Below are 270,724 nucleotides of genomic sequence, written 5' to 3' on the forward strand. Positions count from 1 at the left end.
GATCAATATCGTTAATTATATTATTAATTAACCATTATTTTTATTTTTGTTTGAAAGAGAACCATTATTTTTACTTCTGATTCTTGCATATTTGCATTCAGTTGCCTTATCAAATTTCACTCCAATCACCTAATGATTAATCTTTGGGATCTGGTATTAAGATCCCAACTGGAGCCACTGCTTGACCTTTTTATTGAAGCACAAAATATCCAAGTCATCCTGCTTCAACTTTTAATTTGTCACTGTAATTAAGGATTAAAAAATCGAACTTTTTTTTTTTTTGGAATGTCCATATTTTTAAAAGTTGGATAGAAAATTTTGGTTTTAAATAAAAAGAATAAAATTTTTAAAATTTCTACTGAAATTTTTCTTATTTTCATAAAATTTTTATTAAAATAATATCCACATCAATTCTTTCATAATTTCTATAGAGATTTTTAAAATTTATATTAAATTTAATTTTAAAATTTTTTATTAAAAAACTAATAAATATTATTGATATTTAACTGTTTCCCTATCTATTTTTGTTACCATTATAAATTTACTATTTCTATAAATATTATAAAACAGATATAAACTATAATATAAACAAAAATATAAATAAGTATGTGAAATAAATGATAAATATTATATTATAAATATTGTAAAAAGATGTATAGATAAATATTCTCTACAAATATGGCTAAATGAATTGATAAAATTTTTATAGAATATTGTCAAATAGAGATTTATGGGTACGATTTCAAATTCAATAATTAAATAATAATAATTTTGCATATAGTCAACCAATAATATATAATTATTATCTATAAAAATAGTTACATTTAAAGCAAGATTCATATGATTATCAAATTAATAATTACATACAAAATTATTAAAGAAATATAATTTTTAATAACTATTTTACATATTTTACATTTTAAAATGAGGATAAAAAAGAGACTGATAATTTGCAACCACGTAGGAATTTTATATGGTATTGAGATAATATTTTATAACATATAATATTATTGTAATAATTATTTTAAATACCTCAATTAAAAAATATTTTTATTAAATATGTATTTTTTGTAAATTTTTTTATCGATAACAATATATTTATGATTGTTCATACTTATTGTACATTATTGACTAAAAGAAATATAAAATTTATTTAATATTTCTGTAATTTTATAGTTAATCTAATAATTAACTGATTAAATAATCGAACCCCGATATTTTAATAAAAATAAAAAATACAACAGCTACTGCTATTAAAAAATTATAGCAAAGCTACAATACGGAGGGATGTTTTAGATAATTCTTAAATACGATAAGTGAAAAATGGATAAAATTATTGAAAAAAAGAGAGATGAATATTTTGTTTTATTTTAAACATCTAAAGTATGAAAAATGCCTACGGCTTTTATTTTCACTAATTTTGCCTAATTTTCTTTTATCCTTTCTAATGAATAACTTAAAATACCCCTTACCGCGTATTCAAATAAACCCAAAAAAAGGGGGTTTGATTTACAACTATCATTATTGTCAAATATTACCAAGAAATTTGATAACATAATTAACATAATCGGCACGTAGCTTTGCTGAAATTTCGAATAACAGTAGCTACGATGTTATATATATATATATATATATATTTCAAACATTTATCAAAGGGATTTTTTTTTAAGTTAAAAGTGGGTAAGTTTAAAATTTATAAATCTAACAAGTGATACTTAGTAAACAATATTATCGGATTTTTTTTATTTTTTTTTATTTTGATGATAATTTTCATTTTTATCTATAAATAGTTAAAAAAAAAATATTACCAAATGAAAAAATAAAGAAAAATCAAGTAATTGGAGATAGAGTAGTTTTACTCGATTTTCTCCATATTCCTCCCCTAATTATACACCTTGGCCTATGGTGGGGGCTCCCTTCCTGATGAGGATGAGGTGTGTCATCTTTAATTTCAAACTGACATGTTTTTTTTCTTCGTGATTCTTCTTTATTTTCTTCATTTTTCTCATTTTTTTCCTCACTATTTTTCATATATTCTTCTCATCATTTAAAAAAAATGAAATTATCATCAAAGTAAAAGAAATTCGATAATATTGTTCATTAAATATTTATATTTAATTAATAGATTCATAAATATTAAAACTTGCGCACTTTTAACTAAAAAAATGCTTTCATAAATATCCGAATATATATATATATATATATATTATAAAAAATATTTACGTGTCGTCATTTAAAAATTTTAGCAAAGCTATAAGTTACGATGATATTGACTAGTTTGTAAATTTCTTAGTAATATTAGACAATAAGAATGGCCGCAATCAAACTCATAATATATATATATATATATATTATATAAAAAACATTATAGGTGTCATTATTCAAAAATTTTAGCAAAGCTATAAATTACTATTATATCGATTATTTTGTAAATTTCTTAGTAATATAAGACGATAATATTGGCTGCAATCAAACTCATTTTTTGTGAGTTTATTTGGATACTTGACAAGGGATATTTTAGATAATTTTTAGGTAAGATAAGTGAAAGGTGGATAAAATTATTGAAAATAGAAGAGACGAACATTTGTTTTCGTTTTGAACAAGCGACGGGTTTTTTGTGCTTTTCCCAAAGAAAATGAATGAGACATAGAGAGTTGGGCCTAGGCTATTTGGGCTCTCTTGTTACTTTTCATGCCACTGGCAGGGGAAGACGATAAGCATGTTTGGGCTTCTATGTTGGGTGGGCTAAAGGCCCAAATCTACATAAGCTAATTTTTTTCATTTTTTAACTTTTTTTTTTTTTTTAAATGAAAAATTGGTGGGGTTAGTTGCTTTCAATTTCAGAAGACTTGGTTGCGGTGCAGGGTTTAGTCGGAGAGTTGCATGAGGTATGTATGATGGTGAATTTTAGGAGTTTAGGAGAGATATGAAAGACGAAGACTGAAGAATAAAAATCGGAAAATGGAATTGGGGGAGGTTCGAGAATTGATAAAGAAGGAAGTGCCGGATTGGGACGATGAAGTGCTGGCAAGGGCAAGATTCAAGGCCTTTAGTGGACAGAGACCCGATTGGCAACCCATTTACCTTTTCTGGAGAAATTTGATCCTCACCATAGCTCGCCACTTGGGCCTTGTTGTCCTCCGACCTTCCCAGGTTTTATTTTTTTTATTTTTTATTTTTATTTTTTAAATATATATAAGAATACTTTGGTTTTTAATTTCATTTTAATTGTTGTGTATTTTTAGATGAAGGATTGGTTTAATCGAGGAGGCTTAAGTCCTTTATGTCTTGACCATGTTTTGGTGAGCATTTGGACCCCAGAGCAACCATAATTTTTTCCTTGTTTAAGAAAAAAAAAAAAAAATAGAATCCTTTTCTAACCCTTTACCCAATTTTGTGGTTGTTTTTGTTTACTTATATATGTGTGTGTGTGTGTGTGTGTGCATATATATTTTCTTTTCAGTTTGTAATGTGTAATGAAGGTGACATAGTACGAAGTGCAGACCTTGTTGACCCAACGGCAGGGCGACTCTCTCAGATTTTCAAAAAAGTAAGAAATTTGATGGTTAGGCCCATCACAACTTGCCAAATCATGGACGAAGATGTTATCATTCTTTTGTCAGTATTGAAGGTAGGAATTGTCTTAAAACTGTTTATTCTTCAACTTCCATATTTATGTATTTCCTGCTCTACTTGCCATAAGCTAAGCTGATATACAACCACCATTCTAGGCAGATGAGTTCTCTTGTGAGGATCGGTCTTCAAATTCCCTCTTTTGGAATCTTGTATGCCTAATTTATTAATCCTAAATAGTAAATATCACATATTTTTTTTAACCTTTCATGTGAACTGTTTGAATTGTTTCTTGTTAATAGATTACACTTTGAATGGGCGTAGTAGGTCAACGTGAAGTTGATTTTGAACATTCTAGTTTCAACTATATTATGGAATGGTCATTTGTATGCTTCTTACTCATAAAGCTTTTTATTAATTTGTATTTAGGATAAAGCTGTTGATGTTGTCAAACTTTTATCTGAAAGTCATTGGACGTCATCGTCTGTTATTACCTTGAGGAAGTTTCAGAACATTTGTGGAGGTGCAGATGAAGCATCTGCCATCTTGAGTTATTTGTCAGGAGAAGGAAAAGCCCAGTATATCCAAGTTAATAAGGGAGAGATTATACAGGTAATGCATATACTTTATTTTTTAATCTCTTGTTTGGGTTATTGTTTTTCATGAAATTGTATTGGATTTATTAATTTTCTACATCAGGTTGGCCTTGGGATTGACCCATAGTTTTGCACATAAATAAGTTGATTCGATGCTGAAAACATGGATAATTACTAAACCTTATCAGACAGTCAAGATAGGATCCCAGACCAATTTCATAAATGATAAATTAGAGAAAAACTTGTAAAGGAAGCTACTCAAGAATTCAAGATATAATTTTTTTAATTTTTTCTATGGACAAGTAGGTCTAAAAATTTCTAGCGCATAAAAGCCTTCTTTCAAGTTCGTATTTAATCTATGTGGAGGCAATATAGGTTTCTCTAGTTCCTTGAAAGACTTTCTGCTAATCTGGTATGCAAAAGTATTTTGTTTTCATGATCTGTGCTTTTCTGTTTTCATAGGGTGTAAAAGTCTCCCTTTCTGCATCTGTCGCTTCTGGTTTTTCAAGTCTGGATTGTGATGTTTTATATTTAATTTGGACAACAGAAAAGCTTCAGCAACAACTTAATGCGATTGACCAACGCTGTGAAAGGTAACTTTTTGTCGCTTGATAATGCCTTTAATGCAGAACTTTCTTGGTTGGGGATCAATTTAAATTAATCTCAATTGCCATATTCATGTTGATCTTAACCAATGTAGACATTAGACACTTGTGGTACTTCTCCAGACACTGGTAAGTGCATGACACAAATGTCACGAATTCTGTCTTATGTGCATTCTTCTTAGTGACACACTCGTAAGAGACTATCATAGGTTACTGTTTTTCATAAGTATAGTTTGTCATTTGTCAACCCATTTGAGATGACTGACTGCCAGCAGGTTGGAAAGTGTGGTCAATATAATGGACAGTGTGGAAAACACTAGTGCCTGGTTGTCTACATATATGTTAGGCGTAGGATTGGCTAGAAATTAATTGAAACTTTTATGATGTAAATATGGGGCCAACCAGTATATGCTCATTAGGCCAAGTGTGCTATTTGTGCAGGTCAAGAAAATCGGCACTAACTTCATTGAGTTTGGGAAACAAGAATATTGCTCTTAGGCATGCAAGGGCACTAAAGTTGGCCACTGACAGTAGAGAAAAATGTGCAACCCTCTTGAATAGAGTGGAGGAAGTCCTTCACGTTATTGCCAATGCTGAATCCACAAAGAAGGTACCTGCATCATTAAATATAATATTTGCTTAAGTTCTATGCCTTATTTTGACAGTTAAATCACAACAGATAACAAACAACTGAAAATCTTATTTGGACAGTTGTGTGCCTTATCTACTCTCAGTTGTGAAGTCCGTCTAAATCTTATAGAATTTTATTTTATTTTTGATCACCCAAGTTTAATGACTTGAGTTTGTTAATTGGACGAATTACCTAACCAAATCATCAGTTACGGAAAATAAGGTTCCCCATTTGGTTTGTTGGCAGGTTTCAGAAGCCATCCACATTGGAGCTCTAGCAATAAAGGAAAATAGGATTGGTGTTGAAGAAGTTCAACATTGTTTACAAGAACTTGAGGAGAGCATTGATTTGCAAAAGCAAGTAGAAAATTCTCTAGGTAATTTCTCCTTTCCCAAGTTATAAGGCGGGTCCAAGTTGTTGGTATGTAAGATTACTTGGAATCTAGTCAATTTTACTCTTGTATCTAAATTCTCTTGTTCTATTGTAGAATTGAATTCACCATATTCATTAGCGGAGGACGAAGATACCGAAGAGGAGTTCAGGAAATTAGAGCAGGAAATTGAAAGTGCAGGCCATCATCATCCAATTCCAAAAGCTGAGGCTAAGAGTGCAGTTGGAGAAACGGAGGCATTGGAATCCAGTAAACAGCTAACTGAAGCTTTGTCAAATCTCAAGCTCGAGGATAATCCAGTGAGGACTCCAGCAAGTCCAAGCACTTCAGTGAACAGAACAAAAAATCTCAAATTCCAAGCAGCATAGCTAACATTTTGCTATTCATGAATATAATATGGCTCTGTTGTATAGCATTATATATTATATAATACTCTGATGCTTTTTTATATTAAATTTAATGGTCAGTACTTCAAAGAGTAAGTATGCTGTGCTTTCATCAATCACTGATGTTTCTGGAGTACTTTCCAAAATGTTTTTGCTGCAAATCTAGATATAAACGGGACTAGAGATTTCGAATCAAGAAACAACTGAGAAGACTGCAAATGCATCGTTATTAGGCCAACATTTTCGCTGCTACAATAAAAAGAGTCTGCATTCTTTTGCTGTACATCTGAAATTAAGTTGTTATAAATGCTAGCTTGTGCCAATGCTTTTGCTGCTGCCACTGCTTGAAGCTGGGGAAAACGAAGTCGGATGAAGTTGTTTAAAGGTTTCAACGCATATATATTGGGATATAACCACATGTTGAGCATGATTGTTGAATCTGGTTACTGGCTAAATCCCAATTCTGTAGTGTACGTATCCCACAATATGATCCAAGGCATGAGACGAGATTCGAAAACCCTAAAAAATAAAATAAAATAAAATAAAATAAAATAAATGAATAAAACAAACCAACAACAACAACAAGAAGCAATCATGCTTACCATATTTGTTTCCATGGTAGTCTAGTTTTCTTCTGGACTGGAAGGGAGTTCAGCTGTAGATGAAGTTCCTGAATGTACATGCCGCCATGACATCCAAGCTCTTGAATTTTGAATTTTGATCATATATATATATATATATATATATAGATATATATCTGTGCATGAGTGCTGCACTGTGGCTAAGCAAAACATTGTTTTGAGTTTTGGTGGGTTCCCTGGAGAGAGAGAGAGAGAGAGAGAGACGTAAATTAAAAGGTCAATATAACAATATATATTCATGTTTATGAACTCTCTCTCTGTTGGTACGTGATTGATACAATGAATGGTACGTCCATGGTTATTAAAGTTTAAAATATATAGTAAATTAATTTGAAGGGATTCACCTGATGAGTAGAAGTTGATTGGGTAGTCCTGGAGCGCTCAACATGATTTGTAGGAGTGTTGTTGTTGTTGTTGTAAAACATATGGACGAAATGGGGGTTTGAATAATATTTGGAAGCAAAATAAGGCTGATCAAAAAGGGTGGTGGGCCTGGAGATAGCGGGTGGTACGAGGGAATGAAGAGGAATAGTACTGAAGGGAAGCAGATAAGCAGGGAAGGGAAGCATCTGAAATCCAGAATTATAAGGATTAGAATGACCACCAGTTCCAGTGCCAGCGCTAGTGCTAGTACTAGTACTAGTAGTCGTAGGGAAGCAGGGGAGTAAGCTGCTGCTTAGTCTCATCATCGATGGATCACACAAATGTGGCGCTCCAGCAGGCAGCATCATTTGAGGCGCCATAATCTCGTTTCCCATCGACAACATCTGCTTAATTATATGTATATATATATATATATATATATGATCGATATTCAATTAAGCTCTATATATAATTATATATATACAAAAGAACACGCGCACGCACACACACACACACACATATATATATTCAATTAGTTATATTAACAACTTAATATCAATATTATATATATACCTGTAATTGACGCTGAAGGGTCTGGAGATACTCAATGGCCTCGTCAAGCATTGAAACTTTGTCCACCTTTCAGAATTCAGGCGCGCGCAATATTAGGAAACGTAAATAAGGAACATGCATACATATATAGATGATAGATCTATATACATATCCAATATACAAACCTAGGTAGCTAGAACCCAAAAAAGCTAGCTCGCTAGCGTCATTATATATCCCACCTTATTGCAATTGGGTAAGAGCTCTTTTAACTCCCGCATCTTCTTGTTGATGGTATCTCTTCGCCTCTGGTTATTAATATTAATAAAATAAATAAATAAATAAATATATGTTAGCAATTTATCGCCTAACTACATACCGGTTTATTTATTTATTTTTAGGAACATGTCTAGCTAGCTAACCTTTTCGGACAAATTATGGATTTGTGGAGTTCGGTTTCTCTTGGATCTACCTCCTCCGGGAGCAACTGCTGCTTTTATAACAGCCTGAGCCGTGGGTTCATTTTCAACACTCTGCAGTGTTGTTGCAACTGTAATTAGCCTACATATATATGTGTGTGTGGGTGTGTGTCTGTACGCCTCCATGGAGAAAGAAAGAATGAATGATGAATGTGAAATTAATTGAAGTAGGTGGTTGTTTAATTTTGCACTTACTTTACATGGATAGGCAGACTCTTCAGTTTCCTCAGATGTGCGCTTCAGAGGGTGTGCGTGTGCGTGTGCGTGTGCTGGGCTATTTGAAGCTCCCAGAGAGCATACTGAAGCTGATGGAACAGGAGGAGGAGGTCGTGTGAAGTACTTTCCAGTTGCAGTTTGGGTTTTCGTTTTTGGTTTTGAGATTTTGGGGGTTTTCGTTTTCTTGTGGGGAAGTTGTTCTTCTAAGGCAACAACTTTGTTACCGAAAGCTTCAGAGTGCTCATCGGCTGGAACATGAGGCCGAAGGGATAAGTAGTGTAGATCTAGTGGTTTGACGGTTGGATTAATTTGGAGATGTTTGACACTAGCAGTATTAGCAGTAAGCGATCCAAGATGATGGTTGGGAACGATGCCTAAAGCATCCGGGCGCCTCTGATGATCTTTGTCCGTGACGATTGAGTACTTGGTAGCAGCAGCAGCAGCGGTGCAAGTGCAAGGTGCATTAACATTAGTAGCTACATTATTAGGTTTAGGAACAGTTGCAAGTCTTATTCCTCTGGACAAGTGGGACAAGTTGTTGCTGTTCCTCCTACTCTTGTTCCACTTCTTGTTCGAATTCTTCTCTTGATGATTACTTGCTACTCCTACTCCTAGGAACCACTGGCCACCATAATGAGAATGAGAATGAGAATCATGAGAAGAATGAGAAGAATGAGAAGGAGTTGTTGTTGTTGTAGTAGTTATTTTATGAGCAGCAGAAGCAGCTTGGCGCTCTAGCACTACTTCTGGCAAGGAGGTTGAATCAATGTGATCACTACAATTCCTCCGTGGGAAAGCTCTCAGCCGATGATTAGTCTGAGTGATAGTTCTCTCCAACTTCGATGCATCGTTAATATTCACTGCTGGTTTTAAATGTGCATATTCATATTCTGGACATTCATTTTCATATTCTGCACAATCATTTTCATTTTCGTATTCTGGAACAATACGGCAATCATTATTATTCCCAGTGGCCGCCGTGGCAGCAGCAGCAATTTTTTCTGAGTAGAACTCATGAGAGTGGTGAGGATGAGGGTGAGGTTTGTAATGATGATCAACACTAGGAGTAGTATATTTCAAACCATGATCACAATCCTCTGTTGCTCTTCCAAAATTCACAATGCTCCCCAACTTGCCTCTCTTTTCTCCTTTAGCTTCAACAATATCACTTTTCCACCTGCAGGATGGTCCTCTCACTTGGATCTCACCTTTTTCCCATACTAACTCCATAAACTCCTTCTCATACCTGAATAGTTAATTAATTTTTTAAAAGTTTTAAATATTAATTATATGGAATACTATATCCCTAGATATAAAAATGAATAAGTAAATAAATTAAACACATTATTATATAATACACAAACGCGATCGATACACGTACATAGAGGCTGCAGCGAAGGAGGTAGTTGTCATCCTCGGCTGAGTTGATTTTCGCATATCCATAATATATATATATATATATATATATCTTCCGCCACCAAACGTACTAGTACTGGTACTGGTTTCAAGATATCTGAATAGGCAAATCGCAGGAATAGGATAACCGGGACAAGATTAATTTAGTCAACCGATCGATCGGAAGGAAAAGCATGCGGTTGGTTGTAATTTACAGGACGCTGAAAGGTCAGCTTTAATTGGGCGGTGGAGTCGTAAAGAGTTAGAATTTGGAAGTAGTATATGCGAGTAAGAATCCTCATCCTCCAACACACAGAATTAGCATATGTGTCATGTGTGATGTCCCATCACATTAATGCAGATGGAGGTTATTGGAAATGGCCCATGACAAGATTCCTCTTCTTCTTCTTCAAAACCATCCACATAAAAAGTTTAAGCATATGTGGTTTAGCTGCCTACACACCAACTGCAGGGTCCATATCAACATGAATATTTTGTGTATCCCTGGATTGAGGATTCCACACTACACTTTTACTTTGGCATTTTGCAAAGAAAAGCTGTCCCTTACCCTTACCCATAACGGTAAGTGCCAATCGGTAACAATCACCAATAAACGTATCACATTGAAATTTATTTGGCTTTTTAAAAAAACTCACCTTTTCATACTAAATTTTTTATTCAAAAAAATTAATATACAATTCAATGCAATTAATTAATAATTGCCATGTTAATTACATCTGATCTCACTGATTTTTAGTGATAAATAGCAAAAGCTTTTGCAAAATATACTCAACCCCTGCTTAATTTTCATCAAGCCTAATTAATGAAATGGAGGAGGAAGGAAGTAGATTTTCTAGTTGGAATAAGCTTATTAGATTCTAGAGAACCCCAAAAAAAAAAAAAAAAAAATGGAAATGGAAAAAGGAAAATGATGATGCCTGACAATTAGAAGACATCAATGCATGTCGTTTTCATTATCTTGTAGTAGTTGTTGAAACTTGAAAGGTTGAAGGTGAAGCGAAGTATGCAAACAGGGGGGTTTCCTTGTGAGAACGATGAAACTAGGAAAGCCATGAGCCCAAGGCAAAATGGGAATCTAAAAGATGCCCACGTGGGCAGCGGGGTCCAAGTTAGGAAACGGGCATTTCCCTAAGCAGCGCCCGCTGATGTGTTTCTGCGGGTTGTCCAGAGTAATAACAGCACCCATATCCCAGTCACGTCTAACAATTAACAACACTGCCATCAAAGCAAAAGAGAAGAGTGTCCTTCACGTGCTTCCTCCTCTCTGGTTCACGTGATCCTTCGTTTCCTGTTTCTGCTGCTTTGCTTTTTTCTTTCTTATATTAAAAAACAACTCCTCATTCCTAATCCACACCGAATAACAGACATCAGACACGAGCAGGACTTGCCATAATGACATCCCAACGCTGTGAAAACGAAAGAGATACTATTTCTTATTATATAATACTCCTAACCCCCTTGTACCATATAATTTTATTACTTGCAACCTCAACCAATTGTTTTCCTTCTCCTCAATATGGTCTTTGTTGTATGATTCCTGTTCACAACCCCACCTATTCTTATCGCATTATTAAGGGGTGGATAAAATTCAATCCAATCCGTTCAATCTGTCTAATCTAATATATTTTTAACGGTTTGAATTGGATTTTTACATCAATTGCATTAGATTGAGTTCAAAATATTATAAATTGTATGGATTGGATTGGTTATGAATTTAAATATAAATACAATCCAATCCAAATAATATATTATATAATTAAAAAATTATATATTTTTTATTTTTTTCATTTTTATATATTAATTTTAGAATATTTTTTCATTATTATATATTAATTTTTAAATTTTTTTTTCCATTTTTATATATTGATTTTTAATATATATATATATATATATATATTTTTTTTTTTTTTTCTTTTACATTCTCATATTCCAAATCCCAAATCAAATTGTAAGTTGTAATCCTAAACTAAACATTTACTTTGTTGCCATCCACCACCATCCATTACCATCACCATAATATATATATATTTTTTCACATCCCATCATATATATATATATATATATATATCTACATATATTGTATCCAATTGTTATTTATATATATATATATATATAAATGTTTAAATATAATTTATTGCTAATTTTATTATTTTGATCTTTGTAGAGCTTACAGAATCAACTAAAATTAGTGAACCTGTCAACGTTAATTGACTATGATTTACCAAAGTTTTAAAGTTAAAAAAAAAAAAAGAATTATGCATTGATTCTTGAGTGAATGAATTTTGACGAATGTATTATTTTACATTATTTGTTCTAACAATTTTAATTTGATTTTATAGGAGTGAGATGATGACATTAATGTTTGCTATTTAATAAGTGCATGATGTGTATCATTTGCTATATTTTTGTATTATTCTAATTGTATTTTATGTTTGAATAATTATAATTTATTATTTATATTTTATATTTGGAAAATTTTTTATTTGTATTATATATTTATAAATTAGTAAATTTTAAATCGATCATCCAATCCAAATCAAACCGATCATAAATGATTTGATTTGGTTTGGATTTAATACTTCAATGGTTTGATTTGGATTGTAAATTAGAAAAACCAATATATATGAATTGAATTGTATTTCGGTCAAAAACCGAACCAACCTAATCCATGTCCACCCCTAGCATTAATCATCATGCACCAGATTGCAACGTTTCTATTTTGTAACGCGTACGTGTCTAATTTTTTTGGGCAATTACTAAAAGCATAATTATTTCAAACAAACATAGATAAATTTAACCTCGCAATTACATTAAATGAGTGACTATAATCTATTAGGTTTTTGTCCAATCTTAATGTGCGCTGTCTGAAGCCAAAATGCATTTTTAATTATCATGCACTATAAGTATAAAGTCAAAGGGTTTATGCAAGTGTCCACGATTGGAAGGAGCTGTGGAAACCGGAAACTGGACTAGAGTGAGAAGAAGATCGAGCCCATAATCGGCCCCTGCTGGAGTTTGAAATATCCAGGGTGTAATGTAAAGTCTATTACCAAAAAAATAAAAAAATAAAATTAAAATAGTTGATTTCCCTTTTCATTAAATTTCCAATTACCAGACCGTTAGGATTCTCACCAACTCAACACTGTACCTCTTTTACAGTTTAAAGAACAGATGCTGTAATTTAATTCAGGATGCTTATCAACATTATTCGTATGTGTTATTATCGAAGAGAAATTGTACGGTTACACTGAAGAACAAAATGAGACCAAAGTAGCAGGGCATTCAGAGAGAATCCGCATTTCTATACCACTAACAGTATAGTTCAGAAACAAGTGCGATGAAAACAATTCTCTTAGATACAAGGATAATGAGGCAGTTTTTGTTACTTATAAAATGCAAAGGGTAATGTCCAGACCTGAGTCTGAGTCTAACTGAAAGCAAAATTGCCCTCTTCCCAGTTGCTGTACAAATCATGTCAACCTAGGACACCTTCCTTCAAACACAAAGCTATTACTTGTTTCAACTGAGTCATCTTCCCCCGCATCAACTGCAATAACACAAAATTATACTAGATAAAATAAGCATAATCTCATAATAAAAGCCAGACCTAACTACTTTTTTTAGTTGGGACATATATATATCCAGAACTCTACATCATGCAAGCAAACTGGCGTATCTCTAGGGCTAAAGAAGTGGATTTTAACTTTTGAGCTTTGCAAAGTTAATCACTATAAAATATCATAGTCTTAGCAAAGAAAAAGGGGATCTAGTTCAGAAGCTTCTTTTTTGAGCAGAGTCTGTAAGTGAAACACACTGAGAGATTCACAACTACTATAGACAACTGCATCATATTCCAGAATCAAGCAGAAAGGCATGTGCATGAAACACAACATGCAGATGTACGGTTTCCTCAGCATGTTAGGATGAGGAACAAAGAATTGGACCTTCAATACAAATATAAGCGGAAAACTTGCCTCTCGGACTTGTCTGATTCTCCTTTGGGCATCACTTACTAACGTCTCAATTCCTTCTTCCACTTGCAAGAGAAGCTTCCGCTGTAATGCTTCTGTATACAAAAGGTAAGAAACAGATCCACTAGTAAATTAAGAAGCCATTACCACCCCCTAGATCCACTAATAAATTTCCTAATAAATTGTGTACTTCCAAACAAAAAATTGCAACTAGTATTATTATATATCCACCATGTCACTCAAGTCAAACAAATGCACATTTTCTGAATGCAGTATTTAGATTCCGAAACTTATTAACCATTAAACCAATATTATACATATAAAAATATATAAATATATTGCAAAAGGAAAGAAAAATCTAAAAACAATTTTAGAATATGCTCATAGTATTTCTAGCTTTATTCAACATACATGTTTCAATCTGATTTCTGAATGTATGACTTCCAGACAGTATTTGAAAATCAATAAATATATGAAGCAACAAACATTGACGTACTTTGCTTCTCCATATTTCCCTTAAACTCTAATTGGTCTGCTTCTAGCCCTTCAAATGTGCTTCTGCAATCCTGCAAATGTTGATCAACCTCTTCCTTGAACTTTTCATAAATCAATTTTAATTGTTCTTGTTGCTCTGCATGAAAAAGTTTAAATAATGAAGACCTGTTTAAGCTTCAAAAAGGGAAAATCTCTCAGCCATGCATACACACATTGAATTAATTATTAACTATAATAGCAACAAAACGTGTAAAGGATTAATGGACCTTCTAGAAGGCTTATAACCACAGCAAGTAAGTGAAATTTTGCTGGAATGTCTACAAAAACCAACCTCCCTGCCCAGATGCCCCCGCTTTCCACCAAAAGAAAATGTTTCATGAAAAGCCCATACCTAAGAAATGATTCCCGATAAACCATATTTGGACAAGGAACACAGCAAGTAGCTCAGTACCAAGACCTGACTAGTACTTATTTCTGAAAAATTGTTAGCTTAGTTGATGGCCTATTCACAACTTAATAGCACTATGATATGGCAAAAATATTTCTGTTGTAGACGAAGTGTAAGATTCATTTTGAAGCAAGTCCCTCCACAGAAACAATAGTATTTTTTTTTTTTTTTTTTTTTTTTTTTGAACTTCGAACTTAAACTACTTCGTAGGTGAGAGGATACAGTTTGCTAAAATTTTGAATTTACTTCCTATGGTGTTCTACAAGCTGCAAAGATAATGATCTTCTATCAAGAAAAGCGCACACTATCCAAATTGAGAAAAAGAACTGACTGTCCACAAAATAAGTTGGGATACTCATCTCATATCAAACTTTAGAGTGAAGTTTGCAAATAAATAATACGTATCTACTGGCTATGTAAGTTTTATACCAAATGTATCATACCTGATATTCACTTCCCAGTTAAATGTACAACGATAAGTTCATTTCATTTACAAAAAGTTATTTATCTATCTCATCAATTTGTGCACCAAAGGAGCAAATTTACAGCTGATGTTGGATCAGCACAGTCAAATAATCGATATTCATTGTTAAGAAATGAGGAAAAATTCGATTCATATGAACAGGAACATCATAAATCCAATAAAAGCATCATGATATTCAGTTGAAATATTATTGTTACCTTGAAACCTTGCTTCCAACCATTTTCGTTTTAATTTACTGAGGCTTGTCAGCTTCCCCCTGCCAAATTATCAGGAGTAAACCTCAGAAATCATTCCCTTGAGCTAGGAAGGCTGTTTGTTGGAAGTACTTACACATCTATCTGAATTTGGGACTCAACATTTTGCAGCTGCAGATGTATGTTTTCAGCAGCAGACATCAGAATTTCAGAGGTTTTCTTACTGGTTACCAACTTCATTTTGCTGTTAAGCTTTTCGATTTGCCGCATGAACAGTTCAACGGCCCTAAGACATTGCTAAGAAAAATTAACAAACTAAACATTGTACATGATAAAACTTAGTTCTATTTAACGTTGAATTGTCACTTAGAAGGTAAACCTATCCAGTCCATCAAGTTGGTTGCACTCTGAAGGTTCCTGTCTCTCACTGCTTTCTCCAATCCCTGCCCATTTGTACATAGACAAGATAAAGTTACAAAAAATTACCATAGAGCAAAGAAAAGCTATAACATAATAGCTGGAATGCAACATGGACAAAAGAATAACAATATATAAAAAAATATTAAAAAAAAAAAAAACTGTGTTTAACAGAGGTGAGATATTGTACTAATATAGTTCAATGTAATATTTTCATCGCTGCATAGCCTTTTAGTTGGACGGAACATGAACTTCAGTTCTTCAGCAGTACTGGTTTCTGGGAATGGTGTCTCTCTATCTTTGAAACCTTCACAAGACAAGTAATTATGTATTCTTAGTGGATGCATTTTTCATAAATACAGGTCTACATTCGACAGAGGTTTTGACACCATTCAAACCAGTCATTTTTTTAGTATTGAAAAGTATATCTGATCAGAGATCTCAACACTTCACTCACCTTATCTTTATCTTGGAATATGAAAACATTACAGCAAATATATTCCTTCTCGTGAAGTCAGAAAATACTCAAATAATTTACATCCTTTTTAAAGAGAAATGATGGAATATAGAAGATGACACTCAGAATTTACTATGTCATGAGCAATAGAAGCAAATAAATAAAGATATTTGAAAAGCAATGAGTTGAGCAACTCATTTTACTACTAATTTTATTAATGGATATAAGTAACCTAAGTAATTGCTTTATAAAAAGAATTTAAAAAAAAAAAAAAAAAACTGTAGCAATCTGGAAGAAAAACGTACAATTATTTCCTTCAATAGAGGGTGAACCTTCTAAAGGACTTGGTAAACTCCTACCCTCAGATGAGGATTCAGACAGCCCATCTTCAGTGTTTTTCTCTTCCATTTCAAATGTTGCCTTTCTGACTGGGGAATTCTTGAGCTCTTCTGCACCATCCTGAAGTTCAATAAGGACAGGCAAAAGGCGAATATGCAAAGTTCTTATTTAAAGAGCTACACACTATGGACCTATGCCAGTGAGACCACTGAATTAACGAAGGATACAGAAGATTCTGCATGTGCACTGCTATAATCCAATTTTGAAGTCATCAGACTTTTGACACTACGTAATTCTCCCACTGTGAAAACCCTCTTTGCTAATGCAGGATTGCCATGACAATGAACCATATGGTCCGTTTTCGGTCTAAAGCTAGGTGAAGAACTTGAGAGAGGTGTCTTAATTCCTAATGTTGGACTCTGGAACTCATCTTGTGGGTTTACGACATTCTTCAGAGATGGAGTACCAATGCCTTCCTGCTGATCCCTGTTATCTGGAGTGTCAAAATCCCCACGCTGGTCTATCTTGTTTGTCTGTGGTGACCGGTGGGAATCGTGTTCCAGGATATTTTTCTCTGGTACATACTTTCTTTCATTCTCAGGCAGGGAACCTTTAAAATCTTTAATCCTCTCACCAAGTGAATATGTTTCTTGAGCAGGTAGTTGTGTTTCAATCCTATAAGTGGCTTCATGAATCTTATTTATTGCATCTCTATCAGCAAAGCAGATTTTACGTGGTCTGAAACTCTTTTTCCCACTCATCTTTTTCGCAGGCATTGAGGAACCACCAGAGACAGCAGCAGCTAATCTTCCAGACCATCCTTCTTCAAAAGTGAAGATGTTCTTCTCCTGATTTCCCCGTTTGTAACCAGGTGATCGGCCACTTTTTGTAGTGTTCTGCTGCTGCTTGGTTGGTGCCCTCTTTTGGGTCAAAGAACGAGTCACAGGTCTCCTGATCCTATGATCAGTACCTTCAGAATCAGTTTCTATTGTATCTGAATTCTGCGCAGGCTTTACTACTGTATCACCCATCTGATCAAATTTCAGCTCCGACTTATTAGAATTTGGTCTAGGCTTGCCAATTGCACCACCCATCTGATCAAATTTCTGCTCTGGATTGAAACTACTGGCACCTAATTCATGAGCTGAAGACTTGGAGTGATGATCATTAGGCGATGAAACAGTTTGTAATATCTCCTGGAGCTTCATTTTTAGACTTTCAGTTCTCCTGTTTTCTACTGTGTTTGCTGCATCCTTTATACGATCTTTATCCATCACCAAGACATCCTGCACAGCCGCAAACTGAAATTCCTGCAAGTTCTCGGCCAATCCATCCTTCCTTCCCCTCCTTTCATAGGTGACACCATCAAACTTATTACGGTTGATATCATCCGAACGTAATACAGAGGCATTGTTTGCAAAAAACTGAACTGAACATGCGAATGGTGTATTCTTTGCTCCATCAACCTGGTACTGCCTCCCACTGGCTGGTAAATTAGAAGTCTGTTCCGCAAAAAGAACAGTCTCTGAAGTGGGTGCTTTTGGGTGAAAGGTGCCAGTAGTAGTAATCCATGGAGAGTTCACCTGCTCTGGAGCTTCAGTGCGTTGCGTTTTTTTGGTAGCTGCCACTTCTCCATTCTTTCTTTTCCCCTCCGTGGAGTTTCCTACATCAGACTTCATCCTTTCAGAATCTAGCATTGCAATCTCATCTTCCTTTGTAGCTTCAGATTTTTTCTTTGAGACCAAATCCGCCATAACTCCAACAGAGATCTTTCTAGTCTGACTAGATGGATGATTAGTACTACCAAAACTCCAACACTGGCTTGTTTGACCCTGGAATTTGTTGCCAGAGGGCATTACATTCAAGGTTATGAAGAATTGCATAAAAGGAAAATAAAAATTGCAATTAGTCACCCTAGTTGGACTCTGGGATCCTAATTCGAACTTCATATAATCAGAGGAATTTTGAGTCGAAATATGAGGAAGAAACGAAAGGGAAAATAGAAATGTTGACTAAAAAGACAGAATATGCGAGCAATGTAGGCAGACAGCATGCAAATCAATGAAAGCTGTGACTTACATCTCGGAATTGCTGTGCGGCAACTTGCATCGTTGGAATTTTGCTCGGAACATAAAATATCAGCAAGCAAGGATCGCAGCTGTAACGTGAACAGTGGAAACACCCAAGGTGAGTTTAGCAAGTTTTTGGACACACATTTATATAGAAATCGCAAAATTCATGGAAAAGGCACAACTAATTAATCTTCGATACAAGTAGCTGGTTACCTATATATATATATATATATATATTCATTCAGAAGGACAGCGACTCCATCAACTTGTAAGGAAGGAAAAAAATAGAAAATCAAACAATCTTAAGGAAGGAAAAAAATAGAAAATCAAACAATCTTAGATGGAAAACCGAAAACCCTAATAATTGCGAAATGTTCTTTCACATTCCATTCCTTTTGGAAATTTACCCCTCTCCTGCAATTCGTAATCGTATTTCGTACTGAAGGAAAAAAGAAAGAGGTTGTGGCGATCGTCCAAACGAGATTGAGAGATTGAAAAAATGAAAAAATAATCATAAATAAATAAATAAGTAATCTCATTTTAATTGGAAAAAGCAAAAACCGCAACAGATTTGAGGGGGAAAAAAAAAAAATTACTTACGACCTATAAGGCAGCAATGATGGATGAGCTCCTTCCCCGTTCCCGTTTCAGATATGCATACCCTGCCTCTGAGAAATTAGCCTATTGGGAATTGAGACGATGCAGACGACGGAGGAGTTTCGAAATGTCCAAAGATTTGACAATACTCAAAATAAGCGGGAAAACTGGAAACGCCCTCCTCGCTCCCCTTGCTTTTTAATCCACTTCCAGGGCGCGCATTGCGCACCCCTCTTTTTTCTTCATCATTATTATTATAATAATTATTCATTATTCATTATTCCATTTCCCGCTATTTAAAAATGTTATCCTCTTTTTTTTTTTTTTAAATATATTTTTAAAATTTTTAAGGTTTTTGTATTTTTTTTTTTAAAAATAAAGTAAAATTACGAATTTGATTAGGAAATAATACAAGTATTATTCCCTGTTCACTATTTGTTGTGGTAATTTATTTTTCTTTTCTTCTTACGAAAATTTTTCTTTTCTTGGGAATCAAAATACAAAGAGTGAAAAATTGGATTTTTTTTTTGGGGGGAAACGAGTGAAATAACAATTGAGTGGGTTAAATTTCATTGTTGTGTTTTTTTTTTTTTTTAGGGGTAAAAATTATATTGCAGTATTATTGTTTTTTTCTTGGTAAAAGTGAATTGTATTATTGTTATATAATAATAAAAAATTGTATTATTGGTATCATTACTCTTTTTCCTTTTATTGGGGTAAAAGCAAATTGTATTGTTGCTGAAGGTGGAAAATATTTAAAAGATGAAAACATAAATAAATAAATAATCGAAACAGTAGAGACAAATAATATAGTATACGGTAGAAATAAAAGTTAAAAACAAGACCAGGAACTGGAAGTTGAATTGAATAGAAGATAATAAAGGAAAGCAAAGCAAAAGATGATGAACATGAGCATGAGCACCACGGCCACAGAAGTGCCTCCGTTGTCAGTGCTTCGACGCTCAGTCCCCAAGGCCACCATAAAAGCGGTGAGATGCTCCATTGGCAACCACCCCTCCACCGTCCGCATCTCCGGCCTCGACACCGGAGGCTCCGGCCCCGTCGACACGGTGGTGGTGGGAGGTGGCATTAGCGGACTGTGCATCGCTCAGGCCCTGGCCACCAAGCACGCGCACGCGGCCCCTAACGTCATCGTGACGGAGGCTAGAGATCGAGTGGGAGGCAACATCACGACGGTCCAAGGGGACGGGTATCTTTGGGAAGAGGGTCCCAATAGCTTCCAGCCGTCCGATGCGATGCTCAGCATGATAGTTGATAGTGGTTTAAAGGATGATCTAGTTCTGGGAGATCCTAATGCACCTCGTTTTGTGCTGTGGGGTGGAAGGCTGAGGCCTGTTCCCTCTAAACCTGGCGACCTTCCATTCTTCGATTTGATGAGCTTCGGCGGAAAACTCAGGGCTGGCTTTGGCGCCCTCGGTCTTCGTCCTCCTCCTCCAGTTTGTCCCCTCTCTCGCTTTCTCGCTTTCTCTCTCTCTCTCTTGATTTTTTTGGGGTTTGAATTGAACTTCTCATTTCTTTAAATCTTAACAAAAGTGACAGGGTCACGAGGAATCCGTTGAAGAGTTTGTCCGCCGTAATCTGGGCAACGAGGTTTTTGAACGCTTGATTGAGCCTTTTTGCTCAGGTTATGATTCCTCTATTTTTAACCTTTTATCTTTTCTCCGTTTAACTAATGGTTCTTGAATTGTTGGAAATATGAAGCAAACAAATGCCTCTTATTTTTTCCCCCCCTGAATTATTAGGACGAAAGAACTACAATAAGGTAGCTTTTTTTTTTTTTTTTTTCCTTCAAAAAATAATGAGTTAGATATAGTTTCTCCAGTTTTAGCTATTTTGTTTGCGTTCTTTTGCCCCTGCAAATGCCAATGCCATGATGCTGCAATTGCTTTTTAAGTTTGTTCTAATGGTTTCCTTGTCCATGTATTCATGTGTCAACCATGTCTAATGTTTCTTATTAATGGCTGAGTTTGAAATAATTTTCTCCGCATTATTAACTGGGATTTCTTCCTATCGATGCTTACTAATCTACCTTGTCAATTATTAACCAACTAGCTTAGGGAAACTTCCTATTAAAGATATTCATTGTGCTTACCGTCTGCCATTAAGTTTTCAAAGTTCTTAGAATACATGGCATGTCTGATGTCTTGATATTTGATTGAATGGGTCACTGTGGTTCAACGTACCTTAAATTTTTAACACTTCCAGGTGTTTATGCGGGTGATCCTTCGAAATTAAGTATGAAAGCAGCGTTTGGAAAGGTTTGGAACCTAGAGCAAAATGGAGGTAGTATTATTGGTGGCACTTTTAAAGCAATCCAGGAGAGAAATCGAGCTCCCAAACCACCTCGAGATCCGTAATAATATATTTCTTTCAATTTTATATTATTGCAAATTCATAATTCATGTGCAGTTCCCTGATTTTACTTATCTTGCAGGCGTCTACCAAAACCGAAGGGCCAAACAGTTGGATCTTTTAGGAAGGGACTTACTATGTTGCCAGATGCAATTTCTGCGAGGTATCATCTTTTGGAATAGATCTTATGTTCTAATTGCATAGTGACTATCATTATTAGCAAAACTCTGCCTCTCTGCTCCTAATTTGTTTGTATTTCTTATGAGGGATGATGTCTGTAACAAGTTGTGCTTTATGTTGGCAGGTTGGGTAGCAAAGTGAAAGTATCTTGGAAGCTTTCTAGTATTAGTAAGTTGGATAGTGGAGAGTATAATCTGACATATGAAACACCAGAAGGCTTGGTTTCTCTACTGAGTAAAAGTGTTGTCATGACTGTTCCTTCTCATGCTGCGAGTACTTTATTGCGCCCTCTATCTGTATGTTTCTCACCTGATGACGTTTTTTTTTCTTTTGGAAATTTTGATTGTCTCTTGTTAGTGGGACTCTTGAAGTGAATTTTATTTCACTATCCAGTCTTGTTTCAGAATTTATAGGACTGTTCAAATTGTTGATGCAGTTTGTTAATTGTTAAGCTGATATTTCAAGTAATTTTCTTTCCTCGTATTCACCTTTTTGCAGACTGCAGCTGCAGATTCACTATCAAAATTTTACTACCCACCTGTTGCTGCAGTGTCTATTTCATATCCAAAAGATGCGATTAGGTCAGAATGTTTGATAGATGGGGAACTCAAGGGTTTTGGCCAACTGCATCCACGCAGTCAGGGAGTGGAAACTTTAGGTAGATCTATCTACTTTGGTTTAGAAACTAATTAGTTTCGGCTATAACTCATGCACAACATCAGTGGTCATCTTTTCTTGCCAAATTAAATGCCTAGATTTTGTTGGTTTTAACAGGAACTATATACAGCTCATCACTTTTTCCTAATCGAGCACCTAGTGGAAGGGTACTGCTTTTAAATTACATTGGAGGGGCCACCAATCCTGGGATTTTGTCCAAGGTGAGACATTCTTAAATGAGATCTGATGCATGTGGAAAAATGTGATTCGCAATTTTAGTGCCACTTTGATGGGGTTGTAGATATATCAATAGAAGAATGGGATATCATTTCTTATAAATTGTTAGGCAGGTTCTGAAAAACGTTCACAAATGTTATAACAATGCAATAAAGCATGTAAACAAAAGGAATTAATAAATAAAGGAATAACGAGAAAAATTAATAAAGAAAAATGAAGATATGACTATTGCTAGCACTGAAAATTTGATACTTGCATCAAAGCAAATAAATGTGTTAATTCTTGTTTCGTAATGAAAATTTTCCTTCTTTCTTTGCCTATCCCTCTTACTAGATACTTAGTTGGATTGAATAGATGATTATGAGTTCCATTTTCAGTGCCATAATCTCATTGTTACTATTTGTCTTTGGTTGGTTTTGCCTGGTTGAACAATTAGCTTATTTTTCATCTGTAACTATTTGGCATGGAGTTCCACTTTCTTAACTAGTAAGTATATGAATACACATATATACATATGCATGTGCACGTAGATATATGTTTTTCCACACCTTTATTTCTTCTTATGACTTTTCTTAGAGCCGTTTACTTGTTGACAGTCAAAGGATGAACTCATTGAAGCTGTGGATCGAGATTTGAGAAAAATTCTCATTAAGCCTAACGCGAAAGAACCATATGCACTGGGTGTGAGAGTGTGGCCACAAGCGATTCCACAATTCTTGATTGGTCATCTTGATGTCCTTGATGCTGCAAAAGCTGCTCTCAGCGATACTGGGTTGAAAGGTCTATTTTTGGGCGGCAACTATGTATCAGGTGTAGCCTTGGGTCGATGTGTTGAGGGTGCTTATGAAATTGCTGCCGAGGTGGCTGATTTTCTATTACAGTATGCACGTAAATAGTATCAGATAAAGTTATTCCTTGTTTTAGGTATTATGTTGTTCAGGATGTTATTTGTTATTATTCGGGCTATGTTGTGAATAATTGTTCTAGTTCCAATTGAAACTTGTCACTTTATGATTAATGCCTCCCCTGGAAAACAAGAAGGCAGATTAGTTTAGATCGGGTATGTATACCCTAAATGCTGAAATTGAGCATCCATTGTTAGCGTTTGCACGATGAGACATAAGTTGATAATGACTTAATGAGCTGCTTTGTTTTGTTTATATCCGGTATTTTCTTACTTAAAACATGTACGTATCCTCTCCCCGGCCATGTTATTTTTGGAATTGAGCCAAATTATGTTACTGAGCTAAGCACCGTTGCCTCGGCCCTCGAGTCTACGGGTTATAATTGCTTCTGATGCAAGACGCTTTTATAATGAGAGAGAGTAGGAGCGTTTATACTCGACATTCTCATTAATCCCTTTATTTGAAAGATGTTCAGTGACGGGCGTGGTCATGGAGACACATGCTTTTGGTGGGGGAAGTCAAAAGCAATGGTTGAATTTGACGAAACAAGTAAAATAAAGAAATTGTCATTTGCTGGGTAAAATGGAGCATGGTCTTAAGGCAAAGTAATAGCTAATAAACAGGAATGGAAAACAGAGCAAGGCTAGCTAATGAATGGAAGCAACATGTCATGGGTAGGGCCGTAGGGGAGGTGGGGAACATATCTGCTTTTCTTCCCCAGGTTTGTAAATTCTTCAGGGAGGTTTACTTTAGGCAGAAGCAAGAGTAAAGACATAGTTGTTGAGAAAGAGAGAGACAGCCAAATACACCTATACACGTGGGAGGCGGGACTCTGAATAGATTTCGAGTGAAGATTTTGAAGGCACTTTGTGTCTTTTCTTTGTTTCCCCTCTTTTTCTTGTGTTCCAAAATGGACTGCTATTACGTGTCTCCCAAACAGGATGTCATGTGTGCCATTACTTCTCTTTCTCTCACCTTGTCACAAGGATGTGTGGAATCCTCCATTACTGTTTAAGTACATTTGAGATGCCTTAAGTATATATATATATATATATATATATTAGTTATTTTGTACTAGGCGGCCACACACACACACACACACATATATATATATATATATATATATATAGAGAGAGAGAGAGAGAGAGAGAGACTCAAGCTTACATTAGATCTGCTGTAATAGTTTTAGTATTAGAATTTTTTTTTATTAACTAGTAAATGGTTTTAAAAATTAAAATTTAAAAATTAATTATTTACTTAATAAGAACTAATAAGAATTATTTAAAGTTTATTTAAAAAAGATAAATTTTAAAAGGATTTAGTAAACACGTATTTTAAAATCTCACTTTTCAAAATAATTCAATAATTAATAATAAAAAATTAATAATTTTATTTAATGTGAGCTTAGCTTCTCTGTGTGTCTGTGCGCGCGCTCAGCTTTCCAAAGATGTCCAAATTTATGTCGCTTCGCTCCATGGTTTACCTGTCCGTGTTGCCACTCGCCACTTGACAATAGATTTGGATTTGTTTTATATCAAAACATTTTGTCCTATGTACATAAATATGCACATATATATATATATATATACATAAACACTTTTACCTTGTGTATAGGACGTAGTACCATGCGTGCGCAACATGATAATTACATGCATTGAACATTGATTTAGAGATTTTTAGATTTCATATATACATCTCACATGCGCATTGCTATATTCAATATATGGTATTCCCAACACCGATGCTTGCTGTTTTAGTCTACATTCATTTCCTCAACCCTCAATGCTGGCAGGATGAGGATGATATTATATTCAAGAAGATGACCCAGGAGGATCCTAATTATAATTAATTAACCATTCTAGGCTTCTACTACCTTTTAAACTCTTTAACACAAAATTTTGTCTTTAGAGTTGATGACAGAATCGTCAACTTCTAAACAAACCAATTATACAAGGTATATGTGCTTCTGTGCCTGCAGCCTCTGTCTCTGTTGCTGTTGCCAAACAAATTTTATATTTATTATTCAAATCTAGTAAATATGATATGGTATAAATTAAAGGTTGAGCCTAAAGCTGCGTGCAAAATCTACTATACGTGTATGACCACGTTGGCTGCATCATAACTCCCGGCTTTTGCTTTTGTTTTTGTTTTTATTTATTTATTCATTTCCTCTATAATCTCACTTAATTTCTTTCTTTCCCTCCAGAGCAGTCAGCAATTTGATGATGATTATAAAAATAGAGAATAGAGTGTAAACACACATACAACACACACGTACGGTGCAGGAACAAGGCATCCGTGAAAAAATAAACTACATTTTAAATAACTGGAAGAGAGAAATGGAAAATCATGAAAAAGCAGATGGGTTGACACGTGTAATTGTCGGCTAGCCGACAACATTTCCAGGCGGGCCAGAAATGTAAATGGAAATGCCTCCCCTTCCCCAAACATATTCATATTTCCACACACTGGCCCATTATTCAAAGGTGTAATTATTATTATTAATATTTAAGAGATTAAGAGGTGGCGGCTAATAAATATGTTGATTGTGGACTTAATGTGGATATAGGTGGTGATTGAGAAATGAGAATAGAGAATTGAGAAAGAGAAGGAGAATGGGCAGGGCAGCTACTTGTTCTTCTTCTTCATCATCTAATATCGACAGCTGTTGCAGCAACCACTCCCACTGGCCGGACAGAGATCTCACTACTGACCTTAGGCTTGGCCTTAGCATTTCAGCCTCTACCGATGATCATCATCAGCATCATCAACCCCACAACGCTTGTTCTATTGAGAATCCAAGGTATATAGAATATTAGGTGTATATATATATATATAGAATTGAATTGGATTGATTAATATATGTACACATATATGCAGCAGAAGCAGCAGGGTAGAAGAAAACCAGTATTATTCATCGGGTCAATTGGATGCATGGGTGAAGGAAAACGATGAGACAAATGAATTAATGGAATCAGGAAATGATGAGTGCGATGAGAATAGGAATAATGACACTGATGGAAATGGAAGTAGAATTGGAAGTGGAAATGGAAGGTTGTATGTCAAAGTATACATGGAAGGGCATCCAATTGGCAGAAAGCTGAACGTCTTGGCCCATGATGGTTACCAACACCTGATATCCACTCTTGACCAAATGTTCAACACCAACATTCTCTGTAAGTCCAATAATATTAACAGTTATTAAATATCTATGTCTATATATATCGATAGATAGATATAATTAAAATGTAAAATGCAAAATGCAATAACTTATTCAAAAACAACAAGTATTTGTCAATATCTGCAGGGGGTGCCGAGGTAGATGAAACGCTTACGCATATGACCCATAACTGTGACGATTTTCATGTCTTAACGTATGAAGACGAGGAAGGTGATTGGATGATGGTCGGGGACGTTCCTTGGGAGTGAGACTCTATTTTTTATTATTTTTTTAATTTTTTTTGCTGAAGGATTGAGACTCTAAGTCTATTATACATATATATAAATATATATATATATATATATTTATTAATTAATCATTTTCATTTCCATTTTCTGCTTAATAATTAATGCTATTAAATTTATTTAATTTATGCAGGATGTTCTTGACCACAGTGAGGAGATTGAAGATAACAAGGGCATGCCCCTGCTAGCTACCTAGTCCTCACTCCTCATCATATATGCATATATATTCATCATATATTTGATTGGCACATTAGCACTCGGCAGGCCGCACCATATACAATATTTTAGTAATGTGCTCAGCCGGATACACAAAACTCAATCGGCCTTGCCAAATTCGGCTTTACTTGGGCCAGAGTCTGATGAATATTCTACACCAATTGGTGCTTGCTTTGCCACCTTCAAATATGTAATTGACTTGTTCATGGGTTTCTTGTGCCCCTGAGATTAGAGATTTAATTTACCTTTTTTTAATTAAGGCACAGAGAATCTTATATATATGCATGATCAAGGGTGTTATATATGCACCAACGCCGGCGCGCGCGTTGGATATAATATATATATATATATATATATATTCTCATAATGGTTGGTTTTTTCTTAATATTCTTTGAGGAATCAATATATAGGAGACCTGGATTTCAAAAATGTTCCTGAAATTCTTAAGAAGAAGAGAAGGTCGACGAATAGGCTTTATTTTTATAATAAGGTTGTGTTGTGTTGCAATAATTGCAAAACACTGTGGAGTTTTTTTTTTTTTTTTTTTTGGGGGATCTTGTTGATTTCTTATTAATTTATTGGTCTGTATGTTTAATTAATATATGTGGAGTATATACAGTAATTTTAATGATAACGAAGGACGTTGGCATGCATTGTGTGGCTGCTTATAATTGTCCTTAATTAGTTCCCGTCTAACAACTCCAGGACAACGATAGAGCACAACTAGTATATTTATTGTATTTTAATAAGAAAAATAAGAAAAAAGAGCTAGGTAGTTAGGTAGCTGGATGAATAATAATAAAACAGAAATTAAACAAGGGAATTGCATAAAATTAAAGAGGCATGAATTAATACCATGTTGTATGTATGGTCTGTCTATACATACCGACAACAGAGTAGAGAGAGAGAGAGAGAGAGAGAGAGAGAGAGAGGGTATGATCGAAAAGTTAATTAAGGTGAAGGGGTGGGTCAAAAGGATTTCTGATTCTGACAATCGAGATTGGGTCCGGTATCAACATTAAAGAGGCTGGCATATCTTAGGAAATATCCAATCCGATTGTTAACTCGTGGATCGTTGGGTATCCCACACTCAAGGCCACCGTTAATGATGTTGGTGAGGAGGCCGAAACCGGCGGTACGATTGGCAGCCAGGTCGGCAGGGGAGGGGACATAGCGGCCCACCATAACATCGTGGCAAGAGGGCTTGGGCTTTTGGGGTGTCATCCAAAACCAAAGAGCGGTTTTAAAGGCAATGACAGAGTCGTTGGCAACCAACTCGGGATTCCCCAGCCCATCAAAGCCCAAGGCCTTGCCAGCAGGACCATAGTTGAAGTTCCAGGAGAGCTGAATGGGGCCTCTTCCTTTGTAAGACTTGCCCTGAACGCAAGGCCAGCGAGTGTTAGTGGAGTCGCAGTAGTTGCTCTGGGGGCTGACTTCCTCTTTGAAGCACAAACCCCAAGCATAGGGCCCATCGGGAGCGGTAGCCCAGCCACCGGTGGTCTCGTGGGAGATCTGCGCCAGAAATGCCGCAATTTCACGCTTGCGGGTGCTTACACTTCCTGTGCTTCCGAATCTGGGAAAGCATCTGCTGGCTTTCATAAATGACTCGTAGGTGTAGAAATCTTTGGCCGGGCATGCATTGTCATCCTTGTGAAGAAACAACCTCCCGTAAAGCTCTCTACTTATCAAAGAAGATACCATCAATTTACTATTACTATTGCGATTAGACCCTGCATCAGCCTCCCTGCACCCAAACAGCATCACCATCATCATCATCATCAATAGCATGGAGGATGCCATACCGTACCGTACGTGCTCCCTGCAGTTAGCTAGCGGTAGCACTAATGAGGAAATTAATTCAGGACTAATTAATGAACTACTTAGCCGGCCATGGTTAGCTTTTAACTAATAAATCTTTTACTACAACTGATTTGAGAATAAGAGGAGTACTACCAGACCTTTTTATAGTATGATAAAACATATTAAATTTAAATACATGGAGGATGGAGCCAGGACGCGCGGCCGGCCTTTTTAGGTGTTTGTTAATTTGGTTGTTTGGAAGCTAATATACATAATATATTGAACTAGGCGCGTTAGTGGCATTGGTAGATAGTGGCTGACATAGTCAGCGTTCAACTTATCTAGTTGTTGACCTTCCTTGCATACATTATAACTCACTTCCAAATCTCGACGAGTAATACATGCTGTACTAGAGATATCAATTACAGCCATTTTTTGACTAGTCTTAGCGTTGACGTGGTCATTTATTTTTTCTTTTTCTTTTTCTTTTTCTTTTTGCTAGAGCATGGCCATTACTCGAGTGGGAATGTCGACACCCCGCATTCATATAGTCTTAAATTCGTAGCAAAATTTGTTGATTAATTTGATGAATGAGTAGTACTAGCTGCTGTTATTCATCGGATAAATAAACAAAATATTTACGACAAAGGGACAACGATACCATTTTGAAGAATAATATGACTCAGTTTTCTTGGTTAGCCCTCTCCCGGAAATGGAACCGTAGCAACATCTCATCTGTCAGCCTTCTGCGGTTACATATTATATATATATATATATATATATATATATTTTTTTTAAGAAAAAGGTGAATATATTGTTATTAATGATAGAATGACGGTATGTAAACGTGCATCTATATAAATATATATATATATAGTGGAGTTGTATACAAGGACTAATTTGGCCTTCATTTGAGAGATCCCAAAACAACATTACATTCTTGTCTAAAATGTTAGATAGGAAGAAAATCCACTTTTGACCACAACAATTAATTTTAGTTGCAAAAATAATTGTGGTAAAAAATGCTATTAACAGGGGCGGAACTACCTCATGGCCTCCATGGTTTTTATTTATTATTATTTTTTAATAATATATTAGTTTTTTTGAATTTTTTAGCATAATAATTGTGTAATTGTCTTGAATAATATACTTGGCCCCCTTAAATTGAAGTACAATATCTATGTGAATTATTTTTTATTTCAATATACAATATTTACATTTTTTGTTACTAATTAGAAATTTTATTTTTTACGTCAAAATTAGAAATTTTAGTTAAAGTAAATGAAAATTTAATTATTATTATTTTTATTTATGGCATCCATATGGTTTAATGGAAAGTATTAATTATATTTCCTTTTATGATTAATATTTATTTAGGTAGTATTTTGTAAAATTTTCATATTTTATTACTTTGTTTTGTAGTTTATTATTGACATTTTATTTTAAATTATACGTTTTTTTTATTATCATTTTTTAAACAAATATTTTAGTTTTTGTGTGGTATTAATTTTATTCACTCAAGTATATTCTCTTATATTATTCTAGTAGAATTTTTTTTCTTTTTTAATAAACCGAACCAAATTTTCTAATAGACTTATCTAGATATTAAAATAACAAGTTATATAAAATTTTATAAAAATTAATTATCAATTTATTAGGGATTATAAATATAATAGAAAAACTATACCATTAATAACAAATTGAACATTCAAAAAAAAAATTATAACTTAGTTTGAATATTCACAAAAAAAAAAAAAAATTTGTTACTTGGTCCCCTCAAAGATGGAATCCTGGCTCCGTCCCTGACAATTAACCAAAGAGGAATTGGCCACGATATAATAACAACATTTTTAGATACAAAAATGTAGACTTTATCCTGATTTTTGTTGTTATTAATACTCTGTTTTTTTAGTGATACGCAACTTTTTATTATAAGCACTGATGCAGGAAGTTGAAGCTTTAAAGGTAGAGGTAGTGAATATTGAAACTGCAACATTTTTTTGCAGTGATCTGCAGCTAGCTAACAATTAGCTATTTTAAAATTTAAATCCAAGGTAGAATTTCAACAAAAAGATCCAAAGGAGAAGGTAGACGTCCGGTCGTTATCGTTGGGCCCTGGCCATGACCAAGGGATCAATTATCAGAAAGGTAAAGGACCCAACACGTCACTCATTCTCGCATGGGCAGCCGGCCACTTGACATGACACGAGCGTCATTTAACCATTTACTAAAGTGGGCCTATTTAAGAAAAAGGCCCGCTTTTATCCTATATATTGATATAGAGGCCTGGTTAAGCTTTGTTTGTTGGTTTTGGGACCTCCTTCCTTATAACTATACTTTTATCCCTCACTTGTGCCCTTCATTGATATTAGGAAAATTCCAGCTATCAGTGTATATCCATTATCCACACAATCTTTATTTATTTATTATTATTATTTTTTGCTGGTGAATCACATATCAAAAGGAGCATGGAAGAGAAGAGGAGAGAAAAGAAGACCTACCTACTAGCCACACGCAGGGAGGCTTCAACACAAATTATTACCAATATTATATATTTTTTTAATACTAGTTAATTAACAAGTCATGGTCTCAAACCCCCCCCTAAAATCTAATGATGGATCAATTATTAGCTTAGCTAACTAGGTTGATGTAGTTAGTGTTAGCCAAATCAAATTAAAAACAAATGTTGAGTATTCATAATTGATGCACTTTTCTTTCCCACTTCCTCTATGTACGTATAAAAATTACAATTAATACAATTGAAAACATACATATCCATGACGAATGAGAGTTGAAAAATTAGGTGGGGGCGAACCTTGATCAACATGTACATTAAATACATGGACAGAGAGGGTTGGGGTTTGGGGCTCAGTTTCGTCCTCGGTTTATAGGCATAATAAGGCTTCCATTTTAATTTCTATACAAAGATCCAGAATAAAGCAGGACCCAAAAAAAAAAAAAATATATATATATATATATATATAAATATATGGAAGAAAAGTCCACATGGTTGAAAATGGGTATACCTTACGTTCAATCATCATCCTCAAGTTCAACGTCTAATTATCTTCTCTGTCTTGGGCTCAGGCTTAGGGGTGATCAGTCTCTCACCCTCACTTTTTCAATATATTGTAAAGAAGGAGGTTGAGGTTGGTCCCACCACACGACTTTCATCAGCGTGCCTTGTGGGGGCAACAAAACAATACAAAATTAAAGCCAAAGCCTCCAAGCTCAAACAAAAGCAAAAGCAACTCTTTGTCAGTTTCTATCACCTTGGACCATTTCAACACGGAATCCCCATTTCAGCTTTTTGCGTGTCTATTTCTCTCACCTGCTTCTGGACAAATTTCTTCTATATCAAAAAAGAAAAGAAAAATATATAAATAAATAACAGCTCACACTTACCTGAAAACCTACAGCCAACAGACAAACATACATTTATAAAAAAGTTTCCTTGAAGGAATCTTTAATTTTTTTAGACCGAAAAAAAAAAAAAAAAAGGAAAAAAACCAACTTCTCATATAATAATCATCTTGCTTGTGGGAATGCTATATGATTCCTTGGATTGACTTTAAGGATTGCTACATCATATATTTTTTCTCAAGTTCCCTCCTAAATATCTCTTGTACAGATGGCCACGGAAATCTTCTCTTTCATTTTTTCTGTCTTCATTCTTGTTTAGAATCTCTTCTAACAATTAAAACAGAAATGAAAATTAAAAAAAAAATCAACTTGACTATAAACCTTTGTAATTAAAAGTACAGACCGGTTATCTTAAAAGTAAAGCCAAGATCTCAAGTATTACCCAAAAAAAAAACAAAAAAAAGAGGTAGGATTTCAAGCAAAAGCTGAAGTATAAAATGGTATACGTATGAAGTTTGTCGGCCGTAAAAGCGAGTAAATGCAAAGGAAAGGAAAAAAGAGTTGGAAGAAGCGCGAAAATGCTAGCTCCACTTTCGGTCGATCACTTCAGCGCCGCTTTCCTTTACTTGAATACCGGTCAATTGACCCCAACCCAAAGTAAACCAGCCATTTTGCAGCAGTTGGCATGTGGTTGTGGATTCCCCTCAACACCGCTCCCATTAATGCCCTTTTATCAATTTTTAACCTTCACCTCATTTTGTTTTCTTTTCTTTTTTATATTTATTATTACTTTTTCCTCCATTTTTCTACTACAATCAATACACTAGTCTTGATGGAAGACAGTATTTTCAATATCTGTTTTGAATGATCTCATTTAGAATCTGGTTTTTCAGTTTGTTTCTTCCTTTTCTCATTCATATTTCTCAGTATATATAATGTTTTATGATTTTATAATATTATTCGGTATTATGGATAATTGAAGGGTTTGTGGGAAGTTTTTAACCCGCACACAAGAGTTTCTGGAAGATCATTATATTTTGGTATAAGAACATACATGTTGCATAAGCCAGGGCAAGCCACGCTAATGTGCCTTGGATGATCCTCATCTCACGTCAGGAACTAATAAGCATATTGAACTATCCGTGCGGCTGAGAGCCCTCTCAGCCCGTATCTCCTGTAAAAACAATACTGTTTCTGATGTTTTCATTAAATATTTCTACCTCATGGAATAAAATTTTCCAACAATAACATGAACAGTATTGAGACTCTGTTCGTATTCAATCAAAAGCAATATTTTTGGCGAATTAAGACCCCCAAGAAGAAAAAAATTGCAGCGAGAGTGACGACATGCTTAGACGAATACCTCCAGCTTTTTGGAATTAATGTTTTCTTATTTGAAAAAAAGAATAAGAAAATATTTTGTAAACTAAAACCTAGCATTGACTTTACCCTATGTTTGGATTTAAAGAAGGAAAGGGGAAAAAAAAAAAAAATGTTTAATGAGGAAAGGAAAGGAAAAGAAGTTAAAAGAAAAGTATCTCTTATTAAATATTGTTTGGATGATTAATAGAAGTAACAGAAAATAATAAATATCAAAGATAATAAATATTTTTATATTAAAATAATATAGGTACTTTTGGAATATTAATTTTTTCATTCATTTTCTATCAATTTTTAAAAGAAAACAAAACTAATTAAAATAAAATGATCAATTTTTAAGGACACATTTTTGTACCATGTCTTAAGGTGTCTTTGGCCTTATATATGAAAGGAAGCCCACCAGAAAATTTTGAAAAAAAAAAAAAAATGTTAGTCTTTCTTTTCCCACTTCAGAACATGACAATACGATATTTCTCATCACTAATTATAGTTAAAGATATATGTTGAGAAACAGAAAGGTGACTCTCATTTTTCAGTACCAACTCTATCCTAGTTAAGATTCCCTAGTTATTAAGGGATGATTATATAATAATAATTATTAAGCATTGGCATATACCATTTAGGATTTTAAATTTAAATTCATTATTAATTATTATTTCTTTTTCATCTAATAGCTAAATTTTTTCCGTAGTTTAGTTAAATGATGGATTTTTGATGTGTGATTTACTTAAGTAAAAAGGTGACTGTGACCTTTAGTCTCAATGACTCTTCTATCATTGACTTCACTTTTCAACCAATTAAACTGAGATCTGTATACAAAATTATGGTTTTGATTGGCATGATGTATTGGCGACAATCGCATATTTCTATTTCTTATCGTTTAGACAATATTGAACTCGGAAAAAAGTATAAAAGAAGACAATAAAAAAAGAAGCTGATAGGTGATATTATATATATAGTTGCTATAATTTTGGACAAGATAAAAATGAAGGCGTAAATATTCTTTATTAGTACTTCCTCAAGTCAATCAAGAATTTTGGCTTTGAATATTACATACTTATATGCAAAGATGATTATTGAACTTGTGAAGCATCTCAATAATTAAAAAGTAGAAAAAGGAAATAAATAAATAAAAGAAGTCCCTATATTCGGTTTTATGATATGCTAGCATATAATTATGTACAAATTTACCAAAAAAAAAATATATAATTTTGTGTAAATATCAATACTATACTATATGTATAGCAAAACAGTTTTTTTTTTTTTTTTTCTTTTGAAGATCAAGTGCTAATTTTTTATATTGGACATATGGAGATTCAAATTTAAAGTTATTATTATTATTATTATTTTGAAAAAAGTGGATTTACCACTAGCCTATCCCTATTAAAATTTAATATATATATATATATATATATACACACATATATATGTATATGTATAGAACTAATTAATTATTAAGAATTTTGTTATTGATAAATATATATATATATATATATAAATTGAGATGTTGTTGCAGTTTTTTTTTTGTTTTTTGGTGGATAATTTGGGGAAGGAGATTGTAACACCAAAGTTGGTTGAACCTGGGATGTGAAGGTTACAGAATTAATAATAGATGTAGAGAGAATAGCAAGGTCAATTAATTGTTTCAGCCAAAAGAAAAGGGGTCAATTTATTAAACTAGAGAAGGGACGGCGATTGAGTTCAAGCATAACATATAGTAGCAATCTAGGTTGGAAGGTGGTCGAGTAACATAATAGTACCAACATTTCTTATAATAAAGTATCAAGAAAACACCTCCACGCATATATAATTGTGGCAAGAAACGATATGTATAATACTTAATTTTCCACATATGTACATATTTAATTTTCCACATATATGATTCTATGTAATTTTATGTATAAGGCGAGACGCAAGACTCAAGACAAAGCTAAGTTGAACATATGTAGGGTTGTTTTTAATAATTTCAGATTGACTTGCCTTGAACATTAACCAAATTAATTTCTTGTGAGATGGAAAATTCATTATCCACGTATTTACGCCAATGTTATTCCCGGGGAGTAGTTTACTTCCTTCCTGCGCATGATAATCTTGAAATTTGAGGATCAATTAATTAATAAAATTAAAATTAGTGGTCCCTGAAGTTTGGCAATTAATTATTTATTTTAAAGCTAATCTAAGCTGAAAAATAATTAATTCGTTCAAGTACAGATGGAGAAAATTGATTAAACCGATTAAATAGGTATCTGGTTAGGGGGGGAAAAAAAAAAAAGTTTATATGCAAATCATCATCCATAAGGATGACGGCTGGAATACGAATGGACATAAGTCATGAGTCAATAGTCATGACCTTGGGGGAAGTAAATGAAGAAAAGCGGAGAGAGATTTGAATTAAAGTTAGAATGAGCCATGAGGAGAGGGAGAGGAGTGGGGATTAGCATTAATAGTTAAAAGAGTCAGTGGGTGGGATGGGAAAATATGGGATTAGGGTTAGGTAATTCCCCATGGGTCCCACAATCTTCTATCTTCTAAAAAAACAAAACAAAAAAAAAAAAAAGGAAAGAGCCGTGCCGTCAACTGCATTGACCCGAGACTCAGACGGCTCACCCACGTCCACGTTATATCAAACGAATATTAACGGCGTTTCCACGTGTAGCATAATTACATCAAATATGATGACATTTTTCTTTTTCTAAATTATTATTTATTATAATTCCTCCTCCTCTTAACAAAACAAAACCGGCTGGTCACAGGGTCTATGTACTAGCTGTTTACATTATTTTAATTTCCTAATTGACTTTGGGTCTAAACCCCTTCTTTTCTTCCCCACAAGCCAACCCAACCACCCGACTGGTCACACTTCAAATATTTACTTCTTCTTCTTCTTCTTCTTTGCATTATTAGTTCATTTACATGGAAAATCAACGCCGCCAATTCATGACCTTCTTACGCTCTGGCGACTTCCTCCCATCTAATAATCCCGATCGCCTAATTATTCAGAATCCAATCCACCATCATCATGCCAAACCCTCCAACATCGTCAACGAAATGGATTTATTTCCCACTACCACTTCAACCTGTAGCAACAAGGAAGATGATCCAAACCGCCACCATGTCCTACACACTCTCACTAATCCAATATCCCATCCTCCTCCTCCTTCTGCACTTGTGAATGTACGTACCTATCTAAGTTTTTATCTATTAATTAATTCTACATATCTGTATATATATATATATATATATAATCCTAATTAACTTTTCATTTGCCACCATATATATATATATACATATATCACGTTCAACTAATTCTGCGCCATTTATACTTATATATATATATAAATATATATATGCCGTTTTGCAATACGTGATGTAGTATTTGCTTCTTGCTATACCTTATCATGTACGGACAGACTGGATTAGATTTGCTCACTTTAAATTCTGGATTTTCAACTTCTGAACGTAAAGATAAATATGATCAGAAATCCGATGTCCAGGTAATTAATTACTTTTAAAGTCTCATCCCCTCCCGGCCCCCACCAATTTTCTTTTCTTTCAAATTTCAAGTCGTCTTAACTTTTTAATAAATATATTTTAGTTAATCACAGTTGTCGTTTTGTTTTTATAACTTGCTAAGATTAAAAAGGAACTTGGTTTTCAGTTGACTAATACTCTTCAAGTTGAGTTAGAGAGACTTCAGCAGGAGAATCGGAAGCTGAAAAGCATGTTGGACCAGATCACCAAAAACTATAATCTCCTACAAGCTCAGCTACTCGTGGCGATGCAAAAACAACCAGCACGATGCCATACACTGCTAGAGCAGGTCAATCCTAATTGCCTTTCATTAATCATTTGTAAACATCGCAAATTTTTGGGCCACCATTCTAGCCTTTGTTTTTTGGTGTTTTTTTTTTTTTTTTTTTTTTTTTTTTTTTTTTTAATTTTTAAAATCAAGCGCGTACATGTATAAACTTTTCAGAATCCTAGCCAGTATTAGTTAATAACATTTAAATGATGGATTAAATAAGAGTGCCTAATTCACCATGTAATGGGTTTAATTTTGGTAAACTCTTAATGTTAAACCCAATAATTAATTATTTAATATAAGCACCTAGAAATAGGAAGTTAATTTGTATGTACAATTGCATGAGAAATTCCTGTGGATGCGCGTGGTGTTCATTAATTAATTAGCTAGCTAGCTTTCTCTGAAAGACTACTTATATAACTTACAATGCCCATACAGATATCAGTTTTCATGCATGATCGGTTAATTTGACATATATATATATATATATATGTATATTATATGTAGTATTGAATTAATGAGTAATTCTGTAGTTAATTTTCCCACATTTTAATTCCAAAAGTAGTTAGTTCGACACAAAATAAATAAATAAATAAATAAAATAAGGGGCTGTGGGTTGTTGAGCAGAAAACTGAGGTGAGTGGCATGTCAAGTCACGCCAAAGAGTTTATGGAGCCACAAGACTTAGATGTCAAGGATCCGCGGGTTTGTGATGGAAAGAGACTAGCACGGTGCGAGACCATGGAGGTGATGTCAAAGGAAATGCAGCATAGTACAAGTCATTTTGATGATGGTGGTGGTGGTGGTGGTGGTGGTGGTCTTGATCAGTCATCCCAGTGTTGGGGTTCCCCTGAAAGTCCCAAGTACAAGTCGGGCGAAGCCAATCAAAAGCAGCAACAACAACAACAGCAACACCAACAACAACCTCCTGATCACCTCCCTTTCAGGAAGCCCAGGGTGTCCGTACGAGCAAGATCGGAAGCTCCGCTGGTACCTAATTCATTTTACGTACATATATTTGCTGTTAACATACCCCACACACACATATATATATTGAAGGAAACTGATCATCTAGTAGATGTTGACGGTTTCACTTTCAGATTAACGATGGATGCCAATGGAGAAAATATGGTCAAAAGATGGCCAAAGGTAATCCTTGTCCACGGGCCTATTACCGTTGCACCATGGCCGTTGGATGCCCAGTGCGAAAACAGGTGTATATATATATATATGTATGTATATATATTAATGCATGTGGTATTATATCATATATATATATATATATATGATAAGTAATAATGGTTGACCGATATATGATGTGTGTATATGTATATTATGGATTATATATATATAATTGAAGTTAATTGATCCGCAACATTACGTACAGGTTCAAAGATGCGCAGAGGAGAAGAGCATTCTCATAACAACATACGAAGGGAATCACAACCACCCTCTCCCTGCAGCAGCCACAGCCATGGCTAACACTACATCCGCAGCAGCAGCCATGTTGCTATCAGATTCAACTACTAGTATGGATCATCATCATCATCACCATAATCATAATCATCATCATCATATAACGTTGAATAAGAATTCATCATCAGCATCAACTGCCTTAAGCTTCTTCCCCAGTTCATGTATTAATAATTCCATTCCGGCCTATGCTTCAAGCATGCCAACCCTTTCAGCGTCCGCACCGTTTCCCACTATCACCCTCGACCTCACCCATAACCATAATCCCACGCATGAATTAATCAACCGTTTTCCACCCCTCCTTTCTTTCCCTGGCCCACCGCGTCCGCTTCCGCTTCTAGGGCACCCCATGTACTTAAAGCTACCGGCAGTGGTTGACACTGTCACTGCTGCCATCGCTTCTGACCCTAATTTCACTGCTGCCTTAGCCGCCGCCATCTCTAGTACTATTTCAGGTGCAAACAACGATACCAACATTTCTCTTAGTACTGCTAGTGGAAATAATAATGTTATTGCTTCTTCAACAAATGGACTTCCTGGCTCCCCTGATCAGTTACCTCACTCCTGCACCACCTTCTCCACTACCTAACTCATAAATATATAGATATACATATATATATATATATATATATATATGTCTACAGACACTCATTTACTTTCACACTTACTTGTAATTAATATATCATCAAGAGTTGTCGAAGAATTTCGGACAAGCATAGATTGGGATGCAAGATTCAAGTGAAGCGAATAAGTTGGGAATAAAGAAATATTCTTCTTTTGTACATATAATATAGTACAATTCTATATAATATATGGTGCATTTATATGTGTTAAATTACCATCTAAAAGTTTAAGCGGCTAAGATTTCGGTTTATAAGATATATCAAATTTGTATCCTTTGTTTGGGTTAAGTGGCACCGTTCCTTAGTATTTTCCCTGTGTGTGTCTTTTCAGTCGTTGCTTAAGTATCCTTTTGTGTTTGTGTTTGGCATCGCTGTGTTTATATTATTATGTTAGCTGTTCGGATAGTTTCCACTTTTAGTTGAGGCTTTTTGTATCTTTAATAAAAGTGGTAGGTATCTATTTTATTTTCTTTTCCGCTACAATATAAATTACGATGTGAGTTTATTACATATATGCTTGTGTCTAAAAGTTTGTAAGCATTACTATTTAATGCATGATCCACCGTAGAGGAAGAGCACATGCATTGTTGCGCGCAGGCCTCGCGATGAATCTATCATCTATCTTTCGAAGGATATATTTCGGATTTATTTATAATTCAATTGAATATTTACAAATATAAACGGGTCATCGTGTCTTACCAGCAGTCCTGTTTATGTATAATATAGGAAGTTTCTTGATCAACAAACTTTAATTAGCTATATATATATATATATATATAAAAGAGCATTATCAAGGAGTTTTTCATTCATTATATGTTTTTTATATTATATTATTTAATATTTATCAAATTCCAAAATTATTATATTATATTAATATATTTTAAAAAATATTTATTATTAAAAAAAAACAAAAAAGGAAGGAAATAAACATAATAATAGATGTTCATTGAAAAAAAAAATAAAAAATATAATATAAGAAGCAGAGAAATTTTTAAAGATCTATTCTGTATATTTAAATATGTTTTTTATTATATAAAAAATATTTTTTATTTTTAAAGAATTCTTTGGAATGCTCTAAGTAACTACTAGCTAGTCTTTTTGGTATCACTGTCCCGTCATACGAAGCAAAGAAGAAATTAAAATTAATTATATCATTATCACTCATATTTACCTATAATTCATAAAATCGTTAAATTTAAGTTTCAGGTATTTCATGAACCATGATTCAGGAGTCTGTGACTTATAATTCATGGCTTATTAGTTGCCAACGCGGTCCCAGCTTGGGTTAGGATGAAGTTTTCAGTAGGGTCCAATAAAAGGCCCATTAATCAATTAGCCTAAGAAAGAACTCCAGAAGTGGGAATTAAATGGGCCGTCCACTTGGGATTGGAGGAGGCGGAGCGCCGTTTTAATTTCAATTTCAATTTTTAAAATAATGAGTCAGTCGACCGTTGGAACCGGACGGAAGAAAACAAAATAATTAAAAAAAAGAAGAAGAAGAAGAAGAAGAAGAAGAAAAGGTTTCATTTGGTTTCCATTTTCGAATTCCAAAACTCCAAAGCAGGAGGCAGAGGCAGGTTTCTAAGTGATCTGAATCCCAAATTCGCAAATCCAATCCAAGCTTCCTCAAGTTCCAAGTTCCCCCACAATGATTACCAGACGCCATGGCTGGCAACGGCCTCTCCACCCTTTGCAGGTGCTCTTTATTTTTCTGTCAATTGACCTTTTTTTTCCCTAATCCGGAACCTTTTGAATGAATTATGGATCCCAGTTCCGCATCTCATCAACATCATTTTGTTGTAAATATAATCGCAGATAGTGGGAATCGCGGTTTACAGTTTTCTGGTGGTGGCTTTCTATACTTTCCTGGGGCTTTTCCTTGGCAACAGAAAAGCAGAAATCACACTCACCACCATCTTTTCCATTGTGGTAATCTGTTATTATTTTTCTCATTCTTTTAATTTTCAGGTGCTTTTTGTTTTGCATAACATAGAAAACTATACTGAGCGGAAATTAAAGAGCTTGGCAAATTTTTTCACACGGTGTTTGTGTGTTGTTGTCCTTTTCAGGCTCTTTCAGTTATGTTTCTATTTATACGGTGCACGGCCATTGACCCAACTGACAAAACTAGCTCCAGGAAGAAGAATAAAAAACGCAAATCTAAGCTAAATTATGGGTTCATAATAGGCCAGATTGTTTTGAGGTTGTTCAGGAGGGTGGAAAGGAAAATCCTCAAGTGTTTGATAAGGAGGAAGTATCTGGACCCCTGGAAGAGCAGCTCCGATCATTTGGACCCGCTTCTCCCTTTCCCTCTTGTCTTAAAGGACGACGCCATCCCACCCCAGCCAAAGGAGGATGACATTATCTCCTTTTGCACCCTCTGTGACTTGGAGGTCTGGCTTCCATTGAATTAAAATCAAATAAATGCCCCCCAGTGCATGCAGCTGCTACTTGCTGATATTTGCATTCCACTGCCTGCTCATGAAATGTGTTAAAATTCTTTTTGCAGGTTAGAAAACATAGCAAACACTGTAGATCCTGCAACCGATGCGTCGAAGGGTTTGATCACCATTGCAGGGTACCAACAAATTCATTCTTCTTTTCTCCTTTTACAGTTTATTAATAAAGTATCAAACGCCTAATGAGCAGCACCTTATCGTTTTCTTTTTCCAGTGGTTAAACAACTGCGTTGGCAAAAGGAATTACACAACGTTCATTCTCCTAATGATTTTTGTTTTGTTAATGGTCAGTTTTCCGCTCAACAACTTCAAATTGTTGCCTGTCCCTTATTCGTTTTACAAGATTTTTCTTTGCTCCTGAGGGTTTATTGGAGATAGAACTGTAATGATAATCTCTTTTTTTAACTGATTGATATTCCTGCTTGACAACAACAATTTTTTACTGGCACAGTTAATCATTGAAGGAGGAACTGCTATTGTCATATTCATCAGATGCTTTGCAGATAAAAATGGAATACAAGAGGAGCTCAAGAGGAGGCTTTACATTGAGTTCCCAAGGGGGGTTCTTGCCACCATATCGGTTAAGTTCAGTTACCTGTTAAGCACACCATTGCCCCCATTTTGAATACATGTTTTATAACTCATTGGTAGAATTCATTGAATTGTTACAGGTTCTGTTGCTTTTGATGACAGCTTATGGTTCAGCAGCGATGGGGCAGCTTTTTTTCTTCCATGTGGTTCTCATAAGGAAGGTAATTTTACGGCTTTCTCAGCAAATTTCATACTTTTATATCATGCTCGTTATGTTTGGCAATCTCCAGCTTCCTGAGTTCAAAATGGGAGCTCTTTTCAACCTCCTGCTTATTATCTCTTTTCAAAATGGGAGCTCTTTTTATAAATTTCACTTGCTTATTATCTTTGTGTCCTTGTAAACATTCTAGTCCTTTTCTTTTTATTAAGAACTGTGTATAACGAAGAAGCACCAGCCAATCCTAATCCCTATTGGAATTTGCAACGACTCTAGGATAAAAATGTTAGAACATAATTTAAGTTTACAAAGTAATCGAATTGATGCTGCAGGGAATGAGAACATATGACTATATACTGGCAATGAAAGAGGAAAATCAATCTGTGGAACTGGATCCTCTAGATGATTTGGATTGGTCTTCGGATGAGAGCACTGATTTCGATTCACCTGAGAAGCCAGCATTTGTGTCACGTTTTATATGCAGGGGACAAGGGAATAATCAGGTAAATTGGGATAACCTTTCTTAGTTTTTGCACCTTGAGATCCATAAAGTACATCGACCTCAGTTGATGGTTCATTTTTAAATTTCAGAATCCCAAAAGGTTGTCCATAAAGATTGAAGGAGATCCGCCATCTTCATTTGCCAAGAAACAAGGCTTCCGTGTCAGTATTGATCCATGGAAACTGATAAAGTTGAGCAAAGAGAAAGCAATAACTGCATCTGAGAAAGCCAGAGAAAAAATTGTAAAGCAGAAGCCAACAATAGAACGTGATCCATTAAGACCACTACCATTGGAGACAAAATGTGGACCTCTGACAAATGCAGCAGATCGGAACCGGTACAGTACAGCTGGACTAGGATCAGGCTCAACTCCCCTTATCACTAAAGGATTGTTTCCAGGATCACCAGGAAGGTTTTCGAGCCCAAGAAGGCGATTTTCTTCTGGCTCTCCAACTATGATCTCTGGAGTGGTAGCCTCACCAAAGCACAAGTACAGAAGCAATTTTGACCTGAAATTGACAGAGGTGTCCAGGGAGCTTGAGAACTACATTTCACGGCAGGCTCTATGTTCTGTCATAAAGGAGGATGGGAATGAATCTTCCCCAAGACAAGGATTTTTATTTTAAATTTTTTGGATTCTCAGCCTTTGAGAAAGAGTTGCTTGTTAGTAGTGTTTATTCTTTACACATTATTTAAAACTTGAGAGTAAGCAAACATGGACATGTAAATTTTTCTTGTTCAATGCAATTTATATGTTTGATTTATCGAGCGATTTATTGAGCTGAAACAAGTTTGAGCCAGTGTGAACTTATTTCCATATTAATAAGACATCAACTATAAATAATTCAAAGCTGTAGCTTGTTAAGCTCATGGACAGCCATATATATCATTTTCGTTGCATTTTTTTTCAATTTTTAATATACATCTACATCTATATGTATATCTATAAATATATATATATATATATACGAACAATCTGTTATCTTACATGCTGTAAAGCAAGTTCTTGACATATATTGCTTCCATTTTGTTCTTTTTATGCATATAAATTTTCCACTTTCAGGAATTGGTATGGAACAGCCACATTTTTATGGTGTATTTCTATTTACTTTGAGTTAAATAAAAAAATGAATGCAAATAATTATAAGGGCACTTAATCAAAAATAGGAAGCTGTCCCTGCTTCTGTTTAGTACAAGTTCAGCCTCAAAGAAGTGTTATTCTGCACAAAGTTTGGGAGACCAAATCACCAAAGATCATGTATATCTAGAAAACCAAAAAACAGAGAAAGAATGGATCTTGAAAGCATAAACTCATTCCATTTCTAGCTTTTGATAGATCACTCAATTATTAGTCACTGCGCACAAATTTACAACAAACAATCATTTCTCAATACCACCTCGTAGGCCAGAAAAGCAACCACAACTCGTACGAGTCCGCTCAACTTCATGTTGCGTAGTTGTGTTCTTCAGCTAGGCAATGGGTTGTTGTGTTTCTAATGGCAAGAATCAAAATTTTCAACTCAAACTGGATATTCACAGAACGGACTATCAATAATTTACCATGAGAGCAACGCACCTTTTCTTTGATTATTTGAACTCCATAAGTGATTTGATAGATGGTAACAATCTGAGTGATGCTCAGGGTAGATTCTCTTCTTCAGAGGCTTGCAGATTTCTGGGGAAACTAAGTCAGAGTATCCTTGAATATAAGAGCAGTTCCATGGAGACTTCGAGGTTACTTTAAAGGTAATGTTGGATAGGCAAATATTGACAAAATTGTCCCCTTCTAGACCCTCTAAGAGGCCTGCAAACTTAATGTTCTCTCCTACAACATCTTTTATTGTAATCCTTTCTATTACAGGAAGAGCGCTTGGGTCAAAAAACTGATCTGGGTGCTCTCCATAATGACTCGTGAACCTTATAGCAACATTTACATCGGTCAAGGTCATATTTGATACAAAAATATTTCTCACATAACCCCCCCTTCCAGGAGATGTCTTTATTCTGATACCTGTAGTACAATTGAAAAATTGTATGTTTTCTGCATGAACTTCTGAAATGCCTCCAGACATCTCACTTCCAATTGCAATCCCTGCGCTTCGAGTTTCTCCAATAAGCCTGTGAATAATGATCTTTGTGCTGGGACGTGCATACGAAATACCATATTCATCCCATCCACTTTTGATGGCAATCACATCATCGCCAGTGCTAATATAACAGTCTTCAATGCAAACATTTTCAGAAGAGTCTGGATGCATTAAAAGAGATGATTGAGATCAATGATTCTTGTTTAAAAGAATTGTTTGGGATTGAGAAAGGAAAAAATAAAAAAAGGCTGAATTTTTATAAGCTAATACAAAAGAAAACTGCTTAATCTAGGAAATTTGTACCGCATGAATAACCCAATTTCTTGTTGTTGCAGTTTCAACGTTTTCAAATAGCATAGAAGGGATATCAGTATGGAGGAGAAAACTCACCTGGATCGATCCCATCAGTGTTTGGAGACTCTAGAGGAGCAAGGATTGTCACATTTTGGACAGTAACTTGGCTGTTCATCCAGAAAAAACAGTCTCAACTCTCCCCCTAACTCATAGAAGCTTCACTTTTGCACACATTTAATATGGTACTTTAAACCCTAGAAATGTGAGAAACGGAAAAAAAAATTTTGAATCCAACCCTTGTGAGAGCACAAACCTGCAATACGCCGGGTGAATAGTCCAAAATGGTGAGTTTAAGAAGGTCAGATCTGAGATGAGAACCGCATTTGAGTGGATGAACTCAACCAAATGGGGGCGTGTATAATTCAGGGTTTTGTTGTGGAACCAATTCCACCAAATGCTGCCTTGACCATCAATGGTCCCATTATCACCTGGATACAGAAATCAGTGGCATCAAGAAGACGAACAAAATTAGTGCATGGAATAATATGAGTATTCATCAACAACACCAACCTGCTATGATAACATCTGTCAAATTATGTCCATAAATGAGGCTCTGATGCCTTCCACCAGGCAACTCCCTACCTCGGCCATAGGATGGTAGAGGGTCAATGATTGGCCAATCATCAGAGTTCTGAAATAGATGCAGACAAAGCTATTCACCATTATGTGCTGACTTTGGCCACACAAAGTGCACATCCATACATATTTGAGGTGAACTTATATGGAGATGGTATATAATTACCATTACGGAGGAGGAGCAAAGACAAGATGGAAAAAATGTAATGTTTATGCATAAACAATATCAGTTACCCAGGAGGAAGGTTCTTAAAAATAAAATGTAGCTCCTTGTTGGGTAAATGTCATACTTTATGAGATTAAATGCTAACACTTGACAGAGATCCATGAGCAAAGGAGACGCAGAATGAAACTAAGCTGCCATGAGATACGATAATGTCCTTTTGCAAGGAGAAAATAGAATTACCTGTGATCCAAGAATTACTGCATCCTTGTCTAACCATAAGGTTAGATGACTGATGAGACGGAAGCTTCCTGTCAACCACCGACCTGCTGGGACAAAAAGCTTGGCCCCACCTTTGTCAGCAAATGAATTGAGATAGAAGATGGCATTCTGAAAGGCTTTAGTGTTGAGAGTGACACCGTCTCCAACGGCGCCAAATTCAGTAATAGTGACGCTATGAGGTCGAATTTCCCCTGAGTCGCCCCCTTTGCAATGTGAGTGTGAGCTGCCCCTGGCACTGGCAGCCCATGGACGATCACAGAGCAATGCAAGTACCAGAAGCACATCCACCAGCTGCAACAAATCATTTTTTCAACAATTTAATAACTATCGATCAAACTGATGCATTTTTGTCCACCGATATTCCTGCTCAGCCCTCATTGGTTAGGCATTTCAAATTTGAATGCTGCTTTTGTTTCTCTTTGCCAATTTTATGAAAAAGCAAGCAAGATCGTGGATGGGTATGTTTCTTCAATCTTACCCATAAAGGACTCTAATTTACAACTCCAAATCAGTGTCACAAAATTCACACACTTATCGTATCATCTACCGCTGGACGAAAAGGTAGTCTGATGTGACGAGGCACATTTTCGCACAATGAAAAAGAAAAGGCAAAAAAAAAAAAAAAAAAAAAAAGATCAAATAAACAAAGCATGGGCTCATAAATTGCGTCAAGGAAAGGTCATTAAACTGCTCAACCCAGCAAGATGATTTGAGGCAGAAAATGAACACAACTCTGCTCAATCCGATCCGATCCAACCCAAACATATTTCAAATTTAATCAGTATATCATTCGAGGCAGAAACTAGATGATTCAACCAACTAGTCCTCTGTCCAGGATCTACTTCAATTTTAATCCAACACAGTGTCAAATTTGATAATTAAAAGGAAGCAGCTAGCAACCAATAATTATAAGTTCTCAAAGAGATTATTTTCTTTAGGGGGTATGGAATTTAAATAGACCAAAAAAAAAAAAGAAAAAGAAAAAGAAAAAGAAAAAGAAAAAGAAAAAGAAAAAGAAAAACTAAAACAAGAAAAGCAGAAGAGGGAAATAAAATGATAAATGATGGAAACAACTCACAGCGAAAGATCTCTTCATATGACTGAGATCTGCTTTTTCCACTTGTGCCCAAACACCTCAAGGAAGCCTTTTCTTTGACCTTGTTCTCCTTGTGATAGAAAAAGAAAGAATGTCCAGAGACGTCAAAGAAAAGGAGAGGAGGAACGAGGGGTTTGGTATATATGATGAAGAAGATGGAGAGAAGTAGCAATGTTGATATTGAATATACAATGCAAGCGTGATTAGATGGGTCAAATGAGTATGAGAGAGGCACAAGCAACAGCAACCAGCAGCACCAGCTTCAGCACTACCCACATAAAATCATTGATAATGACCGTTGCTGCCCGCCAAAATATAAGCAGTCGGTCCCCCTTGTTTCTTCACCTTCTCTTCCTCTCTCTCTCTCTCTCTCTCTCTCTCTGTTCTCCTCCCTCCTTAGTTGTTGTTGTTATATGTATAACCACAAAAGCTAAGGACCTAAAGTAGTTGCCGGAGTACCAAAAACTCAGACGTAATCTCACTTGGGCTCCGGAGACAGACACAGTGTTTCAGATCATAAGATAAGAGTCGTCCTTTGACTTAGATAGAGATATAGATTATTGTCGTTATTATTATTATTAACTTATGCTGCATGGGGCCTCTCTATCTCTCTCTCTCTCTCTCTCTCTCTCTCTCTCACATGTGACATTAATCTTACTACCTCAGTTAAGTTGGTAGTGAAATCCGTAGTGAAATCCGTCAACAACATAAAAACACCAAACTTGAAAAAATAACCTTCTTTACTCTTTAATTTGCCATCTCAAAATTGGTTTTAATTACTAGGTGTTTTTCTTTTTCTTACGTAATAGTCCATTAAGAAAAGCAGGGGCCAATTGAACAAGGACAAAAATTAGTGTACTAATTAAATAAGATAAAAAGGAAGCAAAATAAAATAAAAGGCGAAGAATGACACCTGAGAGGCGGAATGGTAGGTAAACTCACGACTACTATTCTCATCAAAAGGGCAACCTCCTTCTGATTCCCATAACACTAATAATTTGTCTTCATTTCATATTAACCCCAAAAAAAAAAATAAATAAATAAATTATGTCCATCTCAACTGGACCCCACCCGGTCACAGACCCAGGCTCTTCACCGTTTCTTTTCTAAATATTATAAAAATGAATACAAACAAATTCTGTAAGCAAATTAAAACTCTCTCTCTATTTTACCGCGACAACCCAGTGTGGACTGCTTGCTAGATTGGCTCTTGGGGGCTGGGATTCCCGGGACCACTTCTGTTCTTGTATATTTTGATTCTTTAACCGAACAGTAAATTAACCACTCATTCTCTCAGTTTCTACGTTTCTTTTTTTTTTTTTTTTTTTTTTGAACTTTCTTTTTACCGCATTTAACAAATGCATATATATATATATATATATATATATGTGATAGAGTTTTATATTATTCTTTAAACCAGACGATCCACAACATACATAAAACAATATTATTATTATTATTATTATTATTATTATAGACATCAGACATTATTATTATTATAGACATCAGACAATACCAAATATAGGCTAGCCTTCATCAAATTAATTACCGAGACACACCCCAAACTTAGCACGGGGATGGCCAGCTTGCATTAACTCTTCCTGATTTTCATGTGTATTGGGTGGTATTAATAGCAATAGTAGCAGTTAAGAGAGAGAGAGAGAGAGAGAGATTCTTGACAACTTAAAAAAAGAGGAAAAAAAAAAAAGAGGTGGACACAGGTCCAAGGGTTGGAGAGAGAGAGAGAGAGAGAGAGGGGTAAAACCCAAAAAAAAAAAAAAAAAAAAAAAAGTATAGTGGCCGTTAGCTGTGGCATAATGTTAAAAGGGGGGTAAGGTTTCCAAAGTCAGGTATCCAATGCATGCCCGTTAACCAAACACAACGTCCACTCAATCTGATTATCACTACACTACTGAAGCCAGACCATATCGTCATATATATATATATATATATATCTATATATGGCTGTCCAACTCTAGCTAATTTTATAATATTATATATGCCATGTATTACCAAAATTAATTAATCAATTGATCATCCGCATGCATGCATGAGATCACCAACCTCTTTTCCTTCTATAATTAAACGAAGGCACTTGTTTCAATTCAACTCTCTGAAACTGAAATGTAACTTAGAAGACCTGCCCAATGATATGTTGAACATATGTACTCTAGATTTGGGCATGGGTGCTAGTATGTAGTCCTCCTTCCAAGGGGTTTTTTTTAGCACTTTAAATTTAACCAAGGTTAACTTACCATCCTTAATTATTGTATTAAAGTTAATTAATTTGTTTTTTAAGTTACCAAATTGTAAAAGTAATACTATATGTTACCAGTTAGTGATTGTCACTATCCTAGTAATGGATCCAATGTTTATATAGCTTTTATATATATATATATATATGGAATCCACTGCCATGTAGGCTATTTTTACTTATATATATATTGGATCTACTATCATGTAGGATGGTGATAATTACCACTGATAACAAACATCATCTTTCAAATTATAAATGGCTTTTTTCCCATATCTTATCAACAATCAAGTTAGCATTAATTCGTACCTTCCACTCTACCAGCATGTTCTTAAGCTAGCCAATACTAGTGGCCACAAATCTTCTATTTCCATGGTGCATCATGTGAGAGATGTTCCGATGATATATGCAGATAAATAAACATACATCTAAGCATTCCGAAAGCTGGCACAATTTACAATAAATATATAAATTTTATTTATTTATTTTATAAATAATAATATATGTTAGGATGCTGTTAGGAAGTTCGTAGTTACTGTACTTCCAGGTAGAGGTGGGCAAAATCCAATCTAGCCTGTTTAAACTGACCAATCCAATTAATTTTTAAAGGTTTGAATTGAATCTTTTACATAAATGGATTGGATTGGATTCAAGATATCATAAAATTTATGAATTGGATTGGAAATATAAATCCAGTCCAAATCCAATCAAATCATATATTATATGATTAAAAAATTACATATTTTGTATATATTTTTATTTTTATATATTGAATTTTAATATATATTTTTTAACACATCCACAAATGAAATGAAACCCTAAACAACAGCTTGCCTTATTATTATGTTGCCTTGCTGTTGCCACCACTATCATAACCATTAACCAAGTTTCGACCATTACAGCCATCAAAACTCACGGCACAATAAGCTATCAGGTACTGCTCATTCTTCATTTCTTTGCTCCAATATTCAGCTATCAGTTGCTCATTCTTCATTCTCTGCTTTAAGACTCACGGCAACTTCATAAGCAACACTCATTCTTTGCTTCAATACTCGGCATTAGCTTGCTGTTCTTTCTTAACTTCAAGACTCACAGCAGCTTTAAGACTCACGATAGCTTCACAAGCAATACTTATTCTTTGCTTCAATATTCAACAGCAGTTTGCTGTTCCAAACCAATTAACCAATCAAAATCAAACTGTTCATAAATGGTTTGAATTGGTTTGGGTTTAAAGTTTCAATAATTTATATTGGATTATTCTATTAGGTAAATCGAAAGTATAGATTGGGTTTTATTTTGGTTTAAAACCGAACCAATCCAATCCATATCCATTTCTACTCTCTCGGCAGTGGTGGTACATAAATGTTAAAGCGATACAGACACTATATCATATGTCAGGGACCATTTGTCTACCAACTTTTTAAAACTACTGCCTTCCTATAATAATATATGTAATTACTTCAATACAATATTTTTTTTAATTATTGATTTTATACTGACATTTCTGTAGCAATACTAGTCTTTCTTATTGCAGATCCAAGAAGGCTTGTGGCGTGGGAATTAATTATACATATATACTCACTGCTCGTTAATATTAGTGTCGTAATATGCACTTATGCATGGTAAAAGATAATCTTTGTGTTTCCTTAATTAATTAAGTAAAACAAAAAGTAGTCCATCAATATCATTGGCATGTAATTAAAAGTGGAAACATACATCAACGAATTTGGCTCAACTAGACCGCGAGAGAGCCCAAAACCAAGGCACACATACATACATACATATATATATATATATATATATATGTCTCTGCAACTGCATTTTGTTCCTTCAAGAGTGGACCACCAGTCCCATAATATAAACTACTTGTCCTTTCCACAATATTAATCCTTAAGATTTCAATGTGTATTGAAAGGATAATGTAGTTATATTATATCAATCTCTTCTGTGCTCCGGTATGTGATATCCTATGTATATGTATGTCCGTTAGTTATTGTGTAATTATGCTTTCTGGTTTAGTTGTTGTGCACTCTGTATATATGTGTTGCTGTTTCATAATAATAAGGATCAAGCTTTCTTTCAAAGGCGTGTTGCTCCCTTACATATACTAAGAAAGTAGAAGGATTTATTTAATTGCTTTTAGTCTCAATAAAATCAAAATTTTAAAAAAAAAAAAAAAATCAAAGTTAGAATCAAACTAAACCTGACCGAAGCAAAAAAGCCTTGCCTGCATTATATTATTGATCTTCTACCCCTCTCTCATAGAATAGAAATTATTGTGTAACCTGTTATGATATATATAAGATTAAATTAAATTATAAAAAAAAAAAAAAAAAAAAGAAGAAGAAGGATTTTTTGGTCTCTTGGATGGAATCTTTATGACATTAGTTTTAAGCTGGACCCCGGAGTCTATAAGACGGGCCCATATTTTTAAGTCTAGTGTGAGTCTGGAGGCCCAAAACTTTGGGTTCCTTTGACCAAAATTCAGATTTCAGAGCATCCATGGATTCGAGCAACAAGGAACAACAGTGAATGAACAAATCTGGGCACATCAGAAGAATATTCAGAAGTCGGAAGAAAGCGGCGCTAACATGCAGAGTAGAAGAAGAGCTTCTGATTCTACAGACCATATCGATGGTTGCTTCGAGATTGAGGGTGAACGACTCGCTTCCCTGCTCCAATCAATCAACAAGTACGTACGCTTCTCTCGCTTTTCTTGTTTTTGTTTTTGTTTTCGTATTTTGTGGTGGTTGTAAAAGTGAAATTTTTAATTTTTGGTGAACAGAAGAGTAGAGTTAGCAAGACATGTTGATGGGAAGTCTTTACCTGAGAAGTTTTGGTTAAAGGTTGCTTTTTTTCATTCCTTAAATAAAAGTTCCTCTCTCTCACTCTCTCTCTTTTTTTTTTTTTTTTTGGTACATATATATATATATATATATATAAAATATGTTCATAATTAGAGGTATCTTATGTATATAGGAGTTTGTTTTTTTGTTTTGTGACTGATTAAATGAAGGTTTATATAATTTTTGTAGCAACAATTCTCAATTGGGGTCAATGACGTTACTCGAGTTCTTGAACGTATGAAGCCAAATCCTGAGATGGGCACTCACTCAGCCATCTGCAAACCTAAAGCATCTTCTTCTGTTCAGCTTCAGGTGACTTCCTATCCTATCATTCCCAATTTCAATTTTAATTATAAACCACCCTCCTCTCATTCAGACACTCTTTTTTGAGGAAAAAAAAAGTAAAAAACAGAGTTTCCATTATTTGTGCTCTGTTTGTTAATACTTGGTAATTAGTCTTATATCTCTGTTTTGCGTTGCATAGCATAAAGAAGCTCGGTAGAGCATACAAAATCAACTGGCGTTAACTCCTTTTTTTATCTTGTATAAAATGTTACAGTCAACGCCTCTCGGTGTTTCCTGTACATTGCATTTCGAGTTGTTTGTCTCATAATCCCACTTTTCTGCTAAATACCTAGTTAACAGCAAGAAGAAGACAAATTAAATATGCATTGATGGCATGTTTTACAAACATGCATAGAGGCTGCTGACTTTTAATTGCAGTTCCTTCAACTTTAGTTCAATTTCTACTTTTGTTATGTTAATGGTTGGAATTGAAGAAGATGATCAATCTCTTTTCGAGTATCATCAGGCTGTATTACTAGCTTCTGATTGCAAGCCATGGTGGCTTACAAAGCATCTACCGAGTTTGGCCATGTCGAGGAAAGTGCCATTGATCTTTGTCAAAGATAATAACGGGGCTTCCTTAAGATTAGGTGAACTTGTCAAACTCAAAACAACAATTGCAATAGGAATAAAGGTGATGGATGTCATCTTCAGCCCCCTTTTTTTTTTTTTTTTTTTACTGTTTATTTTTTAGAGTATATTTATGTGTCTCCACTTAATGCAGGCGAAAGGAAATTCCATCAATCAACTCCTAGTGGAAATTCTTGAAGAAAATTCTTCGCAGCCCTGCAATGATTTAATGAATCTTGGAACTGATGGCCTGAACTCTACTGAGATGGAACCGCTAATCTGAAGTCAAATTTTAGAGGTGTAAAATTAACATGCATCATCTTTTGCTCTCAAAATGATAAAATGATCAACACTCTTGAACAGTACTAATCATGCATGTGTACAAGCTACTTGCGCAGTGTTATTCATGTGTTATTGAAAGCTTTAAGCACGCGATACAAGTCTAAATATGAAATAATCTTATCAAATCCAACATAAGAGGTCAGGAAATATCATCTAAGGCAACAGATTGACAGAAATCCCATGTTCAATCTTGTAGGCGCTGTGCGGAGATTTGAATTGATACTCATCCAGAGCAAAAGCTTTGGTGAACAAATTCATATAACCACCAACTTTTTAGGTGATCGCAGCAAGATGAGATGATGAACATAATGATAATAATTGTGTCCTCCTCCTACATTAATATTAATATTAAGAATTCCTGTCTTCTCTCCCATTAGTTGGTGTGGCTTTCCCATATTAAAGAACAGTTTCATGTCACCTTTTTTCTTTCTGATATGCACAATGCACATTCTGTGCACTCCAATTCTAATTTACAACAAATGATTGCAATTTAATGATTTATAGTACTGTGTGTACATTGATAGAGAAAATAACAATGAACCTTGAGCTTCAGCTTCTAAATCCAGTCCTGTCCCTCTCTTCCACTTGAACCACCACAAAAATAATCTTATGCGCTACCATGGGGGCTTGTGGCTGTTGGAGATGACTCAAGGGTACCTACTGCATCAAGATTGTTGTTTCCCCTACCATTTCCATTGGTCACGAATTTGCCTGAATTCTTATCCTGTCTTTGATCCTGATCCTTCTTTACCATTACCGGTTGAAACTGACCCAAAATTTTAAAAAATAAAATAAAATAAACCCCCAAAACAAGGAAGACATTAGCAAGCATATTTAAGTAACATATGATAAGGTATCAAAGTGCAAATTACCATGTCTAGCATACATTACAAACCTGATATATAGAATATATAACATTTCTTCTTATCTGGCCCATCATTTCTAAGAAGAGATTATACCCTTCAAGCTTATACTCAATAAGTGGATCCCGCTGTGCATATCCACGTAAACCTACAGCTTGTTGTACAAACTTGAGAGCTTGCAAGTGTTCTTTCCACAATCGATCAATATTGCTCAAGATCAAGAATCTCTCAGCTTCCTTCATTAAGCCTGGAGCTTGATTTTCCACAATATCCTGACAAACGAGAGAGAGAGAGAGAGAGAGAGAGAGAGAGAGCAATAGGAAATGAATACACAAAAGCCTAAACATTGAATATAAAAGCTTAATTTTGCAAATACACAGAGACCTACAGTCGAATACAAAAGCTTAATTTTGCAAAGCAATACGAGGAAACAAATCATATGGACCTGGTTTTAGCTATCTTCCCAAGTTTTAGAATTAAAGAGTCACATTAATATTTAATCTATAGATGGGAAAACAAAAAGATTAATCGTGTCTTAAAATGCAACTCAGGTGTTGTCATAGTGCAGTATTTCATCATCTAGTTTTACTACGTAGTATATATCATAGAATTTATTCATGCCTACGGTTAGCAAAGTCATCCTCTAGAAAATAAAGATCATAAAATTGGACTTAATATTAACCCTTTTCTGCAAATAGGCTTCACGACCACGAAGGCGAAGGTAATCTTGTAACTCCTCGTAACGTGAACACTCGCTCCTCAGCAAATCAGGTGTCAAATCATCTAATAGATAGCAGTACCTAAAGGCACAGAAGTATGTCTGCCATTAGAATTATTTGAAGCCATATTAAGCACAGAGACCCACTGAAGTGGCCATGTAACATAGGAGATTTACAACAATTCATTTAACCATCAGAAAGAAAGTAGGATCCAATCTAAAAAAGGGATCCTATATACCTGAGAGGTATAACTCAAGTGATTTAAAGTTTTTTGACTGAAAAGCTGAGTAGGAAAATTTTTATGCATAATCAAGACTTTAATATCCTGCAATGGCATTTTACTATAGCAAAAGGGAGGAAGCCTTTTTATCCATCCAAAAAAACTGTATCTAATTTTGAACCAGGTAAAGAGAATGATGATGCCACTTACTGCTGAAGTTTAGCAATGAGTTTATCAAGATCCCAGCTTTCTTTTGGAGCATCTGAACCAACATTTGCCTATTCATCATTGGGACTACAAACTTTAGAATAGTCCACGACCCCATAAAAATTATTATGCAGGACAACAATAGAAAACAAGATAAATTTTTACAAAAGCAAAATGACTTCAGCAGCATACCTCTAAGATGTCATCCATTGTCAGTTCGGCATATTCAATAATAAGAGATTGGAGACTTTCCGATTCAAGGGCTCTCCTTCTTTCAGTATAAACACGGTCCCTCTGGCTATTTATTACCTCATCATACTCAAATAACTGCTTCCTTATATCAAAAAAGTAATTCTCCACTTTCCGCTGAGCTTCATCTAGTGCTTTGGTCAGCATCTTAGACTCAATAGGTAGGTCTTCAACTCTAAAAGCCCTCATCAAACCCTACAAGTTGCAATACTAAGGACAACTTAGCAAGCCATTTTGTACCACTATTAGATATTTAACAACAACCAAACTCAAAACCTGAATCCGATCCCCGCCAAATATACGAAAGATGTTATCTTCAAGACTTAAAAAGAAGCGAGAACTTCCAGGATCCCCTTGCCTGCCACTTCGACCACGCAGCTACATAAATCAAATCGCAACTTTAGTTTCAACATATGTTATGCAAAGCAATCCTGGTAGAAAGATTATATAGAACAAAATAGGCAATTCAAATACCAAAGAAAGAAAGAAAAAAAACCTACCAAATATAAATTGAGCAAAATATTTTACCTGATTGTCAATCCGGCGAGATTCGTGGCGTTCTGTTCCCACTACGTGAAGTCCACCAGCAGAAACAACCTGCAATTACACGGAAATTAAGAAACAAAAAGAACATTTACAAATCAAGGCCATTTGAATACACATATTGAACCTAACCTTCTTCCTCTCTTCCTCAGTGTAGAACTTGTATTCTTTAACAACTTCCAGAAAGGCCTTGCGCAGCTTGGCAATGACTTGATCCTCAGCAGGGCCCTATAAAATGCAAAGGTGCACAAATGACAGTTTTTAGAGTATGGATTGAATAGTTTCTACAGGATGATGATGAAGAAAGAAAAGTACAGAAAATATGCTAAACATATCTCATTGTGATTTATAACATTATTTCAAAGAGGGAAAACAATATCTTTACTATCTTCAAAGAATCTGACCTTTTCACAAGAATAAGATAGTCGCTCCTCTGCTTCAAGCTCAGTCAACGATCTCTGACCCCATGTTTCAACAGCTAACTTAACAGCTTCCTCAGCCAACTTGGCATTCCCATTGGATAGTTTGCACGGAAATAACTTTTCATTGACCTGGAAAATATATTATTATGAGTTCCCAGAGTTGAAAGCAATCAAACATGCCATATATTATGAGCAAAATTGAAAAAATACCTTCCATGTCTTCTTTGGAGGAAGCTTTTTCACTGATACGAAACCTCCATCTATTGGATTAACAACTCTGTAATGGAAAGGTGTAAAATAAACAAAACGAAAATGGAGAACACGTGTTTTAAGCAGTGATATCTAGAAAAGAGCTTTCAGATTGTTGTAAAATTTAAATTCTCTTTGTTCATAGTTCGCTAGTAAGTAAAATGCATGATCTTTAAATACAACTAGAACTTGCTTATGAGAAGAGAAAAAAACTCTCTTAATTATGTCGTTGATTCATCATATATGGCAAGAATTAGGTATTTCTTGGTGGCAATCACTTCTTCCCCCCTCCTAGTGCAGGTTATTGTCCTTAAAGCAAATAATATCATATGAAATGAACTTAAGCACATGTAGTATAATACAAGTTGCGTTGATTTTAAATTTTTAGAAAGTCTCTTTGAATATGAATTTCTATCTTCAAAGCAGAATTTGTCTAGTAGGTGATGATATCGGAACGAGTAAATAAGACGATTATATACTATAAATGTGAAGTCCAAGCATCCATAAATACAATAAGGATAGGCTACATATTTATGGTTTACAACTTTACTAATAAACAATTTATTAACAAGGTTTAATTGTTACCTTGGCATAAGCATCTCTCTTAGTTTCAACCTCGCCATAAATTCCGCATTACCACCAAGGATAATGTCTGTTCCACGACCTGCCATATTGGTAGCAATGGTCACTGCCCCTAGCCGACCACTCTGAGCTACAATTTCTGCTTCTCTCTCCACATTTTCTGGTTTTGCATTAAGAACCTTCAAAACAATGAAAATCTGTTAGATCTTCTCGTATAATTTACAATGCTACTAATATAATTTATCGTTCTACTCTTTACAGGTAAAAAGTATCATAAATGTAAAAGGAAAAGCGTATGTAAAATACTTTACTTTAACAACAATTTGTTCATCATAACTTTACTTTTAGTTTCACAATCACCCAAGTCTCACTTTAACCATACACATACAAAGCAACCACACCTCGTGGGGAATCCCAGCTTCTTGTAACTGCTCAGACAATGAGTCACTCTGCTCGACGCTAGTGGTGCCAACAAGAACTGGGCGACCTGTCTTATGCATTCTAGAAATCTCTACCACAACTGCTCGCCACTTTCCTGATGCTGCTCTGAATACCACATCAGACTCATCCTGAGAAAGTGATCAAACAGATATTAAGAAATCTAAAAGGCATTGAATAATTTGGATAAGCTCCGCGCACAAGAGTTGCATAATCCCAAATTTTTTATTTTTTATTTTTCCCCCAAATTGATGAAAAACAAATAATTAAGTAAAATTTGCATTACATACTTCCATCTTTTGCTTTGCTTTTACTCTACCTGCATTTTGTACATCAATTCTGATATGAAAACTTCAGAGGAGCAATGAAGATAAGTTATTAATGAATGGCAAGCTAAATGAGTATACCTTTCTAATCATAGGTTTGTTTGTAGGCACAACTGTAACTTTTAGTTTGTATATGCTTTCAAATTCTGTGCTTTCAGTTGCTGCAGTACCAGTCATTCCACAAAGTTTTGGGAACTGGAAAAGTAGAAGATGTGAATATCATGAAGTGAGAGAATAAACTTTAAAGATGCGTCTTTTAATGCATTCCAATAGAGAATGCTCCAACCTGGAGAAAGAAGTTTTGGTAACTAATTGAAGCCAGTGTTACAGTTTCATTTTGGATGGGCAAACCTTCTTTTGCTTCAACTGCCTGGTGAAGTCCATCACTCCATCGCCTTCCCTGAAAGAAAAGGATAACCAATATGATTATTCTCAATGAGAAATTAAGAATTATTACCTTTTTCTTTCCCAGCCTTTTATGTTTACAAGGTTGAATATAGTTAACTATGTTGTATTTTTTGAACATGCATTCTTAAACTTGATGAAGCTGTTTTGCTTGCAGATAACATTAAGCCTGATCTTAAAAATTAAAATTCTGCTAAAACACTCAAAGATATTGACAAGATAAAGTTGTGTAAAATTTGCTAAAAGTATGGGTCCATGATAAATAAAAATTACCTGCATAACTCGACCAGTAAATTCATCTACAATCAAAACCTCTGTGCCACGTATGATATAGTTTACATCTCTAAGAAATAGCTCCTTTGCTTTTATTGCATTCAGAACATATGAAGCCCATTGTTCTCGTGGATCATACAAATCTTTTACATCTAGAATTTCTTCAGCATCTTCATAACCCTGTTCTGAAAGAAGAACTGTTTTTTGCTTTTCATCCACCTGAAACAACAATCTCATTTACAAAAATGAATTTAAAAAAAAAAAAGGAAAAAATAAAATAACTGCCTGCTTTCAACATCTAAAGGATTACAAAAGGATTCTTCTAATGCATCATCTGCAGGTCCAATATACCATACAAAAATTGTTTTCTTTGTTCACAACGATACAATAGGCATCCTTACAGTGTAATGTATATCTCGCTCAAAGGCTGAGGCTATCTTTGCTGCTTTATAATAGCGGTCACTAGGTTTTTCTGCAGGTCCAGATATGATGAGAGGTGTTCTGGCTTCATCAATAAGGATGGAATCAACCTCATCAATTACACAGTAATGAAAACCTCTCAAGACAAGCTCCTCAACACTCTGTAGATGTCAGAAAATACATTCAGCTAGAGTAATGAAGTTAAGCAACTCTTCAATCACTGAAATTAACCATAATTAAGTGGAAAAAAAAAAAAAAGGAGTATATAAAGCAAGAATTACTTTCCGTGGCAAGATTGTCTCTCAAGTAATCAAAACCAAGCTCACTGTTGGTGACATATGTGATATCACAAAGATAATTTTCTTTTCTTTGTTCGCTTGTCATGTTCTCTGCCAAAACAAACTCCTCTCGTTAAGTTACAGTTACTACCTTAAATATAAAGCTGATGTACAGAAGAAGCAATGGCAAGTGACAAAGAAAAAAAATACCAACTCCTATCTGATCTCAAGAAGAGGTGCAGTTAGATACGCATATTGGATAGTCTACTGAAATGATCACCGGTAAGGAGCAACTAAAAAGGAGAATTTTGAAGAAATTTAAAGGCTTTATCATTGAAGATGCTATTTTTATTTTTATTTTTTATCATTGAAGAAATTTAAGAGAAAATAAATAAAATAAAATAAGAGAGAGATCGATTGAATGATAAGTTGAATCTCGGCCAAAAGGAAAGAGAAGAGAGGCAGATAACATATATATATATATATATATACATATACTAGAATGAGACATACGTTGAATTAGGCCAACCTTCATTCCAAGAAAGCGAGGAACTTGACCAACCCACTCACAATCTCGGCGGGCCAAATAATCATTCACAGTAACAACATGAACTCCATTTCCAGCCAAGGCATTCAAATAGGCTGGTAAAATAGCTACCAGGGTCTTCCCTTCTCCAGTTCTCATTTCAGCTATCTCTCCCTTATGAAGAACCATGCCACCTATACATGTTGGAAGAGAAAACAAAGGAACCAACTCACAAAAGGATCATATCAATAATCAATACTTTGTAGCGAATAATAAGAATCATTTTGCATTTGCAGGTTTCAAATTCAGATAGAATAATAGAATGGCAGAATCCAACTACCTATGAGTTGGACATCAAAGGGACGAAGGCCTAAAACTCTTCTCGAAGCCTCTCTAACGACAGCAAATGCTTCCTGCATATACTGGTGCTTTTAGCTAGGAATAGGAAACAAGGGATTATATAACAGAAAACCGCATTTGACGAATTACAATTTCAATTTCAATATCCCATTTACTAATTTACTACGCAACAAATTGAACAACTCACGGGTAAGAGAGAATCCAAGGACTCCCCCTGCTGGGCTCGTTCTTTCAACACGGACGTCTTGTCCCTCAGCTCCACATCCGACAATGCCGACATCTGAGCTTCCAAACCGTTGATGACAGAAACAGTAGCAGCATACCGCTGCCTGGTGGACTCCCCAGTGTCAGTCCCTTTGAAAATCCCGCCTAATAATCCTCCCAGTGCACCAACTGTAGGGATTCGCCGCCGCCTCCTCTTCTCGCCAACCAATTTCCAAGTTTTCCCTGAAAAGTCCAACACTTTAACGGATTTGGAACCCAAAAAGGACGAACCCAATGAAGGTTTACGGTGAAAGTTATTGACGGAAGACAGACGAGAAACAGAGGGGTAATGTTTGAGCAAGGACGATTCACACAACGTGCAAGCCATATATGTTTATATATATATATATATATATACACTTTGAGTTCAGCTACACACACACACACACACAGAGGAACGGAAACTGGAAAGAAAAAAAACAGAAGAGAAATGGATTGGTTGTTGTAATAAATCTGTTTAATTCATAAATTAAATTTTAATGGAAGTGGAAGGTAGCTTCTTCAAGTTCTGGTTCTGGTTCGAGTTTGAGTTGGGAGTATTCTAATGTTCCGGAAGAAAAGCGAAGACCGGGGGGACGCGTGGCGTTGGGATAAGATAGAACCCGCAACTAATACAATCTACGGTTGTAAAGCTCCCCTACACCCCTCAGCCACCAAAATAATGATGCTTCATGAATCATGATTATAGATTTTCAAGCCCAATTACCAAATGTCAAAATCATACATAAACATTATATATCCTTCGAATCTAAACACCTTTTTTTTTTTTTTTTAAGGAAATCTAAACAGTCGTCTACCAAATTCCATTTAAGCAGTTATAATCTAAAACCCCAAGATGTCATCGTTCAATAAATTTTTACGTGCTCCTTGTTGTTGTGGCCCATGTGTTTTTGGTGTATCATAGTATTTACTAGTTAGTTTTTGCGGTACAACAATTCTATTTTCATAAAATTAAACAAACAAACGAATACCTATTTAAGAGATTAAAAGATAACAGTAATGAGCTATACACAGTAACAAGACAACTATGTATTAGTTAAATAATAATTTGATAATATTTCACTCATCTTTTGAAATAGGAATTACAGAATCTGTTACACTTTTGCCTTCCAAATTAACATGCAAATCATTTGACTTTTGATTTGCAGCGGCACGGTAATCTGCTCCTGCTGTTTTATCTGAAAAATCAATCTCACCATTCACAGATATAGTTTATAATTAATTAATTAATGCATTATAGCTTGCTATTTGCATTCGAACTTGTTTCCTACAGCATCTACCGTACAGATTCGTATACCAGTTATGCGACAAGATACAACACGTTATTTTTTTAAAGCTCAACATAGAATAGATGTGCTTCTTTTTCGGATAAAAGAAACAGTAAATATCTAACTGGCCCCACTGAGTGAGACCAAGGGGACGGGCTGTTGGGAAGCGAACTGTTTGGAATTAGTAAAACTCGCAATTATACAATTTTGGAAATAATCAAACAAAATCAATGTAAATAGCAGCCTTCTCTCCAGTAAGGATGGTTTTGTTTTTTTTTTTTTTTGGTTGTTGTTGTTGTGGGTTGGGGCGGGGAAAGAAAAGAAAGCAAGAGCAGGGCATTTAGCCATTTAGCTAAGCTAGCTAGGTTCTGGGGGAACCACTTTGAGACTTCGCAGCCACTCACAGGTGCTGGGTTCATCAAAGTGAATAAAACTGCTTTTCAGCTTTGTCCGCTGCTCTGTCGTCAATGTTCTTAGCTGAGGGAACCTTGCCTCCTGCAAATGTTACATATATCACTTCTATAGTTAGCTTTCTACTCGATCCAAATAACATATAAAGAGATTTTTTTTTTTTTTTTTTTTTTTTCCCTCCTCTCACCTGCTCATAAGGAGGATCCTTGTGTGCCGGTATCAGCCGAGAAACAAAATACCTAGCCTGAGAGCTTCCCTCCTGTTCCATAAATCTAACCATCATTTTCACTTTCTTCCATAAATTATCCGTAGCTATATAACTCACCATACAACCAGGCAACAAACCTTGAATGCAAGGATGCGAGGGGCTGGGAAACGGAATTCAGTTAGCTCTTCAGCCAACGTCCTGCATGCAGCCAATGCAGCTGCACTTCTTCCTTCATCAACAGCAAGTTCAGCTCCCTGTATCCACCACCAACCACATCAAGGAAAAGCGCTCAACTAAATATATTGTGGACCAGGAAAACAAAATAAGACAGACAACTTAAATTTCTGACCACATAAACCAAGAAACCAAATCTGACGTTCAAAACCACAAATGTTTCAGCTACACTCAAACAGATAAACAACAGACAGACAGACAGACATATAGGACTCCAATTTATGAGCAACACCATGAAAAACATAGAACACCTCAGTATGCCTTTCTACACTTGAAGTTATCCATACGCTCACAATTAATCTCCTTTACCTTTTTCACCAGAAGTCTTATTACAACCAAATGACCAAAAGTGGGAAACACCATGGGGGTAACCAAACCCCAGAATTCTGTAACCCATCTTCATCCTTCTAACCAATCATAGCCTCATCATCTATAAATTCATGATAATAAGAATCTCTGATTCTGAACATTTGGTTGGTCTAATTTCCAACCTCTCATTTTCTATCCTCCATAGAGCTTAGCAAGCAAAAAATGGAGCAGAAAAGAGCCAACACTCGTCCCCTTTCTCTCCCCCACCCCCCTTCCTGCCTACCCAGAAAACATTGAGAAAAGCACATGCCAAAGAAAAGTAGATGCCATGCAATAAGGGCAACAAGATGGGCTAAAGTGCATACCAGCCAAATGAAGACATCTGTACCATGGTCAAGGACAACTGCCGCATCAGACTGCATAGCAAGGTCATAAGCTGGTAGTTCTTCAAAAGTTCCTCCTTCCCGGTGCATTAGACAACGAGGGGCTACCATCCGAAGAGACAGGTCAAAGGATGCATTCAAAAACAGGTTTCGAAGTACAGACCTCTCATCTTCATGCCCAACAATGCTTCCTAGTAGTGGACCCCTTTTGAGATGGAATAGAAGCTCTGGTAATAAAGAAATCTCCTTGGGGAACCGGTAGAGCTTTGATTTTGGTACTTGAGACCCAAATTTCAAAGCAATGTCTTTAATTCTTTCATCTATTGTTGATCGCATGTCAATGGCATCAGAATAGTTTTTGGCCCTCAGGAGGGTCCTCTTGGCAATAAGGACCGCTGCCACTTCATCTTGAACGCTCTCAAGATATGAAGAAACACTATCCACGGTTGGCAATCTGACAGTAATCACTCTTGATATATCAGCTTGATACACATTTGAATACTGAATCACAAACTGGAAAAATACATAATCACTCTTAATATCCCCTTTAGTTTCCATGGAAAGTGAAAAGCTCTGTGTTTCTTCAACACTAAGCATTTGTATATAAAGAGAAGAGTCATTTTTAAAGGTTTCATGAGTATCAACATGTGCCTCTTCACCAGGACCCACAGCTTGAGATATGAGAATATCATCAGAACAGCGTATTTCCAATATACCGTGGGAACCTGCCGCCCTAGTAGACGCCCTTTGCAAATTTACACCAAAGGCCTCACCAAAGTCGTCATGAAGAACTAAAACACCCCCAGAAGCCTTTGCAAGAGGCTGCACAACGGGAACCCTTACAGGGCATGTCCCGGCACATAGAATGTCAACAACTGTATTGTGTCTATGAGCCTCTCTCCCTAGATGTTCCATCCATTTCAATGCAGTTTTTTCCATATGAGGATAATTTGGATGACTGTAGGAATGTGGAACAGATCCAGGACCATATGTATTAGGTCCACCAGCACACACAATAATCCTGCTCTTACCTCCTGACCTAGTGATTAGCCCTCGAGATATTTCTGCTGATGGCCCTTGCACTATAGCAAGAGCAACCTCAACAGCTGTACCAAGGCATCGATCTCTGGAAACTTCTGAAATGTTCAATTTATATGGCCTCAGTGATGAGAATATGGCATGTGCAACAGGCAGTGAAGCATGCATTGGAGACAAGTATATGCCAGTTCCATAAATCAATGACTTCAAGGACTCCTGCGTCGGTGACTTCTCACCAGGAAGCACATCGGCAGATGCAATTGATTCCTCCGAAAAATCATAAACTGATACAGTTCGACCATATAAGATGATCCCAATTCTTGTGGTTGGTGGAAGCGAATCAACAAATGCATGCAATGAGCTCTGCAAATGTTGGAGGTGTGGCTCATCTAAACACTCATCTATGACAAGCACAATGGGTGCAGACATTCTTGAATCAGAAACTGGAATAAAACCAGGTCTCTTGTTCCCAGTTTGAACATAATCAACCATAGGAGATGACAGCTCTGAAAAATTACGAAGGTCTTCCCTGCTTGGAGCTATATATTCACCCTCACTTCCATTCAGTTTCCGACAAATAACGCACTGCCACTGGCCTGATCCAAGTAATATTTTACAATAGACATTTGCATAAGCTCCACAATTTTGGCAGCGATGTGGATCACGTTGTATTATCTGAGGACCTGGTGAAATCTCCCTCCCAGGAGAAACCAATGCTCCAAAACCCAAACTTGGCACATTAGCTAGTTTTTTCTGTTTCAATACCTAAATGACAAAATAGGTGGGACAAGGGTTCAGGCATATGATAATCAAATGTTTACGAGAGAAGAAACATCAAATTTCAAACAGAAGTCCTCACCAAAAGCACTAAGATTGTATAATAAAAAATAGAACAGAAAAAGCCATCCAGTATATGTATATGTAACATAATATATGCACATGCATATGCTTGTGTAATTATGGAGATTTAAAGGTTTAGCAAAACGAAATGGAAACAGCTCTCAGAACAACAGTTATTTCAATTCCAAAAAGGAATCATCATAAACACAAATCCATTAGCTTTAAAAACAAGATAAGGAAGTACCTTATGGGCTGAGAATAGAACGTAAGGTGCTTCCCCAACAGTTGTCAAATCCTCTGTTACATCAGAAGTTTGGTGTAGCAAATCAACCGATCCATTTGAAAAATGGGGAGGGGAAGACGTTGGCAAAGACGAGCCTGAAGAGAAAGCAACCGGCTGAGGAGTTGAAGGTGAAGCGCGAAAAGGCACAGCAGCAGGCCGGACAGGAGAAGAAAATACAGGAGGTCCAGGGGGAGTGCTCAAATGAGGTGGGGGGCTGCCAGATTTCACCCCATTTGCAGGTGACGCTGTAGTTGGGGCTTGGATTGAAGGGGAAGGAATCTGATCATTTTGAAATTTAGGGGGTGGAAACCTATGTGCGCCAGGTGAAACAGAAGGTGGAGGAACAGGGCTTCTCTCAGGATGAGAACTCTGAGTTTCTGGGTGTGAGGAAGCGACACCAACAGAATACCGAATTGAAGGCTGCGCTTGATTTGCCATCGAAAATTCAAAAATTTGTCTTATTTAAACAAAAACTGTTCAAGAACCCAGAATCAAGATTCGAAAATTTACTGGAAACTACCAAGTAATCTATATCTCAAAACACATTTCTAAGGGAACCAAAAAAAAAAAAAAAAAAAAAGGAACACAAGGTGAGGACTTTGGTTGCTAAGGCAAGTCCAGAGGTTTAATTCCATAATCCGTTAAAAAAAAAAAAGAAAAGAAAAGAAAAGAAAATATTGAGGAAGCAAGAAGAAACACAGTCCAGGAAAACTGAAGCACCTGAATTATATTCCAACCCTGAGGTTTTCGCAACTTAGATAAACTAATTGGAGACCTAAAACCTCCCAAAACCCCGGGAAAAAAGAGGGATAAGAAGAACAACAACAAGAAACGGATTTTGATCCTAACACAGGTCCAAGATATCGACAGCAAAAGTCAATAATTCGATCAAATACCACAGGACAAGCCGAAAGATCGCAACTTTTCCAGGATCAAATATTAACTCAGGGCAATACGCTGTCGGCTTATGACAGAAATCTCATCGCCCTTTTGGGCTTTGTATCCATTCGGCGTTCAAGCTTCCCAGATTTCCCCTCTTCCACGAAGAAATCTACATTATCAACAAACAAAGTTACAGTTTGAACTGCGCTTATTAAAAATTTAAACATTAAAATAAAATAAAAAATGATCTAGGGTTATTAGGCAGGCAGCGAAAATGGAAATCGGATAATTGATTGATTTATAAATCCATGCGAAACTATAGAAATCAGGAAAATCAGCGTACCTGAGAAGAATACACCTAAAAACACAAACGTATTAAACAAACGAGAAAAATCAAAGACCCAATATCATAATTTTGACTTCTTTGTTTTTTTTTTTTTTCTTTTTTTTTCTTTTTTTTGGTGGGTACTCTCGATTCTGACTTCGGTGACCTTTTTTTCTTCGTTTGTACCGCTCCCGTGTTTTTCTTTTTCTTTTTTTTTTTTTAATCTCTTTTTCCTATTTTAGAAAACGTAAGGCAATATTATCTGATAAGATCATCCTCATTAATTTATATAGCATCCAGTTTTAATAAAAGAAATAAATTGTATTTTTAACATTTTTTAAAAAAAATTTATAATATTTATTTGATATTAGATGAAAAATAATATCAAATACGATGAGGGTAAAATTTTCAGTTATGAACTTAATGATGACGATGATAATAATAATAATAATAATAATAGTAAGAGTTTTGAATTGAAACCTAAAATGTTAGAAGGTAAAAATCATAGGAATGTTAAATACAAAATTATGTTACAAGAGAAAATACAAAATTAAAATTGTAATTAATTGGATGTGAGCTGCGAGAGGAATGTGGAGGGTAAAATGTGGAAATCAGAAAATATCAATTAAGAGATTGTTAGCGATTGACACTGGGAAATATAGTATACAGACAAATTCGACAGTCTGAGTCTCCACTGTCTTGCAGCTGCTGAATGGTGTTGCATTTTGTAACTAATATTTTTTTAGTATTTTGTATTCACACACATTAATTAAGAAAGAAAAACATAAGATGCTAACCAATTTACATCTTATTTTCCATTCAAATTCACCTATCAACTTTAAAAAGAAAAAAAAAGAAAAAGAAAGGAAAGAAGCAAACTAGACTGGATTAGCTTAGAATATATAAAACCACCAAAATATATGGTTTTATATTTTGGATTTTCTTTTACAAAAATTATATACGTTAACAAATAGCAGATTTAGTTTAAGAAAATATTATAATGTGAATAAAAAGAACATATTTTTGGTAAGATAGATAGTAATGAAATAAAAATATAAATTATCATCTTTGATATTTGAGGGAAAATGTGTATAGCTTTTGTTATTTGCATAGTATTATCCAATTATCTATTAGAAATATCAGATAATAAAATATCAATAAAATTTAAGGGCTGAGTAGGCCAGTTAATCTATAAAGCTCGCGAAAATATGAAATGTTTCTAAACCGCATAAATTTCCAAGCAATAATGTATTCACCTAGATAACAGAAAAGTTACTCAGTTAATAAATTGTTTTTAATATATATATATATATATATATTATTTTACGGAGGAGAATCGATTAAATAAAATAATAAATTGATTCAACAACGTAATAGCATGTTTTAAGTGTTTTTTAAATTGGAAAATTGAAAAAATAAAATTAAAAAGCTTTTTTTTCTTTTTTTTTCTTTTTTTATGTGTCAGAGCGTGGGGCAACAGTGGGTAAAGCAAAAAGGGTATTATCGCCCGCCATATAACGACGCGGTTTACGGTGCTGTTGTTGAGGAGAATTGGCTATTGAGCTCAGGCGTTCGAGTTTGAGCACGTCACTTTTCGATTTTGGCCCTTTTTCTTTCCAGGGGAACAAAGAAAGAGAGATCAGCCCCAAAAACCGTTCGACAAAAAATCCAAAACCAAAATCCCCTTTTTTTATTCCCATCCCTGTCCTTCTCTCAAACAACCCTAGCTAAGTTAGCTCTGTCGTAGTACCGCTCTATCTCAACTCGCATCGCAGCCTTCCTTTCAGTTTCAGTTCAACCCCACATATCCATACGCATATACCCATCAAGATGGACAGAGACGGAGAGGACCGTCGCAGCGACAACGACGAGGATGGCACCCCCACGATCAAGATTAAGAAGCCCCGCCTGGACGTCGGCCATTCCCATTGGATCCGAGAAGAGTTCGCACACCACCAGCTGGGCATTGCCCGAATCAACAACGGAAGCTTCGGGAGCTGCCCTGGCTCCGTTCTCGCGGCCCAGCGGGCTTGGCAGCTCCGTTTCCTCCGACAGCCCGACGATTTCTACTTCAAAACGCTCCCCGACGGCATTCTGAAGTCGCGCACCCTCATCAAGGACTTGATCAATGCCGACCACGTGGACGAGGTCTCGCTAGTCGATAACGCCACCACTGCCGCAGCCATAGTCCTTCAGCAGATCGGCCGCGCCTTCTCCCAGGGTTCTTTCTGCAAAAACGACGTCGTGGTGATGTTCCACTGCGCCTTCCAGGCCATCAAGAAATCAATCCAAGCTTACGTGGTCCGCTCCGGCGGCACCGTCCTGGAGATTCAGCTGCCATTCCCGGTCCATTCCCGCCAGCAAATCATCTCGGAGTTCAGGAGGGGCTTGGAGAGGGCCAAAGCCAACGGTGGCACGGTCAGGTTGGCCATCATCGACCACATCACCTCCATGCCCTCATTTGTCATTCCCGTCCGCGAACTGGTCCAGATTTGCAGAGACGAAGGTGTCGACCAGGTGTTCGTGGATGCGGCCCACGCTATGGGAACCGTGCCCGTCGATGTCAAACACCTCGGGGTGGACTTGTATGTCACCAATTTGCACAAGTGGTTCTTTTGCCCGCCTTCCGTTGCCGTGTTCTACTGTCGGAAATCGGCTTTATCCTCTCAGGTACACCACCCCGTGGTCACCCAGGAGTATGGAAACGGGTTGCCCTTGGAGAGCTCCTGGATTGGGACCCGGGACTACAGCTCGCAGCTGGTGGTGCCGTCGGCTTTGGAGTTTGTGAAGCGCTTCGAGGGTGGATTGGAGGGGATTATGAAGAGGAACCATGATGGGGTAGTCCAAATGGGGAAGATGTTGGCGGATTCATGGGGAACCATTCTTGGCTCACCCCCCAATATGTGTAGCAGTATGATTATGGTGGGATTGCCTTCCAGATTGTGTATTAACAGCGACGACGATGCTTCCAGGTTGAGGTCGCATTTGAGGGTTCATTGTGGTGTTGAAGTTCCTACTTATTATCATCATGCTTCTCCTGGAGAGGGTGAAGAGCAACTTCAAGATACATCACCCAGAGATAAGGACGGCTTCATAACCGGTTATGCTCGAATTTCTTATCAAGTTTATAACACGGTTGAGGATTATCACAAGTTTAGAGATGCCATTAATCAGCTTGTTGAGGATGGAAAAGTTTGTAAATTTCTTTCAGCGGAATGAAGAATAGGTATGCTTAGTCAGCAGCAGCATTAGCTTTCCTTTCTTTTTTTCTTTTTTTGTTTTTTGTTTTTTGCTATGCCCCCAGGCCTCCCCGTTCCCTCCCCAAGACTCGAACCAGCGTCCACTGGCCGGGCTGTGGTGCTCTGACCACTGAGCTCACACGCGAGTCTAGCCGCATTAGCAGTTGCTTTGGTTTACCTGTTGTCTGTGTATAGATTTATTAAAAACAATTAATTTCGGTTCCTCCACTCCACTCCACTCCACAGTTTAGGATCAGTTTATCAGTTTAATGTAATGTAGCTCTCTTTGCAATGCACTGGTGCAGCGTGCAGCGGGGTTTTCTTTTCCCTTTGTTTTTTTTTTTTTAATTTTCAATCAATAATTAATTCTAAACTTGCCTCATGAAGAGATTATATAATATAATTTTCCCTGCAGGAATCTTTTTTCCTTTAGTCAAATTTGGAATAAGTTGAAGATTGTGATAACTATTTATATATATATATATATATATACTGGCAATTAAGCTTTTGTTGGCATCGAACTGAATTTTGTTGTTTTATCTTTTTGCTGTCCTATAAATTTAGTTCAGACTTCAGAGTCGCAGATTTGTTTGTTTGAATGTGTTTTCTCCATATTCCCTATGCATTTCAAGGCAGAAACATAACCTAATTGAAATAGTGCCCCATCCCCTGTCCCTGTGTTGCAAAAAGAAATCGTAGTAGCAACAAGTTCTTCAGATGGATGAATGTTACAGACATTTACACATAAAGAGAATTCGAATCTCCTAATCAAAACACAGTTTGTCTGTGGTTCCTTGTTGCTACTAGGTTTGCTATGTATATAAACGTTGATATATGCATTATAAGGGTCAGAATATGTCACTTAACCCATGTGAAATGCCCCCTTGTGATATAAAGCAGACCCACTATCCTTCAGCAATGCAAAGCAGCAATGACCGTTCCTTATTAAACCTGCGTGTTTGACTTCCACTGCTCCGCCTTTAGATCCAGCATGACACTCCATTGTGGACTTTCACCTTCTCTTTCGTCTCCTAATCTTGGATTACTCGTGTTCTTTTTTCATTGAACGAAAGATATACTCTTTTTTTTGTAGGCTAGGAAGTTCACAATTATTCCCAAAGGAGAATTAAAAATTTATGTGTGCAAGCAAGCTTCTCGGTAAGAGCACATTTGAATGTGTGTCTGGTCCTATGAGTTAAGGAATATAAATTCAGGAACAAACGCATTTCTATTGTATATTCTAGTACAGTAGTACTTGCAAATTTCTCTTAACCCTCTTAAGCAATTGCCATTTTTGGATTCGTGAAAGTTGGAATTTTTTATTTAGATTTAGAGTTGGAGCATAGAACTATTTAATTATAGTAAAATTAGAAATATAAATTATTAATTTTAACTATTCAATTATAATAAAAATATGAAAAAAAAAAGTATAATATATATTTTATTTATAATATATATTTTATTTAGTGGCATGTTGGGGTAAGTAGTAATTTAATTTTTTGACAAAATAATGATTTTTTTTATTTATATATTTATTATGAGATAGAAAAGTGTAGATTTAAGAAATTAGATTCTTACCAATATAAAAAAATATCATTTAGACAATCATAGAGAAAATAATTTTAAATTTTTTTAAAATACATATTTATCTTTAGTTTATTATACAATATTAAATTTAATTATTTATAAGTTACTATTTTTTTATTATTTACCAAACATATAAAGAGAAACATTAATTTTCAGTAAACTAAATCCTAAAAAACTAAATTTTGAAAATTAATTTCTCTCTCAAGTTTGAAATCCTTGTTTGCCAAAAAATAAAAAAAATAAAAAAAAACAAAAAAACAAAAAAAGAGCTTGAAATCCTTTGGGGAAAGAAAATATATAATTTTTTTTCATTTTTTTTCTTTTGGTAAATTTTCTTTTGTTTTCATTGGTATGCAATCGAATAAAGTTACGGGATATGCTAATATATATATATATATATATTTTAGGAAAATAAGTTGGGGTGATACTGTAACCAAAATCGAAAGAGTCATTCTTTTTACAGGATTAAAATTTCTCCTCCCACAATTTTACATGACCAAAATTTCTCCCCCCACTATATCTTCTATTTACACTCTTTAAAAAAAGAATTTTACTGTAAACGTCTATCTACAATTTACTTAATATATGAAATACCCTAAATCCATAAACTAGTTTTAAAACTAAAAACCACACGATTTTTATTATTCCATTCAAAATAATCGCGTGAAAAACATAAGAGCAGAGAATCGTGTAAAGGACATAGAGGGAATGAGTTATAGCGAAACATTCTCTATTCCTAACTTTGTGCTTTAAAAGAATATGATTATCCATTCTTTATTTTTCTTCCTTAATTTCAGTTTTTTTTTTTTTTTTTTTTGGGTTGATTTTTTATTGGTTTAAAAGAGATGTTGGGGTTTCCGGGTTTCGAATTTTGGGCGTTAATGAGACTGTAATATATTCTCCGATTTATGCTATTAGGATTCTCCAACACTAATTTTCATCGTGATTCTCAGTTTTTACATAATATATATATTATATATATTTTTAATTTTAGATGAAATTTTGGGTTTTGGACGCCTCTGAGATTGTTATACATTCTGTTGGCGCTGGTTGGGCACGATTTGGCCTTTGGTTTTCTGAACAATCTACCCAATAATGATTTTTATTTTTTATTTTTTATATTTTAAATGTTCATCTTTTTTTTTTTTTTTTTTTTTTTTTTTCCTTTTTCAGTAAAAATGGTTCATCTATCAAGTGTTTGATTCCAACCAACATTTGTGATATTCCAATGAGTACAACAGAACATTATAAAGGTTGTTTAGAGGAATCATTTAAGGTGTGTATTAAATAATGTATTGTAGAATAGTTCTTTTAAATAATCTTATGCAGAGTTAAAATTGTTAATAAATAGTTGGAGTGGGAGAAGGAATTGTGGCGGTACAAATAGAACAGCACGTGCAAAATGTGTAAGCAAATGGTAGTTGGACGCAGGCCCAGCGTTATAAAAGCACGATGGTGGCCCAACCCAACCCAATTGATCAAGGGAAGTGTTCCCGCTGTTATTGTGGTGGGGGTGGCGGGTGTGGGTGTTGTGCTGCAGAAACATACGTCAATCGAAGTTGAAGGTCGAATAAGAAGCACTGCGTTTGAAATGGCTGAAGAATCTACGACTACGCGTCCTATCAGGCTTATGAATTTTGTTTCCGAGGACCAGGTAATGATTCCCTCTCTATTTTCTTATATTATTATTTTTGAAACATTTGGGAACCCTAAAATGTTTCACTATAAAAAAAAAAAAAAAAAAAAAAAAAGAAAGAAAAGAAAAAGCATGTAATTTTTGATTGTTGAAAGCAAAATCGGAAATGGTTTGGAGCAGTTGGATGAAGCAAAGAGAACAAGGGGTGAGCGTGTGGAAGATGGCACTGCTCAGAGGGATAGACCCCTTTACGAGGTTTATTTCTGTCGCTTTCTCTCTCTACTTTCTGCTTTCCCTCCAAATATTCAGTGTTGAATTTTGTAGTTGTTTTGGGTAAAACGCTCACTTCATTTTTTCTACTCAAAACCAACCGCAGATCTTAAAGGAAAATAAAGACAAGCGGGATGCTGAGTTTAACGAACGCTTCAAGCACAGTCTGTTTTATTTCCACTTGCCTTTTTTTTTATTTTAATAATTTAATTAATTAATTAATTAATTAATTATATATAATCTCTCCCTCCCTGTCCCCGAATTAATATTCCACTATAACTTACAGGACCCCCCAAATCTCTCGACGAAGATGAGACCGAGTTTCTTGACAAGTTAGAGCTGGTAAGTCTCATGTAATTGTATTCATCCCACACCACCCCTCGTGTTTAAATAAATATTTAAACACTTTATTTTAATATTTCACTTTCTTTCTTTTAATTTTCCCTTCTTATTATTCTACCTTAATTAACAATAGTTTTGTTCCTAAAGTCAAGGAAGGAATATGAACAACAAGTGGCAGATGAGGAAGCTCTTCAGCTTCGAAGTTTTCAGGTAAGCTTATAATCATCTTTAAATTCTACATTACTTTTAAGGTATTCCCAGATAATCTTCCTCTTGGCTGTTATATTTTTAGGTTTACTTGTCCCTTGAGATCTCACTTTAATGGTTTTTCTAGCCACGTTAGGAAAGTTGTTTATTGAAATCTATCTATTACTCAAACGCTTTTTCCCCTCCCCAGTAAAAGCGAATTGATTTTACATGGTTAGCAATCATGTTTAACCTGCATTTCCGTTAAAAAGGCATTATTATTATTGTTGTTGTTGTTGTGATTTCTTTTTTCTAGCGTTTGGGATGTTACTGATCAATCAATGCTTGAACTCTTAAAAGGCATGTTTGTGCATATTTATATGCTTTAGTGGTGTGATAATAAAGAGAGGGAAGACTTTTTTTTTTTTTTGATGTAAAATGTTATGTAAATAATTCAACTAGCAAGTTAAAGCTCTATTCATCCATTTAGTTTGTCTTCCAAGATGGTATCTTTGTGGGCTTTATTTTAGATCTTACACTAGATGTTCACCTTCTTTGTTATCTAAAGACATTATTATTTTGCTTTCTGGTTCAGGCAGCAGTCGCAGCTAAGTCTATGATTGTTCATGAGCTTAAGGAATCACCTCCTGTTCCAGTAGTGCAGGTTGGTTCGTTACTAATTTTTATGCGATAGTATGCTTCTTTAATTTCACTTTCTACTTGGTGTATTTGCATTCACAAACCTGCCTGAAACAGATTTACCAAAAAAATCCTGACTCAAACAGTGCAGAATTGGTAGGTAGTGGTGGGATTGGAATGATGTTTAGGGACTAGGACAGCTATACTGTGGCTCGATTTGTACTATTATGTAGATTGTGGTGAAGGAAAGAAAGAGAGAGGGATGCCAATTCACATGCTCTGCGTGTTTGGTATAGTTGAAACTTGGAAGTTAATTGGTAGCTGTATATGCATCGTGTTTCTGCTTGCAGGAACAGAAGTCGGTTGGGAAGAAGAATCCTCCTGCTCGTTCATTAGGCATGCTCATAAAAGTCAAGCCACAACCAAAAAGAGCGAAGTTGGATCAGGGAGATGTTGAAGAGCCTTCAAACGCGGCCAAAGTACCTGATGTAGGTATTGAGAAATCTTCGCAGCCAATAGCAACACCTAATGGTGGTGGTGCTGATAAGTGGAATGATGCTGCTAAGACTGGTCTGGTTTCGTATAGTGATGAAAGCGAAGAAGATGATTAGCATTACTAGTTTCATCCTTGAGATATAAGTAACGCTATTATTTTTCTGATTTATTTTTTTATTTTTTTGGATTACTTTTTATATATTTTTCATATATGCTGAGAGAACTGGAAAAAAAGGTGTATAGGGAGTCGTTTTAAATTCAGAAAATAGGCATTTCGGTGGCAAATGTATTTACCTTTTTTTTTTTTTTTTTTTAAAAGGTTGTATTCCTGTTCTTCGTAACAAAACAACAACGAGTTTTCCCTTGACCCATTCTATCTATTTTATTAATTTGCAAACAAAAATACGAAAAGGAATACTAAAAGCGGAGGAAAACAAATACGCGAGTACAACACTCGGCAATTCCTTTTAACTTGTATGTGGTGTGGTGGACGGTAGCAGAGGTTTAACCATTTTTTTTTTCCTTTTTTTTTTTTAAGATGGAGCTTGTTGTTGCAAGTTGGTAGTCAAAGAATGTGGTTGTCTTCATTACCTGTTGTTCTATTTGTTTTATTTATTTATTTTTATCATTTATAATAATTTTTATTTTTTATTGTTTTGAACTCGCAATCTTTTAATATAAGTTTAAATGGTTTATCAATAGAGTGAATTTCACTTGACCTTTGTTTTATTTGTTTGGTTGATTTTATTTAATGCATTTTCCTTTTTTTTTTTTTTTAAGTAAATGATTTTATTTTATGCATATGTAAATGAAGCGATGAGCAAAGTCCAATGTCAAAAACAAAAAAGAAGATCACAGTGGAAGTCAGCGTAAATATTTTGGATTCTGTAGTTGCTGACTTGCTGATGTCTTTCACTGTGTCGGTTGAACTCTGAGACCTCAACAAGACACGGGCCGCATGCATTTCCAAGTAGTAATTTTAGCGTTTTATTTCTAATCGACAAATTTATTTCTTCTATTTATGGAATTGACAAAAAATTTAGCCACGCGTGAGTAGGAGTGGGATAGCAAAGAATATTACAATGGGAATGAGAATAGGATAGAACGTAAAAGAAAGAAAAAGGAGGTTATGGTCGCTGCTTTAGTTGGTGCCTTTTTATTTAGTGGCAGCTGCGGAAGTGTGAAGGGCAACTAAGGAGGCGTAAAAGCCATCGGTTTTGTGAATCAAAGTGTCATGCCTGCCTTTCTCAACGATGACTCCATTCTTGACGACGGCGATCAAGTCAGCGTTCTTGATGGTGGAGAGGCGGTGGGCCACCACCACGGTGGTCCGGCTGACCATGACTCGGTCCAATGCATCCTGAACCACTTTCTCCGATTCAGCATCCAGTGCACTGGTTGCCTCGTCCAGCAACAGTATTCTGGGACTCTTTATGATGGCACGTGCAATGGCTACCCTCTGCTTCTGCCCTCCCGACAATTGCACTCCTCGTTCCCCAACCATGGTGTCGTATCCCTGCCATGCCATTATCGCCATATTAAATTTAATTGCAAAATGTTGCCAATACCATGAATTCACTAACGCTATGATAATGACACATGCAAAAGCCAAAAGCCAAAAGCCAAAAGCCAAATCCTCTATTCCTATCTACCTCGTGTAAGCCACTGATGAAGTTGTGAGCATTGGCCAACTTGGCTGCTTCCTCAATCTCTGCCTCTGTTGCATTCCCTTCCTTTCCATATGCTATGTTGGCGCGGATGGTTTCGTTGAATAACACCGGTTCTTGGCCCACCAACCCCATCTGCTGCCTCAGCCACTTCAACTTGAACTTATCAAGTTCTATTCCGTCCAATGTTATCTGTCCTGAATCCGGATCATAAAATCTTTGCAACAATGCTACCACTGTGGATTTCCCGCTTCCACTCTCTCCCACCAGGGCAACTGTCTGCCATTTGAAACCTTTTAACTGTCATTCTCTTTTCTCCAATTTTTCTGTATATTAAATGGATAATATTTACTCATTATTATTATTATTATTATTATTTACCTTTCCAGAATGAATAGTTAAACTGAGGTCCCGGAAAATCTGAGTATCTGGCCTTGATGGATACGTGAAGCTAATATGGCGAAGCTGAATTTCTCCCTTCACATTATCTAATGTTGTTCCTGACTCATCGCTTGGGTCTATCTTCGACTCCCTGTCTATCATTGAAAATATGGATGCAGCTGCAACCTTGGCTTTGCTAGAATCAGGAGCCATAGAACTTGTTTGAGAAATTCCCATTGCTGCCATTGTCAATGCAAAGAAAACCTGCAAAAAAATATTTATTAACCATCGCCACATCAAACATTAATTAATAGTGTTATATTGATCATGCCACACTCTCTCATTCCATTTCCAAAGGCATCAGATGCAATGCATGGTTAACTTACTCTAAAAACATCTGAAAATGTGGTTTTCCCAGATTCAATGAGCTGAGCTCCAGCATAAAAACTTGTTGCATACACGTTGAAAAGCAAGAAGAAAGACACCCCAAATCCTATTCCACTGATCAACCCTTGCCTCATCCCTGCCTTCTCCGGGCCTTTGCATTTATTTTTGTATAGTTCCATCACCTTCTCCTCAGCACAGAAAGAAGCCACAGTTCTTATACTCCCAACTGCATCGGTAGCGACTTGGCTGGCTTCCTCATACTTCGTCTGCAACCACATTAAATTTTGCAGTTTACATATCTGAGTGAACAATAAACTACCATGAAAGATTAAATTCTTACGATATCATTGGTTTTGTGAACCATATTATACCTTTGCGTCTGCACTGAATCCTTTCATGAACTTAATCTGAACATATCCATTAACTCCAATTAGAGGAAGCAAGACAAGGATGATGAATGCCAGCTGCCAACTTGCAACAAAAGCAATGACCAGACCTGCAACTGCTCCTGCAATGTTTTGAACCATCTGTGACAGTGCATCTCCAACCAAGGCACGCAGTGTTGCTGCATCTGTTGAGAGCCTCGCACCAATTGCACCGCTTGAGTTCTCAGGCTCATCAAACCATCCAACTTCCATGTGAACCACTTTCTCAAAACACATCAGTCTGATACGTCTGATTAACTTGGATCCAGCTACGGCAAAGAAGTATCCTTGTGAAGGGATTGCCACAAATGCTGTGAGACCAAGGCCCATAAACATTAGTGCCCAAAACTCTGAATCTTTCTTTTGCTCATCAGGCGGTTTGTAAAACATGTTTATTACACTGGAAATAAGCAGTCCAAATATTGGAAGTATAACACCGCTGATGATAGCTGCTACAGTTCCAATTAGAATTACTGGTATCTCCGGTTTGTTGAGATAGGCAAGGCGGCGCAATGAGACATTGGGGAGTCGTTGTGCTGCTAGTGCTGGGTCTTCTGGCTCCGTCAAAGTAGTGTCATGGATGCCAATTCCTGTTGGTATACCAAATGACATGGAGAATGAGTGACGGCTGCTATTTCCTACAGATGATCCCCGACTTAAGGATCGCAAGAATGACATTTTTTGGCTCGACTGTCTAAAAGACTCTCTTTGACTTGACTGTCTGAGAGACTCCATAGTTGTTATTTCGGATCTGTTCTGATTTTCTGACTCCCTGGTTGCTTCTTGCATGCGTATAAGCTGAGAGTAAGGTCCATCAGGATCCTTGAGCAATTCTGAATGTGAGCCTGATCATAAAAATTCATATTATATTGTCATGTATAATGTATCTATCTTCCTAGCTAATTCAGTGACACTAAAAAAGAACTTCAAAAATAATATTTTGATTTCAAGGAGGATGTGGATTGAAAATTCTCAAAACTACTGATGATGTTGTTTTCTTTATGCTTAATGAAATAATCAGAATCACACAAAAAAGACAACACAGTTCAGCTAATAAATCTACGACATTTAGGTGGGATAAGCTCCCAAATAAGCTCCAATTGCAAGAAGGTTTAAAGGGAGTTTTCTCATGGCAATATTATGGTTTACCTTTCTCAACCATCTTTCCTCTATGAATGACAGCAATCATATCAGCATTCCTCACGGTGCTCAAACGATGAGCAACAACAACAGTAGTCCGGTTTACCATAATTCTGTCCAATGCTTCTTGCACTATCCTTTCAGATTCTACATCTAGCGCACTTGTAGCTTCATCCAGAAGTAAAATACGCGGATCTTTCAAAATTGCCCGTGCTATTGCAACTCTCTGCTTTTGACCACCAGAGAGCTGGGTTCCATGCTCACCGACCATGGTATCAAGTCCCTGAATGCAAAATTGACATTCATGAAAGCAATTTAAGAATTATTCCGATCATGAAGATGGACACACACAATACCTTGAAATTGAAAATTATCTGCGGATAAACAAAACCAACCTGGGGCAATTTATCGATGAACTTGGCTGCATTTGCAAGTTCAGCTGCTGCCCTGATCTCTTCAATGGTTGAGCCTTCCTTTCCATAGGCAATATTATCCTTGATGCTGGATGCAAACAATACTGGTTCCTGACTGACAAGACCGATTTTACCTCGAATCCATTTAACCTGAAACTCTTTTAAGTTGATGCCATCTATCCTAACTTCACCAGCTAGTGGATCATAGAATCTCTCAATCAGACTTATCACTGTTGACTTCCCACTTCCACTTTGTCCGACCAAAGCAGTAGTTTTGCCACTAGAGATATAAAGAGAAAATCCTCTGAATATTTGCTCATCTGGTCTGGCTGGATAGCTGAAATAAACATCCTTTAATTCTATGTCTCCACGAATGTCATCCAATTTCTTTCCTCTGAAGTCATAAGCATCTATCTCTGGCTTCCTTTTGATAGTCTCAAACATTTTAAATGCTGCAGCTTGACCAGCAGCAAATGCACTCAAGCAAGGAGATGCCTGTCCCAAGGACCTGTTTTATCCATATAGTTCAAAAAAGTGACAAGTAAATAAATAAAATAAAAGAGAACCACTTTCACTGGAGGCTAAAACAGTATAAAAGATTTTAGCTTACATAGATCCCGTCAATACAGCAATAATCACATTTATCACTACACCTCCATTGTAACCATTATCCCTTATCAACCTTGAACCAAACCATATAGCCAAACCATAGGCACCGAAGAAGACAAACATGAGAATTCCAAGACCGGCTCCAGTAGCTGTGCCTTCTTGAACACCAGATTTGTAAGCGCTTGAAAGAAACGTTTTGTACTTTGCTATTGCTTGTTTCTCCCCAGTAAATGATGCAACCTAGACAGGAAACAAAAAATGCTGATATCATACTTCTTTGGGGAAAAAAGAAAAACAGCAATTACAATTGATAAACACACACTTTGTTGAAAGTTAATCAAGAATTCATAAGTTCTCAAGCATATATATGTATATGCATATATAGAGAACTCTGACATACTGTTCGGATAGAGCCAACTGTTTGTTCAACTATATTAGCTGCTTGTGCATAAGCAGTTTGTCCACGGGATGCTGTCTTGGCTATGATTATGGCCATAGATGCACCAGCTGCCACTATAAGAGGAATAGCAGATAACATGACAAGGGTGAGAAGCCACCCTTTGATAAATGCTATTATAAAGCCTCCAATGAATGTCGATATCAGCTGTATAAATTTCCCAACCTGCAAAATATAAAAGACTATTATGAACTCATGGTTATACCAAAGAGAAAAGAGAGGTAACTTGAAGGTGATTTTGAGGTATGAACTTTGGCTGCATCTGCAATAATTGTACCTTCTCACCCATGGCATCTTGAATGAGAACAGTGTCACCGGACATTCTTCCAACAACCTCTCCGGTGTTTGTGTCCCTATCAAAGAAAGCAATATCCTGTCGCAATATGGTTTTCAAATATAAGTTACGAATTCGTGCAGCTTGTCTCTCCCCTGTGATCATCCAGCATGCCACCTCTGACAAAGAAAAAAGTTAGATCAGCTCCAAATTAATGCATGAGAGACAGCAAAGTTAAGTTTCAGTGATTCTAGGCCTAAGATGTTACTTACGAAGAAATGCAGCAAAAAGAGCCCCCGCTGCCAAATAGACAAATTTTAGAGAGACCTACCAAATTTTGCCAGGTTAACTTATCAGTTACATTTTCAGATCAATAATTTAACAAGTTCGAGGAGGAGTGTTCAGAAAAAACTATACCATGGACAAAGCAAGTTTCATGCTTAGTTTCAGTTATATAAGTTTCCGATTCAAGTCAGAGCCAGAGAAAGCTAAAGCATATATATGTATAATTCGTTGTACCTTGGAAATGATATCAACTATGTCTTTGTTGCTTTGGTTGCTTCCAAATGAATTAATCATGTCTCCAAAGAGTATTGTCATAATGGGCAGACATGAGCCATTCCCAATGCCACCAATAATTCCGAGGATCATCAAGATGATATCAGTTTTATCTGCAAATGAGAACAACTTGAAAAATGGAACCTTCTCATCTGGTTTTTTCTCTTCAGAGTTGTTTTCTTCTTCAACGGGAGGAGGGCCTTTTGATGTGCCTGCATCGTTTACATGCAAACCACCCAACTGCACCCCATTCTCTTCCGCCATGTTATCACAGCTTCTCCAAAATGTTCTTTCCTACTTCTTAATCCAAATAGTCAGCTGCTTTTGCTTTAGCCTCTTCTTCTGCTTCTGCTTTACTAAGAAATTAATAATTTCAACCCAATTTTCACCTGCATGCGGAAAAGCAGAGCAGCATGAGAATTCATCAACTTGAAAACAAACATTAAGCCGGCATACAAAACTGTCCAAGGGAAAATGACAAATTAAACGGAAATCTAAATCAGGGCTCTGAGTAATTCCAAATCTACGAGCAAGCAGGCCAGAAATATATATATATATATATATATATATAATACACATATAAAGCCAGAGGTTGACCCGGCATCTCCTTCCTCATTGGATTATATAGAAAATAGTTATTATTATGTAGCAAGCAAGCAATCCATCCGATCAAAGAACTTGTTCACATCAATAGATTCACCAATTATCATATCCATCTTACAAGACAGACAATTCAGAGCATTTACCTGCAGAGAAATAGAATTAAGCAAACACAGTTTGAAAGAGTTCTTTTTTGAAGATCCTACTTCATATTCCGCAAAAACATAGACAACGATACATTGGCATCCGGTAGTTATACAACTTAAAAAAATTAAAAAATAAAATAAAAGAAAGGTTTCATCATTCAGCCCCAAACAGAAACAGACACTGCCTAAGTTAGTGCTTACTGCGGTCAAACAGGGAGAAACAAAAAGGAAAAGAAACTTTTTGTACAAACACTATTTTGACCTGTCGCCCATTAAAACCAGTCAGAAACTCTTCAAATTAAAAGCTGACTCTTGCAATCCAAATCATTAAAAATGCTCAACATCATATTTGCAAAGAAAGCACAATAATGAATAGAATATATACATACATAAGCTAAAGCCAAAAGCAGCAGAAGCAAACTGAAATATCTTTCTAGTCAGTCTTAATGATTTTCCTACGACAAAAAAATAGAAGAACAAAAAGCTTACCGCAAAGCACCAGCTCTCTGGGATTTGATTTTGTGGGGAGCTTTAAACTATTGGAAATTATGTGATCTAGGTGCTGATGTCTGTGTGTGTGAGCTGTTCAAAGCACATTTCACAATATAAAAAAATGTTATTGGCTTTGATATTTCTTAAAGCGCAGTCATCTCCTCTCTGTATTCATCTTAATATATATCTAAATGGACGTGAAGCCAGGTCGTTGGTCAAAGACTCAAAACTCAAAAAGAGCCGGAACTTAATTCACTTTGTCAACCAAATTATATCCAAGCTTTTTAATTCCATGGTAATGGATTGGACAGTGGGACAGGGCAGCATTCTTCTTCTTATTAATCAAATTCAAAACTTACATAAAAGTTAATGTCGAAAGAGATGAAATTAATTCATCAAATAATTTTTTTACAACCAACTACATCTGCTCTACTTGCTATACATGGAGCATATGTCATAGCCTATCCTCTTCTACCCCCTCCCCTCTTTGTTTTTCATTTTTCACCGTTTTGGGTTGGCACAAAAGTCTTGGTATGAGCAATTTACGTATTAAATAATATTTGTCTCCGGTTGGTTTCCAACCACCTTCACTTACCGCTACGGGTTAAAAAATTAATTTTAAAATTTTATTCTAGAAGTTGTGAGTAGAAAGTCTACCTATTATTTATATATATATATATATATATATATATATATATATATATATATATATATATATATTTAAGAGTGAGTTAGAAGTCTACTTGCGTGTTAAGATTCAACTCCTTATTATGATTCACACACACTACATTATTTGTTCATTTCATTGACAAGTAGTAGGTGGAATTGAGTTTTGAGATTAAACTCCAAAATTGGTTTTTAACATATATACAAAGAGCAATAAGTGTTGATGTAAATTGCATATTTTATATATATATATATATATATATATAAATGATGGTTGTCAATTCTCAAGTGTGAATAAATATATTTATATATATATATATATATATATATATATATATGATGGCATGTTCAAACTTTTCAAATCGTCCAACTTGGCTTCTTTCTTGCTGCATTTACATATATTATTTTTTCACGACTTTGATTTTGTTGGTAGAGCTCAGGGGTTAGGTCTCTGCTGGTACTGCAGGAGACTTTTGAGTATTTTATTCTATACATATAAAATAACAAGTAAATTATTGATTGATGGTGAAGCGTCATTTCGTGAGAACTCTAATTAAGTTTGATGGCATGCAATCCCATTGAGGTTGTGTTGTGTGTATGAGAAGCCAACTTTTATTTTAATTTTAATTTTAGTTTTTATGCTTTATATCTTCTTACTATTAGATTGTGTGTGTATGTGTGTGTGTGTGTGTGTGTGTGTGTTTCTTTTTTTTTTTTTTTTTGGTTGTATTTCTTGTGTATATATATATATTTTTCTCTCTCTGTTAGACTGTTTTTAGTGGGGAAGAAATGTTCAACTTCAACCAAACCATCATTGTTTTATTTTATATATTCTTATGGCCTAACATGGGGATACTTCAGCAAAGCATCAGCGGTTTCATTAATTGAATTTTTGACCCTTTCTTTTATTTATTTTATTTCATTTTAATTTTTTCTAAACTTAATTAGCTAATTAGCGTTGGTTAAAGGGAAGTAATAGATTTCCTTGGTCTCTGGGCCCAGGCTTTACCAATGAATAAGTCAACTTCAGACCCGCCATACCCTGAGGCACCACTTGCCATTTTTATTTTTTATTCTTTTATTTTTATTTTTAATTTAATTTATTTTTTATATTTTTATATGATCATTTGTTTTTATTTAATTTATTTGATTAAAACCTAGCCCAGTTAAAGTACAAATAATAAGAAGCGAAACTTTTGACGTTAACCTTTTTATAAGTTGGTGCCAATAGTTTTCTTCTCATCCATCATCTTTTTCTTTGTTGTTGTTGTTGTTTTTTTTTTTTTTCCTTCTTTTTTTTTTCTTTATTGTTATCCTGTATATTTTTTCCTTTTTTATGATTTTCTTAAAACCACATGATAATGATCGAGGACCAAGTCTAACGCCAAAAGTAGTTACAAACAAAAAAATTCTTAGTATATGATCAACTCTACCGATCAGTTCATTGCGTAGGAATGCATGAAGATTATATGTATCCTCTATATATCTAGAGTGTGAATTTGTCTTTGTTTTTGTGTTTCTATTATACTGTTATTTGGCCGGTGCTTAAAGATTGAGTTATCCAAAGAATTAGAATATGGTGTATATATATATATATATATATATATAGATATAATCTACAAAAAGAAAGTAGTCAAAGAATACAATAACTTGATTGTTTATGCATGATTTCAACATGAGAGATAGGCATTGATTCAACATTAACGGAGGGAAGCATCATTCGCATGTTCAACAGTTTGATATATAAGCATTTGTTATTTGACGTGAAGAGTAGGATTCTTAATTTACAACTTATATAGAACATTAGCATTTGTAATTATATAATGAATATGAGTCTAAGTGCCGTGCACTGAGTTTGGCTGAGCTGTTCATGAACTCTCCAAACTTCAAATACTATTTTTCCCTAGAGGAAATTCTATCGAAGACTCACCGGCAGGAAAAGCCAGTTCACCTCAGCAGTCCAATTAAAGAAGGTGGCCATTTCTCCATTGAGATATCATTATAAGTAATGAAATTAGGAAGTTGGAATCTCATTCCGGATTGGTACTGTGACATATTTAATGTATAGAAATTTTATTTTTTGAGTTATTTTATTTTATTATTGTTTTTGGGGCAAACATGTTACACTAGATAATATACATGTCAAATCAAATTTTTATAAGTTAATAGTGTTTCATTTAAAAATTTGTATTGCCCAAGGAATAATAAAGGAATTTATTCACACACACAAAATAAAATAAAATTGGAATAAGCAATTTGTTATATATGCTACGGACTGAATATCTTTTAAAAATGGATTGTCTCTATAGTATCTAGATATATAAATATGTTAAATTTGAAATTAATGGGTTTTTTCTCTTACGGTACTTTAACGAAGGAACGATAAAAGAGATTAAAATGTGTCAATATAAACGCATTGTCCTTATTACAGAATAGAAAATTAAGCAGTGCCAAGTTCAGCATATATTAATCAATTAGGTGCACATATGTATGGCAGATTGATAGAGGGAAAAGCAGAAGGAACTAATCGGTCTAGGTTGGAAAAGGTTCATGTAAATATTGGAAGGTAGGAAATAAGGATATATATATATATATATATATATATAAGAATTAATCAAGGAAATAGTTTGATCATGTGATGAATGAAGGGTTGGCGATGAGCCTCGTCCACACACCAAGTCATCAAACGGACACCTTTGTTTGGGAAAGGGAGGCAACCCATGATGCCAGCGGGGATGAAGCTGGACCCTTGGATTGGCACGATGTGCAGTGGCGAGCCCCACCCGAAGTCAACCTGGTTGAATCCCAGCCGGCCCCACTCCGACAAAAACAACGTGGTGTAACCCAGGGGAGGCGCAAAGGGATCGTCGATATCCCCCTGATGATCATCAGATTCATCACTATGACTATTAAAAGTAATGCTAGTACAAGTACTAGTAGTATTATTCTGCTTCCTTTTGTTCAAATACTTGGCCACTTGATTTGGAAGCTTAGCCTTGGCTTCTTGGACCAGTTTCACCACGTCCACGACGGATGTGGATGGCCCAGCAAGCCATTCGCTTGGCGCTTTTACTACCACCGGAAAGAAACAGTTGCCGTAGAAACCTTCCGGCAACGGAGGCTCCATCAGGTGCCGGCAATTTGCAAAGAAAACCAACGTCATCATCATGACTTGAGCTTGCTTGTTATTATTAGTTTGGTTTAGTATTGCTTGGGTCCTGCACCTCCAAAAACTGGCTGCAACAATCTCAAACACAGAGCAACGTCGTCTATGTCCTCCTGTTGATTCTTCAAACTCCTGCTTCAGCTTATTGATGTTGTCAATGGAAATGTCTATGTTTGTTTGCTCTAGCCGGTGGTCGATCATGGAGTAATTTGGCACAACATCAATATTCTGGCAGTGGCCGGTTGAATTAGTTGAAGACGCAATGAAGTGTCGATGCCAGACCGGTGCTATGCTGGGCTGCTCGAGCCCTCTGGCCAACTCCCCAACAGCTTTTAGGAATTGTGCAGCTCCCAGGCCATCACATATGGTGTGAGAGAATTTCAGACCCATAACCAATCCACCACATGCAAATCCAGTCACCTGATCATAAGTGTATATAGTTAATTAACTAATTAATTAATTAATTAAACTGACCAAATTTTTATTAATACATGTTTACCTGCATTTGCACAAGGGGTTCATCGTTGCCTAATTGGGATTGGGATTCAGAAAAATGATGATGATGATCAGGAGGAAGAAGGTCATCATAATCATAAGGGATAGAAGAAGAAGAAGAAGAAGAAGAAGAAGCATGTTCTAAGTAATTGAGAGAATGAAGGGTAGCGCTAGTATACGCCTCCACAAGCCACACACCCTGGCCGCAACATTCAACCTGCAGCTCGGCAGCAGACTGTATAAGCCGGCCGCCAAGAGGGTAGTAGGGAACCAATGCCCTTGACAAGGCTTCTCTTATCACCCTGCACCCTGCACCCTCATCATTCCCATATCTGTACACATGCACCGTTCGAGCCATGCATCGGAGCACCGGTATTTTATCCATTACTGACAGATCTAGCCTTGTCAATGGTGTCTTCTCCCACGGCCTAACTAGGCTTTGCCTTGTTCTTGTCACCGACAAAGCCATCTTTGTTCAACTGATAGCAGGTGTATCTATTTTCTCGATATTTATATATTGTTGATCTATCTAGCTACAGCGATATTGTTATAACATGCTAAACATATATGCATATATATATATATATATAGATAGATATGGATATAAGAGTTTTCCTATAAATTTTATACATTAATCATCCCCCCAAGATCTTCTTGGCTTTGAAGTCTAAACTTGGTTTGGTATGTACATATATTATATTGAAATTAATGGATAACTTTGCCAAGCAGAATGTATATGTTTATTTTAAGTTAGGTACTCGGGGATGATAACTTGAAGTGAAAATTACATGGAGAAATACTTTTATCTATTATATAACCACATTCCAACGACGACGCTAAATTAAGAACATTGCATTTTCACCATATACTTAACTTAGTATTGTTATTAGAGTCGGACTGTATGTACATATATATATATATATATATATATATCACAAAATACATATATTATTATTATTATTATTTTATCATGATACGAATGTTTATACTTTTTTTAATTTCAACATCCGCAAAAACGATGATTTTTAAAAAAAATTATTATTTTTTTATAATAATATTAATGATGATTTATTCAAAAATAGTTGTTTTTACGAATATTCGCACATTTAAAAAGTGCAAACGTTAATACCATAGAAGAATTGTGTGCAAGCTTTATTCTTACTCATACTTTGTCAAAGATATATTTTATATATAGAGCTAATCTCTTATCAAAAAAATTTTGTCGGGTCATTTATTGATTATAATGTGGTTTTATAGTAGGAGATAAGTTAATCCTTGATAAAATAAAATTTTTATCCAAATTCCAAATAAGGGAGTTTACTATATATATAAAATTTTGTAATAAGTAAACTAATCAATAAATATGAGTGTTCACTTTGTTACATATAATCTAGCGTGCACACATTTGATATGTGTGTATGTGTTTTATAGTAAAATTGTATATATATATATTAGTCATTTTTTATTACACGATTTCAAACTTTTTATATTGTCTAAGTAACATCCAATTATGTGTTGTATAAAATATTTTATTCCAAATTATATGTAATCAAACGGCAATATAAGCTGCTGGACATCGGCCAATAAAATTATTTCCATAAAGTATAAGAGAGAGCTCAATTCATTTTGTATAGTGAGTGGCCCTTGTTGGACATCATGTATCCAACCATCTAGTGGTCACCATGAATTTAAAGACGGCAAAAGTTAAGAGTAAGATATAGAGAAAACGTAAGTGAGAGTACTACTAGCAACTACTATATTTACATTCGGAATTCTTTATTAATAAAAGATGTTCTAGTTAGCTTGGGAGCAAAATCCAACTGGAACGGACATTGAAAGAAACAAAGTAGAAAGTAAAACAAAATATAATTGGAATATTAGGCATAGTGTAAGAGTCACACACACCTTCACATTTTGACTGTAATTACCAAGCCAAGTTCATCTAGAGTCATTAGTCAAGTCCATGGTCACTTGCTTGAATTTCTAGTTTTTATTGTAAGATATAGTGCCATTATGATTTTTTGCATATTTTGATGTATATTCCTGTCGGAATGAAAATGGCTCAATAAGCTTTTTAGAAGGAGGTGGCTAGTCAGCAAGTTGTTGGGCTAGACCACTAACATAGGTGAGAACTTTTACTAGCGTGCTTGTAAACTTCTCTGCTGTTCTCTCCATCAAGACCGAATAAAATGAACGCATTTCCTTCAATTGTGTTATTGCCTTGTTTGCTTGTCCCTTTTTCTAACGATTGTTATTGTATGCTTTATTACTTACTTTATGCTTGCATAATACTAATATCGTATGGATTATTTGCTTGCGAGGGACATTAACGGTTGGCTTACTATCCTGAGGGGCTAGTAAGCATCGCACAGCCCGCGTTGTACACTCGAAAGAGTGGGACCGTGACAGTTGGTATAAAAGCGGGGTTGGGAGTGACTTGCACAAGATGCCAAAGCTAACAAACGAAATGAGGTTCGATGCCATCGACTAGTAGCTCGGGGAGCTTGTTGGCGTTGTAGATGCATAAATCAAAGGCCATAACTGATAGGAGGTCTTCGAGAAGATGGAGACCGTCGATGACATAGCAAGTCAAGTGAGCGCACTCAAGGGGAAACAAACCCCATGGGGGAGTACTAGCCCCTCAAGCTCCACTATGGGCGAGCGAGATGGAGCCATGGAAGAGGCCATAGACAGCCTAATGGCCACAGTGAATGACCTGACGGAGGACTTTCGAGCTACTATGGAAGCATTGAAGATGTAAATGGGGCAAATAAATACCAAAGTGCATGAGCCTCGAGCGTACGGAGGGGCGCACAATGCGAAAGAGCTCGAAAACTTTTTATTTGACATGGAACAATATTTTCGAGCGATAAGACCGGATTCGGAGGAAATGAAGGTGACCACGGCTATAATGTATCTAACCAATGATGCAAAGCTATGGTGGCGATCCAAATATGAAGATATCAAAAACAACAGATGTATCATTGACACATGGGATTAACTATAGAAAGAACTCAAGAATCAATTCCTTCCCGAGAATGTGGATTAAATTGTTCGATGACACCTAAGAGAACTGAGACAAACTGGCAATGTGAGGGATTATGTGAAAGCATATGTGAGGGATTATGTGAAAGCATTCTCGGCCCTCATGCTTGATATCCACGACATGTCAGAAAAGGATAAGCTTTTTTATTTCCTGGAAGGTTTGAAACCTTAGATTGGGACCAAACTCCAATGACAAAGGGTGCAAGATTTAGCCTCAGCGCTAGGGGCAGCAGAGCGCCTAATGGACTACTCGACAAAAAGCCCCAGCAATAGAAGACCACAACTACCTCCCTCAAATGCCAATAGTGGTAGGTTCTTTAGGCCCACCAATCTCACCAGTCCTGGGGGAGGCGACAGCAAGAAACCTTTGAGCTCGAGAGACCTTTCACCGCGAAACCCTGACCTATGACATGTTTCTTATGCAATGATCCCCACAGAGTTGCCGAATGCCCTCACAAGACTACCCTCAATACACTACAAGCTTCCATTCGTTCCCAAGAAAATGAGAGAAGGGATAGCAGAAGAAGGAGAAGACTACGTCCAAGTAGGGGCGCTGAGATTCTTAAATGCCTTCAACAGACAGGTCATTCAAGCTAAGAAGACTAAGGAGAAAGGTCTTATGTTTGTGGAAGCAGTGATTAATGGGAAGGCCGTTAGAAGCGTGATGGTGGATACATGTGCCACCCATAACTTTTGCTCAGAAAATGAAGCTAGAAGGTTAGGCCTACGCTTACAAGAGGATGCGGGACAAATGAAGGCTGTAAATTCCAAAGCCCTACCCACGGTGGGCTTGGCAAAACAAATACCTCTCAAGCTGGAAACTTGGGACGACCGAGTGGACTTGATTGTAGTACTAATGGATGACTTTGATGTCATCTTGGGAATGAACTTCCTGGTGACGAAGAAGCTGATCCCCATTCTGGTTGCTAACAGTTTGTTGATGATGAGAAAGCAAACAGTAGCAGTCCTACTACATAGGAAGCAGCTAAACAACTCCAAATTTCTATCGGCTTTCCAATTTAAGAAAGGGTTGAGATGTAAAGAACCCTCTTACGTAGCATTGGTAGTGGTAAAGGAGGACGAAGATGATGAGACAACCCCTCCATTGGTGTTAGATGCATTGAAATCCTTTGACGACATGATGCCAAACAACCTACCGAAGAACCTATCTCCTCGATGAGACATTGACCACAAGATAGAACCGATACTGGGAGCAAAACCTCCAGTTAAAGTGCTTTATCGAATGGCCCCGTCCGAGCTAGCAGAACTACGACAGAAATTGACAGAGCTATTAAAGGTAGGGTTCCTAAGACCCTTGAAGGCACCTAGTTCTATATCAGAAGAAGAAAGATGGAAGTTTGCATTTGTGCGTAGACTGCTGAGTACTAAACAAGGTCACTGTGTGGAATAAATATCCGATCCCTTTGATAGTTGATTTATTCGATCAACTAAGTGAAGCCAAATTCTTTACCAAATTAGATTTGAGATCGGAGTACTATCAGGTGGGGATTGCCGAAGGGGAGAAAGAGAACACCACTTATGTCACACGATATGGGGCCTTCGAATTTCTGGTGATGCCTTTTCAGTTGATGAATGCACCGGCAACATTTTGCACTCTCATGAACCAGGTATTCCGAGACTTCTTTGATAAATTTGTGGTGGTGTACCTGGACGACATTGTAATCTTTAGTCCTACCCTAGAAGAGCATGTTGAACACATTGGAATGGTACTTCAAAGGCTATGAGAAAACCAATTATTTGTGAAGAAGGAAAAATGTGCCTTTGCAAAGAAACAAACTAAGTTTCTAGGCCATATTATTGAGGAGGGGAAGATCCGTATGGACATGGAGAAGGTAAAAGCCATCCAGGGGTGGAGAACTCCTAACAACATGAAAGAACTTCGATCTTTTCTAGGATTGGCAAATTACTACTATTGCTTCATCGGAGGATACTCGAAGAAAGCAACTCCTTTAACAGAGTTGCTAAAGAAGGATGTGCTTTGGGAGTGGAATAAGAAATGCGAGGGCGCATTTGAGGAACTAAAGAAAGCCATGATCAGTGACCCGGTGTTGGTCCTTCCAAATGTCACGAAACTTTTTGAAATCCAAACTGATGCATCTGACTTCGCTTTAGGCGGAGTCCTACTTCAAGATGGTCATCCTGTTGTCTATGAAAGCAGGAAGTTATCGGGAGCTGAAAGGAATTATACGGTTCAAGAGAAGGAGATACTTGCCGTAATTCATTGCCTGAGAACCTGGAGGCACTACCTATTGGGGTCAGTTTAACAGTAAAGACTGATAACTTTGCTGTTAGTCACTTCCTCACACAACCAAAACTATCCCCGAAACAAGCTCGTCGTCAGGAGTTCATCGCGGAGTTTGACCTTCGTTTCGAACACAAAGCGAGGGCTAAAAACTAGGCTGCGGACGCCTTGAGTCATAAGATGGAGCTCACGGCGTTAAAGGCACTGGCTAATGTGGCTGCAAGCACTATTGCCACTTCGATGCAAGAACTAATAAAACAGCATTTAAGAGGAGACCAGTGTGCACAAAACATCCTAAAACTATGTAAAGAGGAGAAAACTCGCCAATTCTGGGAAGAGGATGGCCTGTTATGGACAGAAGGAAAGAGATTGTTGGTCGCAAGGGCTGGAGACCTAAGAAAAATGTTAATGCAAGACTGCCATGACACTTTGTGGGCTGGACATCCGGGATGGCAAAAGACATATGCATTGATCAAACAAGGATACTATTGGCCACAAATGCGCGACAATATCATGGACTACATCCGAACCTACCTTGTGTGCCAACAAGACAAAGTAGAGAGGCAGAAACCATCGGGGTTGTTGGAGCCATTATTTGTCCCGGCGTGTCCATGGGAGAGCGTGTCAATTGATTTCATCACCAACCTTCTAAAGATCAGGGATCTCTCAAGTATTTTGGTGGTTGTGGATAGATTCTCGAAATATGTAACTTTTATCCCAGCGTCGAAATACTGTATAGCTGAGGAGACGGTCTGTCTGTTTTTCAAATTTGTGGTGAAGTATTGGGGTGTTCCTTGACACGTTGTCAGTGACAAAGATGCGAAGTTCACGGGATCTTTCTGGACCGAATTATTCAGACTTCTTAGGTCCCAACTCAACATCTCCTCCAGCTATCACCAGCAAACTGATGGACAAACAGAAAGATTCAATGGCATGTTGAAGGAGTAACTATGCCACTTTATCAGTGCCAACCAGAAGAATTGGGCACAATTCCTTGATGTAGCACAATTCTGCTTCAATGCACAGAAGGGGTCCCCCACGGGTAAGTGCCCTTTCGAAATTGTTAATGGTCAGAAGCCTTTGCTTCCACATACAATCAGCGAGTATCAAGGTAAGAACCCAAGGGCCTTCAACTTCACTAAAGAGTGGAAGAACAACTTGGAGATAGCCAAGACTTACTTAGAGAAGGCGACAAATCGAATGAAGAAATAGGTAGATAAAGAACGGAGACCCCTGGATTTCAATATGGGGGATATGGTGATGGTCAAACTAACCCGAGAGCAGTTTCATTGGCTAAGAGATATGGACCCCAGATTGATGAGAAAGTATGAGGGACCAATGACAATCATCGCCAAAGTCGGGAGAGCCTCACATAAGATGGTAACCCCAAAATGGATGAGAATGCATCCGGTATTCCACGTTAGTAACCTTAAGCCATACTATGCAGACAAGGAGGATCCAGAGGCGCAATACTCTAGCAAGAGCTGAAGTCAAGAGCAAGCTGCCGAAGACGATGAAAGAAATGGAGGAGATCCTTGCAGAAAGAATCAAACACGTGCACCGACAGCCAGTATGGGACTACCTCATCAAGTGGAAGGGGCTAGGAGAGGAGGAAACCAGCTGGGAGAAAGAGGTCAACTTGGCACTTCACATGCAGAAGATCAAGGAGTTCAAAGCAGCTGAGTCGTTGAGGGCGTCGACAGAATGAGTGGGGGAGGATGTAAGAGTCACACACACCTCCGCATTTTGACTGTAATCAAGTTAAGTTCATCCAAGGTTATTAGTCAAGCCCATGGTCACTTGCTTTGATTTCTAGTTTCCATTGTAAGAAGTAGTGTCATTATGATTCCTTGCATATTTTGATGTATATTTCTGTCGAAATGAAAATGGCTCAATAAGCTCTTTAGAGGAGGTGGCTAGTAGGCGAGTTGTTGGGCTAGACCACAAGCATAGGTGAAAACTTTTAATAGCGTGCTTATAAACCTCTCTGTTGTTCTCTCCATCGAAACTAAATAAAACGAACGCATTTCCTTCAATTGTGTTATTACCTTGTTTGCTTGTCCCTTTTTCTAACGATTGTTGTTGCATGCTTTACTACGTGATTTGTGCTAGCATAATACTAATATCGTGTGGATTATTTACTTGCAAGGGATATTAACGGTTGACTTATCGAAACAAAAAGGAATTACTACGGAGTATTTAAATTCAAGCCCGTGTGGAAAAAGGGTGGTTATCTTCACTGGGGACGTTGCAAGATGATTAAGCCAACGATTTGTCCCATATTATTATATTGTGTCATTTAAATTTCGTGCAGTTAGACTAATATATTGATGATTCCTTGAATTTTCCCGTTTCTTCTCTCTAATCTCTCCCATCAAACTCTTGGTTTTGTAAAGTCAAGCCATTTGATCAATATGTGTGATTCCTACCATATTTGTCCGTTCCAAAGGTACTTGGTCATTTCTCATTTCTCTCAAGTCAAATGACATTTTTTTTTTTTTTCTACAACTCAATCAAAAGACTTTGGTTTAGCTTTTTTTGGTATATGTGGGAAAGGTTATAAATGTTACATGCTCTTATTATTATTATTATTATTTTCCTTCTTCTTTTTATCTTATTTGGAATATCATATATAACAAGATCAAAGAGATTTTGTATTCAAAAGTCAACAACTCTCTAAACCTAGCTGATCCAATTTTCGAGTCCAAAACACAAATGTAGCTTTTTGTAATTTGAAAGCAAAGTGCTATAATTCAAAAAGTGAAATGTAATTAGCCCTATCAATTAAGGAAGGTATTTCATTACAAATCATCTTAGGTATTAAACATATATCTGTATAATTTTATGGCTATTAAGCAATATCTATATAATTTTACTATACTATAGTAAATTTTATGTTTTTGCTAAAATAGGTATTTCACATCCTATTGTATATAGTAAAAAAGTACTTAAACCAATTATATATCTCACGGTATATAATGGAACATAAAATGCTTTAAAAAATTATACTTAAAAATAATTAAATATACAATTTTTCACAATTTCTCTATACATCTCTCGTTATATTACATCCAGTTAAACATGTATATATATATATATATATAATGCAGTTTATGTTGGCTGATTGTCTTATCACCCATCAGAAAGCGGCTAATTATATATAATACACAGCATGCATAATACATTTAATATATAGCAAACATACAAAACAGAGTTTTTTTATGTTTTATTTTATTGCGAAACACTCAGCGTCTATATCTCAATTATTTGTGGGTCCCATGAAACTTTTATGAACGGTCGTTAAGCCAATAGATCGCTCAAATTTCAGAGAACACACTTTAGGCCAACTACCACCTTATCTATTCCCCCAGTAAGTTCCGGTTTTTATTTTTCTCCTTGTTTTCTGCCGATGGAAAATGAGCCCTTTCTCGCCGCCCAAACAAGGCCCCATCAGCAACAACAACAACAACTCCAGCCCATAATCGAGCACCAAGATTACTCCTTTCGAGTCGCTCCCTCTCTCAGCGACTCATTACTCATCTTCCAAGAAACCCCACCACGACGACAAGACCCACAGTCGTCAGCCGCCTCAACTGAATACGATGCCCCAAAGAGGAAGCAACTCCACCGGTGCAGAACAGCCCCAGCCATGTCCGTCATGCGGGACCGAAAAGCAAAGGCCGCCCAGATTCCTAAACCACAGTTGGATTCTAGCTCCATTATCATCAGGCAAGCCGTGTTTTTGCTTATCATATATCTCGCTCTTGGAGTTGTCATCTACTCCTTCAACAGGGACAGGTTCTCCGGGATAGAAACCCACCCGGTTGTAGATGCTCTCTACTTCTGCATAGTAACCATGTGCACGATTGGCTACGGGGACATAGCCCCCTTAACGCCGCTTACGAAGCTCTTTGCTTGCGTCTTTGTGTTGGTTGGTTTTGGGTTCATAGACATTTTGCTGAGCGGGGTTGTCAATTATGTGCTGGACTTGCAAGAAAGCCTAATACTGGCGGGGATTCAAATGGGCCAACAACAACATCAAGCCCAGTCCCAGTCCCAGTCCCACTCTCACCACCATGGATTTTCTGCTAGGGACTACATTTTTGATGTGGCCAAGGGCAGGATGAGGATCAGACTGAAGGTGGGTTTGGCTTTGGGAGTGGTCGTCTTGTGCATCGGAATGGGAGCGCTTGTTTTGCATTTTCTGGAGCATTTGAATTGGATTGATTCCGTTTATCTGTCGGTTATGTCGGTTACGACAGTTGGTTATGGGGACAGGGCTTTTAAGACTCTGCCCGGGAGGCTTTTCGCTGCCGTTTGGCTTCTGCTATCCACGCTGGCCGTGGCGCGTGCTTTTTTATATTTGGCAGAGGCTAGGATTGATAAGCGGCACAGGAGGATCACCAAGTGGGTGTTGCATAGGGATATTACTGTCCAGGATCTGCTTGCAGCCGACATCAATAATACCGGTTTCATTAGGTACGTCTTGTCCGTGGGGTGTTGTTGTTTCTGCCATTCTTTATCGCTTCCTTGAAGAAGCTTTGACAAATTGTTGTTTGTTGAATGTTGAAATTGAATGTATTTATTTGGTTGGACGTAATTGAGATTTTGAAACAGAACCGGACTACAGGAAAACTAGCTTATTGGTTTTCAGTTTATATGTATATGTTATTGACACACAACTGAATCTTAGATGGTCTTGTTTATTCTTGATGTTCATAAAAGTTTTAAGTGGCATATATATATATATGGTTATTATGTCTCTGTTAAGATGTCAAAATAAGATGCCAAAGAAAAAGGCACCTGCCCTTTACTCGATCCCCCTAAATTGCAGAAAGCTTATTTGTTGGAGTCAGGGAAAGGCTCTAGGTCTGTTTAGTCTATAAAATCCCTCTCTTAGCTAGAGGTCCTGGGCAAAGAGAGTGGACGCTATGTAGTGTTTTGTGCTTAACTAATTAACCTCTAATTTTATAGTCCTAATTCTTGAGCAAGCCAATAGTTATATGCTGAAAATGAAAAGAAGATTGCTTCCATTAGAGAAAAGGGGAATGCATTATGCATATATATATATATATAGTCGTTTCTCAGTGCCAAAATAAATTGGTTAATGCCCATCACATAATTTTGCAGAAAGGAAAATCCGTAAATGTACCATTATCAAGGGAACAAGAAGAAAGAAATACATAAATTCTTTTCTTGATCAATCAACAGTCTCAATGCAAGGGATTAGCTAGGTTTCGTATTCACTAGCTAGCTGTTGTATATTGAATTCTTTTCCTAACCTATGCTTTTATCGCAGCAAATCAGAGTACGTCATTTACAAGCTTAAAGAGATGGGAAAGATAGGGGAGAAGGATATATTGCAGATCTGCAATCAGTTCAGTAAGCTTGACCCAAACAATTGTGGGAAGATAACACTGCCTGATCTGTTAGAGAACCACTTATGACAGCAAAAGCCTTTCAAATGAGGATCTGTCTATAATTATTTCAGCGAAAAGGAAATAAAGAAAGGGTGTCAAGACTCAAAAGGGATGGGGGGCAGAGCACCATGCATTTATACTCATGCATTCCTTGGCCTGGGGAGCAGAGCACTGTACATATATGAAAATTGTACAAATTTTAAAATATTTTTAAATCTCAATACTGTAACGATGTATCAAACAAAAAAGAAACCATCTAAAAAGAAAAGAGAGCAGAAAAATGCAATGGATATCCATATATGCATTTCTTTTTTTCTTTTTTCTTTTTTCATATTTGGACTCCAATTGCTTGAACTTGGGAGGAATGCAAGCATTATTCTATCATTTTTTGGCATGCAGAATGTGTCATTTTATTAAATTACAAGCGATCTTGTTAAGTAGAGTTAGTGATGACCGAAAAAAATGTAGATGGGTAAGGACCTTCAACTTTTGTGAACAGAACTAGCAGTGGTTAGTGAACTACTCCATAGCATAGCTAAGTTGAGCTTGACCCAGATAAGGTCATTAAAAATTTAAAAAAAAAAAAAAAGAAAAAGAAAAAAGTGAAATTTGTTTGACTAATTGAACTTTTGGGCCATTGCTAAAGAGTTGTCTCGGTTTTGACACTTGGAACTTTTGAGTCGGGTTCAGTAAGGAATAGCCCACTCACTCCACTCCAAAACAAAGAATTCGATAGATTCCTGATTTCCTCTTGGGACAATAAGCTCTTGTCACTACCATTGATATATATCCACGAATCATGCAATGTTATTTTTCTGCAAAGCCAATGTCACACCTCTTGTTGTTGGTTTCTGATGAGCGGGTGAATGTAATGTTCAATCTCGAAAGTTGCAATCACAAAAAATAAACCCCATTGCGGACAGCCAGTTTACTTGGCATTGTTGTTGTAACTTTGCAAACACGATCATCATGCTTGGATTTTGCATTGGCATTGCAATTGCTACTGCTAGGAAGTTGCCTTGCTTAATTTGTAGCGACCCAAAACCGGATCCCTCCCCTTGAATTTGTCGAATAGGTGATTGCCATCTTTAATACCTCATTCATTCATTTTGGCATAAGTCCAGAAAACAACACAGATTTGATAGGAGTTCTAATTCAAGGGAATAACAAAATCCTTCCTTCCAGGCAAATTATGATGCACAATCTTTAATCCACCTAATTGACAAGTCAGCCAGAACCAGATAAACATCTTATTCTACCTCTTTGCTGGTTTGGTCTTTTATTTGTCACCCAACCTAACACTCCCTGTTCCCTTAAATTTGTTGGACAAATTAATTACATGTTTTAGCTACTTAGCCAAATCACATGCTGCGTACACGGAAACAAAATAAATAATTATTTACTCATGATTTTTCCCTTTCTTCCTGGTACATGTATACTAGTACTACTATGACAACTAAAAACATGCTCTTTGATAATGATTCTGTATCAAGTAATCATCTGAGCCAATCACCTTTTAAGATTATTATGACGTTCATTTACTACCATAAAGCATTATTGTTGTGTACACCACAACACATTTAGTATTTTCTTAATAACGCTATTTGGTTTCAATAAATTGCAATTTTCAAACCACGATTCTGTTTGCTCATTAATTCATCTACTCATCATTAATGATTCAGATGAATAATCCAAAACTAAAAAATATATCTACATAAAAAAAAAAAAAGAGGGTTTGGCTTAGATTTGGTGTTGATTAAAATTGAACCTTTAGACCCAAGACCTTCTAAACTCGAACTGTAAAAAAAAAAAAAAAAAAAAAAAATCTTCTAAAAAAACTAAAGACTTCCTGGAGCATAATGTTTTATTGGTTAAATGATTATTTATGCTATTATTCCAACCTTACTCCATATTGGTAAAATTTCAATCTCTTCAAAGCAACTTGAAGTCGCAATAATGGTAAATCCATACCATAACTTCGCTAGAATGAAGAAAAAGGAAATTCTCACCTATTTTATTTTTGCGTTGCTTTCAATAATTACGCTAACAGGACATATTCCTTTCTTGGCTACTTTTTAGACAAAACACGGTTTGGCAGTCAGGCTTTTTTGACTTTCACGCACGTAAAAGTTGTACCCAATTACAGTGACAGTGGGCCAAAAGAAGCCAACTACTGCTTCAATTGATTGTATGTCGCTTTACTACAATTCAAAAAATATCAAATAAATTTTCCCAAAAAAAAAAAAAAGAAGTAAAGTGCCCGGAGTCAGTAATATGATATGAGATAATCTCAGTTTCCAGGAGAAAAGAACGGAACCACACCTTAAATTGGGTAAAAACTGTATCACACACAACTTACCAAATACATATGAAATAATAAAAAACTTACCAAGTACATTAAATGTAAATTATGTTAATTAACTCTGTGTCCCAAAAGAATTAAATATAATTTAATTCAACAATAAAACAAAATAAAACATCATGGTAAGGCCAACATCTCTCCTGCAAGCTAGCTGAGCCCGAGGAGGCCCATTCCCGGACACTAGATTATTTTTCTTACTTATAAATAGGAGCTGTCCCGTGTGCCTCTTCAGTCTGTGAAGTGTGGAGCACACAGCCAGGCTTTGAGCCATGAGGAATCAAATGAATGAGTTATTTGTGTGGATCTTAATGCTGCTTATAAATAGTGTTTCTGGTGCAAGCGGGAAACAGTACACCTCGGCTGTGGGAGACCCGGGAATGAGAAGAGATGAACTGAGAGTGGCCTTTGAAGCTTGGAACTTCTGTAATGAAGTTGGTGCAGAAGCTCCTGGCATGGGTAGCCCAAGAGCTGCTGATTGTTTTGATCTCAGAGGTAAGGTCCCAATATGGAGTACAGACTAGTGCTTAGTTTTTTGTTTTTATTTTCTGCTCTTGCCCCTGGGTATGTTATCATTAAATCTTCCATTTTAATAATTGATTCAATGCTATACATTTAATATTATGTTCCTAGTTCTCATAAACCCCCACAAGACCAGAAGCTTTTTTTTTGTTGATAGATATAATTAATCATGCTATATATATATATGATATGGGGCAGGTTCTTCTCTGGAACACAGAATAAGAAAAATTGATAACAAACTTGGAGTTGGCACACCATTCCCAGGGTTGAGTCCAGTGGCTCTAAACAATGCAGACCTTTATGCAGCACACAAGGAGCTCTATCTGGGTTCTTTATGTGAGGTTGAAGATTTCCCAAAACCATGGCAGTTTTGGATGGTCATGCTTAAAAATGGAAACTTTGACACCATGTCTGGTTTATGCCCTGCTAATGGGGCAAAGATACCACCTTTTAGGTCAGAAAGTTTTCCTTGCTTTGGAAAGGGGTGTATGAATCAGCCAACCTTCAGCCATTCAGAGACTGCTTTGTTGGATGGCAATATATTGAGAGGAGGTTTTAGTGGTACTTATGATTTGGGTTCTGATCCTAACAATGGACTTGATGGGATATCTTACTATGAAGTTGTTTGGGAAAAGAAAGTCGGTGCTGGAAGTTGGGTATTCAAGCATAAGCTTAAGACTTCAAAGAAGTACCCATGGTTGATGCTGTACCTTAGAGCGGATGCAACCAGAGGATTTTCTGGAGGCTACCGTTACGACACAAGAGGAATGCTCAAAACTGTAAGTGGAAACCAGATTAATTTTGAATCTGTAGCTTTCCTTCCCCTGAAATTAGTTCAAGATTACGCTTGAGCTACTGGTCTTGGCTTTTTATTATTCTAAAGTCTAAATAATTCCCCAAATAGGGATTTAATTTCTAACATAACAAAGAAGAGGTAGATACTCTGCTTGTTTGTTTTGATGATAAAACTGTAATATAGTGGTCATATCATATGAGAGATGAAAGATTATATGCTTTCTTAATTGCTTGTTATGAATGTTAGATATTTGAGAAATGCCATAATGAAACACAGTGGAGCAATAATTGTGCGGCTATTTGTCTGATTGCATTTTGCAACCCTAAGGGAAATGGACTTTATTTTAGGTGATACATACTTTAACTGGGGTAAAGGCTTGAATAATTGATCTAGTTTACCTGTCATCACCCAGTGAAGCATTCTCTAATAAGTTGTTGTATATTTTCTTAGCCAAGCACGGGAGCGTGGCAGATAATAGTTTGTGAGTTCTATAGCATATCATATTTTTAGTATTTTTGTATTGGGCATGTGTAAAGGCTTGAATAATTGATCTGGTTTACCTGTCATCATCCGATGAAGCTTTCTCTGATAAGTTTATTGTCTGTTTTCTGAGCCAAGGACGAGAGCCTGGCAGATAATAGTTTGGGAGTCCTGGCAGCTAGCATATCATATTTTTGGTATTTTTATATTAGGCATGTTTGCCTGATATAAATATATAATGAGAACAAATGGGGTGTTTATTTTATTATGTAAAGTAAAAACACTGAAAACGAGATTTGACATATGTATGGTTAGTTTTGTGAATTGGTTGGTTGGTTGGTTGGTTTTTATAACACCAGAAAAGTGACAGTTCTGAGTTGGATTTCAGCATCCAGAATCACCAAACTTCAAGGTGAAATTGAATTTGGATATCAAAAAAGGAGGAGGACCCAAGAGCCAGTTCTACTTGATTGATATAGGAAGCTGCTGGAAGAACAATGGGTTGCCTTGTAATGGGGATGTCCTGACTGATGTAACCAGATACAATGAGATGATAATAAACCCAGAAACTCCTGCTTGGTGCAGCCCTACAGGATTGGTGAACTGCCCACCTTACCATATTACTCCTGATGACAGAAAGATTTACAGAAATGATACTGCTAATTTCCCATACTCGGCATACCACTATTACTGTGCTCCTGGGAATGCCCAACATTTGGAGCATCCTGTGAGCCTTTGTGATCCTTACAGCAATCCTCAAGCGCAAGAGATAGTTCAGTTGTTGCCTCATCCCATATGGGCTGACTATGGCTATCCAACCAAACAAGGGGTTGGTTGGATTGGAGATGGCAGAAGTTGGGAGCTTGATGTTGGTGGCCTTTCCAGCAGGCTTTACTTCTATCAGGCTAGTAGTAGCGTTAATCCTTATATTATATAAATAACAATTAATTATATATATATATATATATATACACATATATGTCAGATGTGAAATGTGTAATGTAATTCATTTTTACAGGATCCTGGCACCACTCCTGCTACAAGGGTATGGACATCAATAGACGTTGGCACTGAAATTTTTGTCAGTGACGAAGACGAAGAGGCAGAATGGATTCTAAGTAACTTTGACGTCCTTCTCACATAAATTTCAACTTGATTATTGTTTCCATCATTTTCCATCTCAGACTCATCAAAAAATCATTTTCCATCTCAGAAATACAGGATTTGCCCTCAACATCAGTGAACCTAAACAAGCCCGTAAGGGCATGTTTTTCTGATTAATAAATAGTTTACATTTCTTATACCAAGTTCATGTTGTGAAATTATATGATAATTTGATATTAAAAATGATAATGCAATCTGAAAAATGATTGGATTTGGATTTGGAGGTTTTGGTGTTTTGGCTGTTTTGGATTCACAAATTGTAGAGTTGTCATTTAAGAATGTATAGCATATATGGACCTACCATGTGGGTGCCAGGATGTGGGGTGGCCACCAAACCTAACCTTCCACATCCAAACAAAGACCCGTCTACGCCACGCCGGATCTACCAATTCGTAATTTGCTTAATTAATTAATTAATTTTGTAAAAAGTCGAAACTGAAAACTGGAGTGTGTTAAGAGTATATAATGAGATTGACCATTTGATGTTGGGTTGGCCCAAATGAGATGAATCCTAATTATCTCATTTCATGGGCTTTTGAGTTTGATGTTTCTTAAATTTTTAGTAAGGAGAAATGCCAGTGGATCCTTTCGTCTAGTCAAAAGTTGTTATCTAGGGGGAAAAAAAGAAAAAAAAAAAAAAAAAAAAAAAAAGAATAGGAAATGCAAATCAAGCAAGCAAACCAAACAACCTCTTGCAAATCCCTGCCCTATACAAGTTCAACTACCAGATGATGCTGTATTTTGTGTAGGGTTGCATTTTCTTATTTTATTCTAATCCGCTTGGGAATCTTTTGCTCAAAAGTAGAGGAAACGAATATTTATATGGTGGAATATTGTCCACATAAAACACAAAAGGATCCTGAATCCATACATGGTAATTTGTCAATTGACTTCATGATGGAGAGGAGTCTTTGATAACAGAATGCTGCTTTTGTCCTAGAATCAGTTGGAAGGAAGCTTAGCAGTTAGCAGTTAGCAGTTAGCAGCTAGCAGCAGTTATCCAAATTTTTGTTGTGCCTTTTCTCCCCGTAGAATGTAGATCCAATGTTGTTTTGTTGCCCATAATTTGGCTCGTTTTGCCCTTACTATTGATAGTTTCTGTGTCGGGTTGGAACTTGGAAGAGGGCCCTTCTTCACTCCAGTACTCTTCGAATAATGATGCATTTGATGTAGTAGTACAGTACAGGTTGGGGTGCAGTACATATAATTTTGGGCTTTCATCAGATATTTATTTTTAATATGTTTTAAATTTAGTACGAGATTGTAGTACACGGTGAGCTTAGTGAACTGGGTGGACAGTACATGTTTGTACGATTAGTCTCGCATGTTTATATATATATTATATATATATATAACTATAAATATATGCGTAGAATGAAAAGGCTGATGAAGAAATTGATGAAATTCAAAGCGAAATTGTGGAATGACAGGCAATTTCTTGGTTCGGTGGCAAACAAATATAGAGGTAAACGTTGAAATCCATGGATGGAGAAAAAAAGAGAAATGGGTTTGGAAAATAAAAAGACAGGGAAGCGGCAGAGCATGGATGGAGCCATCACCAGAATGCGGAAAGCTGTTGTGGCTCTACTCATGCACTGCCTCTTCCCTGGCTTGCCATATCATATCATTCCTCTCTTTCTTTTTCCCTCCTAATTCATTTTCTTATTTATCTATTTATTTTTAATTAACTCACTCTTGCTTTGGTACATAATATTTTTTTTTTCCCCCTTTTCTTTATTACTTTTGGAGGCACATCAAGATTGAGAAGCAGCCAAAAGCACAGGTCTTAACCAGATACAACAAATTACATGTGGTTTTGGTTTGGTTTAGTAAAAGTTATAGAGGGAGGGATTTCATAATTCATAGGCCTTCATGGTCAAAAATCCAACCGCAGCTCAATGTGGTCGATACCCAGACACCACGCGGAGCGGAGGAGCTTTGCATAGTTTGCAGTAGTAATGAAGAAATGATTTAGGAAAAGATAGCATAGTTATGTTTACTCTTTTTTTTTTTTTGGGGTAATGGCATAGTTATGTTTGCTAGTAATTAAAGTTGTGACTTGTTCATGATTTATACTCATTTCTTATATGACATTCTTAATTTCATTACTAGTGGTTGTTTGTACTTTGTAGCCCCTCAATTGATAGTCTTGCTCCCTTATATCCTTTACATTGATTCCAATTTTTGCATCAGAGAGAGAGAGCAAGAGGAAAAGAAAGAGAGAGGCCGCCAACCCATTCCAGTAAATCAATTTTTATTTTATTTTTTGAGGTTATGCAAGAAGATAAAGTGCTTCATTTTCAAAATTTAATTAAAACTACATGCATCTTAAATTACTTGTAATCAATTACACTTTTAACATAGCTCTTCTCACTTGTTGCTTTGCTTTGCTTCGTGCTGTGTGCTTCTGTTGGAAAAGAATGGCTTTTCTACTGCTGCTTCTGTGAATACACTAATTCAAGTCCAACTGAACCAGCAAACTGTACCTCCACATTTTACCCAAAATCACAAAAGAATAATGTTGTAATTCAAAGGATGTAATAATTACATGAAATCTTTGACTCTGTTTTCAGTGCGGACTGGGTACAAATAATCACTTAGCACCAAAAACTTGATAACTCTCTCTACTTAAAATAAATAAATAAATAACATTGAACCTGAGCCACCCAACCCTGAACATATATTAGTTGGTTATTGGAATGCTATTGGTATTGGACTTGAACGCTCTCGGCCCTTCTATGCAGTTCAAGTGGGGGCTTTGCTAGAAAACCACCTTAGAAAACCAACAGGCTTTCGCCAACCACACCATTTTGTAATTTCCTGATGATTTCCTATCCAACGGCAACAATCAGCGCCAGTCACCCCTTATCCAATGGCTTTTATTGTACACGTGGAAGAGCCATATCTAAATATTTTCATGAGAGAGACACTAGAACCACTGAATGTTCATACGATCAACTACTCCATATGACATATTGACAATCACAATTTCCCATTCCCTTGTAAACTCTTACATTAATTTTACCCCTAAATTCTTAATCAGAAAGTTAGGACCCAGGACTATCTGATTATGCTGTCACAACTGGAAAATTAAATTATAAAGGGAGGCTACATAATTATTAAACTGAATTACTCGAAGGAATTTCAAGTACAGAAAAAGCAATATGCAGATTTCATGTGGTACTGCCTGAACATATGTCTGTTTGCAGAGCCATACAAGAAACTGATTCTTGCAATTAGTTTACTGCTCCTTTTGCAACAGCAAGAGATAATGCATATGTCTGTTTTAGTGTTAGTTTTTTATCAGCTCTAACTTCAGAAATTGTTCCCCAAAAAATTAAAATATATCAAACCTTTCAGGCTTGGTTATATAGATCATTTAAGTTATAAAAGGACCATAGAGAAACAACCTTCATTTTTTAATTTAGTTTTCTACCATAGCAAATTAAGTAGCAGATGGGATTGGAGCACGTGGATTAGGTTATGTAGAAGTGGAAACGTTTAGACCCCAGAAAAAAAAAAATAAAATAAAAGATACAAGAGTAATTAGGAAATTGGAGTAGAAGAGAGAATGATACATACTCGTTATCTTCATTGGTCCAGCATACGGCGGATTGAATACAGTCGAGTTGGACATAATTATTGTGTGCTTCTCCCAGTCCCAGTCCCAGTCCCAGTTTATGGTCCAATTGACCAGACTCTATGACCTGCAAATCCTCCAGAAGGATAACGTAATGTTTCTGTACATCCTCAGCACTCTTCTGGCCTCCAATCTTGGCTGCGACCTCTTGCCACCGATCTGGGTCTTGTTCATCAACCACAGCCAGAGCCAGCTCAAATTGCTTGTTCTCCTCCCAACTCCAGCCACACAACACCTTGGGAAAATCATTCGTATCCATATATATATATATATATATATATGTATATGTATCACCCTTCGATTTGATTATCACTCTGACCAGTGACCAGTGACCTGTGAGTACAAGTGACTAGTACTGTCTGAACTAAATATAGCAGGGATGGCCCAAATATTCATAATTCATTACTTATTCTTGCATGTTAATATGTATCGGAGAAAGAATCTTTTCCTGGTACCTCGTCTGATTCTCTTGATCAGATTCTAGCAGACACCTTGCCTTTTTGTGTCTTTCTTGCTTTGCGGGGGCTAACCAGATACTGATCAACAGCTACTAACTCAGGTTTCTGACATGGTTACCAATACTTGCAAACTCTGGTTTGTTTGCAAGTGTAGCCGATAACCTTATTTTCAACCCACCCAGATCTAAACTTTAACCACCCAGACTCTATTATATTAAAATAAACATAAAAATTAAAAACCACACGTAACACGTAATTAAAATCTCTATCCGTTTGGGCCAAAACGGGAAACTAATGATCAAGACAAAAACTCAATACCTCATTAACCGTTTCTTGCAAAACCGAGAATCTCTTTTTTATATATTTTATATATATATATATATATATTTTTTCCCTAAAGCAAAAAACAAAATATATATATATATATATATATTTTCCCATGTAGCATTGGATTCCAATAAGTGGCGTGAGAATGAGATCCGGGATTATGGCATCACATGTAACTTTACTGTACCCTAAAAATATAACAATATAGGCCAGGCCATAATATAATACACCATAATATTAATTCCATATACATATTTTCTATGATTCGAGCTTGCAAGAAAGGAAAGAGACTTGTGTGGGTAGGATTAGAGGATGCCTCTTCATCTTTCTATATATCCACGAAAATTGCATATATATATATATATATATATATTATAACCAGGATTGGGTCACTTTGAAGGACTTTTTATTCAGAAATATTATTTGGGCAAAAAAGACTGACTAAGCTACCATAGATTAATGGAGGACATCGGAAGAGCTTAAAAAAACCCAAAAAAAAAAAAATCTAATAACAAGATTTCATGTATGAATTTTAACGTTAGGATAGGTTATAGGGTCGCTAGTGGAAACTCATCGGACCCTACAACTTTTTGATCTTCTTGCATATATGATACATCAGGGGCAGCGACTCTTAGGGCAAGATAGTGCTTTTTGTTAGATATGCTCACCTGTCTCCTTTGCTCCCCACAGGTTTGGACCCAGTGGAATTGCCCCCTATCTTTGGGCTTTGTTAATAGCAAAAACACCTCTTCAATGAGGTATTTAAAATCGAAAAAAGATATCTTCATTGGTTCTACCTCCCTTTTTTTTTTTTTTTTTTAATGAAGAAAATGAACTTTTTTATAAGGATCAGATCGCGCGTTTCTGTTATAGCAGTCGTTGAACTTGGAAGAAAATTTGTAATTTTTTTTTTTTTTTTCGTTTTTGTTTCGTTTCAACTTAATAACGAACCCAAAACTGCCACAACTCGGATACTGCCTCCCTTTGAGGTCCAATACCGTTCACATTAGGAGACTATACAATTAATCATTATTATTTCTTTTCTATCATCTTTATTATTTTTGATTTTATTGGAAGGCTAATTTAATAATAATAATAATAATAATCATGATTTTATCATCCACTTGTTTATGTGGGGGCAGAACTTCTATGCTATGAGGATAACGACTCCTTGATTGGTGGCGACTCTTCCTACCAGAGAGAAGAGAAGGGACTTTACTTTTCTTTCATTTTTTTCCCCCTTTCTCATACTGGTCTTGATAAGAACCGGCACTTGAAGGCAATCTATTTTTTTTTTTTTGGGTAATTTTCTATTACCAAAAAAATAATAATAATAATAAATCTATTTTTATTTTCTAATCCCAAGTCAAGTCCCAACCCATGTCAAAAAGCTGCTATCAAACCCAATTTGGACATTTTGCACGCAAGACGCAACACGATCCAGCTCCTGGCTAGCCATTCGGGTCGTATGCAGTTTGGGAGTTGGGACTTGACTGCTCAAAACACATCCTTGCTGCCTACCTAACAACTTGCTGTTAATGTCATCCCCATTCTAGGTTCGCCAAACATCCAAAAATGCTAATAAATACAACAATAAAATCATGAACATTTTTTATGCTAAGCAATGAAAAAAAAAAAAAAAAACATTTAAACATTACAAAGTCGGCACCAGGCAATACTATCAATCAACTAGTTTTGCTGGGAAGAACTGAAAGAAGTAAGTGCATCCATTTCCTGCTGCAAAAGAAGAGCATCAATAAAGACATCAAGATTTTCACCCTCCATTACATCATTTACTGCATGATGAGTAATGTTGACACGATGATCAGTCACACGCCCTTGAGGGAAGTTGTATGTTCGAATGCGTTCAGATCTGTCCCCACTGCCAATCTGTTTAAGGTTGCAAATTCTCTATCAATCATAAAAGTTGAGAGCAAAATACAAGCTAAGTAACTTTAACCAATTTGTGTCATACCTGTTCCGATCGAAGTTTTGATCGACTGCTTTGAATTCTAAACCTCTCCATTTCATATAGCTTGGCACACAGCACCTTCAGTGCCTTGGCCTTGTTCTGTAAGAGATCCAAGTAATCAGAAAGAGATAATACGGGGAAGAAAAAGAAATTATAAAGAGAACAGGAACCAGATGAAAAAGAAGAAGCAGCTATCCTGCAGGATACTAGACACTGTTAAGCTGATTGAAATATACAGATAACATGTGCTGCATGAATGATGATGTAATTTATTACTGACATTGACATCTGGAACTCCATATCCATATGAAGATACAATACTAATAGCTTAAAAACTCCTATGTGAGAATCTTCATGCTGGCAGCATCAAGTCTATACCAGAGGAATTTCAGTATCATAGATAAACAGTTGGGGGATGAGAACAAAAATTGAAGAGCCAGGCCAGTCTAGAAAAGAAATTACACTTGTGGTTGACCCTAATCATTTGAGCTAAATACTATGTGCAATAGTACTGATCAATCATTGAATTACCAGGAAACAGACTGCATATATGTTTTAATTCATGTGATTCCATGGAGTTGCATTTCTGAATAAATAGTAATTGGTTAACGAATACAAGACCAGTGCCATTTCAAACTTGAGGACACTAAAGGAATCTAGTTGAAATCATTTACCATGTGCTGGGATCGTTCATCTTGAATGGCCACGGCTATGCCACTAGGAATATGAGTTATTCTAACAGCACTGTTAGTGGTATTGGCATGTTGACCACCTGAACCACCAGATCTATAGGTATCAATTCTCAAGTCTTCATTCCTTAACTGGACATCTACCTGAAGAAGCTCCAAAAGACATATAATAAATAGACAGGAGAAAATAACAAGAGATTATCATACACACCAATAATCACATTATTGACAAAAAGCACAAAGACAACCATATGAAAAAATACATAACCCCTCAGGTTGAAAACCAAACAATGGAACTCATTAATAGGCAGAAAACACAATCTCAAAATGTTAGCACCTCATCAGCCTGAGGAAGGATAGCAACAGAAACAGCACTTGTGTGAACACGTCCAGACTTCTCCGTCACAGGAACTCGCTGCAAAAGGGAAACTAGTAAGTTATTTCTGGTGTCAGCCATATATATTGTGAGTTAGACCATATATATTGTGAGTTAGACAGGTGGGATAAAACCTGCACTCTGTGAATCCCACTCTCAAATTTAAGTTTCCCATAAACATCAGCTCCTGAGATTGCAGCACTAGCTTCCTGATAATGAGATTTAACAAGTTTTAGCATAACTGATCAAATATCAAAAACAAACTTTAACTGATATAGGCACCAGGTAATACTACTTATGAACAATTATAGAACTTTTGTAAAATAAGGCCCAGGCCCAAAAAGAGGCCACTTTGATATTTAAAGGGGATGAACCATACCTTATATCCTTTAAGATCAGACTCTGTAAGATCTACCACTTCAAACTTCCATCCTTTCTTTTGTGAGTATTTCTCATACCTGTTGGATTTAGTCTCAAATGAAAACTTTCAAATACTTTACAACCACTCATATTTAGAATGTAGTTGTAACTCACATTTTAAATATGTCCATTGCAAACAAAGAAGCTTCTTCCCCACCAGTTCCTGTTACACCTTTTGTCAATAATAAAGAAAGAGACGGTGCAAAGGAAACATTTCGAATAAGCATTTTATTAAGAATATATATCCATGAACTTGCATTAATATGCCTATATATCCATGAACTCGCATTAATATGCCTATCTTAACAGGTAACAATTACCTGCTCTCACCTCCAAAATGCAGTCCCTCTCATCAGCAGCATCCTTTGGAAGCAGTGACTTCAGCAAGAAATTCTGCAATCTTTTCTCCTCCTCTATGGCCTGGCCTAATTCTTCAGTTGCCATGCTAAGCATGTCATTGTCTTCAGAACTTTCAGACATCAGTAATTTCAAACCATCAATCTCCTGCAAAGAGGAATGAAATAAACACCACATCACATACAAATGCTAACCCCTTTTAAGGAAGCAAACATTTGTATCTTCTAAAACATTAAAGACATAAACTTGCAAATAGTTTTTTTATGGATTACGGCATTGAATCAATAGATTTAGCCTCCAGCAAAAAAGAATCATAACCAAAGACAGTGTGAGTTATAACTGACAACTAACTCTGGCTCTGAAATGGACTTTCTTTAAAGTAAACAAATATCAGTAGAAAAACATGTGACCCAGGCTACTGGCTAGGACCTCAACACAATTGCTGATTAATTTACAGCTAAAAAGCCAAATAAGATATTTTCCCAATCAGAAAATTTGTTTGTCAATATAAGCACTTCCATTGAACAAATTTGGGTCAAGAGGAAACAATTAAAATATGTCCAAAAGCACTCCAGAAAGCTGAAAAGTTATGGACCGACATTATGCACTTATGGCATTTCTTAGCGTACTCCATCAGGACTGCGACTAAAATGGAAGGATAATGTACCAGCCACACCCAAAAGTAAAAGTGGTGATAGTAAACCAACTTATTCACTAATTAAAAGCTAAAGTAGCAAATGGGGAACATCATAGTCCTTAAAAGTTTCTTTATATCAAACCAAGAGAACATAGACAGAAGATGGGGGTAAAGGCGTGCAGGAATCATTACCTTCTGCTTAGCCCTTAACTTGCTAATGAGGTCCGTTGAAGTTCTAAGCTTCCGAAGCTCCTTATTAGCCCTTGCATAATCTGCTGGTGAGGCTTCCGGCTGTCTTCAATCAACAGCAAGAAAAGAAGTAATCACCTTTTAATATCTATGATAATCCGAAAATATTAAAAAATTATTAAAAAAAAAAAAAAAAAAAGTTGTGCAAGTAGAAAAACCTGGTTTATAAGATTCTGAAGAGAAGCGCTCCTGTGTTCAATTGCCGAAAGCCTCTGTTCCATTATCCTAATAATGTTTGCCGACAATTGGGGCTGCAATTCTGCTAATTCCAAAATGTTATGTTATTATAATCCCAAAAGGAGTCTTAGAGAATTTCTTTAAAAATCAAAACCTTCACTCTTAATTTTACAAAATTTTATTTTTAATAAATAAATAAATTCTGAGGGAGTAGAAAACTCTAGTGCAAATAAAAGTTGAAAAAGAGATTGGCAAGGCAATTAATTAAAGGGGCCATAATACCTAAAACAGTTAAAACCAAAACCTTACCTGTTGAAGAAAAAGAACGAAGAAATGAGGGAGAGGAGGCAGCAATTGGCGGTGGCACAATAATAAATACAATGGAACTTCCATTTCCATAGCTCTTGCTGTTTGGGTTCGTTGGGAAAACTGATTGGAATCGCTTTAGCAGATTTCGCCACGAATGACTTCTCATTCCCATTCTAATTCTCAGATTGTCCAACTAAAAAGAAATAATAAAAACATAAACAATAATAATAATAATAACAATATTAGCCTAATACACAGCCAGTGATTCAGAAGAAGCAGACGAGAGTCGTACGGCGCGCAGTAGGGAACGGCTTCGTTTTGGTGTGATTTTTGATGGTTTACCATGTACATCTTATACCCCATTTGTAGGTTCGGCCCACTGCTAAAATCTTTATCACTCTTCATTTTTTTTTTTTTTTTTTTTTTTTTTTTTTAGAATTATATTACACACAGACACACACACACACACACACCAATGGCTGTCAGTTTAATTTCTTTTAAGTTTTTTTTTTCCTTTTTACTTTTTGGTTTTTTAACCGTCGTTTTCATGATATAAATGCATTTTAATATATTTATATTTATAGTGTCTATTATCTGTTTGTTCCTCTTCAAATCTTTTATTGTAACCCGATGAATTTTTATTTATTTTTTGAATGTTTAAAGATAAAGAAAGTTAATTTCATATTAAAAATTATTAAGTTTTTGTTAGAATTCTATATTTTTCATAATTATCTTTTATTTACAAAAGAAAACACAAATCTATCCTCTACGCATAATTTGGAATCTTATTTTATGGAATATTTAACTATAGATAATAATGTATTTCTTATACAATTTTACATAAAGTTCATAGAAGGTGGAAAGTTATGAATGATGATGGATCACATATATATATATATATATATATATTGGATATTTATTTCCCTAAACCTTAAAGGCCAAAAAAAAGAGTCAGATTTACAATGTTAAAATAAAAACTTAAATTAGTGAGTGGATGCAGCTTTTCAATTGTAGAGAATCAATATAATAAATATTAAATTGCAACAAGATATGTGGGAAAAGTAAGGGAAAATATAAAAAATAAGTCATGATGATTTATGAAAATTGCAAAATTAACTAATAAATATAGAAAATATAATTAAAGAGTTTTAGTTTTATTGGAGCTATATATATATGTGTGTGTGTGTGTGTGTGTGTGTGTGTGTGTGTGTGTGTGTCCATATATAAATCACGATTTAAAAAAATTGTTGAAAAGATGCTGTTCAACTTCAATTATAGTATTGTCAAAAAAAAAAAAAATTCAATTATGGTATATTTTAAATAAATAAAAAACACTTCAATTATGGTATATTTCTTAAAAAAAATATCAATTATAGTAAAATAAAAAGTAAAAAAGGGGAAAACTTAAAAATAAAAAGGGGGGGAAATATAAATAGGAGGAGGGAAAAGTTGCAGTGTTTTATTAATTAATTGGTGTAAGGGACTCCAAACTATCTCTTCTCTCAGACAGTAATTAACAAAGGAAAGAGCAGCCTATGCGAACAAAAAACTAACAGTCATGGGTTGATGAAGTGGCACAGATCGATCCATCAGATGATTAATTTTTCACACGTACGCATAATAAAATATTTTACACTAGTCAGCAATACATGATATATATATATATATATATATATTTCTTTTCTGTTAATGTTGGGACGTTAAATTAATCCATCAAGAGCCAACTTTGCCACCCCCATCGATTGGCAATTAATTTTTTTTTTTTTTCGGGTTACATAATAAAAGTAGAAAAGAAATAATCTGAAAATTGATGATGGATCATCCCTTCCATCACTCTCAGAGTCGGGACTAATGTTGTCACGCATCATTTTTAATTTTCATCACCAAATCATCATCGTCGTCACCATCATCATCATCAGGAGGGGGTTAATGAATGAATGAATATTGAATGAATGAATTCGAGTTGAATTGATTAACAATACTAATAATAGTAATAATGATGATGATGATGATGCAGATCACCGCTTGAGGCCAGCGAGGTAGGGAATTCCAGTGTACTTAATCCACCCGTCTCCTCCAATGAAGCGTCCGACAGTGAATTGAAGAGCCTCATTCCTGCCGATGACCCTGAAGCCCTTCCACTTGATCCTCCTGGTGGTGGCAGCACCGGGACCGCGGTTGGCATACTCGGCATAGTAGAGGGTGTCGAGGGCGAAGTTGCCGGCCCATGGGTACCAACCATCCGGGTTGACAAAGTCTGCCAGAGTGGACTCCATGATCACGGTCCTGGAAAACTCCTTCCACGGCCTCCCCAAGTATGTTTGGATCTTGAATCTCATAGGGAACAGTTTCGCCTCTGGCACGATGTTGCAGTTGTGGATCACCAGCCCTGTTGTCTCGTGGGATTTGGATCTTCCTTGTGCAGTCACGGTGTTGAGTTGGTTGTCCATGGGTTTCCTCACTATGATCTTGCAGTTCTGGATCACGGCGGTCGAGTCACCGAATATGAAGTCTATGGTCCCAGATATCACGCAGTTCCTGTAGAATTGACGTCCCGCTTGCACGTACAACGTGTCCTGGTAGGCGTCCATTCTGCAGTTGAAGAAGGCCGACATCTCCGATTGGACACGCAGTGCCACCGCCTGGTGTCCATCGGGACCTGCTGTGTTACGGAATCCCATGGATTTGCAGATGAATCCAGGTCCAATAGCGGCTGCATATACAACAATGTAAAAGGAATATTATATATGGGGGTCTTTAGTAAATATTATATATATATATATATATATTATAAATATGGATGGATGGATGGCTGTTCTTACAAAAACTGGCCGTCCTGAAGGTGGAGAATCCTCCGCGGTTGCTCTTGTTGCCAGTGACGATGGTCTTTCTTGGGCCATCTCCGTACATGAAGATGTTGGCCATGTTCTTCTCGACGGTGATGTACTCGTCGTACACTCCGGCCTTGACGTAGATGATATATCGGCCTTTTTGGTTCTTAGGGTAGGCTTTGAGGGCAGCACTAATGGTATTGAAATTGCCGCTGCCATCCTTGGCAACTACCACATTGGGCTTGACCCCTGCTGCCCTGCCAGCAGCTGCCATAAGCTTCCTATCGGCTGCAGAGAACCAAGTGGGGAACCCATCGGCACCCACCTCCGTCGTGCCCAGAAGGCGGCGTCCACCAGAGTTGAGTGCCTTGGGGTCCAGTTTCAAACCGAAGGCCTCGAGGACCTTGCTCAGCTCCGAAATAATAGCCAGTGCATTGTCCGTAAGAGCAGACGCATTTCTAAGAGTTTCCCTCATGTTCTCCTGAATTTTGGGCTCAGGAACTCCATCAAGGCATGTCTCGGCATAGGTAACGACGGAGCTCAGCCAGCTCTTGAGCTCATCGGAACGGTCATTGAGTGTGTGCATATCCTTATCTCCAACCATGGAAAAAGAGGCTTGGAGCTGATCGACGGCCAGATCCAACATGTCCTTGCAGTCCTCGAGGGACATCTTCAAACGGGGGTTGTCTTTTGCATCCACCAGCAGAGACTGAGATAAGTTCAAGGATTTGCTCACCTGGTTGGCAGTGGCCTCCAAAACGGCCTTGATATAATCCTTGTAATCCGCGCTGGAGTTCTTAGCCACGGCCTCCAGGCTTTGCTGGCATGCGCCTTTGTAATCCGTATGGGAACACAAGGTATTCACCATCTTGGAGGAGGATGAGACACCATCATCACCACCATGTTTGCCATTGTGAACCACGGCCACCACCGCAAGGGCCACCCCGACTACAAGAATCAAGGATATCCCCGATGCTGCTACTTTTCCTATCATTTTTTTTTTTCTCTCCCTCCCCACCTCTAATCCTTTCCCTCAAAATTAAAAAATACCTTTCGGCTTTTATATGTATATATATATATATATATCAAGGAAATCCAAATGCAAGGCAGGGTCGGAGAGATAGAATATCAATGAAAGAAAGCAAGAAAGAGAGAGATGGACTAATGCCTCGTCTCCCTCTGAGCACACACACCTCTGGGACTTATTGAAATAAGACGATGCATAACCATGGTTTTATATAGAGAAAAGAAGTGGTTCATAATTTCCTCCTCCAATTACCCTCTTCTCATCTGCATGCATGCATTCACTGGTTCACCGGTTTTTGAGCGGGTTGTTGTTCGAACTTTTGGCCTAGCCACATTTGCCAATCCCTATTTTTAGTATTCATTTGCAATAGTAATCAATGTTGTTGCATGCTCCATCTCGCATGTGTAATCGATCTGGAATAAATTTATTCAACTTTGAATATATTTCGTTAACCATTTCTGACAATATAGATCCATTGATCTCTTTGACTTAATTATTTATTTGTTATCATCTATGTATATGAATGTTCAAAATTTAATCGATAAAAATTTACAAAAATTGATGGAAATTTAATAATGAAATTTTTCGTTGAAATTTTAAAATTATTTTATTTAATTAATCAATTATCAAATTGATTATAAAAATATTAAAAAAATATTATATTTTTTTAATCAATTTAATTTATAATAAGTGTTAATAATTATAAATAAATTATTATTAATAATAATATGCAAAAAAAAAGTATATATTTGATAAAATATTATTTATTAATTAAGATAAAATAATTATTACAATTACATTATATTTCATAAATATTATTTTAATATTTATACAATTTTTAGGTAGTTAAAAATTATTGATTTATTCTTCGGTTTCATTTTAAGATGTAAAATGAAAAAAATAATTATTAAAATATATTTTTTTGATAATTTTTCATATAATTATTAATATGTCAACAATAAAATGTATTATATATAGTTGTTTAGCATAATATATTTTTTTATTTTTTTTATTTTTATTTGCTTAATACTATTAATTTAAATATTATCAATACAAATTTTATATACTATTGTATTTTCATATTATTATTTTATATTATTATTTTCATCTTTTAACGAATTCATATTATATAAAATATATAGCAAGTATATATATATATATATTATTCAATTTAATTTATTTTATTTTATTTATATTATTAAATATTTAAAAGATAATTAAAAGGTAAATAAACTATTATTAAAGTTAATTTTGTAAAATAATTTACTAAACATCAATAATATTTATAAATTTTTTTATAAAAAAATTTTAAAAAATTTCAAAGATATTTTCAAAATTTCCATAGAAATGTCAAAAATTCTGATGAATTTTTAAAACATTTAGATGTATATTATGGAAATTTTACTCGTTTTCGTTTAAAAATTTAATTTTTTTCATCCCTTTTAAAAAAAAAAATTTAAAAATGAAAGTTTCAAATATTTATAACCTTATTCATATACAATTTCAATAACCACTACATGAGATACGAGATGGTGCTAACATGATATCTTCACATATGGTTAAAATTGTTGCTAAATAAACTTCTTCTTTAGTATTTCTTAAAAAGAAAAAATCTTTGGCAAATAAATAAGCTTATTCTTTAGAAGAGACAAGTAATGCTTAACACATACACTTTGCATTGGTAAATATTGATTTAATTGTTTCTTATATCTTCACGGAGTCATTCCTTTTTTGCAAGTGATCATCAAATATATATATATATATATATATTTATTTATTTATTTATTTATTTTATTTTTTTGGTTTTAGGAGGTTATTTTTAACTAGTTTCATTTTATATATATATATATATATTTATTTATTTATTTTATTTTTTTGGTTTTAGGAGGTTATTTTTAACTAGTTTCATTTTAATGGAATTGGAATTTATTATCAAAGTAATTGAAAATGTTGATAAATGCATAAATAAATGAATGAATAGGCATGTCGCAACTTCTACTTCATTAGCTGACGAATAACTCGCGGCTCATTTTTGGAAAATTACATTTTGATGGTATTAAAATTTAGAGTCAACGCCGTCTCAAGTCAAATCTATTCTATTTTTATTGCTAGTAAAAAAATAAATGAATAGAGGAACATGGCATGACAACATTTAGAGGCGTCGGTCAAACTCAAAACTATGATTACTAACATAAAAAATATTTCAACGTTGTTTAATTCTTGATTATTAGACGCATGATATGGCAAAAGCATGATTTGTGAGCCAATAGAAACGCACCACCTGTCAAAAGCATTCAGATGTATAAAAAAAAAAATAAAAAAAAAAATTTTCCAAATAGCGGGGAGGAGAAAAACGGAAGCTAATTGCAGAGGAAATGAAATGATTGCAGAAAAATATGCGGGGCGATGAGGCCAGGCTCGTGCTGGGGTTCCCTCCCAATTATCGACCGACTCCTGCTCAGGTAACAACATTAACTCCCAACTCCCAACCACATCCCTCTCCAACCCTTCCACAGTTTCTCTGCCTTATGAGATTTCATTTTCCTACCAACTTGATTCTCGGCCATTCAATCAATATAATTATTCTTATACAACCAAAATTTGCGAATAAATATTAATAGGTAAAAGCAGCTTACAAAAGAAAGGTATGGGAATCTCATCCTGACCTGTTTCCTTCTCATCAGAAGCCTCATGCAGAGTCTAATTTCAAGCTGGTAAGAGATTTTGCTTCTTTAATTTTTTTTTTTTTTTTTTTTAAGCATTAGATCGTTTGTTTACTACTTTTTACCGGCTGTAGTGGTATAATACAGCTTGCCATTTGGAAATACAAGACTGATTGCTCGATACAACCATTTATTATTAACCAATGTTGTTACCCTGGAATTAGGATATTTTAGATGATGTTATTTTGTTTGTCTACACAATTTAGGAATATTGAGGTGATATTGAATTTATTGTATCAAGTGATTTACATATTATGCCCTAAATAGTCAGTCTTTCTCATCATAACACCTTGATGGATTCTACATCAGACCTCCCTCACCAGTCCTTATATTCCTTCAAGGGCTGAGATTTAAAGGTGAATTTGAGATTTATATAAGTCTTAATAAGGCTTACTTTGCCTTCTTAGGGTTTTAATTATGTCACTAGACTTATATAAAACCCCAAATACATCTTTAAATCTCAAACCTTGAAAAGAACCGAGGGGCTAATAAGTAAGGTCCTGATGGAAAATCTATCAGGGATGTCCTTATAAGAGATCGACTGATGTCCTAAAATTGCACTATGTGATTGTAATTCTCACTTTGCATTCTCAACTGCCAAAAGAGACTTGTACACGAACATTGTATACTTGTTTGTATACAATTTCAGTTAACTTTTAGACTGAGCAAAATGAAAACCATCTTCACATCTCAACTCTTAATGTTTATAATGTTGATAATACCCATGGTTGTTCCTGTCATTGGCTTTCCAATATAAAATATAAGAACCAGTTACTTTATCCATTGTTACAACTTAAAATTTATGTCTGATAATGTTATTAGATTCAATTGTATAAATTTGCCATCATTTCTTTTTATTCAAGAAGAGAGAGAATCTTTTAAATTCAAAATTTATGATTATTGTTTCAAGTAATATTTGAATTCACTTTGCAATAAAAGAATGTATCTGATCTCAATACTTTCATTTGCAGATTTCAGAAGCTTACACTTGCCTGTTGTCAGGTAATTTTATCCATCACTGTGTATTTGATCAAAGATAAAATAGAAGTAGGAAAAGTCATGGTTTGCAAACTCAATTGGATGATGGAGTTTATTGGCTGACCTGTCACACTCTATTGTTTTGTTCTGGTACACAGCAGAGCTTAAGAAATAGATACACTTGTAGACTTTTAGAAACGGCTTTTTATTGGATCTTGAATCCTTATGGTGTTGGCTCTCTTCCATTTGTTGGTTTTGCTGTAACTTGCAAAATTTGTTGTTCTGTATTTTGTTCTTTCTTTTTTGTCGTTAACTTTTTGTTATTTTGTTTTCTCATGGTCTTGATTCTTTGATATTACTGCATGACTTTAGTTTTCTACTCACCTGGTACTGAAGTTTTGTTAATCAGCCTAAGCATGCTTGAGGAATTTATTCAAGAATCAAGGGTTTTGAACGACTGCATGCCAGCTGATTCTGGGAATTGTAAAAGCATGATTTTCGATTTAAAAAAAAAAAAAAAAAAAGTAATTAATTAATTTAAAAAACAGATAGGGTGTGCCAACAAAGCAACTCTAATTTATGGCTAAACCATTTTATTTCTGTGTTTGCAGCTTTGTTATTCAAAAATTTGTTTTCCATTATGTGATTGTTTGGTTAGGATAAGAATCTATGTTCTGTTGATGTGCTAATAAGCTTCATGGTGACAACATGGAATAAGTTTCTTGGAGTTGCAACAAGTGCAACTGAGTCAAACTTGTTATGTTTTGGACGTGAGCATACCTGAAGCACCTCAGTCAAGTTCACAGCAAAAGGCATAACTCTCAGTCACACAAGAGATGGAATGACCTTATGTACGTTAGCTTTAGCTTGCAACTTATAGACAGCAAACTGGGAAGAAAACCGGATGACTGGATTTCCTTTGACAGTTTCATGATGGAAAGTGTACTTGATGACTGCGTTGTGGAAATAGAGAAGCAAGCTTGGTGGAAGATGAGTTACTTCTCGGTCACTGTATACTTTTGCAACAGATTCACCTCTCTCTCTCTCTCTCTCTCTCTCTCTCCCCGTCTCTCTTGCATGTTGCCTCGTATTCATTAGATTGATGAGAACTTCAAGTGAAACTTTAAAAATTTTGTTCCTGGTTTAGTTGAACCATTGGAGATGCTCTTGATCTTGATGGTGGCAATTTGACAGACTAGTTGGTGTCTATATGACTCATCAACATGGTGTAAGCGGTGAAGTATACATAATGGAAATTTGGAGTGCTTTCTCATTTTTATATGTAGCTTTTCTTTAGGTAACTGTAGTTTAATGCCTTGCCGCCAAAAAAGATAATGCGTAGTTCAATGCCTATCTGCTGCCACATAACAGTCCTATCTACCCCTTACCTGTTTGAAGTATACTGAATAGTTTACTTGAGTCTTACACTTGACAATTCAGTGGCTTTTTGGACTTGAATAATTTGAATAATGTATTTATTATGTTTTCTTACAGAATGTTTATCTGTTTCCTCCAAGTCAAGTTTCCTACTTAATATCTTACATCTTATTTACTTGACAAGTTTTTTTGGGCCTCAATCGTTGTTTCCATCGTTGATATCTGAGACGTATTGTTTGCATTTATGGTTGTAAATCTGTTGCCGTAAATCCTCTCATATTAGTTTCTGTGCATCCTATTACAGTTTTCAGCAACACAATTGACACCAAGCAACATAATTGTGGGGGAAGTTAATAACAGATTATCCTATCAAGTTTAACTTGATTCGAGTTTTGCAAACCATGACAATAACGATAACCATCTTGTTATATGAAATAATATTATTGGGCAGTAATACTGTGGGTTGCATAACAAAAAAGTCACAGAAAAATGTTCAACAAGTTTTGATGGGCTACCTAAATTGTTTGCAGGTGGGAAAGGAGAAGACTCTGCATCGGGTAACTTCTTAACTAAATTGTTCGTAGCATATTTTAAATTAAAAGCTATTATTCTTTCATTACTTATTTGTAAGATATGATCACTCCTGATTAGCTACATATTGGCGGGTAGTCAAAACCGGAGTTCCCAGGACACATGGACATGGGGGAAAGAGAAATCACCCTTTTATTCGACTCCCCTTCCTTTTTCTTATCGTGGGGACAGTTGCACTTGGAGGATTGAATGCCACAAGGTGATGTTGATTCAGTCTTAACCCAATGGATATCGCTTCTTTTTCTGATATATTACTGGGAGGAACCTAATATATGTGTTTCTTCTATCTATTGTTTTCTCCGCAGGGCTTATAGAAAGCAAAAAGGGGAATACCCTTCTCATAATCCTTTTCTTCCTTGATCCAAGACCTTGGGTATTAAAAGTGTTGCCAGAGGAGATACGGAATTCTTGAAGAGCAGAAAATTCATAATCCGTCTTAGTTGTGCTATATAATGTTTCAATACCACACCATGGCAAAATATATATCCAAACCTTAAATTGGTGTCTTTACAAATTTAAGCACAAGTACCAAATACTCAAAAACATGTTTGTACTTCCTCTTGGCAATAGCAGGACGAGATAAATTGACCATAAAGATATTAGTGAAAATTTACAGGACAATGGATATTACGCATTCATTTGAATTGTTGACATTCCACCTAACTCGTGGTGTCTGAGAATGGAATCCAGTCCCTTTTTGTGAGATGGATTCTACGTTTTGGCTTTAAGATTAACAGCAAATAAGAGCTTGAGAAATGTAATTTAATTTGCAATTAAGGAGGTGAATGTGGAGCTTTGATTAACTGAATTCTTTTTTGCTAAATTTAAGAATATATTGGCAGTTGTAGTTAATTTGGAATCGAATCCCATTCTTGAAACCTTATGTAAAAGGAAACTTACAAGGCACACGCAAAGCAAGGTATAAAATTCAACCTCCATCGACAAATATTGAATAAACATACCCAACTGAAAGCCAGGTATAAAGTTCAATACATCATAACATAAACTTTCATCAACAACATTGAATAAACATTCCCGACTCGGCATTTGTAACTAATGCGAACTACGGACAAACAAAACCTAACCTTACATTATTAAATTGCTTCAACGACAATTTATACAAGGACTTATAAGCATTCACAAATTTCAAGTTCCTGGTTCAAGCCAACCTGTACCTATCAATCAAAGCTTGAACCTGAACCTTATAACAACATGAAAGGTTGAAATGTCGGTTCCAAATTTATGTAACTATTATTCACCCTGGATTGTCCTGAACAGAAGGATGATTCATACAAACAGTTCCAAATAGAAGACTACTAGAGTAAAGTACCTTTCCAACACTATGCACTTAAAAAAATTCGAATTCCATCCTTCGTATTTCAGAAATTGTAGGCAGACTTACAGGCATGTATTTGCAGAATGTTGTTCTGTAACATCCTTCCACAACCGCCCTTACAGCAGCCTCCCATGAAAGAAGATTTAACATGTGAGTGTAGTATGCTCCATCAATGTCTATTTAGTCGCTTCAAGCTTTTTCCCTCCAACTTCCCCTGATGTTTAATTAAATAATATGCACTGTGTTGAAACAATGGCCGACATAGAACCTGTTCCTCTAGTTCATATTATCCAAGTATGAACTAGTGTTCAATAATGCTAATCCCACAGGCAATTTGCATATGTCTTCAAAACATAACCACATAATCCCTTCCAGATGGTAAGATACTAAAACTTTGACCACAGCTAAGTACTTGCCCAGTAATACTTCCCGATGCCATCCTTGCTTATCTATGGTCTAAAAGTCCCGCTTTAGGCCAAAGTGCCCGACCAATCAACTTGTCATGCATAAAATCCCCACAATGCAGATGTGCACCTTCATAAAAAAGGCAGCTGATAACTGCATCTCTGCAGCCACAGCTCGCTGAGATAGGTAATAGGTGACCTCACCCATAGTAGGTTTTCATTCAGTAGAACCCCCATAGTAACCACACAAACAAAAAGGCAAAAAAAAAAAAAAAAAAAAAAAAAAAAAAAGAATGTCCAGCCTACTTATTTTCTACGTACTTTGCGCACAATCTAAAAGTTCCCTCTCCCTTAGTTTTATAGATATTCAATAACTATAGCTCTTTAAATGTGATCCACAATCCTCAGAAGTCCCAATAAAATGTTTATGGCTGCCAAAACCAAAGTAAAGCCAAGGCCACTTTTCCAGCACCAAAACAATTCTTGATTAAATCAGGCACTAGTTTCAGTACCTATATCAGTTTGAGTCTCTGCAAGGGTAATAGTAATTGGTTTCCATCCCGACTGATGATGCATGATCCATTTCTTCATGGAGACGATCATATTCAAGACCTGGAGTACGTTGCCCAAGGAAAGTTCTTCTAAGCATGATTTTTTTAGAATCAAAGCTGCCTCATATCTGTGTAGCAAATAAAAGGTGGATGATAATTTAGTCGTATTAAAAAAAAAAAAAAAATACATGAAGTAACCAATTTTATAATCATATTCACCTGCATTGAGAAGCCAGTAGTGCAGATCGTCCAGCTGAAGAAGCTAGAAACTTTTCTACTCTGTCCCACATGGGTTTTGGATAATGATTGACATTACCACCTATAAGGTTCACACACTTCCATAGTTTCTCATTTTTACCAACATATAATTGCACTGCACCTAAGTTTTGCTTCACTACCATATGCTGTTCTATTGCACAATCCAAAGCTTTCTTTACATCAGTGTTGCAGTGTTTTGGATCTCCATATCGAATGCAATCAGTAATGTTGACTTCAGTAGGCATAATTTTTTCAACTTTCAGGGTGTTTAAGGCAAGTAAGATAACACCAATAAGACCTTGAACATACTCAGGTGGCGGTGCACATCCTTGGGTTCCCCAGATACCATTACTAGAGACACTGTTTGCAACAACAGGGGAGGATGACACGGGTACATAATCAGAACCAGGAGGGTACCTATTGTTAATCGCATCATGATGAAATGCTTGACCACCATTGAAATTATGGCCTTTTTGGGATATATTTAAGCTAGCTGAATTTGCTGACTCGGCAGGCCTCGGTTTATTGGCAGGCCTCGGTTTATCGGCAGGCCTTGGTTTATCGGCAGGCCTCGGTTTATCGGCAGGCCTCGGTTTACACTCTTCTCCATTTCGATGGTGGAAATTTTGTGGATTTTGAACATAATTGCTGTATTCCAAGATTCCTAACTTACCAACATCAGGAATATTTGTAGGTGGAGCTGAAGAAAATCTAGGGCCATCGGGTCTGGTAGGAACAGGCCGAAAACCATGATTATGAAAGTTAGGGGGATGTAGATTATCTTGTCCAAAAGTAGGCTGCATATGGAAGTTGTTTGGCCTCAAAGGCGGAGGATAGTGACTTTGAGGATTGCCTAGAAGATTATAGACGTTACCACCTGAAGGATCAGAGTTGCCAGGGAAGAAATTTGTAGTAGTAGACCTGCTAGCAGAAACTACAGGCTCATTAGGACCAAAGTATTCGTGTGGTGCTTTCTTAAACTGCTTTGCCTGTGCATATTCTTGTTGGTAAGGGTGATCAGTGTTCTTACTCTCTTGAGTCACAACTGGCACATTTGGGGCCCTCGATATGATAGGCTGATTTGAAGTTTTCCTAACCAGTTTCCCTTTAAGTTTAGGATCACCAGTCCTTCCAATGGTGTTGGGCTTCTGATTTCCCAAAGAAAGGGTTTCGTGATAAATCATCGGCTGATTTGTCTGGAAAGGTTCAGACCCTGGGTGCTGCAACGTTTCAGGGTTAAAGGAATGGTTACCATTAGCAAGCTGAGATGATTCACCATTTGAAAGTGGAGAGCCACCAGCAGAGAGGCTCGTCCATAGCCATACGCTCTTTGCGGCAGCAATGAGGGGTGCAGAAGCCTTTTGCGGCTGTGCTAGGAGAATATTATATCTTCTCATTCGCAGCTGATGAAGGGCATTAGAGAAGTCCCTATCACCAGATATAAGCAAATAATTTGCAGGGGCTGGGTTATCTACGGCCCAGAACAGCATATCAACTAGGATTTTCTTATCGCTCGCATCTTTCACGCCTGTCACAGATCTTAAACAAGTCAATGACAAAAAGAAGACATACATTTCAATTACAATGTCAGTAAGAATGAGTTCACATGGGATGCAATCAAGAGAGCAAACAACCAAGAAGGGAAAACAATGGTGATACTGATATAGTGATAAAACCCAAAAACTTTCTTCGTACACCAAGCGTAGAGCCTATAAACGAACAAAAAGCATAATTGGAAGGAAATAAGAAAGAAATTAAAAATAAAAAATAAAAAATTGAAACTATTTTTATCAGCTAGTAAACAGAATTCTTTTCCTTATATACACATCACGGTTTGTTCTTCTTCTTCTTCTTTATCTTTACTTTTTCTGAACTCCATTTTGGTGTAAGAATAAAGTAACGAAATTTAGGTTCAGTATGTGAACATCGGGAGAAAATTTGACTAGTAAAAATACTTTTTTCTTAATATATATATAGTTAAATAAATAAACTTTAATTTTAAAAGTAAACTCCATTAGTAGATCTCCTAATGGAAATCACATGCAAGCCTTGGATACCCATCGATAGATCAACGATCAATAACTGCATCAGCCTAGCCTAGCCTAGGGTTTCAGTTTCATCTCAAAAAATAAATAAATAAATAAATAATACCGGCGGGGACATGGTTAAGAGCGATGCCGGTGCTAGAGAGCGCGTGCTGTACAGACGCAGGGATGCGGTTAGTGTCGCCGTAAGCAGAGATTGAAACAGGGCCGCAGTAGTTGATCTTGACAAGGGCGGAGCTGATGTTCTGAGCTATGGCGTGGGGGTCAGAGCCTTTGGGAACCTGACAGTTCTCTATGTCCCACCAAACCGACGTCTTCGCCTTTACATACTGCGGCTCCGCCAAGCCGGCTCGAGCCGACGATGAGTCTGAGCTTGAACTGCTGCTGCTGATTGTGCTTCCGCCTAAATCTCCACCCATCGCCGATTTTTGTCCGATCGATCTCTCAGATTCTCACCTTACAACACGGCCGATTCCTTTCCCTCCAGTCGATCAACCTTTCTCTACGGCGGCCTGCCTTATTTTTCTCTTCTTTTACATGTAGTACTACATATTATTTATTACAATAAATATATTATTTATATATAATTTTTTTCATATTCTCTCCCAATTTTTTGTAATAACATATATGTATATTGAAAGATATACAAGGATTAGAGACAGAGAAACAGAGAGAGAGAGAGAGAGCTGCTGTGTCTGTGTTTCTTTCTTTTTCTGTTGAGAGTCTCTTGGGTGTCTGCTACAACTGGCTTCCAGATCGCAAATAAGAAAGAAAGAAGGAAAGGAAGGAAGCTTATCAAATTACGATATTAGCCCTCTCAACTCTTAACTCTGAAGTATCTCAAGGCGTTCAATTCGAGAAGAGAAATTGAGAAAAACGAGTTATTTGGGCATTGCCACTTAACCTTGCTCAGACTGGCCAATTGGCAATTGATCATTGGATACTGGTTTTGTGAATTCTAACGTGGGTTTTGGGGGGGGGGGGGGGGGGGGGGGGGGCAGGGCATCTAGACCGACGCCACAGCCACGCAATTCTTTGTGGTCCCCACGGTCATTTGCTTTCCCTTTTTTTTCTTTTTCTTCGTCTTTTTCTTTCTTCTTCTACTTCCTCCTTTATTTATTTATTTATTTTTTTCCCTTCCTAAATTACCACTTAGGAGTAGAAAAGGTTATATCTTATTAGCACTCCATAAATGATCAAAAAATTTAGCACCCCATAATTTAAAAATTTTTCCATACATATACATAGTTAACTTCCAATTTACTATAATTTTCTTCTCATAGTTATTTCCACCAAAAATAAATAAATAAACAAAATTTCTTCTAGGTCAAATTGACCAAGTAGTAGTCAATAGAAATTTGTTTACTAAATAACAATATAAGGCAGCATTTACTGTGGTTGTTGAAGACACGTTTTAATGATTTTCAATGGGAGCAAATCTAGAGTATTCCTTTTCCAATTAAACAAAAATACTATAAAATTTTGGAAGAGAAATAAAATTCAAATATTATAATTATAAGGGGAAATCTCATTTGTATCTTTTTTTTTATTATTATTTCACTTAAATTTCATACTTTTAAAAAACGATCATTTACCTTTTTATAAGTTTTTAAAACTATAAAAAAATACCATTCTACTACTTAATTTTAAAATTAAATATCAAAATTATAATTTTACAATATTATTCAATTACAAAATATAGATTTTAAGTTTCCCTTTGGCCTTTGCTAAAATTAACTCATTTAACCTGTTTCATTATATATAAATAATTAAAAAAAATAAACAATAAATTTTCAAAAGTATAAAACTTAAATGAAATAATAACAAATTAAAATGGTGCAAATGAAATAAAATGGCATGATTTGACACTAACCACCTGGACCAAGTCTCTTTTAATATAACATTGCCAAATAAATAAATAAATTAATTAATAACTTATTATTTGCATTCAATTGCTTTTTGTTATAAAAATATTATAATAAAATAATTTAATGTAAAAAATATTTATTAAATTTCGAACATGATGGGGCTATCTTATTGTAATTTAATAGAACAAATCTCACAGGTAGATGCGTGATGTAAAAAAATAAACAAAAGGTAAAAATAAAAATTTAAACTTTAATAAAAAATCTATGAAAGGAACTTGTACAACAACAGCAACGAACTCATTGTTTTCGATTTTGCTTTTACTGTTACTATTATTATTTGTAGAGAATAAGAGTGAAAGAACAGAAACCTTTTTTTAAAGAACCAGTAAGAGACTAGAGAGTGACCTCTCGGAATTAGATTTTTTTTTTTTTAATAAAAAATTAACCTGGTGGAATTAGTTTGCTTTGTAGAGATTAGAGAGTTGATGGCAGAAGCAGTAAACCTCTTCTAAATGAGCTCCAGCCGCTTTGATTAGACTTTTAGAATCTTAAGAAATCATCACTTACTGCGACTCTCACCGGTTCACCGCCATCACTAACCTAGCTACTCCTCAAAAAACAACAACTACGTGACGATAATAACAGTTACCAAAACCATTTCAGATCCTATATAAAGAAGAAAAATAATAATAACGATAATAAAATAAATAAAGGTATTTAGAACTTAATAGATTTAAAATAATTTATAAATTTTAATAGACTTGATAAATTATTATGAAATTATATAGATTTTAAAAAAATTTATAAAAATCTAATGCTATTTAAAATAAATATTGAATTTCATGTTAATAATTTTTTTTATAATATTAATTGTAAAATCTTTTCAAATCTATTAAAATTTATTATTTTTTAAAATTAATGATTTTTTAAATAATTTTATATTTTAAAAATTTTTTTTAAAATTTTAATCGAATATATTTAGAGTTTAATGAACTTTTACAAAATCCATTAAAATCTAAATTAAATATTATTAAATTTATATAGATTTTTTTAAAATCTAAATCGAATATTTCTAAATTTCTAAAAGCTTTTAAAAATTTTTAAATTTTAAATTAAATACGGTCCTAAATCCCCTTTCATTATCAATTATTATCTATATTTTTTAAATTCTAAATTGAATACAACCCTAAATACCCTTTCATTATCAATTATTATATACATTTTTCTAAAGTAGAAATGCATTTTGAGGATGCTGCTTTCTACAACCCACCTTCACTTTGGCACTGAATTGGCATATTTGTCATCACTCGTCAGTTGTCACACGCATTAAGAATACAAAAGGTAATCTTTTTGGAAAATAGGATTTTATGCGAATCACATTATGTAACAACTATTGATTATGTGATGCTATGCGGAAAAAATAAAAATAAAAAAATAAAAAAAGAAAAGAAGAAGAAATCTCCTAAAAGAAATGAAGGGGAGAGCTGGGGTCCAACTCTTTTTCTTCTTTCTCATTGCAATTGGTGTTGTGCTTCTAATGCTGAGTGTGCATGAGTGACCACTAAAACCGGCTTTTCCCAGGATGTGACACAATCGAATTAGGAACTAGAGGCATTTCTTCATGCACAATGGAATGTGGATCGGTATCATTCCGTTCACTCCTTCCTACATTCCTTCGGTTATCATCATCAGATAACTTCTCCATGTTCACGTCCTGTAAATATTTGAAACTACATAAACCTTCCAATACGCACCCACAATAGAGACACAGACACTATTGTACTGGTGGCCAACAACCGCAAAAGCAACTGAAGACCCATGAAGAAAAAACATGGCCAATAGAAGGCATAGTTTTTTTATCAATCAAAGCGACAAGTGTCCCTGGACGCTGTTTGATACATGACATTATCAGCTACGTACCACGTGCCACGCATGCACAATTAAATTAAAATAAGAGGGGAGGTTTTTCCCTCACAAGTTGATATTATCTATTTATTTGGCACAGACACCAATAGTAGTTCCACCGAAGGTTGGAAAGTGAATCTAATATTTCAAAAGTAACCCGTGTTATGTAAAGGAGCATACATATTGGACATGGACCCCAGTCAAGGAAATGATAAGAATTATTTGGAAGATTACCTTTACTGATTTATTGGGAATAGTTTCTGGAGGAAGTAGAGATGAACGAGCATCTCTCATCTTCAGATAGTTGTACACAACAGCACCGCATAAAGCCGCAAAAAGTAGTTTATTCAACAGCAAGTTAAAAACCTTAGTTATATGATAAAAAAGTACATAAAAAACATGAACAATAACGATTAGCATGCATATTTATGGTGAAAAAACACACCTATCGCATAACCAGTTATATTGAGACCAGTAATGGCAGATTCAGGGAACAAAACTGTTGAAAGTGCAATCAGTATCCAATCTTTTATGACTCCAGCAACTCGGATGGTTACTGCACCACTGCTACCAATTACTAGGGAGGTTGAAACATTCAATGCCAATGCACAAAGAGCATTTGAGAAAAATATCCAGAAATTAAATTGAATCTGTGAAACATCCATTTCAGAAACTCTCCAGAAAATACCAAGGGAAAAACAGAAACGCAAAGCTGCACAAGACAATCAACATTTTAGCAAAAAAGCATAAATTTAATTAACAACAGACCAAGGCATCTGAGAATTGAAATCGGATAACAATTGGAAGGTGAAATATTTTTAGGGAATCAAAATCAACCTACAATTTTTATGCTTTCTTTTCCTAACAAAAACAATTCCTGCTGGATTTGGCCATGTTCAAGATAAGATGCACGAGAAGCAGCCAGTCATGGAATCAAGAAAAACAAATATTGAGATTATAATTCCCCTCCCTCATAGTTGAAATTGATCAGAATCATACAAGGCAATATACTATGAGTTTATGATGATAAGGCTAGTCCCAACTTGCCAACAGAAGTACAATTCATCACAACAGTGAGTTGGAGATCGCAGTTCCAAACCAAATACCATTCCATTCATACACAATATATCATGAAAATAACAGGAGAAAGCTCAAAAATAAAACAGTTAAACAGAAGGTTCCAGATAGGTCATCACAGAGTACCTGCATGGTGCTATGTGATACAAGGTGGTGATAGGATTTAGTGTTAAGCCCTTTTCTGTAGAAGAACTTGTGTCAATACAAGCCTGAGGGCTTCTACAAAGATTCCCATAACCGGTAAACTGTACCCAGCACGTTAAAATGAATTTCCCCATATGAGGATATGATCACTCTAACACTGATTAGCACCATGTTCAGGAACACATCGCACCTTAAAATGTCAGTGCCACAAAAAACAGCCACCAGGAATGTGGCCACTGGCACTGTAAACTTCAGAAATCAAATAATCAGCCGCATAGTAGCATTCCAGGGCACAGCAACAAAATGAATTAGATAAATATTTACATACTTAGAGCCTTGAACATCTGGATGAAGGCCACTGAAATGTACAAATAAGCAGTATTGCCAAACCTGTAAAGACGTAGAAGAGAGCTTTAATTGGTAATTCTAACCCAACTAATTTCTATTTTTTAACAGAGACAGAAGGTCTAACATAGTTGCATATGAGAAATCAAATTTTACAACATAAATCACTCACGAGAGACTTGATGCAAAAAAGGCGCTTATAGGAACTACGCATGTCACATATCTGCAAAGCAAAGAAAATTTCTTTCAGGAGCAAAAATTTGTGGACATGAACAAAGGTTATGCAGGTAGCAGACTTACATGTTGAAAGTCATTTTAACTGGAGAAACAACCTGCACCACCCGCAAAGATTAAACTCTTTGACCATGGAACAGAACAATATTATGGGACAGACAAAGAATAATTGAAATGGCTTGCTTTAAGACCTCAACTTAGGCAGTATTTACACACCAATTTAACACATAAAGCATGAAAAGGATTATCCATAAGAGAAGAGCAAATGAGAATAAATACTGATGCACTATGGTAATATATGAAAGCAAGAGCATACATAATGTCCTCGTCACCATTCATTGAGCAACTACCTTTCTATACAATCTACTTTTATCCTACTCTTAGTTAGCACATCTATCACATAAGAGAGATCTTTAACAGAAGAGAAGACTGTTTTGTGGTGGCAAATCCAATAAGCAGAAGAGTGAAAACAAAGAAAAAAAAAAGGCCTAATCAAAGCAAAGGTAATACAAATTACAATATGGTCATACCTACAGAACACGGATAAGACAGAAAGCCACCAAACCAGAAAAACTCATATGGATCATGGTGAGTGTAATTGGATATTGAAAGTTGAAGTAATTTGAAGAGAGGAACCCCTGAAAGCAAACAGTAAAGCCCCACAAAATATCCTTTACTAAACAGGTGGAATCCAAGTTTAAGAGGAAACTAACAGTGTTAATAATATACAGTACAGTTTTCAAACAGCAAAACCTCATGAGCCATCATTTCTCATAAATTAACAAAGGAAATCGAATTATACAAACACCCAAAACAGGCTATTTAAAGATTTCAATAATGCCTAACCTTATTGTACAAAATAACTCCCGAAGAAAGCGAGATGTAAACAAGAAGGTACACATACGTCAAGAGATATTGCTTGCCGATCATCATGTGCATCCTATGAAAACCCTTTCATCAGCATTTTCTAGAAACATCAACCAAATTAAGAGGCTCGCACCTAAAACCCAAAACATTATAATATTTACAGTTGGAGCCTAACTATTTGTTGTGCAAGTATGGTTAATATATACCAATATTCAGATGATTAAAAGACGAAAATAAATAATTATTAAAAAAAAAAAAATCCAAACTAAACGGAATGTAGGATCTTTCTGCTGCTCTCAGCAATGCTGAAAATTCAAGAGCAATACAGATAGAGAAACAAAGATAATAGAAGCAGAGTTTATTTGGTGAAACAAAATGACAGAGTAAAACCAACAGCTAAGAAGGCGGCCTTGCCCATAACTCAGTGTTACATTAAGAAGTTTTGAATCTAAGACGAAAAACGACACCATATGAATGAGTTGTTTGGAGAGTTTAGAGAAAGCGCAATGGCATCTAAAACAGGCTCAGGTTGCCCCCACCCAGAAAAAAAAAAAATATATATATATATATATACATATAAAAATTGCTAAAATAGGAGAATTGTGAGCTGCAATTACAATAAAGAATTCAACGAATCCAATGAGGATATAGAAACGAACATTGATATTTTTCCCCAAAAAAAAAAAAAGAGAGAGAGAGAGAGAGCGGAAATTAAAATAAAGAATTCAATGAATCCAATAAGGATATAGAGATGAATATTGATATTTTTGGAGAGAGAGAGAGAGAGAGATGAATATAGATAAAGAAATGAAGGAATGCTAGTAATAGGAATTAAGACGGTCACCTGCAAATCTGATCGATACAATTGAGAGAATTCAGCTTCACAGAAACACAGAGAGAAGACAGCGGGAAAGACAGATCCGTCTACAGAAATCCGTTTCTGAACTAGAGTAACTACGGGCAAGATTTTCCCGGGCAATCTCCTATTTTTTCTGTTCTTTTTTAATAAACTGTATGTGCGTTTATTCTCTCGCAGGGCCACTGATAAAAGTAGAAACGCCGTTGTTTTCTTTTTTCCGATTTTTATTATTTCTTTTTTCCGAGTTAAATATATGTTGATGCTTTTGAACTTGGTTCCTTCCAGTGTGCCTTGGACTCTTGGGTTTTTGGGATTAAAATTGTAAAACAAGAACAGCCAATTGTCCCACCTCTGAAGAATTCAGTTACAAGTAAAATGGTAATTTCATCCTCAAATCTTCAAATCAAAACCATCGTGTTAATTTTTGTTCCTAATATCACAGAATTTCGTTTCGTTTTAACATCGCCAACAACTACTGTGTCATCTTTTTTATTTTTATTTTTTGTTTCTTTTTATTTTTTCTTGGTTCAGAAATTGCAATTTGTATAAGCTATAATATGAAACGATAACGTACCGAACCCAGAAAGAGGGTTTCAGGCCCTGCCTTGTTTTGTTCTCAATTTTTTCTACCATCATAACTAAGTTTTATCTGACACTCATTTTTTATTTTGAAGATTAAAGTGAAGTTCAGCATCCGTTTATGATTATAATAAGTCTATTGGAGAGAAGAAATCAAGGCAGGGAAAAGATAAAAAAAAAAAAAAAAAAAAAAAAAAGGAGAAATATACAAATACGGTATAACAATATCAAAAAAAAAACCCCCATGCATTATGAACAGATCAAGATACATCATTAACAATGGAATGACATGGAACATAGTCTGAACAATATACCACGATCTTCAAAAACAATCCCCTCTTTTTATATTTTTTTCACGCTCATACAAAAGAGATTTACAAGCTTGGTGCTTCACCAGCAGGTCCAGGTCGGGCATTTAACAGGGGCTGCAGGGCTTTAACTACAATGCTCATGTTTGGCCGGAAATCAGCTTCATATTGTACACACAAGGCAGCAACGGCAGCCATCTGTTTTCCATACAAACAAAAACATTCAAAAAGCATTATTAGATATTTCATTTAAATGGGATATGCTACAAAAATTTTGAACTGCCCCTCCCTCTGTATCTTGTATAAGATAAGAAAAATCACTGTGTGTACTACATAAGTAAAATGAATATGATAAACACGGTGCATACCTTTGCAACAGCCTTAGGAGGGTATTCTCCTCCTAGTCTTGTATCGATGCACTGCCTAACTTTGTCCTCACTAAGTTTTGGCGTAGCCTATATCATTCCAATACAAAATTAGCTTGGGTACAAAGATCAATATCTATTTTATTTCAAAGCCATGGAAACAGAACAGCAGAGCAAAGTATAAACTGTATAGAAAAATGGTTATTACCCATGTCACCAAACTCTGCTGTCCACGTGGTAATGTATGATCAACAGGCTTTCGTCCAGTCAGAAGTTCAAGAAGGACAACACCAAAACTGTAAACATCACTCTTTGCATTCAACTGCCCAGTCATTGCATATCTGCCAACCACAATAACAAAACCATTTATGCATGGTTACCAATGCTTACAATCTTAAAAATTGACAATGATAACAATAAATAATTTCTAAAATATAGTTAACCGGTGCTATGCTTGATTACTGGGAAACAGAGAAAATAAATGATAACTTGTGTTATATAAAAATATATATAAACTATGAATTTCACAAACTTTAGAAGTTCAGTTAGCTATATAAAATTTCAACATTTCATTTCCTCACCAAAAAATCATCAACAATTAAAAAGGCACCAATTTGTGTCAAGTTTCAAAGAGAAAACACATGTATGGCACAGCATATTACATATATATTAATCATTTATATGATATAAATACGATTTGAAACTTTCATGGGCTTACTCAGGGGCATGATAACCAAAGGTTCCTAGCACACGAGTGGAATGAAGACGTGCTGCCATATCAGGAGCTTGGTTTGACAAATCAAAGTCTGCAATCTTAGCAACATCATCATCAAAAATTAGTACATTGCTAGATTTGATGTCACGATGGATAATGTGGGGATCAGCCTTTTCATGCAAGTATTCAAGCCCTTTTGCAGCCCCTACTGCGATTTTCACTCGTTGTGCCCATGACAGAACAGGACCAGGCTGTGCTCCTTTGACACCTTTCCTCCCTGCATGAACAAATAATGTAACTTATACATCACTTTGAGAAACCGCAAAAGTGACAACTCTCTTTTAGCAGACTGAATGAAACAGCAGAAGAACAAACATCAAACATATTACAACAATTTCAAATATGTCTCACACACCATGTAGAATATCATGAAGAGATCCATTGGAAGCAAACTCATAGGCAAGAACACGTGAATTTCCATCAACACAGTAACCAAGCAATTGAACAAAATTATCATGTTTCAGCCTTGAGACCATAGAAACCTGCAGAGTCAAACATAATAGATGGATGAATTTTCTACTTAAAAAACATGGTGAAAATATAAATTAACAGGCAGCTGTCTAAACCTGGGCTAAAAATTCCTCATCTGGCTGTTTGCTGGCATCTAACTTTTTGATTGCTGCACCCTGACCATTTTTGAGAAGCCCGTAATAAACTCTTCCATATGAGCCCTCTCCGATCAAAGCATTTGGACCAAAGTTATCTGTCACTTCCTTTAGCTCATCTGCTGATATTTCAGGAACTTCAATAGGCTGGACTTTCACTGTTTGAGAACCTTTGGGTGCAGCTTCTGAGGCATGATAACCCCCATCATTTCCTGTATCATGAAAATCAAAAAGTTACAGAAATATGGATATGCAAAAAAAATAACAAAGCTGCTGGAGAGGAGCACATAAACACCCTTATACAAGCAGCACATGCATTGCAGACACATTAAACCTCAAAGTGAATTAATAAAAATAAAATACAGCCTCAGCTACTTTCTAACTTGTTAATAAATACAAGTACAACTATAAAGATTCAAAAGTTGATAAACTAGAATAACAGTTTTGGTTAGCTTTTCCTTTTCCTACGGAGTTATGTTTAGCAGTTGCAAAACATTATCATATATGGAAGGCCTCTTATTTAGCAAAGTGAAGTACCTGCCGAATGTCTCACTGTGTACGGACCACCACTCTCAGCAGCTTTATGCATATCATCATCTTCACAACACCCGAAGCAGCTCATGATTCTTTTTCCTCAAAGACTGCTATATCTGATTAAAGATTAAAAAACGAAAAAAAAAAAATTCGTTTTAACCAATTTTAATACATTCACAGATGTAACAATAACATGAGATTGAAGCCAAAAAAATTTAAAAAAAAAAAAAAAAATCTAATATGATAAATGTGAAATAGTTACCACGAAATAAGAAAACAGAAGCAAATTGATCATTCACATTGCATAAAGCATGATGCGCTATCAACAATAGCCTATGGTTAAGTAAAAAGCTTTACTCAGCATCAAAACTAGTATTCCTACTGAACACAATTCCCAAACTTGTATATACCTTACCAATCAAATTATCTTCATTTTTTCCCTCAATAAGGGCCAGAATCATTGTCCAAGCCTAGTTAACTAAATTTATTATTCCCATTTTTTTTAACTTGTGAACCTTCAACTAGAATAAACAATAACTCTTACGAAATGTCAAGCACTCTTTGTTCCCCAAATTTCTTCCGATTTTAGCATGCGATTGTCGAAAAACAAATCGCAATTGGCGCTAAACAGCAGAAAATATTAAGTAAATGATTTCGCCAAATTATAATATCCAATCAAAATTTGTTTAGCTATCAAAACAACAGATCAAACACACAAATCACCAAGACATTCAGAATTTTTTATTTTTATTTTTGAAGACAAAAAAAAAACAAAGAAAGACAAAACAAAACAAAAAACAGGAGAAAAAAAATGGAAGAATCAGCTTAATTAATTGATTTATTAAACAGATCGAGCGAGCGAACCTGAAATGAGAAACACGGGAGAAGTGGATGCTGGAATAAGTAAGGAAGAGTGAGCGTTGGAAGCAGTAAAGGGAGATCTGAGGTTGGATAGCCGGCGACAGATGCGCAGGATACAGGAAATAGAGAGTGCGTAGGAGAGACAGGCTGAAGAAGAGAAAAGAAAAGGGGGTGGACAGCCTTGACTTTTCCCTCTCGGTTACAGTCGCTCCCCAGCTTTAATTGTATTTTATTTATTTATTATCGAGATTGGATTTTTGAATTGGAATTAGATATTATTTGGTTTTATACGTGAAATTGGAATTTTTACAATGTTAATATTACATATATATATATATATATACATATAATAATAATAATTCTTATTATTATTAATTATATATATTTTAGAGCCGATTGGTTTGGAGGCAGCCCGATTTGACTCTTCTTTTTCTCCCGCTGTCAAGAAATTGAATTTTCAGGAAAAATTAAATAGATGGATTTGGTCTGGCCGGTTGAACTGGATGGAAACGCTGTTTGACAACGTGTTCCATGGTCATTGGCCATGAATAGTACAAGTCTTTGGCTTCTGGTGGCTGCGGACTGCTGACTCTCCTCGTACCCATTGGAAACCGTCTATTTCTTTTTTTCTTTTTATTTTTTAATAAAATAAAAACATTTGTTTTCTCTGTCTTTTTATATCAATAATTAAACAGTTTTTGGTTTATAATTTATGTTTTTTCAATATATAATTATAGCCTAATAAATTACGAAAGATCATAAGCATGTGTTTTTTATTCTTATTTTTGATATATGACTGTGTTTTACTGGTCAATGTTGACACTTCTTAAAGCACGATAAATATGGCTATCTATTTCATTTATATATATATATATATATTTTTTTTTAATCATACTCGCCCTGAATGAAAGGGAAAAACAATTATTGAAAGAATATTATAAACTTTCCAGTGTCCTGACTTTTCAATTTTTAATAAAACCATGCAGAGATTATAACGTTTCATAAAAGTTTTATCTTAATCTAGGACGCTACAAGCCTAAAAACCTCCCGAATGGAATTAACAGGTCCAATATCAAGGCCAAATTTCGTTAATAGTATGTGTATTTGCATGCACTCGCTCCAGTTTTATAATTACTAAAAATATATTTTCAAATATACAGTTCAAATCTTTATGGAGAAAAATCTCACCCCATTTTTTAATAAAAAATTAAAAATAAAAACAAAACTTTTGTTTGTAGTATCTACTCACCATGACATATTTAAAGAAATTTAAAATAAATTTGGTTTATCACGCAAAAGAAAATTACAATAATCTTATCTTATTTCAAGGCATTATAATATTTTTATCATATCTAAACTATATTCTCTAGTTATTACACTATAATCATTATTTGCAAGTTGAAAATAATTTATGATAAAATGAATACTTAATAAATTATTTCAATTTAAATTTTACTGCGATTCAAATAAACGATTTAACTAAAAGAGATTGAATGAATCGCAATTGTTTTTAGTTTTTTTTTTTTTTTTAACAACCAAAAACACTGGGAAATTTTTTTTTTTTTTAAATATATATGTAGAATGTTTCAAAAACTATATAATTTATGTACGTATTTTTAGTTGGACATGGTGCTATTAAAGCAGAAATTCAAACCAAAGATTCTGTCCCATTTAAACTAAATAATTGGGTAAAAACAAAAAATAATATGATAGCAATTATGCAATTGACAACATATACAATATTGTTAGATTCCCATTGTCTGTCCATAAAAATAAGTTTAACTCTAATTTTTCCTTACATAATGGTTTTGGAAGACATTTAAATCTATAGACAGAAATTTTTTTTTTTTTTTTTTATAAAGTGTATAGACAGAATATATATGCATGTGGGATGTTGCATTATACTTATTTACTAGACAAATATTTAAACGTAATAAATTAATGTATGTGTTTTTAGGCTAAACAGCAATAATATTCAGATGGGATTTTTTTTTTTTTTTTTCCGTTTGGGAAAGAGATTTGGACGGGATTTCTGTTGAGGTCGTGTATTATATATTGTGCGTGAGTGGCAGTGATAGACATTATGATAATATGATTAATTTTTTACGGAAGAGGCTGGAAAATACAAAGAGAAAAATGAAGTCGTTTGGGCGGTGTAGGACAGATTCGTGGGCTCATGTGCCCACTACCTACCCATAACCCACACACCGTCAAAGCCCACGTTAACTGGGGTCTGGGGCTGGAGGTGAGCATCCGCTCCTTGGTCCTCCTCAACGTGATTTTCTCTTGCAATGATTTTGAAATCGGCAACGTTAATTCGTTTCACATAATTTTGTCTCAATTGGAACGTCCGGTGGAAATCAGCTTGGAAAAAAGGAAGTGGGATTGAAATAAACGGAGGGATCCTAATTAAGCCAAAATACTCATTTATCTCAATAAAATTATAATGCTTAAAAGACTGATATTTACAAAAGAAACAAGATGTTCAAATTGTGTCGTGGCATGCGATACAATTTGAAGCATAAAATTTGAAAAATTAAAAAATAAATATACTTATCATGTGATTTGGTATGGTGTATAAAGTGGGTTATTATAACATAATAAAAGAGTTAATATAACATTTCCAATTAACATATTATTAATATTATGTTTGTTTCAAATAATTAGATACAAAAAGAAATAGTAGAGGTGGAGAGAGCGCGTAGAAACCAGGCAGAAGGGAAGGAGAAATGGAGGAAGAGACAAAAGGGAAAGGCAAAAGGGGTAATGGATTATGGATTATGGGTGTATTGTGGCTTGTGGGTGACCATTTCGCGTGGACCTCGTAACTAATCAATGACTCTTTGTTATATAAAGGTTCCAAAAGTCAACAATAAAACCATCCTTTTCTTTTCTTTTCTTTTCTTTTTTTTTTTTTTTTTTGGGTCATCCATCCGACACATTTTCTTTGTTTGTTTGCTTATAGCTACTGAACGCCGATGCACTGAATCAGTCCTCTTTCTTCTTCCCGGATTTAACACTCATCATTTGTCACTAAATCTTGGTTAGGTCGGAATAAATTTTATTTATTTACATTTTATGCTTGTGTTAGGCGTTTAAAAGTTTCCTCCATACACATTAAAGTGGATAAACTGAACTAGGAAAGGAATTTACCTTTTTTTTTTTTTGCCCTTTCCGCAATGAGTAGGAAATTACTTGGAAGAACATAAAATAAAGCAAAATAGATAATAAATAATATGATAAAAAGTAGATAAGCAAAGAAACGTGTTATTGCCGTTAAAGTAGGCCAAAACCAAAGAAAAAATAAACAAGTAACGTACTAATATTAGTCAGTGAGAATGTAAAAGGAAGGAATGGGTAAACAACTGAATATCAAGGAGGGTGCATATCAATAATTCAAATTGGCAAAGAAGTGAAAAAGAGCAGTGGGTACTACAATAATAGTACAAACTCCAAACAAAAGGAAGAAAAAGAATAAAAAGCATATATATACATTTTTTACTTTAAAGGTGAGCGGTGCGTGGAGGAAGTGGGTCCACCACTGTGATGTGTATGTAGGTGTTGGGTGGGGCCGTTACTGGGCTTTTTTCTTAAAATTGTTAAAAATGAAAAAATGCAAATAATGGTTTTTTTTTTTTTTTTTTTTTTGAAATAGCAAATAATGGGTTTTTGATGATCGTGTTTTTTGTGGTGGTTTTTGTAAGATTTGTGATTTGGAAGGATAATAAATTAAAATTAAATTAAATTAATTAGCATTTGGTATATGTGTACTTTGTTTGTAGGCATACCCAAATACATAAGACAAGACAGGAGAGGAGAGGGGAGAATAGAATACCATAATAATATTGAATAATAAAAATAAGATTAAAATAATAATAATAATATAATAATAACCACCCAGCTGCGCACATTCACATTTCACATTTCACATTTCACATCATCACCACCATCATCATCATCATATCATCATCATCATCATCAGAACCTGTCGCCCACTTGCCTTGCCTAACTTGTTCACTTTCCGTCATCTCCATTCCACCGCCGTTCGTCTATCAACCTGCATCACCGCCGCTCCCAATTCCGACCGTCGACCCCGATCTTCTTCCACTTTGTTTGGTTTGTTTATGGAGCTTTGTATGTGGTATATTTTATAATTCTCTTCAGATATGAAATGCCAGTTGAAATCAGCGGCATCGTTTTGGGGCTTTAGTAGCTGAGTGTTACAGGCGGCAAGGGAGAGGGGTGAGTGGCTGAATTAACGTTAATTTGGAATGTCGGATGCCATCACTTGGAACCATGGGTGTGTCGGTATGCTGTTTCTCCGCTTCTGGGGAACAAGTGAAGTTGATTAGTTGATTAGACCTGCCTAGGGCTTTTTCTTTCTTTCTTTCTTTTTTGGGGTGTTCAAGCTCTGATCTTTTTTTTTTTGGCTCGAATTTTCTCTGCCGTAATTGGTTTCTTTGGTGTTATTTTAATTCATTCTTAATTTTGTTTTTATAATCTGGGTGGGGTTTGATTAAAAAAAAGAAAAGAAAAGATGGAGGCTAGATTCGGAGGCCATCATTTCTATGGAGTGAGCTCCGGGAAGAGAACACTGGAGTGGGATTTGAACGATTGGAAGTGGGACGGAGACCTGTTTATCGCCACGCCGTTGAATCAGGTGCCGTTGGATAACAGCATGGGCAGGCAGTTTTTGCCACTTGGGTCTGCTGGGATCCCGGTGACTGGGGGATCATCGAACAGTTCTTCATCGTGTTCGGAGGAAGGAGGGAACGTGGGGACTGACAAGGAGAAGAGGGAGCATGAGAAGAGAAGGAGGGTTCTTGAGGTGGAAGACGAGGACCGTTTAAATCAGGAAGGCGCCGGCACCCTTAGTTTGAAGCTTGGAGGACATGGACACGGTTACCAGGTGTCTGAAAGGGAGGGAGGGAATTGGGAGGGAGCGAGTGGTAAGAAAACCAAGTTGGGTGGGGGTGCCACTCCAAACCGTGCAGTTTGTCAGGTGGAGGACTGTGGGGCTGATCTGAGCAATGCCAAGGATTATCACAGACGTCATAAGGTCTGCGAGATGCATTCCAAGGCTAGTAGGGCTTTGGTGGGAAACGTCATGCAGCGTTTCTGTCAGCAGTGTAGTCGGTAAGTTCTTTTTATTACTTGCTCCGCTCCATATTTTTACCTTTTCAATTTTCATTGTCACCAAGTGGTTTGTTCAGAAAAAAAGAAAATATATGTAATAGACGAGTTTGGGATTCTTAAGTTGCTGAATTTACTGGTTTTTATGTAATTTCTTGTAAACTATTGGCAGGTTTCACGTCCTTCAAGAGTTTGATGAAGGGAAGAGAAGTTGTCGCAGACGATTAGCTGGTCATAATAAACGGAGAAGAAAAACAAATCCAGATACTGTTGTTAATGGAAATTCACTGAATGATGACCAGACTAGTGGTTATCTGTTGATAAGTCTACTAAGAATACTGTCCAACATGCACTGTAAGTAAACTCCATGCGCATTCTAGTCCAACTAAAATCTTATGGAAATAAATTTGATGGAACACTCTTTCACTTGACACTAGGATATTTCCTTGCCTTTCGTCTTATTTGCAATGATCGTCAGTAATTGGTGTGTGTGTGTGTGTGTGTGTGTGTGTATATATATTCCTCTCCTCCACCCCCCCCCCCCCCCCCCCCCCCCCCCCCCCTCTCTTCTTTCACGTCCTAATTGCAATGACCTCATTCCCCAAAGTAAGCTAGTCTGTAGCAGTGCTTGCTGCTTGTCACTCATATGCACCTTGTTTGGTCATTAATTGTTTTAGTTGATGATGAATGTCAAATTACTTAACAAGCTTTCAGATTGTATTTTTGTCTTTGATTATATCCTCTAACTCCCAGCGAATAAGCTCATAGATATATTTTTAGATAAACACCATGGACCTTATCAAGTGCACAGTTGTTTCGTCTATGAAATATGTGGAAGAGCTGTTGCATTACTTGCAGTTATAGTGAATAAACTGTGTTTAGGAGGGAGGAAATATTGAAACATTTTTATATGTGCATATTTATCATTTTCTCGTTTGTTTGACACTGATATGCCAATTTCTAACAAGAAGTGTCCTCCTATCAATGCAAACCTAGTCATTTATTAGCAGGATATTATGTTCATATCCTCCATCTCACTTATCTGGAAAGAGAAAGAAAAGATAAAAAAGCTAAATACAGAAGTCTTCTTTTGCTTTGATTTCATTCTATTTATCTTTTTGCTGCATTGACTGATGCTATTACCAGAATAATATTTCTGATAAATGATTTTCCTTTCTATAATTGTAGCCAATAGATCTGACCACAACACGGATCAGGATCTGCTTTCCCATCTTCTTAGGAGTCTTGCCAACCAAACAAGTGAGCATGGGGGAAAAAGTGTAGCTGGCCTTTTGCAGGGGCGTCAAAATTTGCTGACTGATGGGACTTCAGTTGGGCATTCTGAAGCTGTGAATTATCTCACAAATGGTCCTCAGGGACATCCGAGGCCTGTCACGCAACATCATCAAGCAGTATCTGTATCTGGAGTTGCACAACAAGGGATGCATGAGCATAATGCTAGTGCTGGAAATATACAAGCCACATGTTCTCTAAAACCCAACGTTCTGAACAAGCCTCCAGCTTACTTAGAAGGAAGAGACACCACTGCAGGGCAGATCAAAATGAACAATTTTGATTTGAATGACATATATATTGATTCAGATGATGGGATAGAGAATCCAGAAAGATCACCTGCTCCTACAAATGTTGGGGTGAGCTCCCTTGATTGTCTTTCATGGGTACAACAAGGATCACATCAGTCTAGTCCACCTCAAACAAGTGGAAATTCAGATTCAGCATCTCCCCAGTCACCCTCTAGTTCCAGTGGAGAAGCTCAGGTATGTGAGTTTTGTGGAACATATGTTATATAACTGTATACACCTAAAGATGCTCCAAATGGAAATTATCCTCTTTCTCCCTTCTTGACTAATTTATTTGTTGTTGTTCAAGTCAGTGTATTAGACATTGAGTGCACAAAGTGTTATAAATAGCTGAACATGACCTTTTATTTCTTTTTTTGACCTTAGTTTACCAAATTTCCGTGATGGATAGAAACCCAATTTCCCTGGTTTGGGGAGGCCCCCACTGTTTCTTCTCATTTTTAAAGACTTTGACTTGCTATTTAATTCATTTAGTGGATATCAAGGGTTGGCTCAGTAGAAAATAACTATGTTAGTAATATGAAGCATCATGAGGTTGCTTGCATCTAATGATTGATTATTATTCTTATTTTTTTGCCTCACAATTGCAGAGCCGTACAGATCGAATTGTCTTTAAACTCTTTGGGAAAGAGCCAAATGACTTTCCTCTTGTCCTTCGTGCTCAGGTACTTAAACTGTCAATATGGCCAAGTGGACTGATTTATGTTTCTGAACTTAGAGTTTGATTATGTAAACTTTTTGAACTTTCAGATTCTTGACTGGTTATCGCACAGTCCATCTGACATTGAGAGCTACATCAGGCCTGGTTGTATCTTTCTAACAATATATCTGCGCCAGACTGAGGCTGCATGGGACGATGTAAGTTTTCCAGCATGAAATTGCCAGTATGCGTCCTATTGTGTGTTTGTCTATGTCTTTGCCTGTATCATTTCATGGAAACACCTCCGATGTTACAGCTCTTGGTTTCCTTTTCACAGCTTTGTTACAACCTGAGTTCCAGTTTGAGTAGGCTTCTGGATGTTTCAGATGACACTTTTTGGAGAACTGGATGGGTTTATATTAGAGTACAAAATCAAATAGCCTTCATTTACAATGGTGTGTCTACCATAAATGTTGTAGACTTTAACTGGTTATAATAATGATTATGTGATTATAGGTTTTGTGAAATACTCATCATTCTTACTGCATTTTTTATGATGTAGGCCATGTCATTATTGACACATCCTTGGCTCTTAGAAGTAGCAATTACAGCAAGATTTTAAGTGTCAAGCCTATTGCAATATCAGCATCTGAGAAAGCTCAGTTTTCTGTAAGAGGCATTAATATGGCTCGGCCAGCAACAAGGTATCCATTGACTTGCATATGTGTTTTGTATCAATATCATATCAGGTCACGTGCAATCACCAGTGTGCCACCACAAAATTGTTCATGTCCCTTAACCTTCTTTTCCAGGTTATTCTGTGCACTAGAAGGGAAGTATCTGGTTCAGGAAGCTACTCAGGACTTAATGGACAGTGTTGATAGTGTCAAGGAGCATGATGAGCAAAGCATAAACTTTTCTTGTTCTATCCCTCTTGTGAATGGACGGGGATTTGTTGAGGTGCTGCTTTTCTTAAAATGCTTATAATATATCTTGTTCTAGTACTGTAGCATGTTTTCATTTCTGGTTCCAAAATACAGATGTTATATTCTGTGTTTCCCTATATACATCTGTATATGGGGGAAAAAAAATTTAATAAGCCTGAGTAAAATTAAGACAAGATGATGTTTGATATGTCTGCTTAGTTTTCTTTAAACTTATATTTTTCCATATGTTTTTCTGAGATAAATTTTGAAATAAGATATACTGCTTCCCATAAACTGAGATCTGTATTCCCTTGAGTTTATGCAGATTGAGGACCATGGTTATAGCAGCAGCTTCTTTCCTTTCATAGTTGCAGAGGAGGATGTTTGTTCAGAGATCCGTGTGCTTGAGAGTGCTCTTGAGTATGCTGAAACTGATGCAAATCTCAGGGGTTCTGGGAATATTGTTACTCAAAATCAAGCCATGGACTTCATTAGTGAAATGGGTTGGCTTCTCCATAGAAGTCAGTTGCGGTCTAGATTGGGTCATTTGGATCCTAATGCAGATCCATTTCCTTTGAAGCGGTTCAAGTGGCTTATGGAGTTTTCTCTGGACCATGATTGGTGTGCCGTAGTGAGAAAACTATTGGACATTCTACTTGATGGAAGTGTGAGTGAAGGAGAACATCCTTCCCTTAGTCTGGCATTATTGGATATGGGTCTCCTTCACAGAGCTGTAAGAAAAAATAGTAGGCCTCTAGTGGAGTTTCTCTTGAGATATGTACCCAAGAACATTACACGCAAATTAGAATCAGAAGATAATGTGACAGCTAATGGAGTAAATGGGAACTTTTTGTTTAGGCCTGATGTAACAGGGCCTGCAGGCTTAACTCCACTCCACATTGCAGCTGGAAAAGATGATTCTGAGGATGTACTGGATGCATTAACTGATGACCCCAAAATGGTAATATTTCTGACTAATTTATATTTGAACACAGTTTTTAGGAAGTTCTGGTAAACTGATAAATGTTGACCTTCATATATGCTTTTGTTCGTTGAACACCTCATACTATCTCAAAATTTGGGATGTATTCATTGAATAAATTCCAATGTGGTAGAGTTTTAATTTTTAACTGTTTCATCTGTTTATGTGTAATAGAATCTTGAAAAGTTCAATGGTTTATCTCTGATTTTAGTTAACAAGAAAGGAGCTTTCATAATATGCATGATATTCCAGATATGCCTCAATAAGAAATTTTTGCTTTTACTTGTATCCAGTTTTTTGATAGTGAACCTTGCTGATCATCCTTTTAAACCCGTTGATCAACTTGTTAATCATATTGTACATATTTTATCAAATGTATTGGATTTTGTCTTTACCATTGTTTATGGTGCACAAACGATTGTTGAACTGTGCATCGGTGGCTGTTGGGAATTATCAAAATATATAATGTCCTTTGATGATTATATTATGCGGGCATACAGACAAAAAGAAAAGAAAAAAAGGATTAGTGCTGGTTTAATAATCCAATGCTAACTAAGACATGATCTCAGGTGGGAATTGAGGCGTGGAAGAGTGCCCTTGACAGCACAGGCTCGACACCTGAAGACTATGCTCGCTTGCGTGGCCACTACTCTTACATCCACCTGGTACAGAGGAAAATAAACAAGAGACCAACAACTGCAGAGCATGTGGTGGTTGACATGCCTAACAATGTGAATGATTTGATTGTGAACCAGAAGCAGAATAATGAATTCAGAAGTAGCAGCAGCAGCCTAGATATCGGAAGGTCGGAGTTGAAATGGAATCATCAGCAGCAGTGCAGGGTTTGTGATCGGAAAGTGGGGTATGGAAGCCGTAGCAGGTCTTTGTTGTACAGGCCTGCAATGCTGTCGATGGTGGCCATTGCTGCAGTCTGTGTGTGTGTAGCCCTTCTGTTTAAGAGCTCACCTGAAGTAGTATACATTTTCCGGCCATTCAGGTGGGAATTGTTGGAGTATGGAACAAGCTGAGATCCCATCCACAAGAATATGTACTGTCTTTATATAGTTTGTTGTACGTTGTAAACGCATTTTAGACTGTAAAGTTGGGAGTTCTGCATGTAGAAAACGGAGAGAGAACCCCCCTGCCTACGGATGGGGTGTGGATTCCATGATAATAATATTATTAGTATTATCATTGTTATTCACATATCTTATTTCTATTACTGCTATTTGTTTGAAAACCTGATATTTGACATTGATGTACTCTTAATTTGATATTAATGAATAAGGTGTGTGACTAGGCCATCACCAATGTTTGGTTGTGGTAAATGTTAAAGTAAAAGCCTTAATCTTTTCAAGGATTTTATCATTAGTAACTCCAGTTTAGAGAAGCATGCTATCCTCTGCTTGTTTTCCTTTTGTCCCCTTATGTGCTTGAGTTTGATTTTTTAACACTACAAATATATTTAAACATATGTTTAAATTAATTTACTTCTCCTCGTTAATTTTTTTTGTTGATAAAATGGTTTCACATCATCTATTGCATCAACAATCCAGAGTCCCAAAAAAAAAAAAGGAAAAAAGAAAAAAAATTCACGGTTGAGATTGAATGTTTTAGTATAGGAATTTTTTTTTTAAAAAAAAAAAATAGAAGATTTTTCGGTCGGACAAGCAGAGAGGATCATAATCCATTTAATTTTGCGGTTGTTTTAAATGCTATGTTGGCTCTTCAGTTCTCAACTAGTTTAATTAAATTAGGCCCCACTTTTATCAAAAATAAGACTAGCTAACTAGTTTGTGGATTGAGGAAATACATTATACCTTAACTCTTTTCCAAGCATTCTCTCTAATTTTGTTTCTATGGAGAGTGGCTGAGTCCTTCTCCAGCTCGTAGGTGGTTGCCTATGGTTTATATAACTCCAATTTTTAGCCCAACAAAAAAAATTACGAAGTATATTATATTATATGCAATCGATATATTATAATATATATAAATATATACATATAAGAGGAAAATTAAAGGCAAAAACGAAAAAAATAAAAAAAGGGAAACGAAATCTCTACAATTATGTAAATTTGAGATTTTTACAATCACACAGAGAATAAAGAAGATGACATGTTTGATGTTTTGTTTTGGAAGAGACAGAAAAAGGCAGAGGGCACCCCTTGAATACGCAGGCATATAATATGTCTTAGCTTTGTTTGCAACACACAAAAAAGAAGTTGGAATTGAAATGGTTGTGGGAAATTAGCATTTTTAATTAACTTTATCCTTCGGCAGCAACTGAAAAATGGAGATGTATGGATAATAGGCACACAAGCGTTATGAGTAAATGTCACACCAATTTAACAGGAAGAAGTGGGTAGGTCATTAAGGTAAAGATGGAATCACACAGTTGACCATCATCAACAAATGTTTGGGTTAGTTAATAGATTAAGAGCTACGTGAAGTGTGTTGATGTAGGAATGACAATTTGTAATAAATTTGATCAGATATCGGATTATCTCTAGATAAACTGGACATAAAAAACTTAATCCAAATTAAATTATTACTTAATGATATTGAGACCACCAAAACACAAATTACAACAATATAATTGTTCTAGCTCAATAATTTCATGATCTTAGGCTATATGTATCCCAATAAATATGAATATATACGGTTGGTTTTAACAAGTATAACTAACAGAAAACTGAGCAGAACTTGTTTATTTTAAACTCAAAACACTCATCATGATAATCTTGGCTTCAATGCTCAGATTAATTAATTAATTAATGAAATAATAGGAAAAACCAAACATACAAGAGGCACAGAAAAAATGGAACTGGATTGCATCTGGATGACTGGATTCACGAATGACAATCGTGCAAAAGCATATCAGAACTACAACGTCTCTTGCCACCTGAATTGTCCTTATTCCTTAAAACTATTCAATGACGCTACTTTTCCACCAATGCCCACCCACTCCAGAGATTCTTCTTTTCATCAAATGTTTTTTTTTTTTTTTTTTGGATATTTCCAAATAATTCATTGCTTTAAAATTGCATTTTGTATATATATTATGACAATGCTGCCCTCTGTAGCACGCGACCATCTTAGCAAAGGCCAAAGGGAAGGGAGGGGCATCTTCTGTTTTTGATTCCCTACGCCATCTGTAAAGCATTCCCTCAAAACCAGTATAACTATAATGCCTTCATTGCTAAGCTCTGTGCTCTCCTTCTCACTCACTCACTCTTACTCTCGTTAATTTACAATTGTCCGCCAGAGATTATAATGGGGGTTGCAAAGCGGTCTCCGGTACTCTTATTGATAACGTTGGGCATTGTTCAACTGTTTTTCTCTCACAGCACAGGTATGGAGGGCATGCATGCAAAGATGAAAATACATTTTTCAAATTATTGTTTCAGAACAGTGGAATAATTTAAGTTTGTCTTTCAAGTTTTTGTTTTTGTTTGTTTTGTGTTATGTTTTTCTGAATGTTCTTTTTTTCATTTTGGGCAGAGTTTTTCTCTATTTTTTTTTTTTTTTGGCTTTACTTCGTCTATCAAGTTATTTTAGTATTTCATGCCTATATTCCTGTGTTGCAGGGTCGAGGACTTTTGCCACTGAAAGCGATCAGGTGAGACCTAAATTACTCCATCAGTAAGTATATCCATCTGTGGTGATTCGATTTGTGCACGGTGATGGTGCACACTATTTTCTTTGTTTTATGTGGATATTGTGATTTGCAACGAATAAATGTAAGAAATTTCGCACAGATGGGACATTGGCCAATGTAATTACTAATTATTAATCAACCTGTGAAGGAGCTTTTGAGTCGCTTGAACAAGATCCAGAAAACATTGTGTTTTTCTTCAAGTAGGAAGCAGATAGAGGGGAGGCTACATGGTGCATTGTGAAGCCTTCAACAGAAGGTGAGAAGCTTAGGCAGAACACTGATTATAGCTGCGACCAAAGTGGAGTGGACTGTAGGACCATTCAACCAGGAGGCAGCTGCTTCAATCCAGATAACCCTGTCTCGCATGCTTCAGTTGCCATGAATCTCTTCTACAAGGCAGCTGGGAAGCATCCTTGGAACTGCCATTTCGATGGCACTGGTTTGATCGTTTACCGGAACCCATGTATGCTTTCACTTTCTCACTCACCACCACTTGTTGTTTCGTTTCTTCAATTACACTAGAAAAAAATCCTTGAATAATATTAATGTTAAAGGAGGGATAGCTGAAAAAACCATTGTTTTGCTTTTACTTTAAACTCTACTGTTGCATTGATTAAAAAGCTGCAACTGAATTTGTGATTGAATTTTTGACAGCTGTCGGAAAATGTGACTATCCGGCTTGATGACGGAGCTCAAGGGCAAGGCGTCAAATTTGTGGAATTTAACAAAACAGCTGGTTTGGTTGTACTTATAGACCATTCATATTATTAACTTAAAGGATGAATCTAGCAAACTTTGAGAGAGCTCTTTTGAATAGAAACCTGATGAGAAACTTTGGGACAAGGAAATGTCACCAGCACTTTCTTTACATTTGGAACTATGCTTTACATGGTGGTCAAACCGATTAGTTCTACATGGTTTACTCTAAATTTTGAAAAGCTGCTTTTATATCAATTCCCTTATCTTTCCTTTCAACAAAACAAAGGTTCCCAGCGATTGCGAAGAACTGCAGCCTACTCATATCATATTTGTCTAGTTCAGTGATTGTGGATTCAGGTTACAACACCATACTCTTAAGATGTGTTTGTGCAAAAGAAAGAGAGCGAGAGAGGGTTCTGCACTTAGAGACGTAATTTTGATGTCTAAACAAACGAGTCATTTCGCTCCAATCGGGGAGTGCAAGGGTGGGTGAGATATTATGAGGATTTGATTCCTGAAATGTCGTTAAAGTTGCTTTCAGCTTATAGCAATAGGACCGGACAATGGAACAAGGCAATCGTTTTTGAAATTTGCTCTGAATCTTTTGTGGACTTTGTCACCGTTTCTAGATGCAAGAATAGATGCTTTTGTTCTGCCGTGTTTAACGGATCTTTTCGATTTCATAGCAAAAATAAATGACGAAATTATAGGATAATGAAGGAAGAATTAAAACAAATAATTCGTTTTTGACCAAAAAGAAACACAAGACTGGATTTGCTGCTGCCCTGCTGCTCTATTCTACAAGCAGTTACTAATACACTACCAGTGCCATAAACTTGGGCAAAATTCTGTTCATTACAGGACACTGACAAATACATCCAATAATAATGAAATAGAAAAATAACCAAAAATTATAAAAAAATAAAATAAAATAAAATAAAATAGGGCATATCTCATGTGTTGAATTAGAACATTAGTTATAGCTTTAAGATGATAGAGCAGCAGCCAAAAAAAAAAAAAAAAAAAAAAACGCAAATTATTCATGCAGTACCCATATAAGCAAGGCATTGAACAGCAGAGGCAAGTTTGATGAAATTTAAGCTTGCGGCTTCTCCCACTTGAGAGGCTTCACAATCTCCCACGTGAAGTCTGGGTCGTCCCTTCCAAAGTGTCCGTAGGCAGCTGTCTTAAGGAACCTGCCATTGCCACCTCTTTTAAGATCGAGGTTAATTGTGATCATTCCAGGCCTGAAGTCGAAGTTCTCCTTCACAATCTTAAGGATTTCCTTGTCAGGAATTTTTCCAGTTCCGTATGTGTCAACAAAGACCGACAACGGTTCAGGCACACCAATGGCATAAGAGACCTGCACGATGCACCTACGAGCAAGGCCATTTGCCACTATACTCTTGGCAGCCTGCCTGACAATGTAGGCACCACTTCTGTCCACCTTAGTGGGGTCCTTGCCAGAGAAGGCACCACCACCATGGGCTCCCCATCCACCGTAAGTATCAATAATAATCTTGCGTCCAGTGAGACCTGCATCACCATGAGGACCACCAATCACAAAGCGGCCAGATGGGTTAAGATGGAAGATGGTCTTCTCGTCCAGGTACTTCTCTGGGATCACAGGCTTAATAACATGTTCCTTGAGGTCAGCTGCAATCTCATCATTAGTAACAGTCTCATCGTGCTGGGTGGAAATAAGGACGGTGTGCACGCGAACTGGAACCATGGCGCCATTGTCATTGTAGTATTCAACAGTAACTTGGGTCTTTCCATCAGGTCTCAACCAGGGGCAGGTGCCATTCTTCCTAACCTCAGTGAGGCGAGCCCCAAGCTTGGTTGCAAGGACATGGCTAAGGGGCATAAATTCAGGGGTTTCATCAGTGGCATAACCAAACATGTGGCCCTGATCACCAGCACCAATCTCCTCAGGGCGCTTGGTGAAGTGACCATGGACACCCTGTGCAATATCAGGGCTCTGTTGCTCAATGTTAACCAGAACCTTGCAGTTGTCAGCATCAAGACCCACATCATCAGAGACAAATCCAATGGTACGGCAAGTATCACGGACAATCTTCTCATAGTCTACAGTGGCCTTGGTGGTGATCTCACCAAAGACCATGACCATGTTGGTCTTGGTGCATGTTTCGCAGGCAACTTTGCTGTCAGGGTCCTGGGCGAGACAGGCGTCCAGCACCGCATCAGAGATCTGGTCACAGAGCTTGTCAGGATGACCCTCGTTCACAGATTCGGAGGTGAATAGAAAGGTTTCCATCTTCTCAAGCTGCAATTATACAAAATTAGTGCACTTTAGCATCATTATCATTAGCAGCAATATATGTTTATCAAAGTCAAGTGTCGGTTGGGTTAGTGACCATCAATCACCCTATCAGATCGTGTATCAATTATACTAATACATACTATGCTTATTTTAGTCAAAGCAGTATTGTAGCCAAAAACAAAATGGAGAAGAGACAGATTCAAGGAATATAGAATAAAGAAAAAAAAAATATATATATATATATATATATATATTTTGAAACATATATTTGATAAATAATGGAGAATGGAACACAGAATAAAAATAAAAGCAATAAAATATCCTTCATATAGATCAAAATCTAACAAAAGCTTATGTTCCCAAAACAGCTAAACAGAGAGGAAAAACAGACTTAAAGATGAAAGAATCTAATAAAAGCCATCAAGAAAACAATCGTGCCACTCTCAAGTTTAAAGCAAACAACTTGGAAGAAAGTCTCAAATCTGAAACAAAAATCTTCGTTACCTAGTTCTAACATATAAATAAATGAGTAAAATAATATGGAAAAAAAAATGCCAATTATATCAACAGATCTACTCAATTTACTAGATGAGTAAAGAGTCTGCTTTAATTTCTAAGACATTATTTGAATAATACCAGTCAAATTCAATGACCACATTACGACTCAAAAATCACTACGTGTTTTTCAAATCACAGTTTGAAAATTTCTCAATTTCTATCAGATCCTTTTAAAAAAATTTTAAAAAAAAAAACTCATAAATCTCAATCAAACATAACCAGATCTGCAGACAGCGGACATAGCAAGCAAGCAAGCAGACCCTGCTGCAGAGAAAGAACTTCTAAAAGATAAAAAAAAAAAAAATAAATAAAAATAGTGCTACCATGCGAAAAAACACAGGAGAGAGATCCCAAAAACATAAATAGCAAGGTCCCCTTTACCTTTGAAAGGGGATGATAAGCAGATCTACGGCTGCTCAAAGGGCGTGTTTGCGAGTAGCTCTCTTGAACCAGACCCCTAATTCAGCGGAACTCAACGACACGAAGACTACGTACCTCAAGTGACTCTATTTATAGACCAACGGCACCAATACCGCTTACCGGACAAGTCGGTATGGATTCGCCTAATTCTATATTGTGTTTATTATCTACGGAGTCTGAGATCTGACTCTTGAGTGAATTCGGTTGCGTGGAACTTTATAGCCGTTGGATTGTCAGAAAATCCATGGATGCGATTGGTGGGGTTGGTGGGATTGTAATAGAACATTTTTTTGGCTGCTTTCATAACACAATCCTATTGCTACGCACATTTTTTTTTTTTTTTTTTCTCCATGTTTTGGGCCTCTCATGTTTTTGCCGGGAACTCCCGGTCATTCACCAACCCTAGCCGGTCCTCGGCTTCGATGGCTTCTGGGTTTTATAGCCAATGGCTTGGCTTAATGAATGTGGACAGGAATCTGCGCCTTCTGCATTTTTCCGTATGTGTTCAATTATTTTATTTTTTATTTTATTTTTCTATAAATGTATTTCTACATTTTCCTTTTTGACCCAAAAACTAGAAAATATTTGTTTTAAAAAAGAAAAAAGGGAAGAAAAAAGAAGTAAAACATTATAGACGGATCTAAAGAGATAAATTATAGTTCCATAAATAAATAAATAAATAAAAGAAAGATAGAAAGCATAATTAGTTCAGTTTGAGGAATATATGTGATCTTAAGGAATGAGAATGGGATTCATTGCACCATTCCCAAAGTATATTATAAATTAGGGAAAAGGAGGTGATAAGGAAGGATTATTATATAGTAAATTAATTCTTGTTTATTATAAGACATTTTGGGAAAACAATTAATTAGAAGATGGAAGTGTATAAATGACAAGGCTCCAAAGTGACATGAAGCCTAGCCATGGCATATAGGTAGTATTTAAAAAACGTAAAGATCCCTAAGATGACAAGATCAAGCCTAAATTTTAAGAGTATAGATGAAGTCTAGACGTGAAAAAATATTTTATAATTATATTATTTTAATTATTATAAAGCTATTAAATAAATAAATAATTTATATTTTAAATGTCAAAATATATATAAAACTATATTATTTTTATATGTATAATAAACATAAATTAACATGTAATTGATGATAATAGATTTATGAAAATTTATGTTTTTCAAGTTTTCAACAACAAATTAATTTCAAAATATATATATATATATATTACAAATCCATAAATACCTAATAATTGTTATATTAATACATATTTTAACTATTATTATAATCTAATTCCTGTCTAATTCAATATTTACATCTTTCGATAAAAAATCATTTTTTTCGGGCTTCCTAATTTTAACTTGAGCATTTCTATAATCTTTTTTAGATGTTAACATATCATCATCATTTTCATCATCATAATAACATTTGACAATCCATGATTGTGCACTACTAGTATTAGTTGCTAGTAGAGTCTCTAATTTATTACTATTTTTTTTATTCATCATTTTTATTTTTTTAGTTTAAGAAAAACACTTAATCTTAAAAAAAAAATTTAATTTTTTAACAATATTTTTTATTTTTTATTTTTATTTTTTAATTTCTTATGAATTATTTTTTAATATTAAAAATAAATAATTTAAAAAAAAAATTTTGAATAAAAAAACTCGTATCTTTCAATGCTTAGGCGCACATTATATGGTCAACATAACATTTGTCTCTTTTTTCTAAGCCTTATTACGAGACATTATCTAAAAATATCATATGGTTCACGGCTAGGTGCGCTTAGACAGAGCATTTTCACATCTTTTAGAACACTGCATATAGGTATATGAAATGTAATAAAATGCCCTTGTACGTGTAATACGCGTATACAGATGGGTTTGATGGCATAATGGTCCTGAAGTGCCACCGACAACACAGTGGCCAAAATTGAGCTGGAGGTGTCAAGGCAGAGAAAACAATCTTTTCAGTTAAACATCATTTTATTTAATTTGTGAAAAACGAGAAAGAAGGCAAGCTTCCTTATTTCATATTGCTGTCAATCCCTGTTATAAATAAAGAAATAGATCTGAGATCATATCAATAATTGCGTCATTGGCTTGGGCGCGTTTTATTCATGCTGCATGTTGGGGCCGGAGTTGGACAACATTATTTTTTTTTGGTTGGTTGGTTGGTCATGCAAAAAACAAAGTATTATTATGGAAGACATTAAAAAAAGTAAGTGATATGGGGATGAAGAGCGCGTTTGGCCACCAACCCATTTGAATTCGAGTATTTTGACCATACAATTACAATTACAATTACAAAACAAGGGATAAAAATAGAATTTAGAAGTAGAAGCTGGAGAAGCCGAACGCATGAACCATGACCCATGAGTCTTTGGCGTGGCGGCAACTATGAGAAGGAAAGTAAAGTGGGTTTGGGTTGGGAATTCCCAAAACGTTGGGGGCCAAACCGGCACGTAGCAGTGGTAGGGACGCAGTTGGTAAGACTGACTCGTCAAACGTCCTCACCCACCATATCGACCAAATTGACCAAGAAAATTCACCAAATTCCCACAGCAAAATGTAAATGGAGTCTTTATCTTCAACAAGGTGGATGGTTGGTTGCTGAAGTTTAAAAGCACGGCATGTCATCTGCACTTCCATGACTACTTATCTCCTTCATTTTACAATCGACATTTTCATCTTCACCATCTCCATCATCATCATGGGACCTTCAATTGTTTCTTCATGTTTAATTTTATTCTGAACCAAGTGGACCCGCACCCGCCCTGTATTATCTTCTCTAACACAGATCAGATCAGGTACTTCTTAGAAAAATAAAAAAAAATTCAACTATTCCTTCCCACAACAGGGCCATTAATTTTCAAAGTTTCAGCATGCGTTGTGTCTAACTTCTCCTGCGCTACTGCACAAGTATATATAATAATAGTACTATTATAGCACCAATTCCATTCCATTTTGATTTTTCCATGTAAATGAATATAAATCTATAATTTCCCTTTTTTACTTTTTTAAAGTTGATGAATTTTCCATATAAGGTACAGGCCAATATGAAATGAATCACAAAAGAAAGAAAGAAAAAGAAGAAGATTGCAGTACAAGATAACAGAAAAATATGATGTTGATTGAGTTTCAAAATCCTTCATCCTTGCCATGGAATCGAATTTGTTTTTGTCTTTTTGGTTGGATAACCCCATTCCGCAGGGAGGGAGGGACCATGATCCATGTTGGTTTTACCATTTTAACTTCCTTTTCTTTTTTACAAAAAAATAAATTTATTATTGTTTATTTCCTTTTATTATCTTGGGGAATGGACAAGTTCGTAAATCAATGTGAACATGGGTGGGTGGTGATCGTCTTTAACCGGGAATCTCTACTTTATAAGAAAAATATATATATCCCCAGTTTGTCTACGATATTATCAACCATTAAGAAAATAATTTAAAGGCGGGCCAGCCAAATTCTCAGCAGCACAACACACCTAAAAACTACGCCACATGCACAGGCGATGCTTCAGCTTATCGTTTACTCAGTATGCAATACTAACTATACAACATTACCTTTTTAACTTTTAAAATTTTGATTAATAAATGAGATATTTTAGAATATCCATTGCAACAAGGATAACATATCTTCGTCAACCCATTCAATGCTGCACATGCACTGCCTCCCCATGATACCCAAAACCAACTTGGTACCCTTTTACAATACACGCTAAGAGCCTGTTCACGAATCACCTGGCCCAAAAAAAAAAAGTACGCCTAACCGGAAGACCCAATCATCAAAGAGCCTAGCCCGGCCTGGCCCAGCCCAATCCGGAAAGCAACTGTCCAAACGAGTTCAATCGACGGTACCATTTTCCTTATCAGGAGGAAAGCATCATGTGGAGAACTCGACCATTTGCATCCCTCTTCCAGCAACTGCAATCTGATAGTGACCCCTGCATAAAACACAAAACAATTGACAAACTGCAATATGATAATTTCTCATTTTATACAAATTGATTATGTAAAATATTCGCTACACAATGAAATTTGGCAATGAAAGCTCGATTTACAAAACCTGCTGCAGACTCTGGCATCCAACGCTTCTGGCTCTGGCACACTAACGATTACATTGTCAAACTCAGTTAGCTCACCTTGTTCCCCAACACACCAGCACCTAAGTCGCTGATCCAGACCAGCTGAAAACACCCAAGAGCCATCGGTCCAAACACCTTCATATATGAACAAAGAAAGAAGTATCGACATGAGTTGCAGCAGTCAGGAAATGGAGAAAGAAAAATAATAAATTGCACGATTTAATGTAGAAAATCACCTTTTACAGCAGAGCTATGAGCTGAGGGAACATTGTAATGACTTAAGACTTTAATTTTATAGTTCACGTTATGGTTTTGGCTAGAATGAACAAAGTCATTGACACTTCCAGCACCAATAACAGAAGTTCTGCCATTCAGCATTACTAAATCACATTCCTGCGTTGTTAATGATGGTGACAATTCAAATCTAAGACAGTGAAGGGCTTGATCATCACCCCCACTAAGTACATTGTAAAGAAATCTGCCATCAGAACTTTGGCAACCCTCAACATATGAAACATGTAGACAATTGACACCAGATTGGTGAATGTTCTTCAAAACATGCAAAGGCCTTATTTCACTTATCTCAGATGATGAATCATCTGCATTCAATTCTACATTCAGGAAGGCAGTATTAATAGCCTGTGAAGAAACTGTAGTGCTACTGTCACAATTTGTTGAGCCTTTACCCGTGACATGATTTACCAAATTATGATTAGTACCCTCCCCAATATTTACTGAGATTGATCCACAGCCCGCTCTTTTTTTTGACATGCTACCTAGGGATCTCCACTGCCGTCCACCCTGACTTCCCCTTCCTGTGCGTGGCCGTTTCTGACAGTCAATCAACTTCTCTACTTGAAGAACTGATATCTGTCGCATAAAACCCTCAACACTTCTAGTCAGGTCCCAAAAGGCAATACTTCCATCAGTAGCTCCACTAATGGCAATGAAAAGACTTCCAACCTGAATCTCCTCTGTTAATCATGCATACAAGAAAACTGTAAGACTTTAGAGAAAAGTGAGAAATGCCAAATTAAAATGTAACTTTCTCAAATAATCATTACAAGAATGGACATGCTAGAAGTACATTATAGTAACAATAGAAAGAAAAGAAACGTTATAGTCCCCTAATCAACATGAATGATTAATTTTACTGTGCAAGTAACCTGTGCTAATCGTTTAACACCACAACAATTTCATGGAGCAATGCTTCTGCCATTTCCACAAACTGAAAACTTCAAAAACAGACTTACCTACAGAAGATAGAGATGTGGGGATAATAACATGCTGCAACGCCAATACTGGGGATGATAGAGGAACCAGAAAAGCCACATCAAACCTGCAATAACATTTTATTAAAGAAAGAGACAATGCCAAGAATAGACATGGAAACTTGAAAGGCTAAGGAAACAAAATGATCAGCTCCCTTGTTAGTACCATAATCTGTGGGGCAAGACCAAAGCCCGTAATACTAGCGTAGCATTTGAACAAGCTACAACAACAAAACAGATTGTTAACCTGAAAGAAATCAGACATTAATAAAATTTCATTAGAGGGAAGGTTGAATATAAGATAAGCAAGATAATGAGGGATCTCCTATCACCTGGAACCTGCACACTTAACAAGGAAAGAGGTGACAGCCAGGTATCTCCAATCATCTTCACATTTGTCTCCAATGAAAGATTTTAGCTGTGTATTCCCTTTTTCAGGAGACTCTGATCCAAACCCAGTAGAATTGATAGTCGATACATTTTGAGCTAAACCGCAAATTATTTCCCCAACATTTTTGGTAAGTTTATTAGTGCCAGAATACTTTGGTGGCATATCCGTGGAAAGCCACTGGAATGACATTGAAGATGACATATCTGATGAAATGCCATTTCCAGATACTCTATGTTGCTGACTAAGTTCTTCTCCATTATTGTCTAGCTTCCTATTCCTTAGTAGCCAAGAAGTTAAAACTCGCTTAGCACCCACTGAAATCAATAGGACTAAATTATCTTCCTTCTCAGTTGATGCATTTGGTAAATTGGTAACATCCACTGAAATTAGATGTATCTTTGACACACAGCATATTGATCTCACGGCTGATCCACCAACATGCTCGCCAAGCAACTTCGATTCCAACCAGTTTTCAATACCTGAGGTATACCTATGCAAACCATATCACAGCCAAGTGGTCACGTACAAGCATCATTAAAATCAGGCATTTTCAAGACCAAGTGAAATCAGAAACTTGTCCTGAGAGAGGTTTAGAGGTGGGTAAAAAGGATAAGGAATGACTGAGGAAATTTTTGTCCACAATTAAGTCAGATTCTATGTAGAGAATAATTATTGTCATACCTAGTCAACCTTACAGTGCCATTTTCACATCCCGTTGCAATCCAACTAAATCTAGAGTAGAGGTTGTGCTTTCCATTCGCTCTAGGTTGCAAATCTTCTGGAATAAAGCATAAGGTGTGCATCTCTTTCCCATGGAATTGCATATGCAAGTTCTGGGGAAACATCTTCCGGTCCACATCTGGTACCCAGTGTCTATGAATGTAGATGGTTTCATCCTGAAACAGAAATGAGTATTATACAGTTACTAAACATATGAAGAACCAATAATCTCTGCAAAAAATGCATGAAGTCCAACTGCAACCCAAACCATATCCTATTGAATATGAGGCCTCAGCCTAAATAGAATCAGAGGTTTACGCCTCAACAGGAAGAGCCTTATATTCCTTGTCTTGAGGTTATAACATTGAGGTCCTTGCATTATGCATCGTCTTGAGGCATGACCTCAAGATTTAAGCCTCAAATGTCTTTAAAAACATTATGCCAGTCATTAGAAAATTATGGCCCATCACAAATTTGAAGCAGAACTATAGTCGCAAATACTATATAAACATTTGACAAAACTGAAATCTAAAGTTAATTTAGTTGAGATCCAAACCTTAAGATTCTCTTCATTCTTTTAAAATAATTTTAAAACAGCTGTTACAAATGATGTTCTTGCCTAGAAGGTGATGATTCTAGTATTTGCACTTATTAAATTAAATCATGTTGACAGAATTGTACCTTGACATATGCAAAGCAATTCTTTAATTCTGGCACATCTCCAAGATAATAAGAATGAGGACGACGCCATCCACCACAAGGAATTCTCACAACCTGCTTTATCTCAGGCACCAAATATGAATCAAACCTTTGTTCATATTAGCATTGGGGACAAAGTGATAGAGAGGAAGAACATACCTTCATTTCAGTTTTTAAGTTCCAAATCATAAAATCAACTGATGAAAAACCAGAAGCATAATGGCAGATGGACAACTCATTAACAGAATTATTCTCGGCACAGACAGATCGAACAAGACTCAACTCTTTCACTTGTTTCATCCCAATAAATTCCAAAATCTGTCCATCTCTATCATATTCGAAATAGCATATACACCCATCTGCCCCAGTCTGAATTAGAAATAATGACCCATTAAGTACATAATATCATCAGAAATTCTGGATAAATAGGATGTCATCTTCCAATCTTATTTTATTATCGCCATACTGACAATTACATTAGTCTATAGAAAACATTTCTTTTTCTAATGGTGAAAACAGGAAAAGAAAGTGCATGCTCAATAATTACTATCTAACACATACTTATAAAGAGACAAAGACAAATTCAGACAATACTTGAAGCAAGTATATTGACTATACCGAACATATTTCAATCTGATTGGGACTTGGCCCAGCAACTGTGACACTGGTGACACTTGATATCCCATGAGCACCTTTGAAATAAGTTAAGGCAGATATTTTCACATCTGGGGCCGCAGATGTCCTCAGCAATACAGTCTTTAACAAAGGAAATAGAACGAGATTACCACGAATATCTCCACACAACAGCACCTGCAAAATTTCGGCTATAATGGGTGGTAACAAATACTTCATGAGAAAAAACTCTATCTGAGATTCACATTTTGTGCTAAATATTATTACAATAGTGCTTCAATTTATACTTTTACCAGAGTAAAGAGAAGAGGGGGGGGGGGGGGGGGGGGGGAAGGTTTTTTTTCTTTTTTTTTTTTTTTTTTTTCCTCCTTCTTTATTTGTCAGTGTATCTAAGAAGCAGCCACTGTTTTAATTTATTTTAACAAGATATTTAAAATTGATCTAAGCAAGAGAGAGAGAGAATTCATGCATAATAACATGGACATGAGAAACCTGGAGAAATCATGTTAGGAAAACATATTAAATGGAATTAGACAACACAAAATCATTCAGGCTTATTATAATTATCTTTCATTTTTTGAGCCACATAGGGTCAATTGCGTAATGAGTAGCTATGCCATTTATTATTTCCTTTTAGTGATTTGGAACACTTGAGTAGACATTCCAATTATAGTCTCTTAAAAATAAATAGAAATCAAATTGAAGAGCTTTCCATTCACAAGAACGAAGGAAACAAATACCTCATTCTCAAAAGATGCATCCAAACACATTATTCGTATCCCAAAAGATGACATGAATTCTGCTACAAGGAAGGCATCAAGACTACCCGCACAATTATGAGAAACAGACTGTAATTGATCACACAACCTCCACAACTTCAATGTGCCTCTTGGGTCAGCAGTGAAGACATACCTGAATCATATGGTAAACAAAGCACATGTTGATAATAATTCTAAAATGTAGATACTCTGAGAGTATAAATTCCATTGGCATAGCCTAATTTTGCAACAGATTGGTATGGTGGTATAGGACTTGTCCTTTGACATCTGAAAGTGGTAACCATGACATAATCACACCACCTAAGTTCCAAATGCTGGTGGGTTTTGAACACAAAATTGTGTCCACAATGTTGATAGTTTAACCAGCAATCCATTTACCACAACCTAGAGGACCTGGACATGTATTAACATTACATATAAACTGGTAGCATCCAGATATTAATAATATTGAGTTCCTGTGCATAAAAAGATAATTTAATGGAATGAATGGTCATTACCCCCAACCTAGTGACTTGGACCAATGGGTTCCTAAAAGCTGTCTCTCTGGTCCAGCTGACCAAGTCAATGCAACACCCACTTTAGGTGCACATACATCACTCACAACTTGGATAATTGTCACATTTCCTTTGCCATCTCCAAGCGCAACCCAATCCTCAACGCCGCAGCATTGTTTAAACGGTTTGGACAATAAATCCATACAAATAATTGGCACCACTTCACCAACCCGGGCAATTTCAGTCCAATATACATCACCAATTTCAGATAATTTAGCATGATAAAGATAACCGTTGTTTGTGGCCACATAAAGAACGTCTTCACATGCAAAGTGCAAGCAACGGACATATTCACTTTTGCTGAAAAAGGTCAGAAAAACCAAACAATTCCAATAAATATAAGAATTAGATAATAAAATGGTAATAACTAAATTTCCGAACTAAACTAGCACAGTAAAAAATAAAAATGTTGGGAGTTCTTAAAGTTCATAAAAGCACCAAGTTTTGAGTTTCACATAAGCGATGGTATCTTAATGATCTATTCAGTTAGTTGTTCATACTGAGAATGTTATGACACCTCTACCACTTCCATACTCAGAGTTACTCCAAACTTAGAACACTACCTATCCATAAGGCAAACATGCTCTGATGAATTAGGAATATGAACAATATACAAGTTTGTTCCGTCAATGTTGTTAACATCAGAATGCCCCTCCAAGCCGAGGAAAAGTGAAGCATGCAGCTGATGCACTTTGATAGCAGAGTCGAACCCAGCAGTAATAAGCAGCAAAAATTCAGGATCACACAAACATCGCCATATTCCCCTTCCTCTGTAGACAACAAAAATAAAGGCAAGATCAAGCTTGGCAAAAAGCAAGTGTCAATAAGGTCCTATAACTAATACAAATCAACTTTCTTCCAAGGATCACATCATTATCACATACAGATTCCTAACTATCGGAAATCAAAACGATTTGAGTTTGTCCATTTTTCATATAAATTCAAAAAACATTAATTAATTATCTAGATATCACAGAAAAAGATCGGGAAAGAAGAAGAAGAAGAAGAAGAAGAAGAAGAAGAAGAAGAAGAAGAAGAAAATGCACTTACATGTGTTCCTTGAGCACCTGAAGCTGTTTACCATCCGTTCCCCACACACGACATGTACAATCCTCACCAGCCGTGACAATAAACTGAGAAAACAAAGGGAACTGATTTGTTTGTAATAGAAAACACATCATTAAAAAAAGAAAAAAGAGAAAAAAAAAAAAAGGATAAATAAGTAATGGAATTTCATATAAATTCATAAATTAATCGTAAAATCAAATTTCAGCTGATGAGGAAATTAGTTGATGAGAGATGCTATGGTTCAAATCCCAAGCATAACAGCATGTAGGTTTAAAGCAGTAGGAGTGATAATTGAACAGCTTAAAAAAGATCAAAAATCCATTTAAAAGGTGAATTTTTGTTACCAATTAAATTAGCATTAAATGATCTCTTTTATTTTAATTTGATTTCCCAAATAAATTAATCTTTCAGACCCCAAAAAGAGAATATACACTAGGATCTTGTGAAGCTTACAGAATCAAAAATACAGCAGTCCCAAACTCTTGCATTGTGACCAAAAAGCACAAGCCCAACAGATTCCCCTGGTTTATTAGAGTCTTCTATGTCAGCACAAACTTCCCAGACACGAACGCTGAACCAACAAAGAAAATCAAAAAATTACTTGAATTACTAATTAAGAGAAAAAATAAAATAAAATTTAGAATAGCACTATTAAATCATTGAATAGAAGATAATAATTCACCTACGATCATCAGAGACAGAAACCACATTGGATCCATTGGAAGACCACGATATGCGAAAGATTGAACCTTCATGTCCAACAAGTTTACAAATGTGAACAGCTTCATACTGCTGATGATGATATTGTAGAGAATTTGAGAATGAACTGCTATGACCAACGTTGTCTTCCACTTGACATTTAAAAGGAGAAGCATCAATGTGAGGTACCACTTTCCAAATAATGATCTGCCAAATCCAATTCCTTAAGAGTTAACAACAGTTAATCGTTCTGACACAGTAAACACGTACCACTGTAATCATTAGCAGGGGAAAAAATCGACCGCAACATGATGTTACCTCATTGAAAATAGTGCCAGATGCAATTTGAAGAGATTCAAGATGATCACCCCATAGACGCATTGAATAAAGAAGACTCCTCTCTATATGTGAATATAAAAAAATTATATCAGAAAACCAAAAGTATAAAACCACCCTCAAACAATTTAAAATTGGTCAGAGAAAGCAAAACTATTTAGACACAGTAGAAGAAATACATTCGAAACAAAATGTTTGAACCTGCCCAAGTTAGAGCAGCAAATCAGGTTGTTCGAACCTTATAAGTTTTACTAACCGGGAGACTGAACTTCAAGAATCACGCAGCACTTTGAGATGTCCCATACGTGGACAGAGTTGTCACTACATCCTACAGCAAGATAGTAGCTACCCCTCCCCTCATGTGAAGAAATGCCGTCTCCCTACTTACAATCAACCAAAAATAAAGAACAAGTAAATTCATACTTCCAATTTCCAAAATCAAAGCCAGAAAATAAATTATGCTTCATTACCTTCAAGAAGGAAACATCCAAAACCCAATTCCCAAACTTAGGCAACAACTTCAAAAGCGTGAGATCCACGCTTACTCGGGATTCATTCATGCCAATGCGTAAGCAAAATAGCTTAACTCTCCTTTCCCCAAACACGACTACTTTGAAAGCAAGCTCGGAGTTTACGGCATCACAATCAATGAGAGAACAAAGAACCCCATGGACGCGAATTCCTTGGAACACGCAAAACGACCTTACCATCTTCCTTGATTCCAAATCATAGACCACCAGCTGGGAACCAGAACCTGCTTATCTTATATGAACCAACCAAGAAAAACGATATGCTCAGTCACTGAAATTAATAAAATCTTTAAAAAAATAAAATAAAATAAAATAAAACCGTCGAAAACATGCCGGCGAGGAGGTAAGGAAGAGAAGAGATATGAGAAGGTAGGTGGAGAAGACAGAGGGCGGAGATTTCTCCAAGGTATTGGCTGCTTTGCAGACGATAAGAACTGCTCTGCTCCACCGCCATACTTGGGCTCTCCGAGTCGGCTGCCTAGGGTTTAAGCTAAGGCTCCGCCTGAGAGATCAACTGTTTCAAGTTTCAATGCTAACGGAATGAACCGGGTTTTGGCGCAAGAAAATCAAATTCCCTTTTCTTTTAAAAAACAAAATAAAATAAAAAAATAAATAAAAAAAAGGAAATAATAATGATAATAATTAAATTTTAAAATTGCGGTGAGCGTGGATCGAACACGCGACCTTCAGATCTTCAGTCTGACGCTCTCCCAACTGAGCTATCCCCGCTTGTTACGTGGAGACAAAAAATTCCAAGGTTTTATAGTACGTAGTGTCTGGGACACGTTTTCCTCCTCCGTTTTCTATTTGTCTTTCTTCCTGGGTAGGGGGGTATCTGGCTATCTGTAATCTTTCACATCCTGAGGAAACGCACAGGCATTAGCATTTTTCTGACAGAAACATGGGGAAGACGAAATCTTTCAGGGACGACTTCGCATTCGGTTTGTTCCAACACCTTTGTTTTTTTCCTGTGTGATTTTTATTGTTAGGGCGGTTATTATGGTTTAATTCTGAAAGAAAGTAAAAATCTTTACGCGCAGAGCAAAGGGTTGAAGAATCGCGGGATATTGTGGCGAAATACCCCGACCGAGTCCCTGTAAGCACACCCGCATATCTTACTTTTTTATTAAAAAAATTAAAAATAAAAGATCAACTTCATTACATGACATGAAATGGGACTTTGGCAGGTAATTGTGGAAAGATACTCCAGCAGCGACCTTCCTGAATTGGAAAAGAAAAAGTACTAAATCCTTTCTCTATTCATTGCTGCTTTCTATTTTCCAAAAATAGAAATTATTTTTGCATATAATTTGGCCTTCTAGAGGATGCTGTTAAAAGTTTGTACTGATGTAAAAACTAATTTACAAAACAGTCAGATTAACCAGTTCTTACTGATACATATTTATATTTGTTGGTGTTGTGATGATATTGATAGATACCTCGTTCCCCGGGACATGTCAATTGGACAATTCATTCACATTTTAAGCAGCAGGCTCCATCTCACCCCGGGAAAAGCTCTCTTTATATTTGTCAATAACACTTTACCTCAAACAGGTTCTGACTACTACTCATCTTATCTTTCTATTGTTTAGCTTCCGAAAAAGGAAATCTTTTATCCTCGGAATGAATGAATGAATGAATGAATATGATGTTTCTGTTCTTAACTGTGATTTTGCAGCTAGTTTGATGGACTCTGTCTATGAATCTTTTAAGGACGATGATGGATTTCTATACATGTGTTACAGCACTGAGAAAACCTTTGGTTAGGCTTTTAGCCTGAGAGCCTGAGATTGAGATTTGGATCCATTCAGTATTGTATTATTGCATATCTTGCAAATCCCACTTTTTCCTTCATCCAGAGATTTTTTTTTTTAATTTTTTTTTATTTTTTTTTATTTTTTGGGTTAACTTTGAACTGTGGTTATTTATGTTAATAATGCTTTCATTTAATTGTCAACACATATAAACGGTCGTCAGTTCATGTCATTATGAAGTAATACAATGTCATGTTCAATATTGGCCTTCTTCCTTAAGGAAACATGTTTCTTGGTGTGGTGTATGGGACCGCATGTTATACAACTTGTTACTTCTGTTTCAGTTATACCATATACCACGAGTTTTTACTTTTTGTTAACGGACTTTTAGGCAACCAATGAACTTGGACTTAGCAGATGTTTAGGATCCAGTATAGGAAATACAAAATTGTTGATTACAAATTCAATTCGAAAGTATGACTAAGATTTAATAAAGTAGATTCAGCAACATCCCATCTTTCTTTAGTCCTCTGAAATTCAACAGTCTAAAATCACAAGACAACAAGGAACTCTTGCAGTAGGCAAATTTTAACAAAGCGTTCACCATCTGCGGAATCCCAACTTCTGAAGCAAATTTTAATTTGAAATGCAACAAGTGAAAAAAAAAAAAAAAAATGATGCAGAAAAATCAAACCGTTTGACTATATTCTCATTATGGTATATATGAACAGGCATCGACCTTTCCCCGTCAAAATTATCATGCTACACAACCCTTCGCACAGTGTTTAAAGGGTTTGCTTTTCCATCATAATATGCTGCTAAGAATTGAACAGTCTATGAGCTCCATTTTTCCAAACACCACGGGCAGGCAACCCTCCTGCATTGTTACTGCTCCCATCTAACTTATCATTATCTAGATCTGGATCTGGATGAGAATTGGAACTGTTGAGATCCAAAAGTGCAGAGCCATCACCAAGGCGAAGCCGGTGAAATTTTGAAGTTTTCTTCCGTTGCTTGCTCCCACCTCCCCCATCTCCTACTTTTTTATCAGATTCACCACCTGCTGCTGAGGAGTTCTTCTGGCTCCCCAGCTTTATTGACGGTTGACTATGAGAATTCAATTCCACCTGCGGCTCATCAATTACCAAATTTGTTTTGCCTTTGGAGCCACGATACCCTTCTTTTGACAAAACCTCCACCTCTTCTTCTGAAGGTTTGTAGCTCAACTGAAGCTTTCGTACAGAGTCTGGCCGTGTATTCTTTGAATTACTGCCTTCTCTGTCTAAACACTTCCCCTTACCTTTCTTGGAACGATTACCATCTTTCAAGCGAAGATTGCCATCGGCCAGGTCATTACCCTCTTCAATATTGGTTCGAAGACTGGTATTATAGGTATCGAGAAGCTCTTTCTGTTTCCGTGCATCAGGACAGAGTCTAGCTAAATCAAGGACAAGATGCGACAAGCCAAATCCCCATACATAATCCAGATAAATTTCTGTATCAAGTAAACCCTGACGGTACTGTCCAGATATGTCTTTGAATATGGTATATCTGTCTTCATCAAATTCAAGAGCTGCTCGAATCTTTTCCACCAGAGACTTGTTTGCAGTGTGAACATCCTCCAAATTCAGCAAAGCCTGGCTACTTGAGGGTAACTTTCTCACTTGCACTGCAGAAACTGGGGGAAAATCTGAAATTGAAGGTTCAACAGATCCATTCTCAACCAGATTTGGTGCAGATGTAGAGTGACTGATCCTACCAGGGTTACTTGAGTTCTTCGAAGAACTAGATGTTAGTCCGTGAAATGTTGTGGGCCGAACTTGAGCAGAACTAGCGTAACTAGATGAATCAGGTGCATTGCCAATGGAAGTCTTATTCTGGCTAGAACCACGAGAAATTCCAGGTGCAGCATTAATAGCAGGCCAAGCCTGAGATGAATTGCTTGAAGGTATCACAGGTCCACGGCTAGCTGCTGCCCAAGCCTGACCTGTATTAACAACAGTCACATTATGGTGGCCTTTGCGGCGAAGATGTGCTGCCATACTGTTATTAGGCAAACCATCTGAGTCATGTTTGGGTTTCAACTGACTGCTGCTGCCAGGTGCATTGGAAAGGGGAGGGAAGGCAGATTCTTCCAAACGCTTATTCCTTGAGTGCCCCAAAGCTTGAAGGTATCTAGCAGATGCTTCAGAATCAGTTGCAGCTAATGTCTCAAATGGCTGAATGATTGGATCTATATCACTTTCTTGCCTGAGATCAGGAGCTACTTGCCCACCAGATGGCAATGATGAATCATGAACTGCATTATTGGCATTAGCTGTCTCCAAACTTGCTTGAATAGCCATAGAAAGTTCATTTTCAGAAGAATCCCGAAGAAATGTCTGTCCCCTTCCTCGGCGATGACCTTGTTCATTACTTCGTCGATATCGGAAGCTCGTTGGTATCTGTTATGGATTTGATTCACAGGATAAGTAAAATATGAAGAAATAGAAAAGACTAAATCAAATAAGTCAAAATAAGAAATGGCCAAAAATATGAAACACCAAAAGCAACTACAAGTGGTCTAAGTAAACTGTGGATTTTTTTTTTTTTTTTTTCCTTCCTTCTTTGGAGTGAGAGATTACAAAGCAAAATACATGCCTGAAGAGCAGCATTACGCTTGGAACGAGACATACGCCCTCCATGCTCAATAGTATTATGTCTCTGAGAAACAGTGAAGACAAACAGTAAAAATCTGAAGACTACAAGACCATGCAGAAACAGAAACAGGTAAAATAATCATGCTCTAAAGAGCCACCTTAATTTCACTTTCAGATTGAAAGACAACAAACTTTTTGGCAAGGCAAGCCTCATCTTCGCATAGGAAATGCGCTTGACGGAAGTGCATCTGTCACACAAAATAACCAATTACGTTCAAAGACAATCACAACTGAACAATTAAAAAAAGGTTAAAAACTATGTCATGATACAGAAAAGTAATATCAATAATAACTTGCCTCCAGGTCATCATAATCCTTATAATATTCATATTGTCCAGGATGCTGCCTGCATTATACAGCATAAATTGTAACTCAGCTACATTGCCTTGTTTTGCATTTACAAGGGATCTTCAGTTGAGCACACCAAATCAATAAAAAAGGGAGATATAGTTTACCTTTGGCAAATATGGCAAGTGTAGTGTTCAGTAGACATATGAGAGTACAGTTCATTATCCCCATAGAATGGGGTTCGGCAGAACTCACACATAGGGTGCCCCATGAAACCTCCTCTTTCACTCTCACTTCCATCCACTTCAGAGTCACCTGTACTTATGTGCTGATTCAATTGTGCTCTCGTATATAGCCTTTGTTCACAAATAAATACCTGTATTGTACAATGAAACCAGAAATCAACATGCAAACCAGATATGCAGCAGACGGAAAGCTTTGTCAAGTGCATATAAATACTTTTCTAATTCCATACGCTTAATACTATCGCATATGAAAATCACCTTCCTTCCCTCCAAACATAGGCTGCACATAAATGACTTGTGCCGATGGAATATATGCCCCTTAAGCTGTTCAATGTTCCGAAATTTTCCACGTCGTTTTGAACCATCATTGAATTGCTCCTCCATCTTGTCACATATACTGCAAGAAAGCTTGCACATTGCCTTGATCATCTTATAGTGATCCACATCATCAAAGAAGGCTTGTGTGTCCTCATGATACCAGTATGCTCCAACACGTCCCTCCTTTACTTCAGATGGCAAGACTGAAAAGTCATTAATCATCCTTGTATAGTCGCCTAAAGCCTGCACCCATACCCAAAGCACACAGAATGTATAATAATGAGTATAAAAACAGCAGCAACGTAAGATGCAACAAATTATTACCACAAAATTAAAAAAATTAGGATAATTCAGCAATGCATTTAACCTCAATATTGCATCTAAGGTTCATATTAAGCAGGTACTTCGTCAAACGAGTAAATACAAAACAAGTTACGAAATTTACAAGAAAACAAATCATCGAAAACGAATTTTCTAAAAATTGAAGAAATCATTCTGATAAGAAAACATAGAGAGCAGGAACCCTAACCTTCGTGACGAAGACGACGTCGGATTCGGTCTTGCAGATGCAACAACGGCGATCCTCGCAGATAAAGCGGAGGCGCGCCACGCAAGTGGAGCACACCTCCCGGTGACCACACGGCCCATAGGCAACCCATTCAAGGGCGTCGGCGCACACCGCACAGCTATCGTCCATGGCTTCTCCCTTTCCAATAAAAAAAGAAAAAACCTAATTTATTTAGAGGTTGAAGACGGATAGGAAGGAAGATCTAAAAGGTTCCAGACAGAAAAAAGAAATAAAATTTATATATATATATATACATATATATATGTATGTATATAACAGTCAAATAAATTGCATAAATATTGAGTTGAAGGCACACAAAAATAGTGAGTAGGGGCTGCAGGGCAGGGAACTTGGTGGAGACGAAACCAAGGGAAAGTCGGATTTGTGTATTATGCGAATCCTCAAAGACTATTCGAAATTCTTTTTTTTTTTTTTTGGTCCGTTGGGAATGCTATTCCGAACGGTTTTTCTTTCTTTCCCTTTTTTTTTGTTTTTTTGTTTTGTTTTTTTAAATAAATGCATATAATAACTAAATAAAAACTCTGCGAGGGTGAAATGTATTCGTGCCACATCTTTCACACAACATTTGGCATCTATCACAGTATTTCTTATGATCTGTTTTATCATTTGTGAATTACCTAATCGCTTCTTGAGTTTAAACATGTCAGAAAAATCACATAATAAAGGAAAGTAATCATACAGTCTCTAATTGTTTGCTTTCAATAATAAACTAACATAAAAATATGTATGTTTTTAAATATATCAAGATGACTATTGACTATCCCAAAAATATATATTAATAATATGTACAGAGGATGTAATTTGGTCTAAAAAATTGGCGTCCGTCCGTTTCGAATATAACTTTTGAAGCAGAGCTTTTTGAAGAAAAAAAAAATATATATATATATATTTTTTGTACTATTCTTACACAACAGTATAGATATATATATTTATTATATTTCTCAATACTGTCTTCATAGTATTGGGGCAAAATTACTTATTTTTATATACACATGTCCAAAGTCCAAACCATCTCCAACACGCCAAAAAAAAAGGTAAAAAACCAGCACACCGCCATTGAAAGATGGTTATTTTCTAGTATCGTAAATACAACATCTCTACTATTTCTTTCTATTTTATAAGTTGTACATAAAATGGTATTTTGAATTGTGTTTGTAACAATCGACTATTAAAATGTCGAATTTAAGACATCGTAAAAGTATGAAAATATGCTCTAAAGTGCAGATTACTCTATCTTTACAAACCATTATTTTGTTAACTCTTTTATTAACTGAAGTTCAATACAAACACATTTTTCAAAAAAAAAAAAGAAAAAAAGAAGGTTTAATACAAGCAACTTATTATATTGTTATTTGTTACGTGTTATTCATATACATTCGGTGATGTACTTATGCTGTTTTAGAATATATCAGTAAACACAAGCAGATAATGTACATATCAACCTTGATAAATATAAATCTGACCAATATATTTACCCCAAAAAAAGAAAAATTTTAACTAATATATTGTAATTTTCTTTATAATGCATTTATTCGCCAATTACATATTGTCTTATTCAGAAACACACACATATATATATATATATATATATATTTTTCCAAAACGATGAGAAAAAAAGAAAAATTGGATGCAATATTACAAACAATACAACAAGCTCCATCAAGTTACAGAAGAAAGGAAAAAAAAAAAAAAAAATTAGAAGTCACAGGAAATCCATAGAGGCTCGTCAAACTGACCCTTGAGAACGTCTCCAACACCACCCTCCAAACACAAGCGGTCCACGTCCAACTCATCTTCGGAGTTCCACGCTGGTGTCCCATTTTCGTATCCATTCCACGTCAGCCTCCTCAAGCCACTGCCATCCAATCTCACCATGTACAAATCCCCGTAAGGCTGAAACTGGTTGGGCCACGACACAGGCTCAGCGGTTACGCCGCCTAAGTTAGCCGTAAACAACAGCCAGTTTCCATCCTTGCTAAAGCACACGTGGTTTATCCTCTCCCTATCCGCGTCATCCGATCCCTCTGGCCCTGCCACGTAGATCCTCCTCAAACAAGAGCCGTCGGGCTTGATAACATAGACGCTGAAAGCCTCCGCGTTATCCGGATTATGTCTATTAGAAGAAAATGCTATGAGATCGCCTTTGGGCGACCAGCTTGGCATCGTATCAATCCATGGACCCTCCGTTAATTTGCGGACACCGGCACGGTCCTCCAACTCGCCATTAAGAGCATCGAGAATGTAGAGGTTTTTGTGCCCGGACCTTCCCGATCGGAACACCAGCGACTTGCCATCCGGCGAGCACGAAGGGAAGGCGTTATTCCCCGTGTCTTCCCCTGTGAGGATCTTTACATCGCATGGGATGTCACTGCGATCGTCAACGAGATCCGATGGGTCAAATGTGATTCGCGCAATCTGGACAGCTGCTTTTACGGATTCAAAGATGGGGCCCACAGATGTATATATCACGTGTTTCCCAGAATCTGACGGACTCCAGGAGTTGCAGAATGCTGTGCGGCCAGTGAGTAAGGTCCAGCACTTGGAGCCGTCCGATTTGACTATCTTTAACGTCCAGCACTCGGAGCCGTCCGATTTGACTATCTTTACGCCGGGGTTCACATCGAAGTCGGGGTTGAATGCAACGAGATCACCCTTCGGCGAGAAAGACGGGAAAGAACCGTTGAGTCTCAGCATCCGCAGTTCCTTAATCGGAGACCTTACTGGATCCAGACGCGGAATTACTGACTCACCACCAGGGACTGACTCGCCCCGGAAACGGTGGTACCCGATAAATTTGGAATCCGGAGAGACAAAGGGGCTGTAATGGTGGAAATTGGGGTTTATTGACCCTGTAATCGGGTGGAATTTCTTCGATTCAACGTCGAAAACCTCAATGTGCCGAAAGTTATTGCCACGCCGCCGTGTTGCAACGGCAATCCGTTGGCCGTCGTGCATAGCCGCTGGAGTGAAGCAATGGACCCCAGGTGGCGTGACTCGGACCGGAAGGATTGGAAGCCCAGAAAATTCGAGGTTTCCTGGAAAATCAACTTGGTAAATGCTCCACCAGCCATCATCGGCTTGGCGATGAAAGTAAATTACATCATCACCGGACCAGGTGGGCCATCCGCCTCTTAGGGACAGCAGAACACGTTTGGTAGGCTCGGATTCTTGGAAAACAACAATATCAGTGCAGAGCTCGTGAAATTCACCACCCCAAGGGCGTGAGCCATAGGACGCCACGGCTACGAATTTTCCGGAGCGAGAAACAGCAGGACTGTAATCGACAGAACCATAGGGAGTTAATCTGGTGATTTTATTGCCATCGAGCGCGGCGGCGTATAGAGCGGACCAGCTGTCGAAAGGACGATGGGGGGGTTCGTGAGCGGAGGTGAAATAGAGGGTGCCATTCTTGACGATGGGACGGTCGTGGAAGAGGCTTTCGGGGACGGAAGGCAACAATTGGGGATTGGAAAGTCCTGGTCGAGTCTGGTAAATCCTGGGAGAGCCGGTTCTCTCAGAGATGAAGACGAAGGTGTGATTGTTGTCAACGAACTGGCCATTGAAATTGATGGAAAGGCCATCGCTGAGGCAGATCTCGGAGGAAGAGCCAAGGGTGAGGGTGGGTTTGGGTTGGAGTTGGAGGGCGAATAAATCGAAGCCGTAGTAGGGCCTGCCAACGGTGCTGAAGATGACGGTCCCTTTTGGATGATCCATTACGATGAGTGGGGATGGGATATGAATATGAGGGCAGGAGCAATACAAGAGTCTATGGCAGTGGCTGTGGGAGTGGGGATGAGAGTGAGAGAGGGCGGGTGGCTGGGTGTTAAAGAGGTGGAGGTGTAGCTCGAGCTAGTGATTTGGATGATGACTACGTATGAGGTGACGTAGCATTTCGGAGCTTGGTCTCCACGTTTTGGTCTCCCGGGCATGGAGAGTCAGAGTCTACTGCAGATCAGGTTTGTTGCCGTACACGACAAAGGATTCGTTTAGATATTATCCGAATTTATTTTATGAATAAATGTTACACTTGTTTAGTTTTTAAATAATAATAATATTATAAGTTGAAAATTAGACAACAGGGGATGTAGCTCAAACGGTAGAGCGCTCGCTTTGCATGCGAGAGGTACGGGGTTCGATACCCCGCATCTCCATTTGGATTGGATAAATTGAATTTTTATTTTTTTTGTTTTAAAATATATATCAAGTATTGTTGGGAGAGCTCCATGTATAATCCAGAGACCAATTAGCTAAATCATTAAGAACTGCATTTATAAATTGGCTTCATGAATGCTGTGCTTATGCTTTGTTAATGTCTTTAATTATCTGCAAGCTATTCTCTTTAGGGTGCGTTTGGTACGCAGGACAGATTCGGATCGGACAGGATAGGTTCGGATCGGATCGGATCGGACAGGATATAGTAGTGCAATCCTATGTTTGGTATAGATCCGGACTGAACGATGGACTAGCTGTTCCATGTTTGGTGCAGGATTAGACTGGATTGGACTATTTTAAAATTTTTTAATTTTTTTTAAAAGAAAAATTATAAAATTCTATTTATAATTACAATAAAAAATAATGTACCTAATTAATATTGGAAATTGATATAAAGTTTATTTACATATTTCATTTACCATTTTTATTACATCCACAAACTATATTAATTTGTAATTTTAAAATTAAATGAAAATTAAATTATAACATAATATTTTATAAATAAAAATTAATGAGAAATAAAGTTAAGTAATGAAATTTTGTAATTGTAATTTTGTTTTTACATTGTAATTAAATTGTAATTTTTTTTACACCCACAAATTATGTTAATATATGGTTTTCAAAACAAATTAAAATGATATTATAATATGTTAAATCATATGTACAAATAAATAAAGTTAACATCATATTTAATTAAAAACTTGTTGATAAGTACGATTTCACATACTTGTCTCCATACAAATGTATATATTTGATTTTACACCAATAATCTACTTATATGCCAAATAAGTAAATACACCCATTGATAGTAATCCAAACAAACATCCGATTATAAAACCATTACGCCACTCATTATTCAAGTTGGCACGTGTATGTGCGGTGATATGTTGTATTGGATTTGCCTCATTTAGATTCCTCATCATTCGTTCTACATACTCAGCATATGCTATTTCAGCTTCTTCAGTTGTATTATATGCTTGATATAAATTATCCTTAAATCCTTGCACTTGTTGATGACATTCAGGCCAAGAATTATATATTCCTGGTTGTCTACCTTCAAACACAACATAAACTCTTCTCCTTGCCATTTAATGTTCCTGCATATTATAATAAATTATAACATAATATGATAAGATAATAATAAAATTAGACAAAATAACAATTAAATAAATCAATCAGGTGCATATTAATACACTAAAACATAACACATGCTTCATATAAGTGTCTTTACATACATAATTAAATACTAACATCCATTACCATACCACATGTCCATAAACGACCATACAACATATGTCCATAAAGTTCACATCCAAGTGTTCATAGTTATTATCCCCTCATACATAGTCTTAAATATATGATACACAGCAACACCTAGTAATTTAAAAATTTTCTAGCAAATTCAATCTTGCCCGTATCCGTTCTAATAATCTTAAAAACCTCAACGTTCGATGGATCCAATCTCATTGCCTTAGAGATTTCGAGATTGTCATCAACAGAGAAGCCTAACCTGTCTAGCTCCATAGCTAAGTATTGTGGATAATTGGCTTCCGATTTATCTAACTTTGCAGCCAATTTATCAAACAATTTCTCTGCTACATTGCCAAACCCGCTCACAATGTCATCATCCTTCATTCCAGATTTTCTCTTACCTTTTGATTTGGGTCGGGTAGACGGTTCACTATGGATTTCATTCACAGACATTGGAGAACATACATCATTAAATTGTTCATTTCCACTCTCCAAATTCAAATCATTGACCATATCAATTGGAGTTTGTGCTCCATGTCCTGTTGCCCGATCCTTTCCAAAAATACTAGCAAGCCTCTCATATAGCGGAAACGGTTTACTTCTCCATGCCTTTGCACTTGGGTTACTCTAAAATAAAAAAGCAAACTTTTAATTGTAAACAATAGAAAAACATAACTTCATATATCAAGTGAAAAAATTCAATGAAAACTGATGTCCAAATTTTCAAAACCTGCACATATGCTTTCCAAACTTCGTCACTATCAACGTCCACACATTTAAGAGAGTCATTCCATCCGAAGCCACTTTTGTTTAGCATATCATATATTATACCGTATTGTTTCTTCCACTTTTTCAGCTTTGACTCAATGTGTGGATTTGCTCGCAAGCCCGAATTAGGACATATCTCAGCCAATCGCCTCTCAATCATAGTAATTGTGCCAGGCTTGAATGATCCGGTGTCACACCGCTGCCCACTAGCTACAACCTCATCTAAAATAAGCAGCAAAGCATCTTCCTCCCCTTTGCTCCATGTACGTCTAGATTCAATCCCTCGGATATCGTGACTGCTACCTCCAACTTCCATTTCTATTAAAATACAAATTTTTATGATTTCAACAATACAATAACAGCAAGCAAATAACAGCAAGAAAATAAGGAAAAATCATTCACATATGACAACAATGGCATATAATATAAATTGGTTTTCATACAAATGATCCAAGATGTTTAACAAACAGTATAAAATAAAACATCTACAAGAGCATTAAAACATGCGACCACTAATGTCCATGACATCTCCTCTCAGCAAACATTTGCTTAGTTAAATCATTTCTCCAGTTAGTCCATTGGTCCGAGGAAGAAATCGATCCTATAATGTCATCGTCAGTACTAACGGCAACATCTTCACTCCTATCAAACTCAACTTCCCCAGGATCAATTATCATTTCTCTTCTAATAAGATTATGTATAAGGCAACATGCGGTAATGATCTTGATTTGTGTTGCAATAGGATAGAAAGATGGACTTCTTAAAATTGCCCACCGCTTTTTAAGAACCCCAAAGCATCTTTCTATGACATTCCTAGCAGATGCATGCTTCATGTTGAAATACTCTTCATGATTTATGGGTGCACAGCCCTCTCTCCACTCAGAAAGATGATATCTTGTTCCTCTATATGGTGCAAGAAATCCTTCACCATTAGTATAACCAGCATCCACTAAGTAATAACAACCTAAAAAACAAAAACATATCTCCTATTAGTGTATGCAATGTTGGTTACTACAATTTAAATTTAAAAAATTAGCCTTACCAGTTGGTACTCTTAACCCATTTGGCCTACTTAATGCATCACGGAGTACTCTTGAATCTGAAGCGGAACCTTCCCAACCAGGTAATACAAATATAAATTCCATATTTGGATTACATACACCTAAAACATTTGTGGCTATCTCACCCTTTCTTGTACGATATCTTGGCTTATCGATTTCTGGTACATTCACCTTAATGTAAGTTCCATCTAAAGCTCCCAAACAATTCTACGCCATTAACAAAGTTACTAACATCAGATAATGTTCCAACTAATTGAACTATAATATTAATAACGAAGCTATTCCACAAACGTACCTTAAATACTTTCCATCTATCATCCAAACAATTATCTGATATTGGTTTTGGAGGGCTCAACAGAATCTTATGTAAGCGCAGTACTCCATGCAACACAGAATTGAAATATCGACTTATTGTCTCTCCCGATCTAAAAAATCTAGTGATAATTGTACGGTTCTTGGTATGGTGAGCAATTATGTGCAGAAATATACACACTTGCTCTTGCAATGTAACAATGCCATCACTTTTAACATATCCATCATCGTCTAATAACTGACATAAAGTATCAAATGTTCTCCTATCCATCCTAAGCTGACTAATACAATTAACATCATTATCTAGCAGACTATTTAGAAAAGACATACGCAATTCTGCATTCCTAGGTAATTGATTTCTATAACCTCTAACATTTCGCCTTATATATGCCCAGTACATATACATAAGCAAAAGTAACATAAAAGCCGTACAAAAAGACTCTAATTGTGAATCATTTGGAAGTAAAAGGAATGCAGCGACTTTTCTTCGATCCATATGTACTACAAAAAAATAAAATAATAAAATAAAAAACAAAAAAATGCTTCAAGAAAAATAAATAAATAAATAGCATATTAAATTTGATAAACATAAACTACTTTGGACTAAACAACGCAAATCAATTCCAATATACATCTATTTATCAGCATGCTAAATAAATAACTCAATTTGAGAATTGGTAAATATCGGCAATAATGTCATGTCACTTTTCCAACACATAAAAGGATCCAACCTTTTTTTTTTTTTTTGGTGAATAATAAAAGGATCCAACTTGTTACCAAAAAAGAAAGGAAAAAAAACAAAAAAAGCATCCAAACTTTGATTTTCATATATAGAAATAGATTAAACGATAGCAGAAATGTTTTTTCCAAGGATGAATTTTTTAATTATAAGAATACATGACTGTAATGATCAATATATATATATATATATATATATTATAGTTTATTTAATGATCATGGTCAATATATTTTTTTCTGTAATTTGCAGTGGTCAACGATAGTAGAAATGTTTTTTCCAAGGATGAATTTTTTAATTATAAGAATACATGACTGTAATGATCAATATATATATATATATATTATAGTTTATTTAATGATCATGGTCAATATAATTTGCAGTGGTCAACGATAGTAGAAATGTTTTTTCCAAGGATGAATTTTTTAATTATAAGCATACATGACTGTAATGATCAATATATATATATATATATTATAGTTTATTTAATGATCATGGTCAATAGATTTTTTTCTGTAATTTGCAGTGGTCAACGATGAAACACACCTTTATAGCTCGTTTTCTTTTACTTTTAAAATTGTATTATTTTAAGGAATTAATTTTAGCATAACGCCTCGTATTATTTCAATATTTTTACACGGTGTGCATGAAAGTAGCATAACATCTTTAACGTAGTTTGAAGCACAGCTATATCAGTCCAAAACTTTCATTGTAAAAACTTTCAATATTTTTTTAACTTATTGTAAATGATTGCAGGAGGGGGAGCAATATGCTCAAGAGAATGGAATGTTCTTCATTGAAACATCAGCAAAGACTGCAGAAAATATTAACGAGCTCTTCTACGAAATAGGTGAATTTTTAATACTTCATCATAAAGAAACATATTGTTCCACTGTGCAGCAAGACAGATGAGAGATACACCATGACCATTTGAATTTCAAAAATAGGATATTTTGTTCATAAAAATGCACAACACAAGTGCCATAGAGATAAATATACATCATACATTTAGAAATAGTTGCAAGCATTTTGGCAAATTCTGCTGTGATTTGGAAACTAATATCTGCAATGTGTGGTTTGTTGTTACTGCCCCGTGCAGCAAAGAGACTCGCAAGAGCTTCTCCACTAAAGCGTACAGGAATAAATCTAAACAACGAAACACAGAGCAGAAGAAAACTATTTTGCTGTTCATCCTGATCTGTGTAGCCTTACCATTTTCAAGTCCTATCAGTAATAATGCTTAACACAGTCCTATCATAAAAATTCAGTATATTTTTTTTTGTGAAAATATAGAGTGAAAGTGTTTAGGTGAAGGTTTTTGTTTTGGAACCCATCAGGCAGTGTGTAAAATTTGCAGATTATCTTGGGTGCAATAATTTGTATTGGGGGAAATAAAATTTCACAAATGCAGAGAAAAAACTAACAATTTGGGGTTCTTTGCACGACAACAAAACAGAGAGGAGAGGAGAGACAGATCCCACGACAACAAAACAGAGAGGAGAGACAGATGAAACTTACCTGGGTTCTTTGCAGTTTGGGGCTTTGCTTGCAAATGGAATCCGCCTATAAGATGGCCTATACACGAGTTTGGGAACAAGAGGCAATTAGTCTATCGCATCACCAGAAAGAAGAAAGGAAAAACTAGATTTTTGGGTTTTAAAACATGAACCAAAAAATGCAAGTTTTTTTGAGAACAAAAATGGAAATGGTTAGAAAACATCTGTATATGCAGATATCTCGGTGAGAGATCAAAAGTGGGTTTCAAATCCACACCCATGACAACATAAAACAGAGAGGAGATGGAAGCCCTTTCCCAACCTGAAAGAAAACACAAATTGAGGGAAAAAAATTTCCCACAGGCAGAGAAAAAACTAACGATTTTTTGGGTAACATTTTTAAGCAAATTTTTTTTTTTTAAAGATATATCGGCGAGATCCCACGACAACAACACAGAGAGGAGAGACAGATGACACTTACCTGGGTTCTTTGCAGTTTGGGGTTTTGCTTGCAAATGGAAGCCCTTTCTCCAGATCGACTATAGTAGATGGCCTATACGAAGAAATGTCACAATACAGGAAGAAATAGAGAAGAAAACAGATAGAGATGCAGAGAAGAAAACAGATATAGAGATGTAGATAGAGATACTCACCAACCGAGCTGTGATTTTTCCTTTGATCTTCCACGCGAGGCAACGATAAGCGAGAGAACAAGGGCTTTTTGAGTTTGGGACAAAAATGACCTAGGGGGAGAGACGGGTCAGCTGTGTCCTGATCATTTGGGATTAATTTACTGTTTCGGTTACATCTGTCCCGAACTCAAAATGATCAACCAAACAGCAGACTGGGACTGTGTCCCATCCAATCCTGGCCAATCCAACAAACCAAACACACCCTTATTGGTCTATTTATGCTTACTCTGCAAAGAAGAAGAAGGAGATGAAGAACACTTTATTAATGTCGTTATTTGTCTGCAAGCTCTTCTCTGAATTGGTCTATCTATGCTTACTCTGCAAAGAAGAAGAAGAAATCATGGTACAACCAGTTAATTAAGAGATGTTATAAGATACCATTAATAGTGGCTTTTGGTCATCCAAATATAAAACTTTTGAATGCAAAGAAGTCTCTTTAGTTTGGTGTTTTTTTTTGTTTGAAAATGGGTGCCACGCACCGTTTCATTAAACCAAGAAAAAAAATCTATATAGTTTTGTGTTTTTTTTTTTTTGGATTAAAAATGGTTTCATTAAACCAAGAAAAAAAATCTATACAGTTTTGTGTTTTTTTTTTTTTTTTGGGATTAAAAATGGATATCACGTACCATTTCATTAAACCAAAAAAAAAAAATCTCTAGATTTTTTTTTTTTAATAAATGGGTGCCTACCAATTTATTAATCTTATAAAAAAAAGTCTCTACAAGTATTTCAGGTAAAGTTAACTGCAACGTTTTTTTTTAGGATTTTCACTTCATAACGTGCGGACTTTTTCACACTAGAGTAAATCTCCCTCTCTCTCTTTTCTCTCTCTCTCTCTCTCTCTCTCTATATATATATATATATATATATATATCATTTTATTAATTAAATTTTCGGACGGCAGAGATTTATCTAGATGTTAATATACATATTGTCAACCACCTCAGAATATATCATTATTCATCAAACCGTTTATACATAAAAAATTGAACCATTCATATATCCTATAAATATTGCAATTTAGGCAAAAGAAACTCTATTAATTTCCACGACTTGATCAGAGTTGAATACATATGACCCCATTTGCCTGTGACAGTTTTCAGCATAAAAATAAATAAATTTATATATGTATATATATATAAATAATTGGAGGAAAACGAGAGTTGTTGGCCGTCCTTCTTAATTTAATAGTAGGAATTATTCTCTGTGCTGTAGAGTATGAAATAGGAAACATTCAAGAATACAAATCAGTTTCTCACGGCTGAAAGCGACTATATTTGTACAGGTTCAAAGAAGAATGAAGAAGTCAGTCAGGAATTAAAATTTAGATTATAAATAAAACAAAACATAAAATAAAATATGGAGTACTGAGGAGAGCGCGACGAAGATGAATCTACGATCAATAACAATAGCAGGACAGAAGCGTTCAAAGGCTAGAAAAGTTCAACTAGTTAAACGCATATCTTTACCCTGGAGTTTATACACCAACACCTAAACACGTTAAGAAAACCAATTCTTCTCTCCCCTGTCTTCCCCCACCCCTATAAATTCTCACGCATGATCACCTCTTCTTTCCATCGACCCCTTTTTTTCATTCCCTTTCTCCTATATCACCCTTTTTTGGGACGTCAACTTTCTCAGTACAAATTAAGCTGAGTACATATATATATATATATATATATATAGGTACTCCTCATCATCCTGTGTCTGGCTACTAATTAATTAAAAATGGGTTCTACTCGTGGTTTTGGGCTTCACAGTAGTGTTTCAATTCTTTCATGCATGTATCTCTACCTATCACTGTCAGCTTCTACCTTGGCTTCACCCTCCCTCCAAGTAGGCTTCTACCAATCAACTTGTCCGTCCGCTGAGGAAATTGTAAGAAAAGCGGTAAACAAGGCTGTGTCATATAATCCAGGACTAGCTGCAGGCATAATTAGAATGCATTTCCATGACTGCTTTGTCAGGGTACGTGTGCTTATGTACTTACGTATACTTTATAAAACTTGCAACAAACTTACAAGATATATAGTTTTTAATATTATAAATTATTAACAATTAATCATATGTTGAATATTTTGTGGTTAATTAATTAATTATGATTTCAGGGTTGCGATGCTTCGGTGCTGTTAAAATCCACACCAGGAAACCCCTCCGAATTGGAACACCCTGCCAACAACCCAAGCTTACGAGGTTTTGAGGTGATAGAGGAGGCCAAGGCTGAAATAGAAGCCGTATGCCCAAGCACTGTTTCATGCGCAGATATCGTTGCTTTTGCCGCTCGAGACGTTGCTTATAAACTCGGAAAGATACAGTATGAAGTCCCAGCGGGTCGCCGTGATGGCCGATTTTCCAGTGAAAAAGAAATTCGAGGAAATCTACCACCTCCAATTTTCAATGCTCAGCAGCTAGTAGACGCTTTTGCCCGAAAAGGTTTATCAGCGGACGAGATGGTGACCCTCTCTGGAGCACACTCCATCGGCGTTTCCCACTGCTCTTCCTTCTCAAACCGACTCTACTCCTTCAATGCAACTCATCCCCAAGACCCTTCTATGGATCCTAACTACGCTGCTTTCTTGAGAACCAAGTGTCCTCCTCCGTCCCCGCCTCAGCGGACAAATATTGCAGCAGATCCAACGGTGGTGCTTGATTCTGTAACGCCTTATCGTCTGGACAAGAAATACTTCGTGGAGTTGAGGAATCACCGTGGACTGTTGACTTCGGATCAGGCATTGACCAATAGCCACTTGACCTCCGCGATGGTGTTGGACAATGCCAAACAGGGTTCTGCTTGGGCTGACAAGTTTGCAAAGGCAATGGTCCGCATGGGTTCCATCGAAGTCCTCACCGGTTCTCAGGGAGAGATTAGAAAGCTTTGCAGCAGAGTTAATTAATTTAAACAACACTACTACTTTGCTTTACCATTTTATCTCCTTTTTTTTTTTTCTTTTTTTTAAAATTCTTTTTCGCCTTTGATTTAATTTGGTTCCAGCGCAAACATTGATTAATGTCTTGTTTTCTTTCATCGATTAAGTTGTGTATCGTTCTCTCCATTCAAATGTAAATCATTCTTTCTCAACTCTGAGATAACATAATCTGCAATTATTCTATTTTTATTTTTTAAAGAAAATATATATATGTTTAGTTTATAAACATATAGAGGTAATTTTTTTTTTCTTATTTATGTACGTCTAATTATTAATAAGACATTATTATATGGTCGCTGCAGATTTGGTTAATCAAGATTTGCACATATAGTTATTGAAAATGAGATGGTCAAACGTCGACCTTATTGTCATGCACATACTTTGTTGGCTAGCTTATATTATATAATATAATATATATATATACATCCTACAAATTAGCTGCTAGACTAGACTACACTTGATCAAATGACGACGCATAGAATGAAAGGTGACTAATTTGTTTGACAAAATCACGTGGAAAAGTAGACTCGCCGTGGAGCTGCAGTGGCAGAGTTTCCACATCCCAGCCTGTGCGTGCTCGGGATCGAGTCTTTGGTTGGGGGAGGGGAGCCTGGGGGCCCAGCCACACTAGCCAAAAAATTAAAAAAAAAATTCACGCGGAAAAGTCTATTTTTTTGGTAAATGACGTGGAAAAGTCTTGAATCTGGAAAAAAAAAAAAAAAAAACCAACTATTTATTTACTGTTGACCCAAAAAATTAAAAATTTACTGCTAAAATCCGACTATTTATGTTTTCAGGGAAAAAAAAAAAAAAACAACTATTTATTTATTTATTTAATTAGGTAAATTATAAGTTAAACTATTTTCTAATTTTTGCGTGCTGAATAAATGGCACACCTTTTTATTCCATTTTATTTTATTTTTATGTGAAATAACACATTTTGATTGGAGGAAATGTTGGATGAATGGTATATACTTTTACAGCGAATAGGAATATGCCACGTTTACACTCTTAGGCCCCCTCCGTAGTTTATGAAGAAGAAGAAAGGGCTATAACCGTAATTCAAAAGAACATTGGCGCCCCCCCAAAACCCTAAATAAGCCCCTCTAACCTCTCGCCAAGTTTCTGTGTGCGCAGAAAGCAGCAAAGATGCAGATCTTCGTGAAAACCCTGACGGGTAAGACAATAACGCTAGAGGTCGAGTCGTCGGACACCATCGATAATGTGAAGGCGAAGATCCAAGACAAGGAAGGAATACCGCCGGACCAGCAGCGGCTGATATTCGCAGGGAAGCAACTGGAAGATGGCAGAACCCTAGCCGATTACAACATCCAGAAGGAGTCGACCCTCCATCTGGTTCTGCGACTCAGGGGAGGAGCCAAGAAGAGGAAGAAGAAGACTTACACGAAGCCCAAGAAGATCAAGCATAAGAAGAAGAAGGTGAAGCTGGCTGTCCTCCAGTTTTACAAGGTGGACGATTCTGGGAAGGTCCAGAGGCTGAGGAAGGAGTGCCCCAATGCCGAGTGTGGTGCCGGCACTTTCATGGCCAACCACTTCGATAGGCACTACTGCGGTAAGTGTGGCCTTACCTACGTTTACCAGAAGTCTGGTGGGGATTGAGCCTCTCTGTCAGATTCATACAACAACTTGGAGAGGGAAGAGAGCGATCCAGAACCTTCTTTTAGATTTTAATTTTACCATCGGCTTTATATTGTCATTATTATGCTTTTTTTATGAAATCGCTTAATTTCAAATTAACGAAATTTAGGAGTTATGTAATTTAGTAATTTTATTTTGAAGATCGATGATGTTTTTAATATTGAGCTTCTGAAATGAATTCGGTTTTCCGTATATGATATTTTAAATTTGGGGAATGCATTTACTTCTGGAAACAAAGATATGAAAGTTTTCTGATAGCGAATGGCCCAACTCTAATTCCTGTTAGTGACGGTGATTTTCACTTCACTTGGTGGTGTTTGTGGGTTCAGTTTGTAGTTTGTAAAGAAACCATTCTATCAAACATATTGGTGATAACCAATCTGTCAAACCTTGATATTGACAAAATGACAATGTTATTATAATAGCCGAAATCCGAATCATCTTCCTTGTATAATCAGTTTAAAATTTTAACTTAGTGGATAGTGTTTGAAGTAAGATTCGTGCTTGTATTTGAGATTCGTCAAGATATCCTTGTGTTCCACCAGTGTGACATTAAGAAAGATTGAAATTACATACTTAGCTATAATTATAAGTGGTTTACTTATGGGCATGGGATTTGGTAAATGATTCATAATTTTGAAACCCTTTACCAGCACCACCATTCGAAAGTCGTTGTATTACAACTTATCAAATATTTCCTACCACGTGCTACAATGGTCTCCGGGACACATGCAACCAAAATCCTTGTGGGAATTGAACGAAAGCAATTCTACGTCCCTGGATAAATTCAAAACCCACTTTCGGTCTTCATTCTACACCTTCACGAATGCATGGGGAAACAATCTGGAGAGAATAGAATCTTTGCCTTTCACGATCAATGCATATATCCAATAACAGGGAACGTGAAACAGAGCCAACCCAAAATAACTGTAGAAAGAACAAATTCAAATCAATATCTGTATGCATACTTAATAATACAAAAATGGATTGGAATTTGAAGGGCAACAAATATAAATAATATTGCTACATACCATAGGGGTGCCCAGGGTGTATCAAGTTCGAGAAAAGGATAGGGCCACCTGGAAGAGCTTCTATATGTCATTACCAGCTTTCAGCTTTACCTCTATGATGCATGCCATTGAAGCACTATAACATTAATTTTAATGATAGCATAAAAGAATAAATTTATACCCTGTTGAAGAACCAAAGGCGTGAATGATCCATTGGAAGCTGATATAGAGGCAGCTCCACAGCACAAAATAGGCAAATCCAACCCATGTGAATGTCTGCAAAAACAACATGGAACGGGAATGGCGGCTTAAATTAATACAGACTTGATTTGGAACTCTAATCTTTTTGATGACTGTCTATCAAGGATGGTACTTATGATGGCTTAGAAAAACTTCAATACTAGCTTTTTTATTTGTGAAAAATTTCATACTTACCAGACCATTGAGAGCAGTGTCTCCGATAAGCAGAAGTGCATTCAAACTATGCAGGGCACCTATCAACTGCAAAGCACATTTCAATACCGAGACACAAAGGATGATGGTCAGAACTTGGTCCCTCTAACTCCATTATCAAAGAAGCATAACTAGCATACTAATGATGCAAATGAATCAAAAGTCTGCATTATAGCTACTGAGCACAGATAAAAATGAAGCCAGAACAGTAAGAAGAAACCATTAACCACTCAGAAAACGAGTTCCAAAACCTTATTATGTACTTCAAAATGACAAATAAACATCAATTAGCTGCATTTTAATGTCCATAACAGCAAAAGGCTGAAAGCCACAAGCTACTCTTGATTCCTTTCACATGCAGCCCAATTCTTTTACTTAAATTACATCTCTCGAGATCTCAGTTTGAACCCCAGCATCCAAAGTGAACATTTGTACCAGTCATGTAGTTGGAAAATGGCACTCTATTTGCCATCTTAGCACATGGAAACAAACGAAAGCAATTCGCATATTCATCATAGAGGTTAATGGACGAGGAAGAGTAAAAATGAGTATTGAAAAGAGATAGCAGTACTTTGAAATGCTTTCCTTTAGAGGAAGTAACTAAGTGGTGTCTCTGAGAGGGGGAACTCACCAGGGTCAGTTCAAATTGCACATTTACTAGCAATGGGACTAAAACACACCAAAATACTATGTCTGTCAGGATAGAAGCTGCTCCGGAAGTCTGTCATAAATATAATAATATAAGCTTTCATCCAATTCGGAATTCACACATCAAAACATTTTAAACTCAACCAGACGGTAAGAGTTCCAACAAACAACTAACATTTCGCCATTAAAATATATGTCACGCCTAACACGAATAATAATAAAACCTTTTCCTTAGCCAAGCAAGTCAAGATTAAAGAATTCAACATGTGACAGAAATCGAACAAAACGCCAATGAAGATGAGATCTTGATGAACGGACCTGATACATAGCGTGCATTAGATATCCCCAAGGACCCGCAAGGATCTCCTTTTGAGCAAGAGGGCCCAGTCTCTTGGATTTGCCCTTGAATTCTTTGTCCCTGTTGGTAATTGAGCTTGAGGATCCGCAACATCCGTAGGCGGATATAACAGTCCCTAGCTATTACAGAAAGTAATGTTAGTGTAAAGCAAGAGCTAGAATATGGAATTATAGTGAGAATGGATTTGGTTGATGATTGAATGTGTATAATGTGCTTCACAGTGATTACATAAAAGGTAGTGATATATATATATATATATAAATATTTACACATATATATTATAAGATATGGGGTAGATTGGCATACCGCAAAGTAGCACATGACTAGTGCCAAAGTCCACCTGCACACCAATTCACAGCAAAGAAATATTACAATTGAAAAACGACCCAATTCATATTAAATTTAATCCCTGGAAAAATTTAGCGGGTTTTTCAACTTACTGAGTGTAGAAATAATACAAGACAAATGCTCCATGTGACGAAACCATGGAATAGAGAGTCCAAGCCAAGCAAAGACAGGCGAAAGCTCTATAAAACAGAAGCCAAAGAGGATTGAGGTTTCTCCAGCATGGTTTCCACAAGACACAGGATTTGAGAGGCTCGGCGTTCCCTTTCCTGATGAAGTTGAGAGCTATGACGGCCGGGACGATGAAGATGAGAGCACAGACTGGAACTTGCCATCGAACCCAGTAACCAAATCCTTGACTAGTAGACATTTTCTCAGAGCACGAAGATTCTCTCTCGAGGAAGAGACGTACAAATACGATACAAGAAGTTAATTCGAAGTTAGTAGGCTTACATGTTAAAGAGGAAAAAAAGAAAAAAAAAAAAAAAGGTTTTAATTAATTAATGAAGGTTTCAGAATTGGACAGTGCCATTGGACGGTCGGCGCATGCCCAAAGAAAATTGGAAAATTGATCATCTTTTGATTAGATTAGATTCCAACAAACACCTTACCACCCAAATCAATAATAACACGTTTGTCTTGTTTTGCTCAGGAAATCTGGCACTTTTAGTGAGTGACTAAAACAAGAAACAAAGCGCGTGGGAAAGCATCAGTGGGGGCCATCCTAATTTTCTTGCCATAAACATTGGTCGTTTAAATCGTTTTTCCCCCTTAAGCCCATTTAATATATGACCGACAGATGTATGGTCATGTTACTCGTGTCTCCTTTGCTTTCAACCATTTCGGAAGTCCCTAAGCAGCTGCTAACTGCTCGGTCAGTGCCACCGTCCCTTCTTCTCGTCTAGCTTTCTCTAAATTTGAAGCGATTGGTCGTTCTTTGTTTTCTATCATTCACGTCTTTTGGGTATTCACAAAAATCTTTTATCTCATAGCAAAAGAAAGGAAAACATCTATATATATATATATATATATGTTGCAATCTTCCATTTTGTTTATTGGTTTATCTAATCCATGGAAAATTAGCCACACTCAAGTGCAAATACTAACCAATAATTCATAATTGAGAAAGTCAGCAACACAAGAAAAAGGGAGCTGGCAGGTTTTTGGCATTGGTTCGAATTTCAACTCCAAAACAAACATGATAATGGATTTGCAAATCAATCATAAAACTGTAAAGAAGGATAGACCTGAGCATTCCCTTCTCTTTTTGCAAACAAATTAAACCATCAAAAATCAAAACTACTATCCAATATACTAACAAAGTTTTCTATCAAGGGGTATGAAACTAAAATAGCTAAACAAAGTCATGGGGAAACAATCTGGGGAGAATTGTATATTTGGCTTTTATTATCAGTGCGTATATCCCATAACACGGTATGTGAACCAGGGCCAAGCAAAAATACCTGCACAACAAACAACGCTTTCCTATTAAATTCTTTTTTACCTATGAACTTATAAATTAACCTGAAAAGACATGGTGGTTTACCACAGAGGAGCCCAGGGAGTGCCCAGCTCAAGGAAAGGATATGGCCACCTGGAAGGAAGGAACTCAAAATTATAAATTCAAATCGGAGAAAAAGTTGAAAGATATTGTTATTGTCCGTGCGTACCATGAGAAACCACACGCGTGAATAACCCATTGGAAAATCACATAGGTACAGCTCCATAGAACAAAATATGCAAGCCGGAACCAAGGAAATGGCTGAGAAAGGTGCATGGAAAGAAGCATCCATCAGTAGACGTATTATTAGAAAGCCATTAGCTATAGCCATAGTGGGAGAAACATGTTCTATTACATATATATATACACTCCTTTTTATCTCCAGAAGGAACATAGAATCAAGAATTTCTACTACCTCTTAGCAGTGTAATTGTAATACTTACAAGGCTATTCAGAGCAGTGTCCAGAAGAAGAAAAACAGCATTCAAAGTGTGCATGCAACCCATCAGCTGCCAACCATATATGGATCCACATATAAAAGTTAATCAAGCAAACAAGGAAAAGGGCAACCAACGGTGTATATATGCTGGTTGTGAAAGTAGATACAAGGCCTTAAATTTGCTAAAAGGTCAAGTTAACAAGATTCAGTTAAAACCAGATTCCGTGTTCCTTTTTATGTGGTTCTTGTTTTCAATTCTTTTGGTTGGGGGGAAGGGGTTGTGGAAAGCAGTATTCAATGTCTGATTCATTTGTGCAAAATCAAAATGTATGGTTTTGTGTTGACTCGACCCAATATGCATTAGCAGATTATTTTCTGCAAAATTATGATATTCTCATACATCATTCCACGATTATTTGATTCTCCAGTATTCCTTTTCCAAAATGATATGTCCATAGTTGTTAGCTTAAGCAATACAAAGATAAACAAAACAGTTCATAAAGTCATTGATGGTCAGAAGCATAGAAGAATGTAAGGAGAAAAGGCAGAATGAAACACCAGTAAGAAGATTGACATGAAATTGATGGTTCATAAGGAGTAGGCTCACCACATTGAGGCGGAGATGGGCATTTGATAAGAAGGGGACAATGACACACCAAAACACAACATCAGTTAATATAACAGCGCCTGCACAAGTCTGTTTAGGATCCAAATATTAGCTTTTCTACTTGCGTTTCAAAAAGCATACCCTAAAACAAGGCATGATCAAAAGTTCGAAAAGCTTGAAGCAACTCTACCTGCTAAATTGTTAATGGAAAATTCAACATGCTATATCAATCTGGTCAGCACTTCAAAATTGATATATATATATATATATATATTGTTGGACTAACCTGAAACGCAACTTGCATTAGATATCCCCAGAATCCTGCTTTTTGCTGAATATCCTCCTGAGCGTGGTAGCTTCGCAGCTTGATGGAACCATTGATTTCTTTTTCCCTGTAAGTGTTGGTAGCTGCATTTCCACTTTCTTCCAAATCCCTTCTTGAAGACTCAGTCCTTTCTACATTTTCATAAGGAGGTTTGTTCGCTGATAGCCAACATCCATATGCAGAGACAATAGTTCCCAGCTGCAAAAAATATATTATAGTATGGTTTTAATAGATTTGCTTGAAAAGAATATCTCTATTGTTAACCTTCTATACCAGGTTGCATTTTGGCTTGTCTATCTGTCGTTTCATGTACAAGCATAACATACATGCAGACAGGTAGCGACTAACAAAACCCCAAGTGCATAATAAGGGAAAAACATGAAAGAAATTATGAAGCCTGACGTACCACGAAGTAGACAATAACTACTGCAAAAGTCCACCTGCACATCAATTTACACAAACGAAGTAGAAGATTAGGGCGCTTCCATTGTTATCTCAAAACAATAACTTTCACTAGGTTCCTCTGTTTTCTTGACAGTAAAATGTAAATTATTTCAAAGAACTAACGGATTAAATTGGTGTGAGAAAACATGTCAAACAGTATGCTTGCACTGGCAGAAACCACTGAACATTAATAGCCTCCATTCTACAATCTCGACATAAAAGAAGAGTTGCGAGACAAGGGACTATTCTGCCTGATCAGGGGATATTAACTAAAGCTAATAACAAAAACCTTCATCATGGGCAAATTTGAATTTGATATTTCTGGGACTGGCACGGTTCAGATCCAAACGGTTGTTCCTTTTCTGAATAAAATTTCTATATAAAAAAATAATAATAATAAAAAAAAAAAAAAAACCCATTGAATGTTTGTAAAATGCAAGGGTTTATAGGATCTGGAAAGGCAGAGGATAGGATCTCAATAAAGGAAAGAGGGTTATATCAAGATGATATGAATTGACACAGTGATTAAGTTGAAACAAGATTGAAAATTAATCAAGATTCAAGACTCAATTAAAAAGGAGGCAGAGAAGAAGGATTTTTACTCAGTATAGTATATGAAAATGGTGGAACCCCACGTGAAAACGTCCCAGGCCAAGAAGCCAGACAAAACTAGAAAGGAAAGGAACCGTGTTGCCAAGAGCCATTTGGGGTGAACTCCTCTCCAACAACTGGTCCACAACTGACAAGTGCTTACATGACCCTTGCACAATCCGCTCACAGTCACGGAAACCTCACTGTCCGGTTGAGCCACAACAAGGCTCTCATACATGGTTGAGTCTTGGAATCTGAACGAGCCTTCATTCCTCCAAATCACCCATAAAGCACCAAAAAATGATATGCCAACAATGCCGAAACAAACGAAGTCATACCAGCATACCTCCAGCGCCATTTCATATAAAAACTTTCTTAAAATCTAAGGATTGATGAGAAATGAAGACCCAAATATTTCCAGATTAGGAGGCCTTTCTTGAGTTGGAGAGGAACATTATGGAATGTGCGACCACCTACAACTACTATAATATTTAGTTAAAAACTTCCTGCTGATGCATGGACTGGTAGTTTTGACTATCTGGTGTTTTGGGAGTGTTAGGTGTTATGCTGAGGTTTAAAGGGGAATTGGGCGGTTAAAGTGTTTTGATAAATTAATTTACATGACAATAAAGAAATTATAGCAATCCAAAATCTAAAAGTAGCTACCCTTCTGCTTTTGTACATAATCGGGAAGGAACCAAAGTTATCCTGCAAAATTGTGTGGCACAACCACTACATCAATTTTCTAGAGTCCGGTTGACGATGGCCAAAGAAAATACAAAGGGCCTGCCACGTTTGTGGGCCAGTAACACAAATTCAATTTATTTTACCCCTATTTAATTATTTATTTTGCAATTTCAGCAATATATATAATTATATATACATGCAATGAAAATCTGTATAAATTAATTTATTCTTAAAGCCATTATAGGTAGACTTTTCTTTTTTGTATGAAATCCTATATATATATATATATATAATTTTATTTTTTTTTGAAAAAAAAATTGTATATAGTTAAAAAAAAAATGTAATTTTTTAATAGTTTAAGATTATTAAGAAAATATATCCTCATTGACCAAATATATATATATATATATATATACATATACACTCTTACCCCAACAAGGGTAAAATAAAATATAAAATGGTGTTAAAGAAGGAGCCGAAAACAACACTATTTTAATACAATATTTTCCGATATATAGGTATAGAATTCAATTGTGTTTGTGAGATGTATAAGTTTTACATTATAAACAGACTTAAAACAAAGAGAAAGGAAATTAGAAGTTTGGAGAAAAGGGGATATATGGTGGTGGGGTAAGGAGTAAGGAAGACGGAGACATAATAGACAAAGATGAAGAATTTACGAAGTGGGATATAGAAAGAAGGATAAATTAAACATATCTGGCAGATTACAAGGAAAATGCACATGGCAAATAGCTGGTAACGAAGTTTGACTTTGAGAAATAAAAGAAAATTCATCTTTTCAAGTATTACAAAAGAGCATCCAGTCCACAAAAACATTGTATCATGAATTGTGATTATCGTGCATTTCATTTTTAAGTGAAGTGGAAAGAAACAAACAAAATGAAGTTTAAAATATTTAGAGTTTTGAAGCAAAGCTGTGATTGACAACGGTAAAGCCTCCATCAACAACCAAATTGTGCCCGCTGATATAAGCGGATTCATCAGAAGCAAGAAACAGAGCAGCTTCAGCGATATGCGTGGCCTTGAGCACAATACCCTTCAAATTGGCAATGGCACTGCTATTAGCCTCAACCTCATGCGGTTCCAGATTGAAAGCTCTGCATGCAAGAGGGGTGGCCACTCCAAAAGGGGAAATGCTATTGACTCTGATCCCGTGAACCCCAAGCTCACTGCAAGCCGATCGGACCAGACCCACCAAAGCATGTTTGGATGTGGTGTAAGCATGTGGACCCGTCCCTCCAAGCGAAGCAGAGACACTGGTGGTGCATATAATAGATCCGCGGATATTCCTGGCCACCATGGCTCGGGACGCGTGCTTGATTGTGGAAGCGACTCCGACAACATTGGTGGCCATGGTGTTGTGGAAGCCTTGGATGTCAAGCTCCAGAATGCTGGATATTGGACCGATGATCCCAGCGTTGCTGAACAGAACGTCCAGGCTTCCATATTTGTTCAGGGTGTAATTCACGGTTTCTTCCACTTCCTTCTCGTCTCTTACATCACAGTGGTGGTAACTCACTCTTTCTGACCCTATTGATTCTACAACTCCATGCCCCAGTTCGTCTTGGACATCTGCAGCAACAACCAGCGCACCATTTGATGCGAATAATCTTACTGATTCCGCGCCAATCCCACTAGCTGCACCTGTCACAAGGGCCACTTTGCCCTCTAACCTACAAACAACACCCCACTCATTTTCATTTTCATATTCGACTTTATATACACACACACACACACACACACACACATAGCAAAATTATCATCAAATTAATTAATAGGCAGATCTCGGTACGCCATATATAGCACGATCAAAGAGTAAACAGTCTAATTAGTAAATTACCTTGGCGCCTTAGACATTGATGTGGTCTTGGTTCTCTTGATGATGGGAAGGGAGCCTTTGCTCAAGCTTCCAGAAAAGGCTCTTGGAACTGCTGCTCCTTATCATATATTATGGCCTTATATATATATGTATATATATATAGTTTATAAAGATTTTCGAACACTGCAACTGCTGGCCAAAAATATATAGAAAATTATAGCTTTACTTATGATGTAAAGTACTAAAAAATAAAGAAATTACAAATAATAATGTTCAGCCTCCAATCCATCAACTTTTATTTTAAGTCAACTGTTCTAAGAACCTTTAAATTGAAAGTGCTATACATATATACATATATATATATATATATATTATGCATTAGAATTGATATTTATATTAATTCAATTAACCATTATGTTCTTTTAATAAATTAGATATTTGAATAATTTATTAGATTTCTTGCAACTTGCCGGGTCCTTTAATAACTTATTTAATCCAAAATGTGATATTAGAATAAGATCACATGGTGATGATATATTGTAGATTACAGTACAGGAACAGAACACTGACATATATATATATATATATATACATATTTGTGATTCATATATATATATATATATATATATTTGGGTAATGATATTTATGATTGATGTGAATCTACTAATTATAAGCTAAGTTAATTCTTACTGTTTTTGTATCCATTGAATGAAGTCCACTTTGGCTCATAGCACTTTTGCTGATAAAATTAGGCTCGCTGATCCCAAGGCATAGGAACTACAGAAGATATGGATTTAGATCAGTGAGCAGCTATAGGAGCGGAGTAGACTCCAGAGAGATCTCAACTTTCTCAAGGGAATGACCTTAATTCAACCGACCAACACTTAATTTTCCTGCTCTTCCTGTGTTATGGACAATGCTCTCTGCTTTGACTTGGTATTGATGAAGGCGGATGGATTACTATGTTAAGGAACAAGGATAAATCCTTTACTTCTTCTAAATGATCTACATATTCAATGAATAGTAGTATATTTTTATAATTGCTTGTTCATCGATCTGTCAATACATAGATACTATAGCTCTTGATAATGGTATTTCATCCAATATGATTGCAGATGTAAAAAGATAGATAGTAATATAGTTAAAGCAACCCTGAATCTAGTTATAGCTTATAGTGTCGTTGATATATAGCGATGTGTAGGATCCGATGTCCATATATTGTTAGTGACGCATTCTTCCATGAAGATTTATATTTATATATAAGTAGGTGTTATGTAGGATGTGGTGCTCGAGAGCCAAAGCAGAGATAACTGACCCAGCTGCAACAGTAGTAAGTGGCATCTCTTCAAAAGAAAGGACCCTGAATGTGCTGATGTTACTACACAAACTCTCAATTTGTCTCCCCACTCCCCACTCTTCATATCATGCACACTCCTATCATGATATTAATATTCAACAAGTATGCCTCATTTTTAGCTTCTCATTCAACTCACTTGTTCCTCCATAGTAGTATTATTATATTTAATATTACGGACTTTAATTAATTAAAGTCGAAAGATGGAATAAAATAAACAAATACCATTCAAATCAAATCAAGTGGATCAGGTCAAGTGAAAATGGGCCGGATTTTAACCCATTTCAAAAATAGTGTACCAAGCCCACATAGGAGGACGAGCGGCTACATTGATATTTCACATGATATTGTCAGCCGGTTAGCAAGGCATTAGATTGAATTGGCGTCAATCTGAATCAGCGTGAGAAAAGCTGCAGATATCCGATACGCGCGCGGCCAGTGGTGTGTGGTTGTGCGGTTTTGACCATGTCGTCTGCAACGGCTGTAGCAAGAGCAGCCTATATTTCAACTCCAAGCGTGCCCACCACCACCAACACATCCACATCCACATCCACAAGAAATCTGATTGTTTTTGGCGCCACTCCTCCCAATCCCGCTCTCACTTGGAGAAGAAGAAGGAGAAGAAACTACTCAGCAGGAGCAGGAAGAGGAGGAGGCTCCTCTTTAAGGCAATTTCCGTCGCTTTCAAGGCCATTCTTCAGAATCCCATGTCACTCTTTGAATCCCAAAACTGTCTTCACCCACTCCAGACGCTTTTCCCCTGTCATGGAGTGGCAGGACTGCACGTATGCTCAAACTCTCCCTCTCTTTCAGTCTTTCTTTTCTGTCTTCCCTACAATCTCTATTTGGTTTGGATTCCATTGCATTTGTATTGGCAACAACTCATTCTGTCTTTTTTCATTTGTTTTTATTTAAATAAAAAAATAAAATTCAGATTGACTAGTACATTACCCATTTTCTACTTCTTCAATCTTTAATCTTTAATAAGTCCTTTTCTATTTTATCTATCTATTTTTGAAGTATTATTTTATTTACCAAATGCAGGGTGAAGATGAAAGTAGACGTGCCTATCTCAGTTGCCTATAAGTGTTACTCTGATCGTGAAGCAATTCCCCGCTGGATGCCTTTTATTTCATCCGTAAAGGTCTGCCAAAACCCAATTGCAACACCTTTCAATGTTTGTAATTTTAACATTAGACCCTCTTCACCTTTGTTTCTTGTCTATAAGGAAAAATTATCATCTTATTGGTCAAAACAATTTCGGATGCCTTCCCTATTCATGTTAAACAGCATAGGGGTCCATTACAAGTTTCAAACTATGGCGTGAAGTTCGCGACTCTTTTTTTTTTTTTTTTTTTTTTTTTTTTTCCTTCTTTTTGTTTTGGTTCTAGTATTGTAGATTGATTATACAGCAAATACTTATGGCTATTCAATTGGCTGTTTGATACGCATATTCCAGTCACTCAGTCAAATATTTTATCCAAAGTCTGTTAAAACGTGAGAGAAAGAAATGATTTTTCTGCAAAAAACTCGTATGCTTCTCGGACGACCTTTTGGAACCGACATTATTTGATGTCAACAACGGTTTGAATAACCTACTTCCTAAAAGAGTAATGATATTATAAAATGTTTCTTGTTTCATTTTAGCTGATAATAGATATTCAAAATTTTACGTGGTGGAATTTGATGCGTGTGTGTGTTTTATCTTTTTTTTCATTTTTTTTTTTTTTCAATAGATATTGGAAGACAAGCCTGACCTATCACGATGGTCACTGAAATATAAAGCCTTTGGTCGTGATATTGAATTCTCATGGCTTGCTCGAAATATGCAGGCAACCATCATATATCTAATTTCTTCCTTCAATTTATGTTACAATTCAATGTCTACAATCTCACTTAACGGCTGATTATCTGTCTCTACCATGTTTTTCTTTCAATCTGTGGTGATTGACTTCTTGCAGCCTATTCCAAATCAGAAAATCCACTGGAGATCTATGGAAGGTCTTCCTAACAGGTACCTGAAACATAATTATAGCAGGGACTCTATTCTACCATAACATTTTTGCTTAATGCTACAAGGCTTTACAGAACGTAGGACTCAACAGATTGGGAAGCATATTTTTCCCTTTCTACCACCAGAGATTGGTTAAATTACCATATTTCTAGACTTCTAGGAGCCCATGCCATTCTTGTTGTTCATACCCAAACTAATATTCAAATGCTAGATTTTGAAATAATTATATCAATAAATATTCTAGTAGCCAATTTTGTTCTTTACTAACTCTTTCAGCACCAATGAGCTTGCTCATGTCTTTGCTTTATTTTTTTCAGCCTGTAAAAAATTATATCAATAAATTTCAATTTACTCTTATATATTCGATTCAATGAAGGAGAGAGAGTACTTCATTTGCCTTCATATTTAATGTTTGAATTTTGATAAATTAATTTCTCCAATTGCAGAGGTGCTGTTCGGTTTTACCCAAAAGGTCCATCATCATGCATAGTAGAAGTGAGGCTGCTTAATTCAATATCCAAAATTTGACTCTTCTAGCAGTTATAGTTTTTAGGATTTTATGAATCTTTCTTTCATACCTCCTCCAGACAGGCCAGATTTCATTGCAGTACTTGGGCTTTTGGAGGCCATCCAATGGACGCCTCAATTGGGAGATCAAACTCCTTAGTTTGATACTTATAGAAGTTTGGCCTCCCCTTGGCCAAGGATGGAATGGCCTGGAGGGGATTATCCATTGTTTTGGTTCAAAATTAGATCATTGTTTTTTATTCTCATTTTTCATTCCCTGTGGAAATGGATTCCTTTCCTGCACTTAACTTTTTAAAGTGTATAAAGTATTCTTTAATGTATTTTCCCGTTTTGGTTGCTCAATTTGCTCTTGAATCTTCTCTTTCCAGCTAACGGTCTCTTATGAAGTCCCACAACTTTTAACTCCAGTGGCATCAGTAAGTACTCTGACTTTGACTGAAACAGACTTAAATCAGTGAAAACAAATTAATATATTTAGAAGATGAATATTCTAAATCTTCTGAAGTGGACTTTAGAAGCTTGTTTCCTTTCGTCCATTTTATGTTTCAAGGACACAATGAATTAAATGATTACGTTTCTTTGATCTTGAAGTGAACCCATGATTTTTTTTCTGAGTGGAAATGTTTATCCAGGCGCTGCAACCTTTTCTTCAAAGCTTACTTATTCGTGGTTTAGAAAGATTTGCAACTTTTGCAAAAAGCTACTAAGTCGAGACTCAACTCTCTTAATCCGGGGGTCCAAATGGGTAAACTTTCTTAAGAATGCCGTTTATTCATATTATGTAGAATATGTTTTTCCAGGAAAAATAGTTGGGAACATATCCGTTTATTGCTGATACTGCTTCCCTGTTTGTTGCAGAGACATGTGGCTGAAGATCTTGCATGCTTGCTGTAGTGTTTTTATAGATATATTGCTCATGTGCTATTTCAGTGACTTCCCATCCCAACGAAAACCAATTATTTTCTGGCAGTATTTCAATGTGATTGTAAAGCACTTTCTGGTTTTTGGACTTCTGATTGGAAAAAAGAAAATTTTCTTTTGCAATCTTGTTTCCTATTCATCTGGCAAATCCGCTAGGAGAAAAGCTGTAACGAATGTTTAATGTGTCTCTGGCATGGAAAATAAATCATTCCCTTTCAATTTATTAGACTGGAAAAATAATATAATAAAATATTTCTTAGGAATATGGGATCATGGAAAAAGGTTCAAAGGTAAGGCGTATAAGGGGCGGGGGGTGTGGAGGAAATGGAATAAATGAGAGATATTGAGAGCTATAGTATTAATTCCAAGATCCCAAAAATCAAGAGAAAAGAAGAGGAATAATAAATAAGGTATAGAAGCATAATTAGTAATATCTTTATTTACTAAGAATGAATTTACATAAATGCACACGAACGAATCGTAAGTGGACTAAATCAAATGGGAAGTGGTCACCCTGGAATGTTTACTAAAAGAATCCACAATGACTTAGGAACATACAATCCACCAGCCGTTGATTAATGATTATATACATATACATAAACCCCTGACCTTTGATTCCAACAGCTACAAAACTGCCAGCTGCTTTTTCTCCCGTAAAACTGAAGCAGCTAGAAACAGCAGAAATCCCTCTTTTCAGTGATAAGAGTTTACTTTAAAAACTATATTATTATTAACATTCATGGGCTGGCACTAGCATCCAAGAGGCTTCTCAAGCTACAGAGTGCTTCAGCAGAGAGGCTGCAGCACCTTAATCTCCTTTGCTGTTGTCGTGGAGGTGATGGATCACCATGATCCACAGGAGAAAAGCATACAACAATCACTGTGAGATTGTCGAATGTGTTGAGGCGCAGAGCCTCCATGACAAGGTCCCTGGCACACTGCTCAGGGTCATCGTGCCTACGCAGCCCACGCCGGACAAGGCTGACTGCGTCCTGGCTTGACATTACGTCCCAGATACCATCACAACCTATAATGAGGAACTCATCATCCTCCGTCAAAACCACCTGTCGGAACTCTGGCTCTGCAATCAGAGGAGATGAAGAACCACGGGGAAGTTTCATGTCCCAATCACCTAAGGCTCGGGTAACTGATAAAACACCATTGAGATAACCATCATCAATATATCCACCGAGTTCTTCAACGCGCCTCTGTTCTGATGGATAAATTGGTCTGTGGTCTTGTGACATGTCAATTGCCTGTCCTTTACGGCAGAGAACTGCTCGGCAATCACCTGCATTGGCTACCACTAAAAGCCTAGAAAAGAAAAACACAGATCAGAATGGAACTTAACAAATTATAATATGATAACAAAATGATCAAACTACTTTATACAGAGGTCATTTAGCAATTACTGCTAATGATTAAATATGATTAATACACATCATGTATAAGAAACTGGTAATGTTTAAAAGCAATTGAAATTGAAAGTTGTTCAAATAATTTTCTCAAATCAATATCATATGTAGCTCATTACTTAGCCAAGAAGAAAAAGGGGTCTTTTAGGCAAAATGGGAAGAAAGATAGTTTGTTTACCTTCCAAAGACCATTGCAGTTAATGCTGTCGTCCCAGAGGAACTGCTTACAGTGCAGTCATCAGCCAAAGCAAGGTCAGCCTGCTGAAACGATTCACGGACAGAGTTCTCAAGCTCTTCTGAGAAAATCTCATCAGCTTCAGGTGTCTGGGGGAAATTGACATCTTCAAAAAAGAGTCTCATCACATTTTTTCTTATATAAGCTGCTGCTTCAGGTCCTCCATGGCCATCAAATACCTGTATGGTAAATTGGATTCAATCTACTAAGAAATAAACTAAATTATAGCGCATTAAAGGCTAGCATTCACAGGGTATAAGTCAATTACCCCATAGAAAGCACTTGGCTTGGGAAACGTAAAGAGTGATCCCAAGTGTAAGGACAGATCATCTATCCGTATATGCTCATCTTCCATGTATCGGCGGGGTCCAATGTCCGAGAAGCTACCAGAACGAAGGCTCGGAACAAATTGCAAGACAGCCGATTCAATACCCGCATCTGGATTCTTCTGCGCAGTTTTAACAACCTAAAAAGAGAAACGAAAGGAACAGGATGTCAATTTGACTTACATAGATATTACAAATAATTGAGCTGAAAGTTGTTCCTGTTTTAGCACTGACATTGTTATTTGGTTAAATGTAATCATGTCATCATAGTTTCGTAAAAGTTAATTAAAAATCCATGCTATTTGAAGTAAGTAACTATTTTTGTTCATGGAAGGGGAAAGGACCCCAAATTACATCCTTTACCGTTCTATCATCTATGTATCAAGGAAAGCATAATTATTGTAGTGAAAGACCATTTGCGGAAGTAAATCAAAATGAAAAACAGACGTGAATCATACAATTTGTTAAATATTTAAATATTGAGTTTGGTGTGCCCAATTGGTGCTTCGATCACGTAAACCTTCAAACTTCTTGAAATTAGCAATTTGTATTCCATGAGATGAGGATCTAAGATCTGCACCACATTCAAAGTTGTGTGTGCGTGTGTGTTTTTTTTATTTTTTTTGGTAAAGATATAAATAAAATCATAGATGCGGATGCAGGTCAGTTTTTCCAATTTGAATCGTCATAAATAAATATCTATATTTGTGACCAAGTAATCAGGATTAAGGCTTATAATCAACAGTAAAAACCATTGTTTGCTTAAACCAAAATCCAGAGGACCAACTACCAAAAGACAGCAGGGGTCAGAAGAAATTCTAAACCTTTAAGATAAAACATTTACGGACACCATTCAATACTCAGATAGAAAAGAAAATAATACAGATGGCGTGATCTTGAGGCTAAAAAATTCAAATATTATCCAAAAGGAACAAAATAAGATGTTCAAATTTCAATTACAGTTGAATTGGTTAAAGACAGGAACATCTAAATTTCATCAGCACCCAAAAACACAAAACATAAGAATGAATGAAGGCCTAAAGCAATAAATTCGACGCTAAGAAACAGACCAGGACTCTTATTAACCCAAAAAAAAAACAAAAAAACACCAGATTCAATTCAAACATTCAATATCACCGAAAATAAAATACAAAAACAGAACTTAAAAACCCAGAGAGAGAACAAACTCACCCCTTGAGGACTCGATAAATCAGGAGCTACATCTTCGATGGCTTCACAGAGATTGGTTCCTTTAGAAAAGTATTGGACTTCCAACACAGGCAATACAACTTCAGCTTCAGCTCCCATTTTCTCACACAAACATACCAAACGAAATTAATCCAAGATTAAAAAAAAAGCTTCTTCTTCTTCTTCTTGTTCTTCTTCAAAGCTCAACCTCAAAAAGACAACAACAACTTTGCAAAACAGGATCAACAAACAAAATATCTGGTATCTTTTTCTTCTGACGGTTTCTTGACGCTTTTCTCGCACCTTCCTTGTTATGGCTTTTTCTCAGAGATAGAGAGGAAACCAAAATAGCGAATAATAAAAAAGAAACAAAATTGAAGGGGCGTGTGGGTTGAAGCAGAATTTATATACCGGGCCTTAAGAGGAGAGGAGACCGGTTACCGGTGGCTACCAGTAAGTTGGTTAGGTCGACGGACACGTGTGAGTGTGGGATTTGGAGGGACTGTTCACTGTTCACTAACACGCAAACGAGGAGCAAATGACAGAGAGAGGCCTGGCTTGCCTGGCTTTGGCTTGGACGTTTGGAGTTTGGAAAAGCTGCTTCTGCCAAATTTACATATAACGCCCCATCGTACACCTTGAATGATGACTTGTCCGGTTGACTTCTTTTGGTGGTTGGAGGGGATGTAAATGGGATTGGTCCAGTAATCAGGGGTAATCTAGAAGAAACAATGAAAAAAAGAAGCGGGCCGCCCCATCAATGCAAGTGCATTCACACTTTGCAGCTTCGTGAATCATCGTGCGTGATGGTGACATGGGTTGCTGCGCGTTGGAGGTGAGGTGAGGTGAGGTGATGATCCTATTCTATTACAATGTGACGGAAATGCCCCTGATTTTGGCATGTTAATTGTCATTGTGATTTGTGAACTCGTTCGTTCAACATTGGAATTCCCAGACACGCTGCCACGCTGGGTCCCAGTGCAGTTGGGCGGAATCAAATTGTTCAGAACTGTAAATTTACAGCCACTAGCCAGTCATGCGGCTGAGATCCAGTTATTCTTCATTCACGCTCGCAATTACACAAATATTAATTTATGTACGCCATAAATTTACAAAATTATAGAGAGGTTGACTTTTTGATGACTTATAGAGAGGTTGAGTTGACATAACAATGCCTTTTACGAGTAGAAAACATAATAATGTATGATCCTGATTTCAAAATAATAATAATAATATAACAGTGATGGTTATAAATAAAAGGACAAGATCCTGCATGCGTAGAGGGATGTAATTAATTCATGTTCTGTATCCGAAAACAGGATTCCTTTCAGTCAGTAAAGCTGTAGTGTTGTTCTTATCATTTCAATTTCAATTTTGGTGATGATGGGTACCTTTTTTAAATTTAAAAATATAATAATTTCATCAATGCCAGTACCTCACGACTACTTTAGTTGCGGTAATTGGAATGGTTGGGCAAAAAGTTGAAAACCAGGAGTAGATGAAGCGGATGGAATAAGATGTAGGCAATTTTCTTTTATCAAATTTGGTTTTTATAATATTAATTATGGGGAGCGACAGGTTAAACAAGAAGAGATTGGTTAAAATATTCCTCTTGGGGTTGACCTCAATTTCTTTTGAAGAATACTTCGTGGTCATTAGTTGCATTCCACATATATATATATATATATATATCTTAAAAATTATTTTGTTGTGGGAATCTTAACTTTTTGATGGGTGTGTTTATCCTAGACCTTTATTATTGGAGGGCATGAGCAAGTGTTTAAGCGTGGCCATGTCTTTACCGAATTTACAAGACCAAGATGCATAAATAATTGGGAATTATGGATGAGCGTCCATCCACGCCACACAAACACACACACACACACACACACACACACACACACACACACACACACACACACACAAAGTATTCCGTAGGAAAGTGGGCTAAAGTAGGTTTGGTGGTCCAACTAGTCAACCCACTCATTTTTTGGACCTATAATTGTATTAGTCTTACGAATCCAATGAGATATACATAAATATATTTGAGGCGCCCCTGCAATTCCATTTAGCCAGAGCTGGACTAAAGATTTTATGAATTTAAACACTGTTTGTCTGTATCTTACCCTCCATGGTCCATACCATACATAGGTCTCTGTTTATGTATGCATGACGGATTCTCGAAAAGGTAACGGAAAATATTGAAATAATACAAGGGAAATTCCGGAAAAAAAAATAAAAAAAAATTGAGCTTAAAGAAGCGCTGACTTAAGTTGTGAATGGAAACCGACCGGCAATTTATGAAGCATTTGGTTTTTTAGGTGAACGTAGAAGCTCAGCATTCAGATAATGGGTAGAGGAAGGCCGATTCTACACGAGTTTGGAAAAATACCCGAAAACGCGTGTGAACCCTGTGTCAAACACGTGGCAAAACCAACTCCTGTTAATTTTTGTCCATTATTATTCCCATCCCATCCAGCTCTTCTTTTTTCTATATTTTAATTAATTTTGTGAAAAGTCATCTCCTAATACGTGTCACAAATTAAGTTGAACTTCCTTGCTTTGTTTTTTTTTTTTTTTAATACTTTACAAAAAATTAAAGAAAATTCCAGGTAGACTGGGACGATCTAGATCTGATTCCTACTTATTATTTTCCCAACTCCCAACTACAACAACGAGTAGGCAGCCGCGTCTCATGCTTAGCGTGCGCAAAAGAGTAATCTACGCATAAAGCATTTGAGTCTGGTCTGGGTTATCTATTATTATATTTATATAAGTATTATAAATATATTGGACTCCTCCCCTCAAATCATTTATCATGGTCCATCCTTTCCTTCGAGGTGAGGATTTACTTGTCGACCGCAAACAGCACCCTAGCACCTACAATTCATGCTAGTATAATATGGAGCTATTTATTTATTTATCCCCAAGCTGTGGGCCTGTTTGTAGATAGGTTGGTTCACCCTTAACCGGCCATATTCCTTCCTTCTCAATGAATATGGGCTACACCATGAATTCTGGGCCAATACTACAGTACCTGGGTCCGGTAAGAAATCACAAGATAATGGGCCTGTATACAAACCCGATCCGGCCCATCATTGTTGTAGTGATGGAGCTTCCTATTTCCTAATTTAATTTCTATGGACACAAAAATCACATGTTCAAAAAAGCAAAATATATATATAGATATATGTAGCGGGTATTGCATTGTGAAATGTGAGGAAGAAACATTTGGCGAGTGGGTGCATGTGATGTTCATCCATGGCATCAGCTCCAAAGCCAAAGGCGTCAAATCAAATGTAATTAATTTAATTAATCAAACAAAAATATGATATAAACAAAGGCCTTCATTCACCAAATATACACATATATATATATATATATATATATGCATACACACAAAACAAAAGGCCATTGAGATGGTCAACTAATGTGGGTGGGTGGGCGCTGACTTTGAAGGAGTAAGAGAAACGACTCATGTAATATGTTATTAATATCAATATGGGGTACATAACAATTCCACATAAACTTAGTTTTAATTTTTTTTATTTTCACATGAGTTATATAGCTACCATTGAGAGCATGGCCCTGCGCGTGATTGCAATCTCAGATCTGATTCGTTAATTTTTGTGGGATTTCTTATTTTCTTAAGATTAATGTCGGTTTTCTATATCCCCATGCAAGCATTCGAATGTATCTTCTTTTAAAGTCCCTTTGCAGTAAATAAATGACGTGCCTCTTTTCCAGGGAAAAGCCGCCCAACAATCATCATCGCCATCATCCTTCATGCATCAAACCTATAATATATATCCCATACGGTCAATTTTGACAGATTATTAATCAAAACCCTACTTTTTATTTGGTCAAATTATTTTTATTTATTTGTCATTTGCTATATGATATCTGGGCCATTCCAACTTAACCTATTAATTTCTACATATATATATATATATATATATATAAATATATATATAAATCTTTACAATTGAGGTTGGCAAAGAGAAGCTTTCAAATTTATCGAAAAAGAATAGCTTTCAAGATCTCAGCCCTATCTACCAAATAAAAAATAGATAATATATTGGTTCATTCTTTAAACACATATAAATAAGTAATTTCCGAAACGGACACCACCGTCGGAAAACGTGGCGATCCAAGTCATTGGTTGCTTACAATGCGGTCTTATAAAAATTGTATTTTCTTGTACGCCAATGCCATTTTAACAAGTGGATATAACATATATGTATATATTTTAAGGAATCTAGCCAAAAATCTATACGATGACTATTTAAGGGAACGAACAAATCTATACAAGGACTATTAAAAGGAATTAATAAATATTTATCACCTTGATTTACATGCAAAGGTAAAGGAATAAATTAAAGTGGCTTCAGATTAGACATAGTTTTCTTCATTGATGACCAAAACGATGTTTTTTAACTTTTCAAAGTCACGTTTATTATTTTTGCTCAACGGGTATTAATAGAATCGTGTAATGGTTTACCAAATTATAACTAACTATTGTATATGTTCATGGAATTTTTACTCTACCGCCCACAATCCACACGTCTCAAACATCTCAAAGTTTGAATTTTATAGAGAAGTCGTAGTTTTTAGGAAATTATGAATACTTCAAAAGTTGACGGACAATTATATTAGATTTTAAATTTCCTATTTAATCAAACTAAAGGAAGTCTTGATATTATTCTATTGCTAACCATTTTAAACACATGTTTTAAATTATATACTCAAGCCTGTATTGCTAAAATAAAATTGACTTCTCTTATTATTTATCAAAAATAAAATTGATTTCTCTTATTATGTAATGTTACACGAGAATATTGATGTTTTGAAAATTGAAATGATAATGTAATTCATTTTTTTTTTAATTTATGATGCATTTTTTTTTTTGTATTAGAGATAATGTAATTCAATTTAACCTATGTAAATTAGCTCTTTTTAATTTTCATTTCTCAGTGAATAATTAATATTCGTTTTTCTCTTAATATATATATATATCTATATAGAATAAAATCTTGATAAATAAATTTTTGATAAATGAATAATCTCATTATATAAATAAATTTTTTTGGTCTTGACTTAGGATTCGCTAAATGCGTAAGATAATAATTTTTTTTTAAAAAATATTTTAGGATCCAAAAACTATGCATCTAAAGTTTATTACTTTTTCCAACATATGCAAAAAATGGAAATATGATTTGAAGTAAGAATTGATTAATTGATTTACAATTTTTCATAAGTAATGAATAAACTAATTAACCAATTCAATAATAGTTTTTTTTTTTTTTTTTTTTTGTATTTATTAGTAAGGTTCCTTCTATGAGTTGATTTATCTGTATGGTGAAATTTTTATATTGATTATTTATTTTTTATTTAATGATTGAATTGTGATCAATAACATGATTGTAGATATAAAGACTGTTTGATTTTTTTATTCATATATATTATATAGTTAGTAAAACAATTTCAAAAACAATGTAAACTTCTTTTTAAATTAATAAATATTCATTTTTTGATAAATTAATAAACTGTTTACTTATTGATAAATTAATAACTTCTTTAAATGAATAATTTTTCATACTCTCATGGGTATTTATTTATAAAAATTTTATTGTATGTATATATATATATATATGTGTGAAATCAAGAAAATTATATTAATTTTGCATTGAAAAATATTAATATAATAAATACATATATTAAAAACTTGATATAAAAAGTGTTTTTGGTTTTTTATATTTGAAGAGTCAAATCCTATCATTTATTTTAAATTTTCCATTTAAATAGTACATTAAAGTTATAAAAAAAATATTTAACCATTTAAAATAGAGATAAGAAAAAAATTTTAAAAAGCTGTTGAAGATATTGAAGGAGAAGTACCATTCGAAGAAGGAAATCAATACTTAAAAAAAAAAAAAAAAAAGAATTAAAACTCTAATTAAAATTTAAAAGTTGTGCTAGTAATAGTGAGAGACACCATACATTAAATGTTATACAGCATATATATTTTGCCCCGTCAACGAACTTTTTTTTTTTTTTTTTTTTTTTTGGATAAATGAAAAAAATTGTTTTACTAGGCTTCATAAAGAACAAACTCTGCATCAAAATTATACTCTTCTGTTTTTTGGTGAATGCATCAAAATTTTATTCCATAAATGGTAAAGGTTTCTAAATCTCAGTTCAGCTGCTCAGGCAATCAAAAGAGGAAAACTGTAAAAAGAATATAAAATAGGTAATTTTGTTGGACTTGGACCAGTTCAAATTCAATCTTAAATTTAAATTTTATTTTGTTGTTGATGAATATCTTAAATTTGATTCTTGAAACAGTGAAATGGGGCTTTTATTCACATTAATCCGCTCGGTCAAAAGATTAAAAAGGCCAAAAAAACAAAAAAAAAAAGAAAAGGAAGGAGAAGACCGTAGGGCCCCTGGGGTGGGGCAATGCCAACTGCCAAAATAAATGAGAAGGAAGAAAAAGTTTGAAAGTGAGGGAGTGGTGGGGGCAGAGTTGAACGGTCAAAAAGGAGAGACTGTTGAAAGTTGAAAACATGGAAACTTAAATTAAAAGCCAGCAACTCAAGACTGTGGAGAAGGAGCCACGGGCTTGGTTTGGTTTTTTATGTTTCTGTTTATAAAATTTCATTAAATAAAATAAAATAAATAATTAAAGGAATCTGAAAAATCCTCTTCCTCCTCAGTTCATGTTTTTGGATTTCGTTTTTTTTTGTTTTTTTTTTTTGGGTTTGTTTTTTGACTGACTCTCTCCTTCCTAAAACGTATCAACACCACGCTTTTTAGGCTTGCTCTTTCACTTTCTCTTTCTCTTTCTCTTTCTCAACAAATCTCAAATATCATCAATTCAATTATACTTGTCTATCCATTTCCTTCTCCGCTAATGAATCCGCTTCCCCTGTTCCTCTGGTAAATTTCTCATTTTTTGCTTTCTTTCTTGCTTTTTATATCTATATATATTTATATATTTGATCTGTTTGGTTTTTGGATTAGGGTTTTGTTTTTGTCATTAATTGTTTTTTGGTTTTTCTCTTTGCATTTTGGTGGATCCGTTTATACGGATCCTTTCGGGGATTCTTCAATATCTTTTTATATATTGTTAAAAAAATTAAAGACTTGCTGTTGTTTCTACAAATTCGCTTTTTTTTTTTTTTTTTTAAAATAGATTTTTGGTTGTTTCGATCAGATTCAAGGTTCAAGCCTTCACATATCTGAAAGTCTTATACGAGCATGTTGTCGCCCAGAAATAGCTTCTGGATTCTCATTTATTAAATTATTATGTTATTTTTGGTAAATTTTAATTACTTATGTTTTCTTTTTCAGAATTTTGGCGAATCTGTTTTACTGTTATTTTTCCTTCATAAATACTCCTTCTCGTTCTCACTGAGAAAAAAAAAAAAAAAAAAAAAAAAAAGGGACCAAGTTATAATTGTCCCCGTAGAATTAGCTTTTGAATTTGTCCAACTATACCTCTTACCTCGTTTTGGCTCCTTACTATTTCTCAACACTATACTCCATTAAAGTTCTTGGTCTAGTATTAAGTCATTTCAGTCTGGTTTGCTTCAGTTAGCTTGTGAAAAAGCAAAACAACCACTTTCTATTTCTGGATTACGGCGATTGTCCATTTTCAGGCATAGGCATTACTATTTTTATATCATCTTTTCCCCCTTGTTTTTCCAATTTTTTATTTTTATTTTTTTTGCATTTTGTTTGAGAAATTATGTTTAATTGTTGCAAAAATTTAATGCATTATTTACTTATAGCGATGAATGGATGTATTAGTGTGCAAAGCCACTTTTATAAGTTGCTCCCTTCTTTTACACGGGATGTTAATGTTGGCCATATTTTCTGCAGGCACATTATTGAATCGCTTTTTTAATTTTGAGTGAAAATCTTTTGAGGAGGATTTTCTTTCTTTTGAACCAATGGCTTCTGTGAGCGTAGTTCCTGCTTCTGGATTAATAAGAGATAGCAGTGCAAGTACAGTTGGTGTTGATAGGTTGCCCGAGGAGATGAATGAGATGAAAATTAGAGATGACAAGGTAAAGGAGGCCTCTTCTTGTTCTTGTTTTATAAGAGTTTGTATGGTATATTATCTGCACTAGTTCATTTCGATAAAGTTATGTTTATAAAAATACATGTATGTGCTTATTATGCACAGGAAATTGAAGCAGCAGTTATAGATGGCAATGGGACTGAGACAGGTCATATTATTGTTACTACTATTGGCGGAAAAAATGGTCAACCTAAACAGGTCAGTTTCTAAACTGTTTGTCCGATGTTTTGGAAATCTTGGTTTTGTAGATTTGTTGAATCTTACAGTCAATTGAATTTTTTGTTAATGATTGTAGACTATAAGCTATATGGCTGAGCGTGTTGTTGGACATGGATCTTTTGGAGTAGTTTTCCAGGTGTGTATTGTCTGTAGCCCTGATTGGTATATTTTTTATTTCATTATGTTGTTTTAAGATTCTTGAGTGTTGATTTATTGACATTCTACAGGCAAAGTGCTTAGAAACAGGTGAAGCTGTTGCTATAAAAAAAGTTCTTCAAGACAAAAGATACAAGAACAGGGAGTTGCAAACCATGCGTCTCCTAGACCACCCAAATGTTGTGGCCCTAAAACACTGTTTCTTTTCAACGACTGAAAAGGATGAGCTGTATCTTAACCTTGTACTTGAGTATGTCCCTGAGACTGTCCATCGGGTGGTCAAACACTACAATAAGATGAACCAAAGAATGCCATTGATATATGTTAAACTCTACTCCTACCAGGTATGGATTCAAATGTTTTAATTGCTTATTTGTGTTTTTATAGAATTTTATATCATTGCTGCCAATGTCTTTATATTTTATTTATTTATTTATTTTTTGGGATGGGATCAATAAATTGATTGTGTTTTTCAATCATAATTCTGACTACTTCTTAATGAACTGTGGGAGTACTTTTGCTTTGTTTATTGATTTATGTAATTTTATGTGCAGATATGTAGAGCACTTTCTTATATTCACAACAGCATTGGAGTGTGCCACAGGGACATAAAGCCTCAAAATTTGTTGGTATGTCAACATTTCTTGTTATTGTACTATCATTTATCATTTACATGTATGAAAGGCTTAGTTAATTGAAAAAAAGTAATAGGAACTTTTGAATTCTTATGAAGTGGCTGGTTATCTATGAGAATCACTAAAATGATATCAAGTAATGCAAAATTATGTGCATTGCAGTTTCAAAATTAAAAGAAGTGATTATATGTTCTGCTTGATTCATTTTGAATTGGTTGTTTAACCTTGTCGAGCTATAAAAAAGGAAAATGGATGTAATTCTATAGTATGTAAAATGTACAAATGACATTCAGAGGTGATTTACAACTTTTGTGCTTTTCTTTGTAACAGGTTAATCCGCATACTCATCAACTTAAACTATGCGACTTTGGAAGTGCTAAAGTCTTGGTTTGTTTCTATAAATCATAATTTCTTTACAAATTCGAGTGCTAATTGATATTCTATGACACTAAACTGAGTGTAAATTGACAGGTAAAAGGGGAGCCAAACATATCATACATCTGCTCTAGATATTATCGAGCACCTGAGCTTATATTTGGTGCAACAGAGTATACCTCAGCAATTGACATCTGGTCTGCAGGCTGTGTACTCGCTGAACTACTGCTTGGGCAGGTTGGTGTTACCTTCTTTATGGTTGATTTCTGTGTCTTTAAGGATTTCTTACAACAAGAAGCTAACTAATAATTATTTGATGCCAGCCTCTCTTTCCGGGAGAAAGTGGAGTAGACCAGCTTGTGGAAATAATTAAGGTGAAAATAGATGCCGACCTCCTTCTTTTTTATTTTATTTTATTTTATTTTTTTTCCGGTGGAAGTAAAAGCTGCTAACCAAGTAGGCATTGGACACAATGATGTTATAATTTGAATTTAATTACGGCTGAAATCTTCTTAGTTAGAAGACTGGTGACTCCTCTATAACAATTTATGTAGATGTAAATCTAAAGCTTTTAAGCTTTGTTTGTCCATCAGGTTGATATGGACCTATGAGTTCTCTTTTCTTCTTGTAGCTCAACGAACATCGTAATTTTTGCGTATTGGTTGAACATTTCCCATATTTCATGCTCCCCTTTGTTTACTATGCAAGTATCCATCTAGTTTGACAATCTATATTTATCATGCAGGTTTTGGGTACCCCAACAAGGGAGGAAATTAAGTGTATGAATCCTAACTACACAGAGTTCAAATTTCCACAAATTAAAGCTCATCCCTGGCATAAGGTACTTAAATGTTACGCATGATTTTTCTATTTTTTAGAAAACTGCATGTAGTAATTCTCACTCCGTGCCATTGATCATTAGATATTCCACAAGCGCATGCCTCCTGAAGCTGTGGATCTGGTCTCCAGGCTACTACAGTACTCTCCAAATCTTAGAAGTACAGCGGTGAGAATTGGATGTTAAGCAAACTCTGAAATTTATTATAATAAATTCATAGTTTAAGCTTGTGTTACGTTCATTGAGCTGGACTAGGTTAGATACTTGTATATGATGTACTAAATGGTATATTTATTTGTTTTGGAGGAGGATTGTAGTACTTGTTCTACTTCAGCTAAGCTTTTCATAATGCTGTCTATTAGGATTTAGTTGATTAAATAGTTATGATGCTCTGTGGTTTTAGTTTATGATATTCCCTGAAGAATTCTCATTAACGATTCTATTATACTGCAGTTGGAGGCTTTAGTTCATCCATTTTTTGATGAGCTGCGTGACCCTAGTACACGCTTGCCAAATGGAAGATTCCTTCCCCCGTTGTTTAACTTTAAGGCTCATGGTAAGAAGCAAATTTTGGTGTAATTCTTTTCAATGCTTTATAATTCCTTCTAGATTTTAACCGATGTTTGTTTCCCTTGCTGTTACGGTTGGTTAGAACTCAAAGGTGTACCCGCAGAGATGCTGGTGAAGCTGATTCCTGAGCATGCAAGAAAGCAATGTACCTTTCTTTGGTCGTGAGGGAGGGGGTTCATTGTAGTTGATTTCTGTTCCTTGCAGAAAATTTGGTTCCCTGTAGACAGTCAGCCAACCTTACTTGTGTCCTAGGGGAGAAGGAAGTAATGGTGGCCTTTTTATTAAATAGTATTCTTACATAAATAATATTAATTAATTTATGTTTACAATATTTTTTTATTTCAATTTATTTATTTTTTCCTTTCTTTGAATTTGGTGGAGATGTTTGGCTTGAAGAAGGCCTTCCACTTTTACACTTGTCCAAATGTATGTTGATTAATCTTTTTTTTTTTTTTTTTTTTTAATTATATGTATAAAAAGAAACTATGAAGGGGTGTAGGTGGTCACTACTTTTTAAAGGAAGTCAGAGCTAAAAAAATCTCTCTTCTTCTGTTTTAACTTATGCCAAAAAAAAAAAAAAAAAAAAGGGTACTTAAATTGTTGAAAAGAGTGGAAGTCTGGAAGAAGGTCTTAGTTATATAGAGCATTGAAAAATCCTAAAAAGATCACAGTGAAGAGTACTAAAAAAAAAAAAAAAAACAAAATTTAGGCATTGTAAAACTAAGGTGTGTATTGATCAAGTTGACACTTTTGTATAATTAAGTTGAGTTGTAAATGTGGGAGTTGTGTAAAAATGTTTGCTTACTGGATTGGTCAAGCAAAAATCGCTAGTAGGAAGCAGTCTGGTAGGAGGGAAATCTGGATCGGTCCATCTTCTTGAAAATGTTTTTGAGTTTATGTGAAATAGAACCTACGTGTCTTTAGTTTATAGGTTTACTGTTTAAGAATGAAGCTCCCTCATGGGTAATTTTTACAGCAAGGAAACTAAGAGAAGGCCAACTGTGGAGTCGGGAAGATATTATTTAACTGAAACCGAACCCCAAATATTCACCCAAAAAAAAAAAAGAAAAGGGGAGGAAACCGAATCCCAAAAGTGACTGAGGCCACTCAAATCCAATATCCAAGTCCAACGGGCATGTATTGGCCGTCACAGATTCAGATATATATATTCATACATAGAGCCACTTTAATTTTGGTCGGCGAAGGAAAGCTTGTCTTATAATGTATTTTAACAACTCCCAGTGGATTTAAAACGGAAGATAAATGGACCATTGCCAAGTCCACAGTTATAATAATTAGAGAAAAATATGAAACCTTTGATTGAATGACCGCAGCAAAAACATCAGGAATGGATGAAATAGGGTCCTGAACAAGGCGTAAAGTTGCCAGAAAAGTGAAAACATTATTTGCATGCAAGGGAACATTGAGGAAGTAATATGTGACAAAAGTTACAGCTGAGACTGAAACAGGGGATGTCCAAAAGAGAATGACATGATATGCCCTTCTTAACTGCACCGATGATAAACATTTGTACTCCACATTCCTTAATTTTTCTATCACACCCTTGAAATGGGTTTCCCAAGCATATAATTTCAACACCTTCATGTTCACAAGAGCCTCGGAACTAGCCTTCAGTCTATCATCTTGTGCCACCATAAGTTTAGTCTGAAACTTATGTTGTAGCTTTGCAAGAGGTGCATTGCAAATCACAGTGAGAATTATCACCACCAGGGCTGCAATTGTAGCGAGCCCAACTGCTTGAGAAAGAATCACTAATGAGATACAGAGCTGAAGGCTAGTTGTCCAAATCTGATGGAACCGGAATGGGAATTCTCCAATCCTATAGGTATCCACAGTTACATAATTCATAATCTCACCGTTGGAGTGCATCAACCTGGCAGCATTAGATAATCTCATTTGCTTCTTATAGATGGCTGCTGTGAGCAAAGACTTCACCTTCATACCAATAAGTCTGGTTCTGAAGTACCACTGCCTTGGCGATAAAGATTCACTGCATTTAGCAAGGAAAAGTGATATGGCCAATACATAACCTTCATACGTGAAACTCTCTTTTCCCTCAGCAACCAAAATGAAGGCATTAAGTAGCAGAGGACCCGCTGAGGTAGCGATTATCTTGAGCAAGGCAAAGAATCCGGACAGGCAAATCTCTTTCAAGTGGCACAAGATTTTAGTCTTCAAAATTGATGGCTGGAAAGATGGATCAGTTTGCTTTTGTTTGTCCAACTGCTCCAAGAACGACAAGTAACAACTCTCTGCTGTATCTGCTTCACTCAACTTGGGTATATCTTCATCCTCAAGAGTCTTTTCCCTTCCCCTTTTCATCAATGAATTCAACCACCAGAATGAAAATCTACTGAGGGATCTAGCTTTGGAAAATGGAGTAAATGGATCACCTTCACTGACTGCATTAGACTCATCCTTCAAAGGTCTATAAAGATCATTCTGTACGCCACTTTCATCGCTCCCTTCACATTTATAATCCCTACAAGAACACAACAGCAATAATATTGCTCCTGGAAAAGCCAAAACATCCAGAGCTAATTTTAAAGTTATTTGTTTGCTTAAGAAGGCAGCATACAGAGATAGTAAACACACAAACCCAGAAGACAAGAATGCCAGTACAGATAAAAGTTGCATCGGTGACTTTGAAAGGTGCTTGACCCCGGATACTCACTGTTAAACCAACCAACAACCCTGTGAAACCTTGAAATAAAGCTTGAAACCACAAACTCAAAGGCAAAGCTGTCTGTGTTTCCTTCAACTTCTCTTCCAAAATCCAGATGCCCAGGAACAAGTACACCATTCCAACACAGCTGTTGAAAATGGCAGAAGTAATCTGCAGACTGGAAAAGCCTTGAATCCTGGCTGGAATGTGAACATTTTTGGAGGAGGATGAGTTTGTGAAGATGAGCATGACCAAAAGCAAAGCATTTAAGCAAATGATCAATGCGAGGCTGATGCATGCATATGGCTCTCCAGTAGTGTCTGAGTAACCGGATTTTTCACAAAACGCAGTCCATTCCACCATCTTTATTCTACAAGCCCTGCACCGTACTGCAATTCAAAAGATAGATGGAGAAGATGATATTAAGTACTAGTTCAAATCAAACTGACATGGAACTTTATAATAATACTGAGAAATAGGAGTATGATTTAAAAATAAAAAGATTGTGACCTTAAATGCGCCTAAGAACAGAACGGTCCTCCACTTAGGCCAAAGCCGACGCAGAGCACCAAAACTAATCTTTAAAATAATTATCGATTTTTAGGTGCTGCTGTTTCTGGTAATATAAAATGAAACAATAATGTGTTTCATAAGAGACAGTCCAAATGTCACTTATCATTTGTGCTGTATATCATACTATGAGTTCAAATTTAATACGTCTTTCTTACTTGGGTATTAAGCATTTATCTGTAAGAATTGAATTCCCTACAATGAATGGTTGTCAAAACTCTGAAAAGGAAAGCTTGTCTTATAATAATTAGAGAAAAATATGAAAAAGAACGAAAAAAAGAAAAAGAAAAAACGTGCTGGTCCAAGGTTGAAGACGACATGCCTCGATCCCATTAGGGAGGGTGTCGTACATGAGAAGAGGGAGGGTCCAGACAAACTTAAGTGAGACTATTTTGCTCCCATTAAGAAGGAGATCCTTCCATGGTGAGGGGGTCTTTTCCATAGGCAGGCGTCCGCACCTCACCCGCCTTCCCCATGAAAGGGCTCCTCCTTGAGGGGTGGAGTAGTTTTACTTGATTTAGTCTATACCTCGTACTCAATTATGCACTCCATTTTATGATAGGAGCCCCTCACCAATAGAGGCAGGGTGTATTGTCTTCAATTTCAAACGGACATAGGAAGGAGTGTATCGTTTTCAATCTCAAACTGACATAGTGTATACATTATTACCCCGTTCCTATATCGGGAACCCTTCCTCAACAGGGGCAGGGTGTGCAAATTTTTTTCACAACAATATTTCATATATTTGATTCCACTCAAATGGCACCCACCACATCCATCAACCACTTCCTTAAGAACTTGGATTCCATTACAACCAGTTGGATTATCAATTGAAGAGCTTTTTGTGCCGTTGCCTTATTTCCATTTCAGTTGACATTGCCATCTTCTGTTGAAGCTTGTGCGGTTCAGAAGAAATGAAGAAGGATTGATTGAAGCTTGGACGAATTAGAAAATATAGAGAAGGATTGCAAACATGACTCCGACTCTGAGGTGAGGAGAGAACTGAACAATATGGGCAAGCTTGAGAGAGAGTGAATTGGGATTAGATTGTTTATAGAGGTGAAGAAAATAGGATCATGAGGTTAGTTTTTGTTTTCCCCCTTCTATTACCAAGGATGTTCTACTATTAAATAAAATAGAAGAAGATATAATTGGTAATTTACTTAAGTAAGGCAAATAAGTTGTGGACAAAATTATTGAATGGGGGAGGGATGAGTATTTTTTTAATATTTTTATTTTGAATGAGACATGGGTATTTTTGCCTTTTCCCCTTATTCTTATTTAATTTATAATGAAGGCATCTGGGCCACAAGTCCACCACTTGGAAAAATAAACCATTCTAGGAACTATATATACAAGGCACTCCTAATCAAATAAGCTCCTGAGATCACACTGCTTCGTTTTAAATATTTGCAAAATCGTTATTGGATTAAATATGAAGTATCTTTTGGCCTCTAAAATGGAAAGTATACGTCAAGGAAAATAAAAAATAAAAAAAAAAGAGACAAAGTGGTAGAATTGGATTAAGAAGGCGGGAATAGATTTGGGAATTGGGACCAAAGAAAGAGAGACAGTTATGGGAAGAACGTGGGGTGGGGGAGGTTATGAAACAGCCCTTGATCTCTTTCCCATCTCATGTATATATCTTGATTTCTTTGTTATTCCGTTTACCTTTTTCGTCAACACTACACTCATACGCACACTCCACAATCCACATTCTCCTAAAAAACATAGGTACCAAACGCCTCTATATGGAATTGGACGGTTTGTTCAGCCCGGCCACCTCTAAAAAAGTAATAATAAAAAAATGGAAATGTTAAGGTGCAGATAAAAAGTGTGAAATACCTACCAGGCTACCAGGTTACCACCACTACCGTTTCATATTATATATACACCATACAGATTCAGCCTTTCTGATGCTCTCTTCTTTACATGCATTATTCCCAAGCTAATTAAACTTAGTTAGTCTTGTCCAACTTGTACCAGTGGCCTTGCTGGTCACTTAGACCAACATATATAGAAAAACCCATTTCACTTCAACTGCTCCCTAATTTCTACTTCCCAAAATTCTGGGTGCATTTCATTCTCTCTTGCTCTCCTTCTGTTTCCTCTGTTGATAGATAGGTGAAAACGACATTTTTGCCTAGCTAGATGCATTGAGAAAGAACATTTCTTTTTTTTTTTTTTTTTTGGTCCCTTCATTTCCCTGTTCCCCATTAATTTCTATACCAAATTAAATTTGTGTTCCTTCTTTTTAATTTGGACTGAAAATGAAGTATTATTATTTCTATTTGTCCATTTTGGTATTCTGCATTTTCTTCAAGGAGCCGACTCAAGCTAGGTTGCATAGCCATAGCCAGACAAAACACAATAAACGCATGGAGAGTCATAATCATCAAAAACTATCCTACATTTCACAACCTCCTTCACCACCACCAGAGCCTGCAGCAGCAAATCCTCCTCAAAATGGTAATTGGAGTGATGTGAATTTGGACGTGAGGAGTTTCGGCGCTGTCGGAGATGGCAAAACGGACGACACTGAGGCATTCAAGATGGCTTGGGACGCAGCTTGCCAAAGTGACAGCTCAGCAGTTATCTATGTTCCCAGTGGATTCTTCTTCATGATACAATCTACCATCTTCACAGGTCCATGTCAAGCTGGCATTGTGTTTAAGGTAGGCACATGTAACTTAAATCTAAGATTATCTTTGCATTGGAGAAGCAGTTTAAAAAGAGTTTAAGATTATCTTTGCATTGGAGAAGCAGTTTAAAAAGAGTTTAGTTTGATTAGGTGATTAATTTACTAGTTTTTTGAATTGGTTTTGGACTACTGTGAGAAGGTTGATGGAACTCTAGAGCCTCCCGATGGGCCTGACGAGTGGCCGAAGAATTACAGTAGGCGTCAGTGGCTTGTCTTCTACAGAATCAATCAAATGTCACTCACAGGAGGTGGTGTAATTGATGGCAGAGGACAGAAATGGTGGGATCTTCCTTGCAAACCCCACAAGGTATATACTTTACATACCTATATATATAATATATGTATATATATATATATATACATATTTCTTTCTTTAATTTGATGCTCAAACGCATAGAGATTAATTAATTTTTCAGATATTGCAATTAATATATGTGATTAAGAGTAGTAACTTTTCTGATGGATCCATGTATTCAATTTCTATACATATGTATGGCACAGGGGCATAACGGAACAACATTGCCTGGACCATGTGATAGCCCCATCGTAAGTAGCAAGCATTAATTTCGCAAATGATCAACAATTAATTGGTTGTTCTAAATAAGTTGAAAACATGATTCTGAATCTGAATCTGAATATTAAATATAAATGCAGGCAATCAGGTTCTTCATGAGCAACAACCTGACGGTTAAAGGACTTAGAATCAAGAACAGCCCTCAATTCCACTTCAGATTTGATAATTGCAGGAATGTTCATGTGGAATCGATTGTCATTACGGCCCCTGCCCTCAGTCCCAATACTGATGGGATTCACATAGAGAACACAAATGGTGTTGAGATATATAATTCAGTCATTTCTAATGGTAAGTGCATATTAATTTATATATATATATATATATATCTGTAGCCAAAGGCCTACCACACATATATATACATTTGTTTATCATCTTATTAACTTAAGATAATAATTATGAAGCTAATAATTTACCAACTGATGGTATAATTTAATTTATATATGAAATACAATTTCATCTGCAGGTGATGATTGTGTATCGATTGGAGCAGGGTGTTATAATGTAGATATAAGGAATATCACCTGTGGACCCGGCCATGGAATCAGGTATCCTGGCTAGCTACTTTTATATTTAAAATTCCATGTGAATGAAAACAAAATTAACTAGTAAATGGTTTGTAAATTAATAATATGAATATGATGATCACCTTAATTTGGATGATCAGCATCGGGAGTCTAGGCAATCACAACTCGCAAGCATGCGTATCGAACATTAAAGTGAGAGATTCGGTGATTAAAATGGCAGACAATGGAGTTAGGATAAAGACATGGCAAGGAGGATCAGGAGCAGTAAAGGGAGTGACATTTAGCGACATTCATATGGACAATGTTAGGAACCCCATCATCATCGACCAGTTCTACTGCCTCACCAAGGACTGCACCAACAAGACCTCGGCGGTGGTTGTATCCGACATTCTCTACTCCAACATTAAAGGAACCTACAACATTCGAAGCCCTCCCATGCACTTCGCTTGCAGTGATTCTGTGCCTTGCACCAACTTAACTCTCTCCGATGTCGAGCTCCTTCCAGCTCTTGGAGATGTTGTTTCCGACCCTTTTTGTTGGAACGCTTATGGAGTTTTGCAGACCCTCACTATTCCTCCAGTCTCCTGCTTGCTCGAGGGTGTTCCTCGATCTATGTTAGACAATGACATAGATTCTTGCTCAACATAGATAAAATGATCATATCATCACCTCCTCCTACCCTACTAATTAATTAAAACGAAATTAGTCATCAATCTCTGTAAAGCTAATGCACAATATCCATCTTTGTATGTATATAATTCATGATTGACGTGTATCATCATCATCATCATCATACAACTGATTGTCTGATGATCATTAATTATGTAGGAGTGGTGTTTTATATGGCCATCCCCCATTATATAAAATATATATGTTTTGCTGCAAGTTCCGGATACCCTTTAAACTCTGAATTTAATTAAATTCGCATGTAAATCTTTCTCTCAACTAAACATTATGCCAAGATTAACTAATGGATGGCACATAAAATTAAACGACAGCAGGTAGTGCACCTTCTCTTTAAGCTGGTGCTGTTTGTTTTGGGTTTTTATAAGAGGTTGGTGGTCCAACATTAATGATATATATTGGGTACAAATATTCAGACTAGATAGTCAGTAATTTATTAGTTCACTAGATAGGTATGTGATCAACTATCATATATATGGTTTATATTGGTGATCTTGCAATTGTTGAAATACACCAGTTTCCTACGTACGTAAATCCAAAACCATCAAACTCCATGATCCTTCTACTATTTCCTTCCACTCTTAAAAACTAAGCCCTAGCTAGCACAGATTCCCAATCATTCCAGCGAAAAAATAAAAGAATAAAAAAATGAATAATGGGATATCAAGTTTGGTAGGCCTCATATCTAAGTTGATGCAGAAAGCATAAAATTTTAATAAGAGACTACTGTCTCTTATTTTATTAACAAGTTGTTTCTTTTGCTAATTGATTAATCATGGATGGGGTATATATAAGGAAAAGTTTGTCATATAGAAATAGTGAGGACGCGCGCGGCAAAATCATGGCAAGTTTAAGATACCCATGATAGATGAGTAGAGTAGTACTACTTTTTAACCGAATTGAAAAAGTGGAAGATTCCAAAGTTCGATATGTCTTTGTGCGCTTCTGAGTAGAAGATTGAGACAAGAATTAATATAAACAAATAGAGTGCAAAAGTAGCATAAAAAGTAGTAGTAGTAGTAGTAGTAGTTTGAAAACGGAATTAGATGAGTAGCTAGCTATAGCAGTGATAAACATTATAAGAGAATATTATTTAATTACATTTACATGAGAGTGAGTGAGGTGCTAAGTAATAGGCAGCTAACAGCACCAAAGTTTGATGTTTTGGAGGAGGATTTGGGATTTGGAAGTGGAGGGACAAGTCCCTTTTTATGTTGGTGCACGCGTAGCCGCTACATTAATCATGGATCAGGGTGTCCATGGATTATGATATCCACTCCCAGAAGTAGAGACTAGAGAAGGGGCTCTGAAAAAGTGAAGCTTTAGGTCGGTGCACGGGCTATAATCCAAAAATCCAATTCCCACCCACCAAAACCAATACTACTACCTTTTCACTCCCAACGGACCCAACCCCATGTTTATATATGTGTGTGTATATATATATATATATATGTATGTGTATATATATGCCAATTCCCAAGAGAGAGATAATTAAGAGAAGAATGGAATACCATGTATACTAGCTGTTTTAAACCAATCAACTAATTTTAAACAGAATTCTCAAATCCAAATTCCCAATTGAGAAAGAGTTGTAAAACTTTGAAAAATATCCTAATTAAATTTCTGTACAATAATATAATTAAGTTAATTAACCTTTTTCAGCTTTCTGGCCCATGCCACCGTTCCACTTTCTCATGATCATCAGCCAACATTTCAAGCTTTTCTCCATCCCATCCACTTAATAATAAAGATGTTAATTTTTTTATACTATTATATAATATAGTTGATAGTTTTATATAGATGTGCTACATCAATCTTTTCAAAACCCAGATTTCAAAACAGTTTTCTTTTACTATATAACTTTTCTCGTTTTCTTTTCTTACGAGGAATTTGATAGTTTGGAAGATTATTATCGAATCTAAATGGTCAACCAAGGCTACATCAATCTGACATTTGGTGAGGACCAAGCATTGTCACAAAGCCAGTCATATCACTGTGTATAATAAATTAAAGCGGCCAATTCTGACCCGACAACATTTGCAGGCATGATGCTTAAAAGAAAAAAAAAGGTTTTGAAAAAATTGAACTAGTTTGGAATTTGGAGGGGGCTCATATGGGCAGGGAGGGAGAGAAGAGTGGTAGTGCTTTGCTTGGGGGTGTTTTGAAGCTTCAAAAGCAGAGTCTCTCTCTGTAGCCTTTTTACTGCCCAGAAATTGTGTAATGTCGCATGAATATGGGCATGGAAGGCTGCCGAAAGCTTTACCCAGAAAGAGAAAAGGAATCTAGTCCACTAACGCCCTCTCTCATCTACCCACTACATACTTCCATATATAAATATATTACTACTAATCATCTTCAAGTGACATGTAAAGTGTCAAATTTCATTGCCATGCTTAGAAGTGTTGCCGATAAGAATAAGAATATATAAACAATTTATTAATTTAAAATAGATAAATAAATATAGAACAAGAAGAAAGAAAGACAAAAAAGTGGAATAATTAAGTGCCACTTTTCCTCTAGCTCACTCAGTATGACTTAAGCTTGCTGCCTTTTCTGCAAATATAATGAATATTCAAACTTCAATAATAATATTATGCCAATGCCATGCTCTTTTTCCTGCTCTTGGACTTAAAGTTCATCTAGCGTGGGGCCTTTCTTAGTGGCCTATCAAATGAACTTGGAACTTGGAACTTGGAAGGCAAGGATACAAATAACATGAGTGATTTTTTAAGAATACGAAAGCAGACTCAAAATTTCTAATTAATTTGTTTTTCTGTTTTTGCATGAAATCATGCTATTGTTGCTAATGACCTCCTTTAATTTTGTATTGATTCTTTGGATCATTCAAAGAAAGATCAAATTCTTCCTAATTACTTGGCAAAATTACTAATCGATCTACAACGGCCATACCAAAGTAAAATACATAAATAAAAACATATTTGATTGATGGTAGTTAATTACAACTTTTTTTTTTTTTTTAATCAATATTGATTGTTTGGTTACAGGTGGAGGAGGATCTTTAAAATGATACACTGAATCTGCAGAGTGAAACTGAAAAACATCTGATAAACACTTTTGGTTTTAGGGCTTTGTTCAATCAGTTTCAACAAAAGAAATGAACCACTTTTTCTTTTTTGGTGGGAAAAGAAAATAGTTACTTAACTAAAAATAAAGAGATTAAGCTCTTAATAAAGAGAGTATGTACAAAAAGCACATTGATCATACAGTCACATAGTCCAGAATAATTAAAAAATTGTGTACCAATGGACAATAGCTAAATTATTAAAGAAAACATTATTATAAATCATTAGAAAGTGCATTCCTTCCGTGGTTTTTAATATGTTTTTCGGAGATTGCATCACGCATGTTGAAAGGGACCGTGAAGATTCTTAAACTAAAAAACTATCTTCATTAAACGCAATCAGAAATACATAACAAAATAATGACACAAAATAATCTTTAAACTTCGTGGGGTATTAGTTCCAACAAATTAAAATCCAATCGGGGATTTGAAAGGCAGTGGAGCATGGGCCTCAATTCCTTTCCTTGGGCTTATATATTGTTTTTCTGGAGATTAAGTTGGGCTCTCAGAGGGTCCTGAGAAGGTGCTCCACCATCTAGACCCAATACAACGGAGGTCTAAATCCCAATCAGTCTTCATCACTCATTCAGCAAACAATTTAAAAAAAAAAAAAAAAAAAAAAAAGGGAAAAATGGTAAATAGAGAATTAAAAAAGATAAACGAAAATGGGATAATTCTTTTTTTTCCTCATCATTACTTATGGTTCGCTTTCAATACGAGAAAGTTTAATTATTTTATTATGGTAATGCGTACCTACGAGTGGTCCTTCCTAAATTCACCTTTCTTGAAAGAAAATTTGTATTGGGTTGCATCGTTTAAATAATGAATGCTAACCGTTTCAAAAGATATGGAGATCCATATCCTATGGTTTAATTTTAATGGAGATATTAAATCTTCCCTAATTTTGGTTAATCACCATGTGATCAAATATTCATCCAATTTTCAAAGATTCAGAATTCCTTTCATAAACTTGTATATATATTTTTGGACGTCACATTCCTTATGTATGCAATATTCTATAAGGAAAAGAAAGAGCGGGGGGGGGGGGGGGGGGGAGAGAAAAATGGTTCTAAATATCGGAATTTAACCTAAGATATATATACACACATACAAGTGTAAAGTTAAATTACTCTCTGATCATATGCGCCAATACCAGCAGCAGTACATGTTCTTTAATTATTGTCTTCAATATATATTATGTTGTACTCATTTAAGTCCAGCTAGCCTTTGATCAATGAAAGCAACATGCAGGGAAACCTATGGTTGCCCTAACACTCCTCGATCATGTCGTCGCTTATCATCATCATCATCATCACCAGTGCTGGTAATATTATATTGTGACAGGTATAGCATTAAGGCACTGTTTTACACCATCCTCGCATGCATTATTTGTCTCTTAATCATACAACTGCTCAGTACCCCAAACGCCCCTCAATTCTACCTCAACTCGTTGTTCATTGGTCCACCTAACTATCCCCATGACGCTAAGTCCAACTCCACCAAATGGGTGATGGATTTTAGTGTCTCAAACCCAAACAAACAGACCCGCATCGACTATGACTTGGTCCAGGTTTTGGTTTTGGATGAAACTGGGGTTGTTATCTCATCCTCAATGCTTGGTCCTTTCTATCAAGAAGGGTTGAGCCAAACGTTATTGCATGCAAATGGTGAAGCAACGATGTCGTCTTTGTCAACATTGTCAAGTTCTTTGGATTATTTTAATGTGAAGATTGAGGCTATTGTTAGGCTTAACCGTGGACTGCCGTGGGAAAGTAAAGGTTGGGTGAGGGCCTCTTGTAGGGATTTGAAGGTTACTTTTTCAACGCCGCATTATTTGATTGGCAAATTGCTTGGAGGCTCTACACAATGCCTTGCCTATTTGCAAGAGGATTTCCATAATGCCGCCGCTGCTGATGATACTAATTGTCTCCTTCAGGATTGTGTTATGTGAATTATTATTTCTTGTTTCTAATACTTAATTACCTTCTCCCTCTCTATCTCTCTATTTATATATAAATATATATATATATATATATATATATATATTTTCCATCGTATGGATATTCACACAATTTCTCATTTCATCTTTTAAACATTGATAATGATTTTTTTTTTAAATTTTTTTTTCTAATTCTGAATCAGAATAGTAAAAACTACTGCTTTATAATTTCTACAAATTTAAAATTTTAAAAATTTATTGAGAAATTTATTAATATATAATGCCATACAATCAAAACAAAGTATTATAGTACGAAAAAAATAAATACTCGATAAATATTTCTGCTACGAAAAAAGAATTGTGATAGAAATCACTGAATTTTGTGCTTTTGCTATGGTTAATCGACTTTCTCACAGTTTTTATATATATATATATATATATATATTACAAGTTATCTATTTATTTCTTTTTTTTGATATTCTAATATTCCCATTTTATATAAATGGAGATCTTATTTTATTTAGCTTCAAAGACATATATAGTTTTTTTTTATATACTTTTTAAAATAGTGTAAAATATTATTTAATTAATTTTTCAACTTTTACATACACTTGATTTGCTGGAACCACAATTTGTGAATCATACTTGCCTGTTTATATATATGTAATTGAAGGTTAACTTTGAGATATATTTATTGAGTAAACCATTTATAGGATTTTCTTTTATCTAATGCTCTTTCTAATTTAAATAGAAAAAAGAATACTTTTTTTTCTTTTACTACAACTATATCGTGTCTTGTGCATGAATGTCGTATTTAGGGAGAACTAGTCCACCGCCAAAGTTTGTCTGCTTGTTTTGAGTTCGCTTCCAATTTTTTTTTTATTTTTTTAATTGGGTGATTCGAATTAGAGGCGGAGCGCCAGAGGAGCCCATGGACCCCCTTGTTTTCTTTATGTACTTTTTACCTTTTTTTGTTTTTTTTCGTTAACTCATTTTACTTTTTCTTTTTGACCCCTGTTATAATGCTCATTTCAAACTTTTTGAATTTGTTTTAGTAACTTTTTATTATCTTTTCTTATAGATATTTCAATTAATCTCTTGATTTTAAAATATTCTAAATAGTTTGTAATGTTTTAATCTTTTACACTAATTTAAACAACTATACTTCTTCCACCATGTAAATTTTTTTTCTCTAAAATAAATATACTAAAACTATTTAGTAATTTATAGTTAGACAATTTAGATATCACTAGAATCTATTTTTTTATCTAATTTTTTAAAGGACTCCAATTCCTTTTGCTCTCATCTAATTCATCTGTATTTCTTTATTTCAGCTTAAGCAATAACACTTTTTATGTATTGTTAAATGTATGAATTTTTAATTTTTAATAAGTTATTTCTTAATTCTTCTTTTTTTAAAAAATCTTTAATTCTTTTTTTTAGAAAAAATGGTGTTCCTCTTTTGGTCCAATAAATCTTTTTTTCCACGTCTTGCCTATATATGAGATTTTTTCCGAACACCTCATATCTAACGGCCTAAGCTTCAATTTTTTTTATGCCTTTTAGAACATTAGTTGAAAAGTATTAAATATGTCGTTTTGGGAAGGTTGAATTATTACTTTTTAAAAAAATTTAAACCAACGGAAAGTGAGTTATTATTTATTTTATTCTCTCTTTTTTAACATTTCTTTTTCATATGTAAGCCTATCTTTTTACAATTCATTTTTATCATTTTGGGAATTAGGTCTTATATATACTGTTTATTTTTTTTTAAGTGAAATTGTTGAATTCTAATATCAAATTGTATTATCATTTTTTTTTTCAAAAACTTAAACTAATGAAAGCTAGTTTAAGGAAAATTTGTAACTACAATTCTACACCCGTTGCTGCTAATAATTTCTGAAATTAATTGCATTTCCAAGAAAAATAAAAGAACAAATATTGAAAAATGCTCTGTTGCAATCGATGGTATGTAACTAGATCGCAACGCCATGGTACGATTAGTAACCCACATACTGTTGACGCTGCAATGGGTGTGTCAGCTAGTTGGTGAAATGACGAAGGCACACTATAAGCCCGGCCCACGCAACTAAGAGCTAAAACTTTTCTATTATTTTTTTCACTTATTTGATGGAACATGTCTATATATTACATCAAAGAGCATTCAACCTATTCTCTATCCTTTGTTTTCGTTAATTTATAACTTTTTTTCTTTTTTCCATGTACCAATTTATTCTAGTTTAAATTTTAAATAGAATATATTAAAGATAAAATTTAAATAGATATTTTTTTATTGATAAATACTAAAACATTTGAATTTCAACACCTTTAAAAATCTCTAAAAAATTCCATTAAACCGTTGAAAATTGCTCTAACAGGCTCTTTTTCTCCAATTGTTTTTCTATTTTTTTCTTTTTGGTAAAGATTCTTGATATCATCTTGTCTACGTTTAATTACGACAACCAAAAAGTAATTAAATACTACGTTATCTTTCTTTTATTCATTTGGTACAGGTGGGCCCAATGCCCATTAAACATGATTTATCATATTTATAAAAAATTCTTTATTAAATATTTTGGCTTACAGAACATTTTTCATATTGATGTATTTTCAACTCTTTTCTATATATATATATATATATATATTTATTATAATTATTAACTAATTATTTTAAATGGTTTTTTTTGTTATTAATTATTTTAACTATACTTAAATAAACTAAAAGGAAACACTCGAATTCGAGTAATGCATACAAAGTAAAATATGGTATGTTAGCTTTTTGAAATTTAGAGCAAAAGATATATGTATTTGAATATTTTAGTAGGCTCTATTGTTAAAGTTTTATTCATTTAATATTTCTGTACTCTGTTATCCGCGCAATAAAAGGAAGACTGACTTATTCACCAAAAAAAAAAAAAAAAAAAACTGACTTGGGAGTTAAAAAAGAAAAAAAGGCCCAATTGAAAAAAATTTACAAAGCATGGATAAAATATACGACTAGTGGGGGGTTAAAAAAACAAAAAAGCAGGGATTTTAGTCGTTGTACATGATGAAAGGGCAAGCATAAATAGTAAATGAAAGAAAATAAAAAAATTGAAGTGTATACAATGATTGAACACTATGACGGCGACATTGTACAATTTCGAGGTGTCTTCAAGAAGCAACCTAGAAAGTGCTCAAAAGTTGATGCTGATCTACAATATAATTACGCTATTATTTCTGGAAACTCAGCGCAGCTCGCACATATATGGCCATGGAGAGCAGTAGTATGAGCAGGAAGAGGACGAGATCATGCCACGTTGATCAAGATGAGGAGGAAAACGAAGAAGAAAAAATAGACAAGTTCTTTAGGCTCATCAAGAGCATTCGCGAGGCTCGTGACCGATTAATGACGCAGGAATCGGATGTATTGAAGGAATCAGAGAATAAGAGAAAGAAGAAGATGATGGTGGGAGAAAAGGAAGAGAAGCAAAAACTACAAGTTTGGAAGCCTTCCTTCCTACTTGAAGATTTCATGGAAGACGCTACTCCTCACCACTTCAACACCTCTAGTGCTGTGGCCTTGGTGAGTCGTCCTTCTTCTCAAAACACTACTGATGATCAATTACAAGTATCCCCTAAGAAAGATGATACGAAACAAGGGTTAGACCTAAGGCTTTCCCTTTAGCCTATTTTAGACTCACGGTCACTGGACGTTAAATTAATGAAGGGCTGATCCAGATATAGGATCCATCTATAACACATGCATGCCCTTTTCACTATCTGTATTATTTCTGCTTAATTAATTTGCATTTTTTGCAATATTAGCATATAGACGCCCGATCTTGTCTATTAGATCTATCTGTATGCATAAGCACCTTTATTTTTATATTTGGATCATATATATATATATATATATATATGGATTTTATATATATAGCCAAAGACTTTGGTTGTGAAATTTTTATAGGATTCTCTCCGGCTACTTGTAAATTAAAGACCTATATATATATATTTATATATAAACAGTAAGGTAAATATTAAGTTGAGGATTTTTTTGTCCATTAATGAATATTTTCAACAATTGAAATTTAAAATATATTTATAATTCATCAAATTCCTAGATAATTAACTTTTCTTATATAGAACTTTAATTTATTATTATATCTATATTAAATTATTATTGATTTTTAAATTTTAATTTTAAAACGATCTGATAACTAATAAAATAATATCTGGTACTAAAATAATCAATTCAATCTGATTTGAACTTGATAATATATATATATATATATATGTATGAATTCAAAAATTAGAAAATAGAGTTTGGATTTCGTTCCTAGCTACATTTTATTGTTGTATATATCCTAACAAATTATAATCTAATTCTTTATTTACTATTGAAGAAAATTCAATCGCTATGTATAAAAAAGATCTATTTAGATGGATGCAGTTGCATGACTAAGGAAGACAGGATACCTCATTTCAAATGAGTAATTTTAAAGTCACTCTACCGTCACTTCATTGACATCACAGCTGTCATGCTTTTACTAAAATTTATCGCAACTCAAACCCAAAAAAAACTCATAAATTGTCATCAAATTCAATTTGGTTGAAATTAAATTCTACTAGAAGGGAAAAAGGAAGAAAGTACATAGGCAGCTTAATTAATTCCATAAAGTGAGGGTTGATTATCCAAGCACGAAGAAAGAAGGGAAGAATTCATCAAAAGAAAAGAAAAAGAAAAAGAAACGTAGTGTGCAGGTAAATTAATCACTCCACAATTCATTACGCAAAAATTAAGATCTAATGACACTCACTTAGCGATGATACGAAACAAACATGTCTAAAAAAATAAAATCGTGATTCTGAGGTTAATTTTGTCAGTAAAAATTCAATAAATAGACGACGCATCAAAAAACTATCGACGTCAAGCAGTCGCTGAATATTCGACTGAACGGAGTCGCCTTTAATAGCGTGCGTATATTTTATATGTATTGTATTGTTTAAATGCTACACTAATGAAAAATGATTAACCAAATATTTATCTATGTTTATATAACAATGAAATTTAATTATACGATGTTGTCGTTCAATTATATAATTTTTCACGTACAGTTTATTCTTGCAAAGTTTTTCACGTAATTGGATAGGGAATTGTCTATCAATCTAATAAAATTAACTACAAACTGTATCAATCTAATTTTATTTCAACTACAAATTACCAGTGAAAATATTAGATCAACATAACTGAGCTGGTTTTTTTTTTTTTTTTTTTTTTTCCAGATTTTGGTAACAGGCGATGCACAATGAAGATTGTGCATTTCCTGTTTTCCTTTTTTTTTTTGGGTTCTTTTAGTCAATCTAATTTTATTTCAACTACAAATAATCAGTGAAAATATTAGAGTAATATAATTGAACTATTTTTTTTTTATTTTTTTTAAATTTTGATAATAGGTGACGCACCTTTTGCGTCTCCAATTAGTAATAGGTGATGCACATTGTGCGTCTCCAATTACTAATAGGCAACTCTAGTAATAGGCCATGCACATTGTGCGTCTCTAGTTATTAATAGGATACTCTAGTAATAGGCAACGCACATTATGCATCTCCAGTTAGTAATAGGCAACGCACATTGTGCATCACCTGTTACAAATATCTGGAAAAAACAAAAAAGAGCTTAGTTATGTTGCTCTAATATTTTCACTGGTTATTTGTAGTTGAAATAAAATTAGACACAATCTTCACTGTGTCACCTGTTACCAAAATCTTAAAAAAAAAAAAAAAAAAGGAGCTCATTAATGTTGCTCTAATATTTTCACTGGTTATTTGTAGTTGAAATAAAATTAAATTAACTAAAAGAACAAAAAAAAAAAAAAAAAAGAACAGGTTTGTGCGTTGCCTATTACCAAAATCTAAAAAAAAAAAAAAAAAAAAAGAGCTCAATTATGTTATTTTAATATTTTCAATGTTTATTTGTAGTTGAAATAAAATTAGATTAACTAAAAAAACCAAAGAAAAAAAAAGGAGAATAGGAGATGCACAATTTTCATTGTATGTCGCCTATTACCAAAATCTTAAAAAAAAAAAAAAAACCAACTCAATTATGTTACTCTAATATTTTTATTAGTTATTTGTAGTTAAAATAAAATTATATTGATTAAAAAAAGAAAAAAACTACCTCAATTATGTTACTCTAATATTTTCACTGGTTATTTGTAATTGAAATAAGATTAGATTGACTAAAAGAAAAAAAAAATGAAAACCAGGACCTCTTACACTTTGAAGGAATCACCACACCATCAGGCCAAATGACTTGGATGTAATAATATAATAAGAACTAGTTAATATAGTTTTAGGCAACACATTCTTTTAACAAAGAGTCTCCAAATAAATGAAAATGCAACGCATTTGCAACAACTGGGTAGCCTTTTCACTCTACCAATTTTTAACTTTTTATGAATTTGAAAGTTGTTTTTAGTAATTTTTTTAATTTTGTAATTTTTTTTTTAAATTTGTAGATGAGTAATCAACAAAACTAATTAAAGATTAAAAAAAAACAATAATAAAACATGGAATAGGCGATGCGTTTTAATGGAATTGCGACGCCTGTTCCTTCAATTTTTTTATTTTTTTTTTAAAAGAAAAAGCAATTTAATAGACTTTGAATTTTTAAAAACAAGTAAGCTATCATGCACCATAAACACATGAAAGTTAAGCTCATTTAACATACTTATGTAGATAAATTGGTCAATAAATGCTTGTTGAATTAGAATTCTATATTTGGTATCCTATCTCACATTAGGTCTTGAGATATTTTGTGTCTCATCTATACACATATACGTGCATAATTGAGAAGAGCATTGACAAAACTATTTTTTTGTTTTTAGATTAATAGAATTTATATTCATTGAATTGCTGCATGAATATATTTGTAGATGAACAATTAAAAAACTATTTAAAGATTATAACGAAAATATAAAAATTGGAACATGCGACGCTTTTCGACCATAATGCATCGCTTGATCCCATAATTCAAGAACAGACGATCCTTCTTGAAGAGAATGCGTCACTTGTTCTCTCAATTAAAAGAAACAAAAATTTTAAAAACATGCAAATTTTATAAAGAATAAAGATGTACTTGAAAAACAGAAAATAAACAACAATTTTTGATATTTTGCTTTGCATTTTTAAAAAATATTTTCAGTTTTTATTTGTAGATGAAAACTAAAAAAAATTAATCAAAGAAAAAAAATGAAATTGAAAGAAAATGCGCATTTTTGTCATTTTTTGGAAATTTTTGACGCGTTTTAAAATTTTTACGCATACCTTTGAATTCCTTTTCTTTTTTAAAACTACATTAAGTACACTATCTAATAGATATTAGATTTGGAAGCAATCTAATAAATACTTGAAGAATAGGATATTTTGAGTTTTATTTTTTATTTGCCTATGTTGTCGTCAGTAGGAAAGTTGGATTTCTCTATGTTGCATGATTTTCTGGATTTTTTCTTTCTTCGTCTCCATCGTTTATGTGAGTTTCCTTTTTCTTTTTGGTTGATGGAGACATTTGGTGGATTCAATTTTTTTTTTCTCATTTTAACCGCAGGTTAGGTTCGTTGGGTTTTATTAATTTTTCTTTTGTAGAAATTTTGTTTGTGATATTGCTTGATATTGTTTTGCTAAGTGTAACAATAATTTTATGTTGAAGATCAATTTGATTCAAGATGGTCTGTTGTTTTAACTTTACCACAATATCGTACTTTTGTTGAAGAAGATGTTCTTGGAGATACTACGATGACTCACAATCCATTTGTAATATAATTGCCAAGTATCAATGAAAATGATAATAAAGATGAATGTGAGAGTGACTATATTTGTAATGACTGTAAAATGATATGGATAAACAATATCTTCTAAATAAATTGGTACGTATATTTATTAACTTATGTTTTAACTAATATTTATAATATTTATTATTATTCATTTAATTATTTTTTTGATCCGCTTCATTATGTGTTTTCCGCTTTTAATTAGGAGAAATACGTCTCGCCAAATCTTAAGAACGATGGTAATATTCTTTAAATTTTTATTTACTAAATTACAAATTTAATAATGATTAATATTTCATTTATTTTGTATAAGTATTAATAACTTTTTTAATTTTTTCATATGCAGTATGAGGGTGTAATATCGTCAACAAGAGGACGTCAACTTCCATTTCAATGAGTATGCATTCATGGAAATTTAATTAATATTAAATTTATCATGAAAAATATAATAGTTTACAAATTATGTCAAAATATGTCAATGAGTTAATATTAAATTTATTTGATAATTAATTTGTCATGAAAAAATATATATTTTAAATTTTTGTATTCTAATTATTCTGGACGAAGCTAGTTTTAGTTTTTTTGTATTTTAATTATTTTTATATTTTTACTATTTTGATAATATTCACAAAATTAAATATTAAAAAGCAAATGGACGACGCATCAACAAAAAACAAGGTCGCCTAACATATTTGGCAACCTTTACTTGCCTATCTTTAGCGACTAACAAATCTAGCGATGCTTAAAATAGAATCGCTAATGTCATTTTTAGTGATTTTTCTAAAGATAAATAAAGAATCGCTGTAAATAATGAAAACTACGTCGCTAAAATCCTCCATGGTCGCTAAAAAGGCGACTCTACTTATAAGTCGCTTGTAATATCTTTATTTAGCGACTCTACACGAAACAGTTACTAGAAAATACGTCGCTATAAGTGGATCGAAATAATGAGTCACTAAAAATTTATATGCGTCTCTAAAAACCCAAATAAGGAGACTCTATAAAGAATCACTAAAAGTCGATCTATGTCGCTAAAAGTGTATTATCGCTAAAAATGAAAATATAGGCGACTTTGATAATAAGTCGCTAAAAGTCGATGGTTGTCGCTAAAAGCTCTAATATAGGTGACTCACGTACTGCGTTGCTAAAAATAACATGTGTCGCTAAAAATTGATGTATAGGCGACTCTCATAATAAGTAGCTAAATGTCTATTTAAATCATTAAAAACTCAAGGATATGCGACTCTGATAATGGGTCGCTAAATGTTTTTCGTTATTTATTTTTTACAATATTTATTATGTCATTTATTAATGCAATTCTAGTAATGATTGTTTTGGACAAATCTTATTTCTTAATCTAGATTAATTCTACTCGACACCTACATATATAGCTAGCTTAATTATTTAGCTGGCTGGCCTAACAAAAATTGAAAAATCTCCAACCTGCAGTCAATTTGAGTTCAATTCATTTGATTGCTTAATTCATTTGATTGCTTTAGACTAGCTACCGAAAATCTATCTAATTTTCTAAGAAAAAGTTGAAAAAAATTTGATCGAGACACCCGACACCAGGCTCATTGTTTTGTTCTGGGGGCCAAAAACTAAGGAAAATTGGAGAAACTAACATTCTTTTGGACCCAAAGGATCATTGAATGTTAATATTATATGTATATTATATATACATATATATATATATATATATAAATATATATATATTTAATTATTTACAGTTGACTGACTCTTGGAATTGGATGTCTCACATGTGTAAAGACTAATAAATCATATAATTTATTAATTTAAGCTAATGTCAATCCCATGTGATGAGTAGGCCACACTTACATTGCAAACATTTTCCTGTAAAGAAAAAGAAACAATATAATATTAAATAATATTTAATAAGGGAGAATTTTAGAATGCAGTCTGGATGCGCAACCTCATGAGACGTCATCCAATGGTCGTCACCATGCTTCGATTGTATCGTATTTTTTTTTTTTTTTTTTTTGGGTGAAATTCGATTTTATCGTATTGTATTTGCCTTTAATCACAAATTAATATTTAATTTCTAACCACGTCAATATATTCAAGAATCAAAATGATGACGCCACGTACTGAGTCGCCCTTATCCATTTACCATTTTATATAAGGTAACCACCGCTCATCCACGGGTATCCCCAGGGTAATTTCGTCCTTTGACTTCCGTTTATATTCTATATATGCATACGTGAGCTACTTGTCCTCCTCCTAAGTCCCAAGTCCGACCCTCCTGATCTTGAAAGGATTTTTTATTTTTTTTTTGGTACTTAATTCGCCATGAACATGGAGAAGGCCGAGAAGGAGAAGGTTAGCCACAATGGAGAAGACGAGGAGGAGCAACACGAAGATATGAAGATGGAGAAATTTTTCGCTCTTATGAGAAGCTTTGGGAAAGCTCGTAAGCGTCTAAGAAAGGAATTCATGGAGGATGCCGATAATACTGATGATCAGGAATTGAAGAAGAAGAAGAATATGATGATCACGAAGAGGAGGACTGCCCATGAACAACAACAATATTCTTCCCCCTGGATCCCATCGTTTCGGTGGGAGGATTTTACAACGGACATCGACTTCATAAGACCTCCTCCGATCCTTCCTAATCCATGTAATTACAATTATAAGGAGCCAAACAAGCAAGCAATTACAGAAGATGATGGTTTAGATCTCCAACTCAAGCTCTAGTCTTGTATGCATTGAAAAGTTTATCCAAATATATATTAGTTCTGCTACAACTTTGTCACATTGGAATATATACGATATTCAATTTTTATAATTAATTTGGTCTGATGCATGTTGAAAATCATGCTATGCTGACCATCATTCATCTGCTCAACAGAAAAATGTGCTTTATAAATCAAACTCATCGTGATTTTGCTAATATGGGCAACGTTGCGCACCATTTAAAGGGGCAGCAATCCGATGATATGCGATTAAATATATATATGTATATATATAATCACGGTTTGATTACATATAATTATATGGATCTGACGAATGCTTATTAATTGGTGGGTGAGGACTGGGGAAAAAACAATGGGCTTATTGGTAACATATTAGTTGAGATGACCAATGTCAAAGTTGTTGTTTATCAACTAAATTTTAAATTTTAAATTATTAATGGATTTGATATCTCTAATATTTTAATATGTTAATATATATTCTCATTTTATATTAAAAATATATTTATAAGAGAATATTTATGATGAGTTTTGGTTCCTTTTTTAAGAATCTTAACTGTTCCTTGTCATAACAACGAAAGAATGTTATACAAGGCAAGTTACAGTTAATTTTATTTTCTTGTGTCATTTTATTAAAATTTACGAAGTGTTTACACCAATACACCTAATTCTTAATACCCCAAAAGATAGTTTTAGATGGAGTCATAAATATCAGGAGTCCATAGTTGTTATGAATTCTTATTGGCACTTCCGGATTAGTGCTGAAAGAAAACCGAAGTAATTCGGATTTTACATTTCATAATAAATTGTGTGTCTTTAATCTTTATTGTGTTTATATAATGAAACCATGCACGCTTAAATGTAAGCATCATATTCAACCCAAAAAATTAAAAAAGAAAGAAAAGAAAAGAAAAATAAAAAAAGAAAAGCATGTGAATAGTTAGGCTTTTTTGTAAAAAAAAAAAAAAAAAAAATTACTATAGGCTTTTTTGTTTTTTTGTTTTTTGGTACAAGCATATATTTGTTGACTACTTTTTTGACGAATATGTGTTGACTGCTGAGGTGTTCAGCAATTGCAAATCAGAATTATTATTCACCAAAAAAAAAAAAAAATCATTTTAATGAATTTATTTTTATTTTTCGGTTTTTTCGAGGCTCATTTTTCATCTGTTTTAATTTTAATTATATTTTGGTTTCGTTGTCAGTACTCTCTATTAACTTTTAATTACGAATTATATCATTCCCCCGAAAGGACAAATTAAAATAAAGAAATGCTGCTCAGAACTGACAGGCTTGCCCGCTATTGTCGTCGTTTTTGTTTTTTCTTTTTTCGTAATTAATGAGATGCCCGTGTTATAACATATTAATATAAAATGACCGTACTGTAGGATTCTCTGTTTTAGAAGCAATTTATATAATATAATAGTATTAAAATTATCAAATATTTATTAAATAATATAATAATATAATTTATTTTTTAAAATTTATTTATTAATTTAAAAATATATTTTTATATTTAAATTATATGCATTTATCATTTAATAATATTAAAAATATATATTATTTGATAAATTTTGATATATACAACTTTATATATGATATGCCACTGTTGAAATTTATAACACATGATGAAGTATCGCTGCAGCGGATAAGACTACAAAAGCTACATATTATTGGCTATTAATGTATGCTGATTGATGAACTTTTAAATCATCGATAAAAAAAATCCATTTTGCTTTAAATAAAAGTTAAAGGAATTAACTTTAAAATGATTTTTTTAAATAATGGAAATTATCCAACAGATGAAAGCTTCGAACACCGGGCCTTTCAATCTTTATTAATATCCGGATCAACACTAATATGCTTATACATAATTTTTTTTTTTCTGCTGAGAAATATGTTTATATATTATAAATGTGTGAAGTAATAATCAAAGTTTAATTTGTTTTTTATTAATTCCATAGAATAAACGTGATGAAACGTATTAAAAAAAAATAGTTTGAGAGATAAAGACAGCAGATTAATAAAATAGAAAAGATGAAATAAATAGAAATAAATTAAAGAATTAACTTGTCATGTGTGACATTCACCAAAAAAAAAAAGAAAAAAAAAAGGTAAAAAAAAAAAATACGTGTCATGTGCGACACGATTAGGAAATAAAAACCAAAAGGAACTAAACAAAATAAAAGATGTGAAGTGCGTCACCATAAAGCAGCAGAATGACGCAGATGGCGCTGGGATTTCAATTATTATTATTTTTTTTCTTTGAAAAGCATCGATTTCACACTTGAACATGCATTTGTTGTTGATTTTGAAATATGATGTTTGTGGATCTTTTAGGGTTTAGGACAATAATTTAGTGAAAAAAAAGAATCAGCATTATAAGTATTGTTTCAAAAATCATTATTTGAATTTTGATAAAGGGTTAGTGCCTCGAATAGTTAACTACCGTGAAGTATAAGTTTCAATCTAATCTGATGTCTATGATAAATTTTTTTTTTTTAAATAATAAAAAAAAGGGAAGATTTTCAATCTTTAAACCATAGGAATCATGGAGTTGGGTTAGTGAATGTTTATTGGTAAGATTAGGAGAAAGAAATGAAGATTTGGGGCACGGCATTTGGGGGTCCCACGAGAAAACCACGAATATAAAAAAATAAAAAAATAAAAAGGCAAAAGCGCTGGCGTAGAGGCTTCACGTGGTCTCCTAGAGGAAGCAACCTCGACCCAACCCAGAAACCCAGCTTGCTGAACTCATATATATGATACGATATGATATATGGATAGGTAGCTTTCAAAATTTTAATAATTAATCTCTGTTTCTGCATGATATATATCTTATATCTTATCCTCCCATGGAGAATATGAATACTGAAAGCAAGAACAACAACAAGAGGAAAAATATTAGCCATGCTGCTGCTGTTGATCATACAGTACTTGATGATGATGATGATGAAGAGAAGAAGATTGACAAGTTCTTTGCTCTGGTCAACCGCATTCGAGAGGCTCGTGACCTTCTCAGCAGCAATTACGGGGCTGCAGGAGCAGGAGGAGTGAAGGAAACCAAAAACTACTACTTAGACAATGACAACAACAAGAGAAGGAAGAACAAGCAGGTTCAGAATGATCAGGAGGAACAATATCATCCTATGCCCACACCAATGAAGCCTTGGAAGCCATTGTTTCAACTTGAGGACTTCATGGATCATGAACACCTGCTTCCCTTTAATGTTCCTCCTCCTACCACCTTTGGGAGTTCTTCTTCCCCAAATGTTCCGCCCCAGAAACAAGACAGTGCCGAGGAAGGCTTAGATCTTAGGCTTTCTCTGTAGCCAAAAACAATATGTCTCTTGTTATATGTTATCTATGTTGTTGATTAGATGTATTTGATGGGAATTCCAATCTATGAAATTAACTATATATACATAGTCTATTATATTTTGCACCCAATTTAATTATTCTTATTTCTTTTGGCCAAGATGTTCTTAACAAAAAAAAAAAAAAAAAAAAAAAAGATTCACTTAGCATGTATGTTTGCGTGTGTGAATTCTTAAATCAAAATATTAAATTGGAGGAATATGGAGACCGGAGCGTAGGGATGAAGAAAAGGATATAAACCAGAAGTGATGGAAAATATATGCTTCTCATTTTTTGTTATTAGTCAAGAGATTAGAATAAAAGAGAATACGATTTTATAGTCGTACTTTTGCATTATTGAATGAAAAAAAGTAAAATTAAAATTTACACATACAAAAAAATGGCTCATTCCTCCATATCTGGCTTTTGAGGTTCATCACCATCGGGTGAATTTCTGGTAAGGGATTATAAATCTGGGCAACATGATTCCATGCTCGAATTCGAGCCAAATCATGAAACACTTGGTACTCTGTAGAGAACCCATGATCAAGTTTTATTTCGGATGTGTATTTGTAAATTTATCCAACATGGCCTCAGAAAGAGAAAGAGGCAAGTGAAAATTGTTCATTTATCCTCGAGTTATGAACTTCCCATTAGTTAGTTTGTTTAAGTGGAATGGGAATTTTGTATAACGCATATTTGTTATTTAATATATAAAAAATAATAAATAATAAGTAGATATGCAGAAAGACATTATGGTATACCACAGAAAGTCTCGAGGGTGAAGTTGCACATTACACAATGGTACTCTGTTTTGAAGTTATATTTGTTTGGCAACATGGTAATTCAACAAGTTGGCACTTTTCACCCATATGTGACTCCCGTGGCTTAATTAACCGCTTTGACCCTAAAAAGGGTACAAAAATTTGTGGGTTGATCGAGATATTTTGAGCCACGGCCACGGCCACGGTTCAAATGAAACCCAGCAAGGTCAAGTGGTGAAGCCTCCGGGGTATAGCCAGAAGAAAGAGAACAAAACCGACAAATGGTATTGGCTGGGATACTTTAAAAGTCAAAATGATAGCGAATCATCACAAGTCATCCACACAACGTCATCACCTTGTACGTCACGCCCGTGTATGTGGTTCTCAGATTGGAGCACACCTATACCTACCATGTTGATCTTTGGTCTATGATCTATAAGATTATAATCTGAGTCCTGGAGGTGACCACGTCAAACATATGATGTCACACCTCTTTCGTCACTCAATTATGCAATTACGCGTAAAATTAGACACCCCAAGTCAAGACTTGAGAGAGGTGTGAGACTGAGAGCGACTATCCACCGCCCCTTTTACATGTGTCTTGAATTTGACACTCATATTTTGTAGCCACGGTTTTTGAAACTAATTTTGTATAAATATATGCATATATTAATTTTATCCCTTGAGAGTCTTTTGAACAATGGGAGATGATAAAATTAATATCCAGAATGGCTGTAGCGGAGAAGATGCTGAGGAGGAGATGAAGATTGAAAGGTTTTTTGCTCTGATTAGAAGCTTCCGGGAGGCTCGCAATCGGTGCCGGAGAAGAGAGGAATTGTACGATCAGTTATCGGAGAAAGAGAAGGAGAAGAAGAAAATGAAGAGGGAGGATTTCTTCAAATTGGAAGATCAGAAGCAATCAAATTGGATTCCATCATTCGAGAGGGAGGATTTCACAACACAAGTGGAGTTTCTTGGACTTCCTCAAGTCTTTCCTCCTCCATGCCCCAATTTCACTGCCAAAAATCATCACCGCCCAAAACAGCCTGTGCAAGACCATGCTTTGGACCTCAAACTCTCTCTTTAACAACGATTGCTTTCCTTACTTACATGCGTGCATTTTTTTATTTTTATTTTTTATTTTATTTTTTTATATAAATGTATTTTCTGTATGCTTGGTTCTGTTACATGTAGTTTTACTTGCAGATGATATAAATTAAATATGATCTTTTTTTTTTTTGGCTAAATATTAAATATGATCTATTTATATCTTATTATTGTTATTATTTTAATATTGGAGGGTTTCAAAACAGAATATTATTATGAATATCATAAAAAAAAAAAAATTAATTGAAATTCAAGCATATGCAAATTAACATGAAGTGTAAAACAGAGGCATTCAATTTCGAAGTGGTATTGTTTAAAAAAAAAAAAGAAAAAAAGAAATTCGAAGTGGTATGAAAGTGGAGGTGCAGGGTGCCAAATTTGGATTTTGTAACGGTCTTTTCTGGAAACAAGCGGTGTTACGTTTGGCCCAAATATTGGTGTCAGCTAGGCCCCATGCATAAGATATTTTCGGGGCAATAGTTGGGACGGATATAAAAATTCAAAAAGAAATAAAAGTAATTAGGTCTCCAGTCAAATCCCAACGTTTAATTTGTTGCTGAATTACGTAACTATCTTTTTCCTTAAATGTTGTTACTTCTACGCTTCTGCAAATCTGTTACCAACTTTCTTGCTTTCTTGAACTCTGATGTGATTCCCTATCCAAATTTTTTGATACCCAAATACCTCTTCAAAACTAAAATAATTCATAAAAATCTAATATATTGTATAATTTCAAACACATATTTTTAATGAGAAGATGAGCTTTATTAGTAAATCTAAATTTTTAATAAATAAAACAAGACTTTCAGTTAAATTTTTCATACGTTGGGTATCCCGGATCGTATGACACGGATACTTCACCATTCTTGCCCAGTCCTGACAACATGGGACATGAAATTAACAAGATGGGCCTTCTCAACCTGTGATCCAACATCAATTGGGTCTTTGGACATGACATTAACAAGATGGGCCTTCTAAATCTGTTATCCAAAATCAATTGGGTCTTTGAACATGACATTCACAAGATGGGCCTCCTAAATCTGTGATCCGACATCAATTGAGTCTTCTTATACATTTTGGGCTTTTTAACGATAACGGCTATGTCATTTAAAAGGGCATGTTGATAACTGTAGGATCAAATATAACAAATAACCACCGCTGTGCAACTGTGTTCGCTATTGAGCATGTAATAGGCCATGTACTTTTTTTTTTTTTTTTTTAATAGGAAATAAGCCCTGTATTAAAGAACAAAGTTAATATATTTGTGTACAAATAAAATCAAACCCAAAAAAAAAAAAAAAAACGAAAAAGAAAAAAGAAAAATAAATGTGCCTTTGTTGCGCCTCTATCAAAATTTAGAATAAATTAAGAATGGGAGAAAATCGATCCTATAGCTTAATTATAAATTTAAAAAAGCAAAGAACTGAATTGTAATTAGAAAAACCATTTAATTAAAACCCAATAAATCATGCATACAAACACATAACTTAATGAAGGACAAACGCAACTTTATTACAAACCATCCAGCAACTTTATTATAAACCATCCAGCGAACATATTATTATGTATACAGACAGAGTCACCCCCAAAAAAAAAAAAGACAAACCAAGGGCATTGCATACATATGTATATATATATATAATGCCTTGTCACTCAAACAGTAGTGGCCTAAATTTCCAAGTTCCAACCTCGAGAGTGTTGAGTATAGGAGGAGATTGGAGCCTGTGAAATGAAAGGACACCAAACCAGACTCAGACACACCACATTTTGTAGTACATTTCCCACCACTTTCACAAGGAAAACATTAGATCATGTCCCTGCAGTGGCTTTTATTATTCTCTCCTAATAAGAAATTCTGAAAAACGTCACCATATCACAATAACAAAACGACAAAACCACATACATATATAATCAAACTGCAAACATTGTCCTTTATGATTTTATTTTTATGAATAATATACTGCAGCAGCTAGTACTGGAGGCTTAGCGACGGAAGCTCCTGACTTGGCGTGGCAATTCAGGATCTTCTCCTCGCAGCTTCACAACGGTGTAGGCACCAGCACCGGCGAGTGCACCAAGTGTTGGTGCCACCAGGTATATCCACAGTTGCTTGTAGTTTCCCGCTGCAACTGCTGGGCCTAGTGTCCTCACTGGATTCATTGAACCTCCACTTGTATTCCTGCCCAGTGCCAAAACAACTAATCACAATTACTTCTCTTTAATGTCATTATATATATATATATTTTTTTTTTTTCCGTCTTTTTGTTTCAATTAAATCAAAGCTTTAATTTGTATTTCAGTTAGTTTAGAGCTTGTCATTATCATGCAGCTCATATATATATATATATATATATGATTATTCACAGAACAAATGTCCCTTTTCTTGCCTGATTGATTACTAGCTAATTATTAATATTTATTCTTTGATTCGATTCCTTGCCAGATCTCTGATAACTGACAACTCCTTGGCCCTTAGTCCTTACCACCCCTAATTAAACAAGCGAGTTGAAATCTGATAGAGCTTTCTTTTGTCTGTATAAAGGGGATAAGGTATACGATAAGACTTTTGATTTGATTGAAGCTCTTTTACTTTTTGTCGCATTTATTTGTTGGCATGCGATCATAGCAAGTCAAATTTCATACTAATAATAACAAGAAATTGATCTTATTGAGCACATCCTCATCACATATTCTTCAGAACCAGTATGGGTGTTTCGTTTTTCTTCAGACTGTAAGGTTTACAAACTATCATAATAATTATTACATCATACTGTGCAATCCATTAGATTATAGTTTTGGAGTTTTAAAATCAAAAAATGGACTTTTATTTTATTCTTTTGCTTGCAGTCGCAGTCATATGTTATTATTAAATAATTTTGTATGTCAACTTCATTTATTTGCTCTAACTAAAATAAGATATTTATAATATCACATATAGGATGGATTTTGATAATTTCAAATAATATATATATATATATATCCGATCGATCATTTATTTGATCAATTTAGAATTATTAAATTAAGAAGCATTAATTTTCGGTTAACAAACGATAATATATAAAACACAAAGAAAGACACGTATAGCATAGAAGAAAAATTATTGAGAAGAAAAATTAAAAAAAAAAAACGAAAATTAAAAAGAGATTGTATGGTGAGGATGTGAAATTATAAAATAGATTAATAGTACTTACCCAGAAATAAGAATGTTGAGCATGACAGTAGCTCCAACAGCTATACCCGCCAATTCGCCGACCTGGATTGGAGGCATGCATGCACCCAAATTAATCCTTAATTAGTTAATTGGAATGGATGAGATTGTCGAGGAGATTGAAGAGAGAGAGAGAGAGAGAGAGAGTATATATATATATATATATATACGCACGGCGCGGGTGTCAGTGGCAACAGCAGTAACAACAAAGAGGAGATTGAAGGTGATGATGAACTCCAAAGCGAAAGCCTGGGCGGTGGTGGCAGAAGGACCCGGAACCGTAACTCCACCGGCCAGGAAGGGATGGAATACGCCTTTGAGAGCGAATGATGCGCAAATGGAGGCGGAGACTTGAGCAGCCACGTAGCCGGGAACTTGGACCCACGGGAAGTGGCGGAGGGCCGCAAAGGCAATGGTGAGTGATGGGTTGAGGTGGGCCCCCGAGATGTGGCCCGTCGACAGAATCACCACCATCACCGCCAGTCCTGCGCATGCCGCGTTCCCGATCAGCGTCTCTGCTCCGTTGTACTTTTGGTTCACAATCGGCCCTGCTGTTGCCACGAATATCAGGATGAACGTTCCTACAAACTCCGCTCCTAGCTGATGATTATTATATTAATATATATATATATACATATATCAACTACGTAATTATTAAATTCATCTAAATTATATAATTTTACATATATATATATATATATACATATTATAGCTATTAGATAAGTTTGGTGGATGCAGTGCACATGTATTTGATCACCATATAAGAAAGAATAAGCTCTACGGATGCCGTTTTCATCTCCACCACAACAAACTCACATTTTAATTTTGACCATGACAATGACTGTTTGGTATTTAGGGTTAATGTCTTGGGGATTGGTTTCTCTATCTCCAAATTTAATATTATATAAAAGATAAAAAAAAAAAAAGAAGAAGAAAATTCTATATATATATATATTGACAATGTATAATTGAGATGGCACATATCGATTCAAACACGAACAAAATATGAATTGAAAATTATAAAAGGTGTCGGTCATAATTCACTTTTTTAAATGGCCCGCGGTATATGTAGCTGAGCTCACCATTTTTGGCACTTCCAAACCATAGGCAATTAAATTAGTTAAGAAAGACTCCTAGCCACTAGAAAAAGAAATGTCATTGATAATGAATATATCCATATACATACATACATATATATATATATATATATACGGTGGTTGTTGGTCCTTGAAACTGATCATATAACTATAAGATGACTTTCTAGCCAGCTAAATGGGAATTAAGTCTTCAGTCTGCCAAGATTAGATCATAGATACAGTATTATAGTATTGGTTGATATATATATATATATATACATATATTTTAATTAATAGATAGTAAGTTAGGAAATGAGGTGGCATGAGATGGCAGGTGTACCTTTCGGGTGAGACTGACATCGGGAGCAGGGAAGCCGTTGAGGCAAGAATGAGGAGGTTCACCCCAAGTTGGAGCCCCCATTGGAAAGCACTTGCAACGTGGCATTGACTTCCTATCATACGACAGCGAGTCCACCCGCGGGTGGTTTGAGAACAGCGGCGCCGGCGTCCCCGGCGTTGGCGGCGCCGACGCCGGCGTCCCAGGTGCAGATTCCGGCATTTCCTTACTTTCACTCTGATAAATTAACAAAAAGCTAGCTACACAAAATTTAAAAAAGAAGAAATTTTTTTTTTTTTTTTTTGGGGGGGAAATTGGGATGTTATGAAGAAAAATATTACATATTTTTGTGATTTTTATAAAGGTATTGCTACACTGTTGGTTGGAGATAGGCCAGAGTGAAGAACAAAACCAGGTAACTAAGGATAATTATATGTGATACATATAAAATAATACTACAATTTTTTTTTTTTTTTTTTTTTTGGTGGTTATTCTGGGGAGGAAGGAATGGAAATAATTACATGATTTGATGGGCTTTTATAAATGTGTTGCTAAGGAACAAAGGAAATGAAGAAAGCCAGGTTATGAACTACAACTGAGCAGAGACTTATATGCTGCCAATGTTCATAGAGGGTAAGAAACTAAATTGAAGAGATTTTTCGCAAAATTCTTTTGGGATGGAAATTGGGTATGCAGAGGCAGAGTTAGATGAGCCAAGATATGCTTAGCGAACAAAAACCGATAACCGGAGGATGGAACTGAGGTTCGAAAAACAAAAAAGTGGTGTGTGTAGCAAAGGGACAAGGAGAGAAGAACAGAACAAGAACTGAAGAAATGAAGAAGTTGAGGGAGGTGGAGGGGGTATTATTATAGGAAGATGTGCGGGTAAGAAAAATACGATGAAAATACTGTTTGATTAACGAAATGGTCATATAAATATAATTATATATAAATATACAAAACAGAAAAAGCAGAGTAGGTAGCTTGGCCATCCAAAATGTCGCATAAGGCATTTTTCTAAAAATAAAGTCAAATGTCCACTCTCATCATGTTTAGTTAAACGCATTTAGTTTCTAGTGACAATCTGCATTATTAATTACTCCGGGTAGCAAGCTCTTACCTTTAATTTAAATACCAAATTATAAGCCAGATTAAGTATTAGTATGTAGGTAGTTAAAATTATCTCCTTTTTTAAATTTAATATATGTCCAAAGAAAAAAAGTGCATTATAACTCGTTAGCCCACCGGCTATGGCCGCTATGATGTGGGCTGATTAGTAAAGTTAAAAAAGGTAGCGTGAGAGATGCGTGACTCATGAATAAATACTGTCCCTTGAGCCAAGGAGAAGAGAATCAATGCGTATAATGCTAGTTGATTTATTCCAAATTTCATTGAAAGAGACGCGTATGATTGACCAAAAGCGCCTAAACGCACATGCCCAGTGACGCCCATTTCTTTTCTTTCTTTCTTTATTTATTCATTTCTATTATTTGTGTAATTGATTATTGTCCACCACCCTCCCTCCAATAATACAATAAAAATTGTTTCCATGTTCTTTAGACTTCCATTTTAAACAATCCTTGCACTTTTGGGCCAGCTTTTTGCTCATTATATGTATATATATATATACACATATTTGTTTCTTGATAATATATATGTATATATATATATATACACATATTTGTTTCTTGATAATATATATGTATATATATATAATTGAGGTTGATTGATTAGTCTGATGATCGGAAGACTTGCAAATGCATTTAGCAATCATATTAATTTTTGATAAAAGAAGCAATATTCTTGAGTAGAAGATGGAACGAATCTTGTCCATTAACTGATTTTTATTATTTTTTTGATAAATTTGTCCATTAATTGGTTAAATATTATATATATGAAAGATATAATAACATGTATCCGATGGGGTTGGGGGCGCAGGGGCCGGGCAATTGCTTAAATAATAATACAGTCCCTGACGTGGGGACAAGTGATCCAATGCCCTTCTACTCACTGTTACATAGCAGGATAATATGGCAGTGGCATACTTAGCTGTTCCTTCTGTATTTATCCCACATTGCGTAATTGTTGTCATTTTCCTTTTTTCTTGATAATTTAATTTAATCAAACCTAGACTTTCATGAGTTCAACTAAATATAGTGTATATTCACAGAACGTGTGACTTCTTGTTATTCCAATTGTCTTATTTTTACTTAACATTTATTATTATTCAATTGTTTCATCTATTGATATATATATCTATATATATATATATAGATATATATTTATTATCGCAAAATGAATTGGCAAGGAGGATTACCGGCGACTAATGTTATTTATAAACGCAAATAACAATGATTAATAAAACAATAATTCTTCTTAATTTTAAGTTGAGATCAATTTTTAGTTTGTTGTAATTAATTAATTTGGAAATTGTGCCATAGAGTTAACCCATACATGTTGCCCTAGCTAAAGTTGTCTGTTAGGTTGTTTGCCGCTAGATCAAGCTGTGTACTTTCGTTGCTTTGATGGAATAAATTTGCTTTTAATCTTTTGCTTTGCTGCATAATTCTTAATTATTCTTTAAGTAAGGGGTAAGACATATCAAACCACAGCTACAGGGCAACTAGCATGCACTCTTGGTAGATGAATGGGCCTGGGTATAAATGAGGCCACTAAAACAAGGTCAAACCTCTTTATCAATTATTATAGTTATTATTTTAATTTCACCATAACTCTTTATTAACTACATAGTATAGCTTGTTTGGATTTTAAATATTATATATACGCCTACTTTATCGTAACCATCAACAAGAAAGAATACTTGACAGCCAAGTGCCTATTCTCGTTTAACTGTTACAACCATCCTATATATATATATATATATTGAATTTGAGGGTGCTTATTAAGTTGGCAGCTGCAATCAAGAATATGCTAATTTGTCTGCAGTCTGAATGCTTGCTGATATGAGTATAGTACGTAATGCTCGTGTTTTGTATATAGCATTAATACCAAATTAATAAAATACATTTTAATTTCCACTATTTGGCATTGCTCAAAATGAAGGAATGATAATTTGACGTCCGAATACTCCAATTGAGCACGAAATTTGATGTTACATAACATGAGCAGTAGTTGTAGTGGAGGTCCTTTTTGAGAGGTCATATATAGCTTCAATAATGGAAGTTTTGAATATCTGCAGAAACTGAGATATAATTTTTCTTATAATAAATTATGAAATGAATTTGTGGGAAGGCCTACTATCTGAATTAATATTGCAAAGTGCAAACAAAAACAAAGCCCAAGTTGTCTTTTTATTGAACTTATTAAAGGTAATTAGTGCATATATATATATATATATATTGGCATTTGTTATGTAGACAAATATTCTAAACCTCAGAAGCATACATAGAAATCTCATATAATTATTCAATTCAATGCAAGGAATTAGCTAAGAAAAAGGAGTTGTCTTTTTACACAATAATGAAGCCTCATAATCAATTGGATCGATGGGAGTGGCAAAGTGCGAAGGTCCTTTAGATTGATGCATAATGATTGCATGTGAGAAAGTCTAGTAGTGGTTTGACCGCTACAAACGCAGACCTAGCTTTACTTCTTATACATAAAAAAGCATAATATATATATATATATATGTATCAATGGCTTAGGTTTAGAGTGGGTAGGTTCAATTCGTGGTTGTTGGTGGGTAGAAATGAAGATACTCTCCATGATTATGGTTTATAAATAAATATATAAACAAGACATTTGACTTTTTTCCATTTTCTCTTTTCATTATATCCCTTCTTTAGAGATCATGGGGATGGCTATTAATACTTTATGTGTAAATGCCAGCCACACACACAATCAGAATTACAAGGAGGATGAACCAGCTGAGACAATTTAAATCACTAGAAGTTTCCTCGCTAGCGCTCCTTTTTTCATCGGCAAAGACATCTTTGGACAGAAGCCTTTTGCAGAGAAAGTGGGATTTTCTTCATTGTGGTTGAATACCAAATGTGTTCCATAAGGAAAATGGAACTAACAAACGAGAAATAAGTCTAATATTCTAATCAATAAAACCATTTGGATATATACCTTTTCAATATTATAGTTTTTTTTTTTTCTCTTAAACAACAATATTATTGGGTTAAGCTTAAACATATTTGCTTTCTAATCCGGGGCTTTTCCTTTGTTTAATTAACTTAACTTTGGCAATTTAAAGTAATAAATAACAATAATATCTTCCATCAGAAAATTAATATTAATAATTCAAAAAAAAAAAATTGTACTACCTATCCCGAAAAGTTTAAATCCGAATATAAGTACAGTCTTTTTTAAATTATCCAAATTCTTCTTGCTTTTTTATTTTTGGTGAAAAAAAAAAGGTGTGTTAAGTATTAACGACCAAGTGTGCGAGGACTATGTCATATATTAATTGTAATGGCCGTTTATCAAATCAAAGATAATAATAATAATAATAAAAAAGTAGTGATGGTCCTTTATGTAGTTGCAGGTCCCACAGATTTTAATTATATATGTTACCATAGATGATAATACTATAGTTTTTACCAAGAAGAATATTGAATTGTTTATTTATTTTTTGAATAACATTTGGTTTAGTGGAAATTTAATTAATGTTGTCCCAAGTTCTCTAACAAGACTCTGATAGATGTGTTGAATTCAATATATATGTCTTAAACTTATTTTTTAAAAAAGAAATTAGAAATGTGCGATTGTACAAGTAGAAGCGTTTAGTCAGATGTAGGAGAACGATAATAATTTATGGTGCGGCTGTGGTAACGAAGATGATGGTGGGATTAATTTTTCAATATTAATTCACAGGAAAAGGAGTGCAAAAAGTAAAAGGAACCAGACCATCTGGCCTCAAGCCCACTGGATAGTGGAAAGCCCAATTCATGACGTTGGAAAAAAGCGTTTTCACGTTTGTTTTGATGAACATAAAATATGACACCACCGACGAAGTACTCACGATGCATTTACTTTATGCCCACACTTCTTATGATGCCACCGGCATCCTTGTCTTTCAGCTTGCATCAGTATCACTATCAATTATCAAACCACCCACGACTTGCTAGTGGCTACCCGCCAAAATTGGAACTATTTGGACAGTCATTTTGGCAGTTGTTTGCACTTTATTTTTTTGCTTTTTTGTAGTTATGGTAATATATATCTATATATTATAACAAAAATAATATTAGTAAAATATTTATAAAAAAAAAACAGTAAAAGATAGGATTTGTAATTGTTAGATTTGTATAATTTTATGATTTGATTGTTATAGATGGTTGTTTTTTTATAAATTTTTTGTTATATTAAAATCATGTTTGATATATTTATATATATCAATAATATTATATTTATTAAAATATTTATCAAATTTATTGATTAAATGATGTGGTAAATGATATGTTAATATTTAATTGGTCTATTTTGATAATTTATTTTTTCATTTAAAAGTTCATTAGTCTATATTTAAATTATATGAATATGTTAACCAATAATATTTTAATAAATAAATTTGATAAATATTTTGATAATTATAGTATTAATAGTATATATATATTGTGTGTACGAATTGTATTTGATATGTATAACCAGATGTATAAATTAATGGTAGGTGAATTATTTTTTTCTTTTTTTTTTTTGACTTTTTTGGTTTTTATTTATTTATTTTTTCTAGATGAAGTTGTTAAGTTTTAAACTTAGAATTTATTGAATTATCAACTTTAATACCAAATTAAATTAATATTTTTTTCAAAAACTTAATTAATAGGAGATAAACTATTATTTCTCTTATATTTTTCTTTAATATTATGATAATAAAAAAGAAAATTACTAGTGAATGTAATCATGTAATAGGAGAATAAGAACGCTGGTTCAATTGAATTCGAGCAAGTAGCGGAGGACAATGGAGGAAGATGGGCAATTTCTTATTAATTTGAAATATAAGTGATGTGCGTTTTAATATTTAGCAATAGCAAAAATTATTGTCGAGGTTCGTGGTTCTTGATGTAGATTTCCTGGATCCTTGTCAAAGGATTCAACTTTCCTTTACGTGTTAAACAAACGAAAAGGATAAGAAATGGATTTCCTTTTAAAAAAAAAAAAAAAAAATTGCTTGAGAAGGCAGGAAGAATAAACTTTTGCCAGTAAGGATGCGAAATCATAAATCACAAATCACGAATCAGGAATAAGGAATCAGAAACCAGTAGGCCCCACATTTTTTTTTATTATCAAATGTAGGCCGTGGCAATCGAACGTGGCCCACAGCAGTCCATTATTTTTGTTCTGGTCGAAGCCAATCATCTACCGTCATCATGTAGCAAATGGCCCACACGTACAGAAACATAAAGAAAGTCAAAATAATAAGTGCGGAATCATTGGCTGAGACTTGCTTAGGCCCCACATTCACTCAAACCAAGTAATGCATAAGGTGAGCTGGGTCACGACTCTCGAGGTTACTCTGTTACTCAAGCTACTTTCAGAAAAATAAAAAAAATATTAATAATCATTAAAAAAAAAAAAAAAAAAAACTGTGCAAGACAAAAATGACACACAAAATGACCGGTGAGGCATCTTAATTCCAACCTCTCACTTTCACATCTTTTTATCTATTTTCTAACTTTTATTCCTTTCTAACTTTTTATTAAACAAAGTGAAGAGGAATCAAATTATAAGAACTAAGAAGAAGGTTTTTATATTTATTACCCCAAAAAAACAAAAGAATAAGGATTTTTATTAATAAACCAAATAGGCATAATTTGCGATACTTTATAGGGGTCTCATTTCATCTTTGATTAATTATAGTTACAAATCTTGCCGAGTGTTTGTAGGGGTTCTCTATTGAATAGGAGAAAAGAGGCCTCTACGAGAGTACGTCGGTTTGTTGAAAATTCTTATGGTGTTTTTTTTTTTTTTGATAAAAAAAATTTATAATGAATACATATGATGGAATGTGTTATTATCTTATCAACTTCTCTTACTTTTTATTTATTTATTTTCAACAAAGTAAAGTGATCTCATAATGCTACTGCGACCCGAAACTTCGGAGCCACAGATTGTGAAAATAGTATCCACCACTTAACTGATCATCCACTATCACCCTGAAAAACTTACATATAAACCACGCAATTCCACATATTTACTGTGTGTCATGTGAGTGTGAGAGAGTCAATTACTAACAAAAGGGCTTCAATTATGAAGTCGAAATGATAACCAAGCTAGTAAGTGGGATTGTAACGTGTTATGCGTAACATTAATTCCAAACTCATTCTCTGATCTTCATATTCTTTACGTAAACTTCAAGTCTTAATGTATATGAAGAAAAGCATATCAATTTCTGTATGTTTTCCGTTTAGATGAGAGGAACATTCGAGATCCCCATAACCAAGTGTCTTAATGGTTCACACAAATTACTCATACCCAAAAAAAATAAAAATAAAAAATAAAAAGGGCAATTGATCATCAAAGTGTGACCCCATCGTTCAAGTGGGAAGATTTCTCTGAAGATGTGCACTTGAAAACCATTATGTGTAATCTTTACAACATATACATCCAACCAGCAAGAACCATATGCTATACCCCAAAAGAAAGAAGATCCTTCTTTTTCTGGAAGAAGAAGATCTCTTTTAAATGTTATACATTTTTTTTTTTTTTTTTGGGTCCTATATGTTTTTCTAAATTATCATTTCGTGATCATCGGATAATATTTTACCCTAGTTTCATCTAGTATAAGAAAAAATTTATATATCATAAGCTGATATATATTTAACTCATGGCACCTTATTAATTTCTAATTCGTATGACACAATTTTGGTAGTCGTCGTCTATATATTAATTAACAACTTCATTAGTTTTTTTTATTTTATTTTATTTTATAATAATTTCTTTCTTCATTCTAAAAATTTGAAACTTATAACCTTTTAAACCTGTTAAATATAGATGTGAACAGTTTATTGAGTCAATTTCATTTAATAATTTCAACTTCACTAGTTTGAATGGTCTGAAAATTAGCCAAGTCCTACTGGATATTTATTCTACACGTTATAATTTGATTAGCCACAAACATTCCGATCATCTGGTAATGATTGCTCTACTTTCACATACATTTAAATGTGTCCATTAATCACTTCTTGGGTGGATACAAGGCCCCCTCCCCCCCCAAAATTTTTCCAAAACCACCTCTTTTGTATCTATATTTTTAATGACTTTCTCAAAAAATTATATTCGGCCGCCCCCTCTCTCCCTCCACCCTCCCCCAGCCAAAACCAAACACCCGAAAAAATTAAAAAATTATAAATTAATATTTTCCACCTCTAAATTTAATGTTTATCCTTTTAAATCACTTCTTTATCATGAAAATAAAATATTTTGTATTTTATAATGAAATAGGTAATAAATATTGTAGTTTTGTATTGTATATTTAATTTTAATATATATATATATATATATGTATTTATACAGTGAACTTTTTTTTGGGGACAAATTATGTATCAAACTTTTTGATGATCCATTCATATATACATACATATATATATATATATATATAAATATATATTTGTTTGACCTTTAAGTTTTCAGTTAACATATTTATCTCAATAGAATTTTATAAGCTGTATTCATTAAACGTTTATCTTAATTAATTTTACTTATGTTTTATTCAAAAAGAATTCTTTGATAAATACTTCTAACTTATGATATGTAATAGATATAAAGTTTGATGCTTAAATTTAATATGCAGAAGCCCTTACAGGTCAACTAGTGGCAAAACCATTGTTTTATTATACAATGATCCAGAAATTGAATCCCCTGCTTTCAAAGTCTAAAAAAAAAAAAAAAAAAAAATGGCAAAACCATTGTTTTATTGTGCATTGATCAAGAAATTGAATCGTCTACCTCCAATATCAGAAAAATAAAACATGATGTGTAAAGTATAATTTCCATATTTTATTATAATTTTGTTTATTTCTATTCAGGTTAGTTAGTTCAAAACCGGCTCCATTAGTAATAAAGAGTTTATAAAAGCCGATTGCGCTGAAGAAAAAGAAAAAAAAAATCTTTACAAATCTGCCACCCCTTGGTAAAATTTTTGGATCCGCCTCTGATCACTTCCTAAAGATTCCAGTAAGCTCATGATCATCAGTCACAATCTAGATCGATCTCCTTAATTGGAAGGCAATAGCACGAACTTAAGACGTAGTTCCAAATAGAGCCACTGCATGATTTCAGACGTGAAACTTTGGAAATTAAATATTATATATATATATATAGGGAAAGGAAAACAGAGAGAATGAAGTAGAAATAATGGTCAATGAATGTGTCAAATCAATTGTTGAACCCCATGAGATTGTGGCCTCTTTTTGGTTAAAGACAAAAGGCGATGCGGAGTCATCAATTTGGAGTTTTCCCACTGAACTGTACATGGCGACAGAGATCTCGGAATCATTAGAAAGGGACATCACCAATTGCTCTACTACGCATATATAAGCCTTCCATGCCCATTCCATTGCTACCTAATAATTAAGTCGATAACATTTACCCAAAAAAAAAGAAAAAAAAAAGAAAATAAATGAATATATATATAATTAAGTCAATGACATGAAAGCAACACCGCCCGCTTTTCCCACATTCTTTCACTTGATTGATGGCCTCAGAGTTAAGAGGAACTCAAAACTCTACCCTTCTTTTTTCACTTTTTGCTTCAATTCAATTTGCCGACTGAGTGCTGTCTTTCTTTTTGGTCTGAAATTATGGCAACTTTGGACCTTTTGTTTGGATGGACAGGAAAAATGAATGAATCTTTTAGTCTGAATGATGATATGACCACTACCTACATCAAATTAAACAATATGTTACAAAGTGTACATCGATCTTTTTAGTCCAAGCTTCTGATACGTTCTTTTTGTTGCACGCACGTTGAATTTAAATCCTATATATATATATATATATATATATGCCACGCGTGTAATTGTGACGTTTGTCGAAATAATGGACAGGGTTTTTCACCCGACACCGCAAATTAAGTAATTCATATACACTTTTACAAGGAGAAACAGGCAAGTAATTGATATCAACTCGTAGAATTAACAAGACTGATACTAATATTTGTTACAAAGGAAATTAACAAACGCAAAAAGCTATGCTTACAAATCTCCTCTGACCAAGAGGCTGGGAGCACAATAAAAGATTTTCTACAAGCAACCATACAAACATTAATTAAACGAAAAAAAAGGAAAAAAAAAAAAAAGGGAAATAAAATTTAAAGTGCAAGCCGCTAAAACTTGTGAACAGGGGTGACCAAATTAATGATATTGGTACAAGCTAGCTACTTTGTTGTTGTGTTTAGAGGACTTTTCCCCAATTTAGATAGCCTCACTTCCCCACCCCTTGGGCTGTTTTGCTCTCTTCCACCAGATCGAGGACTTTGCTCTCCTTTCAGTTCGCTCACACGTGGACTGTTGGAGGAGAACCGAGGGCTCTCAACGATTTTAGGAGCATTTGCTGGTGTTGAACTAGTGCTTGTCACTTTTGGGCTGCTTGTATGCCTGAACTCACCGCGACTTCTAGTAATAACTTCGTCTAAGATTTCACTGTCCCCTGCATAAGTTGCTCCTGAGCCTAGTTCTGCCTCCTGTTTTTAGAGGGTGACAAATACATATGGAAAATTAAATTATATGGATATTGGCCACTTAAGTTTGCAAGGTTGTCTTAAGTGGTAAATTTTTACCGTTGCTAGATTAAAGGGTAAAGCCGGTGCCTCTTCATACTCTGCTGCATCCAAGTCTTGAAGATGTACTCCTTTGAAAAACTTGGGCAGAAAATATTGTCTAACAGGGACCAAAAGCATGATCATTAACGGAAACATAAGGCCAGCTATTGGAACCCAAGTAAGTCCAAAACATATGAGCAAATAGGCCAATTGAAAGAGTGTAAAAGTTGCAATTGTCTTGAAAGGCACAGTTTCAACAAATGTGGCATGGTACTCTTCAAGGACCCTGAGAGACAAGAAAGTCATTTATGAAATTAAAAAAATTGTATTTCCTACTTGGATAACTTATAACAAGTCAAAAAAACAAAAAAAAAAAAGGATTTGCAGACATTACTTGTATCTCCTACTTGGGGCGGTAAAGAGCAACAAGATCCTTTCCCAGAATTGGTTACCCGGAAGGCTTTCAATGGCCATGAAAGCAAAGTAGCCCCAGAGGACTGAGGTTGGGATCATTTTGAGGAAGGGCATGGCTGCAACACATCCTCCTACCATTGCAGCTTGAAGCAAGTTACTGACCCTCTGTTCTTTCACTTCAACTGGCAGTAGATCATCAATCTCCTTCTCAACATCGAAGACTGTCTCATCAACTGGTGCATCAATATAATTACCCATACTAGAAGCCGCTTGAATGGTTGATTCCTTAAGATCCCTTAGCCCCTGCTCAAGTAGATTTTATGATATTTAGAGAACCATGCCTAATAATCAACCATTCATCATTAAGAATGTCCATGAAAATTCATTCTCTGAATGATTTTGTTGGCTATGCAAGAAAGTAAATCAGCAGAATAACATATCATGATCACAAACTTACCCGAGATGAGGCCTCCTGGTATATCAAAGGAGTCTGCATTTGTTGATAGGCCTCTTGCATATTCCCATACAGTTGTCCCAAGCTAGCATTTTTTCTCATACTTCTGCGTGCTGTAGCAACTAGTCGGTTGCGAAGCAACTGCAAGAGAACATTGTGAATATCAGCCAAAGAATAAGAAAATCAGCTAACATTTAAAAAAAAAAAAAAAAAAAAAAAGGAAAAAGAAAAAGAAAAAAAGTTATGTAACAAACAATAAGATCAGAGGGAGTTTGGTTTGAATATTACCTGGTGTTTTAGAGTAGCCAAACTCTTTGTGTGCATTGGAGACTGTGGAATTACCCCATTTGATGGAGGGATTCCAATGAGACCACACAATAAGGTCTGCCATGGGAAAATAAGAGACTAATCATAAAACAAAAAACTAAAGGAAAATTTGAAATTGAAATTAATAATAACAAAAAAGGGAAACAATTTGGGCCTTAAATTTACATACCAGGAACCCCAAAAGAAGCAAGTCATAATGGTAAGATGCTGGCTTTCTCAAATTGAACTCTTTTTGCTGAGAAAGTTGGGATGCCACACTGTGATCAAAGTAGTATAAGACAGCAATCATTGATGCTGGAATGAATGCTCCTATAATATACAGAACAGGAACATTGAGCATGTCCTGCCATTTTGAAGAGATAACCATTAGATCTTTATCTTCTCGAGGAAAAAAATAGAGGCGCTATTAGACAATAACAATTAACAAGCTGAACTAAATTAAACATGCCTTGATCACAGTCCAATTCTCATATGCACCTGGCGACCATGGATTGGGGCTAAAGAGGCGCCTTGGGATCCCTTTTGGAACACTACTGGTTGGTATGTATGAAATGGCTGTCCAGATTAGGACCATAAGTGGCACGCCGTAGTCTGCTACGAAGCTTCGAAGCCAACCTGATCCAAATTAACAAATTGTGTAGATGAAATTAAAGGATTCTCCTTTTACCGCAATTGACCCAGAGAAATTTAGAAGGAATACTAACCAGAGCCGTAACGCCATGACCTTGCCTTTCGACTTCTTAGTGCAGTGAGAAGAAGGCCAAATGAGAGGACCAAAGCAAACATTCCATTTGCAAACCTCCAAGAAGGTACAAACTCTAATGAATTCGGATTCTCTCGTTTTGGAATGAGAAATTCATCCACCAGTCCCTGTTTACAACAAATTAAGCAAGGCCAGTGCATAAACTAATTGCAAAAATTCCAGGACTTAATTGGATGATGTAATTTAAACAAATATTCCAACCTTGATTGCTTGCTGCAAGAAGAGCATTGCAATAAGGAGACCAAACAATTCCCCTGCGACACGGGTGAATCTATTGATAATGGAACAAGCTCCCAATATAGCCAGCAAAAACAGTAAGAGTGCAGTCCACACACATACCCTAAGAAATTAGATGGAAAAGGAATATCAAAAGACAATAATCAATTTTATTAAAGGGGAAATTAGCTAGAGAGGAAATTGCTTTGCTCACCATCCCGTCCATGCTAAAAACAGATTCCGACCCAGTTCTGGTCTTTCTTTAGCAAAATTAAACATGAATGTGTACATGATCACAGTCGGCTCAGCAACTCCTAGAATCAGCAATGGTTGACCACCAATGATTGAATGTATGATCCCACAGAGCGCTGTAGATGCTAAGGTTTGAACGGCTGTCAAAACTCCATCTGCAAGAACAACAGGTTGAGATACAATATTATCATCATCTACAAATACTCATCGTCATGTCTCCCTAAGAATCTAATACAATGCTTTGCTTCTTTCTCCTTCTTCTAATCAAATACAGCAATCCAAAGGTTTTAAAAAAAAAAGAAAAAAAAGAAAAAAGGAAAAGAAAAGTGTTACTTTTACTATAGATCACTTGTTATAAATTTCTGTCACTTTAGCTGATAGATTATTCCATATATAACAGATATATTAACTCTGATTTGTTCTTTTTATCCAAAATTCAGGTCCAAATACCAGTATTTCGCTCCAGCTGTTCGCCAAAGGAAATGACGGGGATTGCAGACGCGAAGAATATATATGTTGTGGGAGCCAATATCCTGGAAAAACAACTTACAGAGACATTAACATATGCGTATATATATACTTTATGGCAAAATTAAAAAACTGAAACGTATAAAAATCATTTTTAATTCAATGTGAATGAAAATATATACCTGATGCCCGCGCTGAAGCCACCAGTCCAATCCTGCTTGTAGCACATCAACCTTCCTTTAAGATCATTCTTGATCCCACGAAATGGCACAAAAGTCTCTTCCATATCTTGTGTCTTACAAACGTTTTTCTATGTTAAATGGCCTCAAGAGGGAAGTTGTAGCAGAATACTGATTAAGGATAATGAGAAACTAGCTTCAATTCAACCCACCCCGCTATGGATATTCCTGAGGCGGTTTTGCCATTTTCCCAAGCTAATAAGAAAGTAATGACGTCCAAATTAAGGAGAAGAAACAAATTTTATTACATGATATTGGCACTTGTACAAGTTCAAAACAAGCAAGTGCAGAATAGATTCAGACCAGTGTGAAGTTGAATCTGTTTCAGGAAGAAACGCAGAAATGCAAGATGCCCAGAAGGTGTTTGGATTCTTGGAAAAGAACAAACGACAAAAAGTTGTTCAAGGACTAATGGGAAATAATTGATTGATTAATAATTATAATATATATATATATATATATATATATGTAAAATAATTAGAATGTAATAGAGTTGGATGAAGAAGAGGAAGGTAGAGCTAGCATCCCACTAATCCTTCGCAATAAGTGTTAAGGGGTTGAGAATAGAGAATGTGAGAGTCCAAAATATATAAAGGCCTTGACTTTGAACTTGGAAAGGAGACAAAGAGAAGAGAAGGGGAGGTGGATTTGGTGCAGACACAGGCGGATTTCGGATGTTTTATGGTAGAACTGCTCGCACCCAATACAATACTCTACGTAAACCGCGTACAATTGTATATAGTAAGAAAAAAAAAATGTGTATAGAGCACAAATACAGCCCATGCGCCCACCACCACCAGTTGACTTTGTACAATAATATAGAAAAATATATTATTAAAATTACATTATCCTTCATAATTTTGTCTTCTTTTCAAAGCAACCAAAACATTAAACAAGCATCCAAATTAAAGTCCATCTCTTACTTCTATTTTTTTTTTTTTTTAAATCTCATTAATTTAAAATATCGATGGTTCTTTTAACATTGTGTTGAAGCAGACTGATATGCCTGATGCCTTTTTTCTCTCTTCTTTTTAATGGTTGAATTTAATGCTTAGTATATACTTTAGCAGGCTGGAAAATTGAGTGTTAGGCTGGCATTCTTGTCTTGGGCAATATATTCTAAGCACTTTCAGCGTCATGCATGTTTATGCATTCATTTTGATCTTGATTGCTTCAGTCTTCCTTTTCTATTTATTTATTATTACTAAAAGTAATTTCATACTTAACATATCTAGATATATATAACTACAGCGAGTCGTTTTATAGCAAAGTTTGAGTAATCATCCAGTGACTTCTGGTTGTCTCGTGGATTGAAATGAATGGCTGTTGGCCAAAATGATTAATTATCAAATAAGCTAACTATATTACCTTTCGTTATTCCTGTTACTTATAACTAAAAGCAGAGAAATTAATTCACGAAAAATAAATGTAAGAAACACAATAATTTTTTTTTTGGGTCGAGTAGGAAGCATAATAATTTATGTATGATGATATATAATTAGATTTCTTAAACGTTTTCCCTACCAACATCAGCATGGTTTGGACCGTGCAAATTAATGGCGGTACTTCTCATCTAGTGGCCATCTTCACTATTATTTAATAAATTTGTATTGATAAAAAGTGGCTTTAAGAAGAATATCCTAGTACGTATGTGACGTCCATGGGAGTGATTTTCATATCTAAAACTACAAAACACGTTCCTTTTGCTTGTTTCAGGCTTTCGGCCATTTCTATTATAATAATAATGTTAAGAAAACATCTCACCTGTTTTTGAAAAGAACGGTAAAATGATAATTTAACTTAACATCAAACCAAAGAGATCCATGAGGCATAAATAAAGTGCTTTCTAATCTACATCTTCGCCTAACTGTCAATTATATTCCATGCCTCTTCTAATATGGTACAATATTTATTTAGTATGGATTTTGCAAATTTAACCAAATTGTATAGCATGTTTTTTGTTGGACTAAAATCTATACCTCTTGCTCTTAAGCTGATCTTCAACAAAAAAAAGAAAAAAAAGAAAAAAACAAGCTGTTCTTTGGTTTGATTATGTTTAAGGATTTTCTACAACCTCCACTTTACCTCTTCACTCAGTCTTTCAAGTTTTTGGTCTCAATTCAACTGGGAGAGAATTAACCCTCATCTGAATAATAGTTCCAATTCGAGTTTTTTGATAGTTTGAAAGACCATTCAAGTTTTCTTCTTCCTTGTCATGCGTTAATTGTTCTCTCTCTCTCTCTCTCTCTCTCTCTCTCTCTGTGTCTCCCCCCACAAATATGAAAACTTGCAAATTGGTTGGATATTGTTAAGAAGAGATCCATTAATCATGTGTTGATTGGATCCTAAGGTTGAGATATAAAGATATGAAGGATGAATATGAGAGGAGACGTATGTACAGGTTTTGAAATGAGAAGAAGAGCCCAAGAAATCACGGGCTGTCAATGCCCTGAAAAGCATCATATCTTAGAAAAACAAAAGCCTCTCCCCATATTCCTTGTAGCGATCAGCAAAAAAGAAAAAGCAAAGCACCCAGAATTAACAAATAAGGGTATTTTAGAGCATCTCCAATAAAATTATAAATATACTACAAAACAATGTTTTGTGATGGATTCACATTTGGGCCCCAAAGGACCATGGCTCCTTGCTTTTTCACTCGTATATGACAAATTTAGATAATATAGAAAAAAAAAAATTGGATATATATATGTATATATAATTTTTTTTTTCTTTTTCTAAGTGGACGATTGCCCCCACCTCCAACCCAAATTTAATTAATATCTTCCTTTAACCAGAAAAAAAAAAAATTTATTGTCTTGGGACACTGCAAACATCTTTCTTCCTAAGTATTTTTTAATCATTCTAAAATATAACTTATTAATTTAATAATATATTATTTTTTATTTGCAGTATAATTTTGTGCTAACAGACAATACTTCAAAATTTTAAAGTTAGGTTTGGTATTTCGTTTACACTTTTTTGTTTCTTTTATTTTATCATCTATGGCATTTAAGACTTCTTTTTTTTAGTGTATTTTATTGACATTTTACTTTTGTTGGTATCCTCTTTTTAGCTAACTAGATCCATTCTTTAAGAACTATACAAAATTTTTATAATTCAGCTAACAATTTATTTGTATTTTTAAACTATAAATTTATGTTAAATATATTGTACTATCCCAAAGACCTATATTATAATTTTTTAATGTATATATTCAACGATTTATATTTTCCGAGTCTATATATATGTAACACCCCGTCCTAAATCGCGCCGGAATCCGTGCACGTTGATCGAGGTTGACCGTTGATTTAGTGGGTCAAAAGTTGACTTTTTGTTCCAGTTGGAATTTCTAGTTGACCAGGATACCGTGGCGAAGTGCATGATGCCCCGAGTTCGTAGACCAGTAGCACGTCGAAAACGGAGCTACAGTTTGAAAGTTATGGGCAAAACAAGTTGAGGTGTAAACAGTCCAAAAGGTGCCGGGAGTTGACTTTTTCTTGTGGTGTAATTTTGTTTTGACTCTTGTATGGTTGTAAAGTACTTGTCGATACGAGTTCATATACTAGCGGCACGCTTAAATCGGACATTTGGTTAAAAAGTTATGGACGTTTGAAATTCATCGGATACCGTAATATTTTATTGTATCTGGCTTAAGTGCACAGTGACGCCATGTGTCATCACCTGATTGGTCCACATGGAATGAAAAGTGTCACACGGTGGCTTTTATTTGACAAAAATCTCAGGGAAGAGAGAGAAAGAGAGAGAGGAGAGAGAGAGAGAGAGAGAGAGAGACCGACCGGCTGCCGAAATTTTAAAATTTTCCGGCCGATTAACCTTACATGCGCCGGCCAGACGGAATCCTCTCCCCATTTCCGGCAAAACCCCAAAGTTTCACTGCCGTTGGCCGCCGGACGCGCCCAGATCGAGGCGGCGAAGATCGACGGCAATTTTTCCCTCCACCGCCGATTGACCCCTTTCCGGCCATTTTCAGGCCACACGCGCCAGCCACCCTTCACCACCTCCTCAAGTCTGGCCTACCCATCAAATTTCACGGCCACCGGACCTCCGACGCGCCGGGATCGGAGCTTTTTCCGGCGAGGGGCCGAAATTCTTCAAACCCCAATTTCTCCGCCGTCCGGCCTCCGTTTGCCTCACCGCCGGTCCCGTTGGATTCCTCTCCCCTCGATCTACAAATCTGCAAAAACTCTCAGCCAACGGCCACCGCACGCGCCGGCGGCGGCGACGGTTGCCGGTGACTGCGGCGGCTCGCCGGAAGTTACTGTTCCGGTGAGTACCCAGTCTCATCGCCGATCCCTCCCGACTGTGTTCGACCTCCTGAACCCGAATCCAGCATCCATTTTCACCAATTCGCGATGTTTTGGGAAAATTGAGGAGTCGAAGCCCGAAAGATTTCCGGCGAGATTCCGGCCACCTCGGGTCCGATCACCGGAAAGTAAGACCGAATCCATGATCCTCATCACTCGAGCTTCGATTCGGTATATAACTCGTAACTTTTAGTTGTCGTTGTGTTCGCTCCCCGGGTACCCATTTGGAAATTACCCGAATAAAATATTAATATATTTGGTTGGTATATTGTGGATGTTTTAGGTGCGAGTACGAGTAGTGGAATTGATCCTGCGGAGGATCTTAGCTGATTTACGCGTTTAAGGTGAGTGACCCACCTTTAAAAATATTTTGGGCAATTAATTATGTTTAATTGGTATTTAAATTATGCTCATGTGGTACAATTTAGTTATGGTTTTACTGTGATTTAATTTATTTATTATGCATGAACAAAGTATATTTCGGTAATAATCGTACGTGGTTTTAAGTATTATTTTCGGGCATAATTGGGTTAAATATTTTATGAAAATATTTGTTTAAATTTTATAAATTATGCCCGTGGTATATTTTTATTGTTGAACCTCGTACTTCGAGAAAAATTATGGTTTTATTTGTTATCGATGTTTCGTACCGATTTGTTAAATAAAAATATGTGGGATGGTAAGTGTGAAAATTTAATATATTTCCCACGGTAATTTTGGAAAACGGTACGGTTGGTTAATAATAATTATTTTAGACGCACTCATACAGTATTGGTGTTCTGGTGTATGGACACATGGTAGCGCGCAAGTATTATGTGGTTTAGCGCGCAAGTATTATTTCTCCCGTAGTTGCCATTGGACCGTAGGCAGGCAAGTTTGTTATTGGCCACAGCCGCCCCCCTCCTTGGCCGGGATGATGGTTTCAGCAGCGGTACTGTCGGGACGCCGAAGTGCCGTTTGCAAGTTTCTCTCTTTAACCTCCTCGCTAGTCGGTGCTCGGGATGCTGGGTATCGGAGGGCATCATTGGTATATGGTGTGGTGAGTCAAGTGTAATTTTCAAATAAAGTTTCAAACCCCAAAGGTGTTCAAAAATTATTTATTATAATTTATTACATTTTAATTATATATTGGGGTATTCATTTATTTATTGTTTATTAAACGTTTGATCCCTTGGTTTTTGGGAAGTACGTATATCGAGTTTTGTGAAATTGTTTTAAAAAGGGAACATTTCCAACAGAGTGATTGGTGAGAGTTTTGAGAGAAATTATTATTTCCAACAGTTATTATTATTTATTTATTGATTGTTGGTATTTATTCAATTTCCTATTGTATTATTATTATTATTATTATTATCATTAAAAGTGTTCAGTAGTTAGGGTTACTCATTGAGATGATTAGCATCTCACGTTTTTAAGTTCCGTTCCCTTAGGTGCAAGAGGTGGTAGACGTTCTTCCGGAGTGAACCAATTTTCCGCTGCTATCGTGTTTCGAGAAGTACCTTTGTACTCATTCATTTCAGTGTATTATTTCTTTCATCTTTGTTGTATTTCTGTTGACTAGCACTTCATAAAGCTCTGTATACTATTTGGACACTTATGTTTTATTTATGCACTGGGCTACTGTTATTGTTGTGAAGTGCTATAATTTGTGGAACAACTTGTAGTTTTGCGGGAGGAATAAGGGGGTGATATTAGAAGTGTGTTTTCAGTGCAGGTAATTTTTGGTAAGTCCTACCCTTAGGGGAGGTGCTGCTGGATTTTCCGTTGGAAGGTTCGGTGGTATTTCCCTGGGATCAGGGCTTGTCTAGGGTTCCGGGGAGGAATTCTGGACGGGTCCTGACAGTTGGTATCAGAGCATAGGTTCTTGTAATCCTAAGGGACTGTACATTGCTGTACAGCCCATCCGTAAATTCTTCCTTTTGCAATCGTTCTTAAGTGTCCCTGTTTCTAAACTCTTGCTTGTTTCCTCAGAATTTGCTACGATGAGTAGGCGGGACACACGTAGGACTCGGGAACGCTCAGCTGAGAGTTCCGGGAGTCGATCGAGCCTTAGAAATCTGGTCTCTCAACTAACTAGAGCCTTAGGAGGTTCAAGCTCTAGTAATCGATCCGTGGATCAGGCTCGACGTTTAGGAGCCGTGGATTTCGATGGAAGCCAAGGCCCAGCTGCAGCCATGAAGTGGCTATCCAACATGGAGAAAATCTTGGAAGAGGGGATGCAGTGCCCTGACGAGGATATGGTGAGGATTTCTGGTTTTATGTTAGAAGGAGACGCCTGGAAGTGGTGGCAAATAGAAAA

At 35.4% G+C, this 270,724-nt stretch overlaps 45 protein-coding genes, 2 long non-coding RNA genes, 2 other non-coding genes and 2 pseudogenes across 76 annotated transcripts; 24 read left to right on the forward strand and 27 right to left on the reverse strand.

The window, feature by feature from the left end:
• Positions 1-2,826: 2,826 nt before the first annotated feature.
• Positions 2,827-6,298, forward strand: LOC125423484 (uncharacterized). The gene is made up of 8 exons (XM_048477839.2): positions 2,827-3,153; positions 3,246-3,302; positions 3,464-3,631; positions 4,003-4,185; positions 4,632-4,762; positions 5,216-5,384; positions 5,652-5,781; positions 5,893-6,298. Exons 1-8 carry the CDS (start codon positions 2,962-2,964, stop codon positions 6,162-6,164), a joined length of 1,302 nt encoding a protein of 433 aa, XP_048333796.2. The 5' UTR covers positions 2,827-2,961; the 3' UTR covers positions 6,165-6,298.
• Positions 6,299-6,374: 76 nt separating this feature from the next.
• On the reverse strand, positions 6,375-10,380 carry LOC112492854 (uncharacterized). Of its 2 annotated transcripts, none has more exons than XM_060811605.1 (8): positions 9,812-10,380; positions 8,410-9,676; positions 8,158-8,268; positions 7,978-8,043; positions 7,760-7,825; positions 7,168-7,593; positions 6,785-6,999; positions 6,375-6,701 (listed from the first exon to the last, which is right to left on the reverse strand). In XM_060811605.1, the coding sequence occupies exons 1-7, from the start codon at positions 9,871-9,873 to the stop codon at positions 6,964-6,966; spliced, it is 2,034 nt and encodes a 677-aa protein (XP_060667588.1). In that variant the 5' UTR covers positions 9,874-10,380; the 3' UTR covers positions 6,375-6,701; positions 6,785-6,963. The 2 variants fall into 2 exon arrangements, with proteins under 2 accessions (XP_060667588.1, XP_060667589.1); XM_060811606.1 differs by having other exon boundaries at positions 7,168-7,590; positions 9,812-10,365.
• A 2,660-nt stretch (positions 10,381-13,040) lies between these two features.
• Positions 13,041-19,568, reverse strand: LOC107426179 (meiosis-specific protein ASY3). 7 transcript variants are annotated; one of them, XM_048480709.2, is made up of 13 exons: positions 19,324-19,350; positions 19,131-19,162; positions 18,937-18,988; positions 18,731-18,809; positions 16,879-18,483; positions 16,618-16,771; positions 16,046-16,162; positions 15,818-15,881; positions 15,575-15,724; positions 15,442-15,500; positions 14,314-14,448; positions 13,791-13,912; positions 13,041-13,393 (listed from the first exon to the last, which is right to left on the reverse strand). In XM_048480709.2, the coding sequence occupies exons 4-13, from the start codon at positions 18,758-18,760 to the stop codon at positions 13,322-13,324; spliced, it is 2,508 nt and encodes an 835-aa protein (XP_048336666.2). In that variant the 5' UTR covers positions 18,761-18,809; positions 18,937-18,988; positions 19,131-19,162; positions 19,324-19,350; the 3' UTR covers positions 13,041-13,321. The 7 variants fall into 7 exon arrangements, 6 of the variants coding, with proteins under 6 accessions (XP_048336666.2, XP_060676356.1, XP_060676357.1 ...); XM_060820373.1 differs by lacking the exon at positions 19,131-19,162 and having other exon boundaries at positions 18,731-18,810; positions 18,940-18,988; positions 19,324-19,567; XM_060820374.1 differs by lacking the exon at positions 19,131-19,162 and having other exon boundaries at positions 19,324-19,567.
• Positions 19,569-20,159: 591 nt separating this feature from the next.
• LOC107426168 (protoporphyrinogen oxidase 1, chloroplastic) lies at positions 20,160-23,927 on the forward strand. Its single transcript, XM_048480710.2, has 8 exons — positions 20,160-20,777; positions 20,881-20,965; positions 21,547-21,694; positions 21,776-21,856; positions 21,998-22,169; positions 22,372-22,531; positions 22,648-22,751; positions 23,364-23,927. Exons 1-8 carry the CDS (start codon positions 20,220-20,222, stop codon positions 23,661-23,663), a joined length of 1,608 nt encoding a protein of 535 aa, XP_048336667.1. The 5' UTR covers positions 20,160-20,219; the 3' UTR covers positions 23,664-23,927.
• A 2,284-nt stretch (positions 23,928-26,211) lies between these two features.
• LOC107426187 (auxin-responsive protein IAA30) lies at positions 26,212-27,695 on the forward strand. Of its 2 annotated transcripts, none has more exons than XM_048480678.2 (4): positions 26,212-26,475; positions 26,553-26,848; positions 26,980-27,097; positions 27,271-27,695. In XM_048480678.2, the coding sequence occupies exons 1-4, from the start codon at positions 26,288-26,290 to the stop codon at positions 27,323-27,325; spliced, it is 657 nt and encodes a 218-aa protein (XP_048336635.2). In that variant the 5' UTR covers positions 26,212-26,287; the 3' UTR covers positions 27,326-27,695. The 2 variants fall into 2 exon arrangements, with proteins under 2 accessions (XP_048336635.2, XP_015891782.3); XM_016036296.4 differs by having other exon boundaries at positions 26,213-26,475; positions 26,556-26,848.
• A 457-nt stretch (positions 27,696-28,152) lies between these two features.
• LOC107426182 (chitinase 10) lies at positions 28,153-29,399 on the reverse strand. Its single transcript, XM_016036290.4, has one exon. It carries the CDS (start codon positions 29,151-29,153, stop codon positions 28,323-28,325), a length of 831 nt encoding a protein of 276 aa, XP_015891776.2. The 5' UTR covers positions 29,154-29,399; the 3' UTR covers positions 28,153-28,322.
• A 7,242-nt stretch (positions 29,400-36,641) lies between these two features.
• LOC107426223 (probable WRKY transcription factor 47) lies at positions 36,642-40,264 on the forward strand. 2 transcript variants are annotated; one of them, XM_060811625.1, is made up of 6 exons: positions 36,642-37,064; positions 37,307-37,390; positions 37,555-37,716; positions 38,326-38,688; positions 38,799-38,912; positions 39,086-40,264. In XM_060811625.1, exons 1-6 carry the CDS (start codon positions 36,810-36,812, stop codon positions 39,758-39,760), a joined length of 1,653 nt encoding a protein of 550 aa, XP_060667608.1. In that variant the 5' UTR covers positions 36,642-36,809; the 3' UTR covers positions 39,761-40,264. The 2 variants fall into 2 exon arrangements, with proteins under 2 accessions (XP_060667608.1, XP_015891831.3); XM_016036345.4 differs by having other exon boundaries at positions 36,643-37,070.
• A 929-nt stretch (positions 40,265-41,193) lies between these two features.
• On the forward strand, positions 41,194-44,418 carry LOC107426185 (protein S-acyltransferase 18). The gene is made up of 9 exons (XM_016036292.4): positions 41,194-41,490; positions 41,610-41,723; positions 41,864-42,187; positions 42,304-42,372; positions 42,468-42,539; positions 42,705-42,833; positions 42,925-43,005; positions 43,334-43,504; positions 43,593-44,418. Exons 1-9 carry the CDS (start codon positions 41,443-41,445, stop codon positions 44,127-44,129), a joined length of 1,545 nt encoding a protein of 514 aa, XP_015891778.2. The 5' UTR covers positions 41,194-41,442; the 3' UTR covers positions 44,130-44,418.
• Positions 44,419-44,635: 217 nt separating this feature from the next.
• On the reverse strand, positions 44,636-48,597 carry LOC107426228 (probable polygalacturonase). The gene is made up of 7 exons (XM_016036351.4): positions 48,044-48,597; positions 46,927-47,256; positions 46,455-46,575; positions 46,198-46,372; positions 45,981-46,051; positions 45,080-45,751; positions 44,636-44,996 (listed from the first exon to the last, which is right to left on the reverse strand). The coding sequence occupies exons 1-7, from the start codon at positions 48,059-48,061 to the stop codon at positions 44,974-44,976; spliced, it is 1,410 nt and encodes a 469-aa protein (XP_015891837.3). The 5' UTR covers positions 48,062-48,597; the 3' UTR covers positions 44,636-44,973.
• A 4,162-nt stretch (positions 48,598-52,759) lies between these two features.
• LOC107426199 (uncharacterized) lies at positions 52,760-54,506 on the forward strand. Its single transcript, XM_016036312.3, has 5 exons — positions 52,760-53,007; positions 53,101-53,161; positions 53,351-53,473; positions 53,973-54,140; positions 54,231-54,506. Exons 1-5 carry the CDS (start codon positions 52,907-52,909, stop codon positions 54,357-54,359), a joined length of 582 nt encoding a protein of 193 aa, XP_015891798.2. The 5' UTR covers positions 52,760-52,906; the 3' UTR covers positions 54,360-54,506.
• Positions 54,507-54,724: 218 nt separating this feature from the next.
• On the reverse strand, positions 54,725-62,383 carry LOC107426197 (protein translocase subunit SecA, chloroplastic). The gene is made up of 20 exons (XM_048480947.2): positions 61,686-62,383; positions 61,479-61,551; positions 61,126-61,332; positions 60,620-60,723; positions 60,316-60,495; positions 59,915-60,133; positions 59,523-59,636; positions 59,318-59,431; positions 58,874-59,041; positions 58,476-58,651; positions 57,852-57,918; positions 57,624-57,770; positions 57,352-57,447; positions 57,205-57,273; positions 56,953-57,054; positions 56,620-56,871; positions 56,431-56,498; positions 55,964-56,081; positions 55,314-55,553; positions 54,725-55,184 (listed from the first exon to the last, which is right to left on the reverse strand). Exons 1-20 carry the CDS (start codon positions 62,088-62,090, stop codon positions 55,026-55,028), a joined length of 3,078 nt encoding a protein of 1,025 aa, XP_048336904.2. The 5' UTR covers positions 62,091-62,383; the 3' UTR covers positions 54,725-55,025.
• A 411-nt stretch (positions 62,384-62,794) lies between these two features.
• Positions 62,795-68,178, reverse strand: LOC107426198 (protein transport protein SEC23 A). The gene is made up of 6 exons (XM_016036311.4): positions 67,962-68,178; positions 66,698-67,787; positions 64,558-66,378; positions 63,787-63,903; positions 63,629-63,700; positions 62,795-63,525 (listed from the first exon to the last, which is right to left on the reverse strand). Exons 2-6 carry the CDS (start codon positions 67,172-67,174, stop codon positions 63,388-63,390), a joined length of 2,625 nt encoding a protein of 874 aa, XP_015891797.3. The 5' UTR covers positions 67,175-67,787; positions 67,962-68,178; the 3' UTR covers positions 62,795-63,387.
• A 1,288-nt stretch (positions 68,179-69,466) lies between these two features.
• On the forward strand, positions 69,467-71,564 carry LOC107426174 (L-cysteine desulfhydrase). The gene has a single exon (XM_016036279.4). The coding sequence runs from the start codon at positions 69,774-69,776 to the stop codon at positions 71,160-71,162; it is 1,389 nt and encodes a 462-aa protein (XP_015891765.1). The 5' UTR covers positions 69,467-69,773; the 3' UTR covers positions 71,163-71,564.
• A 2,700-nt stretch (positions 71,565-74,264) lies between these two features.
• Positions 74,265-76,708, forward strand: LOC107426169 (uncharacterized). Its single transcript, XM_048481327.2, has 7 exons — positions 74,265-74,423; positions 74,586-74,660; positions 74,782-74,839; positions 74,962-75,017; positions 75,165-75,227; positions 75,799-75,867; positions 76,193-76,708. The coding sequence occupies exons 1-7, from the start codon at positions 74,361-74,363 to the stop codon at positions 76,451-76,453; spliced, it is 645 nt and encodes a 214-aa protein (XP_048337284.1). The 5' UTR covers positions 74,265-74,360; the 3' UTR covers positions 76,454-76,708.
• A 568-nt stretch (positions 76,709-77,276) lies between these two features.
• On the reverse strand, positions 77,277-84,354 carry LOC107426166 (ABC transporter B family member 11). 2 transcript variants are annotated; one of them, XM_048481326.2, is made up of 13 exons: positions 83,884-84,354; positions 82,610-83,037; positions 82,363-82,417; positions 82,094-82,269; positions 81,760-81,981; positions 81,361-81,599; positions 80,733-81,258; positions 80,347-80,620; positions 79,144-80,042; positions 78,772-79,038; positions 78,386-78,649; positions 77,990-78,283; positions 77,277-77,853 (listed from the first exon to the last, which is right to left on the reverse strand). In XM_048481326.2, the coding sequence occupies exons 2-13, from the start codon at positions 82,910-82,912 to the stop codon at positions 77,494-77,496; spliced, it is 3,879 nt and encodes a 1,292-aa protein (XP_048337283.1). In that variant the 5' UTR covers positions 82,913-83,037; positions 83,884-84,354; the 3' UTR covers positions 77,277-77,493. The 2 variants fall into 2 exon arrangements, with proteins under 2 accessions (XP_048337283.1, XP_060667406.1); XM_060811423.1 differs by lacking the exon at positions 83,884-84,354 and adding an exon at positions 83,784-83,877.
• A 2,575-nt stretch (positions 84,355-86,929) lies between these two features.
• On the reverse strand, positions 86,930-88,750 carry LOC107426190 (acyl transferase 4). The gene is made up of 2 exons (XM_016036299.4): positions 88,218-88,750; positions 86,930-88,138 (listed from the first exon to the last, which is right to left on the reverse strand). The coding sequence occupies exons 1-2, from the start codon at positions 88,680-88,682 to the stop codon at positions 87,167-87,169; spliced, it is 1,437 nt and encodes a 478-aa protein (XP_015891785.2). The 5' UTR covers positions 88,683-88,750; the 3' UTR covers positions 86,930-87,166.
• An 8,077-nt stretch (positions 88,751-96,827) lies between these two features.
• On the forward strand, positions 96,828-99,282 carry LOC107426204 (two-pore potassium channel 5). 2 transcript variants are annotated; one of them, XM_048481534.2, is made up of 2 exons: positions 96,828-98,000; positions 98,652-98,804. In XM_048481534.2, exons 1-2 carry the CDS (start codon positions 96,931-96,933, stop codon positions 98,665-98,667), a joined length of 1,086 nt encoding a protein of 361 aa, XP_048337491.1. In that variant the 5' UTR covers positions 96,828-96,930; the 3' UTR covers positions 98,668-98,804. The 2 variants fall into 2 exon arrangements, with proteins under 2 accessions (XP_048337491.1, XP_048337490.1); XM_048481533.2 differs by lacking the exon at positions 98,652-98,804 and adding an exon at positions 98,821-99,282 and having other exon boundaries at positions 96,836-98,000.
• Positions 99,283-101,434: 2,152 nt separating this feature from the next.
• Positions 101,435-106,393, forward strand: LOC107426203 (uncharacterized). Of its 2 annotated transcripts, XR_007242840.2 has the most exons (5): positions 101,435-101,795; positions 102,021-102,601; positions 103,487-104,002; positions 104,117-105,727; positions 106,012-106,393. XR_007242840.2 is itself a non-coding variant. In XM_048480337.2 (4 exons), the coding sequence occupies exons 1-4, from the start codon at positions 101,573-101,575 to the stop codon at positions 104,240-104,242; spliced, it is 1,446 nt and encodes a 481-aa protein (XP_048336294.1). In that variant the 5' UTR covers positions 101,435-101,572; the 3' UTR covers positions 104,243-106,393. The 2 variants fall into 2 exon arrangements, 1 of the variants encoding a protein (XP_048336294.1); XM_048480337.2 differs by having other exon boundaries at positions 104,117-106,393.
• LOC112492946 (protein RADIALIS-like 4) lies at positions 105,976-108,698 on the reverse strand. Its single transcript, XM_025077717.3, has 2 exons — positions 107,845-108,698; positions 105,976-106,742 (listed from the first exon to the last, which is right to left on the reverse strand). The coding sequence occupies exons 1-2, from the start codon at positions 108,159-108,161 to the stop codon at positions 106,715-106,717; spliced, it is 345 nt and encodes a 114-aa protein (XP_024933485.2). The 5' UTR covers positions 108,162-108,698; the 3' UTR covers positions 105,976-106,714.
• A 1,314-nt stretch (positions 108,699-110,012) lies between these two features.
• On the reverse strand, positions 110,013-114,306 carry LOC107426181 (peptide chain release factor 1, mitochondrial). 2 transcript variants are annotated; one of them, XM_016036288.4, is made up of 12 exons: positions 114,166-114,306; positions 113,874-114,066; positions 113,546-113,646; positions 113,331-113,429; positions 112,465-112,648; positions 112,259-112,307; positions 112,104-112,182; positions 111,859-111,933; positions 111,686-111,763; positions 111,334-111,492; positions 110,663-110,758; positions 110,013-110,577 (listed from the first exon to the last, which is right to left on the reverse strand). In XM_016036288.4, exons 2-12 carry the CDS (start codon positions 114,043-114,045, stop codon positions 110,377-110,379), a joined length of 1,293 nt encoding a protein of 430 aa, XP_015891774.1. In that variant the 5' UTR covers positions 114,046-114,066; positions 114,166-114,306; the 3' UTR covers positions 110,013-110,376. The 2 variants fall into 2 exon arrangements, with proteins under 2 accessions (XP_015891774.1, XP_015891775.1); XM_016036289.4 differs by having other exon boundaries at positions 113,874-114,210.
• A 1,006-nt stretch (positions 114,307-115,312) lies between these two features.
• Positions 115,313-117,900, reverse strand: LOC107426184 (pectinesterase). Its single transcript, XM_016036291.4, has 2 exons — positions 116,696-117,900; positions 115,313-116,586 (listed from the first exon to the last, which is right to left on the reverse strand). The coding sequence occupies exons 1-2, from the start codon at positions 117,696-117,698 to the stop codon at positions 115,892-115,894; spliced, it is 1,698 nt and encodes a 565-aa protein (XP_015891777.2). The 5' UTR covers positions 117,699-117,900; the 3' UTR covers positions 115,313-115,891.
• A 2,136-nt stretch (positions 117,901-120,036) lies between these two features.
• On the forward strand, positions 120,037-124,044 carry LOC107426202 (protein CAJ1). 5 transcript variants are annotated; one of them, XM_016036316.4, is made up of 6 exons: positions 120,037-120,193; positions 120,353-120,445; positions 121,426-121,456; positions 123,340-123,385; positions 123,479-123,599; positions 123,706-124,044. In XM_016036316.4, the coding sequence occupies exons 1-6, from the start codon at positions 120,128-120,130 to the stop codon at positions 123,712-123,714; spliced, it is 366 nt and encodes a 121-aa protein (XP_015891802.1). In that variant the 5' UTR covers positions 120,037-120,127; the 3' UTR covers positions 123,715-124,044. The 5 variants fall into 5 exon arrangements, 4 of the variants coding, with proteins under 4 accessions (XP_015891802.1, XP_015891800.1, XP_015891801.1 ...); XM_016036314.3 differs by having other exon boundaries at positions 123,340-123,366; positions 123,461-123,599; XM_016036315.3 differs by having other exon boundaries at positions 123,340-123,366.
• Positions 124,045-124,320: 276 nt separating this feature from the next.
• LOC107426200 (uncharacterized) lies at positions 124,321-128,814 on the reverse strand. Its single transcript, XM_016036313.4, has 3 exons — positions 128,101-128,814; positions 125,911-127,477; positions 124,321-125,819 (listed from the first exon to the last, which is right to left on the reverse strand). Exons 1-3 carry the CDS (start codon positions 128,411-128,413, stop codon positions 125,633-125,635), a joined length of 2,067 nt encoding a protein of 688 aa, XP_015891799.1. The 5' UTR covers positions 128,414-128,814; the 3' UTR covers positions 124,321-125,632.
• A 2,379-nt stretch (positions 128,815-131,193) lies between these two features.
• On the reverse strand, positions 131,194-136,013 carry LOC107426183 (probable sugar phosphate/phosphate translocator At1g48230; annotated as a pseudogene).
• Positions 136,014-136,091: 78 nt separating this feature from the next.
• Positions 136,092-139,564, reverse strand: LOC107426175 (pto-interacting protein 1). The gene is made up of 8 exons (XM_016036280.4): positions 139,324-139,564; positions 138,463-138,575; positions 137,887-138,137; positions 137,676-137,802; positions 137,264-137,537; positions 136,754-136,886; positions 136,549-136,635; positions 136,092-136,378 (listed from the first exon to the last, which is right to left on the reverse strand). The coding sequence occupies exons 2-8, from the start codon at positions 138,545-138,547 to the stop codon at positions 136,247-136,249; spliced, it is 1,089 nt and encodes a 362-aa protein (XP_015891766.1). The 5' UTR covers positions 138,548-138,575; positions 139,324-139,564; the 3' UTR covers positions 136,092-136,246.
• A 3,612-nt stretch (positions 139,565-143,176) lies between these two features.
• LOC107426205 (squamosa promoter-binding-like protein 1) lies at positions 143,177-149,802 on the forward strand. The gene is made up of 10 exons (XM_016036321.4): positions 143,177-144,456; positions 144,626-144,807; positions 145,642-146,231; positions 146,645-146,719; positions 146,805-146,912; positions 147,032-147,149; positions 147,257-147,398; positions 147,507-147,654; positions 147,946-148,581; positions 149,172-149,802. Exons 1-10 carry the CDS (start codon positions 143,858-143,860, stop codon positions 149,628-149,630), a joined length of 3,057 nt encoding a protein of 1,018 aa, XP_015891807.3. The 5' UTR covers positions 143,177-143,857; the 3' UTR covers positions 149,631-149,802.
• Positions 149,803-151,216: 1,414 nt separating this feature from the next.
• On the forward strand, positions 151,217-153,905 carry LOC132805437 (uncharacterized). The gene is made up of 3 exons (XR_009640899.1): positions 151,217-151,954; positions 152,190-152,723; positions 152,915-153,905. It is a non-coding gene; the product is annotated as an uncharacterized LOC132805437 (long non-coding RNA).
• LOC107409969 (S-adenosylmethionine synthase 2) lies at positions 153,861-156,342 on the reverse strand. Its single transcript, XM_048480919.2, has 2 exons — positions 156,183-156,342; positions 153,861-155,246 (listed from the first exon to the last, which is right to left on the reverse strand). Exon 2 carries the CDS (start codon positions 155,235-155,237, stop codon positions 154,056-154,058), a length of 1,182 nt encoding a protein of 393 aa, XP_048336876.1. The 5' UTR covers positions 155,238-155,246; positions 156,183-156,342; the 3' UTR covers positions 153,861-154,055.
• Positions 156,343-158,242: 1,900 nt separating this feature from the next.
• LOC107426217 (uncharacterized) lies at positions 158,243-159,647 on the forward strand. Its single transcript, XR_009640840.1, has 2 exons — positions 158,243-159,147; positions 159,273-159,647. It is a non-coding gene; the product is annotated as an uncharacterized LOC107426217 (long non-coding RNA).
• A 143-nt stretch (positions 159,648-159,790) lies between these two features.
• Positions 159,791-168,814, reverse strand: LOC107426171 (uncharacterized). 4 transcript variants are annotated; one of them, XM_060820319.1, is made up of 21 exons: positions 168,680-168,814; positions 168,329-168,497; positions 167,936-168,219; positions 167,722-167,845; positions 167,448-167,530; positions 167,113-167,336; positions 166,884-167,001; positions 166,413-166,495; positions 165,926-166,132; positions 165,306-165,662; positions 164,770-164,941; positions 164,015-164,206; positions 163,556-163,765; positions 163,379-163,471; positions 162,659-162,873; positions 161,919-162,467; positions 161,753-161,833; positions 161,569-161,654; positions 160,552-161,289; positions 160,297-160,450; positions 159,791-160,174 (listed from the first exon to the last, which is right to left on the reverse strand). In XM_060820319.1, the coding sequence occupies exons 2-21, from the start codon at positions 168,447-168,449 to the stop codon at positions 160,114-160,116; spliced, it is 4,152 nt and encodes a 1,383-aa protein (XP_060676302.1). In that variant the 5' UTR covers positions 168,450-168,497; positions 168,680-168,814; the 3' UTR covers positions 159,791-160,113. The 4 variants fall into 4 exon arrangements, with proteins under 4 accessions (XP_060676302.1, XP_060676301.1, XP_048337417.2 ...); XM_060820318.1 differs by having other exon boundaries at positions 168,329-168,509; positions 168,680-168,805; XM_048481460.2 differs by lacking the exon at positions 168,680-168,814 and having other exon boundaries at positions 168,329-168,566.
• Positions 168,652-168,724, reverse strand: TRNAF-GAA (transfer RNA phenylalanine (anticodon GAA)). The gene has a single exon. It is a non-coding gene; the product is annotated as a tRNA-Phe (tRNA).
• Positions 168,796-170,074, forward strand: LOC107426213 (autophagy-related protein 8i). The gene is made up of 5 exons (XM_016036333.4): positions 168,796-168,936; positions 169,036-169,091; positions 169,183-169,235; positions 169,431-169,549; positions 169,674-170,074. Exons 1-5 carry the CDS (start codon positions 168,897-168,899, stop codon positions 169,760-169,762), a joined length of 357 nt encoding a protein of 118 aa, XP_015891819.3. The 5' UTR covers positions 168,796-168,896; the 3' UTR covers positions 169,763-170,074.
• A 175-nt stretch (positions 170,075-170,249) lies between these two features.
• LOC107426212 (uncharacterized) lies at positions 170,250-174,362 on the reverse strand. Of its 2 annotated transcripts, XM_048481463.2 has the most exons (8): positions 174,184-174,362; positions 173,829-174,005; positions 173,240-173,542; positions 172,904-173,112; positions 172,746-172,794; positions 172,547-172,636; positions 172,390-172,452; positions 170,250-172,193 (listed from the first exon to the last, which is right to left on the reverse strand). In XM_048481463.2, the coding sequence occupies exons 2-8, from the start codon at positions 173,994-173,996 to the stop codon at positions 170,568-170,570; spliced, it is 2,508 nt and encodes an 835-aa protein (XP_048337420.2). In that variant the 5' UTR covers positions 173,997-174,005; positions 174,184-174,362; the 3' UTR covers positions 170,250-170,567. The 2 variants fall into 2 exon arrangements, with proteins under 2 accessions (XP_048337420.2, XP_060676304.1); XM_060820321.1 differs by lacking the exon at positions 174,184-174,362 and having other exon boundaries at positions 173,829-174,147.
• A 1,017-nt stretch (positions 174,363-175,379) lies between these two features.
• LOC107426219 (uncharacterized) lies at positions 175,380-177,834 on the reverse strand. Its single transcript, XM_016036340.4, has one exon. It carries the CDS (start codon positions 177,600-177,602, stop codon positions 175,584-175,586), a length of 2,019 nt encoding a protein of 672 aa, XP_015891826.3. The 5' UTR covers positions 177,603-177,834; the 3' UTR covers positions 175,380-175,583.
• Positions 177,835-177,966: 132 nt separating this feature from the next.
• On the forward strand, positions 177,967-178,039 carry TRNAA-UGC (transfer RNA alanine (anticodon UGC)). Its single transcript has one exon. It is a non-coding gene; the product is annotated as a tRNA-Ala (tRNA).
• A 1,245-nt stretch (positions 178,040-179,284) lies between these two features.
• On the reverse strand, positions 179,285-184,620 carry LOC112492363 (protein ALP1-like). Of its 2 annotated transcripts, XM_060820239.1 has the most exons (6): positions 184,378-184,620; positions 184,206-184,277; positions 183,747-183,803; positions 181,476-181,993; positions 181,162-181,387; positions 180,464-181,083 (listed from the first exon to the last, which is right to left on the reverse strand). In XM_060820239.1, the coding sequence occupies exons 4-6, from the start codon at positions 181,986-181,988 to the stop codon at positions 180,632-180,634; spliced, it is 1,191 nt and encodes a 396-aa protein (XP_060676222.1). In that variant the 5' UTR covers positions 181,989-181,993; positions 183,747-183,803; positions 184,206-184,277; positions 184,378-184,620; the 3' UTR covers positions 180,464-180,631. The 2 variants fall into 2 exon arrangements, with proteins under 2 accessions (XP_060676223.1, XP_060676222.1); XM_060820240.1 differs by lacking the exons at positions 180,464-181,083; positions 181,162-181,387; positions 181,476-181,993 and adding exons at positions 179,285-179,978; positions 180,082-180,437.
• Positions 184,621-186,006: 1,386 nt separating this feature from the next.
• On the forward strand, positions 186,007-187,576 carry LOC107426188 (peroxidase 5). Its single transcript, XM_016036297.4, has 2 exons — positions 186,007-186,384; positions 186,525-187,576. The coding sequence occupies exons 1-2, from the start codon at positions 186,145-186,147 to the stop codon at positions 187,308-187,310; spliced, it is 1,026 nt and encodes a 341-aa protein (XP_015891783.3). The 5' UTR covers positions 186,007-186,144; the 3' UTR covers positions 187,311-187,576.
• An 832-nt stretch (positions 187,577-188,408) lies between these two features.
• Positions 188,409-189,194, forward strand: LOC107426216 (ubiquitin-ribosomal protein eS31 fusion protein). The gene has a single exon (XM_016036337.4). It carries the CDS (start codon positions 188,493-188,495, stop codon positions 188,961-188,963), a length of 471 nt encoding a protein of 156 aa, XP_015891823.1. The 5' UTR covers positions 188,409-188,492; the 3' UTR covers positions 188,964-189,194.
• Positions 189,195-189,487: 293 nt separating this feature from the next.
• Positions 189,488-192,759, reverse strand: LOC107426215 (uncharacterized). 3 transcript variants are annotated; one of them, XM_016036336.4, is made up of 8 exons: positions 191,912-192,759; positions 191,778-191,811; positions 191,432-191,590; positions 191,097-191,186; positions 190,448-190,513; positions 190,194-190,288; positions 190,034-190,081; positions 189,488-189,929 (listed from the first exon to the last, which is right to left on the reverse strand). In XM_016036336.4, exons 1-8 carry the CDS (start codon positions 192,184-192,186, stop codon positions 189,815-189,817), a joined length of 882 nt encoding a protein of 293 aa, XP_015891822.2. In that variant the 5' UTR covers positions 192,187-192,759; the 3' UTR covers positions 189,488-189,814. The 3 variants fall into 3 exon arrangements, with proteins under 3 accessions (XP_015891822.2, XP_015891821.2, XP_060676339.1); XM_016036335.4 differs by having other exon boundaries at positions 190,034-190,093; XM_060820356.1 differs by lacking the exon at positions 191,097-191,186 and having other exon boundaries at positions 190,034-190,093.
• Positions 192,760-192,908: 149 nt separating this feature from the next.
• On the reverse strand, positions 192,909-196,197 carry LOC107426214 (uncharacterized). Of its 2 annotated transcripts, XM_016036334.4 has the most exons (8): positions 195,735-196,196; positions 195,095-195,128; positions 194,650-194,886; positions 194,364-194,453; positions 193,761-193,826; positions 193,487-193,578; positions 193,363-193,410; positions 192,909-193,279 (listed from the first exon to the last, which is right to left on the reverse strand). In XM_016036334.4, the coding sequence occupies exons 1-8, from the start codon at positions 196,079-196,081 to the stop codon at positions 193,171-193,173; spliced, it is 1,023 nt and encodes a 340-aa protein (XP_015891820.1). In that variant the 5' UTR covers positions 196,082-196,196; the 3' UTR covers positions 192,909-193,170. The 2 variants fall into 2 exon arrangements, with proteins under 2 accessions (XP_015891820.1, XP_024932912.1); XM_025077144.3 differs by lacking the exon at positions 193,761-193,826 and having other exon boundaries at positions 195,735-196,197.
• Positions 196,198-197,117: 920 nt separating this feature from the next.
• On the reverse strand, positions 197,118-198,357 carry LOC107426172 (short-chain dehydrogenase reductase 3b-like). The gene is made up of 2 exons (XM_060811401.1): positions 198,272-198,357; positions 197,118-198,104 (listed from the first exon to the last, which is right to left on the reverse strand). The coding sequence occupies exons 1-2, from the start codon at positions 198,286-198,288 to the stop codon at positions 197,327-197,329; spliced, it is 795 nt and encodes a 264-aa protein (XP_060667384.1). The 5' UTR covers positions 198,289-198,357; the 3' UTR covers positions 197,118-197,326.
• A 1,595-nt stretch (positions 198,358-199,952) lies between these two features.
• Positions 199,953-203,290, forward strand: LOC107426207 (uncharacterized). 3 transcript variants are annotated; one of them, XM_016036325.4, is made up of 8 exons: positions 199,954-200,389; positions 200,649-200,748; positions 201,341-201,436; positions 201,566-201,618; positions 202,065-202,113; positions 202,515-202,562; positions 202,779-202,891; positions 203,005-203,290. In XM_016036325.4, exons 1-7 carry the CDS (start codon positions 200,070-200,072, stop codon positions 202,851-202,853), a joined length of 741 nt encoding a protein of 246 aa, XP_015891811.2. In that variant the 5' UTR covers positions 199,954-200,069; the 3' UTR covers positions 202,854-202,891; positions 203,005-203,290. The 3 variants fall into 3 exon arrangements, with proteins under 3 accessions (XP_048336629.2, XP_015891811.2, XP_015891812.2); XM_048480672.2 differs by lacking the exon at positions 201,341-201,436 and having other exon boundaries at positions 199,953-200,389; XM_016036326.4 differs by lacking the exon at positions 203,005-203,290 and having other exon boundaries at positions 202,738-202,833.
• Positions 203,291-203,480: 190 nt separating this feature from the next.
• On the reverse strand, positions 203,481-206,612 carry LOC107426206 (probable protein phosphatase 2C 2). The gene is made up of 4 exons (XM_016036324.3): positions 206,235-206,612; positions 204,986-205,183; positions 204,661-204,896; positions 203,481-204,381 (listed from the first exon to the last, which is right to left on the reverse strand). Exons 1-4 carry the CDS (start codon positions 206,349-206,351, stop codon positions 203,805-203,807), a joined length of 1,128 nt encoding a protein of 375 aa, XP_015891810.2. The 5' UTR covers positions 206,352-206,612; the 3' UTR covers positions 203,481-203,804.
• A 6,209-nt stretch (positions 206,613-212,821) lies between these two features.
• LOC107426218 (glycogen synthase kinase-3 homolog MsK-3) lies at positions 212,822-217,481 on the forward strand. Its single transcript, XM_016036339.4, has 13 exons — positions 212,822-213,170; positions 214,116-214,303; positions 214,423-214,515; positions 214,613-214,672; positions 214,764-215,036; positions 215,247-215,321; positions 215,658-215,714; positions 215,799-215,939; positions 216,026-216,076; positions 216,448-216,543; positions 216,625-216,708; positions 216,994-217,096; positions 217,193-217,481. Exons 2-13 carry the CDS (start codon positions 214,187-214,189, stop codon positions 217,273-217,275), a joined length of 1,233 nt encoding a protein of 410 aa, XP_015891825.1. The 5' UTR covers positions 212,822-213,170; positions 214,116-214,186; the 3' UTR covers positions 217,276-217,481.
• Positions 217,482-217,551: 70 nt separating this feature from the next.
• Positions 217,552-220,465, reverse strand: LOC107426165 (ABC transporter C family member 10-like; annotated as a pseudogene).
• A 1,256-nt stretch (positions 220,466-221,721) lies between these two features.
• LOC107426189 (polygalacturonase At1g48100) lies at positions 221,722-225,039 on the forward strand. Its single transcript, XM_016036298.4, has 6 exons — positions 221,722-223,041; positions 223,207-223,374; positions 223,569-223,613; positions 223,722-223,929; positions 224,105-224,186; positions 224,306-225,039. The coding sequence occupies exons 1-6, from the start codon at positions 222,637-222,639 to the stop codon at positions 224,811-224,813; spliced, it is 1,416 nt and encodes a 471-aa protein (XP_015891784.1). The 5' UTR covers positions 221,722-222,636; the 3' UTR covers positions 224,814-225,039.
• Positions 225,040-233,117: 8,078 nt separating this feature from the next.
• Positions 233,118-233,537, forward strand: LOC107426186 (protein NIM1-INTERACTING 1). Its single transcript, XM_016036293.4, has one exon. The coding sequence runs from the start codon at positions 233,118-233,120 to the stop codon at positions 233,535-233,537; it is 420 nt and encodes a 139-aa protein (XP_015891779.1).
• Positions 233,538-239,894: 6,357 nt separating this feature from the next.
• On the forward strand, positions 239,895-240,487 carry LOC107426192 (uncharacterized). Its single transcript, XM_016036302.4, has one exon. It carries the CDS (start codon positions 239,992-239,994, stop codon positions 240,394-240,396), a length of 405 nt encoding a protein of 134 aa, XP_015891788.2. The 5' UTR covers positions 239,895-239,991; the 3' UTR covers positions 240,397-240,487.
• Positions 240,488-243,003: 2,516 nt separating this feature from the next.
• LOC125424012 (uncharacterized) lies at positions 243,004-243,842 on the forward strand. The gene has a single exon (XM_048480164.1). The coding sequence runs from the start codon at positions 243,248-243,250 to the stop codon at positions 243,722-243,724; it is 477 nt and encodes a 158-aa protein (XP_048336121.1). The 5' UTR covers positions 243,004-243,247; the 3' UTR covers positions 243,725-243,842.
• Positions 243,843-247,128: 3,286 nt separating this feature from the next.
• On the reverse strand, positions 247,129-251,143 carry LOC107426176 (aquaporin NIP3-1). Its single transcript, XM_016036281.4, has 4 exons — positions 250,245-251,143; positions 249,003-249,428; positions 248,812-248,873; positions 247,129-247,799 (listed from the first exon to the last, which is right to left on the reverse strand). The coding sequence occupies exons 1-4, from the start codon at positions 250,461-250,463 to the stop codon at positions 247,604-247,606; spliced, it is 903 nt and encodes a 300-aa protein (XP_015891767.1). The 5' UTR covers positions 250,464-251,143; the 3' UTR covers positions 247,129-247,603.
• Positions 251,144-260,247: 9,104 nt separating this feature from the next.
• LOC107426180 (boron transporter 1) lies at positions 260,248-264,663 on the reverse strand. The gene is made up of 12 exons (XM_048480047.2): positions 264,044-264,663; positions 263,844-263,926; positions 263,356-263,548; positions 263,127-263,265; positions 262,867-263,032; positions 262,611-262,777; positions 262,332-262,505; positions 262,124-262,219; positions 261,839-261,976; positions 261,362-261,684; positions 260,986-261,253; positions 260,248-260,889 (listed from the first exon to the last, which is right to left on the reverse strand). Exons 1-12 carry the CDS (start codon positions 264,145-264,147, stop codon positions 260,584-260,586), a joined length of 2,157 nt encoding a protein of 718 aa, XP_048336004.1. The 5' UTR covers positions 264,148-264,663; the 3' UTR covers positions 260,248-260,583.
• Positions 264,664-270,724: the final 6,061 nt, after the last annotated feature.

This window comes from Ziziphus jujuba, chromosome 9, assembly GCF_031755915.1.
Source record: "Ziziphus jujuba cultivar Dongzao chromosome 9, ASM3175591v1".
NCBI classification, from domain to species: Eukaryota; Viridiplantae; Streptophyta; class Magnoliopsida; order Rosales; family Rhamnaceae; genus Ziziphus; species Ziziphus jujuba.

What these genes read in the sequence shown, in the direction of transcription:
- LOC125423484 (XM_048477839.2), top strand. Translation starts at nt 2,962, where the DNA reads ATGGAATTGGGGGAGGTTCGAGAATTGATAAAGAAGGAAGTGCCGGAT. An exon ending in TTGTCCTCCGACCTTCCCAG is followed by an intron (nt 3,154 to 3,245) that starts GTTTTATTTTTT and finishes GTGTATTTTTAG; the next exon opens with ATGAAGGATTGGTTTAATCG. An exon ending in GCAAGTAGAAAATTCTCTAG is followed by an intron (nt 5,782 to 5,892) that starts GTAATTTCTCCT and finishes GTTCTATTGTAG; the next exon opens with AATTGAATTCACCATATTCA.
- LOC112492854 (XM_060811605.1), bottom strand. Translation starts at nt 9,873, where the DNA reads ATGGATATGCGAAAATCAACTCAGCCGAGGATGACAACTACCTCCTTC. An exon ending in TCTTACCCAATTGCAATAAG is followed by an intron (nt 7,826 to 7,977) that starts GTGGGATATATA and finishes GAATTCTGAAAG; the next exon opens with GTGGACAAAGTTTCAATGCT. An exon ending in CCCTTCAGCGTCAATTACAG is followed by an intron (nt 7,594 to 7,759) that starts GTATATATATAA and finishes CATATAATTAAG; the next exon opens with CAGATGTTGTCGATGGGAAA.
- LOC107426179 (XM_060820373.1), bottom strand. Translation starts at nt 18,964, where the DNA reads ATGAATATATATATATATATATATA. An exon ending in CAACTTGATGGACTGGATAG is followed by an intron (nt 15,725 to 15,817) that starts GTTTACCTTCTA and finishes GCAATGTCTTAG; the next exon opens with GGCCGTTGAACTGTTCATGC. An exon ending in TCCCAAATTCAGATAGATGT is followed by an intron (nt 15,501 to 15,574) that starts GTAAGTACTTCC and finishes ATAATTTGGCAG; the next exon opens with GGGGAAGCTGACAAGCCTCA.
- LOC107426168 (XM_048480710.2), top strand. Translation starts at nt 20,220, where the DNA reads ATGATGAACATGAGCATGAGCACCACGGCCACAGAAGTGCCTCCGTTG. An exon ending in CTTTATTGCGCCCTCTATCT is followed by an intron (nt 22,170 to 22,371) that starts GTATGTTTCTCA and finishes ACCTTTTTGCAG; the next exon opens with ACTGCAGCTGCAGATTCACT. An exon ending in ATCCTGGGATTTTGTCCAAG is followed by an intron (nt 22,752 to 23,363) that starts GTGAGACATTCT and finishes ACTTGTTGACAG; the next exon opens with TCAAAGGATGAACTCATTGA.
- LOC107426187 (XM_048480678.2), top strand. Translation starts at nt 26,288, where the DNA reads ATGGGCAGGGCAGCTACTTGTTCTTCTTCTTCATCATCTAATATCGAC. An exon ending in GTTCAACACCAACATTCTCT is followed by an intron (nt 26,849 to 26,979) that starts GTAAGTCCAATA and finishes CAATATCTGCAG; the next exon opens with GGGGTGCCGAGGTAGATGAA. An exon ending in GTCGGGGACGTTCCTTGGGA is followed by an intron (nt 27,098 to 27,270) that starts GTGAGACTCTAT and finishes TAATTTATGCAG; the next exon opens with GATGTTCTTGACCACAGTGA.
- LOC107426182 (XM_016036290.4), bottom strand. Translation starts at nt 29,153, where the DNA reads ATGGCATCCTCCATGCTATTGATGATGATGATGATGGTGATGCTGTTT.
- LOC107426223 (XM_016036345.4), top strand. Translation starts at nt 36,810, where the DNA reads ATGGAAAATCAACGCCGCCAATTCATGACCTTCTTACGCTCTGGCGAC. An exon ending in GCCATACACTGCTAGAGCAG is followed by an intron (nt 37,717 to 38,325) that starts GTCAATCCTAAT and finishes GTTGTTGAGCAG; the next exon opens with AAAACTGAGGTGAGTGGCAT. An exon ending in GATGCCCAGTGCGAAAACAG is followed by an intron (nt 38,913 to 39,085) that starts GTGTATATATAT and finishes CATTACGTACAG; the next exon opens with GTTCAAAGATGCGCAGAGGA.
- LOC107426185 (XM_016036292.4), top strand. Translation starts at nt 41,443, where the DNA reads ATGATTACCAGACGCCATGGCTGGCAACGGCCTCTCCACCCTTTGCAG. An exon ending in GGCCTCTCCACCCTTTGCAG is followed by an intron (nt 41,491 to 41,609) that starts GTGCTCTTTATT and finishes ATATAATCGCAG; the next exon opens with ATAGTGGGAATCGCGGTTTA. An exon ending in TGATTTTTGTTTTGTTAATG is followed by an intron (nt 42,540 to 42,704) that starts GTCAGTTTTCCG and finishes TTACTGGCACAG; the next exon opens with TTAATCATTGAAGGAGGAAC.
- LOC107426228 (XM_016036351.4), bottom strand. An exon ending in ATTCACCCGGCGTATTGCAG is followed by an intron (nt 46,052 to 46,197) that starts GTTTGTGCTCTC and finishes CTGGATGAACAG; the next exon opens with CCAAGTTACTGTCCAAAATG. An exon ending in CACTGATGGGATCGATCCAG is followed by an intron (nt 45,752 to 45,980) that starts GTGAGTTTTCTC and finishes TAATGCATCCAG; the next exon opens with ACTCTTCTGAAAATGTTTGC.
- LOC107426199 (XM_016036312.3), top strand. Translation starts at nt 52,907, where the DNA reads ATGCAGAGTAGAAGAAGAGCTTCTGATTCTACAGACCATATCGATGGT. An exon ending in CTTCTTCTGTTCAGCTTCAG is followed by an intron (nt 53,474 to 53,972) that starts GTGACTTCCTAT and finishes GAGTATCATCAG; the next exon opens with GCTGTATTACTAGCTTCTGA. An exon ending in CAATTGCAATAGGAATAAAG is followed by an intron (nt 54,141 to 54,230) that starts GTGATGGATGTC and finishes CACTTAATGCAG; the next exon opens with GCGAAAGGAAATTCCATCAA.
- LOC107426197 (XM_048480947.2), bottom strand. Translation starts at nt 62,090, where the DNA reads ATGGCTTGCACGTTGTGTGAATCGTCCTTGCTCAAACATTACCCCTCT. An exon ending in TATCTTATTCTTGTGAAAAG is followed by an intron (nt 57,448 to 57,623) that starts GTCAGATTCTTT and finishes TGCATTTTATAG; the next exon opens with GGCCCTGCTGAGGATCAAGT. An exon ending in TTATATATTCTATATATCAG is followed by an intron (nt 55,185 to 55,313) that starts GTTTGTAATGTA and finishes ATTTTGGGTCAG; the next exon opens with TTTCAACCGGTAATGGTAAA.
- LOC107426198 (XM_016036311.4), bottom strand. Translation starts at nt 67,174, where the DNA reads ATGGCAAATCAAGCGCAGCCTTCAATTCGGTATTCTGTTGGTGTCGCT. An exon ending in CAGATGTCTTCATTTGGCTG is followed by an intron (nt 63,904 to 64,557) that starts GTATGCACTTTA and finishes TGGTGGATACAG; the next exon opens with GGAGCTGAACTTGCTGTTGA. An exon ending in AGGATCCTCCTTATGAGCAG is followed by an intron (nt 63,526 to 63,628) that starts GTGAGAGGAGGG and finishes TAACATTTGCAG; the next exon opens with GAGGCAAGGTTCCCTCAGCT.
- LOC107426174 (XM_016036279.4), top strand. Translation starts at nt 69,774, where the DNA reads ATGGACAGAGACGGAGAGGACCGTCGCAGCGACAACGACGAGGATGGC.
- LOC107426169 (XM_048481327.2), top strand. Translation starts at nt 74,361, where the DNA reads ATGGCTGAAGAATCTACGACTACGCGTCCTATCAGGCTTATGAATTTT. An exon ending in GGGATAGACCCCTTTACGAG is followed by an intron (nt 74,661 to 74,781) that starts GTTTATTTCTGT and finishes AACCAACCGCAG; the next exon opens with ATCTTAAAGGAAAATAAAGA. An exon ending in TTCAGCTTCGAAGTTTTCAG is followed by an intron (nt 75,228 to 75,798) that starts GTAAGCTTATAA and finishes TTTCTGGTTCAG; the next exon opens with GCAGCAGTCGCAGCTAAGTC.
- LOC107426166 (XM_048481326.2), bottom strand. Translation starts at nt 82,912, where the DNA reads ATGGCGGAAGAGAATGGGGTGCAGTTGGGTGGTTTGCATGTAAACGAT. An exon ending in TCATCGATAAATTGCCCCAG is followed by an intron (nt 80,621 to 80,732) that starts GTTGGTTTTGTT and finishes TTTTGCATTCAG; the next exon opens with GGACTTGATACCATGGTCGG. An exon ending in TAACTATTCATTCTGGAAAG is followed by an intron (nt 78,284 to 78,385) that starts GTAAATAATAAT and finishes TTCAAATGGCAG; the next exon opens with ACAGTTGCCCTGGTGGGAGA.
- LOC107426190 (XM_016036299.4), bottom strand. Translation starts at nt 88,682, where the DNA reads ATGGCTTTGTCGGTGACAAGAACAAGGCAAAGCCTAGTTAGGCCGTGG. An exon ending in AACCCCTTGTGCAAATGCAG is followed by an intron (nt 88,139 to 88,217) that starts GTAAACATGTAT and finishes ACTTATGATCAG; the next exon opens with GTGACTGGATTTGCATGTGG.
- LOC107426204 (XM_048481533.2), top strand. Translation starts at nt 96,931, where the DNA reads ATGGAAAATGAGCCCTTTCTCGCCGCCCAAACAAGGCCCCATCAGCAA. An exon ending in AATAATACCGGTTTCATTAG is followed by an intron (nt 98,001 to 98,820) that starts GTACGTCTTGTC and finishes CTTTTATCGCAG; the next exon opens with CAAATCAGAGTACGTCATTT.
- LOC107426203 (XM_048480337.2), top strand. Translation starts at nt 101,573, where the DNA reads ATGAGGAATCAAATGAATGAGTTATTTGTGTGGATCTTAATGCTGCTT. An exon ending in TGATTGTTTTGATCTCAGAG is followed by an intron (nt 101,796 to 102,020) that starts GTAAGGTCCCAA and finishes GATATGGGGCAG; the next exon opens with GTTCTTCTCTGGAACACAGA. An exon ending in CAAGAGGAATGCTCAAAACT is followed by an intron (nt 102,602 to 103,486) that starts GTAAGTGGAAAC and finishes GTTGGATTTCAG; the next exon opens with CATCCAGAATCACCAAACTT.
- LOC112492946 (XM_025077717.3), bottom strand. Translation starts at nt 108,161, where the DNA reads ATGGATACGAATGATTTTCCCAAGGTGTTGTGTGGCTGGAGTTGGGAG. An exon ending in TGGACCAATGAAGATAACGA is followed by an intron (nt 106,743 to 107,844) that starts GTATGTATCATT and finishes GTGGAGGTACAG; the next exon opens with TTTGCTGGTTCAGTTGGACT.
- LOC107426181 (XM_016036288.4), bottom strand. Translation starts at nt 114,045, where the DNA reads ATGGGAATGAGAAGTCATTCGTGGCGAAATCTGCTAAAGCGATTCCAA. An exon ending in AGTTAAGGGCTAAGCAGAAG is followed by an intron (nt 112,649 to 113,330) that starts GTAATGATTCCT and finishes TCCTCTTTGCAG; the next exon opens with GAGATTGATGGTTTGAAATT. An exon ending in GTGGGATTCACAGAGTGCAG is followed by an intron (nt 111,764 to 111,858) that starts GTTTTATCCCAC and finishes TCCCTTTTGCAG; the next exon opens with CGAGTTCCTGTGACGGAGAA.
- LOC107426184 (XM_016036291.4), bottom strand. Translation starts at nt 117,698, where the DNA reads ATGATAGGAAAAGTAGCAGCATCGGGGATATCCTTGATTCTTGTAGTC. An exon ending in CTTCAGGACGGCCAGTTTTT is followed by an intron (nt 116,587 to 116,695) that starts GTAAGAACAGCC and finishes TTGTATATGCAG; the next exon opens with CCGCTATTGGACCTGGATTC.
- LOC107426202 (XM_016036314.3), top strand. Translation starts at nt 120,128, where the DNA reads ATGCGGGGCGATGAGGCCAGGCTCGTGCTGGGGTTCCCTCCCAATTAT. An exon ending in TTACACTTGCCTGTTGTCAG is followed by an intron (nt 121,457 to 123,339) that starts GTAATTTTATCC and finishes AATTGTTTGCAG; the next exon opens with GTGGGAAAGGAGAAGACTCT. An exon ending in GGAGGATTGAATGCCACAAG is followed by an intron (nt 123,600 to 123,705) that starts GTGATGTTGATT and finishes TTTTCTCCGCAG; the next exon opens with GGCTTATAGAAAGCAAAAAG.
- LOC107426200 (XM_016036313.4), bottom strand. Translation starts at nt 128,413, where the DNA reads ATGGGTGGAGATTTAGGCGGAAGCACAATCAGCAGCAGCAGTTCAAGC. An exon ending in TCTTAACCATGTCCCCGCCG is followed by an intron (nt 127,478 to 128,100) that starts GTATTATTTATT and finishes GATCTGTGACAG; the next exon opens with GCGTGAAAGATGCGAGCGAT. An exon ending in CTACTGGCTTCTCAATGCAG is followed by an intron (nt 125,820 to 125,910) that starts GTGAATATGATT and finishes TTTGCTACACAG; the next exon opens with ATATGAGGCAGCTTTGATTC.
- LOC107426175 (XM_016036280.4), bottom strand. Translation starts at nt 138,547, where the DNA reads ATGAGCTGCTTCGGGTGTTGTGAAGATGATGATATGCATAAAGCTGCT. An exon ending in TCTTCATGATATTCTACATG is followed by an intron (nt 137,538 to 137,675) that starts GTGTGTGAGACA and finishes TTGTTCATGCAG; the next exon opens with GGAGGAAAGGTGTCAAAGGA. An exon ending in CTCCTAAGGCTGTTGCAAAG is followed by an intron (nt 136,379 to 136,548) that starts GTATGCACCGTG and finishes TATGGAAAACAG; the next exon opens with ATGGCTGCCGTTGCTGCCTT.
- LOC107426205 (XM_016036321.4), top strand. Translation starts at nt 143,858, where the DNA reads ATGGAGGCTAGATTCGGAGGCCATCATTTCTATGGAGTGAGCTCCGGG. An exon ending in GTTCCAGTGGAGAAGCTCAG is followed by an intron (nt 146,232 to 146,644) that starts GTATGTGAGTTT and finishes TCACAATTGCAG; the next exon opens with AGCCGTACAGATCGAATTGT. An exon ending in ATGGCTCGGCCAGCAACAAG is followed by an intron (nt 147,399 to 147,506) that starts GTATCCATTGAC and finishes CTTCTTTTCCAG; the next exon opens with GTTATTCTGTGCACTAGAAG.
- LOC107409969 (XM_048480919.2), bottom strand. Translation starts at nt 155,237, where the DNA reads ATGGAAACCTTTCTATTCACCTCCGAATCTGTGAACGAGGGTCATCCT.
- LOC107426171 (XM_060820319.1), bottom strand. Translation starts at nt 168,449, where the DNA reads ATGGCGGTGGAGCAGAGCAGTTCTTATCGTCTGCAAAGCAGCCAATAC. An exon ending in TCTTCCTTACCTCCTCGCCG is followed by an intron (nt 168,220 to 168,328) that starts GCATGTTTTCGA and finishes TAAGATAAGCAG; the next exon opens with GTTCTGGTTCCCAGCTGGTG. An exon ending in ACTGCTGTATTTTTGATTCT is followed by an intron (nt 166,496 to 166,883) that starts GTAAGCTTCACA and finishes TTGTTTTCTCAG; the next exon opens with TTTATTGTCACGGCTGGTGA.
- LOC107426213 (XM_016036333.4), top strand. Translation starts at nt 168,897, where the DNA reads ATGGGGAAGACGAAATCTTTCAGGGACGACTTCGCATTCG. An exon ending in CAGGGACGACTTCGCATTCG is followed by an intron (nt 168,937 to 169,035) that starts GTTTGTTCCAAC and finishes CTTTACGCGCAG; the next exon opens with AGCAAAGGGTTGAAGAATCG. An exon ending in TAACACTTTACCTCAAACAG is followed by an intron (nt 169,550 to 169,673) that starts GTTCTGACTACT and finishes GTGATTTTGCAG; the next exon opens with CTAGTTTGATGGACTCTGTC.
- LOC107426212 (XM_048481463.2), bottom strand. Translation starts at nt 173,996, where the DNA reads ATGGACGATAGCTGTGCGGTGTGCGCCGACGCCCTTGAATGGGTTGCC. An exon ending in ACTTGCCATATTTGCCAAAG is followed by an intron (nt 172,795 to 172,903) that starts GTAAACTATATC and finishes TGTATAATGCAG; the next exon opens with GCAGCATCCTGGACAATATG. An exon ending in AGGATTATGATGACCTGGAG is followed by an intron (nt 172,637 to 172,745) that starts GCAAGTTATTAT and finishes TTTGTGTGACAG; the next exon opens with ATGCACTTCCGTCAAGCGCA.
- LOC107426219 (XM_016036340.4), bottom strand. Translation starts at nt 177,602, where the DNA reads ATGGATCATCCAAAAGGGACCGTCATCTTCAGCACCGTTGGCAGGCCC.
- LOC112492363 (XM_060820239.1), bottom strand. Translation starts at nt 181,988, where the DNA reads ATGGATCGAAGAAAAGTCGCTGCATTCCTTTTACTTCCAAATGATTCA. An exon ending in ATAGATGGAAAGTATTTAAG is followed by an intron (nt 181,388 to 181,475) that starts GTACGTTTGTGG and finishes TTAATGGCGTAG; the next exon opens with AATTGTTTGGGAGCTTTAGA. An exon ending in TGGGTTAAGAGTACCAACTG is followed by an intron (nt 181,084 to 181,161) that starts GTAAGGCTAATT and finishes TTTGTTTTTTAG; the next exon opens with GTTGTTATTACTTAGTGGAT.
- LOC107426188 (XM_016036297.4), top strand. Translation starts at nt 186,145, where the DNA reads ATGGGTTCTACTCGTGGTTTTGGGCTTCACAGTAGTGTTTCAATTCTT. An exon ending in TCCATGACTGCTTTGTCAGG is followed by an intron (nt 186,385 to 186,524) that starts GTACGTGTGCTT and finishes TTATGATTTCAG; the next exon opens with GGTTGCGATGCTTCGGTGCT.
- LOC107426216 (XM_016036337.4), top strand. Translation starts at nt 188,493, where the DNA reads ATGCAGATCTTCGTGAAAACCCTGACGGGTAAGACAATAACGCTAGAG.
- LOC107426215 (XM_016036335.4), bottom strand. Translation starts at nt 192,186, where the DNA reads ATGTCTACTAGTCAAGGATTTGGTTACTGGGTTCGATGGCAAGTTCCA. An exon ending in TAATGCACGCTATGTATCAG is followed by an intron (nt 191,187 to 191,431) that starts GTCCGTTCATCA and finishes TATTTATGACAG; the next exon opens with ACTTCCGGAGCAGCTTCTAT. An exon ending in ACACCCTGGGCACCCCTATG is followed by an intron (nt 189,930 to 190,033) that starts GTATGTAGCAAT and finishes TTCTTTCTACAG; the next exon opens with TTATTTTGGGTTGGCTCTGT.
- LOC107426214 (XM_016036334.4), bottom strand. Translation starts at nt 196,081, where the DNA reads ATGGCGCTGGAGGTATGCTGGTATGACTTCGTTTGTTTCGGCATTGTT. An exon ending in TAGTTATTGTCTACTTCGTG is followed by an intron (nt 194,887 to 195,094) that starts GTACGTCAGGCT and finishes TATTTTTTGCAG; the next exon opens with CTGGGAACTATTGTCTCTGC. An exon ending in TAATGCAAGTTGCGTTTCAG is followed by an intron (nt 194,454 to 194,649) that starts GTTAGTCCAACA and finishes GATCCTAAACAG; the next exon opens with ACTTGTGCAGGCGCTGTTAT.
- LOC107426207 (XM_016036325.4), top strand. Translation starts at nt 200,070, where the DNA reads ATGTCGTCTGCAACGGCTGTAGCAAGAGCAGCCTATATTTCAACTCCA. An exon ending in ATGGAGTGGCAGGACTGCAC is followed by an intron (nt 200,390 to 200,648) that starts GTATGCTCAAAC and finishes TACCAAATGCAG; the next exon opens with GGTGAAGATGAAAGTAGACG. An exon ending in CATCATCATGCATAGTAGAA is followed by an intron (nt 202,114 to 202,514) that starts GTGAGGCTGCTT and finishes TTCTCTTTCCAG; the next exon opens with CTAACGGTCTCTTATGAAGT.
- LOC107426206 (XM_016036324.3), bottom strand. Translation starts at nt 206,351, where the DNA reads ATGGGAGCTGAAGCTGAAGTTGTATTGCCTGTGTTGGAAGTCCAATAC. An exon ending in AGCCAAGTGCTTTCTATGGG is followed by an intron (nt 204,897 to 204,985) that starts GTAATTGACTTA and finishes TTTACCATACAG; the next exon opens with GTATTTGATGGCCATGGAGG. An exon ending in ACTGCAATGGTCTTTGGAAG is followed by an intron (nt 204,382 to 204,660) that starts GTAAACAAACTA and finishes TTTCTTTTCTAG; the next exon opens with GCTTTTAGTGGTAGCCAATG.
- LOC107426218 (XM_016036339.4), top strand. Translation starts at nt 214,187, where the DNA reads ATGGCTTCTGTGAGCGTAGTTCCTGCTTCTGGATTAATAAGAGATAGC. An exon ending in AAAATGGTCAACCTAAACAG is followed by an intron (nt 214,516 to 214,612) that starts GTCAGTTTCTAA and finishes TAATGATTGTAG; the next exon opens with ACTATAAGCTATATGGCTGA. An exon ending in CTTTTGGAGTAGTTTTCCAG is followed by an intron (nt 214,673 to 214,763) that starts GTGTGTATTGTC and finishes GACATTCTACAG; the next exon opens with GCAAAGTGCTTAGAAACAGG.
- LOC107426189 (XM_016036298.4), top strand. Translation starts at nt 222,637, where the DNA reads ATGAAGTATTATTATTTCTATTTGTCCATTTTGGTATTCTGCATTTTC. An exon ending in AAGCTGGCATTGTGTTTAAG is followed by an intron (nt 223,042 to 223,206) that starts GTAGGCACATGT and finishes TACTGTGAGAAG; the next exon opens with GTTGATGGAACTCTAGAGCC. An exon ending in GACCATGTGATAGCCCCATC is followed by an intron (nt 223,614 to 223,721) that starts GTAAGTAGCAAG and finishes ATATAAATGCAG; the next exon opens with GCAATCAGGTTCTTCATGAG.
- LOC107426186 (XM_016036293.4), top strand. Translation starts at nt 233,118, where the DNA reads ATGGCCATGGAGAGCAGTAGTATGAGCAGGAAGAGGACGAGATCATGC.
- LOC107426192 (XM_016036302.4), top strand. Translation starts at nt 239,992, where the DNA reads ATGAACATGGAGAAGGCCGAGAAGGAGAAGGTTAGCCACAATGGAGAA.
- LOC125424012 (XM_048480164.1), top strand. Translation starts at nt 243,248, where the DNA reads ATGGAGAATATGAATACTGAAAGCAAGAACAACAACAAGAGGAAAAAT.
- LOC107426176 (XM_016036281.4), bottom strand. Translation starts at nt 250,463, where the DNA reads ATGCCGGAATCTGCACCTGGGACGCCGGCGTCGGCGCCGCCAACGCCG. An exon ending in TTGCCACTGACACCCGCGCC is followed by an intron (nt 248,874 to 249,002) that starts GTGCGTATATAT and finishes CCTCCAATCCAG; the next exon opens with GTCGGCGAATTGGCGGGTAT. An exon ending in CTCAACATTCTTATTTCTGG is followed by an intron (nt 247,800 to 248,811) that starts GTAAGTACTATT and finishes GGCACTGGGCAG; the next exon opens with GAATACAAGTGGAGGTTCAA.
- LOC107426180 (XM_048480047.2), bottom strand. Translation starts at nt 264,147, where the DNA reads ATGGAAGAGACTTTTGTGCCATTTCGTGGGATCAAGAATGATCTTAAA. An exon ending in GTCATGGCGTTACGGCTCTG is followed by an intron (nt 262,778 to 262,866) that starts GTTAGTATTCCT and finishes AATTTGGATCAG; the next exon opens with GTTGGCTTCGAAGCTTCGTA. An exon ending in TGGCTACTCTAAAACACCAG is followed by an intron (nt 261,977 to 262,123) that starts GTAATATTCAAA and finishes GTTCTCTTGCAG; the next exon opens with TTGCTTCGCAACCGACTAGT.